Source organism: Diceros bicornis, chromosome 1 (assembly GCF_020826845.1).
Source record: "Diceros bicornis minor isolate mBicDic1 chromosome 1, mDicBic1.mat.cur, whole genome shotgun sequence".
Lineage (NCBI taxonomy): Eukaryota > Metazoa > Chordata > Mammalia > Perissodactyla > Rhinocerotidae > Diceros > Diceros bicornis.
In genome coordinates, this window is record NC_080740.1 from 11,331,296 (window position 1) to 11,619,653 (window position 288,358).

General features: G+C 38.4%; 2 protein-coding genes and 1 long non-coding RNA gene across 4 annotated transcripts; 1 reads left to right on the forward strand and 2 right to left on the reverse strand.

Annotated features, from left to right (window-relative positions):
- The first annotated feature begins 12,049 nt into the window (after positions 1–12,049).
- Positions 12,050–117,580, forward strand: VCAN (versican). Of its 2 annotated transcripts, XM_058525967.1 has the most exons (15): positions 12,050–12,543; positions 24,166–24,241; positions 28,306–28,683; positions 31,792–31,966; positions 32,052–32,179; positions 48,656–48,949; positions 55,616–58,606; positions 75,530–80,770; positions 84,022–84,135; positions 86,386–86,499; positions 91,316–91,474; positions 92,745–92,827; positions 110,080–110,224; positions 115,280–115,462; positions 115,608–117,580. In XM_058525967.1, the coding sequence occupies exons 2-15, from the start codon at positions 24,172–24,174 to the stop codon at positions 115,733–115,735; spliced, it is 10,203 nt and encodes a 3,400-aa protein (XP_058381950.1). In that variant the 5' UTR covers positions 12,050–12,543; positions 24,166–24,171; the 3' UTR covers positions 115,736–117,580. The 2 variants fall into 2 exon arrangements, with proteins under 2 accessions (XP_058381950.1, XP_058382005.1); XM_058526022.1 differs by lacking the exon at positions 55,616–58,606 and having other exon boundaries at positions 12,059–12,543.
- On the reverse strand, positions 12,624–15,131 carry LOC131394683 (uncharacterized). Its single transcript, XR_009216217.1, has 2 exons — positions 14,865–15,131; positions 12,624–14,570 (listed from the first exon to the last, which is right to left on the reverse strand). It is a non-coding gene; the product is annotated as an uncharacterized LOC131394683 (long non-coding RNA).
- A 51,222-nt stretch (positions 117,581–168,802) lies between the features above and the next one.
- HAPLN1 (hyaluronan and proteoglycan link protein 1) lies at positions 168,803–244,960 on the reverse strand. The gene is made up of 5 exons (XM_058526230.1): positions 244,401–244,960; positions 201,487–201,612; positions 181,628–181,999; positions 172,664–172,966; positions 168,803–170,614 (listed from the first exon to the last, which is right to left on the reverse strand). The coding sequence occupies exons 2-5, from the start codon at positions 201,584–201,586 to the stop codon at positions 170,325–170,327; spliced, it is 1,065 nt and encodes a 354-aa protein (XP_058382213.1). The 5' UTR covers positions 201,587–201,612; positions 244,401–244,960; the 3' UTR covers positions 168,803–170,324.
- Positions 244,961–288,358: the final 43,398 nt, after the last annotated feature.

Here is a 288,358-nt window from a genome sequence, read left to right on the forward strand (position 1 = left end):
ATACCATATTTTATTTATTCATTCATCAGCTGATGGACATGTAGGTTGTTTCCATCTTTGGCTATTGTGAATAATGCTTCTATGAACATTTGTATAGAAGTTTTTGTGTGGATATATGTTTTAATTTCTCTCAGATATATACCTAGGAGTGGAATTGCTGAGGCAAATGGGTAACTTTATGTTTAACCTTTTGAGGAACTGCCAGACCATTTTCCAAAGTGGCTGCACCATCTTACATTTCCACCAAGAGTGTGTGAATCTTCTGAATTCTGCATATTCTCACCAATGCTTGTTGTTACCTGACATTTTGATTCTAGCCATCTTAGTGGGTGTGAAGTAGTATCTCATTGCGGTTTTGAATTGTATTTTCCTGATAGCTAATGATATTCAGCATTTTTTCATGTGTTTATTGGTTATTTGTGTATCTTCTTTGGAGAAATGTCCATTCAGACACTTTGCTCATTTTTAAAAATTAGGTTGTCTTTTCATAATTGAGTTGTAAAAGTTCTGTACATACTCTAGATACAAGTTCCTTATCAGATATATAATTTGCAAAAATTTTCTCCTGTTTCGTGGCTTGTCTTTTGACTTTCCTGATGGTGTCCTTTGAAGCACAAAAGTTTTTAAATGTGACAATGTCCCATTTTTAAATTTTTCTTTTATTGCTCGTGTTTTTGGTGTCAGAGTTATAAAATCCAAATCCTCTTTTGCAGTGGCACGAGATATACATTGAGAAACACTTATCTGGTTGCAGATGGTCCTTCACTTGAACCAGTTCATTCTCTTGGAGCCTGCTCTTGTAGATTTTTTGAGAGCTATCCTCCGTAGGAAGGTTCGCGTGAGCCACGCCCCAGTAACAAGACATGTCTTCCATTTATTCGTTCATCTAGTGGCTATTAAAGTGTTACAGGCTCTGTGAAAATTAGAAAGAGGTGCCAGCTGTGGGAAGACAGAGTACCTCAGTACAAGTCTTGGTAGGTTTGTGTCAGAGATGGAAGAGAATTTGCCCCTTCCTCCTGTCCATTGTAGGCCTGCACTAGGTCAATGGCTTAACTAGCAGAGCTTGGGTGCTATTTCAACCCCTGCTCGTTCACTTGGCTGGATACTTTTGTAGAGTGCACAGATCGCACAACCGTACATGTGGCCCTGACCACTTCCTTGGGTGCTTTATTTTGTTACCTCATCAAATCCTCATGTTAACCCTGTTGTGCAGATATGGTTAACCCTGTTTTGCCAGTGAGGAAGCTCGGGCGGTTCAGCTGGCTTGCTCACTTCAGGAAACTTGTAAGTAGTAGAACTGAGATTTGTGCCCTGATCCTTTGACTTCAATTCTAATGATCTTTCCATTATGCTACTTGTATTCTGTTTGTCACTCAAGTTTTAAGACCTTAAATCTTATTAAATTCCTCCATCTGAAACCAGATCAGGAACTGCCTGATGTGTTGGGAACCTATTTACCTTGCCTGAGTCTGCATTCAGATTGCTACGACCTTCCCATTGCTCCCCTCTGGCAAACAACTGGCCTTTCGACTCAGGCCTTCCAGGGGCTCCGCAGTGTTTCTCTTCCCCAACTGCTGGACCGTAGCAAGATCTCGCCTACCTCCATGAAGTCTATGGAGGTGCTATGAATCAGAAGAAATCCTGAAATGTGGTAGGAGTTGCCTTATCGCTGGAATGCCTGGAAGCTTTTTATTCAAATGAGACATAAGGTCTAGGGTAGGATGCGCGTGCGCACGTACAGATACCTAAGGACACAGATAGAAAGCCAAGGGGCCATGGCAGAGGAGACAGGAGGAGAGGATTTTGTAACTCCTCTCTATGTAGGCAAATCTTTTTTCATCAGCAAGCTACATATTGTTGCATTTTTGGACAACCTGACAGTGTTTCTCCTCACCGATATCTCTTGCACTGCCCTCCACCTAGAGTACTATATTGCACTATTTTTTTGTGGAAAGTGCTGTCTGTTTTCTCTCTTCTCCTCAAGAGAGATGTGAAGGGGAGGCCCCAAGAGAATAATTCACAGAACCTGAAGATGTCTGTAAGATGTGGAGCTCAACGTATCTACTCAGGAAGTGGATTTGTTGATCATTCTTGTACTGACCCGAACAGAGGCAAAGGCATTTGAAGAGAAGTGAGTGAAAGGAGAGAGGGCATGGGTAGCCTGTGCTCCTACTATGTGGTCTGGCAAGGGTCAGGACTTGGGTTATTTTTGATGGGCTAAGTGATAGAGCAGAAAATAGCTGCACTAAAGCTGCCCTGCTGCTGTCCCAAGCGTGGCACCTTAATCCTAACCCTAACCCAGCAGCGGGGGATATGGGGCATATCAACTGAGATCGAGTTGAGGAGTGTACATCTCCTAGGCGGGGAATGGCACGGGGGGATGCCCCGTAAAGACTCCTGGAAAGTGCACACGTGTCCTCAGGGTGGTCAGCTTTGGGACGCATGCCGCACCAAGGGCATCAGCTGTCAGTCACTGTTATCCAGGGAAGCCTTAATGATCCCCAAGAGGATTATAACAGCAGCCAGTTAAGTAAGAGAGTTTTGTCCCTTTCCTTCGCCCTCACTTCTGCCTCTTCATAACAGAGACACTGAAGCCGAGAAAATAGCAAGAGCAGAGGTCGCAGAGCAGCCTGCCCAGCCCCGGCCCACACCGGCATCTGGAAGGAGCAGGAAGAGGGAAAAAGCAGACCTCCTCCCCTCCCCAGTTCACGTCCCTTGAGTCACAGGCATAGAAACTTTGGTGGAAGGAAAGTCTTAATTAGTGTATGAGGTCAGCATTTTAAATTATGTAAAAACAGGCATATATTAATGAAAAGTGTACAGAGAGTTATGGAATCTGCCTGAGATTCAAGAACCTTCTTCTCAATGGGAAGGGGACATCTGACATAGCAGTTTGGACAGGGATTGGAAAGAAAAATAACTTTCAAGTTTTTATTTTCTAGTCTCACTGAGTAGAATCTGCCAGATAACCTGGTTTCAAGCAACCTAATTCTTTGCTCGCCTTTGCTCGTTACTACTCCCTTTCCCGCTGTTTCCACACAGCATCAATCTGTCTGTTCCCAAGCTAACCCTGTCCTCGCCCAGGTTCTTCTGTTTGCCATCCGTCCCTTCTGTCTTCATTAGGCCTCTCTTGGTCGCCTTAGGAAATAATTCCCAATTATAATCCGGTTTCCGGCTTATTCCTCAGGCGTGAGCACTCTTGAAATCTGCCTCCCCACTTCTTCCACCTCCGAAGAGGCAATTATCTTTGCCACAGTAGATGTTCTTTCCTACTTTATTTACAGACTGATGTGCCAGTCTCTATTTATGAATAGTGTAAAATTGCTCTTTTAGACTCAGAAGACATTGTCTCAAAGACACAAAACCACGCGGAGTCTGCTGCTGGAGAACGCGCACTGACGAGGCAGGGCTGACAGTCTTACTGCTCAGGACCCTCGGGAAAACGCAAGCTCTGTGGCCACTTGGCTTGCGAACTTGGATCGTCAACTGCAAAGGGAAGAAGGACTCTCTTGGCCCCTGGAACAGGGGCTCCAGTGGAGTCAGGGCTGCTGGTGGCACACGGTGAGGACAGATGGCCCAAAGAGGGATGGGGCATCTTCCCTGCCTGCTACAATTGGTCTCAGCCTTCCTTGTTTCTTCAGAAGTCCTCATGTACTGGTCCCCTTCCTTCCTTGAACTCTCCCTGCCATTGCTTCTTCCCCTTCCTAAGCCTCTTCAGAACACACTGGCCACTTGGGGATTCATAACGGTGTGACTGATGGGGGATTAAAATAAAAAAAAAAAAAAACAAGAAAAGGGGAGAGTGGATAAAGAGAATAAAATGAATCCTACCCGCGCTCACTTCCCATCAGCTTTCCCTTTGATCATTTAATCTTACAGTGACAATCTTAGGATCCTTCAGGTGGGAATCAGCCCACAGACCTGTTTCGTTGGCCTATTGAATGTTTTAAGAGCTGGAAGCACCGGACCCACAGTGCCACATTACGAGTGGCTGGAACTAAGTAGAAGGAGCTCTCTTGCTTATCACACTGCTCACCATCCTCTATCGTTTGCTTCTCTGCCTACTTCACTCTTTTAGAGCATCCTCATGGCCTTGGTAAGGCATTTGAGTTTGCAGTGTTTCTTGAGGCAGACAGCATGTTTTATTCCTATTTTCATCTCTCTTCTCTGTGATAGTTCTCAGGACATAGAACATACTCAACAGAGGTATTCATTCCATATCTATGCAACAGATATATATTGAACACCGACTACGGGCCAGGCACTGTGCTAAAGAACTGTATGTATAGTATGAACGTGACATATGAAGACCCTGCTCTCATGGAGCTTCCCCCGGTGACTACGTGTCTGAAGTAAGAGGGTTTTGCGTTAGGTGAAATTACAGCCCCTCTAGATCTCACCTTCTATGAATTTAAGATTCTTTTATGAGTCCCAGGACAACAGTTTCAGGCCTCATCTGGCTAGTTCTTCCTGGGAGTTGAGATGTGTGAGGAAGTCAGACTAGATCTGTGGGAGGGAGAAGAGGCCCTGAAATTCACACGGGAGATTCTGCTAAGGAGGCAGCACCGGGTGTGGAAAAGGTAGCAGTAGGGATGATCCTGGAGTGGGGGGAAGGTGGCCTGAGAGGGAGGAGCCGCTGGATGGAGTCACACTCCTCTCTGATATCATAGGACTTACCACCTCATCTTGCCCCAACCAACAAGGAAACCGATTGTTGACAGTCCTGCAATCCTAGCCAGCCTTGCTGGTGATTAGAATATGGAGAATTAGAGCAGATGCGATTGGTACCCCTTCCATATCCCCTTACCTTTATCATTTCTGTGCATGCTGGCCCAACTTCTCATTGCAGCCCCTGCATCTTTTAGCCTAAGAGCTTTCTCTGGCCGCCAGAGCTCAGTCTGCCTGCACACATGCAGAAGTGGCAGGGGATTAACACCTCTTGGAAAAGCCCTCAACCAACGACAGGCGTCTAAACACTCTGGCTCCCTCTCTCTCAGATGGGATACCTCTGAGGTGCAGGTTCTCCACTGATTCCCAGCATTCCCCAGGGGAAGTAAGCTCCAGGTGACCATAGTGGCAACCTGCTCCTTCCCTCCCTATCTCATTCCCTGCCTCTCTATAGATGTTTCTTGGCCTTGCCTCCGAAATAAACTACTTGCATTTGAATCCTTGACTCAGGGCTTGCCTCTGCAGGAACCCAAACTAAGATAGACATCATGTTTCCTACTTCTGTGAAAAATATCATTGGAATTTTGATAGAGATTGCATTAAATCTATAGATGGCTTCAGGTAGTATGGCCATTTTAACAGTATTAACTTTTCCGATCCATGACCACAGAGTATCTTTCCATTTATTTGTGTCTTCTTCAATTTCCTTCCTCAATGTCTTATCATTTCCAGTACATAGATCTTTCACTTCCTTGCTTAAATTTATTCCTAAGTATTTTATTGTTTTTGATGCTATTGTAAATGGGATTGTTTTCTTTATTTCTTTTTCTGGTAGTTGTTACTGTATAGAAATGCAACTGATTTTTGTATATTGATTTTGCATCCTGAAACTACTGAATTCATTTATTAGATCTAAGTTTTTTGACGAAGTCTTTAGATTTTTTTATATACAAGATCATGTCATCAGCAAACAGAGACAATTTTACTTCTTCTTTTCTGATTTGTCTGCCTTTTATTTCTTTTTCTTTCCTAATTGGTCTGGCTAGGACTTCCAGTACTATGTTGAATAAGACAGGTGAGAGTGGGAGCCTTTGTCTTCTTCCTGATCTTAATGGGAAAACTTTCAGTCTTTCACCATTGAGTATGAGTAGCTGTGGGCTTGTCATATATGGCCTTTTTATTATGTTGAGAGTAGACTGGTGTTTGCCAGGGGCGGAAGGGTGGGGAAAATGGGGGATGTTGGTCAAAGAGTGTAAACTTTCGGTTATAAGATGGATAAGCTCCAGTGATCTAATGTCCAGCATGGTGACTATAGTTAACAATACCATATTGTGTACTTGAAAGTGGCTGTGAGAGTAGACGTTCTCACCATAACACAACAACAACGAAAAGGTGATTATTTGAGGTAAATATGTGTTAAGCTTATTGTGGTAAACATTTCACAATATACACATGTATCAAATCATAACATTTACAACATAAACTTACACAATGTTATATGTTAATTATATCTTGATAAAGCAGGGGGAAAAAAAGAGAGAGATATTGTGTGAGATGATATGGGAGGGAGGAGGCAGTCACAGGCAGCTACCACCAGAGAGAAAAAGCGATAACAAGTCCCCAAAAGAGTTGCAGAAATGGGGGACGGGGAGGACCATTACACATTCTCGACTGCATTTTTGAGGGGATCCTGTTAATTCAATACTATATTTAAAATCAAATTATTTCAGCTTCGTGATGACTAAGAAGAAGAAGAATTTTTAGCACATTGTTCTTTTCTCTTGTTTTCTAATGCCTGTATTTGGTACTCTTATCCAGCAGCCAGAGATCCTAGTGTCCTTGGAAGGATCAATTTCCCTGACCTTCTTTTCTGGTCAGGATGACATTTAATGCTTTCCCTCCACCACTCAACTTTGGTTTGATTTATCAACTCTGGAAGACATTCAGAAACTTAAAATGAACCCTGAAAACATGGCATCTAACCAACTGTTTTTATTATGGAAAAATAAGAACACAGTTTCTTCATGTGTAACAAGATTAATGCCCAGGATTCAATGTTGGTAGAATATGTGCATGGCAGAGATTTTCCATTAAAGGAGATAGACTTATTGAGCTGCCGTTCTCCCCTGATCCATTTGTAGTCAGCGGCATGTTTTTAAAAGATGGCTAACTAGACCAACGAGGGACACACACACACACAAAAATACCTTTTTCCCCCTCTAAGTTCGTTAGTCATGATATAGATTAAGTCATAACCTTGGCTACCCTAATAAATCAATTTTTTCTATAGAGATTATAAACTCCACTCCTTTAGGATAGGAAGCAATTCTTACCTTTTGAATAATGCCTGAATGCCTTAAGTCTAAAACAGTGCACATAGAAGGTGCTCAATAAATGTTGAACTGAACAAAGAAAATAGAAATGACATTGAGAGCAGTCTGTTTGTGATAAGTATTTGCTGAGTCTTATAGCTATTCTCCTCTTTGTTTTTCTTCATGAGTTATAGCAAATATTTGATCTCCTTTGAATTGCAGGGTTAAAATGTGATCATTCATTGTGCCGCAAGAGCCTAAAGTCCCTTGCATTCAACTAGTCCTGCATTCTATTTACTGATAGAATAAAAATGGGATGCCTGCTTGTTACTTCCACGTGCTGTCCTAATACCTGTGCTGGAATTCTCCAAACGTTCTTCTCACTATGTAGAACTTTCTTCGTTTCCTGTCTTGCTTCCCACCTTTGCTCACCAGAGACACTAATGATGCCACAGTGGCTTTTTGCGTCATCCATGGGGCTTTCTTTAAACTTCTTGTCTCTGATCCCACCTATTCCAACTAAATAAACGGAGTCTGGTACTCACTGAGAATAAACAGCAACTGCAAAAGTTTTGCCTCTTAAGAAAACCTCTGTGTTGTTCTCTGCCCTGCCTCATCGATTCTAAGATCTCTACCGCTTCCTTGTGTTCAGAAACCAGATTCTTCAGTTTGTCTTGGTTCAGTCAGACAACTCCTTTATTAAAAACATGACCTATATTTTTCAGGCCGTTGGAAGGGATAGAAGAGTTTGAGAAAGTGACTAAGGAGGGAAGTAAGGTTGATGCTATCTTTGATTCAATTTAATTGACTGCTTTATTTATGCCTTGATCTTTTTCTTTATAAAAGTGATGGCATTTTCGTTACTCTGCTCCAGGCAGCCTCCCAGGGGTGAGTACAGATGTGTTGAGCCATTTGGCTGCCGTGTGGACCGACTCAGAGAGCCTCTTTTCTCCCTAATGAAGTCATCCCCTCTCAGCAGCCCAGCCTTTCCCATCACTCCATGGTGGAACTTGGCTGTGGCTTACATAGTTCCGTCATGATGTAGATGGTCTTCCAGTTAAGTCCTGGAGAAATCTGCCCAAGCATGAACAGGACATTTACAGCAAAGAAAAAAAAACTCTTTTATTGAAAGAAACATTTTACTGTAACATTTTGATTTGGGGGTTGGGGAGCAAAGGCTCGGTATCTGATTTCTGGGAAAAATCAAATTTTTCATGGCTTTCTAAGGGTATTTGTCTGTGTGTAACTTCTCCGAGTAATGTATATGCTTCAGGCTAAAGTGTAATGAGATTGTCACCATCACTTTGCCTTCTGTAGGGTTTATTTTTTTAAAGAAGGCAATGAAGACCTTATATTACTTCTGCATTTCCTAGAAAACCAAAGAGATTTTAAAGTGTTGGATAAAATGTCTGTCCCTAATCTGTAGAATTAAATAAAAATTTTTTTCTTAATGAAGCAATCTTAGAGGGTTGGCTTCCTTTTTCTAGGGTCTTTGGAATTCATTATAGGTGCATTTTTAATCTGTCACATTCCTTCACCAGCCAGGAAGGATATTTGCTTCATTGTGCCTAGGATCAGCCTGATCAGGGACTTGAAATGTGAACTCTGGTTTCTGAATGTGGATGGGACCGGAATCTTGTCAACCATAGTGCAGCAACAGACACTACCACATCTAGGAACAGTTCACCTGATCAATAAAAAAAGAGAAACAGGAAATGTGATGCCAAAGGACCTCAGAAGGAGGCGCAGATGAAGATAGTGAAATTCCCCAGAGACCCACTTGCCATGTACACCTTTCTTCTCCAAGTCATTGGCTGGCTGCCTCTGACCTCAGCCAAGTTCCTCAAGACAAGATCGAGGCAACGAAGCAAGGCACGTAAAGCTTCTGGGTTCTGGTTTCTTGTAGACACCAACATTAGGAATGAAGATCTTGTTTTATCTACACCTGGGACCGTGGAGTTTACCTACAGAACGTCCCTAGTACAAGGATATGATTTAAAGGGGGATATACAGAATGATATTTTAATACTATTTGATTCAGACTTGAGTGTAATAGGCAAATATAGTTGTAGTTATAAAAGCTGCAAAAAACATAATTTCTCCTTCAAAAACTTCTGATAATTTTTCAGACATGGGAGAATCTGAAATAACTGCTCTCTCATTCTCTTTTTCTTGATGGAAAGAAAGGAAGGAAGAAATAAAGAAAGGAAGGAAGGAGGAAAAGAAGGAAGGAAGGAAAGAAGAAAGGAAAGGAAGAAGGAAGGAAGGAAGAAAAAAAAGAATGAAAGGGAAAGAGATACAGAAGTCCTCAAGGACAGTTACATAGAAATAACACAGCTGTAGACTCTACCCTGAATGTATCTGGTACATTCCTTCTCTATTATAGATAGCTAGAGGGGAAAGTCTGCCTTAGAGAAAGAAAGCAGATATTCAGTGGTGTCATTTTATTTTAATTATTTGACAGCCTAAAGAAGTGTTTAATTTTCTACATAATAATGTTACAAGCCAAAGTAAAGAACAGGCATGCAGTACAAAGCTTTTCAACATTGTCCGTGTTCTGACTAGTTAAGTCTGCCTGAGAAAGTGCCTTTGCCCTGGAGAACTACTCAGTCAAGAGTTGTGATATCTATGGACATTGTAAGGAACTATCAACGTTGGAGGGCTAGAGAAACACATTTGGCAAGATAAAGGAAGATATCTCAGGATGTAAAGAGTATCTGACCCATAATTTTTCATCACGTTCCATCATGTACAGATGGCATTATTTATAGTGAATGTCAACTATTAACATTTCCTTGAAAATGGATATTAATCTGCTATTAGGTGTTTGTTTCTGCTCTAGATCTCCTTTGTAGAAATGTTTTACTTAACTGTATTATGAAGGGTAATAGAGAGATAATAAGCTTTGTAGATTGGCAGATCTACCGCTTAGAAAGAGGCCTTGGGCAGGACACTTAAACTCTTTGGAACTTACGCAGGTTTACTAATATGTGAGAATGAGAATAATAATACATACCTTGAAGTGCTTCAGGGAAAGGTCTACCCTAATGCCTGGAGTATAAATTTCAATGAAGATTCTTTTATTTCATTTTTGTTCCTTTCTGAGTGAAGTCATCTTGATTATAAAGTTGCTCTGAGGAGCACCGAAAAGACCACTGGAGCAGGAGTCAAGAGTTGTGTTCTGGTTACAGCTCTGCTATTAATTGTGTAACTTTAGGAAGTCACTCTCTGGGCCTTAGTTTGCTATCTGTTACATGTGAAGCTTGAAGTCTGATTCTGTTCTATGATTCTGTTATTCTAAATATTTAATGGAACAGAATTTCAGTGCTAGGAATAGTAGTTTAAAAACCATACTAAGAAGGGGCCGGCCCCGTGGCTTAGCGGTAAAGCGCGCGTGCTCTGCTACTGGCGGCCTGGGTTTGGATCCCGGATGTGCACCAATGCATCGATGCATCGCTTGTCCAGCCATGCTGAGGCGGCATCCCACATACAGCAACTAGAAGGATGTGCAACTATGACATACAATTACCTACTGGGGCTTTGGGGAGTAAAAGGGGGAAAAAAAGGAGGAGGATTGGCAATAGATGTTAGCTCAGGGCTGGTCTTCCTCAGCAAAAAAAGAGGAGGATTGGCATGGATGTTAGCTCAGGGCTGATCTTCCTCACACACACAAAAAAAGATACTAAGAAAAAATAAATCATTGTGAAAACAAACAGATTTCCAAATCCTATAATTAATAGTTATGTCATTCACTGTAGTGAGCTGATAAATAAAAAAAGAAATGAAAGATGCACATTTTGAGAACTGAAATTCTCCTGATAAACCTTCTACCTGTTTATGACTTAAGATCTATGATCATGCAAAACGCATACAACTTGCAAAAGGTGCATGACAGGGGTCTAGGCTGCTACAAGTTTAAAGTATGAGCTTAAGCCAAACTACTCAAAGAAATTCAGCATGAAAATGGACTTTCTCCTTTAATCATCACTGTTGTGAGATACTGTGTTTGATATAGTTTTCTAAGTGGAGACTTCAGAGAGAATTATGAGGATATTTCCATATTTGCATAGAAAGAAAAGTTTGCTATCCATTCCAATATCCCCAGTGTTAAACTCATGTGCACATTGGACTTATTTTGTTCCCATTGTATAAACTCATACTTGACTTCAAAGACAAGGAAAATACAAAGTCCCTCTTTTCTAAGGGGCAGAAATCCTTTGTGTCAACTGGTTGACCCTTTGCTCTGTAGGGTCCTATTGGAAATCTTTTGTAACACAATGCAGGGGACTCTTCCGTGTGCTGATGTTGTTTACGTAGTTAGATGGGCCTGGCTGAAAAATCACATAAACTAGTGAAAGATTGTGGTCCCATTTCCTGACCACAAGGAAGGTGACTGATACATCCAAGGAGTCTCTGTCACTCAGGAAAATTATTAGCTATTCAACCACGAGGAACACTTTGAAAGACTGAGGGAAAGGAAGAAGGAAGAATGCAGAATCTACATTTGTGTAGGGTTGTGGCAGAGGAAGAGGATCTGTTAGAATCCGACAAGGGATTTACTTGGGGGAATTTCCTGTCCAGCCCTTTATTACCAAAGTCTTTGTAGATTGCGCAGTGACGTTGGGCTCCCCCTTGGGCAGTTCCTGGGGAAGGCAGTGGGGAATTCTTACACTTTCCCTCTAGGTCTCAGAAGGATCTCGTTTTCCCTGTGTCTCTTTCAGGTTGGCAGAAGCTTCGAGCCTGACACTTCCCTCAGATGGGACAGGCAGGCTCTGTGGCCGCATAAACACGCTGTAACCAAGTTCTTTGCTGATTTTACAGAGTTTCATTTGCTCCCAAGAAGAACTGACGGTACTCAATTGTCTGGTGCTGGCCTGCCCCACAAGAGCCTGGGGGCTCCCTTCCCCTAACCCAGAACCGGCAGCTCGGGGGGAGGGGAAGTGAGGGTGGGGAGGGGTGGGAGGGCAGTGGTTTCCTCGCGCACAGCGCGATGTTACTTAGTGAGTCGCTGAATGGGGAGCGCTGCTGTCCCCGAGCCGATTGGTACTTCTTGTCAGGAAGAAACGCTAAGAGGTGGGAGTGCTTGGGGAGGGAGGCAGGCGGTCCCTACCGCAGGCGCGGGGAGCTGCCTTTCCGCCCCTCTGCCTGCTTTCCAAGCCTGGGCTCTTAGGAGTGGCTGAAGCTGCGGAGCGCTTCAGGAGCCTGTGAATGAACCCTCCTCCTCTTCCTCCTCCTCCTCCTCGCTGAGTCTCCTCCTCGGTGCTGACGGTACAGTGATATAATGATGATGGGTGTCACAACCCGCATTTGAACTTGCAGGCGAGCTGCCCCGAGCCTTTCTGGGGAAGAACTCCAGGCGGGCGGGCGCAACAGCCGCGAACAGTAGGTGCTGTGGAGACGCGCTGGGACCGGGATCTGCGGCAGCCCCGCATCCTCCAGCACCGTCCCGCACCCTTTCCCAGGCCACGGCGCGTCCTATGTGACCCGCCCCGACAACGCCGAGCCCATTCGCGCAGCGCTGCGGTGAATTTTTCCCCCCAACTGCAATAAGCCGCCTTTCAAGGTAATCACGTTTCTTTTGTTCCCCCTTAAAAAAAAAAAAAAAACTTATAGAAAAAAAAGCGAGCTTAGGAAAAAAGCACATTGTAATTGGTAGAAGGCTTTAATCAAGGCAAAGAGAACTAGCTGTAAGGCAAAGTTAAGAAAATATAGGCACTTTAAAAATGCAGGTAACTTTCAGAAGGACGTTTGGAGAGAGGAATACAGAGGCACCGTGATGCTGAAAAAGATCCAGACAAAAGAAGCCCGGGGTGGGGTGGGGGTAGAAGGACTAACGGAATTGGGGGAAGGGAGGGAAGAAAATTGTAGAGAACCCCTAGAAAAGTCGTGGGGTCTTGAGCTGGAGAGGAGGGAGGGACCCCCGGCACCTTGATCTTTTTGTTAACCTGCTCGAGGCAAAAGTTTGAATGGGGACTCCCGAGACTTGCCCACATACAAGTCCCCGAAGCCGCGTGGGTGCAGGCCACCTGGTTCCCCTGGTGTGTGGTCAGTGCCTGGCGTTCCTGGAAAGCTGCTCCCGGGCAGCTCCTGACAGGGCGATCGGGCGCCCCAGGAGCCCGGGAGCTGCGCGGACCTGCACCCCTCAGCCCGCAGGCAGCCTGGGAGGAGGTCCGGCCAGGGAGGTGCAGGGTCCGCGGCCGCGCCTCTTTGGCGACTTAGGGGCTGTCAAGGCTCTCTGGTGCCTCCGGGTTCTTTTGTCCTGCGCGCCGTGCGCGGGGGCCGGCCGGGAGGGAGCAGGGGATGGGGGTGGGGTTGTTGGAGCGCCGCGGAGGGCTGGGAGGCGCCTGGGCGGGAAAAGCTTGCCCTGAACCGCAGGGATGTGCAAGAATTTTATCTCACCCTGAAGAGCGAAGTGGAGGTTTTCGCTCGTGTCTCAACGAGCAAACCAGCGCTCAGAGCGCTCTCCAGACAAAGGTGGCGCGGGGACCCGAATCTGGGGCCTCTAGGACCAGCCCTCTCACTCTGACTACAGCAGTGCTCCTTTTCCTTCCATCTCCCCAACCCCTCCCAGCTCTGGGCTCTAGTTGAGCAACTTTACAGGCGGGTCGGGCGGCCGCGGAGAGCGTGTGCCGGGAGCCCCGGGGCACGCCCTCGGCTGGAGCGTCCCACCGCCCTGCGGAGGCGTGGGCGCCGCCGGGCGACATCCCTGGTGCGTGCTGACTGGGGGGCATCAGGGTTCTCCCGGCTCGCTGTCTGTGTCACTGGGCGTGGAGCGATCACTGTGTTAGGCAGCGGAGAGCGAGGTAGAAAAATGTCATCGCTTAAACTCTTTGCCCTCGGAGCCAGCTGTGCCTCAGCAAGTCCAGCACGTCCCCGGGAGATGCTGCGGGAGGGAGGAGAAATCTACGCGGCTCCCGGAGTGTTGTCCCGCCGTGCGCACACCCACAGGCGGAAAGACAGTCTCGCTATCTGTGTCCCGTTTCTCATCTTTGTCTCTCCCTCTCTGTCTCCATCTTCTATGCCTCCCTTCCTCTCTCCCAGCCTCTGCTGCGCCTCTCTCGCTCCTACGTCCCCTCCCCCAAGGCTGACAAATGAATGGCTAGTGTGAAATCCCTGCCTCCCCTGTCCGCCGAGGCAGGCAAGGAGGGAGGAGAGAAGGAGGCGGTGCGCTCCTTGGGATCTGCCCCCAGTTGTCTTGTTTCGGGCTTGCAGAACCCAGATGTCTAGGAACCGGGAGTTTTGTGGCGGCTGTGGGCGCCCCCTGATGGAGAAATCCAGCACAACTGGAGAAAAATGAGCCCCTCCAAAACCAAGCGAGCCGCTTTCACAACCATATATTCAAGGATGGAGGATCCTAGCTTCTCCTTTAGTCTTTGGTTTTTCTACTTAAGAATCTGCAGCCTGCAATCTAGGGGTTTGGAGGACCCGGAAAGAAAGAGACCTTGTCTTAGCGAAGTGGAGGAGCGCCTTCTCCCGCGTCAGCTGGGATGTGCGCGGCTCTCTGGGCCGAGTCTGCAGCTTGGTGGACGAACACGCATGGCCGGGGCGGATCCAGGTTTTCGGGGGCTTGATGCTTCATCTTGGGCGTCACTTTAAGAAAGATAATACAGAATGCCTTACTTTTGGAAATTTTACTGAGGCCATGGCCACTTGAACCCAATGCTAGGTCCCCACCCCAGGACATTACAAAAGAAGGTCCCCTAATCCAAAGTTTACACTTCCTCAACTTCACGACACACGTCGAACGTGGAAATCTGGGAGAAGGCAGGCACCGGCAGGAAAAAAAGAGAAAGGAAGGGAAAGGAAGGAAGGCGACCGTAGAGAGAAGGGGAGGAAGGAAGGAACAGAGAGGGGGCAGATGCATGCAAACAGCCGGGAGCGCACCGGCAGGCCTCGTTTCAGGTTTTGGACTGAATTTCGCCTCTCGTGTTAAGGTATTTTTTAATCCCACGAGCGATTACAAACGCGACTGAAGCGGCGTGCGAGGATGGAAAGGTGGGAGAGGAACTAGCCCCTCTGAGCGGCCGGGGCTGGGGCCCGCCCCCTCTCGCTCAGTCCGCGTGGAGGGAGGAACCGCGCGGGGCGCTTCCCGCAGTGCGGGATTCAGCAGCCGCCGCCACGTGGGCGGGGGCTTCGGCTCCCGGCCCGAGACGGGTGTGACTTCTTGGGCTCGGAGACAGCTGCACCGCCGAACCCGCACTCCGCTCGGCGCGGGACCTGGCGGGGCGCCTCGGGGTCCCCGCCCCAGGCGGGGCGGGGCCGTGCTCCTGCCGCGGGGCGGGGCCCGGCTCGGCGCGGAGAGCCCAGCGGCCGCGCCCCCGAGCCTCGGAGACCCGCTGCAGCTGCAGCCCACCCCGTTTCTATGCAGACGGCGCTAAACACTTTTATTAAAAGTCTATTTGAATTTTTTTTCTTGCTTCTTGGAAGTGGTAGGAGGAGTTTTTGCCTTGCGACCGGGAAGAAGTAAAGATTTATTCCAAGCAAACTTTTTTGGCAGAAAAATGAGACGACTTTATCCTGTGCTGCATATATTGACTTTTTAAATACGTCCAAGTAGGTTTAAAGACCATTTTTAGTCACTTACAGGCTAAGCACGTTCCAGACTGTCATAAAAGAGTTGGTCTAGAATGCCGAACGATTGCCGTTTGACAGGACTGATGGAATTCCGGAGGGCAAACATTAAGGGGCTGCGGCTGTAACTCGGGTCCCTGCGCCTCAGGAGCCGGAGCGCGGCCCGGCCCACAGTGGGAGCTCAGCACATATTTATGAAATGACTGAGCGAGGACCCGGGAACGTGGCGCAGACTAGACGCTGCCGCTTAGAGCTGCATTTTAAACTCTCCGTACTTCTTTGCTTTATCTTGGAAGAACAGGGTTTTAATGACCTCTTCGATCTCAAATTTGATATATCTAATTGATCCATTTTCCCTGTATTTTTGACTCCTTCTAAAAGCTGTGACAAATTATTTTAAGTACTGCTTGGCATTTGTGCCAAACCTATCGTGAAAATATTCAGACAAAGTCGTAAAATAGGATGTTGTGAGTTTAAAATAAAAATAGGAAGGCACCAATGGAAGCAACAGCTAGTTTTCTGAGATAAAATCTGTTCCCAGTTTGGGGAATGTGTAACTTGGAATATAAGAGCATATCAAGCAGAAGGTCTCAGAGACTGACTTCTAGTTCTGAGCTCTAAGCAAGGAACGGAATATTTAACAATTGTATATGCCTGTCCCAACTAATACTGCAAAGGGTTCCAATGGATTCCAAAGAGATTGAGCAATTACTTCCTCCAGCAGGAAGTCCACAGTACTTAATCTTGTGGGTGGTGGGAAGAGGGATGAGATTCAAGACAATCGCTGAGGATTTATGAGGGAATTCCAAGTTTTCCTTTGCTATTCTTAGTAGATAAAAAAAGAAATTAAAAGCTATTCCTAAATTGTATTTCCTGCTTTTAAAAATGAAGTTTGAAAAGAATTCCCCTAGATTTATATATGTTTACAGACGTAGATTTCTTCTTCTGTTTCTCTGTGCTTGCAAAGTGGAAGGGAATACCTCTGGTATTCTAAGATACCTGTATCAGCACCCTTGCCAATTCTGTTTGGAAAAGACCCCAAAAGCTAATTTAAGGCTGAATATGATTAATGTTAAAGATATAGTCATTGCCCTCTCTGTCCTCATATTATATGTAAGTACTTTGTGGTTAATGATTGGTCACTAATTGAGGATCAGAGCCTTTGAGACCACAAAGATCAACCAACAGTGTCTCCCAACAGTCATATAACTAAGCTCTCCTTTCCTAGTGGGGTTTAAACATTTTTGTTGACTTAATTCATGGACAAACCATCACTAGACACTGTATTTAAAATAGGCTATTGCCCTGTGACTGAGCAGAACTTCTCAAGACACATGGTTCTTTTGAGGAAAAGAATGAATGACTGTAGTAGGCTATTATTTCACCACCCACCTAGAGAAACCAGTTAGGACTCACAAACGCTCATTGTTGGGGGTTCTTCGCTCTCCTCTGAGAAAACATGCTGATTGTTGCATAGGTCTGTACTTTACCAGAAAACACAAGGCCTGTACTCTCTCTGATTTGGAATCAGAACAAGGGAAAGTAGAGATAAATGTCTTGGCCAAGCTCCACTTGGATTAGTGAATTTGTGCCAGTTTTCTCTGGTAGCCTAGACTTGGTAAATTACATATACATACATTTATATATTTATATTATATATATATATTCTCCAGGGTTTTTGACTCTGCTAAGTTCTTATCACTGAACGTGCCAGAGGTGGTTGTATTTCAGTAGTCAGTGCAAAGTATCTTTGTTTAATGTGTTTGTCAGTTATGTTTCCTGAAACTCCTTTGGGTAGATCTGTCATCTATGAAAAGGGTATAAATGCAGATCTACATTTAAATTTACCTTATTTCTGTATCTATATACATCCTACCTCATTCCTCTAAGAATTTTAAGAGGCGTTTATGTCTATAAAAATGAGATTACATAGCTTATAATAAACACATCTATAATATGTAAATTATAACTTTTTATTATTAAATTACTGAGCTGTTGGTACCTGTGATGTAATGGAAGGAGCACTAGACTTAGAATCAGAAAGCTTGAGTTGCACTTACCAGCTGAGAAAACCAGGATAAGACACAACTTCTAGACTTTCAGTGTCAAAACCTATTAAATAGATATAGAGTTATAAACATCAAAAGGGTGAATAACCGTGGAAAGGCTTTGGCAAATGAAAAACTCTAAAAATTAGTGGTGTTAATACATTATGTCTGTGGGACTCATACTGATCTAATTCTATAATCTTAATAATAACAGCATTACCTAAATCATGTATTTCCTACTAAATCTATAAAATGAATTGGATAGAGGCATATTGTTTTAAGAATTGTCTAGTTTCATTGAACAAAAGACAGAGTCCAGAAATAGACTGAAATGGACATGGAAATTCAGTGGGAAAACATTATTTAAAAAATGGTTTGGGTGCAACTGATGGGTCCACTCAAAGTAAGAGTCAATCTCTACCTCATTTCTTATCCTAAAATAAAGTTAAGATGGATCAAATATGAAACGTAGGGAATGACATTTAAAAAAACAACTAGAGGAACTCATAGGATTTTTAAAATAATAAGGTAGGAGTAGAGAAACTTGTTCTAAGCAAAAGATAAAAATGAGAAGCCATCCTAGAAAAGATTGATAAGTCTGACTAAATAACAATTAAATTATTTACACAAAAACAAAGAGCACATTTGGAAAATATCTGCAACATATGAGTGACAAATAGCTATTAACTTTTTTGATATACCAAGAACTTTTACAAGTAAATAAAAGACTACAATCTATCAAAAAAATGGCAAATGTTATGTACAGGCAGTTGGCAGAAAGAGAAATGAAAATGTTTTTTAATCATATAGGAAGTTGCTCAGCCTCATTTATAATTAAAGAAATAGTAATTAAAACAACAATGATATGCTCTACTAGTTTTTTCATCAATCAGAACAGTGAAGATGGAAAAGTTGGATGAAAGTTTGTGTTGACCGAGTTGTGGGGAAGCTGGATCTCTCATGTACTACTGTGGGAATGTAAATAGGTTGATCTTCTCTGGAAAATAATTTGGTAATAACTATCAAAATTTTTGGAAATGCATATACCCTTTGACCCAGCAATTCCTCTTCTAGATATTGTCATATAGATAGTGGTACAAATGTCACCCAAGACAAATGGACAGGGATGCCCTTTGCAGCATTGTTTCTAATAGCAAAAATTTAGAACTACCTTAAAGGCTCATCACAGGAAGTGGCAAAATGAAAGATGCTACGTTCATCTAATGGAAAACTATGCAGTTGTTAAAAATAACACAGAAAAACTGTATTTGCTGATTTGGAACATTCTCCAAGATAAATTGTATTTTAAGTGAAGAAAGTAATGTACCCAATAGTGTATATAATATGCATCTAATTATGTAAAAAATGGGCATATTCATTCATTCAACAAATGTTTACTGAGTGTCCTGGGCATTGTGGATACAGCAGTGAACAAAACACCAAAGACTGCTCTCTCGGAGCTTATAGTATCGTGGGTGGAGAAAGGCAATTTCCAAATACGTAAATAAAGTTTAGTGATATGTGCTATGATGAAAATAGCACATGGGAAAGGAAATTGAGAGTGCAGTATGTTTTAGATAGAGTGATGAGGAAGCAGTTCATCAGGCAGAGAACTAAGGGGCAATGACATGAAACAGCTTAGCCAAGTCCAGGTTCAGGAATCCAGTCACAGGTTAGTGATAAATTCATGTGGCTGCATTACTCCTGTGAGGTAAATTCATGAGATTTCATGTTTACATCACGAGATTTGTCTCTGCATTACAGCGATTCCTCCTGTGAGAAAGCACCCAGGAGCAATATGATAGGCACTGCTCACTATGTTTACTTTGTGGCTAAGGTGTCCCAGACAGTTGGTTTCTAGGGTAACTAATTTGAAGACTGGAAGACACAACCACAATGTCTGCATCGTTAAGTCACCCTTTGCTCAGAGGGGCTTCCCCAAGATCAAGGAAGAATATTAAATATCAATTTACTAGAACCTTGCTTTCCTCTTTGTTTGAGACAGCCCACCCCTGCCGTGACACTTACCCTCTCTGCAGACATTTCTCATAGATAGTTCTGTTGACCTTGTCTCTTGTGTCTCTCAGTCAGCTGTGCCTTGATCGTTCAATGACTTTCTCCTCTTCTCATTGAGTTCACTGCAGTAGAAGGCTAATTATAGGCACTGGCTGTCATATCTCCCAGGTCTTTCTATGCAGACAGACTTGTTATCACTAACAGATTATGCTTACAAGACAGACATGGAAGAACGGAAGAATGGGAAAGGGGGTCGGAGTGGTGCTAAAAACAAAGACAGAGGCTTTAGAAAGTTTTTCATTTACTAAGATCAAATGCAGAAGGCAAATAGTGTGCCTTAACAACCATGAACGTGGACATAGCCTTAAGAAAATTAGGGAAATGGAATGAATGCCAGTGGACTCCAAGGAAGAGGCCATGGAAATGTAGTTCTGAAGCAACTAAGGTTGGTAAAAGCACTCTGAGATATTTACTAAAGAGATTAATGACCATCCTTTAAATCAAGGGCTGCAAACTCAGGTGCCTACAGGAAACAGTGGAAATGCATGAGAAGCCGCCTGGGGCCTGTGATAACCCTGAACGCACAGAGCCAGCGTGCTGCTTGCTGAGTGCTGATGATTGGCAGTTAGACTATGGATCTAGGGTTGCTGGGTCTGATTTTTCGAAAGAAGTCAGAGATCCGAGGCTTAGTGTGAAAACTCCAATTTTTAAATGTTGGCAACTTATTCAAACATATTTATGCAAATATAACTTATATTTGCATGACTGATCTCTCTCTTGTATTTTTAATGCACTGGCTTCCTTTCCTGGCCTTGTCTGAGGGACAATCTAAAAGCAAGTGAAGAGTATACTTGTTATATAGATAAAAGACCATTTTCCCTCTCCCCCAGGAAAAAAGGACGCTTTTATAAGGATGAACTATGGCACAAAGAGTCAGACTTTGAGTTTCTGTCTTGGATAGGACATTGGGATACAGAAGACTAGTTCCTGGGTCAGGATCACACCTGCTCTGGTTTTGTTATGAGATCCGACACTCTAGATACTGACAAACTTCAGATATTATTGTGTCGTGGTAAATATTCAACTGGACTGATTTAAATGTATTTCAGGTGTTATTAGCCTGCTTGCCTATATTCTTAAGAGATTGTTTGCACTTCTCTTCAAAGTGTGTTTCTGAATGGAGATGGAGGCATTGGTCATGCATTTGGTCTGCAGACCTTCCTCAAGGGTCTACTCTGAACCTGGCTCTGTGGCAGTACTGTGGGAATTAGTAGGTTAAATATGACACTAGCTCTGCCTTCCAGAAGCCCACTGTTCTACAGAGGAGATAAAACATGTTTACAAGGAATGATTCAAAGCACACAGCAATAAGTTATAGGGCAATTAATTGTAAGTTATTGTACACTGCTTCTTTGGTAACCTAGGTTATAATTTTCAAATCTAAGAGCTTCGAATACTTTTCTTTTTACTATTAGTGATATGAAACTAGGAAGAGAACACCTGTAGGAAGCCTGAACTAGTAACACTAACAATAAATATTGAGAGCGCACTCTGACGGTCTAGAGGTTAAAGTTCGGCGCGCTCTGCTTCAGCGGCCCAGGTTCGGTTCCCAGGCACAGAACTACACCACTGATCTGACAGTAGACATGCTGTGGCAGCAGCTCACATAGAAGAACTAGAAGGACTTACAACTAGAATATACAACTATGTACTGGGGCTTTGGGAGGGAAAAAAAAAGAGAGAAGATTACAACAGATGTTAGCTCAGGGTGAATCTTTCCCTGCAAAAATAAACACATACATACATAAATAGAGTACTCAATACACTGTGTATCAGTGACCTATATTTCATATGCATTATTTTATCGATTCTCATAATCACTCCAGTAACTAAATACTACTTTTCACAATTAAATAGCCACTGAAAATGAAACAGTTAGTAACCTACCCAGAATCATAGAGTATAAGCAGAGGATTCAGAACTCGATTGAGGGCTATTTGACAATGGAGCCCAGACTGTTAACATTATCCTTATAAAAGTTTCCTGAAAAATAGAAAGAAGAAAAAAATTGAGAACAATTTTTCTTTAAGAATGATAGGAAGTTATTGTTTATAAGTACATTTATAGAAAGATTTCTTACTTGGATTCGTTTAATACTCATGGACTGCCTCTTGTTTAATAGTGTTCTATGATACAACCTAAAATTTCATTGTGTTTGGAAACTTTAAACTACATGTGAAATTGATATCTTTATTTTTTCCCTGAAATATTGTAATGATATTGAGATATGGGTGTATACTTCCTGCTTGCTGTGGTATCTCAGAAGAAATCCAGAAATGTAGAAACCTAATTTCCCAGTTAGTGTTTAACAATGTCTATTAGCATATCCCAGTAATTATATGATAAATAATTAACTCAATTCTCAAGGTTAATTTAGGATTACCAATAGTATGCTTTTCATTGTGAGTTGTCAAATGGCCTATCTCTGGAAAATAGATATAAAATGTATTAGGTTAAAAAATATGCTTTACTGGGGCCGGCCCGGTTGCGCAAGCAGTTAAGTGCGCGCGCTCCACTGTGGTGGCCCGGGGTTCGCCCGTTCGGATCCCGGGCACGCACTGACGCACTGCTTGGCAAGCCACGCTGTGGCGTCGTCCCGTATAAAGTGGAGGAAGATGGGCATGGATGTTAGCCCAGGGCCAGTCTTCCTCAGCAAAAAAGAAAGAGGAGGATTTGCAGATGTTAGCTCAGGGCCGATCCTCCTCACAAAACAAACAAACAAACAAACAAACAAAAATATGCTTTAGGAAACATCTAGAATTTTATATGTTTTGTTTTGGTGAGGTTCTGACACTTATTTCAAGATATATAAAATAAAGCAATCAAATGGAGAAGAATATCAAGGAAAAAGGAATAGCTGTCATAGATTATGCAATTGATCTTGAGCCCAAATGGACTTGGATTCTTACATTTTCTTCTTTTCAATCCAGGTTTCCTAAATAATACAAAATTTAGATATTTTCTAAGGAAGATGTTAGGAAGTTAATTCAGGCACCAACTGAAATATGTGTCAGTTATGATGCTTTCAGCTACAAGTAAAAAAAAGCCCTGATTTTATTGGGTTTAAATAATAAAGGAATTTATTATCTCATATAAAAAGAAGTTCAAAGATATGGGCCACTCTAGGCCTAACACTTGACGGCTTAAGCCATGTCTCTCCTGATTTTTTCTCAGCTTCGTCCCCAGAGGCTATCTTATGGATGCAAGATGGCTATAACCATTTGAGAAGAAATATCCTATCGTAACAGTGTCCAGTGAAGAAAACAAACAGTGCTTCCTTTTTTCTCTCCTTAAGATGAATATGCTTTTCCCAGGAGCACCCCCTCCACCCCTCAACAGAGATCCCCTCACATCTCATTGGCTAAAATTGTAAATATACTCATTCCAAAAGCAATCATTGCCAAAAGGAATGGGACCAGTGTTACTGACTAGGATAATCAGATCATCCCTCGGGCTGGAGTTTGACCCAGCTCCTCTAAATGTATGGCTGTGTGAAGGAGGGTAGATGCTAGAATGGAATCCGAGTTCTGTTAGAAAGGAGAAAGAGGAATGGCTCCTGGGTAGCCTACCAACAACGGCTGTTATAGAATAGTTCTACTAAAGGTAGTTGAGAAAGGAACAACGGTGGAGATCAAATAGTCTGCAGTTGTTCTGAAACTGGCTCTTTGTTTTCTAGATGGTCCCCAACACCAGTAACTTATCCTCCTCATAATTACAGCTTCATAGAAATTTGAGCTGGAAGGAACAATTCTGAGACCCAGATTGTTAAATATCTTCACCAAAATCACACAATAAATTAATGGCAAAGCCAGGGCAGGGTTTCTTGACTCTCAGAATAGGGTGTTGTTGGAAATGCTTTAAAACTCATGGCAAGAACTGGTCTTTTTATGTAATTAACAGCTCCTTATAATACGTTTATTTTGTTTGTTCAGCCTCCTAGAAACTAAATGAAGTCTGTGCTTTAAAAAGCCTACTGAAGTCCTTATTCTCTGGTTGATACCATGTGCATGAACCACCAATAAGTTCCTTCTCACCTCACGTTTGACACAAATCCCTTTCTTTCAACGTCTTTTCCTATTGCTTCCCCATCTTCTCTTTCTCCATCCCTGACCAGTTTCCTGTTTCTAAATAGACTTTGTGGTCACCCCTCCCTCTCTGTGCCAGCTCCTAGCCACTAGTCACTTAGGCTGTGGTCTTTATTGTTCTTCCTACAGCCTACCCAGTTGTGGTTGTCTCACACATCCATATTGTTATATGTCCCCAAACTGCGTTCTGGGATTATTTTGGTAACTACCACATTGGGTCAGAGTCGAGCAAATAATTAAAGTGTTGGGACAACTTCTCGTCTTGCAGGTTCCCTCCTACTTTTACAATCTAAGAGGAGCTACTTCTTGTATTCTTATTACATACAAAGCACAAATAGTGTGTGATTTATGCCCACCACAAACCTGAACGCTGATGATTTACTTTGTATTTTTCCTCATTTCTAGGACAAGATGTTGATAAATATAAAGAGCATCTTATGGATGTGCTGTACCTTAATAGCAACCCATGCACTACATAAAGGTGAGTGTGGTAACGATTTCTTTGGGACTAAGTGAAATGAAAATTTAAGTACTGGGGCATGGAATGGCAATATGGAATCACTGGAATAAAAGATTAATTTTTTATCTATTCAATGCTGAAACTTTTGCTAAAATATTAGTAGGCTGAAAATAATGGTTTAAGTAAATCAATTAAAACAAAGTAATGAACAAGATGCTGAAGAAGCAAGTGGGCTTTCTGTAACTTCCCAGATTACATTCAGACTGTGCAAAAAGGCTCATCTGTGGCATTGGGCATATTTTTAAATTCCGTCTTCTCCAGTACTACTCAAAGACTTTCCCGTAAGAAAAGAAAGACTGTCAAACCCTCAAGAGCCTAGAGTTTGAGAAGAGTCAAGAAGAGAAAGAGAAGGCTGATAGCTAAGATTTGCCCCCATCTCCTTTTCTTTTCTTTCACTCTTTCTCTTTCTTTTAAAGTAACTGGGTACGTGCACATGCAGTTTTTTTTTTTTTGCTTTAAGTTATGTATCAATCTAATGAAAATTCTATAATTCCAAATGTGAGGACTGTGGTCCATGAAGAAAGACACTGCCCTGAGCTTCAGTGATCTGCTGCTGTCTAGTGTACCCTCCAGACCCAGCTTCCGCTTCCTTCTCACACTCACTCTGTGCTTCAGGCTCTCTGAAATAATTTGCAATTCCATGCAGAGACTTTCATGGTCCCTGTTTTTTCACATGTAGTTCCTTCTGCTGGCAGTCCCCTCTCTTGTTCTCTACAGTTCTACTTCATTTCATTCTTCAAGACTCAAAGTTTAAGTATCACTCCATCCACCCATCCATCCATCCATCTATTTATTCATCCATCCATTCCACTGCCCATTCATTGATCTACCCATTGACCATATTATTTGATACCTTCCACTTTATTTTTTCGTATGAGAGGCAGAAGTTGAAAACTTAAGAATTACATACAACAGATTTGCCAAGATCATAGTGGGATACACAGCTGTAACTTGTGAGTCAACACAAGTACTTTCATCCTAAGGTTTTTTTATGTTTATCCCTAGGCACTCCAAAGGTCAATGACTAACATTAATGAACACCTTGTCTACTGGTTATTGGCTTTATTTATTTATTTATTTTATTTTTTGTGTGTGAGGGAGATCAGCCCTGAGCTAACATCCATGTCAATCCTCCTCTTTTTGCCAAGGAAGACTGGCCCTGAGCTAACATCCATGCCCATCTTCCTCTACTTTATGTGGGACGCTGCCACAGAATGGCCTGACAAGCGGTGTGTCGGTGTGCGCCTGGGATCCGAACCCGGGCTGCACTTAACTGCTATGCCAAGAGGCCAGCCCCTTATTGGCTTTATTTTAATGCATGCAGAGCTCTTTGCTTTAACAATACCCCTTATATTAATTATTGAGCATTGACCTAGTTAGTTGGATATTCCTCTAATATTAATAAATGGAGTCAGGCACAGTCATGAGTAAATGAATGAAGAAGAGAGTGATATTTATCACCTAAAAGAGTGATAAATTCCCATATTCTAAATCTGGCATTTATTTGGCCAAGATCTGTGCGTGTGTTTGGTCAAATTGTGTAGATGGAATTTATATCATCCTTGCTCTGCAGAATTTACTGGCAAAGAATGAAAGGTAATTGATCATTCATTATTTAGAAATTTTTCCCTTACTGTACTCATTTAAACCACAAACCATCTGGTGGGAACAGTGAACTTTTTGTTAGCATTCATTTTTATTACTTGCATTGTCAGAGTTTCAGATAAGTTCTTGCAGGTAGCAGGTTTTTTTTTTTTTTTTTTTGACATGCATAGTCTATAAACATTATCCTCTGAACTACTAAATTTCTTTCTTAAAATATTTAGATTTAGTGAACTTAGTTCTTGTGACCCAGTGCATTAAGACTCAAGATTTCATACACAAAAGACTTGACCACACAGCTTTTTGTAAATGCTGTTGTTAAGACTGGATTCTACATGAATATATATTTATATTCCACCGAAGCTTTTAATTTTCTTGTATCTATAAACATCCAGAACAATAAATAACCCTAGGGAAATTTGCCTGTTGACATAATTTTGTTCCAATATATCTTTTCATTACAGCACAGTTATCGAGCAATGCTCTAAGTTTCAGAAACCTCCTGATTGGATAGATTGGGCTGAATCCTATGTCTGCCCCTACACATCTAATATTGTGGAAAGAACTATAATTTAGTAATAAATATTAAGGAATTGGATGTTATTTATCTTAAACTTATTTTTAAGAAGGTGATAAAGAATCTCATAATTTATACCATAATTGAGGTTGATGGTAAAGCTGTTTTTTCTTCATTAAAAGAGTAATACTTTATTTATGTGCAAGATTTCTTGATTAGGTGTAAGGAGACGTGTTCCCGCCCGGGTCTTTCATCAGCCAGCTGGGAACTTGAGTGTCACTTCCTCTCAGTGGAGCATCCTTAGTAAGGGATTGGACCAGTTTCACTCTGAGTGTGAGCTTTAAGTAAGAGAATTTATTTTGTAAGCCAAGGAGGCCATTAAAAATGGAATTATTCCCCTGCTATTATATTCCAAGGTGCTAAGAGTCTTAGTAACATTTTAAAGATTAACTTAGTGCAGCTAAATAGCGTACTTCATTTTATTTTTATTTAATCTTGTTAAGTGCCTTAAATCCTGTTTTGGACAAGCTATATATAGATTAGTAAAATAGAAACCTAAAAAAGAAACTCATGACAGCAATGACCATTATGAATTTGGGATAGATTAGTGACTTCTATCATAAATACAACATATATAGTACATACAATACTGTAGTAATTATTTCAGATTTATTTGTATCATATGAAAGATTTTGTAGGCCAGTCTTTTTGAAGTTATATTTAGATCTTTAGCAATAGAGAGTATTTTTTCCTTAAAGAGCATAATATCTCCATAACTTCCTGCAATTTTCAAAATGACTTATCCCCAACTGAATCCACAGGGCCACATTGACAGCTGTATCATTTCTGACGCGTGTCCACATTGAGATGTGTGTTACCAATACCTTTGACCACTGACACACTAAGTGTTAGATACACATCATTTTATTAATTAAGAATCATTATTTCACACCACCTAGAGGCTATTATTAGCTTGTTCATCATATTTTCATGACGTGGGAGTTGTGTGTGTATTAACAATAATTTCTCTTATTGCTTCTAATTTCTTAACACATTGTCTAACCAATTAGTAAAGACTGGAAGATGAGGGAAAGAGGAGGGGGAGAGGGATGGATTCCTGTAAGAGTGAAAGAACATTTTCTTTTGCATGAAGTAGTGTTAAGTTGTAGTCAATGTATTCTTTCTCATTAAGTTTAAGAGCTTAAACGGAAAGACATTCTGCAGATTAATACTCGAGGAGGGTTAAGTGAACAGACCCCGTCTTTCCCCCCAGGGTATAATCAAGAGGTAATGTTTCACTGCAAAGTGATTGCAACTGGATTGGTCATTAGGATGAAAGCGTTTGGTTCAAACACTGAACCAAAAGAGGGTCCTTCAAGTGTGAGACTTCCTGTGCTCCAGCCTACTGAAGTACTTTTCTTTATTTTCACTGCCTCTTCGAATTTTATTTTCATTTCCTCTAAGGTAAGGAGGCAGTTATCTTAACAAATGTTTTTTGTCTTCTGACCTGTAGACTTAAATTCTCCTTCCCACTGCTCTTCCTAACCTGGGTTCAGTCTTTAAACCCGCAGTGCCGAGTCTGGTCTCCTCTTGCCCTGGATTGCCTATCTTTCTATATACCTGCCTTATTTTATCACTTATTTGTTCATGTCACACACTAAGTTACAAATGCTTTAAAATGAATGCCATAGTTTTAGTCCATAAAAATGAGCATTATTAATCCCTGTCTTTGTTATAAAACATTATTGAAATTGTATACTGTCCTCTGTATATAAAACCATTCTAATTATTTCACATGTTGAAGATGTAACCGAACTACTGTAAGACTTTCTTATCCATTCACATATGTAATAGACTGAGTTTGGGTGTTCATGACTGTTAATTTGGTATTTTGTCTTTCTTCCAGTCAAAGTGGAAAAAAGCCCACCTGTTAAGGGCTCCCTCTCTGGAAAAGTCAACCTACCTTGTCATTTTTCCACCATGCCTACCTTACCACCCAGTTACAACACCACCAACGAATTTCTCCGAATCAAATGGTCTAAGATTGAATTGGACAAGAGTGGAAAAGATTTAAAGGAGACTACTGTTCTCGTGGCCCAAAATGGGAATATCAAGGTTGGTCAGGGCTACAAAGGGAGAGTGTCGGTGCCTACACACCCCGAGGACGTGGGTGATGCCTCACTCACCGTGGTCAAACTGCGCGTCAGTGACGCAGGCGTCTACCGCTGTGACGTCATGTATGGGATTGAAGACACACAAGACACCGTGTCATTGGCTGTGGATGGTAAGGCTTTCGGAATTTTTAAGGAGGTAGTATAACATGATACCTGTTTCAGAAGTGTAGTGAAACAGTATTCAAAAGTAACTATTGTTTAGGGTTTGGACAAGTGGAAAAAACATCAATTGTCTCAATAGTCCATGTCTTTCACCAAAAATGAACTGTTATTTTTTTGAAGGTCAAGGAAGGTGACATTTTGCGCAGCAACTTCATTGATTCGATGTAGGAAAGTATATATACTGGAAATAATAAATACCTCAAGACATGGTATATAGTTCAAGAATCATTACTTCATTATGGAGACCTACCAACGATTACACTATAAGATGTAAATACTAGTCTACATTTTGTTTTAATTTTTTACATATGTGTGTACGCACATATACACACACACATACACACATATACATATATGTACACTCACAAAAAAACATTTTGCTGCTATTTCTCACTCTCCTAGCATGATTATCAAAATTTTTGAGTTTGCTTTTAAGAAATATAAATTCTTTCTTAACTTACAATGAAGAAATAAAGCACTTAAGAAGTCCCATGGTACACATCACAGTGCCTTAAAAAGGCCAGAACTCAATAAAAATTTGAATTGGATCAAAACAAGAACTCAGTGATTTTTTTTTTAAGTTAATACACTAGTTGTTATCCACTCAGTCTTGCAATGAGACATTTTAGTTTTAGCCCCCTTTTAGTGATGGTTTATATGTCATTTGAATTTAAGTTAGGAGACAAAGCAAAGAAAAATTGCTTTAATTGGGTACACACATAATGCCATAGCTCTTGGAAGCAGAATATTTTGGCAAGTTATTAAGCAAAATTCTAATACCCAGACATGACGGAACAGAGTTTTCTTCCAACCCTCCATTTCCCTATAAAATATTTACCTTTCAGGAATATATACAAAGGGTTTTATTAAAACTCTTTCTTGTGTAGCCAAAAGGAAATACTTTGAATTTCAGATGCAACAAATTAATTTTTTGAACATCCTTTTATGTTCAGATTCTATTGCTCTCTTCTATAAACCTATTTTTATATTGTCTAGGCATCCACTAAATATCCTGGGCTTTTTACCTTTTTATCATTTATTTTAGTGAGCCTAGGATTGTTTTCTTCTACTGATATTTCTCTCTCTCTCTTTTTGTATATGTGTGTGTGTGTGTGTGTGTGTATAGTAATGTTGGATACATGCTATATATAAATTTATTTATATATATGCTTGTGTGTTTTTAAAATCTCAAAAGGAGTTTAACAACTTCTTACAATTTTCATCATTAAAGAATTAGCAACGGATTTGCCCCTTGCCCCTCTGAAACAATGAAAATCCTCCACTTAATCTCCTTAGCCCCATGTGGTCTTCAAATTATCCCAACAATTGCAGATACTTATACAGACTGATGTTCCTTGCCCTGGTGGTGGTGGCCCCTTTGTGCCCCCTACTGCCAATCTTCAGTGCACATGGAAGATTTTTAATTACCAAGAAGACTATTTGAAGCTTTGATCAACATAAGACTAATTTAAAAGCATTCAAATTCTTGCTTAAGCCCTAGAGATTATTATAAACTATCTCTCATACTTACCAGATAGCACCATATATACTTCTTGGTCCTTTTAGAGTAGTCCTTTAAAGGTACAAATTTTCTGAAAAGCATTTGGGAAATTTCATGAATATTGGAAAAGAGAAAATGAATGTTAGTTGTCAATGCATTTACTTGGTGCCTGCGTCGATCTTTTTGTGTTGACACTTGTAAGAGATGCTTGTGTATAACATGGCTAGTCTGTTCCCAGGAGTTACTTTTTAGGCACATACCTGTCTTGGAAGAGAGAGACAATCTAACAATGGGAGCGTGGGAGGCAGTTTTATAGCCGGAAGTTGGGCTGTGAGAGATAGACCATTGTCAACCCTGAGAAATTACTAGGAATAAAAAGACATTGGAAGATACCTTGGAAACCAAAATTCATTCTGCATAACAAAAAAAAAGTCATCTTAAATGATATATCCCTTAATCAAATCTGATCCATAAGACCTAGTTGCCCCAATTTCTATTTTCCAGTGACTTCCCAGGCACGTTAGTTTGATTCACTTTGTTGTCTTATAGAAATGAGTCACCATATTTCCTCCAGTTAAAAATAGAGATGCTCTTGTTGAAGTGAAAGGGGAGCACCCAGAGCTCCACCCTCTCAGCCCTGTGACAATTCCTTGAGCCTCGGAGCACAGTTCAAGAACCACTAGTTTATGAAACTCCTAAAACACAACAAAGTGGAATTTGAGACAAGTACCAGAATGCCTGGCTTCTACCTCAGGAAATCTGGAGAACTTTACTTCAGGCTTTCTTTGGGATAAAAATTGTACATTTTATCTGTCATAGTGGAGACCCTAAGTTATGCTGGACAGATAGTGAATATGATAAATACTTAGGTAGTACTTAGGAGCCTATCCAACATTAAACTCTTTACCTAATTTGACTTTCATATCAACCAAATAAAATAAGCAATATTAGTTACACTTTATGGGGGAGGAAATTAAGGCTCAGTATATGATTAAGGGGAAAGTTAGTGATTGGAACAAGCCTTCTCACCTATACATAGTCCAGTGTCTTTTCCATCTTAGTATATTGTCTCTGGATGTTTCATGTTTGGTGGAAGTGGTGTTAGTGAATGTTCCGTGTGCTTCTATTGAGTTGGCCCTCGGTAAAATCATGAAGTAGAAGTTGATCTTGCTCCCCCTTAACTCTTTGTATCTCCTGCAGCATCTAATCCCTTTAGGTGTCCAGTGTTCCCATGATGGCCTGAATACTAGCCGTAACTAGGACAACTATCCACCATGTGAGATTTAGTGGCTTCAATCTTTTTCTTAGACTGTTCACACGCGAACAGAAAATTCCTGGCTAGAAAACTTTCTAATGGAGAATAATGGGACCCTGGATGAATGGCATTTCTGATCACCCTAATTTTGCATAATGCTACATAAAGTAAAAATAGAGAATTATCATGATGTTATTACCATGTTAGCAGTTAATTTGATGTATTGCTCCAAAGAGAAACTTTGCACAGTATGGTGGGAGATTTGAACATGCGAGTAATTGTTGGCTGCTATCTTTGCAGGGGTTGTGTTTCACTACAGAGCGGCAACCAGCAGGTACACTCTGAATTTTGAGATGGCACAGAAGGCTTGTTTGGATGTTGGCGCGGTCATAGCAACCCCAGAGCAGCTCCATGCGGCCTATGAAGATGGATTTGAGCAGTGTGATGCAGGCTGGCTGTCCGATCGGAGTGTTAGGTGAGAGGTCTGGGGGCTACAGGCTTTGATTCATTAATTCAGGAGTGAGAATAAAGTGCTACTTACTAGTTCTTTATTTCCCCAGATACCCTATCCGGAATCCTCGAGAAGGCTGTTACGGGGATATGATGGGGAAGGAAGGAGTCAGGACCTACGGCTTCCGGTCTCCTGCTGAAACTTATGATGTGTATTGCTATGTGGACCATCTGGATGGTAAGATGTTTGCATTTCTGTAGCTTCATTTGAACTAAGAAAATTGAGGAAAGACTGGGAGCATGTTGGAACAGAGCAAGTCTTCCTGCTTGTTTGGATTCCAAACAGCAACATTTAGTTTAAATGACCGTATGATTCTGTGGTGCAATAAGCTTAAATTAAAGTGGAAAGAGAAGGAGTATGTCAATGGTCATGCAGGTCAGAAATGTCTTTAGTTAATGGCAGGTTTTCTTTCTGTCATGCTGCTATTGGACAGTTTCCAGGACACTTTTAGAGCATTCAGAATAGAAAGCTGTAAGGGTGGTACCTATTCTTGTGAGAACTTCAGGTAAAATCCTGTGATGACAAACCACTGGGACTCCGAGTACTGATAAACACCCCAAAGCACAAGTAAATAACACAAACCAGCCCAGGAGGGATCTTCACCGTTCACTTCTCCTCATGTTCACTTTGCTACGCTAATATTCAGAGCAGTCATTCATTCATTCAACTGATCAACACATTGAAAAAGCCGCCTACTGTGTGATAAGTACTCTGCTAGTTGTTAGGGCTATGAAGCCAGGTAAGATATAGGCCTTGCTTTAAAGATACTTAGATTCTGATTGATTTTAGCACTATCATTTCTCACTCAGCATGAGTTACAGATTCTTGAAGTATGAGTTCAATAGTGGTGACATTATCTAAGGGACATAATGCAGTTTCATTATAATACACATGGAATAGAAGTTTCTGCGACTTTTGAAATGGAGTTTTATTTGTATCAACAGGTGTCTTAGAAGCCTAAATATATAAATGGAAGTATTGAATTGAGTTATACTTTTAATTTTGGCTGGGTACGCATAAAAAGAATGATTTCAATTTTCTTATGTGTCAAATGAGAAGGTTGAACTAGATAACTTCTGTGGTCCCTCCTAACATTAAAATTCTATGATTTTCTGTGATTCTATGAATTGAATAAACAACCTCAGACTGAAAGCTAGAAAACAAGCAGCTTATATTTTCCTAATTCCCTGACTAAATTTGAATAAGAAGGCCTGCTGACAAAAAGGCTGCTTAAATGTGGCTCTCTCGCATTTTAACATTCTTATTATAACCATCATTTAAGACTGGTAAATATATTTTCTAAACCAGAACTTTAGATACTAACAAGTTCTATTTTTGTACAGGACAAAGGGAAAACATATGTAAAATCCAAGCTATGATCAATCTATCGATCGATCGATAGATCTATCTATATCTATCTATCTATCTATCTATCTATCTTTTCTCCTTTTATTTTAAGTTTAATTAATTTTTTTTCATAGAATTGGAGATGATTGGTAGGAGAATTTGGTTTAGGAAATAAATTTGGCTATTGCTATTTCAGTAAGATGGAAATTTGTATCCAAATTCAATACAGTAGAATTTGTTTTATCACTGTTGTTTTTATTTAGAATAATATCTATCAGAATGATAGTTATAAAATTTTACAGAATACTGGTAATACTGGAACTGAACCAGAGGTAGTCTTTGAAAAAATATATGTAAGGTCTGATTACCTAAAGGATCTTTACCAAATAGAATTGAAATGGTGGCTTTCAGGCACAAATCCATGGCTTGGTCTAAACATGAATAAACACCACAAGCCAGCCTCCTTGATGGAAAGGCAGGCTCATGTACTCACGATGCTACCAGAAGGAGCACCTAAGGGCCCCTCCGTGTGTCTGTTCTTCAGTCTCACCCTGATCGAGCTACCGAAACCCTACTCTCTAAGGCTGTAGACTCCCTGACTGCTTTTAAGCCCAGAGGCCTTTCTGCTTCTGCAGAAGTCCTGGAAATTCCATGCCCTCTACAAATACTGTTTGAGGTACTTTTGACAGGTCTCGGTGGTGGAAGTCCTGCCAGGGATCCTTAGCCACACTGTACCCATTGAGAGCTGGCCCCCCCACAGTCTGTTCAGAGTATCATAAGTAGTGTTTGAGGAAAAAGAAGAGTAGCTCTGAGGATGTGCACATACACCACAATGAGAAGGATCTACTGGTCATATAGGAATTCTTTTCTGCCTCCATAAACCTTGTCGCTTCTAAGACAACTGTTATTCATAAAATCAGGCTTGGCCCCGATGTAACCCAACTGTATTTTATACAGTTACTTGGGATAAATAGTCCACATATTTAATGAAAACTTGTAATGTGTAATATAGCATAACTTTAGTTGGGGTATTTATACCAAGCAACAGAATTTGAACTCTTTTATTTTAGCACATAAAAGTTGGAAGAGAAAGATAAAAGAATCAGTATAAATACTAATTCAAGCACTGGCTGAAATTTGTGTCAGTGATATAACAAGGCTTTTATTTGTTTCATAGAATAAACTTGACAATTCTGGAAGATATTCAGTATGTTTATAATAACTGTTCTGGAAATTTTTTTCCTCCTTGTTTGTTGTCCTTTGGAATAATTAGCACATCTTTGGACACTGGTCATTTCTCTCTCGACTTGAAATTGGACTGGTGGTGGGCAGGGGGTGGGGTTAAAGAGACTTTTTGTGACTGATGATGTAAGAGGAAGATCACAAGATCGTTCTTGTAAGGTCTTTCTCCTTCCTTTACTGAAGTGCATGTTCTCCCTTTGAAGTAAAGACCATCGGCTAAAGTGTGAATTGATAAAAATTCTGTAGAAAGTTGACTGTATAAAGTTACATCTGGTATTTCAATTGCCACATTGATAAAAGATTGTTTGAAGGTGAGCCAAATTTCCTCATAAGAGATATTTATTGCTATATTCATGGGTATAATAATTCCCACCTATATTCTACTGTATTTTTGACAGCCATGTGTGTGTGTGAGAGGTGGTGTGGGCAGTAAAAATTAGAGATGTTGATGTACTCAGAATGCGTGTGATGGAACATATACTCAGTTATGAACCAAGGTTCAATTACTTTAGATCAGAAGCCATATTATTCCAGATGGTCTAATGAAAAAGCTAATTAGGTATAAAATAAAAATTAATTCAAAAAGACAATTAATTTTGTTTTAATTTAGTTATCTATCGTGAAAGATATTTAGTTGAGAGAATGTCAACCTTCTGTTTTTTTCTCCTTTCTTGTTTTATAATGTCATGTTCATCCTGACATGTATTTCTTGATAAAGTTCAAATAATTATACTAAATTAAATCTAGCCAGTTTAGGGGGGAGAAAAACTAATCTGGTTCTTATTCCAAAGTGGTGATTATAATACAATTATGCTCATGAATACAATATTCAATTCTATTTTTGAAAATAACCTAGTAAGTGTGAAAGAGCAATTACACTAGCTATATCCACTAGCAAGCATTCCAGTATTAGCTTGGGTCCTTAGAAATGGTTTACACATTATGGTGGCTTATTAACCATGATTCAGTAACAGAACACTGTTACTAGGAAATTAATGGAATTAGGATTTTAAAGTAGGAATCTAGAAATCAAGATCCATAAAATAATTCTTATTAGAAAGTTTAATTTGTGTTTCCTGGTAAGGTGGATTTGGAAAATGTTTAGAGGGTTTAGAGTAGAGTTGAGATGATTACATAGTTCAGGAAATTGGGTGAAGGATTGGAGTTATTTAGGAGTGGTAAAGACAGTGCTGAGAGAGGACTCAGGAGGCAGTTAAGTTCCTCATAATTACAAATAGGAAGGACCTCAGTTGAGTCCCAGCTCTGTCACTTACTAGTTGTGAGATCCTGAATGAGGCTTTACCTGTCTAAGCTTCAGTTGCTTCTTCTTCTGTGAAATGGGACACTCAGCATACTTACTTTTTAATCATGGTATGAAGAGGAAAGGAGTTAATGTGTCAAGCATTTATCACAGTATGTGGCACAAAGTAAGTGCTCAGTAAATAATGGCTCTTATAGTTGAAGGGTATATGAAAGGTTCTTTATTTCCACTGAATTCATAAAAAGAGGAAATGAGTTAAAATTGCAGCTCTGTAAAATAAATAGGTTTAATATAAGGAAAATTTTTCTGACAATATTGTTAGATGTAGAAAGAATCCTGACAAGCTATAAAATTTCTTCTCTGGAAGCTTCTTAAAAGTAGAATTGATCTGAGATGTTATGAGTGCAATGCTCTGCCAAAGTCTGAGTCATGGTACTTTGAAGGATATAGAAAATAAATGGAAATAGGTTTATTAAGAAGGGTAACTTTTATGTCAAGGCATTTTTAATATGGTAAGTTGCTTGAACGTTATTGAATAATTAAAAATAATACTGTGGCAAAACAATAATTCCATATTATACCTCCTAAGTTGTTTGAAATCAGTTTATTCTCTGATTAGAAGACTGTCTTCTTGAATCACAGTGTTCAGGAATTAATCTGGTATCTGACTAAGGTCGTGGGCACATAAACGTGTCCACTTTGCCGAGGGAGGATTTAAATACTTCTGAAAGTGCTTGTGAACTAACGTACTTCTGTGCTGAACACTAGCAGTTCAGTAGGAAGTGTGTGTGTCTAGCTATATCCAAAGCAAAAACTAATTCTTAAATAAAATAGTTAAGAAAATGTTGAAAAGAATGGAGTACAATGTAAATATCTCAGCTAAAGAAACCACTCAAACATTTAAGGAATCCTCAATTCTTATTTAATGAAATTAATAGATTGACTGTTTACTTGGTTTCTTTACGGTAGCAGGTACTTGTAAGAAAATAGTTTCCTTTTGAGAGGGGTTTAATCTTCCCTGCAGATCAATCAGAGGGTGATAGTGGAGCTCAGTCTGCTATCTTTCGTGGTTGATCCTCTTAGTTCTCCTGCAAATGAGTCAATACTTCCTGTCTTGTCCCAGACCTGACAAGTGACCTGCAAGATGCTTGCCCCTCTGACATGGGCAACCTTGGGGACCTACATCAGATCCTTCTATGGCCTGTATTTTCTATGTAGCCCGTCCTTTGGCTTTTCTTCACCTGGAACAACTACCACCCTACTTTTCCAATTCCCTGGCTTTCACACAAGCATGCCAGCACTTTGATGTGCCTGTACTCTGAGCTCTCTCGTTCATCTCACATTCCCTTCCGAAGTCCTAGCTGATTTCTCTCACCCTTACCATCTCCGAACCTTGAATCTGTGACTATAATCACCCCCTGCAAATGTTTGCTTATGCCTCCCTCTCTCCTACCAGACTGTGGGTTCTGGGAGGGAAGGAACCATGTGTATCCCCACTATGTCCTTGCACAGAGTAGGTGCTCCATAGATGGAGTTGAATAAAGAGAGATTTAATGAATTTACCTCCAAATTAGAAGTGCCTACTCCACTCGTCTCGCTTTATACTTGCCCCTTGGATACCTTCACACCTCTCCAGGCTTCATCACTATGCTACTTGCTTCCCAATTTTTAGTTGCTCCCATTTCCTTATTAGTTTGTTTAACTTCATTTTTGTTCTCTCGTATGTAAACTGTAAGCCAAATGCCTTGTAGGATGAACGCGGCCCATAAGTACACCAAAAGGACAAATAAATGAAAATGAAAATGTTAATTTCTAGTTTTGCATGTCTAGCCCTGAACTCTCTTCTGAATTCCACAGCCGTAGTTCTCATTCGTGTGTCATTTTTGTGTCTCATCTCTGGTTGTGATTCTCACAAATAATCTCCATGCCTTGAACAGTTCTTCCGGGGGCCTGTTTGATGATGCTCCAAGCACTGAAGCACCACCGCCATGCCATTCCTTTAGTCAGCATTGTGGAGTGGGGTTTCTGTTGCCTTCCTCCTCAAGCACATGCTCTGCTCTTCACAGCCCCTCAGACCTGGCTTGGGGGGTAACCTATTCAACTCTACTTCCCTCTCTCCAACGTGACTCTGCACACGTGTCCTGGCCCCCACAGATCCTCTGCCTGCTCCTGCCTGAGGTTCTGCGCTGGTCCTCTCAGGGAACACATGTTCCTCAGCTTTCCAACTGCCTGTTCTTTCCTGTGCCTGAAAACTTACTGTTTCGAAGAGCCCATCTTTGGCTCTTCTAGCTCACACTGAGATTTCCTGATTTTGAGCTCCCATTTTTCTTAAAGTTAGTTCTACATATTTGATGTTTAATTGTTCTCTGGTTGTTATAAATACATTAAATACAAAATGTTATCTGTTAATTTTATTTCTGCAAAACTTCTGTAAGCTTCTAGTAGAGATAAGCCCATAAATATCTTCTATACCTCTCCCAACAGCAAGGAAGGACCTATTCCAGTAATAGACACATAATAGTTACTCAAGAAATATTTGGTGGTAATTGCAGTATTTCTCCAAACTTTATCTCTTTTGGAGACTGCCTCTGCCACTTTCCATTTCTATAATATTTGAAAAAAAGACCAAGCTTTGTTCACCAAATTTACTAAGGATCTTTTTTTTTTTTTTTTTTTGACTTTTATTGTATCACCATGATACTACGTTTTCTCTTTGAATTTCTCCTCTCACTCTTTTTGGTAGTGTCTCTCAGAAATAATTCCTTCCTAGAGATGCTCCTTTCTCCTTCCCAGCCTCTCACAGTAATTTCCCCTTCTTGCCTCTCCAGCTAATCGTTCTCTCTGGGATTTGTTCCTTTGTACCTTCTCACAAATTACAGGTTGTTTTTTCTACTGCTTCCTCATGTCAAAATCCAGGATAGCTCTGTCATCTTTGTGACTTGTCTGATGCCTCCATGTCATCCTTGTGTCTGACCTAGAACCAAAAATAACCTTTCCTTTTTGTTATTATATGAGCTCCTTTAGTTGTGAAAAGCTAAAAATTTAGGTAAAGGCCTGAATGGCATTAAACAGATCTTAGAGCAGGGCTGAGGTCTGACTTTTTTGGGAGGCTTCGATTGGACCACAATCTGATATCAAATCTGGAAATTGTGTGATTTCCTCCCTGCAGATTCTCAGATTGACTTTTAATTTTAATGGAATTTACAGTATGTAACCTACAGATTACTTCACCAGTGGGAGTTATGTAAGCATGAGTGATTTGTGTCCTGACTGGGCTTATTCAGTTAAAAAGCCCCATGTCAGCTGGAGGTTTCCTGCACACTGCAGTTCAGCAGATGATTCACATTTTGATTCTGGATTGCACAACCTGTTCACATTGGTTGAGCTTGGTGCTAAAAGATGCTGAAAACTTTTTAGGTATTCTCTGTAGAACTCATAGACTCATAGATCACAGCTATGGCTGTGGCTTCTTATATATAGACTTTGGAGATTAACACGCCTTGCTAGGGCTTTGACACTGACGTTGGAGTTGTTTCTGTGTAAATGTTTCAATGGTCCAGCTAAGAGCCACAGAGGAAGGTGACCAGGCATGGCGTACTGGCAGCGCCTCTGGAAAATGAGGTCCTCATTCCCTACAGTGACTTCAATGGATTGACTGTGAGGTAGCTTAATGGGTAGGGTAAGGAAGGAAACTGTGTATTGTATGATTGCATTATTATTTAATTTAATCCTCTTGAAAACCTTGTTAGGCATTTTTTGTAAACCCTCATTTTTGCACATAAGGAAACTGAGGCACAGAGAGGTTAAGTGATTCGATATGCTTTTTTCCTGTTCCACTGCAGTAAACTCTCAGGACCTCGAAAGGTTCCCCAGCAGAGCAGCAGGCAGTCTTACAAACCAAGAAGATACAAAGTGCTCTCAAACACCCCCAAATCTCTGATTTCTCACATTAAAAATATCCTGATGCTTATTTGAGTAATCATTGCATTACTGATTGGATTACAATGATTGGAACTGGAATCTAACTGGGTTAGATGGTAACTCTATTTTTAACTTTTTGAGGAACTGCTGGGTTGTTTTCCAGTGTGGCTACACCGTTTCAAATTCTTACCACAGTATAGTAGGGTTCTGATTCTTCCACATTCTTGTCAACACTTGTTTTTATCAGACTTTTTGATTGTAGCCATCCTAATGTGTGTGTGATGATATCTCATTGTGGTTTTGATTAGTATTTCCCTGATGGCTAATGATGTTGAGCAATTTTTTATGTGCTTAATGGCCTTTTATATATTTTCTTGGAGAAATGTCTATTTAGAACTTTTGCCCAATTTTGACTGAGTATTTGTCTTTTTGTTATTGTAAGAGTTCTTTGTATACTCTAGATTCAAGTGCCTTTTCAGATATATGATTTGCAAATATTTTCTCTCATTTTGTGGGTTGTCTTTTTACTTTCTCAATAGGGTCCTTTGAAGCACAGAGTTTTAGAAGCTTTAAGTTTTACTTTTACTTTGATCTACTTTGAGTTAATTTTTGTATGTGGTGTGAAGTAAGAGTCCAAATTCATTCTTTGGCATGTAGATACTCAGTTGTCCCAGCACCATTTCTTGAAAAGACTATTCTTTCCTTATTTAATGGCCTTGACCCCTTGTTGAAAATCAATTGGTCATAGATACGTGGGTTTATTTCTACATGTCTATATATCTATACTCATGTCAATACCACGTCGTCTTGATTATTGTTGCTTTGTGGTAAATTTTGAAATTAGATAGTGTGAGACCTCTTTGCTCTTTTTTTTTTCAGAATTATTGTATCTATTCTGGGTCCCTTGAGTTCTCATATGAATTTTAGGATCAGTTTGTCAATTTCTACAAAGAAGTCAGCTGAGATTCTGATAGGGATTGTGTTAAATCTCTAGATCAATTTGAGTTGTATTGTTATCTTAACAATATTAAATCTTGTGATCCATGAACATGGGATATTTTTCCATTCGTTTAAATCTTCTTTAATTTCTTTCAATAATGTTTTATAGCTTTCAGAGTATAAGTTTTGCAGTACTCTTATTAAATTTAGTCCTAAAAATTTGTTTTTTGATGCAAATGTAAAAGGAATTTTCTTTATTTCTTTTTCTAATTGTTCATTGCAACTGTATAGAAATGCAATTGATTTTTATATAGTAGTCTTATTTCTTGTATCTGCAACCTTGTTGAACTTATTAGTTCTAATAGTTTTTTAGTGGGATCCTTAGGATTTTCTATATATAGTCCTTTTCATTTTATAATCTTACCTTACATAAGTAGAAACGTCTTGACGTAAACCCCTCTAAGCATGTGACAATCATTTGCTTCAAGGTTTTCGCGTCAAGCTCTTCTAGAGTCCTGAATTGAAAGAGCTTCTTTGGAAATACAGTGGCCATTTACCTCTCAGCTGTGAAAAGTATTAAAAAGAAAAAAAAACTAGGCTGATCCTCATGTGTTGACCCACAGCCATAGGTGCCTGTCAAACCAAATAAAATGTTCAGTCTTTACATATTTTGAAGACTCAGATATCCAGAAATTTTTTAGAACCTCTTTCTCACTCTAATTAAAATCTTACTGCTCTGTCAGTGGGAAAGAATAAGATCCGACATCCTGAAAACCATAAAACTATGTTTAAATTTTAGTGGGGCTTCCTGTGTCTTTAAATCTTTCACACTGACACAGATGAGATCTTGTGTAATAATACATTGATACATATGCGGATTCCTTTTCCAATGAGTGTTATCTGATTTAGAGAATGTTAACTGACTATCACAGAGGACGGATGACAATTCTCTAACAATTAATTAGAGGTTAAAATTTTCAAAACCGAAAGGCTATGCTTTAAGCCACATTATGCTTCTACTTCAGTGTAAGAAAAGTGAGAAATATGAACGGCGCTGACCTGGCTTTCCAGTCTCATTACCTCTCAAATTAGAAACCTGGCCAGCCTCACATTAGAAATGGAGTGAAGCTCCTTCAGCAGCCCTGGAGGGTTTCTTGTCACTGTTAACAGAAGGTTGGTCTCTATGCAGATTAAAGGGTCAAATCTTAAGGGGAATTGACATGCTTTTGAATTATTTACAAATATTGGCCCTGAAAAGATTATATAGCACTGTATGTTAGCTGTTAACCAAATAAGAACAGCTGATGGATCCCCTGACCCAGAGGATAATGAGCATTAGTCTTCATTGCTTTGATCTTGTGTATATAGACACAAGCAAGCAAGAGGTAGCAAGAGTGAGAGAGAGCAAGAGAAAGAGAGAGAGAGAGAAAGAAAAGGAAAAGAAACCTTTGAAAAAACTTAAAAGTCCAAAACTTCAAAGCTAATAATAATTGTGTTGAATTGTTTTTATCAAGATGGTACTTGCTGTATACTGTGTTTTTATTGTATGGACATTCAGAAGCTCATTTCCCGTGACTGCTTCCAGCTCACACACTATATCTACTTCTGCCTACATTTATTATTTACATGCCATTTTGACCCAAAGAGCAAGGAAATGTAATAACTTTCACAAATCTTGAACTTTTTTATAGCGGAAAACAAAAATCAGGGAGTTCTGTCCTCCAATGGGCAGAGGGAATCATGATTAGTTTATAAGAACTGATTTTCAGACCAGACAGTTCAGGATAGAAGGGTTATGAGTGCAAAAAAATAGAAGAAACATAAATATTTATCACATCATCCAGCAAATATACCAGCTAGAAAATGGTCGTGTGATCTCAGCTTGGACTGCCACTGAGAGCAGCCCAGCAGCTGCAGTCTAGGAAAGAATTGAATAGCTATCTGTGATCTGCTAATGCCAAGTCTACTTTTCACCTTGGCAATAGAAAGGAATTGTCAGTGGGAGAGAAAGATCCTGTCCTAGCTTTGCTCTAGGCCCAGGCTCTTTGATAATCTTTCTGAGTTACTCCTGGGTATAACTCTAGCTTTTGAACAGTGTGGATCATTTCTAATGTTTTGATTTGTTTTCATCATTCCTTGCTATTTCAGTATGTGTCATTTTTGCGTCTGCCAAGAAGCAGCTTTTCCATTTAGCAATCAGAAGTGTGGAAAATACGTGCATGGTCCACTTTCCAGGGAATCTTTTAGTGGTTAGTTGTCAAATTAAAGTGTTTTTTTCCCCTTAATATTTCTGATGATGTTAATTCCCATGATTAAGATGAATTTAGTTTGTGGAATGTCACCAGAAATTAAAGTCTCACCATCAACGTCTTCCAGTTTCTTCTGGGACATCCCTAGAAAGTTGAAATAACAGTAATAATTCAAAGCCACAACATTTAACTTGAAATTTTGGAAAAATATGGGTTAAGATACTTCATATATATTTTCCATAAGAATATGCAAATTATCCTGTGTGTGAAATCTTCTGTTCTGTATTATATTTTGTGTGCCTACTATTGTGAATGTGTATGTGTACACCTCGATGAAGTCTTATTTCTAACAAATTAACTTGACATTTTATCTTAAGTAATGCATTGTTCTGTTTGTATAAAAGATATTTTGTGTATTTCCTTCCTGACATTTTATTTGCTCTCTTTAATTAGAGAAAAATGAAGTATTGTCTCATAGGTAGACAACATTTAGAAACAAGTTCCAAACTTGTACTCTAGTTACAAATTTGCTACTAAGTGTCCTATAGATGTAGCCGCTTTGGTGAGCTATTTCCAGAATTTAAGAGTAGACTCATAGTCAGCTGATAAAAGTGGTGCTTGCCTTCCAGGAGGGCAACTATCCAGTCAATCTAAAGTACATTCAGTAGTTCAATTACAAGTATTCAGGCGAGCAACAGAGCACTGCCTTGTCCGATGCTAATAAAACAGGCATATTCTCTCACAGAAGGCTTTGCTTTCCTGCCTCTCACTCTAAACTCTAAAACTTGGAAAGAACTTTTATTACTTACACCAGAGGCAAAAAAAGTGCCTTTAAGACCCTCTCAGGGTAGGAACTTACACACCCTGACCAGGTAGGTCCTGATGAGAGAGAGAAACTAAGCAAATGCACTGAGTTGCTTCTCTTTCTCTTGTTCTTTGGTTCCTGGCCTGGGTTTGCCTCGGGACTTCAGATTTTATCTTTTGGTGCATCCTCATGTGATCATTCATTTTTGGAACAAGTCTGGAGTTACTTTACTGTTACTGGCCCAGACTTAATTTCTGTCTAAGTTTATTAATGCTGTTAATGATGATTGCTATAGTTTAGAACATGTAATTTGACCTGTAAATAATTCCTGACTATAGATTTAAAAGCTGAAAATAGATCAATAGAAACTTTGAAAATCTTAACATCTTGATTGCTTTTCTCAGTGTAAAAGTGGTCAGTGTTTAGCCTAAGACCTGCATTTTTCTGTGGGATGTGGGATTGAAAGACTAGTACCTTTATATTGAGGAGAAAGCCTGCTGCCTTTATTTGCTGTATCTTGGTTTACTTTTTGCAAAATGAGTTTCTTTTTAAAGAAATGAGCTCCTTCTGCGTTTGGCTTAAATCCTGTCTTAGACACTTCATCAGGCCTCTCCACTCTGCCGCAGCCCTGGCCTCACTTGCAGTCTTTCACACAACCCTGGGAGGCGATGGACATCGTATGCCCTTGGCTTTGTGCTCTCTTCAGTTTTTTGGCTCCTCCTTTGATTCTATCTGGTTACTTGATCCACTTACTCTGCTTCTGTCTTGAGCAGGTTGACACATAGGCTCCCAGAAACTGAATACTAAGTTATATTTGTTATGGATCAATTGAGATTCTCCTTCTTGATTGAAACACTCATTTCTCTAGAGCAGTGTTTTCCAAATATTCCATGAAACAGATCCATGGACTATTAATTAGTATTCTATGAGAAAAGGAGAGTTCTCTGGTCAAATGGTTTAGGAAAGCATAACTTCCTTGTGAGAACTCCCAAGAAATACTATAATATTAAATGCTCTGAGAAGTCTTAAAGAAATGAAAGCTCTCAGATGACTTGTATTTATTTTCTAAATGCTGTTGTCCACTGAACCTCTTTTCTTTTGAATAACTAGTCACATCTCAAGGATTACCAGTTTTCTGTAGAAGACATTTTTGGAAATTATGTTCTTAGAACTTGGACCATAAGTTAACAGTCTTCCTGATCCATCTCTTCAACAATAAGCTTTTATTTTTTTTGGTGAGGAAGATTTGCCTTGAGCTAATATCCATGCCAATCTTCCTCTACTTTGTATGTGGGATGCGTCCATAGCATGGCTGATGAGTGGAGTAGGTCCGCACCCGGTATCCGAACCCGTGAACCTGGGATGCCAAAGTGAAGCGCGTGGAACTTTAACCACTCGACCATGGGGCTGGCCCCAGTAATAAGATTTTAATAGATTAATTCTGATTTAAACAGCGGTTACCTACATTTGTATTATGTTAGATAAAAAATATGTAATGTCAAAGGATTATCTAATTAAAACCAAGCATCTAATGAATCAAAAAATACCTGACAGGAGGTTATAGATGTCTTAGAGATCAAGGGCACTTAGTAATATGAATTAGTTTAATTACTGCTATCTGTTTATTACCTATTGACTTTTTTTTTTCTGGTTTGGATTTTAGTATAAAACTGATGCCAAGATATTCTGGCATATTTTAGAAAAGTACAAGATGTCCTGGCCTTAATATTTTGAGGTTGATACATAAGAAGGGCAAAGTTTGGACATTTAACATCATTTTTGGTATAGAATGAGTGTCAATTATAAAAGCCTGAAGATGCAGTAAGATAATTCTATAGTATGGATGCTTTACTCTATTATTAGATTTTTGAAGTGGACAAAGTAATGTTCACATTAAACAATTACAATTTAGGAAGGCTTAGACATTTATTTTTTGGAACAGAGTTAAAGTAAATGTCTTTCTTTTATTTTTCCTATTGTTTTGAAATAAAACAACAATTATGCCATATATGATGACAGGCCACAATTACCTTTATAGATGAATTCTTTTGATTATCACCTTAAGGTAAATTCAATTAATGCCAGTTAAGTCTTCCTCTTTCCATCTGAGTTACATGAAACCCAATGATGATATCTCTTTCAATATTTCTTTTAATTTTACTTGCCATGTTTGAAAAGTTTCTACAAAAAAATGAAAAGGAAAATAGATGGCCTTGGGGATAACAGAATTTAATAAAATAAGTAAAATCATTATTTTATGGGTATTGGATAGATAGATGGAAGTTGTATCCTCCAAACAAATGAATTAAATCATTATTTTAATATAAAGTCAGATTTAACAAGAGTTTCTTCAGGAAAAGTTCTCTAAGTAGATCTTTATCGATTTAATAATAATAAAAGAGTTCTCTTTTTAACTTCCCAGCACCTTCTGAAACCTTTCTTTCCTTTAACACACCAAACATGTTTGCTGTTTAAAACAGGGAAACTGGTTATCCATGAAATCATACCATCATTTTCCTTCATAAGCTCTTTGGTCTGGCTAATTTGGAGAAGTTCATTTCCCCCAACACACAGACTTGCTGTTTGGAGCAGGAGAGTTTTACTCAATTCATTATATTTCTTTGCCCGCTCTGGTTGGCTGAAAACTCTTGTTACTTCAGAGGAACAGTAGGTTTGCCTCAAAGTAGAAGTACCTCACAATGCAGGAAACGAGGCCACAGAACGGATTTTCCAGCTGTAATAACAAATCCGAGGGTTCTACCTTGGCGGAAACATGTTGGCACGCTGCCCCCCTTCACACTTGTATTCCTTTCAGACTTCCAATGCAAGTGTAAAGACTGAGGTGAATGGGGCTGCTCATGGCGGCCCCGTCTCTCTGTCTGCCTTTCCCCGTGTTGCTCTGAGCCAAATCTGCAGGCGAGATGAATCACCTGTTCCAGACAGCCGCCGCCCAGAACTCGGCAGCAGAGTTAGCTTTACTTAATGTGCTGCTTGGGAAGGATGGAAGAAAAAGGGCACCTTGTTTCTTAACAAGGACTTGAAATGCCATTCATTTAACAAACGCTGTTGAATACAGACTATGGAACTGTACCGTGGCCCTTATGCTTTTAAAACTTGTTGGAGCGGGAGACATTGCAGGAGAGGGCAGGGCAGGACTTTAGTTCTTACGGTGTATTTTGGGATTTGAGATTATTGTCCTTTGCCAGACTAGATAATTAAGGACAAAAGCCTATTCTCACCTCTGCCTTACTCTTTTCAGGCAGGTAAATGTCGTTTTTCTTTCTCCTCTTCAAATGGCTCTTACTGGGATTTGGCCTAGTTTTGTCAGTAGCAATTTAGATTTATAGCCAGAAAAGCTGATATGTGTGATTTGGCCATTTTTCCCATGACTAATTTCTCTTGTTTTATAACGCTGTCACACACTCAGAGAGTCATGGCTCTATTCATTTTAAACAATTGCTTGTTACATCTGGCTTTAGTCAGGGGAAGATCTGCCCCGCTTGGCTAATATATCATAGAATCAGACAGCCGCCTCAGTGACATGGAAACAGGATAATGGGCTATCAATATTTTAGCTTCCTCTCTACCTCGCTTTACATTCCCCCTCCTGCCTGCTGTATTTGCTGAAGTGTTCTCTAATTCTGCCTCTGTATTTTAGCCACGTGTGCTCATATGTGAAAAGCATCATTGAATTTATTTCAGCCAATTGTTTTACTTACCCAAGTAAAATTCCAATTTAACGAGCTCTCTGGAGTTTCCAAAATGTTTTATTGTGACACATTAAATGATAATGTATATACTGTCTGCTAATTGGGCCTGATGATGAAAGTAAATGTCCAGCCCCTCTTTGTTAATCAATAAGCACATATAAAAGTCTCTTGAGGGCCAGCCCCTGTGGCCTAGTGAAGTTCAGCACGCTCCGCTTCAGCAGCCCAGGTTCGGATCCCAGGCGTGGACTTATACTGCTCTATTAGCGGCCATACTGTGTTGGCGGCCCACAGCCCACATACTAAAAAAAAGGATGAAGATTGGCAGGGATGTTAGCTCAGGGCAAATCTTCTTCAGCCAAAAAAAAAGTCTCTTGAACCTCGTGAGAACCCCTGCTGGCATATATGGTGTCTTTGGGAGAATTGGAAAAAGGCGTCCCCTCTGGGCAGACATTGCAAAAGGTATCCACTCTGGGCAGAGCAAGTAGACAAGAAGGTACCCCTTCCTCCAAGGGAGCTTCAGTCCGTTTGGCTGGTGGAGTGGGAGCTGGTGCTGGCCCCCGTTCTCTCTCCGCCTTGACCGTGTGCAGGCGCCCTGCGCCTCGGACCGGAAGGCGGGTAACAGCCTTCTGTTCTGCCTCTCTCCCTTCCTGCCTTCAAACCATGGGGCTCTTCTTGTTTTGTGTTTTGATTTGATGGGAGTTAAATCATTTTGATGATACTGATATAGGAGAAGGAGGGTCAAAGAATTACTATTTAATTTTAGGATAAACAAAGAGAAATAACCTCGGTGACAGTTCAATACAGCTTTCCCTTTCCAGTATGTAATGTTAGTAAGTACATCGCAGACTCTTTCATTAAAGAGAAAACGCATTTCTTGAACGACAATCCAAAGGATCAAGGTTTGTTCATTTAAAAGAATTCATTGTAACTTTATTATCAAATGACTGCTTCTATGGCCTGCGGGAATATGTGGTATATAAAATGAAACTTTTCTGGTGTATGTTATATCTTATCATACACTAAGAATGACATAATTAAGTAACCATTCTGTTTTCTGCTTTAAAGTATCAGAAGCTGGTACCTTGCCATGAAAAAAGCATTACATGCTCCTCCCCTCCCCTACAAACAGGAAAGGAATGTAGAGTAAAACTGAGGGCTTTTTTCCTCTTCTGATTCCAGGTGAAGTGTTCCACATCACTGGTCCCAATAAATTCACCTTTGAGGAGGCCAAAAAAGAGTGTGCAAACCAGCACGCCCAGCTGGCGACGGTTGGGGAGCTGCAGGCAGCGTGGAGGAACGGCTTCGACCAGTGCGATTACGGGTGGCTGTTGGACGCCAGCGTTCGCCACCCTGTGACTGTGGCCAGGGCCCAGTGTGGAGGTGGTTTACTTGGGGTGAGAACCCTGTATCGTTTTGAGAACCAGACAGGCTTCCCTCCCCCTGATAGCAGATTTGATGCCTACTGCTTTAAACGTAAGTGTTTAATACCTTTTTAAAAATTTCAGATTAAAAAAAAATACTTCGAAGGCATGCATTGATGTTCAACTAGCCGTTGGAATGGATTCCGTGTCGTGCAGTGTGTGCACGGTGTGGAAACAGTTCAGTGACTTTCAAAAGCCAGCAAACGGAACAGCATTGATATGGTTAAAACAATGGGAAGTTTGACAAATGGTTTTTGAAAGGGGATGAGAAAATGTCAGGTTAAGATCTTAACTGTGCCCCATTGCACCTAGAACCACAGAAGATCTTTCTGAGTAGTTACTTTATATTAACTACAGTCCTTAAATGCAATTAGATTGTTGGTGCTATGATGCTGAGGCCAACTGGGGCAGAGGTGAGTCCTTGAATTCTGTTTATTTTGTCGTTGTTTGATATCACTCTTTCTTTCAAATGGCGGAGAATTTAAATTTCAGTAATTGCAGGTGAGTACTTGGAGCTAATGTGGATAATCATAATGTTCAATTAATACCCAAAAACGAGCCGTGCTATCAATAGAAATCTCCATTTATCTCATTTTATTTCAAGTAATGGAAACATGTGCCTTCTAGTGATTAATTCTCTAGTATCATATTGAAGTACAATGTATGTCCTTTGCAAGGTGTAACATATTGACTATCTTCGGTAGGTTTACTCCTTAAAATTGGTTTTAAGTAACATTTCTCAACATTCATGATATAATTATTTTAATTTTTCAGATGTCCTTAAATTATTTTAACAATGGTAGTCACAATATAATATCATGCTTGTAGAATGCTAAATTAAACACTCACGTAATCCACCGTTTCATTGTGATATTTACTGTAGGGTCTGCATTGTGCCAGCTAAACAAAGATCTTCTACAATTTTTGGTAATCTTAAGTATGTTCAAGATAGAGCCATGTTATATCAAAATATAATAAGATTTTTTTGCTAAGTTTCCAATATTATCTTGTTATAACAATATGTAACTAAAATGAGTAGAAAATATACTAGCTAATTATGTAACTGGTTTCTAAAGTGAAATCTGTGTATTCTCCACCAACCAAAAAGACACAGCGCTGGGATGTCTGAGTAGCCAGCAGAATAGATGTTAGTGCAAGAGACGGGTGTAATTTCACATGCTGCAGTCTCCCAGCTAAGATGCCTCTGCTTGGATCTCCTCTCATGGACTCAACTTTGTGAGTGTTAAAGCCACATGTTGTGTATCAGCGTGATACAAATTGGCCACAAAAAGCCATTGAAAATATTAGCTTTTGTTCCTAGGTCCTGAAACAACACAAAAAGTCTTCCTTAATCATTTTCAGGAAAACAAACAAAAACAACAATAATAACAAAACTTTATCCCTAAAAGCAGAAAGATATACATTACTTTAAGCCACACTCTCATAACAGTGATTTTCAAGTAGTTCAATCTCTAAAATCAGTTTTATGTTAAGTAACTGATATGATGATTAAGGAAATAAAATCAAATTTTAGTGTGTGTGTGTGGAGGAAGGGGTCAGAGAGGTTAAATTAGGGAAGAAGTAGAATTATCCAGCTTGACTATCTTGCTTGATTATATTTTCTTGTGCTTATAAAACTGGCACTTTTAAGCTAAAAAAACTTTTAAAACTAGAAAACTTTTAAACAACTTCTTGTTTTCTCCCTGAGGGTAAAATTTAAACTAAAGCCTGTTTGTAGCCACAAAGAATTCATCCTGATGTGTTTTAAATTGTTTATTTAAATGAGAAATTCACATGAGTGTATGAAATAACAGGTACTTAGATTCAAATAGAATAACCACCTACTAAAAATCTACATAAAATTTGAAAAAAGTTTGGGTCCATTTTTTTCTCCCTAATTCATTTGAATCTATGTAACTTGGATATATATAACTTGCAAATAAAATGGATTCAAATTTGGGGTTTTTTCCCACCTAAGCTAAAGGCTAGATTCTTGTTTATTTCTTCCCTACCTAAAACCCTACCATATTCAAAATTTATTCAGCACATAAAAGGTTAAGAAAATTTAGTCCTACATAAAAGCCTTCCTTAAACCACACACAATGCCAACAGTCTCCCCAAATTTCTAATTCATTTTTCAAGGATTCTTTTAATATAATTTTTTAAGAATTTGAAAATATTCGCAAAATGACTTAACTGCTGTCCACTTTTCCCTCATAATTGAGTAGTGACTAAATTCTGTAGGGTAAAGTTGGTAAGAGTTGTGACCTTAACAATAGTTCCAAAAGTGATTTCAGAGATGTGCAGCTGGTTGGTTAAGTAGAGAAATTTAGAAAGATAACCATATTTTTCTCATTTGCTTTTACCAAATGTAGCAAGTGTGTTTAAAGCCACTTCTTGGTGATCGAACAATACCAAATCTCACTTTGCTCTAATTCTCTTTTCCTTCTAAAATCACTGAATAGAACATTAACAATGGCTGATGATAAATATAATCAGAATCTAGTCTTGTCAAATAGATTTGAAAAACAAGTAAATTCGTGTCTTTGTGAAATAAAGTTTTCCTGTATATTTTCCATTGATGATTAAACCAAACTGAGCACTTTTAATTTTTCTTTGACCTGGGGGTTAAGCAAGTTTTGTGAAATAGAGTCATGTGGGGTTCTGAAAGATCACCCATTCATCCCCAAATTTAAGTGAACCCATACAGTGCAAGACTCATGATAATCTCTCGTTTAATGTTATTAATGATCTCCATGAGAAGGAGATAGGGAATGTTTCCTAGAAAACCCATTCTAATATCCTATTACCATCATTCTCAGATAGTTTTTCCAATTATCTAAATCCATTGCATTAGAATTTGAGCCCATTTTTCCTTTTTAAGTTGGAGACCAAAATCTAAATCACAGCCATTTCTGTTATTGAACACAATTGTTCAGTTGTCCCTCGGCGTCTTGCTCAACTGAAACAATTTCCTTGTTTTGAAATTTCAATTTCTAAGCTTCTAAGTAAGATCTTTGTGATCTTGCTTTGAACTCTCACTATTTTTCACATCCCTCTGTTTAATTAAGCTTGAAACTAGAACTAGTGGTCTAAAAAAGGTTAAATAAGGTACCCACCTCTTCATATACTATCTTTCTTACGTATCTGTTCACTTTTATTTACTTATTTTTTGTTTACTTTTAAAATTGGCCTGCCTTTCTAATCTATGGTTAGTTTATTATCTTTTTTGTGTCCTACATCAGAATCTAACTATAGGTGCCAAAACTAATCCTTCTCTAATTGGTATTTTAAAAATGTTTTCAGTTTATTAAATTTGAATCTGTTAGCATTCAATCACTCATAAAACTTAAAAAAAATAGTTTGAATTTTAATCTCATTGTTTCAGCCTTTACTCTTTCCCCAATTATGGACCCAGAATCAACTTATTGCATATCTGCTATATTTGTAAATTCCCATATTTACAGTTATTTATATATAAAAATGTAATATAGAAGAACTAGTTTGAAATTAGTCATTTGCATATAGTGTAGGAAGTATGGATATGTGTTAAATCAACCATCGTGCTGCTAATAGGGTTTTTATACTTTATTAGGAAAATCTGCCTCATGTCTCACAACAGAAGCACAGAGAAGGTAGTCCATAGGACATAGAATACCATAAGTACAGTGATGTGAAACATCTGTGTGGCAGACAGCTGCAAAGGTTGGAAGGGAGATTTGTGGGAAAAGAAGCATGCTGATTTCTGTTGGCTTCCTCAGTAATGAAGTTGAAGGCACATTGGTAGTTTTCCAAGATAAAACTTCTCCGTGTGAATGCTCCTTCTGGAGGGACACTTTTAGAATAATCTGGAGTTGTGTTTTTACCTTTATAATAGTCATCATTAATGCAGTGGCATTTATTCTTAAGATATCTCTTTGTAGATATTTGTGTTTTTAAAAATTTTTTCCTTTCTTGGGAATGGTTGAAACAAACAGCATAGATGATCAGATATACTGAGTTAGGATGGAAATCAGCTGTTAAGTTGAGGAAAAATCCACCCAACCCCAAAAGGAAGTCTGAGGTTTTTCATTCCAAATAGTAGAATTAGTTAATTATAAACAGACTTTTGAACGGGGCTCTAAAATTATTGAAAACCCTTGTTTTCGAAAACAAAGTCACATAAATCCTGGCTTTGTGAAGGAGGTTCTGAGACACACTGCTGTCACTTCACTGCGCTCCAGGACTAGAGAAAGGCAGCACCAAATGGTATAGTTGTGATTGACAATGACATATAGTTATTTAGTTCTTTAAATCTGAGTCCTTCATTTTTAAAACACTATAAAGATTTTCCTGTAGCATTGTGGAAAGCTGCCAGCATAGAACTTGGGTTGGAACCTGACTCCAGGCCCTCGGTTTGCACCCTAATGCAGTATCACCTCTTTTGAGTTAGTTAGTTTCATCAGCCATGGAAATACTCAGAGGGAAAAAGCAAAATTAGCTTTTTTGTTGTTATTAATAATAATATGATTAAATTTTCTCTAATGTGCAGTGCGCTAAGTGTTTATATTATGTTTCCATGGGAACTTTCCCTGTATGTACATTTTACCATTTCCCCAAAGAATGCAGTTATAAGACAAACATGAAATTTGGCAGTTAAATGAGGTAACGGTTATGGAATTTCAGAGGATAGAGAATTGAATTAAAATAAAAATAGTCAACCACACTTTGGTTCCATAAGTTGTTCATGTCAATCAAAATAGACCAAAGCTTCTTCCAGAAAATGAATGCAGAAAAACCTTTTCTTTAAAAAAGGAGAAAAAGGTTGTTTAACATGTTTTTGAAGAGTCCAACTCTTTTTGTTGTTGTTGTTTAGTTTTGTTTTAATATAAAAGGATAAATAGTGACTTTAAAGACTATTTAAGTACACAGCAATGTAAATGGCCACTAAGTTTTCATTGTAAAAATTAATGAATCTAGACTTTAAAATGGTCTGAGGAATGACCACAGCTAATAACAGTTCATACCAGACCAAAAATAAGGAACCTATTACAGCCCTAATCTGATTTACAACAAAATCACATCATTTTATCATTAAGGGTTTTTTTAATAGATTTTATTTTTTGGAGCAGTTTTAAGTTCACAGCAAAATTGAGGGGGAAGGTAGAGATTTCTCATATACCCCCTGCCCCTACTCATGCGTAGCCTCTGCCACTATCAACATCTCCCACCAGAGTGGTACATTTGTTACAACTGATAAACCCACGTCGACAGATCATCGTCACTCAAAGTCCATAGTTTACATAGGGTTCACTCTTTGTGTTGTATATCATGTGTTGGACAAATGTAGAATGGCATGTTATTTACCAGTCTAGAATCACACAGAGCAATTTCCTGCCCTAATATCATTAAGTTTTGACAGAGTAGATGGAGCTCAAAAGTACCCAATTTTGTTTTCCAAGGACTCCTGTTTTGGGATTATCAAGAGCAAGACACAAGATATTATAGATACTACAGATATTACGACTCTTCTCAGGGGAACAGACATTACCCATACAACTAGTTTTAAATCATACAGGATATAGCAAAACAACCACTACAGGTTTTCTCAGAACAGTTCCTTCTGAGCTTACTGGCAACTAGATTTTGATTTTTGAAAATCTAATTAAAAAAAAAAATCTTTATGTGGTAAGCCACTGCATTTTCCCTATGTTGAGAAGGAATCTTGTATACAACACTGCCAATTTTATACACAATTTGAATTTTGTTAAACAGGCCAGGCCATTCTCTGTTAATCTGGAGGCATTATAACGTTGCATTTTATGATGACATGTTACTTTTTATTGCTTGAGCCCATTCTTTCTGATGCTCAGGGTTGTTTCCAATGATTTGTAATTATGGACCTAAAATACATCATGTGGGTACTTGACTTCCTGTTCTCTGTTTGCATTTCATGCTAAAGTAAGCCTGGAACCAAGACCCTTAAGAATTACAAACATGGTGTGTAGAACATAGAACAAAAGGTAGAACTGCAACAAAAGCCAAGTAGCCTCTGCTGGAAACGTTTTATTGTTTATTAGAAACAAGGCTACACTACAGAGTTGAAAGGAAGATGAAAACAAGTGTCTCAACACCTGGAATCAAGTGAAGAGTGGTATTAAAAAGTTTCATATCCTGTTTTGTCGAAACTCTCTGCATTATGGACAATGTAACCATTTATACGTAACTTGGGGACATTTGATGTGGCTTTTTTATTGTTTTGCAATCTGAGGCACTCCCTCTCCCCTGAGACACTATGCAGCTTGAGGAGGGAGAAAGCTGGAGGCCGGGGAAAGAAGCCTCCAGAATAGCAGAGCTAAGTTCTCCTGCTAGGTTTCGAGTTGCTGCTGTAGTTTCTGATAACCTATCTACTGTTTCCAAATTCTGCATTTATATATTTTTCGGACTTCTCCTTATCTTAAAACTACATAATATTCATTTTCCTTAGCCAAGAACAGTCATTCATACCTATGGGTAAAAGCAGTGATAACCTTTATGATATAAAACAGGTGATCAACTTGTGACTATTAAATGTTCAATTGTCTGTCTTTGGGTTAATCTAAGTATAATCTTTAGACTCCTCTCCATCACAAGGCACTTTTGGGTCACCCCAAAATACACAGCAGCAGTTAACAAACACTGGACGTACAACTTTTTATTAGTAACTTGTCTAATCAACTCTTTGAAATTATTTTTCTAGCTAAACAGAATATATCAGAGGCTACAACCATCGAACTGAATATCCTTGCAGAAACTGTATCACCCAGTTTATCTGAAGAACTGCAAATGGTACCTGACAGAACTACACCAATCGCCCCATTAATCACCGAATTACCTGTTATTACAACAAAGTTCCCTCCTGTGGGAAATATAGTCCATTTTGAACAGAAAGCCACAGTTCAATCTCAAGCTGTCACACACAGATTAGTCACTGAGTCACCCACACCTGCTGGGAGTACCAAGAAGCCTGGGGATATGGACTATTCCTCACCTTCAGCTTCAGGACCACTTGGAAAGCCAGACATATCTCAAGTTAGGGAAGAAGCGCCCCAAAGTACAACTGTCATCTCCCCTCCTACTGCTGATTCATGGGATGGTGTCACGGAAGATATACAAACGCAAGAATCAGTTATACAAATTGAACAAATAGAAGTGGGTCCGTTGGTAACATCTATGGAAATCTCAAAGCACATTCCTTCCAAGGAATTCTCTGTAACTGAAACACCGTTTGTATCTACAACAATGACCCTGGAATCCAAAACTGAAAAGAAAACAGTAAGCACTATTTCTGAACCAGTGACCACAAGCCGCTATGGATTCACCTTGGGAAAAGCTGATGGTGAAGACAGAACATTTACAGCTAGATCTGGTCAGAGCACCAAGGTCTTTAGCCAAATACCTGAAGTCATTACAGTGTCAAAGACTTCAGAAGACATCACCCCCACTCAACTAGAAGACGCAGAGTGGGTCTCAGCATCGACACTTGTTTTACCTGTAACTATGCCTGACGGTGACGAATCATCCATGGATGGCTGGGAAGAGAAACAAACTAATGGTAGGATGACTAAAGATTTTTTTGGCCAGAATGTGTCCACCACACCTTTCCCACCACAGCGTCATACAGAAGTAGAATTGTTTCCTTATTCTGGTGATAAAAGATTAGTTGAGGGAATATCCACAGTTATTTTTCCCTCTCCACAAATAGAAATGACGCAAGAAGGAGAAAGAACAGAAACACTAAGACCAGAGATGAGAACAGATACTTATACTGCTGATGAAATACAGGAAAAGATCACCAAATATCCATTTGTAAGAAAAATAGAGGAAGAAGGCTTCTCTGGAATGAAGTTCCCTACAGCTTCTTCAGAGCAAATTCATCTTACAGAGTCTTCCGTGGAAATGACCAAATCTTTTGATTCCCCAGCACTGATAACAACAAAGCTAAGTGTGGCACCAACAGAGGCAAGAGATGTGGAGGAAGACTTTACGACAACTCGGGTTGGATTGGAAACAAATGGCTATCAAGATACTACAAAGTATGACGAGGGTATTACAACAGTGCATTTGACCCACAGCACTTTAAATGTGGAGGTGGTCACTGTAACAAAATGGTCATGGGATGAAGATAATATAACATCAAGGCCTTTATCGTCCACAGAACATGCAGGCTCTCCAAAATTGCCCCCTGCCTTACTCCCCACTATGGGAGTGAGTGGAAAGGATAAAGACATCCCAAGTTTCACTGAAGATGGAGGAGATGAATTTCCTCTTATTCCAGGGAGTACTCAAAAGCCATTAGAGGAGTTTACTGAGGAAGACACAACAGACCGTGGCAAATTCACAGTTAGATTTCAGCCAACTACATCAACTGGTATTGCAGAAAAGTCAACTTTGAGAGATTCCACAACTGAAGAAAGAGGTTCACCTATCGCAAGCACAGAAGGCCGTGTTGTTTACGCAACCATAGAAGGAAGTGCTTTGGATGAAGGAGAAGACGTGGATGTCTCTAAGCCTGTATCAACTGTCCCCCAATTTGCACATACTTCAGATGTAGAGGGATCAGCATTTGTTAATTATAGTAGCACCCAGGAGCCTACTACTTATGTAGACACTTCCCATACGATTCCTCTTTCCATAATTCCCAAGACAGAATGGGGAGTGTTGGTACCTTCTGTTCCATCAGAAGGTGAAGTTCTAGGTGAACCCTCCGAAGACATACATGTCATTGATCAGACTCCCCTTGGAGCAACTATTTCTCCTGAAACTATAAGAACAACCACAGACATCACACAGGGAACAACTCAGGAAGAATTCCCTTGGAAAGAACAGGCTCCAGAGAAACCCATTCCTGCTCTCAGTTCTACAGTTGGCACAGCCAAGGAGGCAACAACATCTTTGGATGAACAAGAGAGTGATGGGTCAGCATATACAGTCTCTGAAGACATATTGGTGACAGGTTCTGAGAGAGTCCCAGTTTTGGAAACAACTCCAGTTGGAAAAATTGAGCACAGTATGTCTTATCCACCTGGTGCTGTCACTGAACACAAAGTGAAAACAGATGAAGTGGTAACACCAAGCATGGGGCCAAAGATGTCTTTAAGTCCAGGGCCTGAACAAAAATATGAAACAGAAGGTACCAGTCCAAGGGAATTTGTATCACCTTTCAGCACTGCTGTTACCCAGCTTATAGAGGAAACTACTACTGAGAAAAGAGAGAAAACATCCCTAGATTATATTGATTTAGGCTCAGGATTATTTGAAATGCCCAAAGCCACAGAACTTCCAGAATTTTCAACAATTAAAGCCACAGTTCCCAGTGATATCACTGCTGCCTTCAGTTCAGTAGACAGACTTCAAACAACCTCAGCATCCACTGAGAAACCGCCTCTCATCGACAGGGAACCAGGAGAAGAAACAACCAGTGACATGGTCATCATTGGAGAATCAACATCTCGTGTTCTTCCCACAACCCTTGAGGATAGCATAGTGAAGGAAACGGAAACCGATATTGATAGAGAGTATTTCACAACTTCAAGTACTCCTTCTGCTACACAGCCAACGAGACCACACACTGTGGAAGGCCAAGAGGCCTTCAGACCTCAGGCACTTTCCACTCCAGAACCCCCCGCAGAGACAAAATTCCGCCCTGACATAAATGTTTATATTATTGAGGTCAGAGAAAACAAGACAGGTAAGTCTTTCCTTTCTAGACATACCAGTCAAGGCAATCAGCATTTTATCTTGAAAATTACTTTTGGAAAAAAAAAATCAACATACCAAATGCTGCCATTAGAAGATAACTGGAGTGTGAAAAAATTCTGTGTTTTAGTTTCATATATTTGTACAAGAATTGGAAGAATATGTTAAACAATTTGGAAGAATGTTAGATAACGATTTTATTTTAAAATTCGTGAGAAGCCCTGCTTTGTCATCTAATATAACCAAATCATCACTGTTACGTCACTTCAGAACATGCAGAACAAAGTGTTTTAATTTCAGTGTCTTTCCATGCATTACTACTCCAGTGTAGTACTAGACTGTGTTAACATTCCATTGGTCTTTAACTATTAACCTTCAGTAATTACATTGTGGACAGCTAAAACCCTATTGCACATCCCTACGGCTGATAGAATGACATGTAAAGGTTTGCTTTGGTTTTCCTGTTCCAGGAGTTTACAGGTTTATTATATGGACTTCTGGGGTGGGCAATAAGTGTGTAGTTTAAATGTTATTTTAGTGTAAGTTTAACATATTTTTAAGCTATTTTCCTTGGATATTTTAATGAAGCTTTAACTATTAGAAAAAATATTATCTAGCTCAGTTCTGGGAAATGCTATACTTCATTGTATCAAAAATAATTTCAGAAGATGGATATGTCAGCATTACCTCTTTCCCTAAAAACGAGGCTGTAATGTGATTTATTTTATGATTTAATTGTTTTATCTCTAGGAATATTTGTGATGCCTTCTATTCTGTTCAAACATTTTATTTATCTCTCTGGCGAAATTCTTAAAAGCTGTTTCTTTACATTGAATAATACCTGCAATTTTCATTACCAAACATGACTTATTCCTTCCAAAGGTGAGACCACACCATCTTTGAAGTGTGGTAAGCTGAGCAGAGAACACGTAGTCTATTCAGCTCTATAGATCAGTTCAGGTTTATTTGTCTCTTTTTAATTGAGAAGTTAAGATCATTGATTTTCTAGTTTTCATATGAGAACTAAAAGAATAAGTATTCATTTTTCCTTGACCTGGCTCTGAGAAGTCAGGCTAGAAGAATGTTGTTAGCAGGTTTTTCTCTTACTTGGAACACTCCACTCAGGGTGCCATTTTTCTTCAAGAGCGGTGCTGTCCTCATTAGAGGGCTCAGAGGAGCACCTGTTGAAAGCAAACAGGTAGCTTTATTGCCAAGTCAGCTGGTTTCCTGCTGGGTAGGTGGAAACTTCACTTCTATAGGCTTCTGCTATCAAGAGTTCTCTCAGTGTGAAAGCTCTTGCGGGGCAGTGAATGCTGGAGAAGGGACTGTGTTCGAGGATATTGAAGTTAGTCTCCACTTTCCAGTGCAGCTGAAAGAGGCCAGGGTTGGAGCATTATTTTCCTGCTAATGATGCTGTTTCTTAGACATCATAACATGTTTCCTTTCTCTTACATTCCTTTTCTGCCTCTTGGAACTGGAGTCGGAGAGAGAAGACGAGTTGCTGAGGAGTGGGAATGAGGATTGGTATTAGTAGGGCTATGAAAAGGAAAGCACAGAATTGAAGAGAAGCGAAAAGGAATTACTACTAACACTTAATTTGAGAATTGTTAAATTTCTTGAATGACTGATTATGCAGAAGTTTTTCCCAATTTAGATTAATTTCTTGTTAGTGTAGATACTAAGTTGAATCAAATAATAGAGAAAACAGTAAAAAATGTTCTGCTTTCAAAAACTCTTCTAAATGGGAAACTGTGTGTTAAGGTTAGGGTGATCAAATTACAAAATGGAAAAAGTGAAACTCGATCTCCCTGGAAGAATTGGCAGTCATCAGAAAAAAAAAAAAATCTAAGTTTATAAATGGTTACTCAAATGGAGGGTCTGAGTAACCTAACCCAGAAACCATTTATACAAAGGTGCTTATTTATATTTGAGTTGTGAATTTAATTCAGCTGGGGCTGGCAGACATGACTAGGTGTTTCCTCTTCGTTCTTCCACTTTTAAAACATGGGACCATGATTTGCCTTCAAACTACTTTTTGTTCAGCGTGGTAACAGGGGTCTCTGTGGAAAGGGAATAGTTGGTTATCTTCATCAGGAAGGGATTTTGGTGGGGGGGGGGTGGATAGAGCATGCATCCATCTAGTCCCCTCCCTCCATCTCTCTCTCTCTCTTTTATCTATCATTTTTGTGTGCTATATATATGCCTTTCTCCTTAAGACTAAAAGCATTGTTTATTGTCTTGATAAGACAATGAGGTTTACTCAGATCCAACTGCTTACTTTTCCTAATTTTGTTTTCTATGAGAAATTTAATTTTTCAAGCATTTTGAACTTCGACTAGGGAAAACTCTAAAGCAGATGTTAAATTAATGAGTTCTAAGGCGGGTGTACGTTAGTAAGGAAAAATACGTCTGCCTGGAAAACCAACCTTTTTGTGTATTAAGGCACATTTTTCCACACTGGAAAATCCTGGGTACATGTATGAACTTGTATAAATCTATTCACAAACATGGAATCGACCCCAACACATACCGTATATCCGAGTAGGCAAAAATCCCACCCATGCTACACTAAACCAAGGCATTCATAATTTTTTTGCTGCACTCAGCCAGTCATATAAATCTTGATTTTTTTTTTACTGCTATGAAACAAAACATGCTACTCAGGATACGTTTATGTTGTATTTGCTCATATAGGTCTTAATAGCAATGTAGGGTGCTGTTGCTGGAGGGCAACTGTAGTTAGCAGTTAAAAAATCTGAAGGAACTTTTCAGCTCATAAAACTTTTATGAGCTGAAAAATGCTATGGGGTGTGTTTAACAGTGGTTCAGGGGATACTGAAAACATGACTCCTGTCTATTTCAGGAGTAATTTGCACACCTGCATTTCGAAAAATTATTGAAAGGTTTTCTTTGTGGATGTGTATGAAGTCTATGGGGTTTAAAGGTGTAGGAAGAGTTCCTTCAATTCTGACCTCAAAAAAAGGAACGCTTCTTCTCTTAATCACCTGAAACGTCACAGGGTAGTGTGACAGAACTGTGAATGTTTTTAAAAACTGATGTACTGATATCTTTAAATCAAGGAATAATTTGGAAATATACAGATAATAAACACAAACGTTGTTATGCAAATGCTCATAGTTATAACCTTGAAACAGGTGGCTTATTAGTTTTTTTAAGACAAGTTCATGTATACCACATACTATTTGTCAGGCCGACTTGATGTTCTTTGACTTGTCAGGTGTTCTTTTTTGTTAGTTTTATAATTTATATCTATCCAAATCTAAGTGTCAGGCAGATATAAAGCCAGTATTAAACTAAAATGATATAAATATTAAGATATTAATAAAATTATTAATGTAAAGATATTAAAGATTATTGAGATTTGGAGAAAGATAATTTTGGTCTCCAAATTAGAATTCATTTTGCTTGGTTTCCTTATTGAGAATTATGGTACCTTATTGCTTACATCATTCAGAAATGTCTCGTGTATGATTAATCTCTTCTGCATTTTTATTTGTGCATTTGAGAAATATACATAAAACTAAAGGTTTATTTTCTGAATATTATGGTGTTGAGGACAGCATAAAGAATAAGGGACGTTGACTCTGAGAACAAGAGATATCTGGGCAAATGCCAATATTTATATCATTGATTGCACAGTCATTTTTTTAAAAGTAATGTTTACACAGGATAGTCTCATATAATTTTTAAAATAACCTGTTTTTCATTTTTATAGAATTTATTATGTAGAAAAATTACTTTCAGATTTTTTATTATAGGATCAGATTCCTCTCTTCAAGTATACTCTTATTCAGGGCCTTCATATTTTGAGCAGATCAAAGAGTGGCTGTTCTGGTAAATGTTTGAGGAGGGAACTCAGGAGTCCCATTTTCTTGGGACCTCTCCTGCATCCCCTGTGGTAGTTTCTAGAACAATGTGTAACTCTGAGTACAGCTAGAGAGAAAATGAAATTATCTAGATAATTCAGAATAAAGCAGAAACAATTACTCATTCCTGAATGAATTGAATTTTTTAAGTAAAAACACTTTTAAAATTGTTCTGATTATCAATACCTTCATCTCGCTATAATGATCCACATTTATTAACATTTACCTTTCAATAACTTTGTATGATGCTGAATACAGCAAATTAAGCAAGTCTAGTTTCAATCTCATTGATGCTTATGTGTAATCAAGATAATCTCTGGTTACAGTGCAGAGTATCACATGCATGTGCAGAGGGAAATAATCCTAGATACTTTCAGACCACGTTTTACATATATTATTATGTTTAAACCTCAGAGATAATTTGGAAGACCACTAGGGAAGGTAGTGCAGATGGGAAAATGGAGGCCCAGTGGGTCTAACACTGTTGGTCCTGGTCTGGCAGTCTGGGCACTCCTGGGGGCAGTTTTGCAGTGAGATGATTCTCTCCCTCGATGAACTCAGGGAAGAGTCAGAGGATGATGACCCTCTATTGGCTCAGGTGCTGCCCTGTCCCTCAGTTTCTGGAAGAGCAAAGACTCTGGAAAGACTGGCTTCTCATTGGCAATCTATTGGTTTGTTAAGAGTAGATGACTTAGGTTTAGTTTGCTGTTAACATGGGGGGACTATGCATGCTATTCAGTTAACTGCCATGGCAAGAGAACAGCATGCTGAAATCGGTAGCCCTGGTTCTGGGCTGCTTCTTTCCTGCAGAATTTTGGAGCACATCTCTGAAAGTGGAGGAGGCTGTTGCCTGTACACATGAGTGGTTACCTTTGCTGGGCTGCAGCTGTGGCTCCCTGCCAGAGATGCACATTTTTTCTGCAGGGAATTGGGATGCCTTCTTGGCTGCACAAAGTCTAGAAAAGGATTGAGTTTTTCTTCTATTAGTCAAATAGTGAAAGGACAGAGAATGTCTATTTTCCCTTTGTCTCTGTAGTATGAAGAAAAAAATTGATCTTAATGTTTCTAAATTATTCGTGAGCTTAACACTACGCTGCAGACCAAAGACTACCTTTTTAAGAAGTCCTTCTAAGGAAAAGATTTTGTATGTACATACCACTCACATAGAGACACAAACACACATAGAATCTCAATTTTTAAAATGATCTATGAATGTTTTATTAACCCACTAACTTCGAGGAAAAATTTAAGAAATTGAAATTGTTTTCTTCACAGCTTGAGGTTTAAAAATAAAAGAGGTATTCCATGGATAGCTAACAGGAACTTTGTTATCTTCTTCCTAACATGAACTAATGCCTGTTCTTTCTGAAAATAGCATTTGCAATTACAACTTACCATTATCAAAACTACCACTGAGGTGTGGTGTTATCCAAAGATAAACACTACTTGGCTGTCATTGGCAGTGACCTCGAGAGACAGGCACACACTGTCTTCCAGACAGTGCAGTCAATCAAGGGTTATCTTCAGGTAAAGCTACACCATGCCTAGTCCTTCGACAGATAGTCAAAGGGGCACAAAATAAACGTAAACCGTAGGCTTTGCTACCGAATACTTTAAATGAGTTTTGAGGAGGCAATATTAACACAGTCAAATATAATTGCAGTACAGAAACACACAATTACACACAAGGTAGTGTGGTACTGACTGTGAATGGCAGATGAGGTCAGGAAAGGAAGGAATCAGTGAAGGCAAGGAAGCCAGAGAATATTTCATGAGAAGGAAGAGACTTATGTTGCTCCTTGTTAGATGGGTAGATCAAAAACAAATTACTGCAAACCAGTTATTTGTCTATTGCTTTCCAACAGCGGCTTGCCAGTGTGGTTAAGGAGCCCCAAGTACAATTAGGCATTTTTCTAAATAGGGCTGGGATGACAGAGAGGGCACAGCCTGCTTCAGAGGCTGAATGCCTTCTTAGGATTCACCTAGAAACCTATGCAAGTTCATGGAGACCAGAGATATTCAGTCCACTTCCTCCAGCAGGAGTGTTGTCATACTTCTCTGTTCTTCATAATTCATACTTTTTGATAAAGATAGCATCTTCTGTAGGTTTAACTTTTCAAAATATATTCCCATGAAGTATCATGGCTCAGAGTTACACTCTTGTAAAGTTAAATGGCATAAAACTACCTTTTGAAGAGTAGGCTGCACGCTCTAGATGGTGATTTGAAGGTTTACGACCTCTTAATTCAAGTGAAATCTGAATCAGTCATATTACAGCTGCAGGTGCTACAAGGGTGGGAGTCTAGAGTCAGTCTCTCCTTTGTTTATGTGCAATATGGACCCAGGAATTTCCTAATTTCTCTGTCAGAATTTTTTGCCAGTAAAATGGATGTAATAGCTATCATTGTATATAAAGAATTATATTTCCTAAACTTTGACCCATGCTCTTCTTCCAAATCACAGGGATTATGAAACAAGGAAGATGTACATATATATAGATTCAAACACTATATACATACATATACATACATACATATACACATATATGTATACACACCTATACATATAATATTCAAATACATTTTTCCCTGTTTATTCAATAATTAGTCAAATAATTACGACGCACTAGGTATTACACTAGAACTGGAGTTTTGAAGCACATGCTGTCTGTGATCTTCTGAATGGACATGGATGGACAGTCAGTTCACTCCATAGGATAAATGGAAGAGGCAGTTGATGTAGTGGAAAGAACCTTTGGAAACAGACCTGGGTTCGTTGTCGACACTGTTATTTGCAATATAATCTCTATAGGCCTGAGTTGTTAGAACATTAAAAATATATACTAATACTACAAACTCACCAGATTGCTTAAAGGGGAAAAGGATCTCTTCAAAGGCCTGCCAGTCACTGTGGGAGGCACATGGCACATTGAACCCTCCATGCCTGGCACACGGGAACGACTTTGGACAAATTAATCCTCTCAGCTTTAAGAATTATTTCATTCGGAACTTCTAAATGTAGGCAAATTTAGATTGTTTTGTAGTAAATAGGTAACAATTGAATTAACTTAGAATTCAAGATGATTTCTACCACAGAGACCCAAATATAATTATACTATAGTATCTGCTTGACTGCAAGAGCTTGTTAAAATTTAATCCTCTGGATTGTGTTTGTCTAGGGTGATGCCATTTTGGGTGCAAATCAGAAGCAGCTGCAGCCCTTATTTAAAATTTAAATATAGTATTGATTCTATGGTACCTAGGTGTAGAATTCATTAGCTTTCTTCTCTTTTTCATGTGTGAAAATTGGGCTTATGATTTTGATAACTGCCAATTAAATTTTTTTTCCAAAGAAAATGATCTTTTTACAAATTCTTTATAAATTTTTCCAGGTACTGGGCCTAGCCTCTTGAATATTCATAGAATGCATGGGCATTCCTGGCTGTCTTTTTGTTGTTGTCAAGGAAACCCCTCAGTTCTCTACACAGGGATTACATTCTTCTTTCTTAATAGCTCTTAGATCATTCATTTGTGCAATGAATAAAAAATGTATTCACGGGCCAGACAGTGTTCAGAACTTTTCTAGGGGGAGGGGCGTAGCTAAGGGGAGAGACGTGCCTGGTGAGAGGACCAACAAAGATAAAAGAAGAGAGAAAACAAGTGCTTTCTGAGGTTTTATTTTAATGAAGTAAAGCTGAAAATTTTATGTTTTCAAGAAGGCATTGCCAATTTTTGTCAGTTTACAAAATTTATAACATTATACCTCAGTGAGGCCAGTTTGTTGGGTACAAAAAGAAGACGTGGTTAATAAGTGGCTTCGTTGATAGAACCATTCCAAGAATGGGGGAGGAAGGGTAGTGATGTGTTTTGGTGAAAACTGTTGTATATTTTCTTCATTTGTATCAATGTATTTGAATTTTTTACAACATAATTGAGGCGATAGAAAATGTAAAACAGGGCATGATGTGGACAACTGAGAACCTCTTTTCTTGTATTAAAAAATGGTGTTTCTTAGAGATAGTGCCAGTATGTAGACTTTTTGCGTATGACTCAGGAGGGAAACCCTATCTATTGGCAAGACGGCTACAGTTATTCTTAAGAAGAGATTTCATTCTTTGGAGGAAAAGAAATTATTGTGAACCTTCTAAATACTTGCTAGAATTATTGGGGTAATGTATAAAGTATTTGTCCATAAATAATTTAAAGTCTAAGTAGGAGATTTTAAACTCGAAGGAAAGAATCTCTGGAGTGAGAGGAAAAGTTTAGTGGTATTTCAGCATGTATGTCTATGAAAATTTGTCGTACTGTGTCACGGTATTATACCGAGACTTGCTTGCACACGTGGATAACCAGTACACGCTACCTTCACTGGCTTCTATGACTTGATCTCTTGGCTTTGTAGCACAGTATTCCTGGTTTCTCACAGGGCGATTTAGTTGCTTTGGCCATACGCTGTGTAGAGTAGGTTTCCAAAGGTTTTGGTTTTTCTAAGTTGAGAAAGGGAAAATACGCTAATGTATATTTCAGGAGAGTAAAACAAAAGATAGTATAATTATCATTTCACTGTGCTGAAATCTTACCTTGCCGTGATTTATAGAGGAGCCCGTCTTACTATCTGCAAATAGAACATTCTCTGCCCATCTCTTCACACTCACTCCCAGGAAATGTTTTAGAGGTTTGTTAGAATAAAGTCATCTAATCAAGCTACTGTGTGGCTGGGGAAAAGAAAAGAACACAACCTATAGCTTAGTTGGGAAGACAACTTGAAATAGTAAGCAGGAGAGTATATAATAGAGACTAATTGCTTGCTTTAGTAAAAGGAAAAATAGAGGTAATATGAAATAAGTTAATTTAAGTAGCATCTTTAGCAGGCAGAGTCTCAGAATTGGCCACACAGGAAACTCTGGCCTCTCATCCCCTCACTGAGCAACCACCCAGTTTACCTAGGAAGGCCCAGAACTGCACCAACCAGGCACCAGCCGGCTGACCAACCATGATGCCGTTCTGCGTGGGGTTTGAGAACCACCAGGGAAATGGCCCAGTGCCCACATTGCTTCTCACCCTGGCTGTGTATAAGAGTCACCAGAGAGCCACCAGATAAAAATATCCACTTCCCCATTCCCCACCAGACAACTTGAATCTGAATTTCTAGTGGTGGGACTCAGGCATTTGTATTTTTTGTTTCTTTTCTTAAATTTGCTTCATTTATTTATTTTTTATTATTAGGTAACTGTATTTTTAAAGGCACTTCATGTGATTTTGATGAACAGTGGGTATTGAACACTACTGGTACATTGAAGGCTTTCTGACTTGCATACAGCAGGCTGAAATACAGACATTCCTGGAGAAGGGGCCGCTGTAAGCTTCTGCTACTTTCAGCTGTATCTTACCAATTTTAAGGAGGAAAAGAATGTGTCTGATTCTGTCTCCCCTCAGTGAAATGGTGGCCTTTGATCATATTGTGGGAAGTATAGTTTTTGTCACAAATGGTAAATGAACCTTGGCATCTGTAAGTAAGAAAGAAAAGAGAATTAAAAATCATTGAAATATATGTTTTTAAAAGTTTCAGGAATAATTGTAATTGAATTAAAATGATAGTGAAGGGTGGAGAATATATCTTGAATTACCCAAAACTATATACCTCACTTTGCTGTACCCAAGTTACCTTCTCTCTATCATCATGGAAATTAAAAGGATGTGTGCTTATGTCTTAAGGAGTCTTTTGGCTATGCTGCCAAAGTGAGATTGTTCATTGTAAATTTACATTTGAGAAAAACAGTGATTACCACCCTGATATAAGCCTATATGGATTTCTGAATTCGGAAAGAAAATGAATGATAAAAGAATATTGAGACTGTGCCTGCACATCTAGATTATCTGGATTTTTCTATCCATAAGAGTTTTTAGTGTTTGAGTTATCTCTATGGTCCTTTAGTTTTATCTCAGAATTTCAGTTGTGATGGCAGCCAAAAAATAATTTGTTCAGTCCAAAATGCAAATCTTTCAAACGAAGTATCAAAGGAGTAGAATGTAAATGTTTCTGTTCTTGATGATAAATAACTGTGTAGACATTCTTCCAACTAAATTCTCAAAAGAGGGGCTAAGTGACCAGAGTATGAAGAGTATTTACCTGTTTACAGGATCACTTTACTTTAATTTTGGAATATAGAATTTAGTAAGGGAGGTAAGACAAAAATGTAAAAACAATTAGGGAATTTATAAATAAGAAACAATATGACATAAGTCCTATGGCATACAAATCTAAGATACAACCAGTGTGGGCTGAGGCGTTTTAGTGAAGATATGTTGGAGGACTGAGGGCTTTAGCTGGATCATTCCTAAATGCATGATGATGTTCAAAGGAGGATTTATGAAGCATTCCAAGTTGGGGACGGGAGGGTTCTTCTTGAACAAAAGTCTGAGATGCGAATATGGAGGATATGGCGACACGGGCATGGAGCTGGGGCCTCCATTGCAGAGATGCAGAGAATGATAACAGAGGACTGAAGGAAGAGGATAAATGTCGGGGTGGTTAATGGAGGTGTTGAAACACCTGTTGGAGAGGTCAGGAGGAAGAGATGACCGGAAACTACTCCTGACTTTTGAAGAAAGGAGTGGCATAATTAGAAATAAAACAGTATTTGGTAAAGTTTAGCTGAGTAGCTGTAATTGGGGTGGCTTAGAAAGGAAGTATTTATATTTATTTATGAGAGGCACTTGTACTTTAGTCAAAGCTTTTACCTAAATTTTAAATCCTTGATTCTGACCAAAGCATTTTTCTGGTGTTAGGATATAGGGAAATTATCTATCTATCTATCTATCTATCTATCATCTATCATCTATTTACAAAAGGCTTTGACAATATTAGAGAATGGAAATCAAAAAGATAATAAAAGTAGTGCCCTGTGGTTGGTTTTTGTTTATTTGTTCTACTTTTAAGGAAACATTTAGAAAAATAAATAATCTGGCTTGCTTCTTTTTCATATGGCTCTTTATCTTATTGTTCAGAAATGCTTGACGGTCCCCAAATTACTTGATTATGCTTTCCAGAAAAGCCATTGCTCTTTAAAAATGGGAAGTTACGAAGTGTCTTAGGCCTTTTCTATAAGCAAGAAGAGCCCACACTCAATGGCGTCTCCTTCAGCGTACTTAGCCCAGATGACTGTATCTAAACACATTCTTCCCACTTGAAGGAAGAGCGTTATTGGAGGATTATCTGAAGTTGGGAAAAGAGATGATTCCCATTTATCATCCCCATAACATGTCTGCCTCTTAAAAGTGAGGCCATCGGAAATTCTTATATTGTTTATACATATATATTACCCTTTCTGGGTGTAAAATTCATGAATTGAGAAATATCCAGCTCCCTGCTCAGCCAGAGGAGGTTGTCAGTGTAAGATAACATGCTTGGGTGGTGCACCAAATGAACCTTGGCCGATAGAGCTAATAGGGAGACATGGGTCACAGAATCCAATGTTGATCTCTCAACCTTTATTTTAATCGCTCTCATCTCCGGGGAGATTGAGTATTGGTATAAATATCACATGATTTTCAATTATTGAGATAATTAAGGATGCAAAAACATCTGACAAGATTTGGAGAGGATGTTTATATCTTGATTACTAATGCCAATTTTTTTTTTAACATCCTGAGTTGGCACCATTTTTAGTGTCTCAAATTTTGAAAATGTTGAGGAATTTAGGGTATCTGAGAGAATCTGGTTGAAATTCACATTAGGTGGTTTTCTTTGCTTCATAAAGTGCCAGTTAGCATTTTAATTTAATTAAGAACATATCAAGGTGAATGGAATTGAAGCATTTGTTTCTGTCTGGTTATTGGATCTATAGGTAGGTGTCAGAAAGCTTAGACATCTTAAAAAACTTCCAGCTTTATTTAAATTCTATAAGTATTTCTCAAGCACTTCAGTGTGGCTGTCTATTGTATTTTTAAAATAAGGAAACAAAATCCTTTTGTTGCACATTAAAATGAAATCTATTTTACTAAAGAAATGTGATCCTAATATATCTCTGCTGAGTAGATTGCTATACACTTATATTTAATCAAAAGCTCTTAAACTTAAACTGTAAAATTCCCTCAAGAGAACGTGAACTTTAGCCAGCTGCCTATGCATCTTAGCAACTATGGTTTTGTCTGAAAGACTTGTGCTATGTCTACAAAACCCTGCCATGAAGTACTTAAAAATACTTGGTGAATAATTTGAGGTCAGCTAGCAATAAAGCTTTGTGTGAAATGCCATTAAAAAATCTATTAACTATGGTACTAGTATATTCAAGTCAAGCTGTTAAAATACATTTGTATAAACATAGAAAAGATTATACATATGCTGTGTAGAATTCTGTGGTTTGACTCTTGAAATCCAAATAAAAGTTATATTATCTTTAGACTAAAACTCTAAAATAGAGCAGTCTTTTATAAGAACTTGTTCATCTAAGAGCTGGGAAAGTTAATTACTCCATTAGGTCGTACTCTTACCAAAATAGAGCAGATCACCATTTGGGAAGGAGATACCTGCTTTTGCAATAGCACAGATGTCCCCCCACCACACCCTACAAAGAAACTTTTCTGGTTTGCAATAATTATGGCTCTTGCAACTCTCTAATAACATGTGTGGTGGGTGGGGGTGGTGACAAGAAAAGAGGATGAAGAAGTAATTTCAGAGACTGCATGAACAAAGAGGAGCAAATAGGAATATGAGCGAGATGTAGGTGGCAGTGATGCAAGTATGGGTGGCAAGAAAGAATTCACCTCTCTACACTAGATACCACACAGCCCCCATGAAACTTTATAAGTATGGGAACAAACTAGCCACACTGAGAGAATAAAATGTAGGTTGATCTGTAGAGAATCTGTTGGCAGAAAAAATGAACTTCAAAGCCCCAGGCAATTAACATTTCCCTCACCCTCAAACGGATATTAAGAAATCCAATGAAACCATTTGGAAGTTGACATAACTTATTTCAACAATGAATATTAGTCACTTAATTGTGAGACTATTCTTTTTAGAAAAAGGAAACAAAATAATTTCAACTCTCGTTTTGTATCTTTGTTTTATTTAAGAATTCCCATTTAGTAGAACATTTTTGTAATATATTAAATGAGCACTTTTTAAAATATATCTTTTCTTCTCCTTCACTGTTTACTATGAGTGCTGGTAGTTCTTTGGTCATTGCCAGCTTCATGGTACAATGAAGAACATAAGATGAAACGGCTTGAAATGTTTCTATGTTTTCTACCATTCAGAAGGCAAGTCAGATCAGATACTTGGGAGGCAGATGGAAGAAGAAATCCTAATTTAAATGTAATGGTTGATACATTAGCCATATGTACACTCAACAAGTTTCCTTTTAAAATAGGGAGAAAACAGTTTTTAGTCAGGCAATTTCTCTAACTCATTGGCAAGAGCATTTGTTTCAGAGAGAGAGAGAGAGAAAGAGAGAGAGGGAGAGACTTGGTAGATGCCTATAGGTCTCTATAATGTTGGTAAGCAAGTGTCTGTCATAGAATCTGTTACATAACAGGTACTCAGTAAATTTTGTGCAATCACTTGTCTCCTGGGGAGATAATACGGTTAGGTGGCATTCATGGTTGTGGTAGTGAATTTAATTTTGCACGCAAAAACCAGTGTGAAGCTGAACTCTGTGGAGTATATGCAAAGGCCATCTCTCTGCTGTGTTTGTATTGCTGTGATTGAAATATTGTGATATTTATTTAGGTTAGAAAGTGAAATATACTGCATCTAACAATTGAGTCTTTTGGTGAAATATTCTGATATGATGGTTTAAAATGCTAAGAAAAGTCCTCATAGATTTATGAGCAATAAGAAATGTTAGAGTTCCTTATCTAAAGTGGAAAATGAACTAAAAAAATGTTATACTTTGTTCGTTGGAATCATAATTAGAGATATAAAGTGAATGCCAGAGTCTTTAATTAATTGAATTAGGTAGATTTACTAAGAGTTGGTAGTCAATGAAATAATTATATAAATTGTTGATTTACAGTTAGAGTTCTTTTTTTTTTCTTTCCTAGAAAAAATTTTTAAATTATTCATCTAAGTGAGCATCATGACCTGTCAGTTCCTTTGACACATTGGCATTTGATACACTGACATACCTTAGTGTCTTCTCTCTCTCTGCCTTTCTCCACCCCACTTATTTTTAGAGTGACCAAAATCATACCTGATGGAGCCTCCATCTATAATTATTCACTAAGAAGATCATGGGATATGTTTATATCAATTTTTTTTAAATAGTTATTTTTAAAATCAAGGAATTTATTTAGAAACTCATACAAATCTATAATAGCAGTGAGTGTTTTTAGCCTATTCCTGGCCTACGAGTTTATAAATAAACAATATCAAGCAGTTATTTCCTTATTTGTCTTTGTCTTTGGCTGGAGAAGCTTGGCTGAATGGTTAGAGTTATCTCCATTATTTATTGAAAGGCACAAAATGTGGTGGGGATTCTTTATATGCTTGATACAGACCCTTGTTTCTTCTTTAAAATTCTTTTTGTATTTAAATGAAAGATACTGTGTGAATTTAGCATCCGTGTGTGTAATACTGCTTAATGTGAACTCTAGTTTTATTTACACCTAATGAAACCTAGTCAAAAGAGTTGAATGTAAAACAAGAGTAAAAAAGTAATTTAAGATTGGCACATTTTTGAAGCTTCCATTAAATCTTATGAAGTTGTACAGAATTGTTTAACTGAATCTGGCTTGACTCAACTATATTCAAATAGTATTAGCAACGAGAGACTATTTAATTTGGTGATTAGATAAAATTATTGATGTGATATTTCAAGAGATTAATTTGTACAAAAGGCATTTAAGATGTATTCTCTCATTTATGTATATACACATTCGCATATATATTCTCTCACTTTCTTTTTTCATAGAGAAATTGTAGGCTTCACTGCACACCATATTAAAAGCTGTTATTATCTGAAGATTTTATTATTGTGTCCTCTTTTAAAACATATACACCATGAAGCACTATAAGATTATAGTAAGAACTTCAGTGATCTAATACTGAACCAACTTATTCTTTTAATTATATTTTTTTGGGAAAGTAAGGCATTTAGTCATTTTCTTAAGTTTGGCAATTAGGAGTAGTTGCAACGTCTGTGGCAGAAATCATCTGTATTTATTTTGTATTTTTATAATATACTAGAGTTATGCATTGATCTCACTTCTTTTATGGTAGAAATATTTTTTCATTCATTTGATACCCATAATGCTTTGTTTAGATAGTAGAAAGGCTGAATGTATGGGTGGAATGGGATGGAGGTATAAGAAATGAACTGTAACATGTGAAAGTCGATAAGCAAGGACATGTAGTTAGGGTCAGAGTAACCCAGCCCTACACAAATAGTATTTTACGGAGATGATACAGTGAAGATGCGATGGGATACAGAGTACAGTGAAGATGCGATGGGATACAGAGAAGAGTTTTCTTTTTGTTTTTATTAGAGTGAAAGGGATAAATATAAATATATGTCTTCTAGTTACATAAAAGTGTGTAGTCTTTGTTTTTATTTAACAAACCTTGTTAAAAACATAGAAAGAGCTTCACAGAGTTTTTATCGATAGTTCATATACTTCTATATTTATGTTGATGCATAAAGAACACAAGCAATACTGGTGCCGTCTCTGTAGGGTTTTCTCTTTTCTGACTTACTAGTTAACGCTAGATGTTGATCCTTTCATACAAGGCAGAGAGCTGCTTCTTGCAACATGAACAGTCTCCCTAACAGTGGGGGGCAGGGTGGCTCCGTCATAATTCCTCCTCCTGGAAGCTTCTCAGGTTCAGCCCAAGCATGTGTGAACGGGTTCGGGGCTAGGATGAAAATGAATTCTGCAACAGTATTCCTGGGGGCGGGAGGGTGAGACACTGCGGTCCTCCGTGTGCTTCTCTTTGTCTTCATGGGTCATCGCACCCACAGGCGTCTTTTTGCACCGCCGTGATGCTGGCAGTAGGGCAGCTGTAGTCCCTGGACCCTCTCCGAGGACAACTGAATTCCACCCTGTTGAGAGTGAGGGCCCAGAATTTCCTCCTTCCTGGTGCCCAGATAAGGAGCTTTTGCTGGTGTATTTCTGAGCAGAAAAGTCCATTGGGCCCAGTGGTTGATGCCCTACGGCAATTTACAATCTAAGGAATGTTCTAAGGATCTGTGTTATTTAAAGTATGCTAGTTCAAATATTTAGATGTGACTCCTGAACTTCCTTTGGAGAAAAGGTTAATAAAAAGAACAGTAATTGACCCAATCCAGGTCACCTCTCATGAAGGATAAAGGTGTAGAGGTGTGGAGGGCTCTTCCTTCCTGGTGCTTTCCATGAGCTACCCCTGTGCAGAGCCCACGCCCACCTCCCTGCCCAGGGCTCCCTGCCCTTGTGTCTTGGATGTGGCTGCTGCCTATGCAGCTAAGTCTCGTCTCACTGTTGCGTTGGGGAGGGGTTGTCATTGTACTGTGGAAGGGTGATAAAGAAACTTCTCTTTTCCTTTTCTAAAAACAGTCTTCTCAAGGACAGATTTTGACCAAGGGCCAGAAAGAGTCTCTTCTCATTTCCTTATTGAATAGAGGGTCTCTAAGCATCTCGTTACGTCAAGGACAATAATCATTACTTTTTCTGTATGATCTGGTGAAATGGTCTTAATTTTTAATTTTTTTTCAGTTCACACAAAGAAGAATTCCTATATTTCACAATTACAATGTATATATGAGATTCTTTATTTAATTTTAAGGACGTTGCTTTGTTAAACATATTGAAGAGTTTCCATCACTTGATGCTATAATCTTAAATTGGATTTCTTTTTCCTATTGTTAATATAAAATAACAGGTTTGAAGACTGAAAACCATGTGTAGAAGGGTGATTGTATTTAATGTGAAAGGATTTGAATCCTCCTTTGTGTGTGTGAGTGTGCTCAACCAGCCTTGCTATCGATTTCTTCTGTCGTACACTGCCAAATCTTCTATTTAAGTATTGTGAAAACTCTTTGTTTTTTTCAGGTCGAATGAGTGATTTGAGTGTAATTGGTCATCCAATAGATTCAGAATCTAAAGAAGATGAACCTTGTAGTGAAGAAACAGATCCAGAGCATGATCTAATTGCTGAAATTTTACCTGAGTTAATTGAAATAGACATATACCACAGTGAAGAAGATGAAGGGGAAGACGAAGAGTGTGCAAACGCTACTGACGCAACGACCACCCCCTCAGTGCAGTACATAAATGGGAAACATCTGGTCACCACTGTGCCCAAGGACCCAGAGGCGGCAGAAGCTAGGCGTGGCCAGTTTGAAAGTGTGGCACCTTCTCGGAATTTTTCAGACAGCAGTGAAAGTGGTACTCATCAGTTTATAATAGCCATAACCGGATTGTCTACTGCCATGCAACCTAATAAATCTAAAGAAACAACTGAATCGCTTGAAATTACATGGAAGCCTGAGACTTACCCCGAAACGCCAGAACATTCTTCAAGTGGTGAGCCTGATGTCTTTCCCACAGTCCCATTCCATGAGGGAGAGCCCACGGTGGGGCCAGAATCCGTCACAGAGAGAGGTCCTGAACTTGATAATCTGGTGCATGGACATACTGAACCTGTACCTCTGTTCCCTGAAGAGTCTTCAGGAGATGCCGCCATTGACCAAGAATCTCAAAAAATGGTCTTTTCAGGGGCTACAGAAGTAACATTTGGTGAAGAGGCAGAAAAAAGGACTTCTATCATGTATACTCCAAGCATAGTTCCAAGTTCTGTGTCAGCAGATGTTTCAGAGAAAGTATCAGTTACCTTAACAGAAAATCCCCAGCCTGAGGACCCATTGCCCACTGTAGAAAGCTGGGTGGAAATAAGCCCTAGACAAATTGTAGAGCTCTCAGGGAGTCCTTCAATTCCACCTCCAGAAGGCTCTGGGGAAGCAGAAGAAGATAAAGATAAGATGTTCACTGTGGTAACTGATTTATCACAGAGAAATACTACAGATACACTCGTTTCTTTAGACACTAGCAAGATAATGATCACAGAAAGCCTTTTTGATGTTCCTGCAACCACCGTTTATTCGATCTCTGAACAACCTTCTGCAGAAGTAGTGCCCACCAAATTTGTAAGGGAAACAGACACTTCTGAGTGGGTTTTCAGTACATCTTTTGAGGGAAAGAAGAGGAAAGATGAGGAGGAGGGAGCTACAGGGACAGCTTCTACAGTTCAGGTACATTTGCCTACACAGAGGTCAGATCGATTAATTTTATCCCCTGAATTAGAAAGCTCAAATGAAGCCACATCTAGGGATTCAGCATCTACTACCAGGGACAGTTTTATGTCGTTGACAACCGCCGCACAGTCTGAGAGGGAAATGACAAGTTCTACTCTTGCCTTTACAGAAACAAATGTTTTAGACAATCTTGGGGCACCAACCACTGAGCCCAGCAGTAGTGGTCAACCTGGGGTTCAGGAAGAGCTGTCTACTGCCCCAGGTAGCCCTGTCTCTCTCTTTGTGGAGCAGGGCTCTGGAGAAGCTGCTGCTGACCCAGAAACCACCACTGTTTCTTCATTTTCCTTAGACTTAGAGCCTGAAATTCAAACCAAAAAGGAAGCAGCTGGCACTTTGGCTCCCCCTGTGGAAACTATACTCCCTTTTGAGCCAACAGGACTAGTTTTGAGTACTGTGATGGACAGAGAGATTACTGAAATTATAAGCCAAACACCCAAGGAAAACCTAATTTCAGAGGTTTTAGGAGAGCCAAGTCATGGGGCAGAAAGAAAGGGCTTATCTACAGATTTTCCTTTGGAGGAAGATTTCAGTGGTGATCTTAGAGAATACTCAATGGTATCTCGTCCCATAACAAAAGAAAAGACAGTAATAATGGAAGGCTCTGGGGATGCAGCATTTAAGGATGCCCAGATTTTACCATCTGCAATACCTACTTCAGATCACATCAACCACACAGCTGACTCTGAAGGACCTGGTGGCACCTTGGTCAGCACTTCAGCCTTCCCTTGGGAAGAGTTCACAGCCTCAGCTGAGGGGTCAGGTGAGCAATTGGTCTCAGTTGGCAGCTCTGTTGACCAAGTGGTTCCAAGTGTCGTGGGAAATGTTTCTGGTACAGAGCCCCCATTTATTGACCAAGGATTGGGAGAAGTAGGTGCTACCAATGAAGCTGATAAAAGATCTACAATTTTACCAACAGCAGAAGCTGAAGGTACTGAGGCTGCTACAGAAAAGAGGGAAGTGACGGTCAATGGCACAGTTTCAATGGACTTCCCCCAGACTATGGAGCCAGCCAAGTTATGGTCCAGGCAAGAAGTCAGCCCTATAAGACAAGGAATTGAAAGTGAAACAGCATCAGAGGAAAAGATTCAAGAACAAAAATCTTTTGAATTCCCCCAAAGCTCTGTTGCACCAGAACAAACAATGTTTGATTCACAAACAATTACTGAAAGTGGGCTCAGAACCACAGATCATTCTACACGAACAACAAAGAAGACTTACCGTACTGATAAAGAAATGGAGGAGGAAGACATTTCCTTGGCTGATGTGACTACCCAAGATCCAGATGCGAAGGGCTTGGAACCCTATGCTGCTTTCCCTGAAGTTACTGAAAAATCCCATTTTTTCTTAGCTACTGCCTCAGTGACTGAATCTATACCAGCTGAAAGTGTGGTTACAGATTCATCAATCAAGGAGGAAGAAAGTATAAAATCCTCTCCCGAATTTATGAGACCAATAAGTAAAGAGTCAGATACTGATCTTTTATTCTCTGGACTGGGATCAGGAGAAGAAGTTTTGCCTACTACAGTATCAGTGAGTTTTACCGAAATGGAGCAAATCGTTAGCACATTATATCCCCAGACTTCTGAAGTGGAAAGTTTAGAAACCAGCATCTTAAGTGATACAACTGAAGACCATAAGGGAATAGAAAATGTGACAAATGTAGTTAGACCACTCATTTCCAAAACAGACAGCATCGCTGAAGATAGTGAGACATCATCCAGCACAACCTTACTAGAAATTTTGAGTGACACCGGAAGAGAAGGACCCTCTATGGCACCTCTCCCCTTCTCCACAGACACTGAACATGCTCAAAATCAGACTCGCAGTTGGGCAGAAGAAATCCGGACTAGTAGACCACAACCTACGACTGAACAAGTCTCTAACGAGAGTTCTTCAACAGCAGAAACTAAAGAAACAACAACGTCTTCCACTGATTTTCTGGCTACAACTTACGGTTTTGAAATGGCCAAAGAATTTGTTACATCAACACCAAAACCATCTGACTTATTTTATGAACATTCTGGAGAAGGCTCTGGAGAATTGGGTATTGTTGATTTAATCCACACTTCCGGAACTACTCAGGCAACCAGGCAAAGAAGCACCACATTTGTTTCTGATATATCCCTGGAAAAACATCCTGAGGTTCCGAGTGCTGAAGCTGTTACTGTTGATGGATTCCCAACAGTTTCAGTGGTGCTGCCTCTTCATTCAGAGCAGAATGAAAGCTCCCCGGCTCCAACCAGCACACCACTGTCAAATACAGTGTCGTCGGAGAGGTCCACGGAAGGTGCTGCAGATAGTTTCCAAGACCATTTCAGGGGAGTCGAGGATTCCACCTTAAAACCTGACAGAAGAAAAGCTACTGAAAATATTATTATAGATCTGGACAAAGAGGACAAGGATTTAATATTGACAATTACAGAGAGTACCATTCTTGAAATTCTACCTGAGCTGACATCAGATAGAAATACCATCATAGATATTGATCACACCAAACCTGTAGATGAAGACATCCTTGGAATGCAAACAGACATAGATCCAGAGGTATCATCATCAGGACCACATGACAGTAATGAAGAGAACATTCAAGTTCAAGAGAAATACGAGGCAGCTGTTAATGTTTCTTTAACGGAGGAAAACTTTGAGGGCTCTGGTGATGCTCTTCTGGCTAACTACACCCAGGCAACACATAACGAATCGATGACTTCTGAAGACAGAAAAGATCACGTAGGCTTTATCTTCACAACTGGGATCCCCGTCCCTAGCAAAGAAACACAATTAGATATTTTGCTTCCCACAGCAACATCCCTGCCCGTTCCTAGTAAATCTGCCACAGTTAATCCAGAGATTGAAGTACCAAAAATTGAAGCAAAAGCCTTGGATGACATCTTTGAGTCAAGCACTTTGTCTGATGGTCAAGCTATTGCAGACCAAAGTGAAATAATATCAACAATGGGCCATCTGGAAAGGACACAGGATGAGTATGAAGAAAAGAAATACGTAGGTCCTTCTTTTCAGCCAGAATTCTCTTCAGGAGCTGAGGAGGCACTGATAGATCCTACACCGTACGTAAGTATTGGTACTGTTCACCTTATGTCTCAGAGTTTAACAGAGGCACCTAATGTGACAGAGGGATCCAGTCCTCCAGATTACACTGATAGAACATCAGCAGTTTCAGCTTTTGCAAAGTTGTCCTCTCAGACACCATCATTTCCACTCACCGTCCACTTAGGCAGTGGAGCCTCAGAACACACAGAGGGTCTCCAGCCAAGTGCTCTGCCAAGTATAGATGCTGGCACATCTCAGACATCCCCAGGAAAACTTGCAAATATTGAACTGACTTCCAGACCATCAATTGAAGAGTACTTTTACATAACTGAGCCTCCATCCTTATCTCCTGACACAGAATTAGAACCTTTAGAAGATGAAACTAAACCTAAGTCATCGGAACAAATAGAAGCTTCTCCCACAGAACTAATTGCTGAAGAAGGAACTGAGATTCCCCAAGATTCCCAAAACAAAAGCAATGTTCAACTTTCTGGAGAAGTAATCAAGATGTTTCCCAGTATTACAACACCTGAGGCTGGAACTGTTGTCACAGCTGCAGGTGGAGTTAAGTTAGAAGGTGCTACACTGTGGCCACATTCTACTTCTGCTTCTGCGATTTATGGGATCGAGGCAGGTGTGGTGCCTCAGCCTAGCCCACAGACTTCTGAGAGGCCCACTGTTCCTTCTCTGGAAATAAACCCTGAAACACAAGCAGCTTTGATCAGAGGGGAGGATTTCACAGTAGCAGCCCCAGAACAGCAAGTATCGGCGAGAATTCCTGATTCCAATAATCAGGCAACTGTAAGCACTGCAGAGTCAAATACTGAGCTTGCAACATCATCATTTCCCCTTCTGGAAACTTCTAATGAAACCGATTTCCTGATTGGCATTAATGAAGAGTCAGTGGAGGGCACAGCAGTCTATTTACCAGGTAAGGTCACATTGACAAATCTGTTTCCAAACTTGGAAACAGTCCCTTGGTCCTAATGTATATACGTATATAATTTTTACTGTGATGTTAAATCAGTGGAGATTTTTATATTGTTTATGTAACAGCAGGACAGGCCACAGTATTGGGTCCATAATGAGATGCAAAGAAAGTAAGTATAGATTATTTGTGGGCTTTATAGATATTCTTTGTATTTTTGTGGGTTTTAGAAACAACATACAATTGCAACATGGAAAAATTGAAATTGTTAATGGTGTGAAAATTCGATTTGGTTTTACTCACAAAGTATTGCTTTGTCATATGTCCCGTAGTTACACATTTTAGTTTTAAAAACAGCAAAAAAATCCTATTTTTAAAAATCTCTCATTGATGAGCATTATGACAATATCAAAATCTGTCAGGCCTTTAAAATCTGAGAGTAGTAAATAGCTCTAATAAACCTTTCACGGAGTTTGCGCAACATCAGTTGTCAGTTCATACTTTTATGTCATTTCCTTGCTCCAGATGGGGCTTCCAGCACAGTGCCTAGCCATAGTGGGTATTCATTCAGCATATATTCGAGCTGTGCTTGTCGAGAGAGGATTTCTGCTTTTTTACTGAATGGACAGAAAGCATGAATTTGACACTGGTTCAAATAGACTATTTGTTTGCTCTTCACAAAAAGGCTATAAAGCACATATTATTATCCCCATTTAAAAGGGTAGGACGTGGAGGTTCAGAGAGGTTCTGCAACTTGCTCAGCATTGCACAGCCATACCCACCATGGCAAAAGCGGGATTTGAATCCAGATCAGCCCCACTCCAAAGTCCATGGTCTTTTCACTGCTCTTTGCTGGTTTCCTATTAATATAGTATGAAAATGAATAATTGATATTTAATGATATGTAAGCCAGAAGTCTTGGAATATTTGCTTTGTAGAATTTATTTTCCTTTTAATCTATCTTGATAATGTTGAGAAGTCTGCTGTAACAGTGTTTTCCAGGAACATTATTTAAATAACAATGTCAATGGAATCCACGAGTAGCCATCACCACCTAGCTGCTACCTAGAAAAACAAAAAAAAATCAGTACTTTAAGGGCTGTGTTGGTTGAAAATACGTTTGATTTTAATGACTATGTTTTACAACATGGCTATACTTAGAATTATTCTTCTGATTGTTTCAACATTATCTTTTGTTCCACTAATGCTTCAGTTTGTTGTGCTTCAGAGAGAGTAAAATAGCCATAAAGTGCAACTTTTATAAATGCCTTGAAGTATTTTATGAATAAAATTGATCAAAGGTGGTTGATGGATTTTTTTGTTGTCTCTTTATATTTAATCTGTAAATGGTAACCTAGTAATCTGGCCTATATTTATTCTTTTGTAATTTAGTTGAAATATACTTCAGGTTGGTGAGAACATGCTGTAGAGATCATTGGTAACAACTATGTACATAGAGAGAGAGTTAGGGTCGACAAATCACTGCGAAATGGGTACCAGTTGTCAGTCCACAGTGTTTACCTAGAATTAGAGCTTCGTCTTCATTGCAAAACAAATGTCACTTTAGGCTAATTCAGTAAACAGCAGCTCATGTTGGATCGCCTGGTCTATCCGTTGCAGTTTCAGCTTCGAGAGATTAATACAAACTGTTTAGGGTAGAACAAAATTTGTAAAAACAAAGCTTTTCTCCTAATCTAAACTACTGTAAATTCACAAAAAGACCTACTTTCTTGCCAAATCCTTGTCCCATACTCTCAGCTTGGTGTCTAGTGTGTGCGGTGGGAATAATCATAGCACTTCACATCTGCGGCACATCCCGGTTTTACAGAGCACTGTCACATATGTGTCCTTTTGATTTTGCACTGAGGGCAGCATATAGATGTGCTGTTGATGGTAGCCTTGTCCTTAGGCCATGTGCTTTCAAAGGCAGAAGGCAAGAATGCCTAGGGAAATTTTAAATATTTTTAGAACTATAGGAGTCTTAGAAAAATTGGGGTCATTCTTGCAGAAGTAGGTGTAAGCATCTGAATTCACCTAATTACATTGTTGAACCCACACGTGTGAATGTGTTTCTATCAAGTCTTTCTAGTAGTTCAGAACTTACTTAACACTCGGAAAGTTTGAGTTGGACTTTCCTGTGTGTTAAAGTCTCAGTTATCTTCCATAATAGTACCCGTTTATCCGAATATTCCTTAAGTTCATGTTTCAGAGGTAGACATTATCTGTTTTTCATATGTAATTATTTTAGGGTTTCAGGACATAAGATTCTTGAAAACATGGTTTTTATTCCATATAAAACCTATTTATTTCAATTACTTTGGAAAACTTATAACTCTCATTTGGATTCTTGAACATTTTGAAACTTAAGTGATTCTGAAAAAGTATTCAAATAATAAATATAAGCTATTAATGTAAATGCAATTATCCAAGCAGTATTACAGAATAATATATGTGCTTCAAATAGTGTAAAAGTCTTTGCATTTAGAAAATATATTTTAAACTGTTTCTCCTCATAAATTTGTGTCTCCAGCCTTTGTGTTTATCCACGAAGAGTGTCGATTTTATTTGTGTTTTAATGAGAAAATTGTAATAAAAATTTGGGGTTTCATTTTAGGTGAGGTTTTTGTATTTGGGTTTGTTTTTATAGAGTAGAGTTTAATCCATGTGTTGCTTTTCTTCAAGTATAGTTTAAAGGAGTACATTTGGAACGTGTTTTTGGAAAAAGCATATTAATGTAGCAGAAGAGACTTCAGTGCACACTTTCGAAGAAAAACAGTTTCTGAGCATTAAGTGGTAAAAGGCAATAATAATTCAAATGATGGTAACAAGCCAGTCTGCTAAAAAGAATGCATGTTCTGTGTATCCAGCCATTTCACATGAACTAACCTCGTTTAAAAGAATACATTTTCCATTCACTGTGCACATATGTGTAATCATTTTTGACTAAAATCAATTGCCATTATCATGCCAACTAAATCTGCAGTAGACTATATTAGTTGCCAGATACTGTACAAAATATTGTTTAAAAATAACGATGATTGAATCTCAGAAAAGAATAGTCGATTTGTAACAATTAGTTATAATGCCAAGAAACACTCCAGAAAGTAAACTTAATGTTAATTTTTATGTGTAGTATCTCTAAATTGCTATGGTTAAGCTTATATTATGGTAGCAATAAGTGGCATTTTATGCTAAAAAACATTGAAACGTAGAGATGAGCCTAATTGCTTTCCTTACTTTCCTGAACATGGTAGGACCTGATCGTTGCAAAACGAACCCGTGCCTTAATGGGGGCACCTGTTATCCTACTGAAACTTCCTATGTGTGTACCTGTGTGCCAGGATACAGTGGCGACCAGTGTGAACTTGGTAAGATGTCTTTGCCTGAAAGAGTGTCCTGCTTTTCCAGAAGATATGGTGGGGGAGAAATTATGTTGTTCAAATAAATCAGAGGATTTCAGAGAAACTCATGTGTAGATGAGTTATATGTTAAATAAAGTTAAAATCATACAGTAATTTAAGTAGAGTCTAGGAAATGGGGACAGATGTTTACTGAATTTTGTTAATATATCCAAGACTCAGAGAAGCTTGCTGAGGTCAGCTATGTCTTTTTGTGGTTTTTACCTATAGGCTTTACAAATGTAAAGTTGCATAAATGTCAACAAAAAAATTTGAATCTATCCCTCAAATCTTCACATCAATAATTAACTTAAATACAAAAAATGTTTTAGAAAGCTGTATTTAAAAGTTAGGGTGTTTGGTTTTTATGTTTTGAGATCACTTGCTCCTCTGATGTGGAATGTGAAAGAGCCTTCTCTGGCTCTCCTAAGCAGCTAGCCTGACCCACCTCTACTTCAAGGACTGTTGAGACTGTTGTCCTCCTCCTCTCTTTTGGGTTCAAGGAATAGAATTGTCTCTTTACTAAATCAGTTCCTTTTATTCCCATTCTTATTTAGGTTTTCTTTAAAAAACAAAAAAGACCACTGTTTTGATTTGGCTGAATACAGACCTTGCCTCTGATGAAAGAAATGATGGGATATATTGGCCAGGTGCTTTTAGAGGTACCACGATGGTTTTCTCATAATCATTGAGTAAAGAAGGCCCACAGAATATTGGGATAAAATCCCCAACATTCATATTAGAAGAGTGGTTGTCTTAAAAAAAAGTCAACAAAGTTAGTAAGCTATTTGTGTGCTAATTAGTGGGGACATAGACATAGCAATAGATAACATTTAAGAAATAATTACATCTTAGATGCTTTTATACACATATATATTTGATATTTATCTGGCCTCGATTCTGTTTTACATTAAAATCAATTAAAATAATTTAATGAGTTAATGTATGTGAAGCTCTTAGGACAGTGGCTGGTACTTAGCAAGCGTCATCAAAGTGTTTGGTATCTTTACTGTACAATATCATCATTACTAAGGCCATTTCTTTAGGTAAGAATCATTATATACCTCTTGGAAATTTAATTTACTTTGATATTCATTTTTTAAATCTTCTTTTTATTTAATACAAACATTAATTAAATTTTTAGTGGAATCGCAAAATGCTGTGGGAATAAAGTCATTAATTTCATCAGAGGAGATCGTGGAGGTCTGTGTAGAAAGGTTGCATCTGCTATAGATCTTCAAGGTGGGGAGGATTTTGATAGGTGGTAGTGGGAGACTTGGACATAGCAAACAAAAGCACCGAGACCACAAACTACAGAATGTATTTGGGTGACTGCAAGTATTCGGGCATGCCTACTTATGGGTTTGTGGGAGAGAGACATATTGGGAGAGAATATTAGAGAGCAGTTTGGATCTAGACAGGTCTGAGGAGATCCTGAATCCAATGTACTCAACAGTTCTACATCAGACTCGAGTTGAGTGATTCAGAGACTTCAGTGTGCATCAAAATCAGCTGGAGGACTTGGCAAAACACAGATTGTTGATCCTCCCCCCCCCACCCTAATATCTGATTCATTAGATCTGGAGTGGGCCTAAAAACATGCATTTCCAACATTCTCAGGTGATGCTGATGCTGCTGGGCCAGGGACCACACTTTGAGGACCACTGCCCTATGCAGTTGGGATCTATGGAATATTTGGAAGCCAATGAGTAAACTTATCATGACTATGTCTAAAGAAGACGACAATCAGCAAAGTGAAGGATATATGGGAAAGGGAAGGGCCCAGAGGCAGGGAGGCCAGTTAGGTATTTTCAGTATTCCACATGAGAGGTAATCAGAGCATGATCCAGGATTGAGGGTGGGAAGGCTAGGGAGATTCTTTATCAGTTTCAGGACTCATGAGACTCATCTCAAAGAAATGGAGACAATGACCCTCCTCTAAATATCTTTGAAATTTTCTTAGGGTTGCCAGGTTTAACAAATAAAAATACAGGAAAGTCAGTTAAATTTGAATTTCAGATAAAAAAAGAAAATTTTTTTTTAGTGTACATATGTCCTAACTATAATATGGGACATACACTAAAAACTTTTTTTTTTTGTTTTAAATCTGAAATTCAAATTTAGCTAGCTATCTTGTATTTTATCTGGCAAACTTACACTAAATGGAATCTTTTGACTCTTTTTGAAAGTACTTTTGTGGCTTTTATGGTTTTATTTCAGATTTTGATGAATGTCACTCTAACCCCTGTCGCAATGGAGCCACATGCATTGACGGTTTTAATACGTTCAGGTGCCTCTGCCTTCCGAGCTACGTTGGTGCACTTTGTGAGCAAGGTGAGAGCTATGGCAATGTTTGTATGATGAACATTACTGGTGCTTCGTTTCAAATGTTACTTCTAGACAGCCTTTTGTCATAGTGATTTGGATGTTTTTAGCAATTTTGGCCATACTGCATATTCTTTCCTGCACAGGAAATTCACAGGTTACCTAAATACATTAGGTTTGCTTATCTGTCCAAAGTTCACAACATCTGAAAAATTGTGTTGACTCAATCATTGTTGTTTTGCTGATAGAATGCAATTGCAGACAGGCACACTGAGCTGAATTTAAGAACACCTAGCCAACAAAAGGAACATTGTTGTAGGTATTCTTCTTGAGGACAAACTACGCCTGGACCATAATCCACGTATGTGGCTTGTACCACGGAGTACTGAATTCAGTATTAGTTGCCTTTATTTTCTCTCCCTGAGCACTTGAGACTCAATGGGCTTTTTTTGCATAGTCAATCATCTCTGGAGACGGAGTTGATAGAATTGTTAGAATACATTAGCTTTGGCTTGGCAAACACAACGTAAAAGATATTGCGAATCAGTTCAACAAGGAATTTTACTGAAGAAGCACTTACTTTTTGTGAATGAAAGAAAAGCCTATGTTCATGATTGCTTGACTCTCGTGACTCCTGTAATTTACATTTTATGGCCAACCTGAGAGTGTATGTTAGGTGGTTAATGGTAACATTTCTTAGTCCATCAATCAGAAACAGATTGCACGCTCAGCACACTGAGCTTTGAAACGTCAATTTCCTCTACTTAAAGCCATACAGTGGTTTGGCTTTGACGAAAGCTCCTAGTGCCAGACTTCCATTCTACGAGACAAAATGAAAACGTAGTAGACACTCAGACACATTGGTCTGGCCCCAAATTCTACTTCGTAGTGTTAATCCAGAAGTCACCACAATTAAAGCAAAACTAGAAGGAGCATGTATTGAAATGCCAATAGAAGAGGATGGGTGATGGCTGAGTTTTTAGGGATTTTTTTTCTTTGTCTTTATTGCATAGGATGAATCTGTTTTAGAATTTTAAAAGGTAGATATGAAAATTGACCAAGCAAGATCTGCCTTTTAAAGGAAAACAGTAAGAAAGATGCCATTTGTTGAAGAAAACAAAGGGTGAGATACTTGAGATATTCAAATACATTAAAATGATTCTAGCTTCCCTACGTTCTAAGTACAAGGAGCAATTTAAAAAAAGTCATTCATTCAATAAGCATTTATTGAGCACCTTCTGTGTTCCGGGCACTGTTCTGGGCGCTGGAGATAAGCTCTGAACAAAACAAAGTCCCTGATCTTGGTGACTCGGCATGACTCTTGGCAGGAATAAAAAGAGACGCTATGTGATGGATACTTTATAACTCACCAAATGCTTCTGGGGACATCGTTTCATTTGGTTGACACAGTATTTCTATGCATTAAGTGGACCAGAAATTGAGGCTCAGAGAGAAGAAGTGATGTGTTCAAGGCCACCCAGATAGTAAATTAGAGAGTGGGAAAATGAACCTATACCCCCTTTTAAAGCCCAGGTTTTCCTCACTGTCTTCACACCTCTGAAGTAACTCTCATAAATAAGCACTTATTTATGTGTCTCTCTGGTAGATTCAGTGGGAACAGATCTTCGGAAGGGACTTGGGGCCAGGTACCTTTTTCCCCTCTTCAAAAGAGTATTAAAAAGAAAAGATTTTGATTATTTCTCTCATTTCTGGTTCCGCCTAACTTTCAGGTACATTCTATTTTATCTTGAAGGGAGTTTAACTTTCGTCAACATTATTTGCTGAGAAACAGCTCTCCCAGTCTGTTTACCAGATGCAGCTGTGCTCCTGTGATTTATGGCCAGGACACTGAGAGATTTTTTTCTCCTCCTTTCAGGTTGCCTAAGAACAAATGTTTTCTTCATTAACAGCAGCATTGTTGTCTAAACAGTTTTCTATCCAAATTTCGGTGTTGACTGTCTCGTTGTTTCTTCAGCTGACTTTTTCTGTTCTCTGCATTAGTAACTTCCCAACTCCCAGTAACTCTGGAATGGAGGACACACTTGGATGGAACGATAACAGATGCAAAATCTAGAGAGGGGTCTTAGAGCAGTAGGGAAACAGTTCTGTATACACTGTCGCTCCCAGCCAAAGTAGATGACACAGCCGGCCAGCGAGAAGTGCCTAAGTGTTGACAGTTTCTTAAGGCTTGACAGCTATATGTCAGAAGTATTGAAAACATTACCTATATAGTATAAAGAGAATAGATTTCTAATGAAATTGTTTAAGAGTGATAGTTTCAGCTGCTGTGGTCATGAATAGGAGTTGTGATACCCTCTCCCACGGCCCCCAACACACAAAGGCCAAAACGAGATCTGGAACTTTATAATGTAACCTGGGCACTATAGAAGTCTTAAAGTATAAGAACTATTTCCATATGTCGAATGGTTTTTAAGAAAATATCATTCAAAGGGTTGCCTTTTAATAAATGAAATGTGTATTACATTAATTTTAGGTGAGATTGGAAAAACAAACAGACTGCTTCTGATATCTCCTTTCAGAATAGCATCCTAGGAAATGCTGCTTAAGACATAGTCCTTCATTACACATTTACTGAATTCATGAATAATAAAAATGAAGTGAATCAATGTGGCTATTTGGCTTTTTTAAAAGTCTCTTTATTAAGTAGTATTTGCATTTACATTTATAATCATTGCGAAGTTTAGATAATACAGGTGAATATACTGCCCTAGTTTGGTTTTAACAAAAACTCTGCCCCTATTTTTTGGACCCATGTTCTGGTAAGATGTATGCACCTGCTAATTGAGAAAGGCATTGTAGCAATGATGTGGTCATGCATCTAAATTTTATGATCATTTGGGTTTTTTTGTGTAAAAGGAAAAATACTTAATGATAATCTATTTTAATGATAAAAGACAAAGAAAGAAAACCAGACTAAAACCATCTGGGTTAGGAGAGGATAAGAAAGAGTATATAGAACTTTTCCTGATGAATTATTCAATAAGTTAGAGATCCTCTAGAATTTTAAACTGTGTCTTAAATTATAATTTCCAAAGTTAAGGAAAGCTATGCAATTACAATATCACATTGTTGACTTTGGCATTAAGAATGTTCTAAACATTTTTCCAGTTCTCCTCCCCTATAAACTAACCGCCTCGTATGTGAAGATCTGTTTCCTCCCCACTCCTCCCACCTCACCTCTGAATTCTTCCACGTGAGCTTCCCAAAAGGAAAATTACTACATCCAGGGAGCCAAAATACGCTTCATTCTTGAGCACTGAGTGCCACGTTCATACCAAACCATCTAGCTGTGTCTTGAGTCCTTCCCTATGAGATTTGGTGGTCTCCAAACAACACTTTAATAAAACTCAGAACTTCCAGTGCACATGATTTAAACCAATTAGTCAGCTGGCTGTAACTAAACAACAGGCCTGGTAGACTAAACTGAAGTGAAGACTGATCTCAGAGATGAGCTGCATCTGCTGTACGATTATGGCCTGAATCACTGAAGCCAGGAAAAAATGAAATCCCTCAGAACGCATACTTTCCCTACTTTCCCACAATTATAGAAAGAGGAGTAAATGCAGTGCAAGTCAGGAGGCAATTTGACTTTCAATTTGGCCACCAATTCTGAGGTATAAAATGAGCATTTATTTCATTTAGCAGGGTTTTGATTTCTTTATCTGTCAGTAAAATTAGGGGATGGGAGGATGGTGGTTAGGTAATCTGGAAAGTTTTCTTGGTGCATAAAATTCTATAGACTTTGCAGTTTTTTTAGTTTTTATGTGTAACTAGTTCAATATGTTTGTGAGATGTTTTGTGAAAGTCAAAATTCTTTCTATTGATCATTATTTAATACATACAGTAGTTTAATCCCACCTGTGAGTGGATGAGGCCGAGGAAAGATTGCCAACGCCAATACAGTGCTGTAAGAAAGGCTGCTTTCTTGAGAAAATAAATAAAAACTGGTGATCTAGAGGTATAACTGAAACCTACTGCCAGTGTAAAATTTAGATATATTAGAAAAATGTTTTTGTGCCACCAGGACACTAGTTATAGTGTACTTGTTGTAAAAGAGAAAAAATAGATATCTATATATGTATATGTACACATATACATATGTATATGGCTTGATGGAATGAAGGGTACTAAGTTAAAGAACTTAGGTTATTTCATTCACAATAAACTTAAAATCCTGATGCATTGCACTGGGAGTTACCTATATTCCCACTCCTTTTGGGAAGAAGGCACACAGTCCTAGCTATATCCCAGAAGCTGCCTACTGATGCAGAAAATTTTTTCTCCTTGTAAATCTTACCTGACAAGAGCCCGCAGCCCCCCAGCTATCTCTGGGAAGTGGGAAAGGACTACTTCCAGAGACTTTGAAGTCCTTATGCAAATAGAGCATTCATGATCCTGTTAGCCAGAATTCTTATCTTATCACTGGAAATATTCTCTTTAGAAAAGTAGTGTTGGGAAAGGAATTAGCCCCACTTGCTTCCCAAGTAAGTCCGCAGACACTGCAGCCTAAAAGGTTTTGGCTGGCCCGTCTTGCAGTTTTCTCTCCTGCTGAAACTGGCTTTAATCAAGGAAATTGCAATGAGACAATGCCTTTTCTGTCCAAAGATGTACAGCCATGCACTTCACGGGACTCACTTGGGCTCTCTTTGATCGTGATTTCTTTGTCATCATGACCAAATTTTGTGACTCCCTTACTTCAGGGACATTGCATTGATATTGGCTTGGATCTTCTATCGACATTTGGATGGGTGAGCCAAGTATGAACGACGTGGGTGAGTTTAATAAGCCGCTTGTCTCTTCCCAGACAACGAGACATGTGACTACGGCTGGCACAAATTCCAAGGGCAGTGCTACAAGTACTTCGCCCACCGCCGCACGTGGGATGCAGCTGAGCGAGAGTGCCGGCTGCAGGGCGCCCATCTCACGAGCATCCTGTCTCATGAAGAACAAATGTTTGTGAATCGTACGTACCAAGTAGACACAGGTTTCCTAAAGCCTCACTCATTCTCACCAGCTTCTTAGTTTTCTCTGGATCTAACTGAAACGAAGCAGCTTTCTCAGTTGTGATTCAACTTATTAAATCCCTCATCTGGGTGATCTGCTTAAAATCATCTCTCCTATATGAGCCCCCCATTTTGGGAAACATTCAACTATAACACAGGAATGCGTTTCTTGGTCTGTCAGCAATAATAGGTGAAATAGCATGCTATAGGTTGAATCATATGAAATTGCTATTCAATCATTTTTTGACGTACGAAAACGACCACCTCTTATGGTTCAGTCTCATTCTTCCCAATGTTACTTTCGTGGTCTCTATTTTGAATATGTGCATATGCTGTCTAAAGTTAAAGGGAAAGTTGCGTTCAGTTATTTTAATCCTGCTAATTAAAATTGAATTGTTAATAGCACCCTAATCTTATCTTTGGTGCATAATTGGTTATCATCCAATTTTCTAATTATTTTTGACCATAGAAAGTGGGCTTCATATCAAGAACATAAATAGATGGAGACTGAAAGCTAATGAAACTTATTACCAGAGCTGTTTAATAACTCCTTAAACTATAGCCAAGAGGAGGGCAGCTAGCTTTTATGTAGCAAATATGTAGACATTTTTTGCTCATGAAGCATTGTTTGATGCTCTATTAAATCTGTCCTCATGATGCCTGCTATCTTTTAGAAGTTTGATTGTTAATTTGCAATCTGGATAGAGGTTCATTTAACTTTTTTGCATGGTATCCTTGCCAGTGACTCATCTCATGGTGAAAGTAATTATTTTTGAGGATAACTGCAGAACTGTCTGGTCTAGGTTGTTCACTGTTTAAAATGCTTTGAGAAGAAACATGTGGCTTCCAAAATGAGGCTAGCATGGGGAAGGTCTGTCACATTTTATTGGGTCACTGAATTTTTGCCAATGGCATAGCTTAATGAAAAAATAAACGAGAAGTTTTTATCGTGAGTAAGGATGGAAAAAATCATTATAGTAAACTGCTAGGGAAATAGTTGTCTATGTCTGATATTTTAATATTTTACAATGTTTGCAAATTAGCTTTTTGTTTAAAGCACAATAAGCAGAAGACAAAAGATAGACTATGAGAGATTTTTATGAGCAACTAAACAAAACTCCAGCCAGAAAAGAGGATGCATGATTCACTCTGAAAATAATTTTATTTGATATATTTCATCCATATATGGGAAAGGTAGTAAAAATATCTGTATCGTTTCCCATCTCTTAGGTGTGGGCCATGATTATCAGTGGATAGGCCTCAATGACAAGATGTTTGAGCATGACTTCCGCTGGACCGATGGCAGCACCCTGGTAAGTTGCTGATGAAAACGATGCCAATTCTACGAACTTGGTGCTGTGTGCTGATTGTATGTTATGGAGGGCGCATTCACCTGGAGACCAGTTAAGTGATTTGATCAGGGTCACTCAGTGAAATAGAGGGGAGTTAGAATAGAGTTCCATGCAAACTGGTCCAGCTACCAGTGCTGTCTTTGAAAGAAGAGTTGGTAGTCTCTTTAAAAGAGATTTCCATTGAACCGGAAAACTGCATAATCAGCAGAATTGCCTCAGGTCTGTCTTTCAGATGGTTGTCTTTGCTTTTTACAGCTTCAAAGCAAAAAGGAAAACAATAAATGTAAGAGAAAAGGCCTTAAAAAAAAAAAACTTTATCTCTGACATAAATACTGTGGAAATCTACTATAAGGCATGGCTCATTTTTATCCATGGCTCATTTTTATCCAAACAAAAATGCTCATTTGTTTGTCTTAATTATGATCTTGTGAATTTTCTTTCATTCAACTGATTATATACTTTTTAGCTTTTTTACTTCTTAAAGAAAGGAGGGAATTGGTAATATTGACCGCAACCTTGAGTTGGCTGGAATAAGGTTCTTAAGTCAGGATAGGGGAAGCTGTTTTGAGTCACTACTAGTAAATACAAATGAGTCTAATTTTTTTAGAGATAGTTCAAGTGTGGTTAGCTATACTAGGGGCTCTAGGCTCTGGCTGTTCATTAGAGTCACGTGGGGAGCATAATTACAAAACCGGGCCTGGGCCTCAGCTCAAATTCATTAAAGCAAAACCTCTGGCAGCTATATTTTCTAAGTGTTCCTGGGTTGATTCTAAAATGCAGACAAAGTTGAGATCCACTGGGCTAGACAGTAAGTGTAAATTAAATCCTAAATTAGATAAATAAGAAGAAAGATTGAAAATAATTTTTAGGGCTGGCCCAGTGGCACAAGCGGTTAAGTGCACGTGCTCCGCTGCGGCGGCCCGGGGCTCGCCGGTTTGGATCCTGGGCGCGCACCGATGCACCGCTTGGCAAGCCATGCTGTGGCGGTGTCCCATATAAAGTGGAGGAAGATGGGCACGGATGTTAGCCCAGGGCCAGTCTTCCTCAGCAAAAAGAGGCGGATTGGCAGATGTTAGCTCAGGCTGATGTTGCTCAAAAAAAAAAAAAAGAAAATAATTTTTAAACTCTTTTTGTGTGTGAATTACTTAGATGCTTAAATTTCATTCATCATCTGCCACTCATCTGGATTTAATGAGTTTGGCAAAATATAAAGCTCCTCCTAGAACAGATGCCAAAGTGGCCTCTGCTTTTGGAAGCTCTGCTCTGTCTGTTGAGGAAAGCTTCTCTGTGCTCTTACGGACATAACGCTCAGCTCATCTTGGTGTCAGTCACGATCCTAAGCACTTTGCATCTGTCTGTTCCTCACGATAACCTGTAAGAGAGGCATCAGATGTTTCACAGATGGAGAAAGGGAAGGTCAGTTAGGTTGATATTTTTGCCCCGAGTCACAATGTTATTAAGTGGTGAAGCCAGTGTTTGAACTCAGGACTCTCTCGAAAGCCACTGTTTCTTCTGGTTGGCACCTCCTTGCCTTTAAAAGGTATCCCTTATTACATTTTGCTTTGAGCAACCCTGAAATAAAGCCTGGCTTGCTCTCTTTCTGTTATCACTGCATGTTGAGTCAGCACTATTTTTCATTCAAGTTCATAAGTAGGTTCTTGGTAAGAAGCAGAAAAAATAGGGAAGGTAGATTCTCCATAAAATATATTTCTAGTAAGGTATATGAACCACATCCTCTGGATCAATAGTCTCATTTTTATTCTAACTGTCCTAGCTGGATGGTGTATCTGCAGTTGTTGTATCTGTATGTTTTCATTTTGTTGAAATGAATAATCATTTCAGGGGGATAATTTTGGTTTGTTAGATTAACATTGGTTGGTATGGCATGAATCCTTATATATTAATCTTCATTGAATATAGTTTTGTTTTTATTAATTTAATTTATAAGTAAACATAAAAATTAAAAGGATTTTTTCTGTATGTTACAGATATACAGAAACTGTTTTTTTTTTAATTTTGTTGACATATATTATATAGTTTAGGTATTTAATAAGTTTTCCCTTGTTGAATGCATACTTCATTTTGATGGGATAAATTGAATTTTGAAGATACCTGCTAAGTCTTCCTTGCATAAACTTTGCCTTATAAATAGCCTAGTGAAAAGTGCAAGTCCTTGTAAGCTCCCGGCTCTGTTACAGAAGCTAGAATGCCAACAACTCAGGTGGCCATTTCCAGTTGGTACTTATTTGTGCCTTACAGACCTGAACCATAACTTGTCTCAAAGTGTACCTGTATGTTCTGGGCCTGAGCCTAGAAGAGTTGCAGTTGGCCAAGTGGAGTGTGTGTAAAGTCTGTCATTTATTCAGAATTTACTGTACCGACCTGATTGGGGCAAATTCCTGACTGTTTCCTATCTGTCGTTGGTTTTATAGAATTGATTTGTATGTTTTCATTCTTAGCATTTTTTTGGGCTGCTAGATATTTATTCTGATCTCTCCAGTAGCAGTTCAGCTCTTCAAAGAAGTGGTTCTCTTGCCTGCTTTTTATTTCTTGTGGTGTCTAGGATAAGGCCCTGTACTCCCTGTGAACTTGGTGAATAAGACTGAATACTGGCTTATATCTGGCAGCTATGTGAGGTCTGGGGACTATCTTAGGGAATTTCTCTCCCCTGTCAGGTGCCACTCAGGTGAGCTTGACCCATTAGATGTCACTATTCCACTATGCTGAAGCAGCTGTCTTCAAAATATTTTTTTCATCTGTATCCTTTAATTTTTAATGGACTGTGAAAACGGCTGTGAAGGAAAAATAACTTAATTACCATTTCAGTAGTCTATACTGGTCCTAAACTTGGTAAATAAGCAAGCATTGCACTTTGTGGAAAGAGAAATATTGATCTTCTCCAGAAATTTTCAGAGGAAGATAACATAACCTAATATAGGTAATTGTGCAATGTAAACAAGAACCTTACTCGCAATTAATTCACACTTTTAATTGAAACCTACGGGTTATGGAGAGAGCACCAAGTGAGGGCCTCAGTTTGAAGAAGGCAGCAAATGAATTACATAAACAAGCCAAGTTTATCAAAGAAATGACACAAGTAAATCCAGAAAAAACTCTGACAGACCCTTGGTTTCTTCTTAATTCACTCTTTGTGTAAAATAACAGTGTGCTAGGGAGTGTCCTCTAACTTTGAACATTTTGGAACAGAAAAGCCCATCTGCCCAACAGCAGGACTCCCTCCCATTTGACTGATCTCCGGCCCAATTGCCTGCTTCTCCAACCACCTTTGCCTCTGTCCCTTCCTTTCGGAGACGACCTAGGTGTCTCTTAAGCTCATTTGTAGTTCTTTCCACAGCCACCATCCCCTTAACAGGTTCCATATGTGCTCAGGCCTTTCAATAAAATAGTTCTCCTTTGTTTCGCTGTTTACTCTAAGTGACTTGCTTTTGAAAATCCCCTCATAGTAAACTCTTCATCAGGGAAAGCTGTATCTGCTTACACTTGGAAATGGTGTTAACTGGACTGTGTGCAATGTTAAGGACTTTGTTTATGTTTTAGAGGGATTTCTCCCCTCTCCCTCCCCTCCATTTTTTGTTTGAAGGATTTATTGCAGCTTATCCTTCGTGGGAGGTAGAGCTGTACTAAAACAAAAAGGACCTTTGATATTTACCGCATATTATCTTTTGTTGCTCAGTCTTACAATTCAGTGAAAACAAACAAGTTTATATTAGGTCTCAATTTCCATAATTTCTATTCTTGAAATAATTAAATTTTGCTTCCAATAAACTTGCAGTGTAATTATATCATATTTAACATGATTATGCTTCACAGCTAGACTAATTCAATTGATATGCTTCTACCAAATTAATAAGGTTATTTGGCCGAGTTATCTAAATTGCCCTTTTTCTTCAGAGTCTGGTTGATGCATTTCACATTATTGGCCTCTATCATAAGATGTTGAGATCATTAATAAAATGCCAAATTCTTGTTTTTTTATATCTTAAAAATCTTTTTAATTATTTATTTGGAGTGTTCACCCAATACATTTCATAAAAGTGTACCCATGAATAAAATTGTTCCTAGCCTTACCCTGGTGATTTATGTTAATGTCATTTTCTCTCCACACATTTCGGTTTTTACTTTGTCACTTGGTTTTCTACTAACCAGTCACATTTCAGTTTGTCCCTGGTTTTCTACTAACCAGTTACTCTTTAACTTGACTATTGATCTCTAACAGCAAAATACCCCAAGTGCTTTATTAGAAACCCTGACAAATAACTTCGATAATGAATTACTTTACTTGTCACCCAAGTAATGTCTTCAAAGACACTAAGTTAAACCATCCAAGTTAAATACACATTAAAGCTGGCGAACTTAAACAAACATTTCTTATCTGGCTTCTCTACTATTAGCTGGACTTTTAAGTTCTTTCTTGAACCTATTGTTAAATGAATGACTAGTCTGGAGTGTTTCCCCCAGATCTGTTTTCCAGTGCCCATGACCTTCCTCTCCCCTTGCTATGAACTCTCTTTACTTCCTTCTTAAAATTCTTCACTTGTCTTCCTTAGCATGGCAAACGGAGCCCACCAACTCTATCTGCCACTTCCTAAGCTATATCATCTCAAAATGCTCATAGTTCCTGGAGTGCACCATGACATCTCCTTCCTGCCGATCTTTGCATACACTTGCCCTGGAGCTTAGAATGTTCTCACTTCTTACCCTCATTGCATTTAATAAACTTCAGATACCTTGCTTAGCCAAGATTCGTCTTCTTCCAGGAAGCCTTCCTAGCTGAGTAACTAAGAGCCCCTCTTCTGTGTTCCAGAAGCCCTTTGTGTCCTCTTCCCATCCTACCACTGACCCCTGTGGGGTCAGTTTCCTGACACTGAGCTTTCTGAGGCAGGGATTAACTTTCAGCTCTGTTTTTTCAGCACCTGGCAGAGTGGTTGGCAAAAATAGATACTTAATAAATGTTTTTTGAATGATAATCAATATCCATACATTGCTCAACCAACTCACTTTGTTATTTTTTGCATCCTGAAATGACCAATTAAGTCTTTTGGCTGAATTTCTTTATGACAATTCTTGTTTATCTAAATTAAATATTTTATTTCAAGTTGTACCAGTATGAAAAACATTAAAACATAATAGGTGAGATTTCAAATATGGTGAGAAAAAAATGTTCCTCAAAAACAGAAGTAGATAGCTGAGCATAAGCATCTTGCCAAAGTGATTAATCTAAAGGAAAACAGATGTTCCTACTAGAAATGATGACCGTTTTGTCCATGGTTGTCGCAAGAATACATTTACAATAAGCTCTGGGAAGGAAAAATGAAAAGCAAACTTTTTAACCTCTGCCACCCCTGCAGGCTTGAGTTATCTCAGGGAGGGTTTTCCGTGAAGCTTTAGGAAACCAATAATTACTCAAAACTTTGAAGAAGGTTTTTTTTTTTCCCCCCAAGGTAGGCACATATTTTTCATTATACTTTCTGAAGAAAAATGACTTTAAAAAACCTTATTATCCAAATCCAAAATGTAGTGAGGCAAGCAAAAGGAAATCTCACTCCTGAATGTTAGTAGCTCATTTCCTTTTTTTATAGATTGCTTGACCAAGGATGAACTGTTGCCTGAGGTTGGACAGCGCTTCATTTATTCATCCACTATCCAAGTCTGTTCTTTCAAGCACAGAGGGAACCAGACATCGGGCAACACTGTAGAATCATTTATGTTTCTCTGTCTGTATACTCCCTAGCAGAATCATGTTCATAACTTCCGTTCCAACTACAGACTATGGTGTGTCCGTGGACAGCACAATTAGGAGATATTATTTGAAACTGTCAGGTGCCTTAATCACACTACTTTTTATAACTTGCCTCCCCAACCTGTGGTTTAAAATCAACCCATGGACCTCAGAGATTTAAAGCTCTTACCATCTTGCTCGCTCCTCTCTGACCCCCAGGAATATAATTCTCACAAGGGGAGAATTTTCCTCCTTTCTCTCTTCTCTTCAGTGAGTTGCCGCAGCATCATCAAAGCTTAGCCCTCACCACTGGGGATCGGATGCTTCAGTGGATCAGACACAGTCACTTCAAAGGAAAATGTCACCTCAGATAGGGCTGTCCAGAGGTTGAGGATTGAATAGAACTGACAATCCAGTTCCCTTTTAAAAATGTTGAGGAGCTTTTGGAGAATTTGATTTGTTCGGCAAAAAAACACTGACTTTATTCTTATATGTTTTAAAACCATTTCCTACATCTCTTCCACGTTTTCCTTCTGTCATCTCTATTTTGTCAGCACTCAGTGTCAACCCTTGCGAGGCTGCTAGCTTGTCAGCTTCCTGGAAAGTAGTCACGACCTCCTCCTTCTCACTCTCCGGTGTCTGTTTGGAGAAGACAGAGACTTCCTCTCCTCTGCACTTGTCTGAATCTAGACAGAAACTTCTAGAATAAGTTGTTAATTTACAGATCCATAAATGTCTTGTTTTTGAGCTCTAACCAACTCATCTTGCCCCTTGATAGTTATGATATAGATTAAAAAAGGCTGAGTGATAGCTTCTGTACGTAAAAAAATCCTACTTGAAATATATTTCTGGAAAATAACTGAATTTTGCATTTTTTTTCATTTTGATAAGTATAGTCTAGCATTGGCAAGCTGGCACATCTAGAATTTGGGACACTCACTTGCTCTCCTGGTCAGAGTCGATGGGTGAGAATAGTTGTGGATTTGACTTTAAATTCAGAGGCCCCTATTCTTCTTTCATAAATAAACACATCAGCCTGTCAAGCAAAGTATTGTGAGAAAAACCAGCTTTGAAAAAGGTAGCAACAATAAAGAAATAGCCCTTAACCCAGGAAGACACACTTAAAAGGGGCAGACAAAAGGAGTCACAAATCGCAGCCCATAAACCATTATTCTTTTTCTACAGGAATGTATCATTATTACCCTTTTATAAACACAGAGGTTCCTATTCTCCTCCCTCTCCCAGATGTCTTGGACATTGAAAAGAGAATTAGGAGTATTAACAAATTCCCGGTGTTTTCTAAGCTTGTTGGTAGGTTTCTGCTCATTCAAAAGGATTGTGCATGATTTGGCAGAAAACAATGCAAAAGAAAACCGCCAAACAAAAACTTAAGGTTTACCTTTTCTACCTGAAAATCTTAGAAGGCTTTCTATAAAGTATTTGCAGATGGTTGTGTGTTGGCCCTGGCGTGGTTTTAGCTCCAAGTCAAATGCCACTTCTCTGTGAACAAGTCACACTGCATATCAACATTAATTTAATTATGCTAAACCTCACAGGCTTCATTATATTAACCTAAAAGCCAACAAAAACATATGCCGTTTCCTTCTCCTTTAACACATTACTCATGAGTGGAAGAATTCTCAGTTTCTTTTCTGCAGAAGACCACTGAGCTCTTAATGAAAATTTTTACTTGTGTTGCGGCTCAATTTGATTTGAAACCAAGATCTGGTTCTTCTGATTCTACGTGTAAAATATAACGGGTCATAGAGCGGTTCTAGAACACACAGCCCTCATCTCCACCTTGCCTTTACTTGAGTGCAGATAGCTAGTCAAGGTCAACAGCTGGAAGAACGATATTTGCCCATCACTGAAAAATCATTTCATAATTGACAAGATTATCCTAAAAAAAGATGAAGAAAATTTATCAATGCAGCAGTTCCTTCTCACAGATGCTTTTCCAACAGTGCTCTATGTAACTTTAAAATCACTTACAGATATTTAAATTTAATTGCTAATTAGTTTAAGGCAATGCATGGAAAAGGCAAAAAAAAGAAAATGTCAAATGAGTTTTGTCAGTTTCACGTTGCATTTGGATAGTTAGCACTTCCTGACTGAAGACCTGTGCAAACAAGCTCTGGAGGAAGGAACCCAACTGGCACCATGCATGGTAGGGATTTAATGCAAGTGGCTCTGTGGAGCTCTGCCTGGGGCTCCCCCATCTCCCCGGGGTCTCACAGTGGGAGTAACTCACATCCTTTGGAAAATGCTGTTGATAATTACTGCTTTGTCGGGCAGTGAGCTCACGCTATTACACAAGATTAGTGCTGTGCTCAAGAGCTGGCAGATTGTCTCTCCCGCACAGAGATTTGCCAGCTAGGAAAATAATGGGCATGTTGCCACTTTAACAACTATCAGGAGACCCCAAGTTAGTTTTTCCTCCCTTCAGCATATTCATGTTTGTAGGATCCAACTCCAGGCTACCAGCCTAGGGCAGTGACACCAAAACAAACGTCTCTTTCTCCTTTAAAACAAAGCTGCTCTTTTCCTTTTGGTTGTTCAACTAAAAGACAACAGTGAAACCATAACCTCCCTTAAAACGTAAATAAATATGGACTCAGAACAGAATAACCTTAAGCAAGTACCAGGATCAGAAGAGAGTGTATCTCTACCTTGCAGGGAGGTCATTTGCCCCAACAAGTTAAATTTAAAAAGTTAAATGTACCCCTCAGAGACTGCAGACAATTGCCTACTGTGTACTACAGCCATCTAGGAAAAAAAGTCATTTGAAAGTCACAAAATGTTTTGATTTCTGTAACAAGTAGTCCTGCTAGCCTCCTTGCAGATAACCGTCTGACCTGTGTGCTGAAAGGCGGCAGGTCACCCAGAGTGCTTATTCTGAGTTCTTTCTTTAGTGAAAAAGTGGCTTCTTATCAGCGTACATTTCAAACGGGCAAGCCGTCCTCTTGGGAAAGCGTTTTCTATTTGGAGTTTTGGGGGTTATCTGCTTCCCCTTGGCATCACTGCATTTGGATGTTATTTGTAGCTGTGGGAGCCCAGCAGTGGCACCATCAGTTCCGGGTGATAAAAGGAATTTGAACACAGAGAAGTCAGCTTTAGTGCAGGTGTGATGTTTTTACAGCTAATCTAGATAACTTTTTACCTAAAAACAAACTCAAGGTGAATCACACTGCAGACGTGAATTTGTGTGTATAGGTGTTTGTTTATGATCTGCCCCGTTCTGAGGATTTTAGGTGGATTCTATAGATTTGGCTTTGTTTCTGATTCAGGTTCACCGTTGATGTAAATCATCAGATAGTTTAAAAAGGCAAAGTGGAGAAAAATAAACTATTTAGATGAACGTTTTAGTCAGATAGAAAATTCAGGTTGTAGCTTCAATGGCTTGTAACAGAATGAATGCAATCCAATTGGTAAATATTATTTAGCTGAGGTCCATCTTCTAGCCAAGTTTTCTCTTCATGCTTTCCCTCATAAAACTGAGAGGACATATCACAGATAATCCTTTAATCTTTTTTGCCACATGGAGTAAATAATCATGATTTTGGGGGGTATTCTTAATTCTGTTTAGTTAACAGTGACTTAATTGGTAATTCATAATATAACGATGGCTGGATATCACCACCTAGCGGCCATGTTGTATTTTGCCTTTCAAAACTTCATCTTCCCAGAAGTCCACTTAGGTCTATGCAGGAATGATATTCTCTTGAATTAAGTTCCTGTAGCTTTTTGAGTTTAAAAATTCTAGTATGAATTGCATTATATTGTGAACCTGAAAGTTAAATGTGAAATGAGATGATTTTTCAAATGCAGCATGAAGCTAACACGTGGAGTCACATGCTTACTAAAATCCTAACAACTGAGGCAAATATGAGGACCAGTCTTTCTCGTATCTTCACTTGATACACAGTAATAGAACCAGCGGAAAGTTTTCCTCGGCTAGTTCCCTTGGTATGTGAAGCTGGAGGACTTTTTTGGCTTTCTTATGAAAATTTTTTACAGTGAATTAAATTAGCAGTGTTTAGAGGGAGAGAGGGTAGGTGGAGAGTAGTGATTGGACTGTTCATGGAAAAAAATTCCAGATTATATCTTGAAGCCTTAGTAAATTCTCCCAACAATTATGATAATATATTATGTCATAGAATGGCTTCATTGGACAAATGTCAAGAACGGTTTTTATCAATGGAATGTGTGATTAATTGTTTAAATGTGCTTGGTAAAATCCATAATAGTTTGAAAATGTAGAGCCTCTAATTGGCCGTTTAAGATAATCTAAATGATCGTGTATTTTAAGGAATAAAAGGTGATTCCATCTAAAGTGGAAAATTGTAGCTAAATATGTGGATAAGTCAATGATAGACAGGTAGATCGATAGAGCAGGCCCTTGGTGGCTGCAGATTCAAGATTTGCAGTTTCAGTTATACATGAGAGACCCTGAAGATCCACAATATGAAATAATTTGTACTTTTTACTCAGGCACAAATTTGAACTGCAGCCAATGGCTAGCTATGTGTAAGAATTGTTCAGTTAGCTATCAAGTCTGTCTAACGGACAGCTCAGTTTTCCCATCTCAAGGTGTGGGTTGCTATTGACTCTGCTAACCATTTAACCATTTTGGATCTTCTCTATTGCATTCATGGTGGGAACCTATCTGTTACACAGGTCTGTGTGAATAGGGGCATTCCCAAAGGTCTTAAATATATCCTTCCCTAGTGCCAAGAAGTACTGTATTTGTAGGTGTGTGTGTGATGGTGGTAAATCTCAAATTTGTGTCTCACAAAAAGATGAACTTTAATTGTATTCAGCATCTGTGAAAATTCCTTTTTCTTTTCAGTAGAGAGGAAAACAAGAGATTCTAAACAGAGTATCTTAATTCTTTAGGAGAACTAGTAAGTGCCACTGATTATTCTTTGTAGTTATTTGACCAAGTTAACAAATCATAAAATCTCAATGAAGAGAATTTGAAATGAGTCAAATATCATGGAGAAGGCTAGTTGTCAATTAAGTTTTGATAAGACCAGTTGCTTTGAAAATTTCTTCGTTTTAAGATGCTAATGAAAGAGATTTAAAAACAAGATTCTTTAATGTTCTGGGAATTCTTTCTCTACTAGAGGTTGAAGCATGACCTTGTATCTTCAGAGTTTTGATTTTTGAATTGACGTTCGCTTTTAAAGACTTTAAAAAAAAGTTGACGTGGAAAAACAAAAACTATTTCGGAATGTTGCATAGAGGGGTAAGAATAAGTCATTCTACGGTTCAAAAATCTTCCTTGTTCCAGCCTTGCATTTTCGCCACCCAGCTGTTTGCATATTTCCTCATATATCTATTTGTTTATATATGTACCATGTGAAGGACCAGCTGGGATGTGACTGTCACAGCAGTAACTGACTAAACTGGATGGTCTTGTTCCCTTTCTTTAACTGAAAGCAGTGCTCCAAGCTGAACCCAAGCAAACTCCTTTTTTAAAGCAAAGCACCTAGTTTATTTCTAAATCTTGTGTATTTATGACATAATGCTTTTTTAACCTTAGAAAAAATGCAGTTTTCCATCTCTGCATAAGGAAAAGGTCAGTTGGTTACACTACACTTTTATCATCAGTTTGTTTTGTTCTTCTTTCTGATGCTAGTTATCTGCTGAGATTTTAGGGCCATTGATCATGGCCGCATTGTGTGTATTTTAAAGATAAAAGATACTCTGGTATCTCTGAATGACAGTTGGGACTCCTTGACACTATACAATCAGAGACTCACCTTGAAAGGATGTCAACCCCTTCTGACTTGAGTAGATTGCTGATAACTTTCAAAAGCAGAGACTCCACCCCTAAACAAACACACTCCCTGCCCCCCACCCGCCCCCTCCCCAGTCCGTTGATTGAATCAAGTTGGAGACTTGCAAAGAGCTGAGAAGAAGAGAATAACTCTCTAGCCATTGTGCTTGGGAAGAATTAGTCAAGTCCCTCTTAGATTTGTGGGATTGAGGTCGTTCTCTGAGAGTGAAGAATGTTGGCAGGCAGGAAAGTCCTGGTTGGTCAGAAGGCCTGCAGGATAATTCTTCTCCTTTATGTTAATGTGAGACAGAAGTAAATGTTTGACAATAAAATACAGATTATTTGGAACAAAATAATCTAAGCATTTATAAAGTTTGATAGATTTTGATGAGTAACTTTAGTCTGCTCTGAATTTTTCCTCTCAATATTAGGATTAATTCAAAAGGAGTTCTCTGGCTTGTGGAGACAATTTTCATGTGAGAGGACTGTACTTAGCTGTTGGATTTTGGCCAGGGTTTTTTGAATCATTTTATGCTTTTGGCAGCTGATTTGCTTGAATCCAATTGGGGGGAAAAGAAAGAGAAAATAATAACTGTAAAGTTAGTAAATCCAATTTAATCGAAATGGTTGTCATTTTTGGCACTTTTTTTTACAGATACAGAGAGGTAGTCATTTAATTGGAACTCAAAAAATAAAGTAACTTTATCATATAATGTACAGCATTAAGGGGTTTCATTCTAGGTGTAAAATAATTATCTCTTTCTAAAATGCAAGTTTGCTGCAAGAAAATTTTACATCTGAGCTGGTTCTCCTCTGCATCAGCTATTCGAGTTTTATGTCATAATTTTCTCTGCCGTCAGAAGAGAACGAAGTGCAAAGTAATTTAGGATTCTCTTTTCAGGCGTAGTATTGATCTAATTCTAGTCTCTGGAGGAGGCAACAAGAGTTTGGGTTTGGGATGGGGAACATGAGTCTCTGAGACACAGACAAATGTGCAGAGGTCTGGTGAGCATTTATTTCTGTCAATGGTGTTAAAAAGAATTCTCCGCAGGCCATGCTGGCTTTTTGAAATAATTCTTATTTTGCTCACCCAGCCCCAGAAGAAGGTTGATCCAGGATAGATCACCCAGGATGTTTACTTGCAATCCCAAACAAGGAGAAAAAAATCCAAGTGGGAGTGGGGAATTTTTCTCTGCTCATTTCAGGGATCTATATTTCTGTATGTATGAGACACTGTCTGTGTGAGAGAGGCTCTGGTACCTTCTTATAACTCACAGTTGATTTCCCGAGGAGAGATCTCTTCCTAACATTTAACTTCAGTGAAAAAAATACATTATTAAACCTAAGTCAAAGATTTATTTTTTATACTCTTTCACTCTGCAAGTGATGTTAAATAAAGCTGTAAGGAATTCAGGAGGAAACAAAGAAAGTTGTTCAGAAAACTGGAGTTTCCTTTGCTAAGTCAGTTTGGCAATAACATGAAGCAAAATCAAAGCATCCTAGCCAAAATAAATCTGCACCATAGAGCTATCAGATATGAGGTAATAGTGTGACATGCCTGTGGGTATCAGACACTCTTATAAAAACCACAGACCTAAAATTTGGTCCCGCACCATTAAGCCACAGCTCTGCCAAGCAACAACACAGAACACATGTTTTAAATCACTGTTGCAAGCCAAATGTAATTCCCACCAAAAACAATTAAATCTTTTACCAGAGGTCTGAGTCTGGGTAGCTTAAACCCTGAGAATCACTTCAGCAGTGTGGACCTGAATCTCATTTCAGTGTGAAAAGGAGATGGTGATTCAGAGCAGGAGGAAATGTCAGCTGCAAAATACATGGCAGTCAAGCAAGTTGGGTAACTTGAAGTGAAATTTGTTGAGGTTAGATTAAAAAAGGGTTAGCTAAGAAATCTGTAAGTCCTTTTGGATAGCTGCATAGATCATTTTATAATGTTCATTTTTACTGATTAGAAAAATAATTCACACTCACTCTAGGGGAGTTGGAAAACATGTAAGCATATATAGAATAAAATATTATCTCCCAGACTCATACTACTCAGATGTAAACTTTATAACATTTTACTGCATTTCCTTTTGGTCTTTTACACACATACACACACACACAGCTGCATCTGAGAGTATGTATAAAATTTGAATCATTGTATATTTTTAGTGCTTTGCTTTTTAACTTAACATTTCTTTTTGTATTTCCCATCTCCATATATATTCTTCAAAGACCAGATATTTAATGGTTGTATAGTATTCCATTGTCTGGCTATACCATAATTTATTGAATATATGTTAGCCCTATAGATCGTTTCTCATTTACTGGTAGTGTGTTTGAGATAAAACATTGTTCACATCTCTAATTATTTTTTAGGATAGAATTTTATAAGTGGAATTATGGGATCCAAGGGTAGGAACTTTTTGAGGCTCTTGACGTGTATTGCCAACTGTTCCAGAAAGGTTATTTACTTCCACTGCCTATGTCTGCGATTGCCTGTCTCACTTATCATTTGCCAGCAGCAAGCAACATCTTTGATTAGGGGTAGATGTAGATAGGGAAGAATGCAACATACTCTGTGGTTCATTATTTCTAAATCTCAAATTATTTATTAAACAACACCAGCATGTGCCAGGCATAGTTCCTGGCACTAAGGATATAGTAGCAAACAAAAGAACCTCAAATTCCTGTCCTCAATGAACTTTGTTCTACTGGGGTGAAAAAATACAACGAATAAGTAAATTATATAGACTATTAGAAGGTAATGAGTTATGACGAAAAATAAAGCAAGGAAGGGAGATGGATAGTGTGATTGGGGACAAGGAAGGGAGGGCATCACACGGTTTGCACATACTATTAGGATGTTGGAAATTTTTCACCTTTGAGGACATTTGCTAGTTTCTTGTAAGAGGTTAGTTAGAAAGTAAGCTAAAGTATTGAGCTCCAAAATCCAGATTAAGTATTTGAGGAACTCTGGAATCATTGACCATAAAAGTATTAAATGTAGATTTTTGTTAGTTTTAAGAAATTTCTATTGTTTTGTTTTTCCTTTTACCCTACTTTAATTCATCTGTTAAAGACAGCTTAGTTATACATCAGCAACAGGCTGACTAGAACTTTTAAACCTCTGCTTTGTTGCTCCATTTCCTTGTCTATTATCTATTAAAGGGGAGTAGGAAAAAAAGGCTTGGTGGGTGGAGGGTGAGGGATAATAAGGCAAGGGAAGTAAGCAAAGAAAAGCAAAACAGAAAAATCATTAGAAACTCAGTTCAGAGCATGTGTCAGTTCCTGGTTGCAGGGAGACCTGCCAGTCAGAGAGTTCTTTAGTGAGTGTGGTCCCCTGAGCTTCCCTCCCAGGCCATCTGTGGGTGACTCAGTGCTATGATTCAGGCTACTAGATCTGGGTGTAAATCCGTCTGATTTCTGGATTAGGTGTTCCACCAGAGAAATAAAAACAACCTTCATTCTTTGTTTTGTCAAAAAAGAAAAAACAAAAACACCTTTGTTAAGCTTCTCTTGGTTCTTCGCAATTTTGTCACTCTTCAGGGACTCTTTCTTTACATAGCAGAGATCTCTTGTCCCCTATCTTAATTTTGGCATGATTGAGGAGGACTTTAAAGCAAAGCTAAGCAAAGAGATTGAAGGAGAAGGAAAAGTAGAAGATCTTTTAATCCGGAAGTTTTCAAAGTTGAGTCTTCATCTCACGAGTTATTTTGTTAAAGATTTAGGTGTTGTGTTTTCTTTGTTTTTTTTTTTTTTTTTTTTTGCTGAGGAAGATTTGCCCTGAGCTAACATCTGTGCCAGTCTTCCTCTATTTTGTATGTTAGTCACCGCGACAGCTTGGCTGCTAACGAATGGTGTAGGTCCACTCCCGGGAACCGAACCTGGGCCACTGAGGCAGAGCACACCAAACTTAACCACTAGGCCATGAGGCTAGCCCCAAAGGTTTAGGTTTTTACCCTATTTAAAAGTTTTAAAAGCTACATTCTTTGTTCCAAGAAAAAAGGCAAATTACAGATATTCTTTAGTGTATTTATTATACATTTTTAAGAGACATAGACATAGTCATGGTACTGTTGGGAATAAATAGTAGGACCATTTTTTGCATGCTCTGAATTGAGAACCACTGCCTTAACTCATACATACGGTTTCTTCTTCTCTGCCATTATCTTTCCTAAATAAAATCTCTTAACCCATTGTTTCAGATCACAGACTTATTTTAAATTTAGTTTAAGGAAAGACTAACAGATCTGTAGGCCCAGAAAAGATAGTCATATTAGCCTATCTATATTTCTACCGTAGGAAGGAAGTTTGTCTCTACCACTCTTGTCAGCGTTAGATGTGATGTGAAACATAACAGTAGGCAAAGCATAGTGGGAAAGTGACACTCAAGTTGAGCCAGAAGGACACTGAACAAACAAGCTTGTCCCATATCACATTCTAGTTAGGAGGAAGCCCAAGACTAGGAAAGTGGACTCTTATTTGTAGTCCCATATTATTTTCATCTCCCAAAGTTTGTTACTTTTAAATAAGCATAGGGACTGTGTTTTTCATATAATTATTGGTTGATATGGAGGCAGCATTTTAAAGTAACGAAAAATTGAACATAAACCAGAGAGTCCTGGGTGTAAGGTCCAAATTACTCCCAAACCTGCTAGATTGTTGTAAGAGAATGCATACCTAGTGCTTAGAAGAAGACTGCATCCATTATAGGTGCTGAATAAATTGCATGTATTACTATGATGGAAGGCAAAAGATATTTCCGTTTATATAACATTGCTCAGAGTGGGGAATCAATAGATACCATTTAAAGATATAGATATAAAGATAACCAGTAAAAAAACATCAAATCAATAAAATCTTTTTTAATTATCTGAACACACATTATACAAAGAAAAGCAAACATATATTTATAGTAAGATATATCTTTAAAAGTTTATCTTTTATATCCATATGCATAAATATGATAAATGTTCCTGTTAAGAGAAAACAACTTCCAGATTAGATCATAAAGCAAAACTCAACTGTATGGCACACATAAGAATCACATCTAAAACAGAATAACTCAGGTTGAATATAAAATGATGGGTATAGTTTTATCAGGTAAATACATAAAATATAGCAGATACCTCAGTTTTTAACCAAATAAATGAATTTGGATAAAAACAATTACATTAACTAAGACAAAGAAAGATACTTTATAGTGGTAAAGATAGAAAGGAAAATAAAAATTCCGTCGTGCTTTATATATAAAATTATGTGCACATAAGAGCTGGAAGAAAACATGATGCATCAGAGTGATGAGATTCTGGATTTTTTTTCTTTAGTTCCACTTCCATTAATGCTGTTACAGTTAATAATAATAGCATGATTAAATTTCTTAAATTGAGCATTGATTATATATTTAGAAATCTAGGATAACTAGAATAAAATTCCTCAGATATAGCTCATTGCCAAAGAAAAAATACACATTTGTTGAAGAGAGACGCTGAGATCCATATATTGTCCACTTGGAGTGTAAAAGTCTTTTTCTTTACCACCAAAATCATTTCAGCTAGATGATTCAACAGAAATTGTTGAGTCCATTTTAGAATGGAATCCTCTTGTGATGTAATGCCGCTGTCGCTCTTAGAATATGCTACTCTTTGACTATCACGTAGTTATCTTCCCTGTCCATTTTTACAGCAATATGAGAACTGGAGGCCCAACCAGCCAGACAGCTTCTTTTCTGCTGGAGAAGATTGTGTTGTAATCATTTGGCATGAGAACGGCCAGTGGAATGATGTTCCCTGCAATTACCATCTCACCTATACTTGCAAGAAAGGAACAGGTAATGATTACCCCAATAATAATGTATACTTAATCTGCATTTCAATCATCCAGTGAATTCAGGAAGACTAAACTTCATTCTTTAAGACACACACTGGATGTGTCATGTACACCATCTCTCCCTCCTCTGGAATATTTCACTCTTCCAATACAATTGAAAAGTTTGTTTTCAGTAGTGTTTTCACCACAGATTTCAGGTGCTTAAGATAACAATGTAGCATTTATGTAGGAAAATCTACCTGGCAGTATCTTTAAGAAAAACAAGTGCCAGCCCAAGAGCCTATAGACCAGTTTATTTTGATGAAGAGAGCATTAAAAAAATATATTGGTTGTCAACATTTAAAAATTGGGATATATCATAAAATAATATGGATTTTTGACTTAAAAAAAAAAGAACATCTGGTACCATTTGGACCGTGTTTAAATTTGTCCGTGGTTTGAAGCACTGGGGCTAAAAACCACTGCCCTCCCTCTGTGGGGACCACGGTCTCTAGTTTATTGCGGCCCTCAGTCCATCCTTCCCTGTTCTGCACTGCCTGGTCCCTGTTGCCATTTGAGTTTTTGAATCATTCTCTTAGAAGCTTATTGTATGCTTCATTGTATGGAACAAAAAAGCAATCCCTATGTCTTTAGTTGAATATCTTCAAGATATGATAAAATGAAAACATGTGTAATGTAAGTTCCATAATGAGAGAGAATTGTTTAGTTGACATTAAACAGATAAAATTAAGGAAGTTGATTTTTTAAATGTGTGTCCTGTTTATTATTGACTAGTATGTTTGAATTTCTAAGGCACATTGTATAGACTTCTTCCTTAAACAAATAGGAATTCCATAAACATTTTTTAACCTGTTTGCAATTGATAATGGTGTTAAAGCATGAATATTTTGTCTCTAGACCTGGACTTTTACCCACCTCAACTGAGAGTACAAAGTACAAATGCAAAATATAAAATCACTTTGATTTGTCTTTGAATATAAAGATAATAAAACTAAAAATACACACTCTGTAAATATTTTAGGAAAAACATAAACACCAATAGTGAGAAATTCTATTAGAAGAAAGAGAACACTAATCTACACAAAGCTCAGACGAAATGCAACTGTTACCCATGACTACTTTACTCTGCTCTTCTCTTATCTAAAGTAGAATTGACTCTGAATATCCTTTCTATATGAGCAGCTTTCCTGACTGTGCGTTTCTTCAGCACTTCTGCGATGGGACTTGTGAAAACAGCAAATCAAGTGTTTGCTGTTTTCCCTGTTTCTTGTGTAAGAAGTCTTTAATGAACTGTTTGTCTTTATCCAAATGTCATGTTTGCCTTCTTAGATCTCCATATGGTCCCTGGAGTCATGCCTTTCATTTTATGATCCCAGTATTCTTGTCTTGCCTGTTATTTTTTCCTATAGCAGGATTTCTCAACAGCAGCACTATTGACGTTTGGAGGCAGATAATTCTTAGTTGTGGGGGCTGTCCTGTGCATTGCAGTATGTTTAGCATCATCTCTGCCCTCTGTGCACTGAATGCCAGTAGCATTCTCCTCCACTCTGCATCCCCCTCATCTGCTCTGTGACAACTAAAAATGCCTCCAGACATTGCCAACTGTCCCTGGTGAGGGAGGGAGAGGAGGAAAACTGCCCCAGGCTGAGAACCACTGCCTTCTAGCTAAAATGGAGTCACAAAAACAGCATCACATTTACGTTTTTAATGAGGAAAGCGATTCATAAAATGTTGGCTCTACCTTATTAAAGGAGAAAAAAACAAAACAAAAAAAATGATTCTTGTATTTTATCTCCCTACTGTCTGATTTTTATTTATGTAGACTTAGTGCTTTATTAATCAGTACTCTGGGGAATTTTATGAATTTCATAAACGTCTGTAGACTTTTATAAAAGATGCTCATTTCTCCTTTCAGGTGTTTTAGATATCTTTAAACATACAGACCTAAGTAGCTCTACTTTTAATTAAATATTTGTAAATAAGGATTGTAATATATACAAAGGACATTTTTTTTTTTTTTTTTTGAGAAGAACACCTCAATGCACACTATCCACACATCTTTGGAGCCTCCTGGGGGTTCCTTCTAATCCCATCCATTTACTTCCCAATTCCAACCATGGATAATGACTTAATTCTCTTACTTTTCTCTTTAGTATTATCACATATGTTTGTATCTAAACAAATTGTTTAGTTTTACACGTTTTTGAACTTTATATAAGTGGAATCATACTGTATGCATTTTGTGCCTTGCTTTTTTTGTTCAGCATTGTGTTTGTGAGATTTATCCGTGTTGATGCACGTAGCTGTGTTTCTTCATTTTGGCTGCTGAATAGTATTTCATTGTATGACTGTATAACATTTTATTTATCAATTCTCCTGTCAGTGGACATTTGGGTTATATTCAGTGTTTTTGCTATTATAAACAGTGTTTCTATGAACATTCTTGAATTTTTTCCTGGTAGACTTTTGTGAGTTTCCATAGGGTATTTTTCCAGGAATGAAGTGCTGAGTCATAGGATATATGTACCATCAAATTTACTAGAAAGTACCAAATTATTTTCCAAAGTGGTTGTATCAATTTGCACTCCCACCAGCAATGTGTGAGAGGTCCTGTTACTCCATATCTTCTCCAACATTTGATATTACCGGACTTTGAAATTTTTGCCAACCTGGTGGGTATAAAATGTTATCTCTTTTGATTTAATTTGCATTTTCTTGGATACTTTTCCCTCAATATCTTTTCATATACTTTTAGGTCATTTATAGGTCTTCTTTTGTAAAGTATCTGTTCATGTCTTTTGCTTATTTTTTAAAATTGGTTGCTTCTCTTTTATATATTGATTTCTAAGAGTTCTTTTTATATTCTGGTTACTAATCCCTTGACAATTAGATATGTTGCAAATATATTCTCCCAGTTTGTAACTTGTCTTTATTCTTACCCTATGGTATTTTTGGATGAACAGAATTCTTCATTTTATTACATTTTCCTTTATGGTTTAAACCATTTTGTGTCTTAAGAAATCTTTACCTACCCTAAAGTCATAAAAATATTTTATGTTGTTTTCTAAATGTTTTATAGTTTTGCCTTTTATAATTTATATATTTAAACTATCTAGAATTGATTTCTCATGTATTCTCTGAGGTAGGGAACCAAATAAATTTTTTTCCATATGAATACCCCAATTGTCCAAGTGAAAAAGCTACCTTTTCCCCACTGCTCTGCCATGTTGCTTCTGTCAAATATCTAGCATATATTTGTGAATCTATTTCTGGTCTTTTTGCCTGTCCTTGCCAATATCACACTCACTGAACTATTTTAGCTTTATAACGTCTTGATATATAAATAGTTTTAGAAGGAAATCTGTAGATTGCTTTCCTCACAGTTGTAAAGACAACTTCTAGTTTGTCAACATAGCACATAATCAGATATACCAAATTATCTAATTGATGATTTTTAACCTTCTGTATCACTTTGGTCTCATTCTATCTGATACTTGCTAGTATCTGGACCTTGGTTTAGGCTTTCCATATTACAATAAAACAAGTGCAGGTATCCAGATTGGGGTTATTGTTGAACCATATACATAATGTAGTTTATTAATTGAAAATGACATATTATTATAGAAATCTCTGTTTATATTATAGGAATTTGTGAAGATCAAATACTTGCACAAATATTTCTAATTTGTTAGTTATAGATAGTAAGACTTTAAAATCTATTTTTTGATTATGTCTCCCTGATTGACAATTTTTTATGTGAATGAAAAGATGTGCTTGGATTGTGTTTCATTAAGGACGACTTTGTTTGCCACGGGGTCAGTATGTTCCAAGCTGTTTTGTCAAGCAGAATTAAATTAGAACTAAATATTGAAGTTAAACGCAAATGTGCCATTGCAAAAAATATGGTTGTAAACAGCCTTCTGGATATGTAAATAAATTTAGTATTTGTAAACTTTTACATTAGGATGTTGACATCTAAACCTCTTGGTACCAAGGTTTCTGGTAATCATTCTCCCATTGAAGATTTGTATTATTTCATGAGAGAACATGCCATGTTCTTGTGAGCCTTGTGTGAGAATTCTTAAAGTAAACTATGCATAGGAAATGCCATTTAGGGAAATTATATTAAAGTTATATTTTTATTAGAGATATATAGCAAAATACAATCACTTTATAAAAGTTAATTTTTAAAGCGTGTTATTTAAAATAAGTACACTAATGTTGAATAAAACAATAGCTTAACACAAATTCAGTTGAATCCATTTTTGCAGCTTCTTGAATTTCAAAATTGCAAGGTTTCTTTTACCTCTGTTCCTTTTTTATTATTTCTACTATTGCTAAGTTTGTTGATATTTAGAATTTTTCATTGTAAATTAAAAATGATGGTTCAATATTCTAAGATTTACCTTTGTATACCCTTCTCAAGAATTGAAATTTTTATTTATAAGGTAATTACAAAACTGATGAATGAATACTATGTCCTGACTTTTCCCTGTCTCCATACAGGAGACAGAAAAGAGCAAATAAACGTAAATGGAGCCAAAGATATTTTGTTTATACTTAGGAGTCCATATTTTATCCATATTTTGAAACTATGATGTTAGTATAGATGGTAAGTTTTTTCAGGGAGGTGACAGTAATAGATAATTGTTAGCAATCCATTATTGTTCCAGTGAAGGTGGGTAATAAATAAAAACTTTGGGATGGTGATGAAGACAATAGCAGTAGGCCACATGTTGGCATGAGCCAGGTGTTTTTTAATTTGAAATTTTTTCAGAAAACTGGCCCTGCCAGTTTGCCAGAGGCATAGATGAATGTATGACCATTTAGCCCTATGGTTCTTTAATAAAACACAATTCAAGTTGACATAATCTGAGATTCACACTCTGCCCAGAGCCTCAATATTTAGTTTTTCTCTTGAAAAATTTCGATTTCTTAATTCTAAGAAAGGTGCTTGATTGGGTACCATAAAGAGGGAAAGAGAAAAAAAAAAAGAGATTCATACTAATAGGAATATTTAGATTATTTGGAAATAACCCAATTTACTTTTCTTTAGTTGCTTGCGGCCAGCCCCCTGTTGTAGAAAATGCCAAGACCTTTGGAAAGATGAAACCTCGTTATGAAATCAACTCCCTGATTAGATATCACTGCAAAGATGGTTTCATTCAACGCCACCTTCCAACTATCCGTTGCCTAGGAAATGGGAAATGGGCTATGCCTAAAATTACCTGCATGAACCGTAAGTGGTCCTTTAGAAAGAATGGACAACCGTGCTATAACAAGTACTAGACACTCTCATTTTATGGCTACGGTATTGATAGTTTAGGGTATGGAGCAAGTAATATTGTTGTGTTTTCTTTCTTTCTTTCTTTCCTTTCATGTAGCATCTGCATACCAAAGGACTTATTCTAAGAAATACTTTAAAAATTCCTCATCAGCAAAGGACAATTCAATAAATACATCCAAACATGAGCACCGTTGGAGCCGGAGGTGGCAGGAGTCGAGGCGCTGATCCCTAAATGGCAAACATGTGTTTTCACCATTTCAGCCAAAGTCCTAACTTCCTGTGCCTTTCCTATCACCTCGAGAAGTATTATCAGTTGGTTTGGATTTTTGGACCACCATCCAGTCATTTGGGGTTGCTGTGCTCCCAAAACATTTTAAATGAAAGTATTGGCATTCAAAAAGAAAGCAACCAAAATGAAAGAAAATGAGAGCAGACAGTAACCATTTCCAGCCTATCTAATTTCTTTAGTTTTCTATTTGCCTCCAGTGCAGACCATTTTATAATGTATACCAGCCTACTGTACTATTTAAAAAGCTCAATTTCAGCACCAATGGCAATGTAAATAAGATGATTTAATGTTGATTTTAATCCTGTATATAAAATAAAAAGTCACACTGAGTTTGGGCATATTTAATAATGATTATGGAGCCTTCGAGGTCTTTAATCATTCGTTTGGCTGCTTTTTGTACTTTGTTTAGGCTGGAAATGGTTTCACTTGCCCTTTGTCAGCAAGACTGAGGACAGCTTTTCTCGGACAACTAACAAACACAAAGTCTTGTAGGTCACTGCACCATCAAGCGCAGTTTGCTTCCTTGCACTTCTGAAGCCTGGCCAACAGGATCCCAACAGAACTAGGGACTGCAATGTGAAACTCCTCTTTGCTGCATTCCTTTTTCTTCGCTTACAAGAAAGGCCTGAATGGAGGACTTTTTTATGACCAGGAGCATTTTTTAGGGGTCAAAGTGCTAATTATTAACTCAACCAGGTCTACTTTTTAATGGCTTTCATAACACTAACTTGCAAGATTACAGATCAACTCATTTCAAATGGATAGAGACCTAGGGCTCTGGAGGGTGGGGGATTGTTAAAACAACAACACACATTCAAAGAAAGAAATTTTGTATATATAACCATTTTAATCTTTTATAAAGTTTTGAATGTTCATGTATGAATGCTGCAGCTGTGAAGCATACATAAATAAATGAAGTAAGCCATACTGATTTAATTTATTGGATGTTATTTTCCCCCAAACCTGAAAATTGACATAGTAGCCTAGTTATTTTTCAGTGTTAGCCTTTGCACTGCCCTCACACAGTTTGGAACCATATAATCTAGGTACTTTTCCCTGATTACATAATGTGATGGATAGAATGCATCAAGTGTTTATTATGAAAAGAGTGGAAAAGTGTATAGCTTTCAGCAAATGGTGTTTGCCCATTCTAAGCAAGGAGCATATATGTAGAAATAGAGTGGACATTTCTTCTTGTTAGGTGGAGTGTATGTGTTGAAATTTCTCCCTATCTCTTCCTACTCTATTTCTTCCCCTTTATTTGAATAAAGTGACCGCTGAAGATGACCTTGAATCATTATCCACTTAATTTAATGTTTAAAGAAAAACCTGTAATGGAAAGAAGGCATTTAGGAGTCTTTCCCTAATTTCAGTTAGAACAACCTTGAGAAGGGTAGACAACAAATAAATATGCAAATAGAAAAAGAGCAGACTCAACATTGATTCTTTTTCATGAAACTTCCTTTGACCTAGAAGGAACGACAGTAGCTACAATCACACAGTGTCTTTACGCAAGTCCTCTTGGTTGCTGCGTTAAATGTAATCTACCTTTAGATGTTCTAGAGCACAGAACAACACTGTGTTGGCCTATTAAGTTTTAACTTTTCCCCTTTCATTACAATGCACATAATACGTTCCTGTATTTATATTATAACGTGTATAGTGTAAAATGTGAATGACTGTTTTTTTTTTTTTTTTGTGAATGAAAATCTAAAATCTTTGTAACTTTTTATACCTGCTTTTGTTTCACCAAAGAAACCTAAAATCCTTCTTTTACTATACTGTGACTGGTCTGGTTATTTACAACTTTAAATCCTAATGTGCACCAACATTTCACATTTTGTTTCCACCATGGAGAGCAAGCTGCTAGCTTGGATGAAATAATTTTGTGGCTAGCAGAGAGATGATTGTATACGTACTTGCAAAAATTGAGATAGTAATTCTGATGATGTTTACATCTACATACTTAGGAATTAATTTCAAATGGGAAAGAAACATGCAATAGGAAATGTGATAGGTCACATTTACAGAATGTTTCCCATGAACCAGGCCAAATGTTTTATGTGCAATATCCCGCAAGCCTATGAGAGACGTGCTGCTACTGTCTGATTGATGAGAGATCAGGAGTACGGAACTCAAGTTATTTGTCCAAAGTTACGTAATTGGTTTGTAGTGGAGGCGGGTAATCTCCACAATCTACATGATATTCTTAAGAAAAATATAAAATATTATGTTCCTGATTATTATATATTTGAGAAGTTAATTTACTGGCTAAAAGATCGTATCCAAATAATCATCAGAAGATGTCAAAAATATCAAATTCCCATCCATCCATTTCTTCATTTTTCATTCGTTCACTATTCATTATGTACTTACTGTGTCAGGCACTGAAGATTCAGCAGTGAATGAGCTAGACAGGTCTCTGCCCGCATAAAATTTTTATACTGGTTGTATCCCATGGGAATTATTTTACAGCCCATTCTATTCAATATCTTCATTGATAAATTAGAAGAACAGATCCATTGTATGTTCTGCAGTTGTATAGAAGATATCATAAAGGACAGGTGAGTTTAAAATCATTTTGAGGTTTCTTTCTTGGAATGTCAAAAATACATGGGGGGCCGGCCCTGAGGCTTAGCGGTTAAGTGCGCGCGCTCTGCTGCTGGCGGCCCGGGTTCGGATCCGGGTGCGCACCGACGCACCGCTTCTCCGGCCATGCTGAGGCTGCATCCCACATACAGCAACTAGAAGGATGTGCAGCTATGACATACAACTATCTACTGGGGCTTTGGGGGAAAAATAAATAAAATTATTAAAAAAAAAATACATGGGAAGCTGGGCATGAATAGATGCAGAAAAGAAGAGATTCTTCTTGCTGAGCTTGTCCTGTTAATGTACATCTGTCATATCTTTTACACAGAACTGTCAACAGAAATTACCTAAGGAAGTATATAAGAATTTGCATTATCTGTGCTTATACACCATTATTAGATGTTTATAAATCCGTCAAGTAAATTTTTATGGATCTAGGTGCAAATAATGGAGTCTATGGGGGGTTCCGTTACCCAGAATGCTGGGACAGAGTGAGAAGTTTAAGGAGACTTGCCCCACTCGAAGTCGGCCAGAGGTAGTTTTCGATTTGTTTCTAAAGGCTAGGTTGCATATCAGAGGAAAGAATGCACCCCTACCATAGAGAGCTATTTAAGAAGAGGAGGTCTTCCAGGGTAGCTGAAATGGAAAAGAAGTCAGAGAGATTGTGTAGGGAGGGACGCTACATCATTTTAATGTGACAGCAAGTAGACCTTTGCTGATGGTAAGTGAGTTTTCAATACAGTACAGGAAGTAGGCACTGAATTAGCCTTGAGCTAATTGTCCAGAAGTCATATATCATGTAAAATAAAGTTATGGAGTTTGGAAATAGAAAAAATGGAATAGCTTGCAAAGAGGGTCAGAGTTGATTTTTATGCATGACTTGTGCATGAGTGTCTCCCAAGAAAAGAATCTACAAGAGAAAATATATTTTAGATAAAGGCCAAAGATGATGTTATCAAGTGGCTCAAGACTCCATGGCGACTTGAACATTTTTTAATGTGTTTCTTGTTATGTTTCCTAATATTACAAATGCAGTAAAATAGTTTTTGAAGAAAAAGGCCCTCAGTGATGTTTTTGTACTGATATTTGTGCTTCCTTTTTTTATTGTGTTGCAATTCCCATTTGCTAAACAAACCAGAATTCACCCAAATGACTCTTTTCTAAAACGAGTCTAAATAGAAAGTTTATAAAGGTCTTTGAATGAGTCATTCAATATTGTATAATCTTTTCCCATTATTACTCATTTCTGTATGTTTGGATCCCAGCTGGACAAGAAAGAGCACATGCCAAACAAGAACAAGAATGGCTTTTGTTGAGGTGTTTACGGAGTAAGCAAAGCCTGGGTTTTAATTGGAATTTAATTTAGAATTCTGTCTGAGTCCATCAAAGGATCCCTGCTGAAGATTAAATGTTTACTGCCTTAAGGCAATAACTCTTAAATGATTTTTGATAGGGTTTACTCTAAAATAAATTTTAAAAACTATGTACTCATCACATTTTAAGTTGTCAACAAAAAAATTTTTCATTATAAATAATTTTAAATGATGTTATTTTGGCATATTTTAAATATTGCCATTCTAAAATAAATATGTAAGATCACTCTTTTAAATATATTCAGTGGAATCTAAATATCATAGTGGTTTAATATCTACTATCATCCATTTAAAAAATACTTGAAGAAAAATATTCTTTTAACAATCAAACATTTTATATTTTTCTTATCTTTGGACTTGTTTTTTATTTCAGTTCCTTCCATGGAATTTTATCCAAATATTATACATTAATATACTTGAAACTCTTCTATTGATAAAGCTATCAAAAATATACATCAAAATTTGTACTTAAAAGTGGAAAATTAATTTTTCCTTGTGAACGTAAAACTGTAAAAGTTAAAAATCTTCTCCCGGATTGAGTTATCATTGTAATTTACTGATATATGATTGATCAAAACAATAGTACCCTCTTACAAAATTTAAAAGATAATTATAATTGTAAAATATTGTTAGAAATACGTCTCAATGAGGTGATTAGAGCCGTTTTTCCCAATTAATATTTCCATGAGTAAATTTACTTAAAACTAGAATGTGTCATGGCTTATCATCACTTCTATTTGTATTTTGTTTTTATAGATTTAAACACTGAGAAAACTGTTTACATTAATAAGTAGATGGAAATGATCATTTTATTATGCAGTACTACTCAATTTTTTTTTTTTTTTTTTTTTTACCTCTTTCTGAATTACATGCCAAAAGTCACATAGTGGTCTATCAAAAGTTATTTTTAATTACCTTTCAGCTGACATCTCAGTGAAGTTCTCCTTAAATTTTTTCTGTAAACACCTGACTTAAAAAAGAATTTTATTTGCACGCTGTCATCAGAATCATTCATTTTGATTTGTCCTTTTTGTGCGCTCATAGCTTTTACACTCCATGGCCATGTATCCCAAGACTCAGGATGGAGGAGAGATGTGTTTGATATGGTGGTTGTTTTTTATGAAGTGGGAAAAGGGCAGTTGTCTAAAGCCTTTGGTTCTCAAAGTTTGTTCCCTGAAATGACAGCATTAGCATCACCTAGGAACTTATAAGAAATGCAAATCCTCAGACTCTAACCCCAAATTAGAAATTTGGTGAGTGGGGACAGCAATCTGGGTTTTCATAAGCACTCCACATGATTCTGATGCATTCTGAAGTTGTGAGAACTGGTGTAAAGAGAAGCAAAAGTAGAACCAGAGGCCTCAACTACAGACATTCTCTTAGGCAGATGAGTTTTAGGAAAGAGGCCAAATGAAAGTTGAGATTCCAGAAATTGCTTTGCTTTGTGTGCCCATGTACCCCTTGGAGAATCTTGAGGGACTCTCAGGGTAAGCGACCCTGGTTTGGAGACCACTGCTTTAAGAAACACAGTCCTTAAGTACATTCAAATTTTTAGTATGTGTTCTATCTGTTTGGCAATGACTACTTTCCAACCTTTGAATGGGCCTCTGGTTTTACAGAAAAAAGTGAAAAAAGCTTTCTCTACAGGGAAAAATGAAGAAAGGAGCATGATTAAAAGTAACTATTTCTTGGGGGCTGGCCTGGTGGTGTAGTGGTTAAGTTCACGCACTCCACTTCAGCAGCCCGGGGTTCACTGATTCGGATCCTGGGCACAGACCTACTTACTGCTCATCAGACCACGCTGAGGTGGCGTCCCACATAGAAGAACTAGAAGGACCTATACTAGGATATACAGCTATGTACTGGGGCTTTGGGGAGGAAAAAGAAAAAGAGGAAGATTGGTAACAGATGTTAGCTCAGGGCCAATCTTCCTAAAAAAAAAAAAAATTCTTAAAGGATAGACCTGAAACAAAGTTTGAAATGCAGGAATTAAGACAGTTTAAAAACTGAGAAATAGAAGCAAAGAAGATATATTGTAACTTCCCAGTAACAGCTAGCCAGGAAAGGAACTTCACATTCAGTGGGGATCCCTCAGGTCTAGGTGGGAGAAGAATCCTTGGGAGTGAATTGATCCCTGAATAACTCTAGTTCCTAACTCAGATCACCCTCTCCCATGCCCATTAGCCAGAATGAACTCACCACTCATTCAATGATATATATTGAGTACTTACCATGTGCCAGGCACTATGCTAGATATCAGGGATACTGTTATAAACAAGACCGGCAAGTCCCTGCCATCAGTCTGATGGGAAAGATTAGCAAAGGCACTAAAACAGGAGGAGATTTGATTTCTCAAGATATTGTTCTTGCTAAAGCCTCCATTCTTGGACATCTCTTTGCCCTGCTCTCCATCTTTACCTGATTCCATTCTTAACCGTGGCCCTATCTACTTCCTACATTACAATTTCCACATCTCTTTCTTTTGTGTAATGTATATGTATCCAGTTGGTTGGATTTCATAGGCACATTAAGCTCTATATGTCCCAAAGTGACCTGTTACCCATCCCTTCTGCTAACTGTCTACACATTTTTTAAAACTAGGGGTCTAAGAGTCATTCTGGACTCCTAATTTAATGCCCATATTCAATAAAGCACCAAATTCTATTAATTCTACCTCCCAAAGTTTCTCATATCCATCATCTTCTCTCTATCCCAGCTGTCCTCAATAGCTCATATAGTATTACTATCTCTAGATGCATCACTTTCAAAATAATCTTTTAAACTGCTATAGAGTATTCTTTCAAATGTGCAAATCAGAGCTTGCAGCTCAGAATTCTTCAGAACCTATTGCCTACAAAATAAAATCTAATTCTATATGCATAGCAAAATGCTTTGGAAAAAAACCCAAAAAACAAAAACCTGTCCCAGGTATTATGTGCTTAAGAAGAATGGAGGAATTGATTTAGAAATCTTAAGTAAATCAACCGTTACATTTTAGTTTTTTTTCTTTTAATTAGATCAGTTTGGCTTCCTGTTCAGTCTCTGATCAAAAGTCAGACTCCCCTTGTAGCAGTTATGTACAAGGCGGAAACGGAAGACCAGAAATGCTATCTGATGTAGTGGGACATATGTTTGCCCCTCCAGATACACTCTCCACACTTCTCCTCCTGCTTTGTACCCTGTGAGATTGACTGTATAAACTGCTCCTATTGGATTCAGCCTCAGGGAGCAATGTAGGAGATCAGAGCAAGAGAGGAGAGTGACTCAGTGTGTGTGTCCCTTTGGCTCCCTCCCAATCCTGTGGGACCGCCATGTGCTGCCTGTATTCCTATGGCAAAGTCATTAGCTCCTACCAGGCCCCCATCTCCACATAGCCTTCTCTACTTCCTGGTTCCCTACTGCTCTCACCTCACCTGTCTGTGAGGACTGGGGTAGTAAGAGCTCTCCACTATCATTAGCCCAGGGGTACTGCACTATAAATAGTGATTTCCTTAAGCTGCCCACCTTTGTAAGTAGTCCCTTTATTAAACTCTCTTCGACGTATCCAATTTGATTGGGTCATCTGTTTCCTGCTGGATTCTTGACTGACAAAGCATTTTTAGATGCATTTCTCTAGGGAAATTATGGAAGTAACCCAGTTCATGTCAATCATAGGATGGGCATGCTGTGTTACAGTCTGGAAGACTCCACATTAGTTCCCTTGGGTTTCTTTCATAGTATCTTATCGTGTGCTTTTATCAGGTTATATCTTTGATTCCTTCTTTACAACCACTGAACACTAAACATGTGTTCGTTGCAAGTGCCAGCCATTTTTTTGCCTCATCTGTGCGTAAGCACAGCCACAGTGCAGACTGGTTGGTCCTGAGGCTGTGTTCTCCAGCTTAAATTTCCAAAACAAAATACGATACTCCTCAGCTTGAGATCACAGTCAAGTTCAGTTTTCAGTACTTGTTTTATAATTAGGAGCAAACAAAAGAGGAGTCAAGTTATACATGTGCACAACAATTTTCTCTGAGACTGAACCCGAATATTTTTGAAGCTTTATGGCCAAGCATGGGGAAAGTGGGAAGAGAAGGAGAGGGAGATTGCTGTTTTCAAGTTGCTAGCCATTTTGTTTCTCTGGATAGAGGTATGCTTTTATCTTGCAGTGAAGACTTTTATCCCTTTGTTTTTGGAGGAGCCATTCCAGGGGGTCTCTAAGTTATTGAAATTTAGGACCAGGCTCTCACTTTGGAATGAATTGATAAAAGGAGGTGCTGAGGTGCTTTGCATTAAAAAATAGATGTTCTTTTTCTTCTCCTACAAATTGTATTTTTAGAGGGAACTTTTACTTCAAGAAATATCCTGGGGCCAGCCCAGTGGGGTAGCGGTTAAGCGCAAGTGGTACTGGTGGCCCAAGTTGGGAGCCTGGGCGCACACCGACGCACCGCTTCTCCAGTCGTGCTGAGGCGGTGTCCCACATGCAGCAACTAGAAGGATGTGCAGCTATGACACACAACTACCTACTGGGGCTTTGGGGAGAAAAAGGGAAAAAAAGGAGGAGGATTGGCAATAGATGTTAGCTCAGAGCCAGTCTTCCTTAGCAAAAAGAGGAGGATTGGCATGGATATTAGCGCAGGGCTGATTTTCCTCACAAAAAAAAAAAATAAAGAAATATTCTGTTTATTTTCTCTAGGGTCTTGATTCCAGGGAGTGGAAAATTATTGGTGGAAGGGCCTTCCTCTGTTGGGGAGGGAAGCTGGTTTCAACAACATGGTGACAGATGTGCTGAAATTAAGGGAAACGTCTAGTAGAGGTTTATAGGCCCCTCTGTGGAGGGGCCTATAAACTCTGGAAATAGTCCAATAAACTGCACAGCTTTAAGTGTTGCTTGGCTATGTTACAATTCTTTGTTTCCTCACGTCCTCAGGATAGTTTTGTTAAGTTAAGGCTTAACTGAACTTTTCAGAATTAAGGGATGAGCCATTCCCTCACTGGGGAAGGGTGGAGAGAGATCAGCAGCAGTCTTAGTAAGGCAGGTACAGATGGTGGGATGTGGTCTGGAGTCATACACCTTGTACGGGAAGGCTTGGTGGGGTCAGAGTGACATTCCAGGTGAATTTATGGAACAGAGCAGTGTGCCAGGAATGTTTGGGGAAAGGAGTCTGCTAAAATTTTATATTTTTTTTGTCAAGTAACATGTGGTCTTGGGAATATTGTTTTAGCACTAAAGAGAAGTACAATTTCTGAAAACTAAATTTGGGATCATCTGTATTATGTAGGCTTTCTTATAGGTAATATCTTCAAAGCTTAATATGTGGGAATATTTTTAACTTTAACTTTGAGTCTCTTCTTAAAACATGGGGTAAATTAACAGATACTTTCATTTTGTATACAGATATGTAGGGCAAAAAGAGTAATTTGGGAATTTAAAAATGAACATCATTTTCAAGAAAAAAAAAGGAACCCCAGGAAAATAAATAAAAGAAAATTAGCCAACTAATTCTGGAAGAATGAGAGTAACACAACAATATCATGGTTTTGGAAAAGGATTTAGGGAAGGAAGAAGACTTGCTGGGATTGTAGGGGCTGTACTAATCTAGGTTGAGTCAAAACATGTCATTAAAAAGCAGGCATTGGGATTTGATGATGCTCTGATCATGAAAGGAGGAAAGAAGAAAAATATTCATTACAACATTTAGCCTACAGAGTTGAGGAAAATGAAATCCCACAAAGCATTCATGCTAAAAAGAGAAGACAATTTGCCTGGAAAACCAAAAAATATTTGAAGATCACTAGCAATAGAGCAAATGTCAGTTGCCTGGGAGTTTCTGATTGTACAGGGATTAGAAAAGTTTAGAATGATTTTTAATTAAATGAGAGTTTGAAAACACAAAAATAACGATCCTGTCCCTCACAAAGGAGGATGTACAAGATAGGGCTTAGACCAAAGGATGTGAGATGTTGAAATACCTGAGAATGAATGGGCCGCTGTGCTAAAGCTGGAAAACAAGCATCTAGACTGAAAACAGCGTGAGCAATTAATGTTTATTGAGTAATTACCTGAATCATAACTTCTCTCTTTATTCGACATCATGAAAACAGTTTTAGGTCTTTGCTAAAATTGTTCTTTTGTTGTTGTTGTTAATTTATTACCTAAGTAATCCTTGCTCATTGAAAATGCATTGGAAAATACAGAAAAGCACAAATAGGAAAGTAAATGCTCAAGAGAATATTCACTTGAAATCACTGTTTTTAACCCACATGGCCCCAAGGAGTGCTCAATAACTATGTGTAGAAGGGACTATTTATTGGGTGCCAGTCACTCTCCTAAGTGTATTGCCATCTGTTTCTTTTCACAAGAACACAAGCTCCGTGAGCTCAGGGACTCCTATGTCTTGATCATCACCATGTTCCTAACACCTGCAATAGCGCCTCACATGCGGCAGGCACTCAGTAAATATTTGTTAAATGAATGACTAAATCTACGTCTCTTAGTATTCACATCGATTTTATTGTCATTCCTATTTACTGGGAGGATCAGGGACATACGTTGACAGCCCCAAGTCACTTAGTGCATAAGCTAAGATGTACACCCAGAAAGTCTGACTCCAGGGCTCGTTAACACATTCTGTTATTCTGTGGGATACTTCTGCTTGTGTATGGTTTTTCCGGCTAACTAGATTGCTAAGCTCTCCAGAAGCATATATCTTACACTCTCATGTATCCCTCACATCTTTGTTATTAGTGCCGTTCAGTTGATTCTGACTCTTAGAGACCCAGTGTACAACAGTGGGGAACCCTGCCTGGTCTTTTTGCCCCATACTCTCCCCTTCCGGCGCTATATCAGACAGTGCTCCACTGCTAGTCATAGAGTTTTCACGGCCAATTTTTTCAGAAGTGGGTGGCCCGGTCCTCCTTTCTAGTCTGTCCTAAGTCTGGAGGCTTCGCTGAAACCTGTCTCCCATGGGTGACCCTGCTGGTATTTGAAATACTGGTGGCATAGCTTTCAGATCACAGCCACCACGATATGACAACTGACAGACGAGTGGTGCGGTTCCCTGACCGGGAAACCAACCCAGGGTGCGGTAGTGGGAGCACTGATTCTTAACCACTAGACCACCAGGGCAGGCTATCCCTCACATCTAACACATGGAAAAACATTGTATTGATTAATAAATCTTGTGGTGTAAGGAAAAAAAAATAGGAGGGGAACCTGTTAAAACTAAAGGGTCAGTGGGTGATGTTAATAACCACACTGAAATTAAGACCCTGTCCCTCCTTGCACAGATGCCATCAAGAACCTGGCATGTTATATTCATTTAACAGTCCTGTTAACCAGCAGCATCAGCAGCTGAGGACAAAAATAGAAAAATGTGAAGCTGTTTGTCTCTCTGTTTCTCACCATTCTTTGCTCCAGAAATAAACCATCCACACTTGTCTGCCACCTAAGATAGTGGTTGAATGGTTTAGCAGATGAGAATTTATATGGGTTATTGGGATTTCTAGCATACCACACAAATGAATGCTTAGAAAAATAGAGGTGCAACGTATGTCTATCCAAGCCCGTGGAGTCAGAGGGAATGTCAGCGTCGCTTCACGCTGGATGTCAGTCCCTTGAGACTTTCACTCTTGCCTATTTAACCAGAGTAAATATTTGCTGTTACAACAGAATCGGAAGTGGCATTCCAGCAGGATGTGGACAAATCTCCATGAAGCCATTTAACTTAATCCTGGAGATCAAGAAATTATTGCATGAAATTTACAAATGCAGCTGCATTGCAAATATCCAATTTTTTGCTTTCAAAGAAAATGTAGCAGAAAAAAATAAGGAAATAAGGTGCTCTAAGTTTTCATAACCCTTAGAAATCTATTTAAATTTAGACTACAAATATAAAAGCACAAATTTATTTATTTGTGCACTTGTTTTTTCATTCATTCAACAAATATTTTTAAGCAGGCACTACATTCCAGGAACTCTTCTATTTAATTTCTTGGACTCATTTCATTGTTATGACAATAGGACAAGGCTCTTCTGGTTTTTAGTATCTGCTCCCGAAACATGAAAGTTTTCAGCTGTCTAGAAATGATCTGAAAACATCCTACACTTATACTGACACACTGAAAATATATATTATCTGCCTCAGGGTTAAGACATTTCATAGTAAAGCAAGCTTTGTTGGAAACTAGAAATAGCCTGTGAGTTCAGAATGGAAATAAATGTCTGGGGGTAGGAAGGAAGATTTGTATTCAAGCAACAAGTAGCTTGTAATTATTCTGTGGTAAATAAGGACCTTCTTCTTGAGAATATTGCCTCATATATTTATTTTAAAGTCATGTCTTCTGTTATCTTGTAAGTGAATTTACAATGTATTGACGTGTTGTCAAACAACGTTTTGGCCGAACTTTCTGTTCTTACGTCTCCCAGTTTCTTGGTTGGGAGCTGGGAACTGTGTACTTATGCTCCAAGTGGACAGGAAGGCCGCCTGCATATCCTGAACACCACCGAAAGATCCTGAGTTAACCCTGCAGAGCGCACATTGCGGGAGGAGCGGTTGTCAGGCCAGAGGCCATAGAGGCAGATCAGGTGTGGTAGAAAGCAGATCTGCCTGCAACCACGATGTGTAGGATCAGGCCCCAGCAGCTCCGTGTACTGCCTAAGGGACCTCTTGAGCCTCGTCCCCTACAGGACTCAGTTTGCTCATGTAATGTAGCTGGCTCCTAACAGGACCTGAACTGGCGTTTAGGATCTGGTGGTCGCTGCCACACCATGAAGAGAAGATTCTTAGGAATCCTGTTTTATGAATACATTTCTATGTGGGTTTTTGGTTTAGCTGATAACTACAGGAAAAGGGCTTTTTCTTTTGGTGAGGAAGTGAGAGGAAGGGGAAACTACCCCATCTGCGTCCACCACTTGAGGCAGAAGCTGAAGAAACTATTTTTATTAGAGACTCTGAAACCAAGGCTTATGCAGTGCCGTGCTTTAGGGTAAAAGGGACAAAATGTGACCCATAGTTAGGGGGAGAAGGGCAGGGAAAGTTGAGTGGCTCTGGCACAGTGAGCTGCAGCGAACATACCATGGCAGCAGTGGGAATATCAAGACACCCAGAGAGAACCAGAGGCTCCCTTGGGAGCTAGGGACACTGTGGGGCCCTCTGAGTATAGATGGAGGCAAGAGTCAGACTAGTTTAGTGATGTCAGCCGTTGTGATTCCCTCTGAGGCTGTTCCAGTGAAAAGGGCGGTAGATGACGCCAAAAGCATTTAGTAGTAGTAGAGCCTTCTTATGAAGAAAGCTTCTTCTAAACCAATCAAAGTAGAGCTCTCTGTGCTGAAACGGGGAGAACTAGGAGCTGTGTGCTCAGTGCACCAGGAATCTGTATTTTTTGCAGCTCCTCTAGGAGCTTCCAGTTTGCAGCCAAGGTTGAGAACCACTGTCTTAGAGTAGTGCTTCTCAAACTTGAATGTGCCTACAAATCACCTGGGGATTTTGTTAAAAGGCAGATTCCACTTCAGGTGGTCTAGGATGGGCCTGAGGTTCTCCGTGTGTCACAAGCTCCCAGGTGATGCTGAAGGTAAATGATGCTGGAAGGTAAAACACACTTTGAACAGCAAGATCTTGGAGCATTTCGGTATATGTAGTGTGGAGTTATTGGGCATCAAAATCTGCTGGAGTGCTTATTAAGACAGATTATTGTGCCCAGCTCCCACTTCCTGATTCAGAAGGTCTAGGGTGATTTGCATTTCTAATAAGTTTGCAGACTATGTAGCTCTGGACATGATCATGTAAGGCAGTGATTCTCAAACCTGGCCACACCTTGCAAACTTATAAAGTGTAGTCAGGCTGGACACCTCCAACCCCTCACAGAATCTGATCTAAAGCCCCCTGGGTGATCCTAATGTACAGTTAGGTTTGAGAACCATTGACAGAAGGCCTCATAGGTCATATGAGGACTTCAGATCTTATTCTAAATATAATACTATGTACTACTTGTTTCTGCTTTTAGAAATAATTCATGACAGGATTAAAGGTGTTTTAAAGCCGATCACTGATGAAATCCTGACAACTGAACTGTATGCCTCTATCTAGAGAGGTGAATGAATGTTTCCTATGAGGCAGATCCTCTCTTCATTACCTCTTTTATTACAAATGAGGGCAGCTCAGAAAGGTTTACCAGACAACACTTTAATTCCTGCAGGGAAATCTATTAAAAGGTACACAAATTGGTTAATTTTGAAATCTACTCATGCCAAACTGGCTGTATGGTTTTGCTCCCACTTTCTATTAACTTTGGTCTGTTCCATTATGGGTTATGTGGCAGAAGCTAATTACTGGGAGCCTGTAATTTAAAGTGACAGGTAATTGAAACTTGGGTTCTCTATGAATATCTGTGTAATGCATAATACATTATTAAATACCGATTATTTAAAACACAAATGAAGCCAATTGAAGTCAGCTCCAGCCGTTGGTGGTTGATAATAAAAATGAAACTACAGATAATTAACATGGGTCCAAAAAAGCTCATTTTGAGTGGGCCTGCAAAAATTATTTTTTGTCATTTGGTATTAATTATGACATGCTAATATATCTAATTTTATTTGGCCCATTGACATTCACTTCATGTACTTGGAATGAAAATCAGAACGAAGCTCTAAATCCAAGAAAGAAAGAAAGAAAATGATCTTTCTCACACTTGTATTAATATTTAATCTTTACTGAATTAATACTCTGAGGTTGCCAACGCAAACCTCAGTGGAAATGGTGACTCTTTTAAAAGAATATGAAGTTGTATTTTAGTTTCAAATGGAAAGTTATTATTTTATAAAATTTGATCACTTGATTTTTTTCTAAATGGAAAAAGGTCTCATTGAAACAATGGGATGCATAACACCAATAGTTTATATATGTACACATTATAGTAAATATAATAGCCATGTAATAGCCATGTAACATATAAATAATATATAATAAATATATACACATATAATATATCTATCACTATCTGTATCTCTGTAATTTCCTTCCTGGTTTTTGCTTCTGAAACTGTCCATCTGAAACCATGGGTCCTGTAATAGCATTACTTATATTGATGCAGCTTGTATAAGAGCAGAAAAAATGTGCAGATTTCTAAAAGTATAGTTAAAGTAAGAGCTATTTGTAAAGCTACCTCTGTCAATTGCAGAAAAGTCTCCAGAATCCTGCAGTGTGCATTTCTCCAGTACAAATACGCCACACTGCTACGAAAGTAACAGGTTGCGCTTCCTGTGCCACCTGTCTGCAACTTGGAACATTGGCAGCAAAATTCAGTTCTAGCCCATTGACAGCTTTGTGGGGCTTTAGAACCCTAACCTCCAGTATTTAGTTTTCTACAAGAGCAATAATCTATAAGGCTAGTCATCTTTGTAATGAAAACAAACTTACCATGGGAGTAAAGATTTACAGCTATAAGGATAGATAGAAACTACAGATCTTTCTGACCTCAGGTCCTTCGTGTTGGCTATCCAAAAAAATAAATTCTCTTTCCAGTCCAATCTTTTCTTTAAAAACACTGAGAAAAACAAGGTTTTCCAAAGGTCTCCTCGCCAAGGAGGACACAACAGCTGTGTTTTACGCGAGGTAGTATTTCACCCATTTGATCATTCCTTTAAACTCCTCCTGTAAACATGTTCCTCACTTGACTTCCAGGAATCGAATTCTCCTGATTCTTCTTCTACTCCTTGGGCATCTCCCTTGCTGGTTCCTTCACATCTTTTTCTATTTATACTCTTTCTCTTGTTGATCTCATCCAGTCTTGTGACTGTAAATGCCATATATACATTTATGACTCAGCCTAGATGTCTCCCTTGCACTCCAGACTTACATAGCCAATTACCTACCCTACATGTCCGCTTGAATGGTAGTAGGCATCTCAAACTTAACACGTCCAAATACAAACTCCTGCTCTTCTTTCCTACTTCCTCCATCCATTGTCTTCCCTATCTCGGCACTTCCATTGCTACCACCTTGGTTTAAGCCACCGTTATTTCTTGCCTGGATTATAAGCAATAGCCGACTATCTGGACTCATGGGTCCATCCTTGCTTCACTTTGGTTTAATCCTATCAAAGCAATTAGAATGCCCATGTTCAAGTCAGAGAACTATTGAATATCCTCCAATGGCTCCCCAAACCTCTTGGAGTATAAGGCACAAATGGACTTTTGTGCAGGGGCTTTGTACAACCTGGCTCCTTAGTATCTCTAATTCCTTCCTCCACTGCTCTCCCCCAGGCTCGCTCTGCTCCAGGCACACTGGTCTCCTGGCTGTTCCCTCAGCATGCCAGGCCACTCCCACCTCAGTGCTTTACTCTTGCTTTTTTTTGTCTGCCTGGACCACTCATCCTGCAGATATCTGCTTAGCTTATTCTCTCACCTCCTGTAGATCTTTACTAAAATGTCACCTTTTCAGTGAAGCCTTCACTGAACATCTATGTAGAATTCCAACTCCCTTGTTCCACACTTCTTGTCCTCCTTCTTTGATTTATTTTTCATCTTTTAGCATATGATTTGTTTATTGATTTTGTTTATTATCTACCTACTTCCATTAGATTGTAGGCTCCATGAGGGCAGGTATTTTTATCTGTTTTGTTCACTACTGCATCCAGTGTGCCAGTGACCCAAGAACACCTGGCCCTTGGGAGGCACCCAATAATACTTCTTGAATGAATGAATGAATGAATGCTCCCTACATGTGGTTTTTGTGAACGTTTGAGCAATGGGTGACCTGTTTTTACAGAGCTGTTTCTTAATATACTCTTTCTTCCTATTCCTCATTGCCTGTGTGTTCTAAAAGCTAGGTTTCCATTTTCTATTCCTTTCATTCAATAAATACTTACTGAGTGACTGCTGTGTATCAGACTCTGTGCTGGTGCTGAATAATACATTAATGATACAACACTGTCCTTGTTGTCATGGAGTTTGTCATATGGTTGTTGGAGAAAGACATTGGATGAATAACAAATACATGTAAGATTACACATTGTGGTAAAAGATTATGAAGGCAGAAACAGAGTACTGTGAGAAAGAATAACAGTGGGGGGAGGGTATTTACTTTAGATGAGGTGGGAAGGCCACCCTAAGGAGGTGACATTTAAGCTGAGAGGAGATATGAAAGATGAGAAGGAACCAGTAGAGCAAAATGTAAAATCTGGGAGGAGAGGGCATTTCAGGGAAAGAAAACAATATATATGAGGGCCCTGAGGGAGTAAAGAACATGGCATATTTGAGAATCCAAAAGAAAGCCAATGTGATTGAGGTGAGAGATTGGCAGTTTCTGTAGTTTCTACAGCCTCGTGTAATGGTGAAGAGTTCGGAGCTCTGGGGCCAGACTCCCAAGGTCAAATCCAGGCTTCACCTCTGAATAGCTTGTAATGTTTGACAAGTTACTTTAACTACTCTATGCCTAAGGTTCCTCGTCTGTAAAATAGGAATATTTATAGTGCCTACTTCATATGGCTGTTGTGTTATCAAATGAGCCATTGCATGAAAGTACTTAGAACAGTAACCGGAATGCAGTATATAGTTTCATATAAATTTGAACATGCATCGTGAATTCAGCTGCTTCTCACCACACCTAGAACTACCACTCTGGTCCATCATCATTTCTTGCCCTTCTCCTAAGACTGCTTCTCTTTGGTCTCTATGTATTCACTCTTAACCCAATACAATCCATTCTCTACACAGAAGTTAGGGTGAATTATATTTTATAGAAATTTAATCACATCACTTACCTGCTCAAAACTTTCCTAGATTTAAAGTAAATCCACTTAGAATAAAGATCAAGCTTTTTCCCTGGCCCTCAAGGCCCTCCATGCCATTCTGGACTCATTTTCTACCAGGTTCCCTTCACTTGCTATGCTTTTCTGTCTCGATCTCATTCTCATTCTCATTTCACGGTCTTTATATGTAATGTTTTCTATATCCAGAATGTTCTTTCTCTAGTGATCCACTCCTCATATTGAAGGTCTTTGCTCAAATGTCCTCTTAAAAGTGACTTTCATGATCATCACATCTAAATAGGCACATACTTTGTCCTCAGTCCCTGTGAATCATTGACTGTTTTATTTCTTACCTTACACTCTTTATCAGTTGAAATTATATTACTTATTTCATTGTTTCTTTGTTTCTTGCTTGTCTCCCTTAGTAGCTCTGGGTGCCTATAGCTGTAACATACTGGAGACTCAACACACATTTGTTGAATAAGTGAATGATTTTACATATTCTGAAAAATGAAAGAATGATTGAAGATATTTGCCTGGAGGTTGTGAGTTATTTCCGCTTTTCAGCTCTACAGATGGAAAGGCATCTTGTTAGTTGCCTCATTTGATGTTTCTCTCCCAGGGATTGCTGTCTAGTGCTGCCTATTTTTCAGTATCTGAAAACCATTGTTTTATCTGTCTTTTTTTTCCTGGTTGTTTAAAACAAAAGAGTAAATCTGGTCCCCATTTCTCTGTCTTGGTGGGAACTAAACAATTCCACATATATGATTTCTATGACTCCAAATGGTTGTTTGTACTTTATATGGACTTCTTACAAATGGAGAGCATCTCACATAGAAGCAATTGAGACAGATTATTGTGTCCTTTCTCCATTTGTATCCCAGGTTCTTAATACCTAAGTCAATATGCTACCATCTTGGGATACCATGCATGATATTGTAAGTTATATGAATGTAAATTTAGAAAAGTTTATATAGCATTTCCTTGGTCTTTTCCTAGGGCTCATCTCTGTCATTTCAGATCTGGTTGTTTGAAGAACCAGGGCAGATCCCAGAGTATCTGCTCCTGGGAGACCCCAAATCCAAGATGTGACCAGACCCTACATGGTGCTTTGAACAATTCTTGCTTATTTTTCACTAAACCAGATAGTTTGTTTCAAATCTGAATTCTAGAAAGGGGAACATACTAAGTTAAACTCCACAAGAATTTAATTCTTCTAAGAGTCAATACAGGGTTTTTGTTGTAACGAGAGTTCCCACCCCCCCCCCCACCTCCAGAAATATATTTACATACTAAAATTGAGTAGATGGGGGCTAGCCCCGTGGCGTAGCGTGAAGTTCGCTTGTTCCGCTTTGGTGGCCCAGGGTTCGCCAGTTCGGATCCTGGGCGCAGACCTGCTCACCGCTCATCAAGCCGTGCTGAGGCAGCATCCCATATAGAAGAGCTACAACTTTGCAACTATGACACACAACTATGTAGAGGCTTTGGGGAGAAAAAAAGAAAAAAAAAAAGAAGAGGAATATTGGCAACAGATGTTATCCCAGGGCCAATCTTCCTCAAAAAGTAAACAAACAAATAAATAAAAATAAAATTGAATCAGTGTGGAAATTTATTGAATAGATCAATACTTGGAAATTTGGAATATGGTTTAAAAGAATAAGAAATATTTTCTATACAAAATCAAGCTTCTATTACATTGATTTCCAGGCAACTATTTCAACCTAAGTATCCTGAGATTGCCTTTCTACAAACTGAGAAGTGGATAATTAGATATGAATTCATCTACTTCCACTCTACTTTCTATTTTCATTTAGAACAAAACAAATTTTCTCCATCAGTTAAAAGGCTGAAAATGGATGATTTTATTGTAGCACAGAAAATTCTTTGTTATTTAATCCTTTGTGTAATGAAAGGGAAACACATAAAGAACTTTGAAAAACACTTTGTTGTTGGTAATTGTTCTGATATGTGTTGCCAGCTTCTGCGTTCAGACCGAGAAATTGTGTATGGATACTCTTAATGTATTTTTATTATACTTACAGAAATAAGGCATGAAGAACATGATGATACTCTGGAAGGAGAAAAACAACTAATTTATACTGAACAACCAGTTCTAATATAAATGGAGGATAACAAATAGTGAATTTTTTATAACATAACTTGAGTTTTAGGATATTGAAAGTAAATAGAATATTGAAAGTTAGTGTTTCACACTAGTAGGCTAACCCTAAAGGCCTGACATCAGTGTCTAGCTTTTAGGTGTTAACTTGGATTAAAAGCTTTGTTGAAATATTTTGGTTAATAAGTTGCTTAGAAGATTTAACTTGTGAAAATCTCATTCACCAGAAGTCTCTGGGAGACACTTGCTATTCATTGGGTAGGAAAGAAAGGGAGAATTATGACAAGAAAGGGAAGGAAAAGTGATTTTCTCAATCAGCTTGTGTGGCCCAATCCTAAAATGATAGGTCTAACTTGCCCTAAAAATATGTCTGGGACGCTGGAACAAAATGTGAATGTACACTCATTCATTCAAGAAATATATAAATATATATATAAATATATATATGCAGGACTCTGTTTCAATCATTCTTCTAGGTATTTTGGAAACATCAGTGAGCAAAAACAAAAATCCCCGTAATTCCTGGCCTCATAGAGCTTCGGTCGTATCATAGCGTAGACACACAATAAAAATAAACATAATAACCGAGTATATTACAAAGTAGAGAAAGTGATAACTTTGGGAAAAATAGTAGGAAGTGGAGTGGGGGCAAGCAAGCTGGATTCAGTGTCAATGTCTGGGTAGGTCTCATGCAAAAGTAAGGTTTGATCAAAAACTTGAAGGAAATGAGCTACTTAGCTAAAATGATATTAGAAGAGATTGTGTTCCAAGCTGAGAGAGTGGTCAGTACAAAGGCTCTAAGATGAGAGATTCCTTGAAGTCAGTAGGAACGGAAAGAAGATCAGTGTGCACGGAGTAGAATGAGCAAGGCGGAGGAGGAGCGGGAGACAGATCAGAGAGATAGTGGAAAGCAAGACCTTTGGCTTTTACTCTGGGGGACCTGGGGAGCCATTGTGTCACTCTGATCACCTCCCTATTCCTAAAAGATTCTATCCTAGGAGACCCCTTTTGTTCTATAGGTCTAAAATTAATTATGTACATTGGTCAATATGGCTGAAGCTACACTGTTTCTAATTCCAAGCACAGATCACTATCTTCCCTCCCAGAGCATCAGCATTGTCACTTACTTTATGTTAAGGAGTGATAAGTTAACAGTATTAACTCTTTGATGAGAAAGTTAATAGCAATGACTGCTACATAAGTTGCCATGGTCAAATTCCTTTGTGCAATGAGCTAGAACACGGGTCAGCATTTTTTTTCTCTAAAGGGGCAGAGAGCAAATACTTTCGGTTTTGCTGGCCGTATGGTGTCTGTTGCAAATGCTCAACTCTGCCATGGTGGTGTGAAAGCAGCAATAGGTAATATGTAGACAAATATGCAAGGCTGGGTTCCAGTAAACACTTCTTTACAAAATCAAGTGGTAGGCTAGATTTGGGCCACAAGCTACAGTTTGCTTACCCTAATGATAAAACGTAGAGAATATATTGGCTTTGGAGTGGGGGCCGGTGGGTGAGGAGGTGTGCAGTGTGGTGCAGGAGAAAGAGTAAGCATTAAACTCCAGCCTGGGCCAGACCCATCCTTCAAGCTCGGCTCTTCCAGTGACCCAGTGCACAGAGCAGGTGTTATAGGCCGAATGTTTGTGTTTCCCCCTCACCCTGCCCCAAATTCATGTGTTGAGGCCTTAACTCCCAATGTGATGGTATCTAGAGGTGGGGTCTTTTGGACTTAATTAGGTTTAGATGAGGTCATAAGGGTGGGGTCCTATGATGGGATTAGTGTCCTTATAAGAAGAGGAAGAGAAACCAGAGCTTTCTCTCTCTCTCCCCAGCATGTGAGGAGACAGTGAAAAGGCAGCCATTTGCAAGCCGTGAAAAGGATCCTGGATAGGAACTGAATCTGCAGGCACCTTGATCTCAGACTTTCCAGCTTCCAGAACTATGAGAAATAAATGTCTGTTGTTTAAGCTACCCAGTCTATGGTATTTTGTTATAGCAGCCTAAGCTGACTAAGACAGCAGGCACTCTGACAAAGACAGTAGGCATTCAAAAATATAAGAGAATGTTTACCGGATATCAGACTTTGAGCAAAAAACATCACTTCGGGATACAATGAAGACTTCAGTAATAAGGGAGAAAAGGTTGTAGAATAGGCCATATCTCTCTAAATATTGCTTCTGTCCCATCTCACTCCTCTCCTTCCAGTACTCCAATTATACAGATTTATACCTTTTGACTATGCCTTATGTGTCCCTGATCTCTGTTTTGTTTCTTCTATTCTTTTTCTTTTTTCACATAGTCTTATTCACCCGTCTTCCTGTTTACCAATCCTGTCTTATACTGTGTTCAGTCTGCTCCAAAACCCACCTTATGATTTCTTCATTTCAAATATTGTATTTTTGCATTCCACAATGTCCATTTGATTTTTTTATATTACAATTTTTTGCTTCATTCTCAATCTTTTCTACTATTTGACCAACTCTTTCTCTAATATCTGAATCACTATGGATCCTTTATTTTTTATCCTCTCTTGGTTTTTAATGAACCTAGTGTGTCCTATGTATTAGCATACCTCATAAGTTTGGATATTGTGGATTGAAAAACAGAACTGTAGAGGCTCTGTTGATTTCTTTCAGAGTGCTAGATTTTTTTGGCAAGCAGATAGATCCTGCTGAGGTGTGATTTTAGGCTCTGTTGGGGCTAGACTATTAAATTTTTCACCTGAGTTGACCTTATTCTGTAGACCTTATTCCTTCTGGTTTTCCCCTCCACCTAGGGCATGCCCCTTCTGAGGTCTCACCTAAAGTTTTGTGATGTTTAATGATACATCTCCTCTGTAGGGCTTAAACTCTAACCTCTGTTTCCTCGGTACTGAATGCTGCTGAAATCTGCGGTCAGCTTTTTAGCTTCCCAGCTGCCGTTTTCATCTGGGTTTGTAGAGTTCCTCCTGAATCGTGTGCAGCTTAGGCTTTGTCCAACAACTTATGGAGAATATGTACATCAGTTTCTGGGATCTTTTTCTGACTTTCTCTCACTGTCCAAAAATTTGCTTCTGGAGTGCCTCACCCTTGCAAGACAGCCACTTTCCACGTGGCCCTATTTCCCTGTGCTTGAATGTGGAAAACTACCTTAGAGAAAAAGCTGGGGGGAACGTGGAGCTCACCTTCTATGCTTCATTCTCTCAAGGATTACAGCATCTGTATTGCTGGCTCTCCAGTGTCAAGCAGCTGTTTTGTATGTTTTATCTAGTTCTTATAATAGATTCAGTCGTAGCATTAATCCAATACAAGATACTCTGCCATGGCCAGAACTGGCTCCCCTTGACTCTTCAACTTACTATAATATAATTTGCATCCCAGTACTCCTTTGAAACTGCTCTTGCTAGGGTCACCAGTGACTTCCATGGTACTGTTGCTGACTAGTGCCCCGAGGAACTTAATGGTGGGTTTGGAAGCATTTAACTGTTTTTCCAAGTCGTTTTTTTTATGTTAAGGAGATGCAACCAGCAACCACCCTGAAGATAACCAAGCCTCCCTACAAGAGCTGTGCCCAAGACCTTACCTTATTTTTTATTCGAAGATCTCTTCAAGAGGAGATTAAGCCTCATTACCATAATCTGCAGTGTACCCACCTCTCCCTCTTGAATATTCATTCCCCAACCATTAAAAGTTCCTCTTTCCCTTTGTTCGGGGACGCCACGACTTTGGAAATGATTCCTCATGGCCTCCTATTTGCTGCAAATACACTTTACCTTGTGAGACAACTTCCACTGGTACAGAGTCTAATTTAACTCACCAGGAGGCGAGTCCACTTGGTTCGGTAACAGTACCACTCCAGTGGATTCTTTTCAGTCTTTATCCTACGCTATCTCTTATTAGCGTTTGATATAGTTGACCACTTTCTGTCTTTGGCTTTTGTACCATACACTCTTGGTATTCCTTCCACTTCTGTGACCATTATTCCCTTGGTCTCCTTTGTTGACTTAGTTCTCCTTTACCCAGCCATTAATGTTTGAGTTCCTCAGGCCCTCTGATAAGAGTCTTAGATGATCTTTTCTCCCCACTTTACAACCTCTTTGTGAGTGATCTTATTCAAACCCGATGACTGCCACAATGTGCTGGGAACTTTCAGATGTACATTTTCAACCTAGCCTCTACTTCTAAGCTTCACAACTTAGATCTAATGGCCTCCTTGAGATCTCCACTTGGATGATTCACAGGGATTTCCAAATTTAGTACATCTAAAACGAAACTATTTTTGTGCTGTGTGCTGACCTCTCCCCTCTTCCCAAGTTCTCCATCTCAGCAAAGGTTATCACTCTCCACCCCACACCATCCCTGCCCCACCTGTAATTCTTGCCAGGCACTTAGGAATGAGCTTGATTCTTCTCTTTCATGTCAATACACCAGGTTTCATTAGCTCATCTTTTGGTCAGACTTTCAACTTTATGAGAGTCCGTCTCTTTGTTGGCTGATGAACTTACTTTACTTTGCCCTGGGCCAAGTGCTTAGTTCTGGAACCGGTCAGAGTCTTTTTTGTTAGGTATTTGAGGATATAGGGACTGTGTATTCTGAAATCTGACTGTATCACAGGATAGGATAGATACAGAAACTCATAGGCAAGATCAAAGTCATCAAATAAAGATTAATTTATGTCTTTTATGCTTTGTTTTAGATGTTTAGGACTTTTGTGATTAACTTTTAAATGACTTCTAGGAAACTGGAAATTTGGAAGCTAAAGAGGTGGGTTATGTCAGGGAGGAAAAATTTTCCTTCTACTCTTCTAGATTCTGTGGCTGGTCTAACAATTAAAATGACATAAGACAAAGTAACAGGAGAAAAACAAATTTAATTACATAAGTACAGGAGCCCCACAAAGATGTGAGATTCAAAAGGCAGCCCAGCTATTGAGACTTATCTAACACCCTGATCTAAGGAAAGGGGTAGATGAGTGGGGATACAAAGGAGAGGAAGGCCATTCTCAGGAAGGTGAGAAGAGAAGATGCTTGGAAAACAAAGCTCGTCCTGTTATGCAGGTAAGTTTCATAGGTAAAAAGTTATCTTTGGTAATAGCTCTCTTCCTGGTATGGGCCACCTTTCCAATGTAAATTTCATTTATAATCCAAATGGATTTTCCCCCCAAATGGGAAATTTACATTTCTTTTAGGCAGTTAAGGGGGGAGTTAAAGTGCTTCTCCTGAGTCTGTTGGGTCTTCGTTGCCATTCTCCCAAAATAATCCTCATGCCAAAGTGACATATTTTGAGAGACTTCTTCTGAATCCCTTCAAGATAAGATAGATTCTCTAAGACTATCTTCTGGAAAATAGTTACCTTCTTGCAGAACTGCATTTGCAATTCATGGAATTGCTACTAGCTAGATGGACTATCAATTTTTGTTACACAGGCTGAAATTTAGGCTTTTTTTAAGTCATGGATAACTGGGAATTTTAGATTTATGCATGTCATCTAGTTTATTAAATGTCTTAAAAAGTTAAAATACTTTTTAAAAAGAATAAGATGTTTTAGCTAATGAGTTTCCAGAGTCTAAGTGATACTCTCAGATTTTGTAAACTTGCTTCAGAATCCCTAGACACAGCAGAGTATCCACTGCCCCTGGGTGACCGTGGGCAAGTCCTTACCTTCTCTGTCTTTATTTTTCTCATTTGTAAAGTGGTGATGGTGATAGTGCCTGCCTCATCCATTGCTCTAGGCTTAAATGACTCAGTATTAATAAAGTGCCTAGAATAGTGCCTGGCACAGGGCAACCATGGTAACTAAAGGCTTGCTAAATAAATCAAATAAAGTCTCCCTGGTTTCTACTTTTTAGTTTCTCCACTGTTTTGTGAAAGAACTAAAGAGTCAGGAACCAGGGATTCTCACCACAAAGGTGTCATTGTTTAGCTGTGTGGCCTTAGTACCACCTAATTTGAGTATCACTTAGCTGTGGTTCTGCATCTGTAACATCATAAGTCACATTTATTGGGTACTTCTCTTGTGCCAGGCACTCTATGAAGCACTTGACCCACATCATCTCATTTAATTCTTGCAACTGCACCTCTAGCTAGGTGGTCAAATAATAATCTTCATTTTATCTGAGGCCTAGAGAAGGTAATAATTTGCCTAAAGTCACACAGCTAGGAAATGTGGCATGTGGGCAGCTTGTCTGTCTCCAGAGCGCAAATCTCCTGACCAGCACTCTGAGACTCTGAGCCTGCTTCTCATTCTCCCCAGTGGCTGCTGGTTTCTCACTGACAGAGCTTTTAGGCTTTGAAAAGCAGTCCAGATTTCAGCCAGGGCCCTGCCTCTGAAAACCGTCTGCAGTTTTGGTTGGAGGAGTCCTTGAGAGTGTCTCCTTATCAGTGAGACATCTCCATTGCTTCCTGGTGCAGGCTGGGGTCCAACCCACATCAGCAGCATTCTAGCTCTCTCTGGAGAGGAATAGTGGGAGCCTGGGCTGGACTTTGTCCCTTGGCTTTTGGCTCTCTTCTGTCATTGCTTCGTTTCTGGGATGCATTTGCAATTATAACACAGAAATCCTGCAGACCATAAGCCCTGTGTTGCCTCTTTAGCATTTGCTCCTCTGAATCCTGTCCTAGTTTCCCTTGGCAGCCACGTAGCTTGACCCCTCACAAAGGTATTTTTAGCATTTCAAAACTGAATCCTATCGTCAATATAATTGTTTGTTATCCAGAATCCAGATTATCCTTACAGTGGATACATTGTCCCTCAAGAGACAATATATTTGTCTATTTGTCATTTAATTCCTTTGTGACCCTAATGGTGAGAAAAGCAGGCCAGGAGGAAGCAACATAAGGTGGCAGAGTAGAGTGTTTTCAGACCAGCAGAATCTGCGTGTGGCGGGGGACCCGGGGCGGGGAACAGAGAGGGTAGAGGGGAGCGGGGGAAGGATTCATCCGTTCCCCCACTCAACACCAGTAGAACAGTTAAATGTCAGTGCTAGAAAGGATCATAGACAACATACTGGACAGCATAAAGATGAAGAAGTCAAGACCACTAGAGGCTAAATGCCTTGTTCAGGGTCCCATGTCACCTTAGCATTTGACCAGGACTAGCCCTCCTGACACCACCGCTCTTAACCCTGACTGGTGTCACCTCTTCCACACCAAACTCATGTGTGGAGCAGGTATGACTCCCAGACTACAGATTCAGGTGTGCAGTCGGTTGAGTTGTGTCCGCTCAAAAAGAAATGTTCAAGTCCTAACCCCTGTGACTATGAACTTATTTGGAAATAGGATCTTTTCAGATGTAATCAAGTTAAGATAAGGTCAAGTTGGATTAGGGTAAGTCCTAAATCCAATGACTGATATCCTTATAAGAAGAGAGGACACAAAGGGACACACATAGAGAGAAGAAGGCCATGTGAAGACAGAGGCAGCGATTGGAGAGATTCAGGAACGCTGAGGATTGCTGGCAACCACCAGAAGCTAGGAAGTGGCAAGGAAGGAGTTTTCCCTACAGTCTTCAGAGGGAGCATAGCTCTGCTGCCACCTTTATTCTGTCCTTCTAGCCTGCAGAACTGAGAGAATAAATTTCTGCTGTTTCAAGCCACCCACTTTGTGGTAATTTGTTATAGCAGTCCTAGGAAACTAATACAAGGTGGCTATTAAATATAATTTTATTTTTCTGTAGTGCAACATGACATTTATTTTGTGCTTTAGTTCTTCCAGGGGGTAAACACTTAAACTCCGTCAATTTAAGTTCCCCCACCTCCCAGGGCTGTGTCTGAACTACAGCATGTGCATATCTCTCCAACCCAATTATCTGGGGACATGCCTTGTTTCTGTGCCCAGGGCCTCCTCAGATCTGATGGCTCTAGCAGCTCCCAGCCTACTGCAGGCATGAGATACTTAGGCAGTTTGCCTCATGTACACTGGGGTGTTATGGACATTTCCAGTGAGTGTTGCTTTGTCGTGATGGCTCTGCCAAGGAAGAAGGCTTCAGGATCTCTCTTCCCAAGACCCACCTATGTCCCTTCTCTCAACTCTATCTCACCTCTGCAGTCAAGGAAAAGTCCTTAGCCTTAGTTCTCTCCACCTCATTTCTTGGCCCTTTAGCAATACTCTTTATCTATGCCCTGAATCCTCTAACTTCCTAATTTAGACTTTTGGGATACAAACCCCTACATATTTGCTGACTTTTTTAGCTTTCTGTCTTGTCACATCCTTCCTCTGAGGCAATGCAACCAGAATGTTTGCTACAGGGGAAATGGGCAAGGAAAGTGGAAAATACTGGTGGAAAAACAAAGAATATTAGTTTATCAAAACTATTATCTGGTTGAATGTGATATGGAAGAAAAATGTACTCCTGAAGCCAAAGAGACTTGGCATCTGATGCCAACAATGCTACTTTCTTTCTAGCTGTAACTAGGGCAAGTTATATTTAGTCTCTCTGAGCCTTTGTACTCTCACTTACCAAAATAGGGAATTAGAAGACCTACCTTCTAGAGTTGTTGTGAGGATTAAATTTCGTGAGATAATATACGCAAAGTCGTAGTGTCTCCATTTAGCAAAAGCACAAAGAGAATAGCAACTAGCCAAGTCAACACTGTTGCAGAAATTATTTAAGACTGAGTTGATTTCCCAGTTCTTTCCTAAGGAACCAGCATCCATGAAGACACCAGCCATTTAGCCTGAAGATTCATTCTGATTGTGGCCTCCCACTACTGTGCAAGATGCTGCTATAGAGGATGGCTGACTCCTTAATTGTCTTTCTTGAGCTAAGCAATAGCCTGAGGATGGGGTTTTAATTCTTCCCTATCATTATTATTTTCGAGCTTTGGTGCAATTTGGCTTTTCTGCTTTTCTGAATCCAGATAAATATTTTGCAGACAGACAAACGCCTTATATTTTAATCTACTTGGCTCTTAAATTGGAGCACTGCTGAACTCTTCCGGGGAATTAGCAGTACTTTAGAGTTTTTCAGGAGTTGGTGAAACCCAGGCAGAGCCGCTATTGACTTTGCCAGATTTTTCTTCTCTAAGAGGCTGTCATTCAGATGCAGAGCCACTAGATGTCATAAATGGGGAAGTGTTCTGCCTGCTCCCTGTGGTTTCTCCTGTAAGGAGAGATGATGTGCTATAATCCTTCTTTTTTTAAAAAAATTTTGTTTTGAAGAACTTAATTTTTTTAGAGCAGTTTTAAGTTTTTAACAAAATTGAGAGGAAGGTACAGAGTTTCCCACATACCCCTTGCCCCCATACATACATAGCCTCCCCCATTATCAGCATCACTCACCATAATGGTACATTTTTTACCAAGGATAAATCCTCATACACACGTCATTATCACCAAAAGCCATAGTTTACCTTAAGCTTCACTCTTGTTACTGCATATTCTATGGGTTTGGACAAATGTATAATGACACATATCCATCATTATAATATCATCGCTATGGTCTGAATGTTTGTGTACCCCTCAAATTCATATGTTAAAATCCTAACCCCCAAAGATGATTGTATTAGTAGGTGAGGCCTTTGGGAGGTGATTAGGTCATAAGGGTGGAGCCCTTATGAATGGGATTAGTGCTCTTATGATAAGGTCCCATAGAGCTCCCTAGGCCCCAGCCCCTCTGCCTTGTGAGGATACAACCAGAAGTCAGCTACTCAGAAAGGGGCCCTCACTCAACCGTGCTGGCACCCTGATCTCAGACTTCCAGTCTCCAGAACTGTGAGAAATTAATTTCTGTTGTTTACAAGCTACCCAGTCTGCAGTATTATTATAGCAGCCTGGATGGAATAAGACAATCTGTAGAGTATTTTCACTGCCCTAAAAATCCTCTGTGCTCTGTTTATACATCTCTCCTCCCCTTCCCCCAACTCTGGCAATTACTCTTGTTTTTTCAGTGTCCATAGTTTTGCCTTTTCCAGAATGTCACATAGTTGGATTCATACAGTACGTAGCCTTTTCAGATTGGCTTCTTTCATTTAGTAATACGTATTTAAGTTTCCTCCATACCTTTTCATGGCTTGATAGCTCATTTCTTTTAAGCACTGAATAATATTTCATTGTCTGAATATATCATACTTTATTTATCCATTCGCCCACTGAAGAACATCTTGGTTGCTGCCAAGTTTTGGCAATTATGATTAAAGCTGCTATAAACATCTGTGCATAGGTTTTTGTGTGGACAGGAGTTTTCAGCTTCTTTGGGTAAATATCAAGGAATGTGATTGCTGGGTCATTGGTAAGAGTATGTTATTTTTGTAAGAAACTGCCAAACTGTCTTCCAAAGTGGCTGTACTATTTTGCATTTCCACCAGCTATGAATGAGAGTTTCTATCACTCCACATCCTTGCCAGTATTTGGTGTAGTCAGAGTTCTGGAATTTGGCCATTCTAGTAGGCACACAGTGATATCTCATGGTTGTTTTGATTTGCATTTCCCTGATGGCGTATGATGTGGAGAATCTTTTCATGTACTTATTTGCCATTTGTACATCTTCTTCGATGAGGTGTCTATTAAGGTCTTTGGCCCATTTTTTAATCAGGCTGTTTGTTTTCTTATTATTGAATTTTAAGAGTTCTTCATATAGTTTGAATAAAAGTCGTTTATCAGATGCATCTTTTGTAAATATTTTCTCCAGTCTGTGGCTTGTCTTCTCATTCTCTTGACATCGTCTTTTGCAGAGCAGAAATTTTCAATTATAATGATGTCCAGCTTATCCATTATTTCTTTCATGCATGATGCCTTTGGTGTTGTATCTATAAAGTCATCACCATACCCAAGGTCATCTAAATTTTCTCTTCTATTATCTACTAGGAGTTTTATAGTTTTATATTTTACGTTTAGGTCTCTGATCCATTTTGAGTTAATTTTTGTAAAGGCTGTAAGGTCTGAGTCTAGATTCTTTTTTTTTGCATGTGGGTGTCTAGTTGTTCCAGTGCCATTTGTCCAAGAGCCTATCTTTGTTCCATTGTATTACTTTTGCTCCTTTTCAAAGGTCAGTTGACTATATTTACGGGTGTCTATTTCTGGGCTTTCTATTCTGTTTCATTGAACCATTTTTTCTATTCTTTCACCAATACCGCATTGTCTTGATTACTGTAGCTTGATAGGAAGACTTGAAGTTGTGTAGCATCAGTCCTCCAACTTCATTCTTCTCCTTCAATACAGTATTGGCTATTCCAGGTCTTTTGCCTCTCCATATCAACTTTAGAATGTGTTTGTTGATATCCATAAAACAACTTGTTGAAATTTTGATTGGGATTGCATTGAATCTATAGATCAACTTGGGAAGAACTGACATCTTGTGTTTTGTGCTGGTCTCAGCCTATCAATAACCAATGTTGTGGCTGGACCTGCCCTTGTGGTTCTTATTATGATTGCAAGACACTGTCAGCAATAACCACCAGGAAACTTTGAGGGAAAAAGTTTTGTTACTTACAGATCCTAGAAATTACATGGCATTCCTGGGGGCACACAGCGAGATCATGGGTAGAGAGAGAGAGAAAGAGCACAAGCCTAGGGTTTTCCTTTTATTGGGGTTGAGGGAGGGGGCCTTGGGTTTTGCAGGCTCGTTTTGTACAGTCATGAACCACATGACGTTTCTGTCAATGAGCGACTGCATATACAACGGTGGTCCCATAAGATTAGCACCATATAGCCTAGGTGTTAGTAGGCTATACCATGTAGGTGTGTGTAAGTACACTCCATGATGTTCACGCAATGACAACATCGCCTAACAATGCACTTCTCAAAATGTATCTGCGTTGTTAAGGGATGCATGACTGTATTGGTGCTTTTAAAACATAAGAGTAGGAATCTAAAACATGGGAAGAGAAAAAAAAAACAGCGGTCCAAATGGTCAGTTATCTAAACCAACCAAGATCTCTAAAACAGAGGAGTCTGGGGTGGGGGTGGGGGTGAGGGACAGCCTGTCTCTTTATCTAGTGGTTCTTACTGGTAACAAATGCTTAAGAAGTCAAGACTATGGTTAAATGAGGGCAAATGGCTCTTTTCTCTAGGATGGTGACAAGGGCAGAATGTGGGAAGGGACTGAGCATTTCAGGGCTGGTTCTGGCTACAGCTGTGTGTTGTTGCCTTGCCCAAGGACACACCAACCTAGGGCGGCCCATATCCATTGAGTGACTGGTATATAAAGGCTCAGTCATTTCAGTACAATGTGGGACAACTCTGAAGGGCCATTTAACTCCAGAGCACCCCCCAGGATCACAGCTTGACTTTTGCCTCAGCTAATCCTCCCTCTTTCTCCTCCCTTCCACAGGCAATCCCTAATAAACATACTTCACATTAACCTATGCCTCAGCCTCAGCTTCTTGGAGAACCTAACCTGCATCAGTGTGCATAGAAAGACAGAAACACATGAGTCACATTCAGGGTTCTGCTCCCCTCTTGGAGTAAAACTGGTTATTCCCAAGAGTGGGAAGGCAGAGTGAGCAAAATAATTGACGTATTATATTGAAGAATAGCAGTGGTACCTCTTAGTTGATTAGGGCTGGAGGTAATACTGGTTATGTGTAAATGAAGAGTGGTACCCCACCTGGAACAATGGGTTCAGAAATCCAGTAGAGAATTAATATTTTGTAATATTCTAATTTGAGATAACTGGATGAACTCTTAGTTCTTTTCAAAATTTAGTTTAAGTGTCACTGGCCCTGTTTTTCTTTCTGTACCTTCCTCAGAATAGTCAGTCTCTTTTTTCATTTTGCTCATACTGCAATATGACACTGTATCAGTGTCCTACCAAAGGGATGGCAGATGAGGGAGGGCCAGGGGGGAGAGCAATCTGCCCTAGAGGCAGACAAAAAGGGGATACATTGTCTGTGGAGAATTTAAAAACAATAATAAAATGGACTAAAGGTCAGCCTACTTTTTATCATCACCACACATTGGCAGTTCTAAACAATGTCAGTGGCAAAATACTCCTCCTTCCGTGAGGAGTGCTCCCCCGTCCCCACCCCACAACTCATACACTTCTTTCCACCTTAATCTACCACAACTCAGTATATATCTTAATTATGGCACCAGTCACCTTGTATTATGCTGTTTATACTAAACTATGAATTCTTCATGTCTAAGTATGGCTGATCTTTGCTCCCCCCTTGTCATCTCTGTATAATCCCTACTATAATTCCTGGCCCAAACTAGTCACCAATAATATACAGTCGAATAAATAAAGGATAGTAAATCAGTTCTTCATCCACGTGTGGGAGTAGCAGGTTATTACAGAGATAATAAAGTATTCTAGCCCTAAAGTTCAACCAACACCCTAAATCAATGTCATTATGATTCCCTCAAACTTGATTTTCTTTTAATTTTCCACAGTTATTAAATCAAAACTCCACTTTTCCTGGTACCACCAACCTATTGGAATAGATGAAGTCATGTAACAGTAATAACTTAAATGTCACTAGTGCGTGTCCCTACCTGCCTACTCAGGACCACCAACCCCATTTATTCATGTATTCAATCCTGCAACGGAAAATTGTTCATGCAATGAATAAATATTGACTACCATGTGCCAGACACTGGACTAGCCCCCTGAAATCTCATCCAATTATGTCTGAAAGTTCGAAATGATGTCTTAGCCATGATTACAAACAGAGCATAACTAAAACACACTTCCATTTCTCTTGCTAATACTGACTTCCTCCCATAACATGACTTCCATGCATTATTTCATAGCAATGTCTCTGACTGTGTATGAGTCTTTGCAAAGACTCCTTCCAAGGGTGAAGAGAAGAGGGGAAAAAAGGAAAGAAAATTCTCTCTTGCCACTCATCGCCCTTCATTTCTCCAATCTATCCTTTACCTTACGGCCAGACTATCTTCCAATGTATATGGATAAGTTTAAGTCCTTTTCTTCATCAAATCTCATCAGTGGTTTCCTATTACTACGAAATAAAGCCCAAATCCCATGGCATTTAAGGCTAGTGGAAGGAAAAAACATGCAAACAAATGTCACAGAAGCAAAACGACTAACATGGGAACTCTCAGGCTTTTTCTTCTCCCTGCCAACTGAGGAGTGGTCTGGCTTCCGCCCAACTCAATTTTTTCGTTTCCTTTTTCTTTTGAGGAGAGGTCTCCCAGTGTCCTACGTACAGCTGCTGGTTGGTGGTATAGTTTAGGGGCTGCCCTGGGGCAAGGTGAGGAGTGGACCTGAGCTTCAGGCTGTGCTCAGCCTACTAAGCAGTGCCTGGTGCCAGGAAGTGATGTTCCATCCAGAGATGGCACGTTTATCTTATTCACACAGAGGTCCCACATAGTTGGCTTTTGTGATTCAAAATTGGCAGAATGGTAAGAAGTCGGGGAAAGAGAAGAGAAGAAAAGGGGCCAGAGAGACTATGGCTAAGATTGAGAAAGGAGTTTTTTAGGATGTTTAGTGTGAGAAAGTACCAGAGCAGCTGCGTGTTGGTAAGGAAATGGACGGGAGAAATGGGATTTTAAGAAGCATTGCTCAAATAAAAAATATAAAAGTTATTTTGAAATTTCTTTTGGTTGCTAGACTATTTTCTTTGTCTGCCATATGTGCTAGAAAAATCATTTTACACTCCAGACTTCACGTTTCAGCTTAGTCAGTTAACCACTTAGTTAAGTCTGCAACTGCCTTCCAGGTCAATGACTGTTGGGAGAAGACATCCTTTCACCTTTGCATTCATCAGCTGTTTGACTTTGAGAAAGTTACCACTTTGCTTAACCTCCATTTTTTCATGTGCAGACTGGGGTAGTAACAACACTTGCCTCATGAAATGGTTGTGAGGACTAAGTGAAATCATGTGTATATACAAAGCCCTCTGCTCGGTATTTGGCACAGAGGGAGAGCTAAATAAATGATAACAACCTGTTATTGTTTATGTTGTTAGATGGTGAAAATCAAATAGAATCCTTGGAAGTCTCCAGAAAGAAATTACGTGCCTTGGCAAGCTAAAAGGGATCAAGAAGAAACCCTGGGGCTTGCTGAATTACAGTGACTAGAATCAAAGCATTCTACTCCTCGCAGTGGTTTCTGCAGTCTGTAGACACAGCATATTTTTATTTCTAACTGCTAACATGTCATATTTCCTCTAAGTAGTAGTTTCTTATGTTAAGCCTTTCATATAATTTTAACATTGTTCTGCATCTCATTTGCTTAAGTTTGTTTTTCTTTTTCTTCCATATTCCATCTTGTTTGCTTGCTCCTATTCAATCCTATTTCTACTAAAAAGATTTAAGGATTGCAAAGCTCCTCCAAACTTGAATTTAAATGGTGAAAATAAGTTTAACATCTCATCTGTCTTCTCTCCAAGTCATTTCCTTCTTCCTTCCTGCTCCCTACCCAACACCTTAGACATTTCTCCCAAGAACTTACTCCTCAAGTTCTCAGCTTTTTCCTTCAGAGGCGAAATGGACAGAGGCCTTTAATCAGTTGTATCTTTTTGTTTCATAAGGAAACAATAACAATAACAACAAAACCCACACTGCCTCAATGGCTAGTTGTAATTATAAACCAGATACAGCTTAAAGTAAAATTCAAACACTGAAGGAAACGTCCTTTCAGCCAGAGTGGTCCAAAGGGGCATTATCTGTCTTTCCCACAGTTTTCTTTCACCTTCTGAGAAAGTTCCCTCTTTCCTTGTTGTATTACAGGGTTCTGTCCTCTCACATCATTTTCAAAGGCTCAAAGTTCTTAATCTACGGCCAGGAGACGTTAGCACAAAGCTGTCTACTGGAATCATGGGTGGATTTCAAGGGGAAAATATCCTTTAACACTATCTTAAAGACAATGGTGCGTGTGTGTGTGTGTGTGTGTGTGTGTGTGTGTGTATGTGGTCATGTACACAAGCAGACATATTTTCTGGGAAAAGGATCACATCTGTTAGCAAAATCCCAAAGACCCTTCCAAAATCAGTCACACTTTGTAGGACTTGAATGGTTCATCCAAACACTTAATTCCACATATTTCTGTTTTGTTCCTGCTTCTCTGATTGCACTTATATTATCTCTACACAATATAACAGAACTATGTAGTCATTCTCTATAGGCATTTTAGATATCAAAGCGGAAATATTTCTTCCATATTCACTATCGTTTGAGAGGTTTAGCCCCCAGTTTAGGGCCTATGTAATAGGCATGTCAATTAAATCGGTATTTTCAAACAGCGGGGATGCGTAGTGATACGAAAGAGAATTAAGCATGGCTCCTGCTGTCCAGGAGTTCATAATACAACAGGAAGGCAGGTATGTTAAAAAAAAAACAAAAACAAAAAACACCAACAATCACAGCAATGCAGAGCCATATATATGGCGAACCATGGAAGGATAGATGAGGAATTTCTAACACTATCAGGCGAGTTAGGATAGACTTGTTGAAACAGTGATATTCAAATGTATCTTGAAAGGCCTAGGGGAGATTTATAGGGAGAACAAGTGGGACCGAGCATTCTTGGCAGAAATGGGTATATGTGGGGCCTGAGGTAAACGGGTAGGTCTGCTGGGACCTGTGACTAGAAGAGGACGTTGGAGTCAGGTGAACGATCCCAAGTGAATGACTTGCAATTTCAGGCCAAATCATATATGTATATATATGGGTGTGTGTTATCCTTACATATATACCTATGTAGAGAAAATGTGCTTTGGGTAGAAATCTGCTCAGTTGCCAAGAAGTCCCAAGTTGTGGGGGATGGGAAGGCACAGGATTAGCAGATGCAGACCATTTGGGAACTGAGGGGTCCAGCATCTGAGCCCTAGAAATGCAGATCCAGGTCTGAGGTGGAACTAGGGGGACAGTTCTGAGACATGAAAAAGGACCCGAATCTGTGAGAGAGAAAGAAGCCAAATCAGCTACATATACTCTTCAATCCTATGAGCACTTTAAAAATCATCAGTGAATATGGACCCCTAAACACTTCTCCTTTTGCTTATTTAAACTGGGAGCTTTCAGCTTATTTTATCAAGGAGTATTTTGGATTTTGTGAAGAGTGTTGTGCAGAGTGCACACGGTTTAAGTTATGCAATTATGTTCCAAATGAAACCCCATTATTCACTGGTAAAGGTCAAATGTAAAATGACTATTTTTGAAAAGGTGACTGCCACATAATTCCTTTGCATTTTAATAAATAGCGTGTTCATGGACACTTTATTCTGAGCATGTTTTATTGCCTTGGCAAATAGGGCTACATACTATTTTCACTCATAGAGACATTACTGATGGCAGAGCCTATAGACCAAAGAATACGAGACTAAACACTGTAGAGTTGTTTGTATGTTATGGCTCTCTGTGAAAGAACCAGATCTTTGTATCCTTTGCCTAGGGCTGCTTAGAGACAGTTTAGCTGTCAAGTAAAGTTACTAAATGGGCTTTTAATTTACTATATATATCAGAGCCTGAGGATAGTGTTGCAAGTATCTGAGAATTGGCTTGAGGAAGAAGCTAAATTTGGCTGTTATCGCTGTGAAAGGGGCCATATTTGATTCATTGTTTTCGTTTGCATAACTTAAGCATTTTTAAGGAGGTGCTGAGATAATATATTTGAATTAAATTTAGTGGGCAGAGTAATTATGGAAAAATTTTTGCCCTGAAAATGCCTTTATCTGAGCCCTTTTCCATGATAAAGATAGAAAATTTTATAGGCTGGTGTTTTATTTGTCTTTGTTTTTCTCCACCAAGTCATATTTACTAGTTATCTTTCTTGAGGACATGGGCCTTGCTTCTTCCATTGTTACTCTTGATGATTTTGTTTAAGCATGTTGCCGATATATAGGAAACTGCAGGGTCTTGCCGGCAGGAGGACATGTGATAATGTTTACAGGATAGAGTCACAGAGTATAGGATTTGCTAGAAGTGATGGGAGGTTTTTGAAGGAACATCCAGCTGGAAGTTGCTCTCCTCCTACCAAAGCCTTCAGCGGTCTGTGGAAATCGGGCCCAGTATAGCCACAGAGAGCAAGCCCCTGCCCGAGTCCTCCTGGGCATGCCCAGAGGGGGCATTTGCAGATGGGAATTAGCAGACAGTGAACCTCCCAGAGTCTGGCCCTGCAGGGCTCCAGACATACTGGAAACAGGCTTTTTCCAGAAAAACTGAGCTGTGTTAATAATGGCTGAAGGGTATTTCTCCATAGCTAGTATATGATCCCTAACACAAAGATATGATACATTTAGTGAAGTCAGTTTGGGACACAGAAGGGAAGAAGACAATACAGACCACAAGGTCACAGCAGAAGAAGCCCTTGGGCAGAAACTTCTTCCAAGCTATCTCCTTGAGGATCAGGAATATCTTTTATGTCCAAGTTGATAAATAAATGACAAGCAAGAGGGTATATTGTAGTATAAGAGGAAGCCATTTGGTTTAAAACTAATTCGGCCTGACCTTGTTTTTCCAGAAGGGCCTGTCATGGCCTGTTGAGCATGCATTGTACATCTGCTTTAAATATTTACTATGTCCCAAAGACAAGAATGATGCCCTTAAAGATAGGGATGTAACTTCCTCCATATTGACATTTCTTTAAGAATAAACATCTCTCCCTTATCTAAGGACTAATTACTGACCTGCTGTGCTCACCTTGTGACCACTCACCTTGTGACCACCGACCTGCTGACCACTGAACTGCTGTGCCAGCACAGCAATCTCATGACTATTGTAAAAGGGACATTCCTGTCAGGTGTGATGTGTGCTTTTTGTTCCAAGATGGTATATAACCACTCTGTACACCCCACTTCTTTGGTGCCCTTCTGTCCTTGGGAAAGAAAGCCCCCTGGCTAGTCCTCAGACCTGGCTCATAATAAACTCACCCCAATTTTAATTTATAGATTGATTATGGATTATTTGCCTTGACAAAGTGGAGGATTTAATCTCACTTAGGTAGATCTGTGTATGGGCTATAGATTTTTGCTTCAGTAGTGAGTTGGAGAAATGATCTTAATCACTGGCTGTGGAATTTCTGTTAAAGAGGAAAGTGTATTTAGGGAAACCACTTATGTATTCGATTGGGGTGAAAGATGAGAGCTTGGGAGCAGTCAGCTAAAGAGATGGTGGAGTGGTTGTGCATCAGGAATAAACAGGAATTTGGGGAAAAGAGAGTCAAAAGTAGAAGAGAAATGGAGGCGTGGTTGAACAATAGATGCCAAAAGACATGTAAGAAGAGGCATTTCTAATGGTAGCTTTTAAGTTTATATTGCACATTGCACATCTCCTTCTCACTCGCAAAGACAGTTCATGCAGTCTGCTGGGAACCCCAGGGCTTTGTGGAGTTGCTAAGCCAGCTCTTTCTTTGGTCATCAGAGACATATGCAAATAATACAAGAATAAAAATATGTGTAAGTGTTCTGATATCTATTCTTTACCCCCTTAAGCACAGTTTTAAGATATTAAAATGTTCATCAGAATGCTAATATATGTATCATAGAATTAAAGAATACTTAGAAGTTGTTTGCAATTGTGCTTCTCTATTTTTTATTTTCATTTTTTGTTAGTCCACTTGAAATCCTATCTGGGCTATTTAAAAGATAATTTTATATAGTGGCTTAAACTATCTTTATCCTTCTTTTTCTATGACAAGTTATGATTGCTATTATTTAAAAAGCAATTTATTAGTCCAATTTGATGTCTTATCTTAATCAATTAACTTTAGATGCTGGTTCTCTATCTTGATTTCTAAAGTTTTACATATCCTTTGCACATCCATTGTTACCTAAAAACATTTTGTCCAGAAACTTCACCAGTTATCAATTTAAGTCTTTCCAGAGGTTTCTCATTTCTGAACATGAAATCACAACCTACACTTTTATCTGGGGACTATTATCTGAAAACACAGTCACTTTAAATTGAAGATAAACCTAGTCACGTAAAATTATAGGATAATCTATACTTCAAAATATTACCACCTTTCCCTAACAAAATTCAGTATAAGCAATGCTGTTGCCTTGTATGTTAGAAGAACCCCAGTAGCTTGTTTAAAAATGTTTTTCTCGTAAAAACAAAGATGCTGTCAATGCTGGTTCAAAAGGTTCAGTTAAGAAGTTGGTGTGTGGCGTGAAATGCCACAACACTTTTTGCCTAAAGATGGTGTGAATCTAATGAATAAAAATTATTCAAAGAGTCACATTTTAAAATGCAATTAAATCAATGCATCTTGGAACATATCAGTTTTTTTTTAATTCTCTCCTTTCTTAGCCTAATCTTTCGTTACTTGAACATGTTTGTTTTGTACCTCTGACTGTTAACCTTCATCCTATTTATCCAGCTCAGCAGTAGTCCTGTATTATCACGAGGTTATTGCCAATACTAAAAGTTTAGAATTTACTTCGAAATTTCAGGAATTTTCGCTGCTCTCAACTCTTTAAAAGACATGTATATATGAAAAAAAAAATTAAATTTCTCTTCAATGCTTATAGGGAAATTGTTTACTTAAAATGCCTATTTCTTTAAGGTAATTATCATTTCATGAAGCTATTTGTGCAATTCCATAGCTTTAGATATTTGTTTGAACAGAATGCATGAAAAAGAGCTGTTAAAAACTTAGGTATTTTATTGCCATGGCTAACGTACATCAGAATCTTGAAAACCAGTCATTTGACCTATAAAATGAATTATGAAGGTAAATTAACTCTGTGGAAGTCACAAAAATCCTCTTTTGGGCATTCTATTTCTAATGAGCAAATGATAATGCAAACTAGTTCCTTGATGTTATTGCAGTACTGGTCCAGAATTCTTTCTAGCAGGAATGATACAGGCTGGCTGCTTCTCAGTGCTCTTCAGGACTGCAAAGAAAAAATTTGTAAACTAGAGTTTTTAATTTTTGGCTCAAGGCATGGTCAGAGGATAGGGTTATCTCAAAATAATTTTTTATCTTTTATAACTGCAAGGCTGACATGGCTAAAACAATACCTGAGAGTTGCTGATGATTAGGTAAGTTGAATTTACAGCTTCGCCAAATCTCTTCTGTGGTTGGGAAGGAGAAAGATCATGAGGGCTGGAAAGGGAACACTTGGATGATGCTGAGTGTCCTGGTCTCCATGGGGTCTTCTTTGCCGGCACTGCAGCTCTCCTTTCCTGTTGATGAAGCTGCTCCTGCCTTGCCTGGAAACATGAAACGACCTCCTCTGAGATCATTATGCTGCAAAGATAAGGTGACTCTCCTCAAAACCTACTCTTTCTCTCTCTCCTTGTTTTCAAACCTATAACTACAGTTAGGTTCCAGCATGCCCCAGGGGTATAAGTACAAATTGTGACTTGAGAAGAGAGTGCTGACTAAAAAGATTTGTAAGACTTTGACAATTCAGGTAATCAAAAAACCAGTGATGGCATAAGAGTTGATACTAATGGTCCTGGGCCACGGGGAAAGAACCTGATTTTAGGAGGCACTCGTTCTCCCAGCTGTTGGGCATATTGGCTGCTGAAAACTCACATCCGGGTTTCTCACTAGGAGTCGATACCTGCTGAAGGGGCTTCTCCTTGGAGCAGCCCACATCTAAGGTTCAGTCAGTTCAGGGACATAAAGACCTTCCCTCAATTCAACCCTGAAGGGTCATCCTAGCTCTGTGGGCTTTGAGGCCTCCGTTGCAAGGGCCTTATACTTCAGCTTCTCCCTCTGCTCAATTCTGCTTCTGTCGCTCCCTCACAAATGTTATTCCTGAGAGCAGTGCACTATAAACTTCCTGCACACAAATCTACATCTCAGAATCCGTTTCCAGGAAGAGTAGACCCAAGACAGTCGTTGACGGGAGTGATCTACAAAAGCAGACTCTAAAATGGGATATTGGTGCTGGATCCTGTGCCACTGGCTGGCGGTGAGGACCCCACTGCTGCTCAGAGGTAGAGTCTGGGGATCCCCTGGCTTACCACGGTATTGCAATTGTGGTATTCATTGTGTGTGTGTGTGCAATTCACTGGGGTGAATTGTGATGGATTTTGGTGAAGGAAATGCACTGGTGGGTGCTGTATCTCAGGAGTTTCAGGGATTCAGGGAGAAATAGTAAATATAAGGTCTATGGAATGGGATGCCTGATGCTGGTGGTCATTGATACATTGGAGAAAGACAAAGAAGAGCTAAGAGTGATTAATCACCAATTAAAGGCAAACTGTGAAAATCAGAAGGTGTCCTTGGAAGATGTAAAGCAACTCTTACCTTCTGGTACTGTAGGGCAGAAAAAACGAAGGATCAGGCTCAGAGCTTAATTAGGAAAGTAGCAAAACTTCAGAGAAGGAGTGTTGAAATCCCAACCCCAGCAGGTCTGTATATCAAGGTCCGAGCTGAAAGCAGACTGGTGTTTAATGCACTGAAGTTCTTTAAATCTCTGAATCTCTGAGCCTACAGAAGTAACCCATTCCTCTCTGTGAGAGGCTAGTGCTCTGCTGCTTTTTTGAACATGATACAGAGGCCTCTGTCTGCGAGATAACAAGCACCCCCGCTTAGGATATATCCCCACCCCTGCTACTGGAAACCAGATCAATTGCTAGAGTCAAGTCACAACATAGCCTGGCCAGGTGAGTGCCAGGCCTGCTAAGGGAGGAAAGAGACTGTACCTTGAAGAAGCTGTAGGATGTAGCCAACGTGTCCCAACAGGAGATGGGAGACCATGGATTGGACTAGATTCCGAGGGTGCTGGATCAGGGAAGTAGAATGTAAAGTTGGGTAGAGGATAGTTTTTCAATGTGGGAATGCTCTCCTGTGACACGGGTGTTAACACCCTGGCAAGGACCTGGGAGACGGTGCCAACACTCTTTGCAGATAGCTCTTACAAGCTTCGAAAAAGAAATAGCCCACACTGAGTGAAGTAAGGATGTGAGAACTACCGAGACATATGGCAGAAAAAGATGAGGTAAAGGCTTGAAGTGGGCATGCTATGTAGATACATTATGTAAGAGCAGAAAACACTGGCTTGGTTGAATTTATAAAGAAAAACAAACAAAAAAGTTGTGCTGTATTCTATGAATTCCAAGGTGGACATCATTTGCAACCAGTAACTCTATCCCTTGCATTCTGAACCTTTCTTATTGGTGTATGGTTAATAGGCTTTTGCTGTTGTTGGTTTGCTTGTTTTTAACTACATGTGTGTCCCGAGGAAGAGAGTAAAACTGGGGCTGTGTGTTCCACCACAGTTCTCATTCTGTGTGGCACCTCTTTGCTCTGGGAGTGGGCTTTCTCTCTCCTCTGCAAGGTGTATGAATCTCCTCTGTTCTGGGTTGGTAGGGTAGGGGCCTGGGCAGAGTCTTGGGGTGCAAACCGTGGTGGATGGTTGATGGATAGATGGTGAGCTGAACTCTGGTGATGGGTGGCCTTACAGGGTATCAGTTCTGCACTGACTCAGGCCCACATCTCTCTCTTGTGTTGGTGGAGACTATTTGCAGAGTTTTTCTGGTTTTCTTCATCCACTCTTCTGTCTACTTGGCAGGCCCCAGTTCTCTCTCCTCTCACCCACTGCATATTTTTTAATCCTGGGGAGCAGTAAACTCCTTCTGCAAGCCTGCATCTGAATCTCTCTGCCTTCTTTTAGTCTGGAGTGCTGTTGAAGAGTTGGGCATCCTAGCTTCCTTTTTAAGGCTCTGTATGGGTGACTTGTGTCTGCCCCGAGCACTTGGGGGAGAGAGGAAGCCCTCTGGGAGCCAGTGAACAAATCCAGCATTTGGGAGGAAAGATGCAAATTGATACTTCAAAATATTATTACACCACATCACAAACCTCTGTATTGTTTGTTGTGAGTGACGTGGCAGAAAACAGGTTAAGAACTGCTGAAATACACAGCATTGTCTGACTAGACCAATCAGAAAACATTTCAGGCAAACCTGGAAGTTGGTCTGCTTTTAAAATTTGCAGGCTCACAATTTTCACCAGAAAAGTTACGTGCATTTCCACTCATCTATTTAGCAAGCTGAGGAGTTCCTGGGGACTTGGAAATTTGTCTTACGACCCTAATTTCTTCCCATATTTACCAAGACTGACTCATTAAATCACCCAGCAAAACTTAAGCAAGCATCAGTGACGTTTTCCCCTTACACAATTTGCTCTCCATTAAAGGCTACATGAAGAGGAGAAACTCAACTACTTTAAGATAAAAAGTTAGGTTAGGTGGAACTCTGTGTATTTGCCAGCCATCTGGTTCAGTCACAAACTCCTCAGGGATCCTGATCATATTTGCAACTGAAAGGAATTTGAACTTGAATGACTTTTAAATTGGGACGTAAAATGTGGCAGCCCAGACTATGCAGATCCTTAGCAAGGACTAATGAATGGACCCATTTTGAGCCTTATGCTCCGTGTTTTCTTTTCTTCAGAGGGAACTAAAAAGGATGCAAACACTTGTTAATAATTAAATTAAAAACTCTTTCCCTAAAATTAAACCACACCTATAAAATATATTTTAAATTAATCCAAAAATGTCTTCTGCCCTGAGTGAACTTGCTCCTTTGCCAGCTCTCAGGGAAGCACAGGGTCAGGAGTTAAGTTCTTATTTAAAGGAAATGCAAGGTGTTTTATAGATAAGTCTACAGACTAGAAAGTCACAAACCTCATTTTCATTGTGGAATTATTTTCATTATCACGTCAGACACACCTCTTCAGCTGTCTCCAGCTCAGTCAAGCTGCACCCGCATCGAGATCCACGACGAGCAGTCTACGAGAGCACGTGCTGCTGGCACTATGTAGGAAGTGGAGAACTGTGGATATAATTTAATCTCAAGAAACTTGCAGTGTTTCTATATGAGAGATGCCATATATCAGAACACAGGTGTCCAAGTCCTATGTCAGAACACAACTGACTTTCAGTTTATAGTATTTTGTCTAGCAAACACCAATTTTAGATCTTTTAAAAATCGTTATTAAGAATCCATCGACTACCCAAACTGCATTAACTTCCGCTAAGGGCCTGCAGTCTATACCAACACAGGCCCAGACAACAGGTGTCCCAGGATTATCATTTAAAGATTTCTCAAATTTTTCATGTATGTAATTGACAGTGAACAATTTTGAGACAGTTGACTCTAATTTTGAATCCTGGAGAGGTGATCTTTGATCAATGAGAAAAAACTTCACTTGCAACAGGAAGACTGGCTGAGCCAGAAAAAAATATTTTTAGTTCAAATGTACTGGTCTTATATTTTAAGAAAATTCAACTAGTTCAGCCCACGCAGAAAATTTCTGAAGGAAGATGTGTGACATAAACTTTACATTGTATTTGGTTATGCAACTCAATAAGTGTTTGTAAAAATATATATTTTTGAAAAATTTTAGTAATTTTTTTTTGAAAAATACATTGTCAAAGACAGAATTTTTATATCTATTAGAAATATGGGTACAAAGACCCAAAATTTGGCTGTTGAGCAAGAACTGTTTAAGTCTTAAGTTGATCATCACCAGACTGAAGAAGGAATAACTTATTTTATACAGAACATGGCATGTAATAGACTAGGGATAATCATTATAAGCTTCTAAGAATGGACCGCTGGACAAAATTGCTATTTGTTATACTGTGCTTGCAAAAGAAATCATAAATAGTCATGATAATGATGGTTAATGATGAATATAGCATTTATTGAACACTTACCAGTGCCAGGCACTCTTAGAAGCACTTACACACATTAACTCACTTAATCAACAAATAGTCTCAACCAATAGGGTAAATGCTGAGATGAGCTTATTTCTCTCCTAATTTCAGGCAGTCGTAAAAAGACTGCAGCAGGTAAGAGATTCGGGCTGGGTAAAGCATCCAGGGAAACCCCTGGGTGGCTTTACAGTGCCAGAACTGGGATGGCCACTTCTATCGAAGAATCAAATCTGGAATATTTTTTCCAAATTTTTTGGAAATTTTTAGGGTCCAGTGAGAATGTACTAGTATTGTGACACATTAATTTGTTAAATAGGGCCGGCCCCGTGGCTTAGCGGTTAAGTGCGTGCGCTCTGCTGCTGGCGGCCCGGGTTCAGATCCCGGGCGCGCACCGACGCACTGCTTCCCCGGCCATGCTGAGGCCGCGTCCCACATACAGCAACTAGAAGAATGTGCAACTATGACATACAACTATCTACTGGGGCTTTGGGGGGAAAAAAAAATTTGTTAAATAAATTTTGTATAATATATCTTTGGTGTGGAAACTTTAGAAGTAGAAGGAAAAAGGATAACCCCCATGAATATATTAGTGTATTTCCTCCAGGTTTTACTGAGCATGTTAATTAATTGATTGCAGATAGTTAAGATCCTAAAGACAACACAAATTTTTTAATTGCCATTTTTGAATATTTGCATAGAACCGAATAACTTTCATGGCCTCAGACCAATACTGTATACTTGTAAATTTCTGAGTTTTTTAAAGGCTTCTATATGTGAAGAGTCATTAAATATTTACATTTCAAATAAGAGTAAGCTTTAATTATATTTTCAGTGTTTTATTTATCTTTGCATTATTTCAAACAGGATTGGAAGGAGTTTATTTACATCACATGTCCAAACCGACCTGTGAAGTAATGCTTTAGCCCTCAGTAGGAGATGAGGGCATCTCTGCAGACCAGCTGTCCCCCGCGATAGCTTCCTCCAGGGTCTCTCTAAGGCATCAGGCAGCAGTCTCTAGACACTCTTATGCTGTACTGACTCAACCTGAGCAGTGCTCTCCCACCAAACCCTCCAACTCTGATGCATGAACTTTCCTCCACTGACCATTTAATAGAGAGCCAATTCTCAATGAATTTGTCACATGTCAGCAGTTTCCTATATCTTTTTGGTGTCAATTAACTGTTGTTACATTGTTAGTGAACCTTTCCAATTAATGTTTATACTTTTTAATCCAGTCGGCTCATTGGTAATCATTCTTTTCTTTATAATTTAGAATTACTCTTGCCAGTGAAGAGGATACACAACAGACCTTGATTCATTCTTTTGCACAGGGGGTATTCGGATAGGAAGCCTCCATGGCTTTAGTCTTCCGTTCGTTAGTCTAAAGCTAGGGCATGACGGGCAGGTCCTATGCCCTCTGCCAATGCCAGGCCATGTGCTTGCTGGAGGAGCCGTAGAGTTCAGGAAGGTGAAGTGTGGCTAAAGGACATTTCAAGCTAATTTATTATTGAATTGTATTGTTCATGTCTTTTACTTGCGTGAGGGTGAATTGTAGCAGACTCAAATAGCTATACCAGATCCATAAGCCAGTTAGGAAATCACTTATGGTTTTATTAATAGTTCATACATTTTATATTTTCTAGAATTAATTAATTGAGCAAGTGTTTAATTGAGTGCTTAATTAATTAATTGAGCAAGTGTTAAATGATCTAATTTTTATTAGAAACTATGACCTATTCACATACATAGTGGAAAATATGATATTATGAAACAAAATTTAACAGTGTTTTTTCCCCCTGGGTATTTGGATTATGAGTGATTTTCATTTTCTTTCTGTTCTTATCTCTATTTTCCAGCATTTTTACTATAAATATGTGTTAATTTATGATAAGAAAGTGTTATTAATTTTCAAACTACATCTTGATCAGTATGCTAGCCTTTGAGGTGAGGGTAGAGGATTATTAAAATAATATTATATAGTCAATACTTTTAGAGACATAATTTAGCTTACTGACCAAGAGTACATGAAAATGAAAATGTAAATAATTATATATTAAAGATTTACATAGTAACAAAATGAACAATGCAGATATTTCAAGATAGTATGTAATGATGGATGATGATGAACTTTATATCTTCAAATAATCTCATTAATTATGAGAAAAAAGAACTTGTAATGTTGATATTATGATCCTTTTCTCAAAAGAGGAAATTGCAGCCTGTTTTTCTATCTGAATTTTGAATCTATGTATAGATGATAATACAATAAGAGCTAATACTCATAGAGTGCTTAATATGTGCCGGGAGCTGTTCCGTAGTTTTCCATGAGGTTAAGTATGGTGCTGTGGTTAAGAGGGCTACTCCTTGAACGATCTGCTTTATTTAAATCTTTACTTTGCTACTTACAAGAAGCTCTGTTACTTTGGGCAAGTCACTTAACCTCTCTGAGCTTTTGTTTTCTCATTTAAAAAATGTAGGTAATAATACCTATATTACAGGGTTAGATGGATTAAACATTAAATATTTTGTGTGTGCAAAATACTTAGCACAGTGTTGTATATCATGTTAGCCAATACCAAAAAACATTAACTCATTCAAGTTTTATAACCCAATAATGAGGCAGGCATTAATGATATCATTCGTATTAATATCTCTACTTGCAGACTGGGAAACCAAGGCCGAGAATGTTGTATGGTTTACCCAGAAACGGTATGTGGCAGCCCTAGATTTGAACTCTGGCAGTGTCTGTGATCTTAATCACTGTACGGAACTGTGTTTTCAGATCATAAAAGACCCAATATCTTTCACTGGATGACTGAATTAGTGATAAGTAATAAGCAATGCATGTTTCCAATATGCATGATGTGATAAAATAAATATGCTTTTAGAAAACAGCAGTATTTATATATTCTAATGTGTACACTTAGACTTTTAAAAAGTAGACAGTTGTCTCTGGTACTTGGCAAACTAATTTAATCAAATTATATAGCCTTACTTAGGACTTGGGTAGAATTCTTTCTCCCCTCTCCTCCCTTTCCTATCTCTCTTTTTTTCTTTGTCACCCCCACCTCTGCACCCCCCAATCTTCTTCTCTATCTTGTCAGCGTTGTGTTGGCTTTTTTTTTTTTTTGATCTGAGGGCCCATGTTTGTAATGTAAAGCTCACAGTGGCCATAGGTCTTTTTTTCTGAGATATAACTGAAATCTCAGAAGCTATTGACTTCTGGTCCCCAAAACGTGTTACACAATTATTGCTATAGCCCTTGGATTTCAGTGCTTCAGATGGGAAAGAGTTTGATGTCAGGATAATATATAAAGTGTGTAAAGTAGTTTTTACAGAAGGAATGACAATATTAGGGCAGGCAGGCAGATAAATAGCTTATTAGATACATATGCGCTAATGTACTGGGAACTATCACTAGCAGAAAAAGAGCAAATCAAATGAATTAAATATTTATATTTGAAGAATATTTTAAGTTCAATCAAATTCAGACTAATTATACTATTTTAAAATATTATTTTCAATTGTGAGCTGTGAATATCAATCTAATCATATATCAATTGAATGACTTTTGTTTTTCCTCTTAAATCTGTTAGGACCACTGGTTCTCAACCTGGCTGCATATTAGAATTAACTGGGGTGGGGGTAGGGGCAGAAAATCCTGATGCCCAGGTTGCACCCTTGACCATAATCTGTTGGGAGAGACCCACGCCTCAGTGTTTTTCCAAAGCTCTCTAGGTGATTCCAATACGTGGAGTACAATTGCTTTAACAGGTGACAGAATTTTCATGTATATTGAATTTAAAGGTTGGCTTTTAAAAAACATTCTTTCTATTAAAACACCAGAAATCGATTCTCAGCCACTTGAAATTTGCCTCTCATCACAGGCGTGTCTTCCCATGGAACAAGGATGTTCAATTTGGCAGAACTCAAGCCCAGGAAAAACCACAAAGGACTTTATCTTTTCCCTGGGCTCACAGAAATCACTACACGTGAATATGTTTATTTATCAGAATAATAAATGAGGGGTTCTGCAGCTCTGTTTTAGATTCACATGCAAAGTTCTTAGCATCTTCAAAGAAGGGCCTTTCAAAGACTCTAAAACCTCAAACTCACTTGCTTTTTATGTTTTCCTGCTCTCTACACATATATGAGTTTGGGCAGGCAGAATTTTCATTAACCAAAATCAAAGGAAGAAACATTTTAAAAAAACAACAAAAAACCCCCACCAAAAAGCATCCAGATATTTCAAGCAGGATGAAGAGTTAAAGATTGTGCCCTTTCTTTAGAAAGAAAAATATAGGAATAAAATATTCTTAGAATTCTATCACCATCCAAGAATCTTACATTTTTGGAGAAAGCCAATAGCTTCATTGTTAGGTAATGGAGAATCTGAGCTTTCTCTCCACCTGGAGAGAACTCCCCTGAATAAATGGAGCCGCAGGCCGCAGTCAGAGACCAAAGAGCCACCTTTTAATAGCTGAGGCGCATGACTCTGAACAGCCCCAGTGGACAGAGATAAGCTGAGAAGGAAAATTGGTTGATTTCAAGAAAGACATGGAATCACCCTCTGGGTTGACTCAAGTTGTTTGAGACAATGAGTGGCTATGGAGGTGACAAAACGTTATTGGCCTGAAAGAAATACAGAGAAAATAAATAAGCTTTATTTGCTTCTTAGTGAAAAAAAAAAATGTGTGCTGTGAATTTCCTCACTAAGATTGGGGCATGTAGCCTGCTGTCAGTTTCCGGAATATATCACCTACCAAGGAGTAAAGACTACAGAGCTGTTTTAAACTGTGCCTCTAAATAAGCCCAAATGGAGGGCCCAAGAAATCGAGACAGGAAAGGAAATATCCTTTTGTGATGCTTTTGGTATCAGTTTTTCTTAGTTCATCCTTGTCTCCCTCATACTCCCCAATAGCCCTTTGCTTTTATTAGTCTTCCTTGCTTATCTGACCATCTTGGACAGGGTCCATTCTATTCAGAAATAGTCTTGGTATTAAGCCTTGTCACTTGGTAGGGAACTAAGGGCATCACATCTGAGCAGTTTAACTTGTTTTTATTCGAGCACTACGGAGCTCCATAGGACCCTTACATATTAGTACCAAGTAGGATTTGTAGCGACCAGGCTGTAATAATTCATGAAATTTGCTGGCAAAGTGAAGATGACATCCTTCATCAGTGTGAGAACATAAACACTAAAATAAGATGATTTAATTTCATATTATCTTTGGACTTTCTTCTCCAAGGTTGTTCAATGTATTCCGAATATGTATGGGAAAAACTTTTAAGTGCACTTTTCTGTCTGAGTGTCAATGACTCAAACTGTTTTAGGTGCATTTGATTTCAAGTCATTGCACCTTGCACCAGGACCAAGAATCCATTTCTATATATCAGGAATATCCAGAAACTATTTTCCACATTGAAAATTCAGGGAAGGGATGGAAATATTGAAAAATACGTCCTCTGTTGTTGGAGTGTAAAGTGCTAGAGAGAAGGACATTACTATGAAAATAAAAATCTTTCTTTTAATTCAGTACTAATAATCCAAGTCACGAAGCATCTCAAGTATATTAGTCTAATCAATGTCACCATAGATTTCTGGGATTGCTAACATAGTGAGCAAAATAAATTATGCTTTGAATCATAGAAAAAGAGAAAAAAGCCAATAAATTTCAGGATAGTACTATTGCTGATTTAGCAACACCATAGATATGCTCCCTTTTCCCCCTAACTTTGCAAAATACCAGGAAATGGAAATTGCTATGTGTTTACAATTTGAACTCAAATGTGTCTGAACAAGGACGGGTTACGTGTCTTTTCTTAAAATGGTGTATTTATAGAGTTTGACACAAAGAATAATAGCTAAGATTTTACAACTCAGAAGAATCAAAAGATACTGCAGTAACACAAAATTGACTTTTAATGTTTGTTTACCAGTTCATTGTATCTTACAGAAAATGAAAACATTTTTCTTTTTTTTTTGTAATACAGATTGGTTTTTCTCCTCAGATTTGTACTCAGTAGGTATTAAATGCCTTTAAATACTGATTTTCTTTTAATCAGGTGGCTTAATGACTTTTGTATTTTTCATTTCTTTTGTTGTACATCATTGCTGCTCTGGCAGTAGTGAGCTGTGATCCACTTAACTTCTCAACAAAACTCCATCAGTTATCCATTGATCATTCTTGATGCATTTTATGCTGAAAACCGATAGCTAATTCCCCTTTCATCCTCCCCTCCTTAGCGGTCAGCTTCTCCATGGGACCACCATTTTCTTTGGAGCACTGAAATCAAGAAACCCAGTATGGCTGCCAGCAACCAAATTGGAATCTCCTTTGAGTCTACTTCTAATTGCCAAAATAATAAGCAAGTATATTATTGCATAAAATAAAACTTCAATAGGTACCGGCCCCCTTTCTATGAGAGAAAGTTTTAATTTACAAATACCATTTTTGACTAAAAATTACTGTGATAAAATACGGCAGCAGTCATTTAAAGATGGCTTCCAGTGTTAATGTGACTAACTTGTTTTCATTCCTATTCCGTCTTTTTATATAAATTATTTTTTTGTTTGGTTTTTCAAATGTAGGTGTCTCAGTGAAATGTGCAGATAAACTTTGTTCCTTATATGGGCCACAAGTGTTTATGGGTAAAATGATCAAACCAAGATTTCCTAACCCAGACTCCCATCTCATCCCTCTGATACTCTTGGAACCCAAGTCTGAGGAGCAATTTCCGAATTAGCCAGTGTTGTACTGACTTTCTGTTAGGAGTTGTATTAGGATAACCTTTCTTTTTCAGACATCCTCAGTGAGATATCTTGGGGAACGAAGTAGGAAAATAGACATTAGGTGAAAAAATGGCAAAATGAGAACATTAAAAAAAACCTCTTATTCGAGTAGGGGTCCAAAGAGGTAAGGGGATGGTGATCCTTTGGGGGAAGTCAGAAGATAAAAATTCTGCCCAGCAGTATTCATTCTGTTAAGATATTTTTTACAAGCATGGAAAAATGTTGTGCAATCAGTATAGATTTTAATCAGTTAACAGTCACTCCAGAGATTTTGATCAGCACCAATTCCTATACTAGCAAGTATTTAAAAGTTAAGAAATGCTACTATGCTTAACATTATAAAGGTAGAGTTCTATGGCAATAACTGAAAATTATATATCTGGTCAATAGAAATTTGTTCCCACTCACATTTCCAATAAAATTCTTGTAATGTAGGTAATAATCATTCAAGTATGGGCTTCCTCCAATGAGCTAATCCCCATATTTGAGGTGTTAGTGTTGCTATTTTGGAAACAGTCTCCTCTTTAAATAATATATTCATCTTATCCTAGACCATTAAGGTATTTTTAATTTAAAAGTTCAAATTCTATTTGTATCAGCAGTGATTGAGTTAAACCTCACAATCTCTTTGGATTTATATTTTTGTACAATTTGCATATCCAACCTAATGTAAAAATGTGCATGCATACATTGTCATCTTTTAATATTAAAGCATCTGAACATCTCCAGATATGCTTTTGATAAAAGAAGTGATCTACTTTTATTTACAATATTTTGTCTAGATAATGTATGAATATAGTTATGGTTTCATGGACTTCCAATTGTTCTATACCTTCCACACACATAACTCTACATTTATAGAGTAAATTTATTAGAATTATTACAGAGCTTTAAATGCAACCACAATCAATTCAGGAAACAGATTTATTTACTCATGTTCATGGGAGGAAAATCTACATAAAAACATTCATGAAAGCATACGAGCTATGTCATACTTGGATTATTATACTAAATCCCATTTATTAGAACTCATTGTAAAACAATGGGAAACCATGAAATGTAATTTGAATACAAATATTGGTCCCTGTGGGGTCTCAACAGTCATAAAAATATAGGAAAACAGAGCTTTATTTAAGATTGGAGCTGCTAATGTGGAGAGTTGTTTTTTCTGAAGCTGGCCTTACCTTTTCACTTAAAGCCCTGAAGATTTTAGTGTAAACTCTTTGATGACAGCTTCAGCATTTCATTTAAGCCTAATGATGATCAGCAAGGAAAGTGACACCATGGACCACATTTTCTATATGGAGGAAGGTTTAGAACTACTTTGTTGACTTTTTGCCCTAAACACAGGCACCAGTTGGGCTTTCTAGTGTATATACAAATAGAAATAATAAGAATTTTGAAAGCTGGGTCCTTTCTTCTTGGTTAGACAAGTGTATAGTTATTCATTCCTTTTATGATTTAATTTTTTAATGTAATGTAAATAAGAAGGAAATATTAAATAGTTTAAAGTTATTTTTATAGGACAGTAACATTTCATAGGCTAACATAAAATCAAGCTGCTAAATTTTACAATTTTTCTGTCCAGCAGTTTATCTATATAACTGCCCTGAGTAGATGCTAAATGCTGCTTAGCAAACGTTCCTTAGAATTTAAATAGAACTCAGTAAAGCTACTCAAAAGATAAAACAATTCTTCTCAGGCCTGTGTAATTTTAATTAGAAGAAGGTAGGAGTCTCTCATTGGTTAAATATTACCTACTTATTTCAGTTTCATACTTCATATAAATGGGGTTATTAAGGAGCCTTAACTGTGCTTTTTTTCTATGCATTGGAGTTCATATGAATTTTGTTTTTTGGTCAAAAAGGCAGGATTTTAAAGAGTAAAATATTCTGTCTATTGGAGACTTGAAATATTAACGTTTAGAAAAGTGCAGATTGTTCCCTTGTGAAATTGAGTTTCGTGCAACCTCTCAGAATCTTAGTTTATGTAAAGAAGGCTGTAGTTCAAATCTGTTGCTCTAATTTGTTTATTGTAGTACGTTTCAAAATTGTACAAATGTGTAAAATTTGTGCTTGTGGAAGCTGCTTCTCTGAGTAGCTTTACTTTCCTCAATTTAATCCTGCAATCCTCAACTATTGCATGCCCCGTTCATGAACGGATACTTTGCTGGGATGATGTAGCCTAAACAGTTTGGCTCTAAAGCCTCCTTGTGTAGCACTTCCCTTAAAATTATATTAATTTATAATATATACTGAATGATCGCTTTACAAAAACAAATTAATGAATTGGTCTTTATGAAAATGACTCTTTACAGTAAGTAAAAAAGGGTTCTCACAGTTTTGGTAACTTGCATGAGTTCATATTGAAATAAAACCTTTCACATGTTCTTAATGACTTTAAAACTGACGTGCTCTAGGGGCACGCTCAATTGTATGCTCTGAAGCAGTAGACACCATACAGCTTATGCTTCTTATCTGGGAACCCCACGAAGCGCACCGCAGCCTCAGTGGGACTACAGCGCCGTCTTGGCCTAGAGATAGGGTAGCGGACACTGCCATCCGCCAACCAGCCCGCATCGCAGCGATCGTATCCCAGAAGTTTCCAGGCAGCAAATATCTGGCCCACTTTTGCAATCTGAGCACCATCTTTGAGACACGCCTGCACCGCTTCATCATAGGTCAGCTTGGTGGGGTGGATCAGGTAGTAAAAACGGCCTGTGGAGAGAAGGAGAGAGAGTCAATGGGCCTGTCTGCGACTGAGCCACACAGAGATGGAAGGAGCCCAAAACGGAAGTGTTTCTCAATGAAGCGGGATATAGAGCAATGTCTGTAAAGTTTTTGAAACGTAGGATTGTCAATTAAATGTAGTGTTCCTAGGTCGCTCTCCATTAAATTAGTTTTTCTCCTTGCCCCTTAATATGTGTTCAGACATGTCCTTTTCTAGCTGTGGAAAAGAAAAGGGAAGTGACAGATGCAGTTTCTGTTAGCTAATTAGTGACTAAAACAGCCCTTCTCTGGCACTAGAGAAGACAGAATTCCATGTTAAAAGCAAGAGCTATTGAAATTCTAGCTGTGGCAAGACTGAACCCCAGCACAAGTTTCTGGAGAGGCAAAATTTGAATGTGAAAGGATCAAAAAACATTCCTGACATAAAAGTCCATTTAAAAAACTCAAAAGCCCTCAAGTCCTTTTCATTACAGGTATCAATAAGACATTATTCTTATTCAAAGACTACAGTATGAAAATGCAAAAAATACAGGAAGTCACTTGCCATAAATAATGCAGACTCAGAATGTGAACCCTGTCTGCTTACTCACTAGCAAAGGGGATGAATTTATTTATTTTTTTCAACTTCCTTCTGTGGGAGCCCTGACACTGTTTCTTGATTTCACAAGAAAGAGCAAGTTAGTCTCAACACTTATTGAATAGTGTTAATTACTGGGATTCCTTCAGTATGTATTAAATATGCATAAAATGTATGAAATATGACATCCATTGACTGAAGTGATACACACTGATGGAAGATTTTCTCAGACTTTTAGTTTCAGGGGGAATATAATCAGACTTGCTCATCTGATTACACATTGTAATGTGTTGTCCTCCTGCCCCTCATTAAATATAGATTATTGAAGTATAAATTAACGCTTGCTAGTTCTTTCTAGACTGAGACAATGTGATTCAGAGAGAGGGTAGAGGCCATTGGAACATTAACTAGAGGGTTAGTTCTATAATCCACACCAGAGGTCGGCAATCTACAGCGCAGGAGTCAATTGAAGTTTTATTAGAACACAACCACACCCATCCATTTACTACTGTCTATGGCTGCTTTTGTGTTACAGCATATAAAGCTACACTGAGTAGTTGCAACAGAGACCATATGGCCCACAAAGCCAAAAATATTTACTATCTGACCCTTTACAGAATGTTTGTGGATCCCTGATTCCTTGCTATTTTCCCCAAAACCTGTCACCAGGGCCCTAAAATATAAAATGATGAGGCCAGAGCTTACTTCATGGTACACAACCTGTGCAGTTACGCAGGGCCCCCTGCTTGGTTTAATGCTCTGTTGTCACCATCTTAAAATTCTTAATAAGTTTTGAACAAGGAACCCACATTTTCATCTTGCACTGGGCCCTACACATTACAGAGCTGGTTCTGGATAGAGCAAGACAGGGTTGGGTGTTGTGTTGAATGCAACGAATCCGTCATCAATACTCAGGTACTCTGGATCTCTTTTCTTCTGCTTTTACCTCCAATGTTATTTCTATTTATTTTTCTTGCAAAGCTGTCTTTCTCTTGATCTCTCTCTTTATCAGAAAGAGAAAGCTTTCTCTGCGTCCTGAGCTTTGCTGATCATCTATGAATATACTGACGTGGTAATTTAGAGAAGCAGAGCATGACACAGGAGCACTCTTAGTTCAATTGAGAGATATGCATCCCATGGAGGGCACACAGTGGTGGCACCATCTTTGGCCATAAGAAAAAGACTCCACACAACATGGCAGTTTAAACTATTTCATAATAACAATTAGATACAATAAAACCTAGGAATAGTGGAAATACGCACTTTTGCTTGACTTATGTGGATATTTTTGAAAAATTATGACATTTAGAACTTTTTACATCTTTTCAAACTGGAGCAATACTTCAAAATTTTTTTCCTTTCTTTTTTTTCTAAGTAGATAAGATTAAATGTTAAGTGTAGTGTTGTAGTAGGTATTGGTCTCTGGGATAGGAAAGAAGGCAGTATGGTTAATATCTTACCATTAAAGTTGGATGTAAAACAGAAAACATCATATCTGCTTTTTTCTTTATCCCAAAAGCCGTAGTTCCTGACGCCGGGCACGGTGTTCTGGCCCCCGCAGGGCTCTCTTGGTTTTGTGATGGGGTACTGCACAGACCCGTCGCTGAGCCAGCCGGCATTGCACCAGTCCAGCCCGCCCCGCCAGGCATCGTACAGCTGGTCGAAGGAGGCAATCACAGCATCCTGGTCCAGGCAAGCCTGCTGTGCCTCGAGAAAATTGAGATTGTAGCGCCCCAGTCGTGGAAAGTAGGGGAATACCACACCTGTCCAAAGGAGAAGGTGAGATGTCATTAGTGGCACAAAAAATAAGAACTTGGAGCAAATCCCACTTGACTGGTGAAAAACATAATAGACCCTCCATCAGACAAAGTAGCAATATTTGGTCAGCTTGCCATAGTTTCTCACGGTCCCTTTTTCCTTCAAACAGCCTCTCAGCTCTGAGCATCTCACAATTAGCTATTCAGTTTCATAACTTCAGTAGTTTACCTCTTTTGCTAACAGTTCAGTGCAAGCTTTACAATTCTCCTTTCTGAAATAACTCACCTGCAGGTTATAGTTTCCAAATAGCCCTCCCTGAGAATTTGCCTCCTGCTACTGATCACCAACCCTAAAAGGGATTTCTACTGAGCCCTCTTCACCTGGGAAGAAGCCAATTTTGAATACTAAGAGGGGTAGGGGACGTAGAAATAGTGCTCGGAGAGAAGGTATTTGTCAAAATTCGCGATGTTTTTCTTTAGTAATTATTCTTATATAATTAGTTTTATATAGTCTTTTAGATGTATAAACAAATGATTCAAGTGGAGATATATACCTCCTTTCACATGAGCTCCTAAAAAGTTGCAGATAAGTAAATTTCACTTAGGGGATTCCCGTTTGGAGAACCTCTAAAGTGAATTCCTCTGCATATCTAACAAAAACTGAATCTAGCAGTCTTATCTCATGTGACTAAGACAATTCTTTTTTTTTTTTTCAATAGTCTCACCTGTGGACATATTTTTTTGGTGTGTGTGAGGAAGATCAGCCCTGAGCTAACATCCATGCTAATCCTCCTCTTTTTGCTGAGGAAGATCGGCTCTGAGCTAACATCTACTGCCAATCCTCCTCCTGTTTTTTTTCCCCCCAAAGCCCCAGTAGATAGTTGTATGTCATAGTTGCACATCCTTCTAGTTGCTGTATGTGGGACGCGGCCTCAGCATGGCCGGAGAAGCGGTGCGTCGGTGCGCGCCCGGGATCCAAACCCCAGGCCGCCAGTAGCAGAGCACATGCACTTAACCGCTAAGCCGCGAGGCAGGCCCCTAAGACAATTCTTACAGCGAGGCACCTCCATAAAAAGTATTGTGGCTCTCTTATCTGTTTCAACTTTTAGTGTAGCCCTTAATTTAATTTTTTTCTGTCCTTGAACAGCACAACTAAAATCAGAGCTCTCATTTAAAAATATTTCCATTACTATTTTTCAGCTTTCATATTCATATATTGCAAACTGAAACTAAGCTTTCAAAAACATTTTTATTGCAAATGAAAAAAAGAGCTTCCAGAAGCTTGTCCCATACAAGGTAAGTACAAAAGAGACATTGTTTCTTAAGTTAATGCCAAAGAATTAAATCAAATATTTTAGAGGACAAAAACCCTTAGCAAATGTAAACAGTGTGACTTGACACTTGGCTTTGCCTGGGAAGATGCAGTGGCTTTCCAGAAGCATTCCTTTTGGTCCAATAATCATAGGAGGTGACTGAGCTGTCTCACAACTTTCTGCACAATTTCTTTGAAGTAAAAAGATTACATTATAAGAAAGCAAAGTTGGATCATTTGCTGGACTTGATGAGACCGCTGTATCAATATGTCTCCCCCAGAGCTGCTAAAAGACAATTAATTTAGAGTGGTTATTCAGGACTTGCCTTGGATTTTTTAAATATAATTAGAAATAACTAATATTTTAGCACGTGGAATGTAAAAATGTTATTATGAAATAGTTTAAACTGCCACGTTGTGTGGAGTCTTTTTCTTACGGCCAAAGATGGTGCCACCACTGTGTGCCCTCCATGGGATATAGTGGGACCACTGACACAGTAATTTGGTGGATTCTATCACGTATGCTGTTTTACGAGCCTGCAGACCCTACTGCCGTACCCTACGAATAGAGTACAATTCACTAGTAGTGTAGCCAGTACACAGGAAATGTTTCCTTTTGTAAGTTGTCCTGGAAGACTCTACATGGAGAAATTTCAATAGCCTAATCAAGTCACGTCTGCCGAAGGCCTCTGCAGGACACGTTTGCGCCTCCAGGGCAGTCCAGCTGGCACCGTCCACTAGAGGCAGAGATCCAGGAAGGCTTCCTGATCTCATCCTGCCTTCTCAGGTTTTTGGCTGAGGGATCTGTAAGCTGAATCAGAGCCAAAAGGAAAAGGAAGGAGGTTGCCACTGCCCCCTGCAGTGATGGTGGGGTGGGGAGCCTGGACGTGGCTCTATCTAAGAAGGGCTATGCCCTGGCCTCCAGCTAAGAACCCAGTTAGCGCTGGGAAGGGACTGCTAAAGGGTTCCCCGTCCCCTCATGCCTTTCATCCTCTTTCCTCAGTGACCCCAGGAACGCAGATGAAAAGTAAAATATTAAATTTATCCAGGAGAGATTTCCGTGGCAGCTAGACCACAAGTGAGAGAAAAATCTCAAAGTATCTCAACCTGGAGAGAGAAAGAAACCATTTGGGTTGAATTCCATTTCCCAAATGGCTTAAGATAGTAACAGTGGAGAATGTAAGATATTTTAGTTTATAATAATTTTAAAGGCCTAGGCAACTTCTCAGGTTTAAATTCACTGTAGTGCATTGGGTGGACTCCCATGGGCATTAGGAAAACTTTTTCTTTAGTGATTTGTCCTTGATTAACCATTGCGTGTTACTGAAATATGTTTGATTTCAGTTCCAAATCCAGTGTAAATATTTTTGAGTTCCTTTCAAATTTAACATAATCTCATACAATCATTTCTTAACGTCAAAGTGAACGTCAAAGTGAAACCCTATATTAAAATTTTACTATTTTTCAATTGCAAGAATAAACAATCAACTTATTGTTATAGTAACTCAAAAGATTTACTGAACAAATTTTAATTAATGTTTGTTGATGCTGGAAAGAACACATTGCAAGTAAATCAGGGTCAATTTCTATGTCCTAGCCAAAGTTTTAAAAGTTTCAGTGTATTGTACACATTTGGTGCACACATTTCAGCAATCAGATGTTTCTTACAAGCAGGGGCATTTCTGGAACTACATGTTTGTTAGTGTTTTATTTGTTTACTTACTTTACTTCCAGTTAGTTAAGATTTCAACATCTAAGACTATAATTGCAGAAACCTTCTTGGCTCTGTGGAAAAATGTGCAATTCCTACAGCTGAATTATGGAGCAAATGGTGATTGCTTTCATCTAGCATTACAAAAATAAGAAAAGTTAAACTTTCATGAGTGAGAAAGAAGGGTGTGTGATTATTTTCCAAGTATGATTATTTTATAATTGTATGTCAAAATATAATCAAAAGCTCTTTACTTTTCCATGAAGGGCTGGTATGCAACACTGCAAAGGGGATTAATGAGGATGACACATCACATGGAAAAGAATCATATCAAATGATGTGAGTAGTTAGTCAGTCAAAATAGGTTTTGAAAACACATTCTTTAAGATTTATAATTGCACAGTCCAATTTATCCTAGTTGTTGGCAAATATTAATTCGTTAGACATATGAAAGGTTTTCAAACCATGGTACATATAAAAGCTAAAGTAAATTTCAATAACTCCATAAAGTAAATATTTTTAGTAATAAAAAGGCAGAGACCATGCAGCATAATTTTACCTTCCTCAGTGCCTCTCATAGTGCCTATCAGGGCTATGTACATATCTGAAATTATTTTTGTATTTCTGAAAGTTCTCAGATTATATTTTTGTGTATTTGGCCCCATTTTCACCAACGGAAAACCAATACATTGGAAGATTAGAAGCACAAATATGTTTTTCATATCACTGTTTATATATTTGTTGATTGCTGAGATGAATTCTGCAGACCAAGCTACTCATGACTTTCTAGTGATATTCAAATAAGGCTTGTCTTTTGCTGATGCTGTTTCTAGCAGTGTGGGTAGTTGGTAGTAATCAGAGGGCTTTACTTTATCCAAGATTCTATATGAAAAAATTGTGTTTCTACAGCTAATTCCAACTCACGCGTAGGTCAGTCTTTCAAAAGGATTTACAATTTTTTAATTGATGTGATTAAAAAACAGTTCTTGAGCTAGCCCTGATGGCCTAGCAGTTGAAGTTCGGCATACGCAGCTTTGGCGGCATGGGTTTGGTTCCTGGCGAGGAATCACACCACTCATCTGTCAGTCTGTCAGTAGCCATGCTGTGGTGGCAGCTCACACAGAACTAGAAGGACTTACAACTAGAATATACAACTATGTACTGGGGCTTTGGGGAGAAGAAAAAAAAAAGAGGAAGATTGTCAACAGATGTTAGAACAAATTTTTCCCAGAAAAAAAAAAAAAAAAATTCTTAAGTGACAACCAAGAGCAAGGCATTGTGCTTGGTCCTCTAGGATACAGGTTTGGGGTATAGCCTCTTCCTGCAAAGAGTCCATAATTTGATATATATGTTGTATGTATAAAAATTTGAATCCAAGACATAATAAATCTTATAATATAAATACAAACCATATAATTTGAGCATCTTGAAGAATAATTTTTTTCTAATTGGAAAAATTCTTTGGAGAACATAACATTTAATCTGGTATTCAAGGGCCAGTATAATTAAAGACATTGTACAACTACGTTTGGAAGGCAGCTTAATCATGACATTTAAAATGATACGCTTCCCCAGCCTTATTTATGCATGTTGGAAGATTGACAAGGAGCTTGAGTGAAACTTGCCTGATGGGTAGATGGTCACATGTAAGGATGTAATTGATAATGAAAGGCCAGAAACTAGAACAAGAGCTAATAAATAATAACCACAACATATCTCTTTTGCCACATGTGGTTTACCATAGCCTTCAAACTCTTATGTGTGTAATTGCTGCACCTTGATCATCTAACCCAGACTATGTGGAAATTGTCAAGTCCCTCACAATGTCTATCCTCAGGTTAGCAATCAAGGTTCCTCAAATTTTATTCTATAATGGTATTGTGGCTCTCTCAAAACATTTTTTTTATAATTTCATTTTAAAATATGATTCTTTATATCATATTGAGATATATATAGATAAAATAATATCCTGAGTTTTTCTTGAAAATTATTCAGTGAGAGTGGGAGTAAATGAAACAAGATAAAGTAAGATGGACTATAATGACAATTTTTGAAGCTGGATAATGGTATATCCAGCTGGGGATTCATTATACTAATCTTTCTACTTTTCCAAATATGTTAGAATAAAAAGTTAAGGGGCCAGCCCCGTGGCTTCGCTGTTAAATGCACGTGCTCCGCTGCTGGCGGTCCGGGTTTGGATCCCGGGTGCGCACCGACGCACTACTTGTCAGGCCATGCTGTGGTGACATCCCACATAAAGTGGAGGAGGATCGGCACGGATGTTAGCTTAGGGCCAGTCTTCCTCAGCAAAAAGAGGAGGATTGGCATGGATGTTAGGTCAGGGCTGATCTTCCTCACAAAACAACAAAAGAAGTTAAAAGTTTTTATCCCACTCTATTGCCAAGCTGAACCTTAAACCAGTCAAGCTGGATGCTACTTGTCTGTGGCATCTGTTCACATTTTGGCCTGTGAGGAGTTTTTCCCTTATACCTACACGTCCCCTTTCCTGCTTTGTCACTCTCTCTACCCTTTGACAGGACCGGGTTCACCTTTCACGATCCAAATCAGTGTCTCTTCCTTCAGCCTGCTTTCCATGACTCCTCTGTTGCACACACACTTTTTTGTATTTGAAAGTTTGAACCCGTTGCTTCAAACATTCAACCGCCTATAAACTATTTACCAATTACTAACCTTGTTCTTGGTACTTGACTGCCCTCAAGTAGATCATATTTAGCAGGTAGAGAGACAAGTTTGCAAATATTTACAAAGCAACATGTGATTAAAACTATAATGAAAATCTATGTACAGTGCTAAGAGAACATCATGGCTGGGGAGTGAAGGAGGAGGGCACAGGGCAGAGCTGATCTTTGATCTTATTCTCAAAGGATAGTATTTTCTTCAGTTGTTCAGAAGTGGGTTCATGTGTATCACATTATATGTTAAAATGTGAGTTATTTCAAGGCAGGTCCTCTGGTTAATGGCTGTTTCTACCTTTTCTACAGCACACAAGAAAGATGGAAAAACACTATTTGGAGTGATGGGAATTTAACAGCTACCATGGGTACACCAATTAATGCAGTATGACCAAAGGACTGTCCCTAGGTCATCTCCAAATAACTTTGGGGCCTTTAAGAATCTTCTGAAGCCTCTGTTCTTCCCCCTAACAGAGACTTTATCCTTCCTGTGAACCCCCAGATCATAGCAGATAAAAGCATAGGCTTCATCCAATAACCTTGGTATTAAATTCCAGTTCTAGCTCTTTCTACCAGCCACCTTACCTTAGAAAAGGAGTTTTCCTAAGTCTCATCTGTTAGGGGGATTACCAAAAGTGAGCAAAATAAGTCACACATACCATTAGAGCAATTTGTTTGTACCCACTTACTTTATCAAATTCTGGCTTATTTTTTATTTTTATTTTTCACTTGTTTTTTTTTTTTAATAATTTTATTTATTTATTTTTTCCCCCCAAAGCCCCAGTAGATAGTTGTATGTCATAGTTGCACATCCTTCTAGTTGCTGTATGTGGGACACGGCCTCAGTATGGCCAGAGAAGCGGTGCGTCGGTGCGCACCCGGGATCCGAACCGGGGCCGCCAGCAGCAGAGCGCACGCACTTAACCGCTAAGCCACGGGGCCGGCCCCAAATTCTGCCTTATTTTAAATTACTTACTTTTGAAAGTATCTTAGAATCTTTAATGGGCTGTAATATTGTTGAGTGAAAGGAACTAAGATTTGGAATTTTTTGTATCTTATGGCACCAAAACAGCACTTATCTATTGATTACATTGGTTTTTTGGACACATTTGCTGGGCTCAAATCATTATGTGTTATATGATAGAGAAGTGTTCCAAAAGCATGGAAAACATGGAGATTTGGGATGGTGTGGGGCCTAGGCAGGAAAAACTACTTTTCTTACAATTTTCCTTCAACACTTCTAATTGTGTCTTAAAGGAAATCTTGGTTCAACCCTACAGTGCATTATCCTCTAACATATGCCAAATCTCCTTTTCAAACAAAGGGAGAGCAGGCTTCTAGCTCAAAGCCATTAACAAGCAGGTATCCAGCTAGAATTTACAAATATCTTACACTCGTTGTATTTATTTTTATGGTTTCCTTCTATTTCTGGCAAATTATATTGGTTTATAGTTATTTAAAATTACATTTTAAAATAAAGGTAGGGAGACAATAAACACGGCATGTAAATTACTTAGTCTCAGGAAATACTGTGGTATATAAACATAGAATTTTAGAAGAAATAGTAACTTAACAGATAATCTAGTTCACCCTATCATTCAGAGATGAAGAAGCCAAGGTACAACAAAGATAAGTAACCTGCCCTAGTTACAGAACTTATACTGGCAGAGTTGGGACTACCCTAAGCCTTCTGATAATACTAGCTCAAGGCTCTGTCCATTGCCTGATGCCCCTTCAATAAAGGAAATTGGTCCTCAATTAATATTTGATAATTGGTTGTCTTCTCTAAGCCAATTACTTCTTTCATCCTAAATAATGCCAATGTTCTTGGATATTAATATGAATCAATAAAAACTGAAACAACAAGGTGACGTGCAATCAGGAGTCAAGAACTACAACTAAGAGAGACAAGAGAAGGTCACAAAAATGCACCTTAGGACATCATGCAACTTAGTAGATATATAAAGATATAAATCTCCATACATATGATGGGATTCTATGGGGTTCAGAAGATCAAATCTTCAGTGATGTGATAGTGGACCAAACAGATATTTTTCCAAAAGCCACAAATCTGTCCTAAGATGTGAAAAGAGCTTCTAACAAATACACAGGTATGGTTTATGTACATAAGGAAGGAAAGTATTCTATCAACGCAGCCACAATCCATTCTTCAGTGTAAAGAAACAGAAGTAAAGAAATTCATGACTATTAGCTATCTTGAGACACATGAGAAACTAAGGAGAGACGTTTCCCTACTGGTGGGCCAGAGAGGGTGGGCTTCGGGCAGAGGGGAGACAGGAAGGCACAGACCTGTTTTATTGTTTAACTTTGTGTACATTTTGGTGTTTGAACCTACTGAATGTATTACGTATTTAAGATATAATATTCCCCAAAAATGCCTTGACTATTTTGTACTCAATGTCTAAGAGACTCTGGGTCATTTAAAAAAATTACTTCTTTACAAGAATATTTAAATAAATCTAGAGATCACTTTTTTGTTAAATTAAGTTTTCACAGTTACTTTACAGAATACAATTACATGTATTTTACTTAGCAGATGTCCTTCACAAAATTTGCCGTTATTTTGAAACAGATAATTTTAAAAGCGTAAAAAAAAAATCCACTCTGAATTTCTCAATAACCTTGTAATGAGATTTAAATTTTGCATAGTGCAAGGCAGTTTCTGAATATTATTGATTCAATCCCACTGCATGTTTCTCCTGCTTGCCAATAGCTTCAATTTTGCACATAACCATTGTGTGTACATTTCAAATGTGAAAGCTGGAATCACAGACAGACTGCAAAATACAAAAGAACTGAAAAACATGCTATGCATGGACATTTGGTCTCTCACATCATCACTATAGTAACCACTAGACATTGCTCGTCATGAAAAAAACATCAATTATTAATTATCATTTCTAAGTTTAATGTGATTTACAGATACCTACCTTGTAAGTCTAATGCTACCACAGCAGTATCATCTTCTAATCCTTCAATCACCTCACACTTATATCTTCCATAATCGTCCAGGGTGAGGTCTGTGATCACCAGAGAAGCGTCGTTATCACTGCCTCCATTCAGAAACACTCTACCCTGGTAGCCTCCATAGGTCTTCTTGTGGTATCCCATGGAAACAAAAACGTCCACTTCCTTGAGGTAATCTGAAGTTAGCTTGGTCCACTTAATTCGGATTTTGTGGGTTCCTGAGCCAAATGCTGTAGGGTCTCGATAAAATTTACATGGCAGTGTAACATTGCCACCTCTATGTGAGAACACCTTGGCTTGTTCTGCTTCCACGAGTAGACGGGGGCCATTTTCTGCTATAATTAAAAAGGAAAAAAAGAAAGAACCATTAATATGCTTTTAGACTTTTTTATAAAATCAAATCTGCTACCTATACAGGGTATCTGACAAAGGGAAGCTCTGGGTGGTCAACCTCTCTGCACTGATGAGCAGCAATCTCCTTCGAACCACATGGACAGGTACCTCCAGCACCTAGAGGGCATCTACAAGGTAGTCATGTCTTGAAAACCACCAAAGAAAGGAATGATGTGCATTATAATCACTGAGAAATATTGGATGTAAGACTCTGTAGTCATCTGAAGTTTGATGATTTCATAATAAATTCTATTTATTTTTCTTTTACATTAAAATATCAAAAATATAGAAACAAGACCGAGAGATGTGACAGAGTACCATGACTATTTCATCAATATAAACCAACAAATTCAAGGCAGATAAATGTATCTCTTCCCAGCTGCCTTCTAACACAATAACTCTGTATTTACATTTGTAGGAAAAGTATAAAGCAGCATGATTAACTTTCATTGTACTGTTTTGGCCAAAGAACTCAGAATCTCCTCACATTTATGGCTTCTATTCAAATATACACCTGTGATATGCCATTCTGGAGCATTTCAAGCAGCATGAATGTATTTTATTTTTGCACAAAAGCTAGACATTGGGAAGATATTTTTAGCGAATGTCTTAAAAAACTCCAGATTTTGAAATATAGTCTAAAACTTAAATGTTAAAAGTGTATCCAAAGTTATACTTATTTTCTGATTAACCAAATAATTATTTGTCTGTGTTCCCTTAAATCTCCTTCTACTCCCTCTCTCCTGCTTTCTGCTGTGTCTTGTTTTAGTTATCTGATCGCTTCCATCTTTCCTTCCCTTGCCCTTTTGTTCCACTCCTCCCTCCTCCAAGGACTCTCTTGCCTTCTAGAGAGCACTGCAATATTCCAAGCCTGCCAAGTCAGCAGGGCTGCCCTTCTCTAGAGAGCCAGCTGTTATTTTCAGATCTTGGCTTTCTCTGGGGTTTCCCCTGGTTAGCTCATTGTGCTTTTGACCTTGACAAGTTCTCTTGAGGATGTACAAGATTTGAAAATGAGAAAGCGATATAAGAACTCCTGGACACACACACCTTCTCATCCACACAGCTTTCAAAGGCTGCCAGCACTGCCTTTCATGGAGCTCTGCAGCCCTTCCTGCCTTAGGCTGGTAGGTACTGAATTAACCTTGGCCATGAATCATTTAAAATACACAAGTCACCAGGAAGAGTAGCCACTCACCTCCAGACAGATCTCAAAACTTAGCTATTTAATGGCATACATAGAATTTAGATTTTAAAACAAAAAGTCTTTAAAAATAGACACTTTCTATTTTTATCTATTTTTATACAGCAATCAGAATTAATATTTTAAAATGAACATATTTCATTTACAAGAAGTCAGCTCCAATCCTCAGAAACTGACAAGTTTAACAAAGCCATCAATTCCTCCATTTTGAATAGATAATAAAATGAGAGGATAATGGCTTAATTAAAATGAATTGCAAATCCAGCTCATTAAGCATTTCCTTTACAGTCCATTCGTTATTTTCTTTTTTTTTTTATAATTTTTATTTATTTATTTTTTTCCCTCAAAGCCCCAGTAGATAGTTGTATGTCATAGCTGCACATCCTTTTAGTTGCTGTATGTGGGACGTGGCCTCAGCATGGCCGGAGAAGCGGTGCGTCGGTGCGCGCCTGGGATCCGAACCCGGGCCGCCAGCAGCGGAGCGCGCGCACTTAACCGCTAAGCCACGGGCCGGCCCCTATTCATTATTTTCTTATTTAGGACCATAGAATCATAAGGGATGAAAGGTAAATCTACCCAACTCTACCTTACATATAATGTTGCTCTCACATTATGCCCAGTGACAGCATCCAAATTCTACCTAAGTATCTCTAGTGTCTTCTTTCTGGGAGGAGGAAAATGTGCTGTTGACTAAGTTTGCTCAGCAATCCCTGAGGACTGCAGGGAACATCTTCTATCTTATCCGGTACTTTGGGAGGACACCTGGGAGCTGGGCCTTCCCATGCTGGGACTTGAGTCTAGACATGACACAGAACTACAAGAGGTTGCAGTTTCACGATTCTTTCAAGTTTTTTACTTTAAAGTCAAAACTAATGCCCCAGTGCACTCAGACAGGGGACTTTATAGCAGTCAGGAACAAGGGCTTTAATGTGACAGAGACCTTGTTCTAACCTCATCTCCTCAATTTACTAGCTCCATGGCCTGGAGCCAGCTGTGCAACCTCTATGCCCCAATTTCCTTCTATGTGAATTAGGGATAGTGAGTTGTACCATACATAGTTGATATAATGGACACATAAGCATTTAGAATAATGTCTGACCAAAAGTAAGTGTGCATTTGCTAACTGTTCCTATCGCACAGATTCTCCACAGTATTTATCAAATATGATACTGCCTGATATTGAGCATAATTTTGGCATATATTAACCTTCCATAGTTTCCCTTACTTATAAAGTTGTGAACCATGTGGAGTGAAAAAATACATAAAATACCACCTGTGTTATATAGGAGACTTGGAAATTATGGTGTGGTTTGGTATAATCATAAAGTATTCCAGAATAAATATAAGGTCTGAGTGTTTTATAAATTAAAGAGTTAAAGCAAAGATCAAAACTCTTGTACAAGGGACTGAGACTTCTAATTTTTTTCTGCGGTTAACTGTAAATCATCTCGTAGTATTTTAGAAGTACAGCTTCTGATTGTTTTAGGTACTATATACTTATACTCCAGTATTGTGAGTAGATGATGACTTATGTGGTATAATATTAAGAATTGAGCAGACACCAAAAATCCACTGGCTTCCCACAAAATAATTTTTCTAACAAGCCTGCCAGAATGTATAAAATTCTACCATTCTTATTTCTTTGTGTGTGTGTGTGTTGTGGGGGGGGAGGCTGGGGTGTTAAGGTGATGGATGCCAGAAGTCCCTGGCTGAAATTCAAAGAACCCTAAGAAAGATGTGTGACGTGTAACACATTGAGTGACTGAGGACCATTAATGTTCCCTAACCTAAACCCCCAACGTGGCCTTGAGAACAATGTCTTTTGTTAGTTTGCTTGTTTTAGAAGATCAACACTGCAGATTATATAGCATTGAGCATTGCTGGCAGGAGTACCCTGTTGCCGAACAGGTAAGATGTGGGAATGAGCACTGGCAAGTGAGTCAGGCACTCTGGGTGTTTGACTGAAAGGTCTACCTCATGAGAACATTGAGCTTAAGATTCTTATCAGGCTCACTCTGGCCGGTTGTCATGATGGGGATCAGCCAGGAAACACACTAAGCTGGAGAGGAGAGAAGACAGAGAAAGAGCAGTCAAGTGAACAGAGAGTGCTAATGACAAACTGTCTCACCCAGAGTAGTCTTGAATCTGATCATTGGATGGGAAAACCTGGATCGGTTCATGTTTAAATCAAAACTGTTTCAACAGGGCAGTTGCAAAGCAAATAAAACGCAAAAGATAAAAATAAACCTTGATCATCAGAATGAGTATTGCTTATTTTCCTTTTTTAAAAAAATATGAAAGAATAAATAAAACTAGGCCGCACACGTGCTCATTTGGGGGGAGCGAATTTTTTAAAAGTTCAATTTGTAAGTTACAGAAATTTCATGTTTCTATTAGTGAGTGTAAATGACAGTGACTTGAAAAGATTTGATGCCCTTCAAAGACCACAGTTGTCTCCAGGGGAAACAGCAGGGCCTCATTATTATGTTACGAATTCTGCTGTGAAATCCAACAGACATCATTCTATTTCACCAATTATGAAAGCAATGGCATGACCCAACAACTGATCTCTGTATGGCTGTGTAATTTAGATGAAGTCTTCGCAACAATAGGATAAAACAGTTGCAGAAAAACAATTTAGAAATATGGTATTGGACTATTACCTATTGTTGTTAGTTCTATTACAAGTGTAATCATTTTTGGGGGGGGGGGCAGTTCATTGGCAAAGAAATACAGGTGACAGAAAAAAGGAGAAGGTGCTACAGATCGAAGTTAGTCCTCTTAAAATGAATTATGGATTGTGCAAAATAACCAGTCTCCATGTTGGTTTCTTTCGCACTGCTGTATAGATGAAGTAGCTTCCGGATTTCCTAAACCAATAAAATGTAAAACAAAACAAAACAAAACTGGGGAATATATTTAAGACGGCTAAATAAGGTGCTACACAAGGACATTAAAAATACTCCCCTCGCGAGAAAAAACTCTACCACCATGATTTGAATTTTTTTTATTGTGGTAAATGATACATAACATAAAATTTGCCATTTTAACCATTAAGCATACAATTCAGTGGCATTAAATACTTTCACAGTGTCGTGCAACCACCGCCACTAGCTATTTCCAAAACATCACTCCAAACAGAAAGCTAATTCCTCCCTGACATCCCAAACTGGTAGGGGAGACTCAGTTGTCAGCTCCATGACGAGTCATTTGAAAAAATGGCACAAGGTTTTAAAAATGGTTCCTTATTTTTGCCACATTTGTTATCACTTTGGTGGGTTTGAATGCGTAAGACTAACTCTTTAGAAGCTGGTACTTTCCTCAGGGTAGCCAGACCTGCTCGAGGATGAGCAACCAGGAGGGATTTGCATCCTGTCGCTGAGTTTACCGTTGTCTATTGAGACAGTCTGTCTCCCTAGACCCTGCCTCGTTTACATTGTTCCTCCAGCACCAACAAGCTGCCTGGCAGGTGATAAGTGTCTGTGGCTGAAAAGGACTAGTGCTGCCTAGAGCCTGTGCTTAGCTGTGGCAGTAGACACGGATACGTGAATTCGCTTTATACCGTAATATAGCTCCAAAGTGGAAATACTTTATAAACACAATTAAATATACGTATTAAAGACACAATATTTAAGCAGAATACATAATTTAGCCATGTGTCTTTCATTGTACCTCACACACTACATTCTAATAAGATACATAATTAAGGGAAAATTAAGAAGTATCTTACTCATTAACCTTTAACAGTTTATATTTTGTTTCCTTTGAACTGGAATGAATCCAATGTTTCCTAGAGTTGCTCACCAGGAGTCAGAAGCTCCCATTGACTGGTCATGATTCCACTGCGTCTAGTGAGCTCTGCATCAGAAACTTTCATAGGGGCCCTCTCCACTGTCCCTGCAGCCATCCCCTCATCCCCCATCCAGCCTTTATGTCCTTTTGGCGGGTTGATTGCTTTCAATTTGTCAGAGACAGAGCTTTAGTTTCTTCCCCAGCCATTCCTGAATGCAAAGGACTCTGAGCATCTCTGCTTTGACTTGGCCTCTCAGGAAGGGCCACCTGAAGAGGGCAGGAGGGAAGATTTAACAAAGATCTCAACCTTGCCCTGGGCCCTCAACTATGGAATTGATTTGAGTTTGGAATCTTCTTGGATTTGTCCTTAGCTCTTTTATTTATTTTTTTGCTGAGGAAGATCTGAGCTAACATCTGTGCCAATCTTCCTCTACTTTATATGTGAGTCACTGCCACTGCATGGCTGACGAGTGGTGTAGGTCCACGCCTGGGATTTGAACCCACAAACCCGGGCCACTGAAATGGAATGCGCTGAAGTGGAACACACTGAACTTAACCACTATGCCATGGGGCCAGCCCCTGTCCCGAGCTCATCTTTTTTTTTCATGTGGAGTTCAAACTCTGACCTGAAGACACATAAGAGTATGTGTGTTTCTTACCATTTGTGTAAATTCAAAAGAAATATGTATATTTGCATAAACTATTCTGAAAGAATTTACAAGAAACTAATAACCTTGGACGCCTGTGGGAAGGTGAGGTAGATGTCTGGCTGGAGGAATCTTGGGGAATTTTCACTGTGTATACTTCCATATTTTTAAAGTTTTGGACCACGTGACTGTATCACCTATGCACACACTAAATAAAAATGGTATGAAAATAAATAAAATAGTTAAGGAGATTTAATTAACAAATAAACAAAAAATGTTGCCTAAAGTACCTCTGGAAAGATATACAAGAAGCTGGTAGCTACAACTATAGTGTATTGTTGTAACTGCAGGATTATATTTTTGTAGAAGACCTATGGCTCTGTTGACAAAAATGCTATCTTTAAACATGTCTTCAAAACATGAAAGCTTTATCTCATTTTCCTCATTCCTTTAAGATACCATTGATGAAGGTACTGATTGTTGTCTAGTTCTCACTATAAAGGAAAAGCCGAATGCTGAAAATATGGTAAGTGAAGACTGCTCTTTGCTGTAAAGTGATCACTGCCGTTTCTCACCACCTGGGACCCTGCCTTTCTGTCTCACAGACTTCAAAAACATACTCCTCTCAATACCTCCTCCCACACCCCTGCCAGGGCCTACCTCTCTCTAACCACTGTAGAGTCCTTGTGCCCTGCTAGTTCCTATCAATCTACAGCTGAACCAAATTACCTAGAATTGTGTTTTCACAGTTTTCTTAAATGGCATGTGTCCTTTCCGTCAAGACCTACATATCTGATACAATGTGCTGTGGGGCAGTCTCTTCAGCATTGACCATATCCTTCTTCCTTCCTTGCCCCAGTGCTAAATCGATTCTGTAATGGGAAACTGCCCAACACCAAAATATAGTATGGTTTTGGGTGATGTTGATCATGAATGTGTACCATGTTGTTGTCCTAGTCAAGTTTCATAGCAAAAAATAAGGGTAAACATTATCACTATTTTAGAGCCTGGAGGTCTAAAATAAAAAAAAAAAATTTCAGGGGCAGTGGAACTTTCTCTCTCCAAAGGATATTTTAGACAAAACTTTGCCATATAAATCTGATAAAAAGTGAGCTTCTCCACTTGAAATGAGCGTCAAGAGCCCCCAAGTAGCTCCATGGGATCCAACGAACACAGTTAAAAATCTCTGTTCTGAGTCCTAAACCTGAAACTGTGTTAATATCCTGAAAAATATTCTATCCTTTAATTCCCTTTTCGTCATCTTTTTCTACCAGGAAGTAGAGTGCAGTGAGGGGTTTAGCTCTGTTCTGCTGACCAAGTTCTTTGTGGGCTTTTGTCCTTCCACATTCGTTATTATTTCATCGATTTTCTCAGCAGTTATAGTTTATTGGTTAAACCTATGGACTACGCCTCTTACATTGTATCACTTAGCCTTCTGTGCCTCAGTTTCCTCATCAGTAAAATAGAGTTAAGCCACCTTCCTCTCAGGGTTCTTGTGAGGGTTAAATGAAGCAATACGTTGAGAACGTAGCCTCAAGCCTGGCCTACCACGCATGCCCAGTAAATGCTGGTTTTTACTAACAGACATGTACCGAGCAGCCAAAGTGTGCTAGGTGTGCAAAACAGCTTCTCCCTTCTACATTGTCTTCTCTCTTGTGCTCTTTCAGAAGACAGTTCCTAGAAAGTACTGGTTCCTGAGAAATTCACATCTCATCAACTTTTGATGCTTCTCCTAATTTAGTAGTTCTTAACAGGACAGGAGTACCTTTCAGTACCACCGCCCTGAAGCCTTGTCAAAAAAAAAAAAAATATCTGTCCATATCTATATAATCCACTTCTTCCTGCACCTCCTCAATTTCCTTGGGGGTTCCAGAGAGTCTTCATTTGGGGGCAGGGGTGGAATGTGCTTATTTGCAGCTGCCATCCCCGACTTGCTCCTCTGACTCTTAAGAATCGCCACGGTGGCCCATAGGAAAAGTTTCTCCGGCCCAAGACCAAACTTTTTTTCTTAGTGATTTGACTTCTTCTGGAACATGGTTATATCCATTGAATGGAATAAAATGGGAGCCATTTTTAGCCACTGCTTCACTTCAAAGGTTCCAAGAAAAGGCTTAGATGGAGGCTGTATGGTTCCTGTGTGGGTTACGAGCACAAGAATTGGCCTGCCCGAGTTTAACCTCAGCTTTACCACTTAACAACATGACCAGGGGCAAGCTACTGACCTCTCACACCCTTGCTGAGGATAACCACCTTTATGCAGTGTTGTGATGAGGACTACATGAGATGACCCAGGTAATGCATTTTCTATTGGGCATCACATATTGGGGTTTTAAACGTTAATATTAATTTGTTAATATTATTGCCATTGGTAAGTCCAATATAACTGGTCCCAGAACTAGAGCCAGTGTTAGTTTCTTTGTCAACTCAGAGTTGTCTGCTCTAGTTAATAATTTTCAGAATTTAAATATATCTATGTTGTCAAAGATTTATGGATAAAAAATAGCATTAAATCCTATTATTTTAGACTCAGAAGAAAACAAATTGGGTTGTCATAGTTACAGAGAGATTAAGGAATACGCTATGGAAAAATAAAAGAGAAACTAAAGTTTGAACATTTCACTAAATTGGTGAATGGCATTTTTAATATAAACACATTTTCCAGGATTTTAACTGTAATACAGGCTTCTTTCAAAGCGTGTGGGGAAACTGAAACGTTAGCCTGAATCATTCTTCTTCATTAGGCTGTAATTAACCACACAGTCCTTTATTATTGGAAATGTGTCTTTATGTGGTAAAGGAGTAGAGCTCAAATCTACTTGTCTCCACTCAGATCACTTCCACTTTGTGGTGAAATGTAAGGTCAATTTATCTGTAATTTGTAAAAAGGACACTGTTGGTTAATGTCTTCTCTTAGTATGAAAGACATCAAGTTAATGCTGTCACGGAGTCAGTCCTGGAGGCAAAAAGGTCTTTTGATTCTTTACTTAATAAACAATCATGAATTGATAGCCTACAATGGGTCAAGTATTAAGTTTAGTGGGGGATCAGGTACGGCTTCCCACTGATGTTGTCCAATTGGAAGGCAGGCTGAAAAACAGCAAGTCTTTGGATTTTTCAACAAATGCTAGAAGTGCAGATTTTAATGCAAATATCTCCTATTTTTAAATGCTGGCAGTTAATTTAGACTTTTTAAAAAGTTATATGAGAAAAAAATTACCACGCATCAATGATCAGGATTCAGACACGGGGAAGTGAATATGTGACCTCTGCATCCTCCTTTACCCACCTGTTGGTGCTGAGGGTCTCTAGAGCTCAGCCTAAGGCATCTCCTTGCCTTTATCTGCATTTCTTCCTTCCCCAGGTGATCTCATCTAGTGCCATGGCTATAAATACCACTTATGTGCTGATGAGTCTAAAACTTTGTAGCAGTGTACTTTTTCCTGAGCACCAAACTAGTAAATCCAACTACCTGGTGGTCATGTATTGGTTTCCAAATAGATAACTGGAGTCCCCCCTCCCCTGCCCAAACCTGTTCTTCACTCAATCTTCCTCAATTTAGTTTATGCCTCTGATATCCATCCATTTGGTCAAGCCCAAATCGAGGAGGTATGTTTGATATGTCTCATTCCCTTAAGCACAACATCCAATGTATCAGCTAGTGCTGCCGTTGCTACCTTCATTTTTTTTGTTTTCCCAAATTGGTTCATCTCCATCCATCTCCAGGGCTACCATACTGGTCCACGCTGCCATGATTTCTCACCTCAACCACCTCAAGACCCTCCGAAAGTTCTCCTCACTTTAGTCTTGACCCACCAGAATCCATTATTCACGTGGTCTTTTGACATATATATCATATTATCCTCCCCCCTTGTTCAAAACATTTTAAACCATTTTCTAGTGCTTTTAGAATAAAATCTGAACTCTGTACTCTGAAGCAAATATAAAGTACTTTGGCTTACTTCTGCCTACTCTTCCAATCTCATCTTAAACCACATCCTCCACTGCTAGGCTGTAGTTCCTTTGGCCTCTTTCTGGTTTGAAAATACCATATTTATTCCCATCAGAGAGTTTGCATTTCCCACTCTTTCTACCTGGAATGATCTGTCCCTGGCTTTGGATGTGACTGGCCCCTGATCACTCTTCAGATCTCAGCTTAGAGAGCCCTTCCCACTCCCCTCAACAGCAACAGTGGTTCATCCCGCGGCCCCCTGGGGGCTCTCTCACATTTGTTCCCTTAAAAACACTTTATTTGTTGTCTATATGTTCATTTGTTTTTATTTATTCAATTACATATGCAGGCCAAATAAATAGTCATCAGAAAAGAGGCTGAAGTTCAAGAAGCTTTGTTTGGGGCACACTTTGATTTTAATATACGGTGAGCAGTCTATAAACAACTGTTACTTTATTCATCTTTTAAAATAAGGTGTTCTGTTCACCTGGAAACCTCTCAATGACATATTAAAACCATCTAATCAGTGTTTCAGGATTTAAGCTAATTAAGACCCTCTGTTAATGATTGTGTAATAAAAGATAAGGCAAAGTGAGGATATGAAAATAATCATATGCAGACTTTGGAGATTTAAAGCCAGTCAGCATGATTTATGACACTTTTCAAGAGAAAGAATTGTTCATAAATCACATTATATACTAGGGAAGAAAACTTTAAAATTTACTTCTTTATTCTTAAAAAGACAAAGAACAGGAAAAAAACCTTGTGTGAAAGTGTTCATTATTTTTTACTAGCAACATTATTAGTCACAGATAGTCATGAATCCATTGTGGAAAAAATGTAGTCATATAACTAAGAAAATAAGAAATTTATGTAATGCATATGGTAATTTACAAGGAAACCTACCTCTCTTTAACTTCCATGTCTTTCATTTCACCTGGGCTTTCATTACCATTCAGTAACTCTGAGCCCAATAGACAAACGTCATTGTCAATGCTTTCCAGGAACGAGGCGTAGGAAGGAGGCAAAGCCAGCACCATGACAAATAGGATCATCTAGAAGTGGAAATCTCCTCACTTCAAGGGTATGTTTTCAATGGTGTTTTTATTTCAAACCTATAATCGCTCTTCAAAAACAAGATAGGACTCTCCTTTTTTTCTACCTCCTTCATCTCATCGACATGCTTGACTGTAGTAAATGCTCCCGGTTCTAACATGCTTTGTTAATGTCATGTGTGATGAACTATGGCCCTTCTGTGTTTTTATCCTTAATGTCCTTGTCCCTTTTGAGTGGACAGTGTTTGGAAAAAGTAAGGAGAATTCTTGTTAAACTTAATGTTGTTCAATACACTTCACAGCATAATCCTTGAGCAAGTAAAAACATGCTACTCAGAGTTTATACACATGGTAATTAGTCACTGAGTAAGCACTGAAGTCAAACCAGCGTGTTACTGAAACAAGATTAAAACGGCTACTATCTGTACTGACTAGTTGACAATCATTTTTGAGGGCACACCTGTTTAGTGATACTACACCGTGGCATATTTTTTTTTGTGAGGAAGATCAGCCCTGAGCTAACATCCATGCCAATCCTCCTCTTTTTGCTGAGGAAGACTGGCCCTCGGCTAATATCCATGTGCGCACCCGGGATCCGAACTCAGGCCGCCAGTAGCGGAGTATGTGCACTTAACTGGTACGCCACAGGGCCAGCCCCCCAAAAATGTTTTTGAAGTAATTTTATAAAACTTAGATTTCTTATGCTTTCAATATCTTCATTTTGAAATAAGAATATTTCTATAACAAAGATTTCTTTTTTTTACCCCTGGATATTGCCACTTTGATAACTTCTTAACGGAACATTTTATTTATTTATTTATTTATTTTTTATAATTTTATTTATTTATTTATTTTTCCCCCAAAGCCCCAGTAGATAGTTGTATGTCATAGCTGCACATGCTTCTAGTTGCTGTATGTGGGACGTGGCCTCAGCATGGCCGGAGAAGCGGTGTGTGCCCGGGATCCGAACCCGGGCCGCCAGCAGCAGAGTGCGTGCACTTAACAGCTAAGCCATGAGGCCGGCCCAACGGAACATTTTAATTTCTTAGCATTTTGCTAGACTTTTGTATTCCAAAAGAATCTCCTCAAACAGTAATTTTCCACCTTACCTTTAAAATAAAGAGCCAAAGCAATAAAGAAGACTAAATCTATTCTTTCTTGATATCTGGTAAAGTCAGAGAAACATAGCTTGTTGGAATTACTTGAACATTAAGCCATTAAGCTATAGGTCAGTGCTTTAGCTGAGACAACACTGATTCTTGTAAAGTTGCAACCAAAGGGAAAGGCTTCTATATTTAATGGATTTTTCTGGGTATTTGGGAAAGTTTCCAAATAATTATCGGCTTCCTGCATAATTTGCTGATTTCAGCACCCAGAATGGAACAGAAAAAGCAATGGCTGTTAGTGTGAATTTGTTTCTACTTGAAAAGATTATTAAATACAGGTTTTCATACCTGGAAATATTCCAAAATTTATTGTTTTAAGAGATTCTTTGTAGAATAACATAGAATTCAGCATTCCAGGTTACTCAATAACAAGTTTAATACTTTTTTTTTTTAAATTTTTTATTTATTTATTTTTTCCCCCAAAGCCCCAGTAGATAGTTGTATGTCATAGTTGCACAGCCTTCTAGTTGCTCTATGTGGGACGCGGCCCCAGCATGGCCAGAGAAGCGGTGCGTCGGTGCGCGCCCGGGATCCGAACCCGGGCCGCCAGCAGCAGAGCGTGTACACTTAACCGCTAAGCCTTGGGGCCGGCCCTAATACTCTTAAGATATATTTTATGGGTTTAAATCTACTAACTGATAAAAACTTTAGAGTATGGATACAAAGTTCTAAATAGTAAGATCTTTTTGTGTGATAACTAATTACTCTTTTCTCCATATTTCCACCTCTATTTAACACTTATTTTATTCTTTCTTGTCACCTTTGTTGCCCTGATAATATTGTCATTAAGCTCACTGAGGAGATGGTCTGTCCTCCCACAGAGAATAACTCAGTGTTTTGCACAAAGGAGGCCAATGTGCAACAAAGGCCTGAATGAGTAGATTTTCTCAAAATGACACACAAATGCAAAGAAGACTGGGACATGGGCCAGCAGATACAAAGTTAGTAGGAAAATACACATATTTCTAAATATATATTTAGGGATTGATAGAAATTATATATCAATCTATAACCATTTCATTCCTTGTTCTCTATTTATAACCATTGTGTATGTGTGTATATATGTATAACACATGAGTATGTGTATCTAGTGTAGCAACTATGTAGTTGAAGAAAGATATTGCCATGTTTGATTTTTACCTTTAATTTAAAGAAACTACTTTTCTTGAATACTTTGTTTGAATAAAAGTAATAACACGTAATGTTATCTTCTCTCTGTGGCATTCCATAATTTTCCTTCATAGCAGTTATCATAGTCAATGGTTCTATATTCATAGTAACGTCTGTCTCTCCCTAGACTATAAACGCGATGAAGACAAAGACCGTGTGTTTCGGTCATCATTCTATCCCCAATGCCTGTTCATAGTGGGTGCTTGCTATAGACTGAATGCTTGTGTCCCCTCAAAATTCTTATGTTGAAACTTGATCCCCAATGTGATGATATTTGGAGGTGGGGCCTTTGGGAGGCGATTAGGTCATGAGGGTAGAGTCCTCATGAATGGGAGTAGTACCTTTATAAAAGAGCCCCAGGAGAGGTCCCTTGTCCCCTTCCACTGCGTGAGGACACATAGAAAAAACAGCCATCTATGAATTGGTAAGCCAGCTCTCACCAGACACTGAATCTGTTAGCATCATGATCTTGGACATCCCAGCCTCCAGAATTGTAAGAAATTAATTTCTGTTGTTTATAAGTCACCCAGTCTATGGTATTCTGTTATAGCAGCCTGAATAAGTGGATATATGTACGTGTGAAGTTATGAGTATTTCTACATATGTTTGTATACACTTACATATACATTTTCCTTCTTCTCTTTTGGGCTCATTTATTATATTCATATGGTGATATTCTTAGTTTGATCAAATGATAAGCCTGGGTTTAATGTAGTAGGTTCTTATCATATTTGGCTTTATGTCCTAGAGTAAACTAATAAGATATTTTAGAATTGGTCATCTAATACTCATGATGTTGCTAATTTTTATAATTTCATGATAAAATTCTCTGATATTTTATAGCTATAATTTCTAGACAGAATTATTAAAGTATATATGTTTATCTAAATGCAATTTGGAAAACATACTTGATATTTGTGAATTTTGCATTCGTGGCTGTAAATAGCATACTCTGCCTCAAAAAGACAAAAATGAATTAATTTAACTTTGCATAACAGACTCACAGAGTCCAAGTGAGTTTTAGGTGGAAGACAGAAAATTAAGTTGAAGCAACACTTATCTAGTTCCCCCATTAAACTGTGGCTCTGTAGATGGTTTGTGATCATACATTATTAAATTCCCTCCACTCCTTTGGATCCACTCTGCACCACCAGAACCCGACTCTGCAGATATTACATAAGGAACAGGATAGCATTGCAGTGACCAGATGTAAATCGAATCCTCTTCAAAGCTGCATGCACGCATTAGGAGGAATGCTGCCATCTGCCTCTGGACTCGCATGGAGTGTAAGACGGTGCGTGCAGTGTGGGAGCCATGCATATGACCAAACAAAATTTGCTACCCAAACTCATCATCCTTTTCCTTATATCTGCTGCCTCTCATTTCATGAACTGAAAAAATTTCCCTGAGATTTGGAAAGACTGACTAGGACTTGATTAGGAAAAAGACCTGGACTTTGGTCTGGGATTTATTCAACGAGCATGTATGGATCACCTACTACGTGCCAGGTACTGGTTTAGGTGACTGGGATACATCAGCCACAGATGCTTGCCCTTGTGGAGCTGACATATGTTCTTGTGGCAGAGAAGGACGCAAATAATTACATAAAAATAAGTAAAGTAGATAGCCAGTGCTACAGAAAAAAGGAAAAGAAGGTCTGAGAGAGATGATGGTGCCCGAGGAGAGACAGAGTGCACTAGTCAGGGTGAGTTCATTAAGAAGGTGAGAAAGGAACCCAGATTTGAAGAAGGGGAGGGGATTAGCCAAGAGAAACTGTTCCTCATCAGCCGTGCAACCTGAGACAAGCAACATAAAAGCTCTAGGCCTTGAGCTCATTCGTACAACGGGATATTGATCTAGGTGATCTATACCACAGTCCTTTTAAGTGCTTAAATTCCATAATTCATGGAATTTACCTTATGCCAACTTTACAGAATAAAAGCAGCCATCTAGTTAATGTTCACTGAGTCCATACAATGTGTCATGTGTTGTTGAATGCCATGGATGCCACAGGATTTAAGAAATGCTCATTAGGATAGTGGTAATTCGGAAGTATCTCATTACAGTCATTCATTTATTCAACGAACATACATGAAGCACCTACTATGTGCCAGGCACTACTACATAGCTGGGGTGTTACAAAGCTGACAGTCTTATGAGGAAAGGGAGGCATGTTAGCAAAAAGTAACACATTGTAAGCTGGGACAGAGGAGTTGTTTGAGATGCACACAGGAAGGAGGAAACGACCACACTGAGTGGGGAGTGTCCACTTCTGCCAGGGGTTCTAGATACACATTATTTTTTCTACGCATTGAGACGAAATTCTGAAAATTCTTTCTTTAAAAAAATCTAATTGTTTTATCTTTTGAGAAAAATGACAATAAATTTTACTTATTAAATAGAAGGGAACAGTTTTCATTTCTGAGAGTTCCTCATATTATTCTTTTAAAAAATTTATTATAGCTTGTCTGTGTTCACCTCATAAGTATATTAAGGGAAATATTACTTAAGTTTGGAAAGCTTTAGATTCTATAAGGAAAGTAAAAGTGATTAGATAATGTTTAATACTATTGGGGAAATTTTACATTGTGAAATTAAAGAGGGCAAAGAAGGCAACTTATCAAATGTTTACTTCCTTAAAATTAAGGTAATAATATGGTTCTGTTAACAAATGAACTGTAAAGCATTAGCTTTTTCCACCAGTAGCTGTGCTCCCTTTTCAATTTCAAAATCAGTTCTCTATGACAGTCAGGAAGCAATTAACATGACAATAACAACTATCATCTATTGGGAGCTTATTGTGTGCCAGGCTTGGTACTAGGCACTGTTCTATATATTACCTTATTTAATTCTCACCAAGCTCTATGGAATAAACAGTGATTATGCCCAATTTGATAGACAAAGTAACTGAGACTTAAAGAGATCAAGTAAATTGTCCAGGGTCTAAAGCCAGTAAGTGGCGTTAGAGGAAAAACTCTTGAACATGTCATCGGAAGACCTGAGCTTGAACTCCAGAGGCAGGAGGAACTGACTCTCTGACCCAGATAAGGTCAAGCAGGTACATATTCAGTATAACTATAACTGTTTTGCTTTTTACATTGGTTAAAGGTCATAAATTTTTTCTGCTGTCTATGTAAACGTCTTCTTAAAAGCTGTATTTATAAAAGTGTATTCATCATCTCTGAACTTCTACTGGTAACTGAAAGTCTACACAAAGAGTATGTGGACCTAATCTAAATATTTTAAAAGTTGTGCTGTTGTGTGATTTGGTACTCCATATAAAATTCTTCCTAATGGTCTCAAGCTTCAAAGGATTTAGAAGCTGTTTGACAAGGCACATTGTGAAATGAGGAATATAATCCATTAGTTGAGAGTGTTGTAGAGATGATATTAACAGCAGCTATCTCTTCATATAGAAGTACTTGAGGAAATTACTATCCTCTACATTGAGGACAGTATATGATATACAAGCTAATATCTTGACTGCACATTTTTGGCAGACTCCATGGACAAGTGAAGTTTGTTTTCTCATGTAACCAAATTGATTCAATAAAAAAATTAAAGAGAATGAATTATTACATGTGCAATTTTATCTAAGGCTGTGTCTTTCTCCATGGGAAGCTGAGAGAGTTTCCTTTTCCATCACCAGAAAAATGCTTTTCATTAGAAACACTTTGCACAGGAGTCTACACTTGACATTTTCTTTCCTGGTAGTCTGACTTTTTTTTTTTTAAGCCAGATTAAGTTTTTTTTGTGTGCCTGTATCTCTGTAGAATCTCCCACAACAAAATTTGGAGGAAGCCTTTAGAAAAATAATTAGGTAACTCTTATTACACTTGAGACTCAAGACTATATCATCAAAGTGTTGAGCATCTTTATCAAGGCAGCCAAGGAGAATTTGAGGATGATGTGCATTATTCCGTTGATAGTATTTAGGCCTGGGGAATTTAGAATACAAAAATAGAAATTTAATGAAAAATGGGAGCTAGAAAAGGTGTTTTTGCAGTAATGTGAGTTTTGAACAATTTTCTATCACTGAGAGAAACACATACTGCTTATTAGTACAATTCAGGAATTTGAGATTTAGATTACTAATTTAATCATTGGACTGCAAAATTCTTACCAAATTTTATGAGGATTTCACCTCCTTAAATTCCTTCTAGGCCATGTTTGATAAATAAAAGTTTTTTTTTTTGTGAGGAAGATCGGCCCTGAGCTAACATCTGCCAATCCTCCTCTTTTTGCTGAGGAAGACTGGCCGTGGGCTAACATCCATGCCCATCTTCCTCCACTTTATATGGAATGCCGCCACAGCATGGCTCGCCAAGCAGTGCGTCTGTGCACGCCCAGGATTCGAACCGGAGAATCCTGGGCCACCGCAGTGGAACGTGCGCACTTAACCGCTTGCACCACCGGGCCAGCCCCGATAAATAAAAGTTTTAAATATGAGAAAATAATCCAGTATTTCAAGTAAGTAATGATGGTTTTCTGCTTTATCGATTATCTACTATGCTATATGGTTTATTTTTGCCTTGTAAAAGACAACAAATTGTTCCAATTGACAGGCCAGTTGGAAATGTTTCTCTGAAGGACTGAAGAATATGAAAGTTAAACCTGAATGCTATCATAAAGGGAAAACATTTTTTTTTGTTGGATAAAAAGTAACGAGAACAGGTATTTGGAGCAATTTTAAAATGAATTCCAACGTATGGGCACAGCATTATACTCCTGACCCAAATTGCATTTCAGTATTAACTTTCACAAGCAAAATATAAGCATTGTTGTTTTATTACTTGAAAGCTCTGAGCAACTTTCTAAGAATATGAATTTGCAATTAAAATGAAGTGGACTATCAAGGCACTTAAAAAAATCTGAGAGTATATGCACTGGATAATTCTGATAGCTTGGGTCAGAAATTCCTCTGCACTAAATTTCAACAGAATATATGTGACCAGAAAGGAGCAGCAGAAGTTTTCCTTGCTGAGAAACTTGAGTCTGACTTATAAGCTCCCCAGGAGTAATTTTTAAAATGTTAATAAGTTTTAAAAATGTATTACATTTTTGTTAATACATTTTAAAAATAGTATTTTCATACTCTAGGTACAATTTAGACTAAATGGTTTGTACATAGTTAATAAGATAACAGATATCCGTCTAACAACAACTTGAAACCGCAGCTAAAGTTTATTTTACATTGGATTTAAAACTGCTGTTGTTAATGATAACTAGGTATTATTACTATTTTGGCTGGATTGAATTCTGTGACTAAACGTTAAAAGGATGTTATTCCTCATCAGAAATCTCTATGTGTAAATATCTTATAGTCTTCGGGAAACAGCTCTGATTCTACTATATACATTAAAGGAATCAGCTGAGTCAGCAGTTGCATAGTAAAATTTATGACTATATAATTTCTTTTCACAGTCCAACAGTGAAAAACATAAAGCTGTTGGAAGCAAAGAGAACTGAAAGAGATACGTCTAAAATAGCTGGACATTGTCAAATTCAAAATTCCATTTGGGTAGTCATAATACATACAGGAAAATACTTTTAGCCAGACTTACACTATCATTCGACCTTCATAAGTCATACTTTTCAACAGTGAATGCAGTTTTCTGAGAACTATACTTTTGACCTTGAAGATATAACTTGATGTTTTATGTCTCTTAGCAAACTTATAATGCCTGTGGTCCCCAAACTGAGCTCATCTAAAATTAATATCATCGTATCTTTAAACTGTTAAATTCTGTAATTCTTATTTTAATTATTCAGCATACAAGGGCAAAGAGAGAAGCTACAGCTCCTTTAGAAGTCTTCCTCTTATTGCATAAGTCTCGTAGCTTTCTTAACGCAGGATGGCCCTCAGCTGAAGCTGGGACTGAGGAAACAGCTGCATTGTACTGCAGCCTCCAATCTTGCCACAGCTCTCAGGCTCGGGATTCAGCTGAGGTGGAAAGAAATATGCAAGGGCGAAATATGCAGCCCGATGTCTATGGGGATTAAAGCTTTACCGAAGGAGATTACAATAGGGTAAGTTACTTTTTCCTGAAATTTAGCTTGTCTGACTTTCATTTTCACATTGTTTTTTCTTAATGATTACTCTAACAGAATGACCTTACATCATAAGTTTTACTTCCTATTTCTTCCCCCTTTTGCCTTGCGTTTAAATAAACTTCGTGCCCTCCATTCTACTTAGAAGACAGCAACTGGACTAAAAAGCCCTGAACAATTGCGTCAACTCCCTGCAGTTGGACATTTCTTAAGCCATTCCACTTTAATTGTCCCCAATTCCTGACTCTACTGTAATGCAATAGCATTCAAAAGCCAGGGAGCATGTTCACCAATAAGCAGAAAGGAAAACAAAAAGCCAATGCAGCAGAACTAAAATTAAGAAACACCAACCAGGCATCTCAACTCTAAGCAACTTGAAATTAATTTGACTTTCTTACCTTGGATGTGAATAACTCTGTCATGGTCTAGAGTGTAGTTGTCTGAATGAAGATCAGCCCCACAGACTGAAATCAGCACCAGAAGAAGTAAACTCTTCATCTTTATAGCTCAAAGAATCTTCTTCACTGTGAGAGCATCACACACAAAGAGGCATGTGAGACTTGGAACCCTTTGGAGTGTTGCACTGCACAACTTATTACCGCCTTATCATCATAGAATGGGTCTGTACAAATATTTAACCCAATCTGTTCAGAAAGTTCCTGTAGCTGACTTTGGGAGCTGAAGACTGCAGCTTTGAACAATTCCAGTGTCCTTTATGTAGCCAGAGTCCAAATAGTGTTTAACTCTATCTTTGCAGAATTGTAAATCTAGAAATTTAAAACAGTATAGTTTTGATATAGAGAGTTACAGCAAGTTACAAAGAGATGTGGCAGGGATAGAAATAGACAAAAAAAATTTTAAACCTCTGAATTTGAAGTATAAGTTAATAAAACAACAATTTGAGATATCTACATACGAATATTTATCACCTGGTCTAATTGGGAACTGAATCTTAAACCAGGGCAGATAAAGAATATTTGCATGAAACTTGCCATCATCATTCATTTTACATGTGGCTTCCTAAGCAGGTTAGATTTGCTTGTTCTAAATAGAAAAGAGGGCAAAAAAAAATGCCTGATGAAGCAGAAGCAGCACATTTGATAGAGATTGACTTACCATCTTACACTCTGCTTGGGTCTGTGGTGAATGGTTGAAAATTATGGACAAACCAGGTTAGAGTTGTGCATGCTACCACTGCAGTCATCCTGATTGATTTTTCATTCATTTCTATCTAAAATGCTGACGCACCAACTTCGAGTGCTGGTAGGGTCTCTGCAGTCAGCAGAGCCACGGCCGCAGGGGCTGTCCCTGGCAGCCTCTCAGGGCAATTAGGCAAATGAAGAGCAGAAATAGACAGCGCGGCGCAGCGCTGGTCCTGAGTGACAGAGGCAGAGCCATCACTTGGCTGCCCTTTATTGCAAGAACGATTTGATTAGAAAAAATCACCCCCCAAACTTTGTCATTGGAAGGACCAAAAAGTGATCCAAGTGATACAAACCTTCCAACCTTTGCGGTATTTGCCAGGCAAGAATTTCAGCGTCGCTCCTCTGTTGTAATGTGGAATCTGAGGCAAATATTAACAAGGGCTTTCTTTTTCTCTCATGCACACAGAAGCCTTAACAATACTTGGCTATTTTTAAAACTGAAATTGCACAGTACTGGCTTCTCACACTAATTTGTTTTTTCCAGGAAAGCTTGACTCCCTGGAATACTTATTAAAGAGCTCTGAGTCTGTTCCTGGAGGTCCTTGCAGGGCAGCCTTTGCTCCAGAGCCTAAGGCACTATTCACAGAAGGCCCCCAAGTCTTTCCTGGGACCCGAACACCTCTCTGCATTCTCCCCTCTGAAAACAGGCAGTGTGGTGATGCTGATGGCTTCAGTCTTTCATGTCTGTTTTAACCCTTTTCTTTTTCTTCCTCATGTCACAGAAAGAAGATGGTGGATGAGCAAATGGAGAAACTTACTTTTCCAGGAAACGAGTGCCATCTTCAAAATTCTACCTGATTTACTGATCTTATATTCGGAAGTTCACTTGCTTGTTCGTCTGAGGTTTTTTTTGGAAATGATTATTTTTTTGAAGCTACTGACTTTTGCCCATAGGAATACTATTAACAAATAGTACCTATTTTCAACCCAGAACTACGCTTTGGTTGAACAAATAGAATCAAGATGGCTTTTTGGAATTTGGAATATAATTGGGACAATTGTATACACAAACATAAAACAACGGCAAAGCAGCACAAGAGGCATCGTGGGCTCTCCGCCTGCCACAGGGATCAGAGGGGAGGGGAAAAGCGGAAGAGAGACTTGGAGGAAAGCATGCAATTTCGACTGTTAAAGAAAGGAGACATTCTAGGTAAGGGGTCAAGATGAGCAGAGGCAGAGAATTTGCTACATTATTTTTCACATTAACATGGTTATCTACAGTATAATTTATAGAGAGTTGTATACCCCCACAGACACACACACACACACACACACACACACACACACACACACAGGGTTAGAGTTCTGCATGCTGCCATTGCAGTCACCCTGATTTTTAATTGTTTTTACCTAAAACCTATTACACACAAATTTATATATCTCCTTTAATTCCATACCATAGCATTAAAATTATACCACTAAAGGTTCATTTCATTGAGTTAAGGTATTAACGGTCCAGCAACCAAATTTTAAAATGCAAACATCCTGAGGGCGGGGAATAAATAATAATAATAGCCGCAATTCTTTTTAGTTGAATGTCTACTATTTGCCAAGTGCCACGCTAAGCATTGTGCATACAACGGCTCACGCAGTCCTTATAATAATACCATGGGACAAATATTTCCACTTTTCCTGACAGATCTTGCTGAAGGTCACACATTAGTAAGCAGCAAAGTTTGTATTCACTTTCAAGCAAAAGCAACACTTACATTGAGTTGAACTTATTTTTCCAAAAGAGAAAATTAATTTATTTGTTTTGTTGTCTTTTTTATTTAGGTCTTTAACTTGAACCTATTGATCTTAAAACTTTAACTTGTGTTATATGTGAATATAAACTTTCTCTTTCAAGACTTACCTATGAGAAGTCAGATGGCACTCTTCGTAGCATGATGGTGCCCTGCCTTGTCTATAACACCACCTGGCGCAATGAGCACCACCTCGGTGGCTCACGTGTGTGCACACACACGCACTCACACACACCGCCTTCAATTTTAAAAGGCTGAGAATACTTCACATCTTCAGTGATTTGTGATTAAAATAGAGGTGTATATCAGTGAACACTTCCAACTACCTCTCACTGGCATTAGTGCCCTCCAGGTAGGAGAGAGTGGACATTACCTTTGCCACCCTGGCTGCATAACATCTGTCTCACCAAAAGATGTGAAACTAGAAAAGAGAACTTTAGGGGACAGTCTTCAGGGGTTTCCGCAAACTGCAAGTACAACACGAGGTACTGTACACTAGATTGAGGTCCCCGAGGACAGCGCTGTGCCAGCGGTCTGTGCGCTGGCCTCAGAGGAGAAGGACGCCTCAGACATAGTAGGCGTTCATGTGAGTGAATGAATCTGAATCTTGCTTATTTGCATTTTGCAACAATGTCTTTTCTGAATATCTACGTATGTTAGGTAAAAATTTTTAGTTTTTGATGTGAGTAAAATTTAGGAAATTTGCGGGACTTTTATACAACTGGCTATTGCCAGTCTTGAATTAGTGCTCTCAGTTCACCTGCAACTCACACGGTATCTTTTTACAGCCTCCCAAGCCTTGCTGCCAAGATGCTGCAGCCGGCTTCCAGAGGAGATCAAACTGAAACGTCTGTGTTCACAGTGAAGACACAGGATAGGACTGTAACTTTGCATTTTTTCTTTGGTGATAATTGAACCACTGTTTGAACAACGTACTCTAGCCAACATAGAAGTCTAATAGTTTAATAGAAATAAAGATATACTTATGCCAACAGTCAGATACAAAAGTGGCCAATTGCTATTCCTTACATCCCTACTATGGTAAAATTATTGCATTAGGTAATGGGGAAATAAAACCAAGTGGAAGGCATGCATGCTATTTTCTGTGCCTTGAGAGCTAATGCTACATAGTTCCTGAACTACTATCACATGCTAGGCGCTGTCGTTGAAGCTTCACCGATTTAATTGTTATTTCTCGGAACAACTCAGTTGAGTCTGTTAGTATACACATTTTACAGTTCTGGAAATGGAGTCGGAGTAGTGAAATCTCCAGCACGTAAAGTGAGGAACTGGGATCTGGGGGGTCTGCACTCCCTACCACCGTTACTGATGTCCTGTGTGCCCCAGGAGCGCCATCAGCTCTCCTAGCCAGCTCTCACCGCTCTTTCAAGGCTTCACACAAGCTGGGATGACTCCCCTCATCCTTCTCTCCTCATGTTGTATGCGTAGCACTGATCACAGCCCTGTTCACACCAGTCGTGTGTGAGTTCAGAGTCTGAATGCTTTCTCCACCGCATGCTCCTCACCCAGAACCATCCCGTGTGCCCAGAGGAAGGAGGGATGGAAACCTGGACCTGGGAGAAACACTTACAAGGACTAAAGGAGCCAAGACCAAGGGGAGTTTTTACACTGTTTGAAGATTACCTGTGTTATTTTATGGACAATGGGGAAGAGTTACTTTTTTCTCCATTGAGGGCATAATGAAATAAACGAGGTTTCAACTCAGCACTTGAAATTTAGTTTAAAAATTATGAGAATCAATACAAAGCTTGCCAGAAATTGAATGAGCAAACCACAGAATCTCAAACCATAGACTCTCATTTGACAGAATTATTTTAAAATAGACTGAGTCTTCTCCTCCTTGATATCTGTTTGATTTAGTTACAGGCAGAAGAGGGTCCATAAACAGTGTTTCCTAAAAGTTGGTCAGTGGTGCAGTGACATGAAAAAAAAAAAAAAGAGAGAGAAAAGGGACTGCAAAAGTTTGCTTTTTCATTAGGTTAAGTGAATTCAATTTAAAAAAATTGTTCGTTTTTCCGAAGTAACTTTCCTTACCTTTTTGCTGTTAGAATGGCCTTTATTTCATGGAATTATAAATTTTGGACTTTTCAAATCATAGATTATTTTATCCTTACTTAGCAAAAAAAATTGTTTTTAATGGCAACCTTATGCTGGCTCATCAATTGTTTTGTTGTTATTGGTTGGCTGTGTTTTCTGTTTTGACTCTACAGGTATGTAACATCCAGAAGTCAGACCACTGACCCAAATGATGGCTAAAGAACTCAGGCTACTGATGCATTTGAATTGTTCAGTGTGTGGAGGGACAAGTGGATCTTACCTAAGCCCCAGGATTTACTGCACACAATGGAGCAGGACGCAGAACTGCTTGGAATATACCCAACGCTCAAGAGAGAAGCCATGATTGAAAAAAAACTCTTTGTTTAACTACACAACACAAACTCCCCTCAGGGAGTGAGTCTGTATAAACTTCAAGTGAACGTAGCATTCTCCCTGTCGTCTTGCATTGGTCTATGAAAGTGCAAGCTACTGAGGAAGCTACAGAGCATTTATGATGCCCTGGATTAGATGTCCAGCCACAGACATCATGGTGACCTCCCAATCTGGCCCTGGTCAATCTACTGCTTCCTTGCCCTTGGCTTGATCTTTTGGCAACCTGCCAACCTGGAAAAAGTCCTAGATCAGGATGAAGAAAATATGAGTTCTACTCTAGGTCTCATAACCAATACATCAGGTCTCAATTTCTTCACCTACAAAATAGTAATAGTGATAATAACTTCTCCCCAGGGTGAAAAGTGTTTTTGAAAAAGTATAAAAACTACACAAATTAAGATGTTGGTATCAAGCCGGCATGGCTCACCTCAAATCTGATCAATTTTTAGGAATAAATGTAAGAAAAATAGCAGATTAAAGATATCTCCATCTCAGAGTCAGGTGAGTTCACTATTTGGAATGAGCGCAGGTGTCAAAACAAAGTGTGGGGCAGCAGTAGAAGCAGTACCAGGAAACTTGTTAGAAAAGCAGATTCTCGGGGGGCCCCCTCAGATCTCCTGAATCAGGCACTGGGGTGGGGCCCAACCCTCAGTGTTTCACAAGACCCGCCCTTTCCCCAGGCGATTCTCACACAGCCTCAGATTGGACAACCACTGGTCTAAGCCGTCAAGGTTACCAGGTGTTCTCCATCTTGTGGTTGAGCTTCCAGGAGCCTATAAACCCCTGGAAATAATGTTGTGCCTATGTTCATTTTTCCTCTCTCTACTTTTCCTCATTTTCCTTAGTGCATGTATTTTTTTTTTTTGAAGCGTTACTTTAAAACACTGGAAAGGAATGCACATATTAGTGCATTAACATATTAGTTATTTTCTTAAAATATTAAGCAGATGGGTGGGTATTTTTCTCTTATTCTACAAACTTTTTATAATGTTACTATGTTTGTAAAATTAAAAAGGCAGAAAACTATGTAATTCAATTTGGAAAGATTCCTATCCAAAAACGGCTACAATTTAAAAAATATATTTGGCATTAAAAAGGATTATTTGCTTTATTTTCTTTATTTTATTTTCTTTATTATTTTTATATTGCTTTATTTGATTTATTTTCTGTAAGTTTGGGATGACTGTCGTTTTACTGAAACAGTCTTGGAGACTTCCTAAGATTGGCTCTGGACTTGTGACAATTACAGCACGTCTGATGCTGAGATTTCCTCGAAGCATCAGCTCTGGGTCCATTGCTCCTCTCTGAAGCCGGCATGGTTTCCCTGCCAGGTTCATCGTCAAAGGGTGGAAAGCGGATAGGAACATAGTAAAAACAGGAAGGAAGTAGAGAGGGGATATTAAGAGATGTAAATAAAGAGGAAGAAAAGGCCACTCAAAAATAAGAAGGGCAATAAAATAGTAGCAGAGACGGGGCCAACCCTGTGGTGTAATGGTTAAGTCCAGTGTACTCAGCTGCAGCGGCCTGGGTTCACAGGTTCAGATCCCAGGCTCGGACCTACACCTTGTCAAGCCATGCTGTGGCAGTGACCTATATACAAAATAAAGGAAGATGTTAGCTCAGGGAGAATCTTCCTCAAGCAAAAAAAAGAAAAAAAGAAAAAAGAAGAGGAATACTGGCAACAGATGTTAGCTGACAGGGAATCTTCCTCACCAAATAAATAAATAAATAAATAAATAAATAAAAAATTTTTTAAAAAGTAGTAAAGGGACAATAAAAAGAATATTTGGTACACGTCTCTAAGTCTGAGGAAATGAATACGCCAGAAGGAAATGAATACTGTTTACAATTCACAGATGTAAGAACATCTTAAGATGGCGTCTCTAGGAAGATCTGTTATAGAGCCTACACTTCTTGCTGAAGGAGGATCTGAGTACACCTTAGCCACTTATATAGAAACTCCTTAGGTTTAGAGCAAATCATTAAAAATGACCACTTTCTGGAGTACCACTTTGTCGTGGATGTCTCCACCATTTATCTGTGTTTTCTTTCCTAATTAAAAGTCTCAGAAATCTCAACAAGTCATGGATTTGTGCCATGCAAATAAAACATGTGAGGTTGAACCTAGGATTCTCCCGAGTCTCAGAATAAGCTGCATTTTAAAATTTATGAGTCATTTCCTTTTCTCTTCTTCCTCCGCATTTTGAAATCAGACCTTTTTTTTTTCCATTTTTTTCCCCTAAATTTTCCATCATCGTTTTCTCTTTTCTCTTATTTTTCTTTTATACTTCTATGTCTCCATTCATTACTTACAAATCTTATCCATGTACTCTTCACTTTTTCTCTTCTTTTTTCCCTATATTTTATTTATTACATTATTTGATATTGGACATCATCATGTGATTTATCATCCACACCAGGGCTCAGAGTGAACAGGAGAACAATTTACAGCTCTCTGGGAAACAATGGCATGTACACTGGGGCCGTCCTAGGGAGATGGGGAGAGATGGTACGAGAGTAATGGAGGAAGACAGAATTTAGTTTCATTCCTTGTTCTGCCACTTTCTAGTGGTGACCCTGAGAGAAGTCATTCAACTGCTTCGGGGTCAAGTTTCCTATCCATCAATTGGAATAGTTGATGACAAATGTCAAAACCCTACATACATTAGCTGTTGTTATTTTATTATTATTTACTTTTTTCATACTGGAGATACCAGGCCCTCCATTCTACTCACATTGCATTTTAGGACTGTCCTCCTCAGCAAACACATTAATGGATTTTTAAAAGATTAATATCAATAATACTTGTTTAAGTAGCAATTCAGGTCACTTACTGCTTTTGGCTGGTTATTCTTCACCAGCTCTCTCTTCGAGAAGATGGATAGAGTTTGGGACAAACTCAGCAACCCTTCACTTAATTAAAGTGCATTTGCTCAAGCTGCATGTTGGCCCATCTGAACCTGCATCAGATACCTCTTGAGACAGGAGTTAGACTTTCCCCAAACCAGCTTTAGGAAAGAGTTCTGCAGTGATTGTGTTTGTTTTTTTACAGGTTTTCTAAAACAAACATAAAAGACACATATGAATAAAAGCAAAAATTGTATTTGATGTGTATACCGTTCAATTCTACAAGTTTTACTGAATACCTAGGGTGTGTGGGGGAAAGCAGTGCAGACACATACTGAGAAGTGCAGGGACTTACTGGGACTTTTCCTGTTTCTGAGTAACTGACAGTCTGGCACTGCTGAACGAACAAATGAATGAAGCACATAGAGCAGGACTCTGATACTTCTGGGTTATAAACTCTGTGAAACTCCAACCTTAAAGTGATGCTTAAAGGTTATAAAGATTACATTCCAAATTTATTTGCACATGATACCTTCAGTTGGAATTGTGTTCTCTATCCCAGCTCATGGTGAGGTTGGGGATGGATTTATAGATATAATAAAGATAGTATTGTAAATTTATTTTACATCTTATCTAACTCATTTTTCCACTATGAAAAGAGCAGGCAGAGTAGACTATGCCTCTCCAATCTTGTGGTGTGTCCTCTTCAGTCAGGAATCTCTTCAAATGGGGTAATACCAGTGGATAGGTAGTTGCCAAAAACCACTCATATGACAGGAAGGAAAGAATATAAGTTGTAACTATGGTAAAAATGGACTTTCTTGTCACTGTGTATTCTTAGTGCATTTTGCGTGTGGAGCCACATCAAACGGGGGGATGGTGTGTGTACACAGAAACACCAATTCATTCTGACGTTGTGTACTTAAAAAAGTCTTTCTCTCTATGCATTTACACAGGCAGTCAGTAAGACTGTCTTCCCAGGTCATGTGGAGGAAATTCCAGACTTTCTGTCAATATATTCCAATATTCTAGTTCTAACTCTAGTGGATAATTCACAATTTGATGGAGAAAAAAATGAACAAGGGGACTTATGGTCTCAAAGTCCTGGAATGTAGTAGAAGTTGCTACAGTAGCTTTTGTATGTTTCCGTGAGCTCTGTCTATGTACTATCTGTGGGTCTTCTTACTATCTCCTCGAAAGTTCTTCAGTTACATGAGATTTCCAAGTTTTCAGGGTCAGAGGACACGTCTTCTATAGTTAATATCTGTTTCTTAACTATATAGTTGTTAGTAGAGGAAGTCAATAAATACATGTTAAGCAATACATTTTGATGATAATGTTGATATTAAGAGAAAATAAACCTCTTCTTTTCTATTTATCTTGGAGAACTTATCCTACTTTTGCTGCCCTGAAAATCATAATTTTACCATAGAACATTAAAAAGTAGACTATAATCAATAAGAATGTCACATTGTTATACTCTTAAAGATGCATCCTTCATTGAATGCAGAAGAAAAAATTCATTTTCTATCATTACACATAAAGAAAATCATCAAAAGTCAAATCACCTCAAGAATAATTCTTAAAAGATGATTAAATCTGTCAGAATATAAACTAGCAATGCCGCCACTTCTCAAGCTATCTCATAGTTTCTTTATAGTTTAATATGCTAAATGCTACCATGATGTATCATAATAATTATCAAATTATGGGAATAATAAGTCCACATGCTAGAGGTAATTTTAACTGAAATGAAAATTTTCTTTGTATCTGATGTAGAAGAATTTCCTCAACAAACAAACAAACAATAAAGCATGTACATATGTTAGCATTGTTCTGAGAAAAAAAAGTTTTCTCTGAAGAGTGAATAAGCATACTGTAAGAAGTGTACTTGCTAGGCATACTCGTACAGGAAAGCGATCATTTTATAGGTTCATACTTCCTTGATTCCATCATCAAAAATCTCAGTAACATCAATGACAAAGTATATTTCATAATATAAAATTAGACTTTAAAAATATTTTTTCTTTATGTATAAAGTCAAATGAATTATCGTCATTATCACTCACAGTAAAAGATTTTGGAACACTGACAAGGAATTTGGCACTAAATTAAGAACTCTCCAAAGGTAGACATATTCCCTAGTGAATTACAATTCAAATAAATAGAACTTAAACACAGGCATTTTAAAGAGATTGGAAGGCCCCTTTAACCAATGATGTATAGTAAACAGTTTTGTCTGAAACACTATAAAAGAATGAATATATATATAAAAGAATATTAAGAACGTAGATCGCTATCTCATTGTTTCCTAACTAATAACAAATCCAAAAACAGACAAAAGCAAACAAAATAAAACAATTTCCATTTTTTATTACTCTTCACATCTTTTTAAAACCATGGAAAATAACCCTTCCCTTCGCATTTTGATGTCCAAATATGAATAAAGTTGACGAGTGTTAGGACTACTTTAACACGTAGATTGCATAAAAATGAGTTTAAAATCTAGCTCATATGCACACAACTAAATGAATACAAACCTCTTAGTTACAGGCTTTATACTTTGAAACAAACGTTTTTAAAATAAAATATTTAGAGGTAGGGTTTATATGGATAGAAAACTGATCATAACATCACTTTCAATTAAATTACTTTGGGAAGTATTTCTAATTGAGCTAGCAAAACAATATTTTAAGACTCAGTTTCACTTAAAATTTTAGCATTTCTTATAAAGTTCAAAATTTCAATAGCTGTCAGTTAAACATTACATTAACACTGGATCTAAATATACAACTGCAAGTCATCTACAAGACAGCTTTAGTGGCATCACAGATGTGACAGTAACAAGTTTTCTGCATAATGCAAAACCCAACTCTCAGCTCACCACTGCAGCTCACATGTCATTCTAAACTAGTTGACAAACAACAAGAATCAGGCAACTCACATATATTTTAAACGGTGATCAGATTCTGAGAAGGTGTAGAAAGATTTAAAATATATATCAATTCTGATTGTTTACTAAATACAATGAAAAGTTTTATGATCACTGATTTACTGAGGTATCTGATGGTACTAAGTCATAAAAAAAAAATAAATCCATTAATGATCTTTAGCAGCAAAAACTCCTCTCTCCTCTCCGCTGGATGTAGTCTCCACCTCTTTTGGCTTTCACTTTTAAGATATATTCCAAGACACTGAAGCAAGTTTACTATTGGTCCACATTCTACGTCAAAGCATGATCTCATCAGAATTCAGTTCATTGGCTTATGAGTAACAAAGCCTGTTTCAGCTGAAAAGGCTGTGTCTACACAGCACAAAAAGGGAGAATACAATATTCTCCAGTTAACTTGGCGAATATTGGCAGCTAAACTAGTTAATGAGTTTCCAAATTGGTTTTGTGATGTAAGATACAACCCAAGAATTCAGCTTAACAGGTTTTTAAGTTATAGTAATCTTTGGAAGTGTTTTTTAAGCTTTTAAAACTAAATAATCTTCATTTACATCTTTAGCTGAGGAATTTATTCATTCTGAAAACAACAAAAATCATTTCACCAACCTTTTTCATAGGCACTGAAGCTCAGTCAGTTAGAACTGACTACTCTAGACTCCAAAACATCTACATAATTTGTAACTTTATTTTAAAGAATAATGCCATTTAAAATTTTTATCTTATATAAGTATTAGGCTTACTATCGACTCAGAACTAAATAATCATCTATGAGTATAATACACAAAAATATGGGCACTATTATCCCAAGAAGTAGGGAAATTGGGTATATCTAAATCTCAAATGTTTTTCAGCATCCTAAATACCATAAAATCACCACCCTCACCCCTCTCACAGACTCTCCCCTTCAACCTGGATCCAAATTCCCACTGTTAGATTTACCAATACAAAATTCCCCAAGGTCTTTTCCACTTCAAGCGTGACCATGGTTTTGTAAAATATAATGGAAGGTTTCAAGCCCTTGCTAGTGAGAGCAGTGTAGAAGCGACAGGTTTCCTGGGTGGGTACTGACCAAGTTAAGAGGAAAGGAACAACCATAAATACTAAGTTTCCCTTTTCCATAATTTTCATAGAAAGAAATGGTTGTTCCAAGAACAATTACAAAAGAGACCTGAATTCTCATCAGTGCAGTTGAGGACTATTTGTGTACTAATGATCTTTGAACAATCTCTTTCACCTTGTTAATTTTAGCAGGTATGCAGATATATTTATATCTAGGTGGAGAAATGTAATCCCCAGAATATACTACCTGGAAAGCAAGGAAAATGGTAACATTGTACGACATTTCAAAAAAGGAGCTGCTATCCCAAAATTTCAGACAAACCTCACATACACAGCTGTCAGTCATCCTCCTCAGATGTTGGTAGTAACTGCACACCTGAACATAATTTTTAGTGCACACAATATTGCAAATACTGAGAGAACCATTAAAGATATAAATGTCATGGGAAATATAACGTCAACGGCTGATTCAAAGGTTGGCTTCTAAAAATGTGTGCTTTTGTAGGCAATTGTTTAAAAGGCAAAAGCCCCCACGGCTGAGAAGCCAGCAGAAGAGAACTCAAGAACAAGAAGGAGGAGGAGGAGCAGTATGGGAATGGGGAATTGAGGGGAGGAGGAGGAGAAGGAAAAGAAGAAGAGGAGAAGGAAGAGGAGAGGGGCAAGGCAGAGGGAGGGAAGGAGGGAGAAAGGAGGAAGGAGAGGAGGAGGAAGGAAGAGGAGGAGTGGGGGGGAGGAGGGAGAGAGGGAGAAAGAGACAGAGGAGTTGGAGGAGAGGGAGGAGGGGGAGGGGGAGGGAGAAAAATGCAGCCCCTGGGAAGAGAGGAAGGAACAGTGTTCCTTAGTGCTTACAGACACCTGGGAGAAGCGGCCAGCACCACAGCCATGGAAATGGGAGAAATGACATGAAGGCCAGATATCACAATAGAGAAAAAACCACCAGATTGGCTAGGTGAACAATCTGAACAGATCCAGGGAGGGAAACCCCAGCCTCACGCACCTCAGGGCTCCTATGTTCTGTGCTGTGTTACAGGAAGCCATACTTCAAGTCATTATCCACTGAGCAGCACTTCACGTCAGGCAAGTAGAAATAAGGCTCAACTTCAGATCCCAAAGCAGTCACCCTTCAGAAGGCTGAGAGGCAATAGAACGGAGCAGGATGCTAAGGGCAGAGAAGCACACTCAGGATACCCTTGGAGAAAGAGGGGCTCTCCAGCAAGCAATGGGAATGACCCCCGTGGAGTTGTGTGATACAGGAGCCTTGGCAGGCACTAACCCAGCCTGGGAGGGGATACAAATTGTCTCACAAAGATGACTGCTCAGCTGGCTCTGGAAGACAAGGAGAAGAGGAGAGGGGAATGGATATTGCTGTCTATTAGAATAGCACGTGAAAAGGAACGAGTGCAAGAGCTTGGGCGGCTCCTAGGGCTGCATGTAGCTCCGGGTGCCTGGAGGGTAGGATAATCAGAATGCACGGCTGCAGGCGAGGCCAGTCGGGCAGGCAGGGGCAGGGACGAGAAGGTCCTGCACGTCACACTTATTTGCATTTTTCCTAAAGCTAGCAAGTCTTCTAAACAAAGTGCCACCACCACAGAGAGTTATTTACCTTATCTTTACAAATCTCATAATAATACCCTAAGAATATAACTGTGTTGGGGCACACTACAAATAGGGATTTTCTTAATCATGCCATGTATACTCTATTTACCAAGGAAGGTGTATGCATAACACACTTTAAAAAGATTTCTAAGTTTTTACAAAAGTAAAATGTAAAAATTTCAAAATGTAATAGGTTAACTTATAGTATTGGATTCTCACTCACTCTTCAGGAAGGCCAGATTAACATAGATGTTGCTATAAATTCAGTGATCAGTGTGATCGTGGAACATGTCAAAAATTTAACGCATTTTCTTTTTTTTTTTTTTTGTGAGGAAGATCAGCCCTGAGCTAACATCCATGCCAATCCTCATCTTTTTTCTTTTGCTGAGGAAGACCGGGGCTCTGAGCTAACATCTATTGCCAATCCTCCTCCTTTTTTCCCCCAAAGCCCCAGCAGATAGTTGCACGTCATAGTTGCACATCCTTCTAGTTGCTGCATGTGGGACGTGGCCTCAGCATGGCCGGAGAAGCAGTGTGTCGGGGTGCGCGCCCGGGATCCAAATCTGGGCCACCAGTAGCGGAGCACGCGCACTTAACCGCTAAGCCACGGGGCCGGCCCCTAGTGCATTTTCATATTGGGTTATATCAAAAGGCTGTCAAGCCACACACTTTAAAATGGTTCTAGGAATATTCTGTAGGATTCAAGAGCGGAATCTATCCCACTGCTTGGATGCATAACTACTGGGATGCAAGCTCTAAGAGGGGAGACAGTGTTCCCCACGATATCCTCTGGTATACAGTAGGAGCTCAGGGGTGCTGGTTTTGCACTGTGCACTGCAGGGTGAACGGTAGCCCTCAGTGCTGTACAGTACACAACCTGCACAACCATATGCTATAGCCCTCTAGATATTAGATATACCATACACACACGCACAACTTACCTATTGAACAAATCATCATATTTCATACAAATGTAGAAAACAATATAATTTTCAAATAATTAATGACGCATCTAAAAGTGTTTGATTCTATGCTAATGTCACAAAAGTTTAAACTCCCTGAGGACAAAAGCCATATTTCATCAGTCTCTGTATTCCTGGCGTCTAGTGAGCTTGCAGCGAGTGTTCAATGAGTGAATAAAGGAGACTGGCATTTCGGTGGTTGTAAACACATCTGACGCGAGGGTGAACCAGAGTGAACTAAAGTAGTTACTAGAGTAACTCAGTTACTCCATTTTTTGTGTTAATCACTATGACCCTTTCCGGCCTGTCTCAACCTCAGAGACAAATCTGTCGTGGGCAAATCTCACAAGTTTGTTGCGTATTTGAAAAGCATAATCTACTCTGACATAAAAGGACCACTTTTGGCCAAGAGTATACAGCTTATACCTTCCTGCAAGTATTTCCACACAAGTTCTTGAAGTCCATTTGCAGGAGGACATAAAGAATAAAAGCTTTGAAGGCATTTACATGGGCTCTTGTCGCTGACTGTTCACCTCCTCTACCTCTATCGCCAATCCCCAGCCCATCTCATTGATGGAATATCCTCATTCTGATGGAAAATAAACACAGTACAAGTCCTGGAAGGCATGGTGTGAGTGGGATGGACTTTTCATCAGCATTTCCTATTTCATTTCTTCACCCTGGTAATCCGGAGATTGTTTGAAATTGTACTACCACCAATGGCAGAGTGAAAACAAAAATCAGGGATGTAAAATGTAGTCAAATAGGGAGAAAAAAAGGAAAGAACAAGACTTGAGGCCAAATTATGTATCTCATTTCCTCCTACTCACTAATTTAAAATTAGTTTAAGGATCGTGCCCTTTTACCCACTCCTTGCAGGATTATCTGACCTGTATCTTAAGAAGGGAGAGATACGACAGGAAAACAAAGACGCAGCTGTTACTGGTGGTGAAAAGGTAGAGGAGGAAACAAGACCAGTCTGTCAAAGATAATCACCTTAGTGCAGCCTCCTGAACTCTGCTGTCCTTTCCTGCCAGGCTCATGGAAACCTCCCTGGGCTGGGAGGACAGACAAAGGAAGAGAAATCCACACATTTTAATTCTTATCTGAGTTGGCAATAGTAATAGCAGCAATGAAGTAAGAAGGCTTAATGTCCTTGGGCTTTAGATGGTAATTTCTAGCAATGAATGAATCAAGAGGCAACCATGCCATCTCTTCATTCTGCTTATGCTGACTGACAATATAATGCATCAAATCCAATGCAAACACAAGCATACAGCCCACTCACCCACCCCACCCCTGCCATTGAGAGACAGTCAGCAAGTGAACTTCGGCAAGCTCCCTGAATCTACATGCTGGGCCAAGGGGTGGGAGAAGACAGTAAGGCAGGTGAGACGCAAAGCGACACGAAACAAAGGAAGGTCGTTTAAATTTCAGCAAGTTCAAGAGCAGGATAAGGTTTATTTTCTCCACATCTGGAAGGGTGTGTTGTTTTTTTTCATTCCTGAATTTCAAGGGAAGAATTTCAATCTGTAAAAATGCCATTGCTAAAAAAAAAAAAAAGGAGTTAATAGCTTAAGTTGGCTGTTTGAAAGTTAACGTAGTTACAGTGACAAGTATTTTGGAATATAAAACAAAAGAGGAAAGGTACTTAAAATAATGAAATGTGTACAACAAAGCTGGTATAAAAAAGGGCAACTGGTTGTTAAAAGCAAAAATAACACAGGAAAAGAGGAAAAAGCAATGACCTCATTGAATCACTAACTTCAATGATTTGGTCTAGTCAAATTCAATTTTTGAAAACTGCACAATTGGCAAATAATCTCTTTGTATGTAGTGAAGGACCTAAGGATGCATCTGCTGTTTCTCCCATTGAGAAGAATCGTGGGGCCCTCAGTCAGGAACCTCTTGACCACAATTTGCATTTTTAGTGATAGTTTAGGAAAGTCTTTGCAAAATAACTCTCAGCAAAAGCATGCATTTCGGTTTAGTCACGTGCATAGGCAGAATAAATAGCACCTACTGGCATCATATTCAAAGCATTTATTCAACAATATTTTAGAGGCAAGTACATAAAATGCAATCCATATCCCCAAATATCTCTCACCATTATGGAATTCAAACCAGGAATGACCTCTTCAAATCCCATTGGATTGCATTTGGTGCCATATGAATGTGATGAGGCACTCAACTTCCCCAACGAGAATGCACCTGCCTTGATCAGAGCAACACTCTCATTGTCCCTCAATCTCCAGCACAGAGGCTGGAAGAATGTCCTCATGACTGTTTTGCAAGTTATATCTATCAATTTTACTGTTTTGGAACATCCTATTCCTTAATCTACGTAATGGAAAGAAAAAAAGAGAGAAAGCATCAGAAGGATTGATTAATTTTTTATTTGTGCTCTTTGGTGTTAGAATATCTAAATCCCGAAAATGCATTTATATATAACATTCCCAATTAGTGCTCTTCAACTGAAACATCCAAAGGTTGTTTTTACCCCCTTGGTTTTCTTAAGGTGCGAGATTGGATAGACAAGAATTTCTAAGTCACAAAATAGGCCAAATAGGACGAAGTAAATATGCTCTCATATCCCTCCATTCCTTCCTTTGTTTTCATTCTTTCTTCTTTCTTTCTTTAGAATACTCTGGTGTCTGGGACATTTTAGCTGCTCATGGGTCAACACTTCCAGGCTCTCTCCTCAGACTTGCTGTTCTGGCCCAAGTGTTTGCTCCTATCTGACCCTCTCTTCCCTTGAAATCAACACTTCCTTTGTCTTTAGTTTTCGATAATGTCTTGCTTCTATAATAATGCCTTTGACTCAAAGATTTATCTTCTATAGTGAACATTTTAGGCAATGGGAGAAATATTTTGTCCAAGAAGTCATCCCAGTGACCACTGAATTCCATAATCTCCCTTGGCTGCCTGTTCTGAGGCACCAGGCTGCATTTATCTCTCTGTAGCAGCAGAGATTCTGTCATTCTTCATTGGGGTCTCTTCATGAGTTAAACTTTTCACTACCCACAATGGATCTGGCATGAGCTTCCTGGCACAGTCCCCACTTTAGGAAGTCCTCATTCTCAACTGTAAAATGAAGTTGCTTCAAAATACTAGCATAATTGGCAAATCAAATTCTTTCCAATAATTAAATGCACATGAAAAGCAAATGGTTGTTGACCTCTTTTGTGGGCACCCACGATTTTGGATAATTTCCTGGAATGGTATTTGCCAAATGCAGCTTTGAGTCTTTTTTTTTTTTTACTTTAGATAATGGGTATTTGAGGAAAGCGGATTTAAATGGGAGACATTCATATAGACCAGAAAGACAATAACACCAGAAAATGATGCATTCAGGGCAATGGTGGACAGAAGCAGGAAACTTCTATCACCTTCTGCAAATGTACAGTGAGAAATAGCTACTAATAATACCACAAATAAAATCATAAGCTAAGAAAACTAAGCTGAAGGCCATGACAATATTCATTTGCCAAGCAATGCCCATTTAGCCAATAGCTGATGGAACTCAGCAGCACCGTGGGGAACTTAAACTCAATGTGCTGTATTCAGGTTTAAGTGCAAGTCTTAGTACAGACATTGTATTTACACAGCCAAAAATGCCATTTAGAATGAGCTTGCCTGGAGGATTTACAAAGTCTATAATAGATGCATGGTCTACCTTATTTAAATTTGCTCAGTCCACTGGCCAATCATCCTAATTATTAGGCCCCTGTTTGTAGAAGATTTTCTTTTTTTATGAAAGAATTAATTTCACTATCCTTCCTATTTGGGGTAGGTGGATGGGGAGGGTTTGGGGTCACTGGATTTAGCCAAAGCCAAAATTGAACATTCAAGTGCCTAAATGGTGACTGTTTTCACTGTCAAACTGTTAGGTAGACACAGCCAATATTGTGATGAAAATCACAGTTATGGGCACTTGAGTGGTGACTACTAATATTGTCAGCCTGTCCCATGTGTCCCTGGAGGGAACAGTTGTCTAAATGGATATTTTTCAGGGCAATAAAAGGCCTCATAACTGAAATTTTTTCTCACTGCCCAGCCAAGAAGAGTAAAAGGGGAAAAGAAGTCTCTGGAAGAAAATGGAGTGCCCACAAAAGCAACTTCAACTACTTTAATATTTCGCCTAGGGTAAGCTGAAATGGGGGGACGACATCCAGAAAACACATAGGGGTGATTTCAGACCTGAAAGCGGAATCAAATGTGCAGACTAAAGATAAGTAATGGCCAATTTTCTCAGAAATAGAGAGAGTTCTTTATTTACTACATATTCTCAGATATTTTAAATTTATTATACACTTATTTTAATATAGAATGTAGTTGTGTGTATGCATCTATTTACATATAAAAATAAGCAAACCAAGTAGTTTAAACACACACACACGTTAATTAATTAAACTTGGCTAATTCTAAGCCCAAATGTATACGCATCTTTTTAAAAAAAATTCTTCCATTGGATTTATATACAAATTTTCCCTCTTAAAAGTCAGAGATAGGAAATTCTACATGAATAAACAAAAAACAATAAATTGCTGTTCATTCTTTCTTAGTTTCAAAGTTAAAGGACAAATGTTATTTTGCATTTACAGTATCATTAGTTCACTACTTCCTCCAAACAGCTATTTTTTAAAAGACCACCCAGAAGTTTCAACTAATTGAGGAAGCAATCTTCAGCTTACTTAAAAAGAAGGGCTGCATGGGACACATTCCTGGCACCAGTACTCTGTCATATCTGTTTGTGCTGGATATAATGCAAAGGACAATCTTAAATTTTGAAAATACCTTGGTCTATTTCTTTTTGCCCCTAAAACACCGAAAGCAAGAAAATAGTTAAGAATTTCTGATACGTTTTTCAGACAGATTGTCTCATAATTTGAGGTTTAGAAACGCCAGGAAAAACGAGCCACCCAAGGAGATCATAAAGCTAAAGTCACAGATGTAGAAACAGGTTTTTAGTAGTGTGATGAATTTCTGAGTTTGGGGAAAGTGTAAGATGTTATTCAAGGTGGAGCATTAAGGCCATGGAATTCTCATTAGTTGTTTGGTCATGGGAGAAACATCTGTAAATGGAAACTAAAAGCTTTTATGAAAAAATATTTGAGGAATAAGAAAAATATTGGGTAATTTATATTTAGAGTCAAGTTAATGTTATTCTCATGGTACCATTGTAACAGTTTATAGTTTATTAGTATGAATTTTATGTACCTAAAGAGTCAAAACATCTTTCTTTTCAAAAGAGGTCTTTCCATTTTCCTCTCCTAAATTATGATATTTGTGTGCCTCTGATTTTCTCTCCTTAGGAAAAAAAAATATCTGATATAATTTGAGTGTTGATAAAGAAGTTGAAAACTATTTATATAACTATTTATTAGATATTCATGCATGTTAGTTAATATAATTAATTATCAAATATAATTATTTAATACTATCCTGCCTACTTTATTAAAATAAGTCACGTATTTTTATTATCACAAGTTTTATATGAATGTGTGTACTATTTTAGAGAAACTACAAAAATACAGCAAAGCAAAAACATGAAAATAAAACCATCTAAAACTGCTGCTTCTTATCAAGATGGAGTAAGAGGGGCAGGATTTACCCTCCTGTCTAAAATGACTAAAAAGAAAATGGAAAAAATTTGGAAAAAATAGCACTCAAGATATTGAACATCAGGTAGAGAAGAACAGTAACTTTTGATTAATAGGAAACAAATGAGGTGGGCCATACGATTGCCCTAGGCCATTGCCTAGAGAAAGTTTCCATGCTGCAGTGCAGCAAGATGGCACCTAGGCAGAGCCTGTTGCACAACGTGAATTGAGGGGATGGATCCCAGAGTTTGGAAATCCAAGGAAGCTAGAGATCTCTGGGCAGAACAATGGAGAGGAGAGGAGAGGAGAGGAGAGGAAGGGTAAGAAGAGGAGAGGAGAGGAGAGGAGAGGAGAGGAGAGGAAGGGGAAGAAGAGGAGAGGAAGGGGAAGAAGAGGAGAGGAGAGGAGAGGAGAGGAAGGGGAAGAAGAGGAGAGGAGAGGAGAGGAGAGGAAGGGGAAGAAGAGGAGAGGAGAGGAGAGGAGAGGAAGAATCTTTACTAAATAGTGGGGGAAAATTAATACCAAACTAAAAGCAGCTCTGGTACCAAAGCTTCAAAGAATGATATGAAAGAATCAAACTGTTTCTAAGCACCTTAACCACATCCCCAAACAAAGTACAATCATACTTGTAGGAATAAAAATATTCAGCACTAAATAAGATAAAATTCAAATTTTATGGTGTTCAATAAAAACCGTGAACAGAAGCAGGAAAATACAAGAAAAAATAAGGAGAAAAAGCAATCAATGGACTGACTCAGAAATGATATGGATGATGGAATTAGTAGATACAGGTGATAGAAATAATAGATAAAAACATTAAAATGCTATTATAACTATATTACCAATGCTCAAGAAGCTAGAAGAATCGTTGAGTATGTTAAACAGAGGCATGGAAAAGACATTTACAAAAGACCCCTATAAAACATTTAGAGATGAAAATGACAATGTCTGAGATGAAAAGTTTATTGAATGAGATTAATAGCAGGTTAAACAATTAAAAAAAATGATTAATGAAGTTGAAGACGTTGCAGTAGAAACTATCTGAAATAAAAAACAGAAAGAAAAAAAGTCTGAAAAATAAAGAGGAAAAGAGCGTAATTCAACTATAGGACAACTTTAAGTGGCTAAATAAATATGTAATTAGAGTCTCCAATGGAGAGGAGGGAGGGGGCAGGAAAAAAACATTTGAAGAAATATTAACTGAAAAATTTCAAATTCAATGAAAACTATAAACCCACAGATTCAAAAAGCTCAACAAATCTCAAGCACTAGAAATTTGAAGAAAATTAACCAAGGTACATAATAATCAAATTACTTAAAATTCAGTGGTAAAGAGAAAATCTAAAAAAAAGCCAGAAAAAAAAAGATATATTATGTACTGAGGAGTAAATGTAAGGATTAAGGCAGATTTATTGTCTGAGATAATGCAAGCAAGAAGATATTGGAGCAAGACCTTTAAAGTACTAAAAGAAAATAACTGCTAACCTAGGATTCTTTACCCTGCAAAAATATCTTTCAAAAAAGCAAAGGCAAAAATGAAGACTTTTCCGACATAAAAAGCTAAAATAATTCATCCAGCCTATGCTACAATATCAATAGCCTACATTATAATAAATATTTAAAGAAGTCCTTCATACATAAGGAAAATATCAGATGGAAATCTGCATCTACACAAGAAAGGAAGTGCACTGAATATGCTAACTACATGGATAAAGACTTTTTGCTTGTTATATAAACCTTTTTACAAGATTGCTGACACCCTAAAGAAAAAATGATATCAATATATAGTGGAGTTTATAACACATTTTGAAGTAAAATGCATGACAATATTTACACAAGACCAGGTCCAGTGGTCATGAAAATATACCATTGTAAGTTTCTTATACTTCACATGAAGTAGTATAATATTGCCTGAATGTAGACTGTGATAAATTAAGATGTATACTATTGACCTTAAAGCAACCGACAAGATTATATAACAAAGAATCATAGCTAATAATCAATAAGAGAGATAAAATGGAATTTTTTAAAAATGCAAAAGTTAATCCAAAAGAAGATAAAAAAAAGAGGGGGCAAAGGGAATGAAGAATAGAAGAGGCAAATAAAAAAATTAGCAAGATTATAGATTCAGAACTAACCATATCAACATTTATGTTAAATGTAAATGGTCCAAAAATACCAATTAAGAGGGAGAGATTGTCAGATTGGGTTTAAAAAAAGGCCCAACCATATGTTTCCTAAAAGACACTCACTTTAAATAAAAAAGACAAAAATATATTAAAAGTAAAAGGGTGGAAAGTATATAAAATGTTAATACTAACCAAAAGGAAGTTGGGAAGACTATATTAAAGACTATATTAAAATCAGACAAAGCAGATTTCAGAACAAAAAAATATCAGCAGGGAAAATGAGGGTAATTTCAGAACAATAAAGGGGTTAAATCATCAGGAGGGGTTAAATCATCAATTGTCCTCCTGACAATCTTAAAAATGTATGCTCCCCAGGGCTGACCCAGTAGCATCACGTGGTTAAGTTCACACGCTCTGCATCGGTGGCCTGGGGTTCACAGGTTTGGATCCCAGGCACGGACCTACACACCGCTCATCAAGCTATGCTGTGGCCGTATCCCATATAAAGTAGAGGAAGATTGGCACAGCTGTTAGCTCAGGGCCAATCTTCCTCAAGCAAAAAGAGGAAGATTGGCAACAGATGTTAGCTCAAGGCCACTCTTCCTCACCAAAAAAAAAAAAAAAGTATGCTCCTAATAACAGAGTTTCAAAATACAGGAAGTAAAACCTGATAGAACTGCAGGGAGAGATTAGAACACCCCTTTATCAATAATTGATAGAATAAATAGAAGAATCAGTAAATATGTACAAGATTTGGACAATACAAACCAACCTGACCTAATTGATATTTATAGAACATTCTACTCAACAACAGCAGAATATTCATTCATTTCAAGTATATACCAACCATTTACCAAGAGAAACTACATTCTGGGCCGTAAAACAATTCTCAACAAATGTAAAAAGATTCAAGTCGTGCAAAATATACTCTTTGATAGTAGAATTAAGTTAGAAATCCATAACAAAAGGCTACCTGGAATATCTCCACATATTTGGAAACTAAACTACAAACTTGTAAATAAACCAGTCAAAAAAGAAATCAAAAAGAACATTATAAATTATTTTGAACTGAATGAAAATGAAAACTAAACATATCAAAATTCCTGGGATGCAGTTGAGGCATTCTTACTGAAAATTTATAGCCTTACACATGTATATTAGAAAAGAAGAAAAGTTTTAAGTCAATGACTACAGATTCTACCTTAAGAAACTGAAAAAAGACCATAAAAACATAAGCAGAAGAAAGACTAATAAACATCAGAGCAGAAATCAATGAAATAGAAAACAAAAACAATAGAGAAAATCAATTAAAACAACAGATGGTTCTGTGAAAAGATCAACAAAATTGTTAAACCTCTATCCAAGCTAATGTGATAAAAGATAAAAGACACTAATTATCCACATCATTAATGAAAGAGGTAACATCACTACCAATTCCATAGATATAAACAAGACAATAAAGAAGTAGTATGAAAACTTTACTCTAATAAACTCTAAGAAGTGAAAATGAAACAGTCAAATTCCTTGAAAGATAAAAATCACCAAAGCTCATATACCAAAAGAAAAAAAAAAAATGCATTACCTGAATAGCTCTATATATTTTAAAGAAATTGAATTTGTAGTTAAAAATATTCCCATGAACAACAACAACAAAACCTCCAGGCACACATCGCTTCATCAGTGAATTCAACCAAACATTTAAAGAAGAAATAATGCCAAATTTACACAAACTCCTGGAAAAAACTGAAAAGGAAGGAATACTTCTCAATTCATTCTGTGAGGCCAGCATTAGTCTCATACCAAAACCAGACAAAGATATTACAAGAAAAGCAAACTACAGACCAATTACTTTCCATGAACATACATGCAAAAATTCTTAACAAAATTTTAGCAAATGTAACCAAACAATATATAAAATGGATTATACAAATGGGGTTTATTCCAGGAATTCAAGGTTTATTTTACTTTAGAAAATCAATCAATGTAATTCATTATATTACATATATATGCAGAGATGGATTGATTGATAGATGATAGGCAGATAGATAAATAGAGATATATAAATATATATAAAATTATCTTAAAAGATTCAGGAAAAGCATTTGACAAAATCCAAAATTCACTCAATAAAAACTCAATAAACTAGAAATAGAAGGGAACTTCTTCAATCTGATAAAGGGCATTTATATACAACCCATAGCTAACATCACACTTAATGGTGAAAGACTGAATTCCTTACTCCTAAAATCAGAAACAAGGCAAGCATGTAAGCTCTTATGACTCACTTTCAACATTTACTGAGGGTTTATAGACAATGCATTAATGCCAGAAAAAAGAAATAGAAAGCATACAGACTGGGAAGGAAGAATTTAAACTTTATTCACAGACAACATGATTGTCTACACAGAAAAACATAATGACTCTGCAAAAAAAGCAACTAACGAATAACTGAGTTTAGCAAGGTTGCTGGATACAAGATCAATGTTCAAACATTAATTTCATTTCCATATACTGGTAATGAATATAAAGAAATTGAAATTTAAATAATACAAATTACAATATCCTCCCAAAGTATGAAATATTTAGGGAAAAATCAACGAAAATATATGTAAAACTTGAACACTGAAAATTACAAAATCCTGCTTAGATAAATTAAAGGAGACAAATAAATGGAGAGATATGGTGTGTTCATGGAGTAGGAGACTCAATACCTTTACAATATCAAATCTCCCCAAATTGATCTGTAGCACACATTTTTGTAGAAATGGACAAAATGATACTATAATTCATGTGGAAATGTAAATTATCTAGAATAGCCAAAACAATTTAGAAAAGTAAGAGCAGAGTTGAAAGACCCCCAACTTTAAGACGTCTTATAAAGTTACAGTAATCAAGACAGAGTGATATTTACATTGAGATAGACAAATAGATAAAAGGAACAGAAAAAAGCCTACAGAAATGGAGTCACACATATGTGGTCAATTGATTTTCAACAAAGATACAAAGTGAAAAGGTCAGTCTTCCACAAATGGTGCTGGAAAACTTGGATATCCATACATATATGTAAAAGGTGAACTTCAATCCATATTTTGTACCATATATATAAAAGACTAACTCAAAGTGGATCATTAAACTAAATTTAAAACCTAAAACTATAAAACTTGCAGGGGAAAAAAAAAACCATAGGAGAATATATCTGGTACTTTGAGTTATACAAAAATTTATAAGATACAACATCAAAAAGCATGATCCTTATAAGAAAAAAATGGTAAATGGACTTCATCAACACTAAGAACTCCTGCTCTTCAAAAGACATTGAAAAGAACATGAAAAGACAAACTAAAGACTGGGAGAAAATGTTTCCAAAGCACATGTCTGATAAAGGACTTGTATCCAGAATATACAAAGAACACTTAAAAAGCAACAACAAGAAAACAAACAAATAAAAACTAAAAATGTGCAAAAGATTTGAAGAGACATGTCACTAAAGAAGATATACAGATGAAACATAAATACCAGAGAAGATACTAAATGTCACTCATTATTAGGGAAATGAAAGTTAAAAGCACAGTGAGGTACCACAGCACAACTATTAGAATACCTAAAATTAAAAGCATTAACCATAGGAAGTGGTGGAGAGGATGTGGAGCAACTTGAACTCTCTCACACAGTGCTGGAGAGAATGTAAAATGGCATAATCACTTTGGAAGCTGTTTAGCTGTTTATTAAATAAAAATGTAAACATCACCTACCATATACCCCAGCCATTCCACTCTGAGGTGTTTACTCCAGAGAAATGAAAGCACATGTCCATACAGAGAGTTACACATGAATATTCATACCTGCTTTATTTGTAGTTGTCTAAAACTGGAAACAACCGAAATGTCCATCAATAGCTGAATGGATAAACAAATTGTGGTATCCATAAACCAAAATACTACTCAGAATAAAAAGGAATAAACTATTGATATAACACAACAAGACTTAAGCTCAAACCAATTATGTTACATGAATGAAGCCATATTTCTTTTTAAAGAGTACATAATAATGATTTTCTTTATATAAAATTCTGGAAAAAGCAAACTAATTTTCAGGGACAGAAAGTAGATCAGTGTTTGTCTGTGAATGAGGGAGGGGGAGGGGAAGGATTACAAAGAGATACCAGAAAATTTCTTGGGTGATGAATATATTGTAATTGTAGTGATAGTTTTACAGGTGTATACACGTGCAAAACTTACCATTTGTGAACTTTGAACACGTACAGCTTATTGTATGTCAATTATACCTTGATAAAAGCGTTAAAAATAAATACGGTCATCCATAATTCCTCCAACCAGAGATTATCTTTTTGTTATTTTGTTTGTTTACATTTTATTGCATACCTAGTCAAACATTTTAGCCAGATATAAATGCTCTTTTTATTTTCGCTGAAATGGAACCAAATTATATAGTGTTTCTAAAAGGGATTTTTTAAATTGAATATACGATGGGTATCATCCCATTTCATTAAATCCACTTTTGCATCATTTTTAATATCTGCACATTACACTATTGTATGTGTATGTCAAAAATATTTTAAACAATTACCAATTTTTGGATGTTTAAGTATATTTTTATTGTTTTACTAATAAAACTATTATTATTACATAGCTATAGGTAAATTTTTAGCGGTCTGTAATTATTTTTATAGGCTAGATTCTACAAAGTGAGATTACTAAGTTAAAGATAGATATTCACAAAGTTGTGCAACCATTACCACTATCTAATTCTGGAACATTTCATCCCCCCTAAAAGAAACCCTATACCCATGAGCAGTCATTCCCCCATTCCTTCTTCTCCCAAACCTCTGACAACCGCTAATCCACTTTCTGTCTCTATGGCTTTGTCTATTCTGGACATTTCATATAAATGGAATCATACAGTAAATGGTCCTTTTATTCCTGGCTTCTTTCACTTCGCATAATGTTTTCAAGGTTCATCCATTCTGTAGCAGGTATTAATACTTCATTCTTTTTAGGACTGAATAATAATATAGACATACCACATTTATCCATTCAGAAGTTGATGGATATTTGGGGTATTTTTCCACTTTTTGGATCTCATGAATAATACTGCTATGAACATCCATGCATTAGTTTTTGTATAAACATGGTACATACCTAGCAACGGAATTGCACTTTACCATTTTACATTCCTACCAACAATGTATGAGGGTTTCAATTTCTCCATGTTCTCACCAGCACTTGTTATTGTCTGTCTTTTTTATTATAGCCATCCTAGTGGGTGTGAAGTGGTACCTCATTTTGGTTTTTATTTGCATTTCTCTAATGACTAATGACATTGAACATCTTTTCATGTGCTTATTGGTCATTTGTATATCTTCTTACAAGAAATGTCTATTCAGATCCTTTGCCCATTTTATAATTGGGTTGTCTTTTTATTATTGAGTTGTAAGAGATATCTCAGATACCAGATCCTTATTAGATACATGATTTGCAAATATTTTCTCCCAATCTGTGGATTGTCTTTTTGTTTTCTTAATATTATCCTTTGAAGCACAAATGTTTTTAATTTAGATGAAGTCCAGTTTATCTATCTTTTTCTTTGGTTGCTTGTGTTTTTGGTGTCATATCTAAGAAACCATTGCCTAATCTAAGGTTATGAATATTGACATCTATGTTTTCTTCTAAAAGTTCTACAGTTTTAGCTCTTATATTTAGCTCTTTGATCCATATTGAATTAATATTTCTGTATGGTGTGAGGTAGAGGTCAAACTTCATTCTTCTGTATGTGGCTGTCTAGTTGTTCCAGCATCATTTGTTGAAAACAGTATACTTTCTCCATTTGTCTTGACACTCTTTTTGAAAATATGCTATTGATTTTTAAGAACTTTTTACATATTAAAGATATTGGTCCTTTGTCTTCAGTGTATCTTGAAAACATTGTCTCTTTACTTTGATTTAGTGTTTTTTATGTACAGAAATTGTGAAGACTTATGTAACTAAATATATTAGTATTTTTTCCAATAATTTCTTCTGCCATTATTATATAAATATCTACCTATATTTCTCCCTAGTAGTAGTTTAAGAAAATAATTAAAATAGCTACCAAGTTTTCATTACTTTATATGGTACTTTACATATATTATCTTGGTAGATTCTCAGAACTACAAAATCTATCCGGCAAATACTATTAATCATTCTATTTTAAAGTGTAGAATAAAACTCAAGGCTTAAGTAATTTGCACAAAGTACATAGCTGGCATATGTATAGCAAAATCTGAGCTGGGATTTAAATCCATGTCTACCTGACTCCATAGCTTTTGCTCCACAATGACTGAAATAACTTAAATTGGAACTTCATCATCATGGATATAAAAATTTTCCCCAAAACTTTCCTAACACAGTATGTTATACACAATGCACAATTCTATTTAAGGATTAGCACCTCTTAAGTGGAAATATAATATTTTTAGTATAGAATATGCTATTTCAAATTAAAAAACATGTTGAATAAATTTTTAATTCCCATGTAATTGTACATCTAGTAATGTACTAGATATGAAAATCAAATTCACTGTTGTTTGTAAATTATTGACCAGTGATTTAAAAAAAAGAGTACTAAGTCGGTAAAAAGTAAACTGTCAGAGTATAGAAAATAAAGTTGATGCTTTGAAAACCATGAAGTAACCAAACAAACATAAAATATTCAATGCAATGTAGCTTACCATCAATAAACTATTGAAGGAGATTGTTTTCTATCAAATGTGTCCAACAATTTTTTGGTGACTTTATATGGTGACTCTACTATTATTACGGCCGCTTACATAGAGCCTGCTCATGCCGAATGACACTTCTGTGGTTGTCCTTAAGGGTCAAATATACAGCTCAAATTGTAAATGTTCAAGGCCCAGGATGCCCTTGTTTTACTCCTAGGAGAAATCCTCTGGGCTGTGTAGAGAGTTGCTCTGGTCCCGAGCAATCTCCTTTAATCAAAGGATCATAAGCATTCCCCAGAGCACAAATGCAATTATGTCAAGATCTAAATATCACAGGCAGTAAATACATTTTGTGTATGCTTAGATAATTTTCAATTGTATATCAGGGCACAGATAAAGGGAAATGTTTTTATAGTCCATTCAAACTTAAGTTTCCTGTACTATTCATCCATGAACAAAAATTCAGATTTGCGATTCATGGAAACATTCTGTTACATAAATGAAATATGTAAACAAAGAAAGAATTGATTCTTGATATATTTAATATTAAATCAACCCCATACCATAGTTTAGGATAATAGGCTTAATTAACAATCAATTAAAATGTGGATAATAACAAGAGCATAAATCAAGCCACACTTCTACTTTAACATAAAGAGCTGAATACTGAAAATATTCCTGTTGGTAGGTTGAAACAAATGTTTTATATAAAACTGCACTTATCTACTGCTATATTGCATAGAAACTGAGATTTTAAAAAAGTGGAAAGCCTGGCATTCCAGGTATTACAGATGTCTCATCTCTGAATAACCCTGAATAAACTGATAATTATTATTATTCAGGAGTCACAGATTGTTCACCTCTCATCCTTAGCATAGATACTGTCATACTGTTGCAGGCAACGGGGGCTGGTGGGGGATGCATTTTTGCAAAGAATGTACAGTAATGCAAACTAAGGTCATATTTTGCTTTATACCAATTGTAGTAAACTGGTATTTTCCTTTAATATTTGGATCTCAAACTTTAACTATTTTGTTTTACCATTGGGCAATTAATGCATTGCCACTAATAATAACTATTAGACCAAGCTAGCTTTCAATTTTTGCTAAGACCTAATGGTTTAAGGATGCAGATATTTAATGATGGTACAATGCTCTTCTCCTTTTCTGCTGTCTGAAGATTAATTTAAAATAGTAACAATATATAATGAAATAAAGTCACAATAAAAGAGTGCAGATGATCAATGCTTTCTGCTTTCAAAATAAAGGTTTTCAACTAGGCATTGACATTTATTTTCCATTTCTCCAGTGCACTAGCTATTTGTTTAATAAAAGGAGACCTTTCCAATGACAAGGACATTATCTTATTCATTTCTATAACTCAGTTAGCACTATCAATCAAGAGGTTTGCTTTCAAGTCATGTTAATATAAATGAGATTTTTTCTTTTAGTCTTAGAGTTTCAAGACTCAAAGCCTGTACGTGGGCTATAAAGCTAAGACTAAAAGTAATTGCAATGTGGTTTGGAAGCTAGAAGAAATAAAATGATCTGCAGAGTTTGGAAGGATGTGCCCAAAATAACAAAATTTTACAGAACAGAACATAATGTTGTGCATTTAGAAATAAGCTGCCTAAATATGAACTGGGTAAGACATTAAACTATTCAATGTTCCTTCACACAGCAAAACTAGAACAAATGGATGGAAGTTAAGGAAGTTGATTTTGCACAACGTCAGGAAGAACTTTCTGGTAATACCTCTAAAAGTGAAATGAATTGCCCTGTGAAATACATAGTGCTTTCTGCCACTGCAAGTTTTGAAGCAGATCAACAAACATCTGTCAATTATATCACACAAGGGATCCTTATAGGGGGTGGGACATAGAAACAGGCTAGGTCCTTAGAACTCTATGATTCCAAACCTAACCTCTCAGGTCAGAACTCTGAAGGACGTCAGATGGATAAACAATCTACTAACAGAGAGCCTATAAATTAGTGAAAGAAAGACATTTCAATGATTAAATACAGTATAAGACATAGAAATATGTGCTAAGTAATGGTGGTACAAATAAAATGTTAAGAGAGAATTGAGAACAAAGGGACAAATTCCAGCTCACGGTACAATGTAAGGTCGCCCGGAGGAAGTGTTATATTAATGACTCTGGTATGAGCCATATTTCAGGCGGGTGGCATCAAGTAGTAAGAGATTCATGCCTGAAAGAAGTGCTTGAGCAAAGAATCAAGGGTGTAGAACAGTCTGAATGTTCAGGAAGAGAAGACAGATATTCTGGAGATTTTAATTATCGGAATCTCTGTGATAAACTTGTATTTACTTTGGCCACCACGACCTGCCTTTCAGTGCCTTAAACAAATAGTTACAACACTGTAAAATATCCTGCATAAATCAGAAGCTTCTCAATCATTATATTTATTTCCTTTTGATAATCTAAAATAATATCAGATAGTGATAAAGATAGATATGAGTCTCTCAACTCTCAAAGTGCTTCCAGAACTTTTCCTAGATAGCAACAGGACTGTGCAGCATCTGAAAACAGATGCAGGAACTGAGTCACCACTAAAACTTGTTTCAGTCCAGCTCCTTCTGGGAACTAGGCACAGTGATATCCCCCCAGGCTTGAAGACTTTGCTCTCTCAGAGAAAGGAGGCTGAGCAGATAAGATCTACCCGGAAGACAGTCAAGCCAACCCGCTGATTTTTGGCGTTTCCTCAAGCAGAAAGAAAAGCAAAATGTCCAACTAGATAATTTTGCTGCTTGTTAGTATATCTGAAGTCTTTTGTTTCTGGAAGCTTTTAATACTCTGTTTTTGTCAGCAGTTTTTCTATACCATACTTGGGTGTGGGGTTTTTAGTTTTTTAATTTTTTGATATTTATCCTGTTGGGCTTTGTGGTGTTTCTTGAATCTGTGATGTGGAGAGTCACAAGCCGTTATTTCTGGAAGATTGTTTCTGCCCCATTTGGTTTATCCTGCTGGGATGCCAATGTCTATATCTCGTATATCTTTTATTTTCTTCCCCCCCAGTATCTTTAATCCTTTTTCAAGTTTCAGTCTGGTTATTTTTTTCAGACATATTTTCTAGTCATCTCCTCAGTGTTTCTAAACTTTTTGCAAACACATGTATTGAGTTCTTAATTTTAGTTATTATATTTTCTCAGTTCTAGAATTTCCATTTGAATCATTTTTTTTATAGTTTCCAGTTCTTTGCTAAAAATTCTTCAATATCTAATTTCTTAAACCTATTAATTGCATAAAATCTGTATCTGATAACTCTAATATTTAGATCTCCTATTGACCTATTTCTATGTTCTGTTTTATTATCTTGATTTATTTGGCCATTTGATCCTGTCAGCTGGTATGCTGGGTAATTTTAGATGAGGAAAGCTGAGTCTGGAAAGGTAAGCTAGAGCTGGTCACTGAGAATCTTGCAAATCATATTAAATAATTTGGACTTAATTTTCACAGCAATAGAAAGGCATTGAAGGGCTATAAGGAGGCAAATATTTTCAGTTTACACTTTAGAAAGCTTACTCGAGCTTCAGTGTGAGGGAATGCATTCGAAAGCAACAAGACTGGAGATGCAGAGACCAGTGAGTAAGGTTTGCAGGAATTCAAGCAAGAGAAGATGGTGACAAGGGGTAAGGTTTATGCTAATGGAGATAAAAATGAGTGCATATGGTCAAGAGATATTTATGGGATAAAATCCACATGCAGATTCCCATGTTTCTGTTTTTGGAAACTGAGTGGAGAGAAAATGGTGCCATTTACTAAACTAGATAAAATTGAGGGAAGTTCAAATTCGGAAGAAAGAAAAGGAGCTCATTTGGGACCTGTGGAGTTTGAAAGGCTTGGGAGACTTCCAAGTTGTGAGATGTTTGTGATTTGGACACTCAGGAGAAAATTCTGGGACAGATACAAGGATCTGGGAGTCATGGGCATATAGGTGAGAGTGGGTAACGCAGAGGAGTGGATGAGAGCAGACAGGAGAACACGCAGAGTGAGGGCAAGGCGTCCTGGGTGGAAGCTCTTAGAATACCCACCGTTAAGGGCAGGGAGGCTTCTCAGAAGCCCGAAATGGAGACCGAGATGGAGTAATCAAAGAAGTCTGTGGAAAACTAGGACTGTGTGAGATCATAGAAGCCAGGGACAGAGACTGTTGTGAAGGGAACGTGGTCACCAGCATTAAATGCTCCTAAGAAAACATGGAAGACAAACCATTGTGACCCTGGTGAGGAGCGTTTCGGTGGAGTAGCTGAGGGAGAAAGCACATCGCAAGGAGTGGAGGAGATGATGTGGTGAAGGCGTAGAGAGTGAGCACCGGAAATTCGTGAGGTTCGGCTCTGACGGGAAGAAAAAAGATTGGTAGGTAGAACGTATGTGAGATTTGGGAAAGTTTTGTAATTTTAAGGCAATAAGATTTGACCATGATTAAATGCCAATAGGAAGAAATAACCAGAGTGGGAGAGGTGAAAGACACAAGAGAGAAAATGTCTAATTAGGAATGTCTCCAAGGAGACTGGAGGATAGGGGATCTAGGGCTCAGGGGGCAGCGCCTGTCTGCCTTAGACTCTTAAAGGTAAAGGAAACATTTTCTCTTCTTGTTTTCCTAACCGAAGGGAAAAAAGAGAGAATATATAGGGGTGCTGGTGGTCACGGACTAGTTTTGTTGGCAGGACAGTGAGATGGTTCTTTGCAGTTGGCTTTTATTTTCAGGATGAATTAGGGAGGCTTGGACATCTGTTACAAGGAGTTCAAGAAGCAAAAAAGTTTTAAGAAATATGGTAGAACTGCCACACAGCATTCAAGATCCGGCTGAAGTCATGAAGTTGTGCAGTGGCTCCATTCTGCTGGGTGATACAAGCTTTTCCTAGCGTTCCCAGCAGTTTAGAGCAAGTGTGGAGGAAGGGGACAGTTGGACTCATCCTGAAAAAGGATTTTGGTTGGTAGATCCCCCTGCAGACAACAGGAGAAGGACATTGAGAATGTTGGCAAGCATGATGGACGATGGAGAGGAAAGTGAAGGTGAAAGGAAGCAAATAGGTAGAAGGAATATAGGAAGTCTGGGATGGAGGTTCCAGATCAGTTCAATGAACCAGTAGTCCATAACTCCAAATTTTCTAGTTTGGGTGATTGGAATTATGATTTAACTTATATTTAAGGAGACCAGTTTCTTGAGACAGTCTTGGTTTATACATGTTATGCTGGAACTAGTAAGTCACCCCATTCACTTTCAAAGATGTTCTGGTTTGGATAATAAATTATATGGTCTTGGTGTCTATATAGAGGTGACATGGACCAGGCTTGGTAGAAGGACGACAGTGAGTTCAGTTTTGGACGTAGTGAGTTCAAGGAGCTTATGGGAATTCAGGTTAAAATGTCAAGTAAACCGACATCCATGCAGACACAACCTAAAGTCACCCATAAAACATAAATTAATACACTACTAAATGACATACTTTAGTGATTATCTCAAGAATGATATACTAATTTGCAGACAACACATTAAATTCCTAGAAAATATTTGCATTAAATACTTTGTATTAAAATATATGGCATTTTTGGGTAAAATGAAAAATACTAATCATGTGAGGAATATTTTTAACATTGACCAATCTAGTATAACACGTTAATGGACCAAGTTAAATTGGGTCATACCACAAAACATCACAAGGTGGCAGCACAACTAAAAGTGACAGGGGAATTAACAGGGGAAATTAACAGGGGAATTAACAGGGAAATAGAAGATTAATAATTAACAGGGGAAGATAGAAGATAATTAACAGGGGAAAAGAAGATCTCTTTCAGATATGTTTCAGTTAGAATATTTGAGAATTTATACCCACTGTACATTATATATATTTTTCTGAGTGGATGCTCATTCATTTAAAAATGATTATTTGTTTTATTATTACCAACTTGAAAAAGTGGAAATTAAAAAGTTTAATTTTTTAACATGTACATTATTTTAAAATATTTTAGTATAAAACTCATGATCACTAATATACTTTTAGGGCACTCTTAGGATAGTCGTTAGCATATAGGGTATATAACACAGTAGTTATAAATGTTTCATACATTTGCATCTTGACTGGTATATCATAATTAGACAATTTTGTTTAGAGTATCTTTTTTAATATATTTATATCATTAGTGAAAATACATTCAGGAACTTCATTTGTTGACCCTTAGAAGGAGAGTGTTCAGAAGTCTCATGAAGAAATCCTTGCTTGCCATATTCTAGTTATAGTAACTTTCAAGTGGGTTGGTGGGTTATCACAATTAGCCAATGAAAAATACAGGACCCCCAGTTAAATTTGAATTTCAGATAAACAGCAAATAATCTCTTTAGCATAAGTAGGTACCATGCAATATTCGGGACACACTTATACTAAAAATTATTCAATTATTCATTGTATTTTATATGGCAATGCAGGGAGGGGTGAAGAAGAACTAGGAAAAAAAAGCAAGTTGCTGAGGAAACCAGAGAAATCCAGGATTCTGGGCTCCAAATCTGACCTAAGATTTAGAGGTCTTCAGGATCAAGGAACTAGGAAAAGAATTATAAATGGACTCAAACTAGGATTGCATTCTGTGGCAAACTCATTTATATGTTAAGCTAAACAACATGGGCTAAGATTAATCAAGTACTCTGGTGAATTACCATCTACACCACACATTGATTACTGATTTTTAAACAACAAAATGCAATAACATGTATTTAAAGCTAGTTCAGTATTGGACAAAATTGAAAAAATAACTACAATTCAGACATTTTGGGGTCTTACCCAGGTTCAGGGTTGTCATTATGAAAATCTATCATTAGAGCATCAAGGCTCGGAAATGCCATTTTAATTTCATTTAATTCAACAAACATGTCTGGCACCTTCTATATGCAGAGGACTGACTAAGACTGTGAGATACAAGAATTAATAAAACATTGCTATTATCTAACCTAGTGGACATTTATGGTTGGTAAAATAAAAGTTAAAATCATGCATAAATAATGGCAAAACTCATTCTTACCTATTTTTTCCTGGGTTCAGTTCTTGGTCAACTGTTTCTTTGTTCTTTCCTGGGATGATCTCCTTCCCTCTTCCACATGATTTCCAGCTATCGTTTTAATACCAAAGACTTCCAGATCTCTATTTCCAGGCATGACTTCTCCCCTCTGCTTAAGATATGTACTTTCAACTTGTATGGGTTCCCAGCTGTCCCACGGGTACTTCTTAAATCAGACTCACCAGAAACTTTTATTCTCCTTTTATTCCCAATCTTAGTCAATTGCATCCCTCTCTATGTTATCAAAAGCCCTTGAAACATTCACACTCGCCTCGACTTCTCTCCCTCATTCAGTCAATGCATCCTTATTAGATCGTGTCTACACTGTTACAAGTCCTCTCTCAGCCCATTTCCCCCTTCCAGTCTCGTTTTCCTTAAATTTAGTGATTTATTGAAATTGTCAATTAATTTTACACCAATAATTATTATTGTTTAAATCTGAGAAGAGTTTACGAATTTAACAACGTTGAAAGATAGGAAGAAGACTGAAAAGACAACAGAGTCAGGGCATGGCCTGGGGTTGGGAGGTGTGCAGACGTCTGAAATAGCGGCACTTGGGAGGGAAGGCAGGGAGAGCCCTGACACTGCCCGTTCAGCACTGCACTGGGCACTGACAGCAGCAACGGTAAGCATTTATACAGCACCTACTGAATGTCAGGCATTCATATCCCCCAGCCAGGTGAATAATGCAGGCCAACGACGCTTCTCCTCTAGGCTGCAGGGAAGAAGGGAAAGGACACCAACTCTCTCCATCTGGGTCAACAGTCTCAGCAATTTAAACAGTAGTGAGCACATCCTTGTGTTATATGACCGGATCAGCATCTTACAGGAGCACCAAACTATGGTGGCACAATCAAAGGAGTGTAATCAAAGAAAACATACATAAATCTGAAACAACTAATAAGACATGGCTATCATTATGCTGTATGTTAATTAAACATAAAATGGGAAGGAATTTAAACAAATGACTGATTCGTGTTACTTTTATAAAGCCAAAGCAAATTTTCACTGCTTTTCTTTTTCTGCAGTTTTCCAGAATCTATAATCAGCACCGACGTCGAAATTTCTCTGAAACCAATTGTAGTTAAGTATCTGAGCACATATTTTAAAAAGATGTTGGCTTCGTCCCGTATTTCCAACATGATGGCTAATTCCCGTGCTTGCCCTATGTGTATCCCTGTCTTCCTCCTTCAGCCCCTTGACTTAGAGGAGTTCTTGGACCAAATATGTGGATTCTCACTGTTCCCTCCCTCTAGACCTGGGTTTTTGAGGTGGCATAAGGGCTCAAACAATAGAGCATAAGAAGCTATAGGTGCTCTACCCCTCCAGGGGCAGCACCCCAAGCATGGTTACAAGGGCTGAGAGGACCTGAGCGTAGGTTATGGCAAAGTGCCCAGGAGGGTTCAAAGGGATGGGCTTGGATGCCCCTTGGGGCGGGGGAGGGAGATGGTCTGGGCAAAGCGCTGGGGGGAGGGTGGAAGGACAGGTTGATCAGGCTCAGCCTAAAGGAGCCAGTGGTTAACAGGACCCAAGGTCCTTCAAGTTTCTGAGAACAGGCCTTAAGAGATTGCCTCTGGCCTCATCTATGGAGTGGGGATAATTGAGAGACTGAAGACCATGGAGGACTAAATCAGCTTAATTACACCCTTGGTCTAAGGAGGGGAAGGCCACTAGATGTTTGAAATTCTTTTTACAGAAAACAAAACATTTACTTTAAAGAGATAAAAGGCTTGAAATGTAAATGCATGCGTGAAACTCATTCACACTTAAGTGTCATCTGTCAGTCAAGAAATCAATAAACCAGGGAAGTATCAGATCCTCTGGGGTGGGGGGTGGAGGAGGGTGGAAAGTTTGGATAAGTGCAAAGGACAGAGACCCAGGAGACTAGGAAGGCAAACTTCACCTACTTGGCAGATTTTACTAGCAATTTGTGATGTGTCCATCTGTCTTCCCCACTAGCATGTGAACTCCTTGAGCCAATTACTCTGCAACACCTAGCGTGGTGCCTGGTGCAAATGGGAAGCACTAAATCATTCTGGGCGCAAGCTGAATTTTAGTTGCAAACTGGTGGACAGCAACTGTGTGCAAATGAATTTTTGCTTTCCCATCCATCCAAGTAGACAGATTATTGGAACACTAGCCCTCCCAGGGTTCTGGAGCGTCAGAGCTGCCCTCCCAGGCCCATCTGTACCTACACAACCAAGAAACAAAGCTCTTATCCACTCAGCTAAAAGATGGCAAACAAGGGCAAATGATTTGAAAGATGCATGCTCAAAATTCTCTTAATATGAAAACTGCGAGGCTAGAACTTTTCGGTTGTTTCTGTTACTCAACGTGTACCTCAGGATCTTGCAATATTTTAGATTCACTGTCATCAATTTTGACTTTCTGATTTTTTTAGAATGAATTTGCGTGGTACAAAGTGAGGTGTCCAGCACATAACGCTGGCACAGTGCCTGGCAAATAGCAAGTATTCAATAAATTTTTGTTGAATGAGCAAGTGAACACGTGAATGATCAAATGAGGTGATCCCCAAATTCAAAATAAGAGAGGCGAAATGAGAAAAATTCACGTGGCGTAGGTGGAGACTGAGCCAAGATATTATCCATAAAACTTTGTGAAAAGTTTGGGAAAATCCAGGTTTACCAGAAAAGTAATTTGAATGTTATTTAACTTAATTGGATTTTGTTTAACACAGTAAATGTAACTGGAATATAGTAATTGGAAGCTAGTAATCAATCAAGTGAATTGTGTTTCCTCTGGATTAAGCTAGGTTGGACAGAAGGGGAAATTTCTGTTGCTCTTACAAGACTGAGACGCGACTAGAACTTTAGTAAGTTTTCTAAGTTGTTTTTACTCTCTGAGTTTGTTTTGTTTGTTTTTGTTTTGCAAATAGCCTCCCGGCCTTCTAGCAATACCCTCCTCCCAGGTCTCACTCCATCACCCCCTGTTAACCTATAAAACCATGAATAGAAGCTCAAAATAGTCCAGCAACATTTGATATTTTAAACAAATCCTGGCTTTATCTGAATATAGCTATATCTTCATATCTTCAATACCAGCAAGCCCCCCCACCCCGACCCGGCCTCTATCACTGAGAGAAGCCATTATTCGAAGCTGCTATAATATAACCAGGAACCCAGTAGCATCTGACCATTTCAGAGAGCTTGGCTGGCTCTCGCCTCTAGAGTTTGTTCTTATCTAGCATCAAGTCATCTGAAATCCTTCAAACTTCTTGTAACGGTTTTCCAATCCATGACTAAATTTCTACTTTCAGGACCTCTGACTTTTAGGGAATCTCTCATTATTTCCCTCACTAGAATGAGTCTGTGATTCATTCTAAATCACAAGGATGATCAGATGAAATTGTTAACAGAATGGTTTGTTTCTGGCGGATAATGACTTATGGGAAATAAGAATTAAGATAATATGCTTTACTTTACATGATTCATAGTGTTTCCAGCCATCACCTCTGATCAATCCAGGCTGTAATTTTGTGGCATTAATGAAAAAAGACTTAATGAGCAGCTCTCCTTCGTTCACCGGGTAGGTCTCACTGTCACACACAAAACCAAAGTCCCCTAAGTAGGAAACTTCCCTCCACATCAGCAGGCCTAACTCAATTTGTGGACTACACCTCTTCAGCTCGGCAAGTAACAAATTAATCATTTTTTTCTCCTACTGAGGCATTTTACTTTCCAATCTGAATTTCAGAACTTGTCTTGATTAATGTTGATGTGCTGAACACTGTGCCATTAAGTCATATATCTTGCAAAGAGCCAATTGCAGTAATAATTCATATATCTCTTGATGAAAAGTCTTTCAAAATTCTCAGTGCAATATTCTGATGGATCAATCTTTATGATATCCTGATGCTTCTTTCAAACAGTGCCTTTTCTTGTAATTGTTCTTGCCTAGGATTTTTTTCTATTATGTCACTTTAATGGAAGCAATGTTCCTTCTTCAAAACTGCATATGAACAACAGGCATAGATGAAGTTGTTCTACATGCTAATTATTAGTGTTTGAGAGCAATATTTTTTAAAATATACTTCACTACCCAAAAGCAATTTTTACTATTATCCTTTTACATTTAATGAAAAAATATCTAAAGAATATGTAATAATATGTGTTAGTATCTGTGTGCTCACCTTTCAAGCTAGTAATTATTTACCCATTCAAAATCAGTAACAATAAACTTTACAGAAATTTGTTTCCATTTAAGAAACAGTGAATCAAGATTCAAACCCTCTCTGCCCTTTTTTGAACTAGGTCATGACTTCTCTGTAAAAAACAAATCCTATATTAGAAGCAAGTTACAGTTATTAAACTATATCCTCATGAGACAGAAAATTGATGGTAAATTACCCAGTAAAGAGTAAACTGATTTTAAACGCAACCACCGGGAGTTTAATCAACTGGGTGGCGCCTTGGTTTTTAAATTATATAAAAATCACTTGCTGTATTTTCTACTCTGAGCACCTACCCCAACGTCTGGCATGTACTTAGTGTTCAATGTCAACAGAATAGAAGTCTCAGAATTTTTTAGCGAGGCTGATGAAAAAGCCTTCTTTGGCTCCTCCACTAGGTGGCACACAGGGACCGTGCTTCACGCATTCAACCATCACAGAGCCTGCCATTCATGGTGTAAATAAAGAGCTGCATTATTAATTTATACCATCATGTCCACTCTACACCTAATATTTGTTTAACCAGCTGTTTCCTCTAATCCTCCTAAACACTATTGATTAAAATCTTAGGTATCTACAGATTTCCATCCCTCCGCATTGCCCCCAACAACATTTTGTTACCTTTAAATAACAGACTGAGTACACTTAAATAACACAAAGTACTATGGTTACTAATAATGAATCCAGGATGTCAGAAAATTAACTAGAGGCAACAGAAGACTCTAATGCAAAAGTTATTTTCTAAGTTGCTTTGCATTTCGTTGGAATTTTAATTGGTGGAATACCATTATCTTAAAAATGTAATCTGGAAAATAAAACATGCATGAGGCAAAAGGAAATGAAAAGAAAACTAGTACCAGTATTTTCTGAAAAAAAGAAGTTATTTTCTGAATATGACTCTTGTTCATCTTTACAAAGGTGAAGTACAGTGCTACCTTAAGATTCAAAGACTTCTTCAACTCCTCAGAGAATACCAGTATTCCACATCCCAGATGCTAAAAGGCAGGACTGTCTAGTGGACCGTTTACTCATGAAGTATCTTTCTGCATACTCTGAATGTATTTATCCTGGATGTGGTACTTGCTCCCAAAGGAAGGAAAGGGAAGTGAAACCACTAGGAATATAATGAATTGATTCTTCTCTGTGAAAGTCTCCTCAGTATTCTAAATTCCTGTGTCAGTCATTCCTCTGAGAGACAGGGCCTTGCTGACAATAATTGACTCACTTTACAAGAACACGGTGTTCCCCACTTTCTTGTTTCGCATAGAAAGCCCAGGCCCACTGCACGCTACTGTTTGGAATGCTGGCCTCTGGGTACATTCTCCCTGAGGACCAGTGGTCTCTTGAAGTAGTTAGTTTTCTCTTGTTCATTTAATTAAGTTAAGCAAAATTGCTTCTCCTTATCTAGTTTTCTCATTTTCGAGCTGTTTCCAATTTTGTGAAGAGGTTACAAAAAAATGTCAAGTCGCTCTCCTGGCTTAAACAATTCAATTATTAAGAGCAGATAGCCCAAAAGTGACTGAAGACTAAAGCTTAAATGCTCAGTAGAACTTTGTCATACATTCTGTTTTACTGAATAGAAGGAAAAACTTCTTTATTAGTAGAAATAAATGGAATTGAAGTTAAAAACTGACGTAAAAATTAAGAAATATCACACTAAAAGTTATCCTAAGAGAACTACTATGATATATTTTTGGTAGAACAATATTCCCACTTTATCATTCCATTAAAATATTGAAGTCACTGAAGTGTGTATAAAATTACTGCAAATTTAGTACACTGAAATAATCAAGTAGCAATGGTTACCAGAAACTACATTTGTAATGAATAAATATTACATTTCACTTAGAAATTAATTCACAGGCTTTACTTCTTAAGAACCCTTAGCTTCCAACAAGCTAGCCAGTATGTTTGATTCTATGACATCACACTGGAACACGTACAGAAACACTTTCCATCCTAAAAATTCCCAAATGTACTGGCCACTTTGTGTACTTTTCCAGTGATAAATGAAAATAAAATAAGTTATTTTCAAAATAACAAACCATCTTATTTTGAACACAACAGTCATATTCAATGGAAAAAAACAGCTTCATTTAAGCCCCAAAGAGTTCAGATTTGTTTAGGATGGTCAACAGACTCAACACGTAAATAATTCCCTTAAGCAACTTTTAAAAGTAATCTTAACAACTATGACTTTATGATTTTTTCAGTGCATTAAAATTATCCATCAACATGATTCTGTATATGAAATGGATCGTAATTCTATGATCTTAATTTCACAATTAACTGGAGAAGCCTGGACCAAAATTGGTAACATCTCAAAGATTATCAGCCTAACAGATATTACCTAGGATTACAGTAAGGTTCTTTTTCACGTATACCTAGATATTCCCAAAAGCAAAACTCATTATATCTGGAATAGGCATTCCCATTCCTCAGCTCTTCCTTGATCCTCTTTTCATCCCAGCTGCTAGGAAAATGCTTGTTGAAATACAGATGGAAAAGTTACCACTTGGAAACCATGCGCCTCCCAGATTTATAGTAGCACTAGCAAAAGCCAGGATGCTTGAGTCAATCCTTGCCCCAGTTCTAGACTGAGCAATACAGTATTTTATCTGACAATATGAATCTTTTTTAAAAAAGTGGAGATGTCATGTGAAACTCAAAAGAAAATAATAAGAAAAAATTTTAATGTATACATATGTCGTGATATGTATTGCTCTCTGAAATTTTAAAGGCACCAAGATTTGACAGAAAGAGGAAAAAAATTTGTGGAAGTTTACCTTGTTCTGAAATCCAGAAGTTCGGATGCTCTCAAATCTTGCTGAAGTGGGAGGCCGGAGATGAAGTGAAGCTAGCGCTTTTTCCCCTCACCTTAAGTTTGTCTCTGGGCAAGTGTGTGTGTGCGTGTGTGTGAGTGTGTGTGTGTGCAGAATGTCTCTTTGTGGCGCTGGATGGCAGAGGTCCTGGTCCTGGGAAGAAGGAGGCACTTTCTCACCAAGAGCAGAAGAAAAGCAAAGCGTCACTAGGAAACTTCTCCTCCCAGATCCCCTAATTACAGCCTAACGTGCACTTCATGCAAACTTCAGGGAGGAAGGGAGGGGCAGCTCTGTACCCAGACCTTGTGAAACAGCAGCCTCTTAGATGACTTTCCCCTCTGCCCAGATCCCCGAGTGTCCGGCTCGGGGGTTCAGGGAAAGCGGCCGCTACAACCACAAGCCCCCACCCACACCACACCTCCCGCACCCTCCCCACTCCTGGGTCTGTCCAGAAGGGATGGGGCAAGGGGTCTGTGGAATGATCTGTGAGGCAGCGGTGTGAGGCAGACACGGCAGGACAGTGAATTTTCGCTTTGTTTTTTAGTCTCTGCTTAAAAAGAAAATCCAGGGGTAGGAGGGGTCCTGGCTTTCCCGCCTCCGGCTCCCCAGAGTAGATCCAGGGTAACCAGGTAGAGAGGCAACTATGACAACAGCAGATAAAGCTTCCTAAACTGGAGATGTCCTTCCAACCAAACTGCCAGAGTATATTTCCTTGTTTACTGGACCCAGTATCGATAATGGGTTTGAATATCCGTTAACAAACAACTGCTATTGTATTCCTGGATGACAGAGCTCAAAGAACCTGGATTTATTTATGGAGTGAGGAATGCTAGGGGCAGACGGCATGGGTGGGGTTGGCTTATGGATCCATATCCAGGATTAGAACCAGATGGGCACAGGGCGCGCGCGCGCGCGCACACACACACACCCACGCCCCTAAAATAACCGCTGGGGAAGATGCTGGGACACGCGGGAAAACGCCTTCTGAACAAATAGACGTTTATTTATAACTCCTGGGAGAGTATATAGGTCCATTGATTCCGCCTTGAGTAACCAAGGGTTTTGGAGAGGAAATGGCTTCATATTTCAATAACAGAGCCACCTTTGATGGAGCCTAGGAGGGGAAAAAAAGAAACACACCGCGGGAAGCAAACGGCTGTTGAAGCAGCCGGGAGGAGGGAGCGGGGCTGGCCCCAGGATGAGGACAAGCAAACAAGCCCGAGGGGCTCCGAGCCAGGGAAGAGGCGCGACGCAGGCAGGCCTGCTTGAGAGCCCGGGGGTGCAGGGCAGCGAGGGCGCGGGGCGCCGGGAGGCGTCCAGGGGCTGGCGGCCGTGCTCCCGACTGTCGCCCGGCGGCTGGGGGGAGGCGCAGGCCGGACGCCCGGCTCAGCGCGAGCACCGGCGCCGCCCAACTGGGGCGCTGGTGGGGCAGGGGGACCGAGGGGGCAGGAGTCTGAGGGGCAGAGGGATGGGTGGGGCAGGACTCGCAGGCAGATGAGCTGGCGGGGTGGGGGCGTCCATGGGACAGGGGCAGAGGTGAGACATAGGGACCGGTGAGGCAGGGACGCCGGCGGGACAGGAGACTCGCGGAGCAGATGAGCCAGCGCGGCCGGGGCACAGGTGGGGCAGGGCGCGCGGACTGAGCGGCGCGGGAGGCGGCGAGCGGCGCTATTGTCCCAGAGATAAAGCCTGAGCCGTGGTGGCGGCTTCCTCTTGGGAGAGAGGCGGGAAAGAGATCTCAAAAAAACAAAAAAAAGGGCTTCCTTCCAGCTTTTCCTTGACATATTTATTTCACTAGCTCTTGGCCCCAGGCTCGCGCTTGCCATTCGGGTCTTCGGTAAATTAACATGCGCCTCTCGCCTCTTGGAAAGGTTTTATTCCAAAGACAAACCAAACACCCACAAACCCTCACTAAATGAAGACAGTTATATTCGAAATGAAATCACTAAAAATGAATCCTCCAACAGGCACTTCAACACCTTTCTTGTAATTCCAAAACCCGGGCGAGTTGCCTCTTTTCAGTTTTTCTGTTTCTCCCCAAGGGAACAGTCCGGTGAAAGTTTTGCAATTTTATTTCGTTAATTTCGTGGCAATTGAGACAGCTGTATACTGTAGGCCCCCACATTAACTGCCAATAAAAATAAGATACATCTCTGCTTTTCAACTCTAAAAAGAGATTTTATGCTATTTCTTGTAAATTTGTAAAAATTTTGTATGTGTTTTAAGGAACATAAAGGAATTAGACTTAAAAACAAGTATCCTACAATTTTTATATTCAAGCTCCATAAAGGTGGTGAGGCCGGTGGTGTGTGGCTATGAAATCATGTCCACGTAGTTTACATACTGATCTTCTTCACTCAGCTTAAAAACCTAATTTCTGGGAGCCTAAAGAGTAAATCAGATCAGCTGGCCCATGACAGTACTTGCTCCCTTATTATGTGGTCTGCTCCATACACTTATTCCAGGAGAGCATTAAGAGAATGTAATGCAGTTTCTTCAGAAATTGTTTATTAGCCACACAAGACTATCGGTTTTGCAATGTAGTCAGACCACAGTGAGTTACACTAGAATTTTTTTTTTTATTTCCCCACCATTTGAGACAGGCTTCCAGAAATAATGACAGCTACTTACCTCTGCTGTTCCTGACAGAGTTATCTGTCAGTCCTTCCCCATCCCTATTTCCTACCTCCCCTTCCCAGTTGCCTAGTTACTAGTCTTTGTTAAAAGATCTCCAGTATTTTTAATCACAAATCCTTAACCTGTCAATAATGTGTTTTAAGTGTTATTCAGACTTAATTTAATTGACATTATATACATTTATATTCATTTTTGGGTTCACATGGTTTACTAATTACTTAGAAAGATTTCTGTGTTTAGTTAATTAACATTCAGTTAAATAGTGCTTTATAGAGGTATACATTATGTTGATCAGTCATTATCATTACACATCAGGGCAAAGTCATTATAATAAGCTTTAGTTAAAAATATCAAATCAAGTAAGTAAATAAATAAATATGAATCTATATTTATGACTAAATGTTTTGCAAAAATGTAAGTTGTAAAAAAATATTAGAAGACTCAAATATTTTTTCAAAGGAAAACCATATCAAAACAGTATTCTGTATGTGAAGATTCCCTCTAACTGTTAACATTAGTAATTCATGTGGAAACTCATGACTTTCATTGCATATTGAGGAGTTTTTGTTCTTGTTCTTGTTTTGGAGAAGGCAGGGAGACCAGCTTTTTTTAAGTTTCAAGAAAAACCAAATATGTTCTTCAATATTAATTTTTAAAATGACTTATGTCCTTAAAATTCATGTCGGGTTCTACCTTAAGTTACCTGGCTAGTGCTAGAGCTACAAAGTCTAAAAAGCAAGGCTAGTTCTGGAAAAGCAAACACAAATTTAGAGCTAATGGATATATCTATATATATCTGTGTCTATATCTATAAGCACATTTTGAACAGATCTTGTTTAGCATAATGCAAAAATATTTTTTAAGAATGAAAATTAGGTCAGAATGGTGTTATAAAATGTAACTTTGCATTCTTTTGCTAATTGTAAGACAATTTGAGTAATCAGATTGAGCCAGATAAAATGGAATATTTGGCCATTTCTGACCTACCAAAAAAGACAATTTCATCTGGCTTAACCTAATACAAACTTAAATATGTGAATAGTATAAACATAGCAGGAACATTTTCAACATTTAAAAAATATCCATCTAAAATATCATGAATATTTAATTCGTAATAATATTTAATTCGTAATAAACTCGTAAGCAGAATGGTATTCCTCCTGGCATATTATGCTTCTAATGAAATATACATTTATATTCAAATAGAGATTATCTAAATTCATCTCTTCTTCAAACTCTGAAAGAGACTGCTGTCTTATCCACTGAATTCCAGAGAACTCCTTCCCTGTGAGTTGCATTTCCTGGAATTTTCGCCTCAGGCTAATATTATACCTTGTTGAACATCTGCTAGGATAAAGGTGCAGCCATGTGCACTTTGAGCACCAGGGGAGGAGAGCCATTTGACCTTTCCTGTCCGAGGGCTCAGAACTTCATTAAAGCATCCCTTGGGATTGTGGGTATAGCCATGAGAAAGACATCATTTGTAATTAGGTCCTTCCCACTGGCTATATTCCTGTTGAACTCCATGATTAAAATATAAATTCAATATTCTAAATGGTCACAAAGCATTTGATAAAAGGTTATTTTGCTTTTAATGCAATGGGGGAATGTCTTTCCAAGGGCCTGCTTTTTGTACTCTCACTCTCAAAAACTGTCCTGCAGAGAGACTCTTCAAAAGGGCAAATGGAATAATTAGGCAATAAATTGTTCAAATGTTAAGAGCAGAACTGTTCCGGAAGCTAGTGAGGCCATGTGAATATCATAGCAAGTGATAAATATGCTCAACTCCTGAGAAGGCAGCACCGGCATGCTCCCCTGCTAGTCTGTTGGATTGGTTTTGGTTTCACAGCACCTTTCTTGTAATCTATTGTTTTCTCAGTGTGTTTCTTTTGTCCAGAATGCCTAAACTCTTTCTTCATTTTTTTTCAAATAGTTGATGTCTCTTTCTTCATTAACTAGATTCTACTAATTTTGCAGTAAGGCCCAGACTCAGTCCCATCTCCTTTCTCATACTGTCTCTGATTGTCCTAATAAGAAACTTCTTCCTCCCTCACAGTCCCACGTTATTGTTAAGAACACCCACTTGCCAGTTTTATCCTGCTTTGTGTTTTATTTGTATTTTCATGTATTTAGTTTTTTTTTTTTATCAAGGGTACCGTAAACTCTCTGAGGGATGATATTATATCTTTGCATCTTCAGTTCCTAACTCGCAGCTTTGCAGTTAGAAGCTGATCAAAAAATGTTTATTGCTATTGTTGAAGATGACAATGAGAGTCTTCATATTCAGGACCAAAAATAAAAACAAATGAGGAAAGCTAGTTATTGAACAAACTAGTTCAGAGTATTTTGCATGTAATAGCCAATGGCATAAATAATAAATCATCAAAGGTTGATTAATAATTTGTATCATTGTTATTGATCTCATAGAATTAAAAGAAACATAACACATTTTTCTTCCATGCTTGGCTGATGAGTCATTGTATAAATGATAATCAACGAAGGTAAAATATTTTACTCTTAAAAGACTAAGTTGAGGTTAGTGACAAAATAAGGTTATTGGCAGAATTACAATATCAGCCACTTGAATATTGATTTTTTTGCTTGCATTTATATAGTTATTTTAAATTTAAACCAATTACAACTGTCAGTAAATGTAGTCCTTATTGTATTTTCTTCTTGCCCTTTTTTTCTTATAACGCTCAGAGAAAAGGATGTCAAGTCTAATTGGGCTGGAGTGATTTATATGTGATCCTTCTTAAGGTAAAATCGGTGAATTAGCTAATGCATCCAGGTTAGCATAGGGCAAGACTACTCAGGAGAGACTGAAGTGTAGGGCTTCGATTATTTGGAAGTGAAGGAAGATAGTCTAGAGTTGTCAGAAAGAAGGAAAGAAAGACAGGGATATATTGTATCAGAAGCCTGTGAAGAAGAATTTCAAAAGGGAAAGATTAGTCAACTGCTAAGCTTAGGGGCAGTTTGATTAGAAGATTAGAAGAGAGTACTAACATAAATATTTAGAACAACATACCTCTTAGTAAATTTTGATTTAAGTGGCTTGAAATAAACATCTGGATGTTTTTGAAATTTTGTATACAAGTCTATGCTAAACTTGGTAGGTAAAAATCTAATTTTTTCCTAATATCACCAGAAATAGAGAATTAATTCTCTCCTTATATCTAAGTTTTAGGTAGGCACTGGCAGTATTTAAAAGAATAGCTAAGGTATCTACCTATATCTATCTATACATACATATTTTATATATATATATACATATACATATATATACACACATACACATATACATACACATATATATATACACACACACTTATTTTTTGCATTAAGGTCATTGGAAAGCTTGCCTGTGGTTTATTTTCAGTGTTAAGGAAGTACAAGGACTTTGGAAGGAGCCTTTGAACAGCGCATGTGGAAATAGCTTTACATGCATTTATCTTGAATACTTCCTTTCACAGACTAGCTCAGCCAGTTGATTCTGCTGTAAATAGGAAATCTGCACTTCTCCCTAACCACAATTTAGTTGCTCCAACATATGGCTAAATTAAGGCACTAGAGGTTAAACTGGAAGGAAGACTCTATGAGTAAACAAAGAAAAGAAAAAGAGGAAGTATTTCTCCATTTGAGGACTAATTGCTACTAGCCATGCCCTAAATGTCAGCTAGAGAATGCTTGTCGGTGCAAATACCTGGTGGTGTATCTCTTTTGACCTTAAAGGCAGGTTATTTGAGACAATGAAAAATTCTAAGAATTTACAAAGTTGAGGTGACTGGCTCTCAGCTTGTATGTGGAAAGAATTGTCAGGAACTTCAGAATCTGGTGCTCTCTAGGAAGTTTTTTCCTATCAATGCTCTCTACTCTAAAGTCTCCCTACCCCCTTCTAACACTTAAATAGAAGTAGAAAGTTTTCAGAATTAAAAGTAACCTAAAATGATTTAACTCAATCCTTTACTTTCTGGATAAGTAAACTGAGTCTACTGAAACTAAGAAATTGTCCCCAAGTCACCCTGCTATCCTGATATAAGTCTGTGAATTTGCCCAGCCACCCGTTTCTGCAAATAGGAGTACTTAGGTTTGGTGGTAATTAATGTATTTCTTCTAGTACATAGCTAGGAATTAATTATTTCTTCCTCTCTGTTTGTTACCTTATATCTCTATTATGGAATTTGCACAGTTCAACTCATTAGTTAGATATATAGCTATTTCTCTCACTATACTATGAGCACATTGCTTGTTCATGTCTAATTCATTCTTAAATCTTCCAATGTTGCCTCCCACCTGACCCCAAGTGCCGTGCCTTGTATGTGTAGGAGTAGAGAAAAGTTTGCTAAATTGAATCACATCAAAACCACAGAGAAAGTATGTTAGCAGGAAGAAATTGGAAAGTGATTTCTAGTAGAAGTTTTCAGGTTTATCTTCTAATAAGACAATAGCAATATGTTTTGATTTGAGATCTGATGACTCATTTTTATTGCTTTTGATTCTTCCCTTTTCTCTCTTAGTTTCTCTCTTCAGCATCTTAATGCTTGGCCACACAAATGCTTGATCTTTCCTACTAGTAGGAAATTGCCATGTCAGGAGTCTGTTGACTCTAGAAGGAAATCTGAAATGTTTCTCACCCTTGTCACCTCTTTTTCCTTTTGAATATCCCTTTCTTATTTGAACCTTACTCTTTTGTAGTAGTGTCTTGGTTGTCTCCCCTGACTCAGCTCTCCTTCGCCGTGGTCCATTTCTACATGCCCATAATACTATTTCTTTCTCTCATAGCTCTGAACATAGCACTTCCTTCATCAAAAACTTTTTTGCTGAATAGCTGAGCTCTAAAAACCTGAGATATGTGTTTGGTTTTGTGACCTAGACATTATAATCTGCACTGCTTTACTATACTTGGCCTGAGAGTGGCATTCTTTACCCTTTGAATTAATTAAGTTGTTTGGAAGCAGTAGAAACTACCTTTAGATCAAGTTGAGTGAATATAGTTGTTCACCAGACTCTGGCAACTCCTAAAATATATCTTTTGATTACCTAAATTACTATGCATGAAACATTCTTAAACAAAGTCTCTGTTGAATGGAATTTTGCCTTCCAATTTCACACATAGTCACTATGCCCCATTTCTTTATATCTAGATTGATAAATTAATAGACAAATGTTTGTAGAGCAAAAAATGTATTTGATAATTTTATATTGTGATTTCATAACTTGATGGATTTTTGTGTGTGTGTGTGAGGAAGACCAGCCCTGAGGTAACATCTGATACCAATCCTCCTCTTTTTGCTGAGGTAGATTGGCCCTGGGCCAACATCCGTGCCCATCTTCCTCTACTTTATATGGGACGCCGCCACAGCATGGCTTGACAAATGGTGCTTCGCTGCGCGCCCGGGATCCGGGCCTGTGAACCCCAGGCCGCTAAAGTGGAGCGTGAGCACTTAACTGCTGCGACACCGGGCTGGCCCCTGCTTAGTGGATTGTGTTTGTGGCTAAAAGGCTTTGCGTTATTTGAATATTACTTATTATTTGAGTACTACTATTAGTATAGTGTGCAGAGAGTTCAGAAGCTCCCCTTCTCAACTGGAATATCTGTAAAAACAAACAAACAAACGAACTGTGTACATTGCCTTATTGAATTTCTCAAATATCCCCGCCCCCACACATGCATAGCCTCCCTGCTCTGTTATCAAGATCCCCAACCACAGTGGTACATTTATTACAAATGATGAACCTACATTAATACCTTATAACCCAAAGTCCATAACTTACATTAGAGTTTTCTCTTGGTGTTGGATATTCTATAGGTTTGGACAAATGTTTAATGACATGTATCCACCATTGTAGTATTATAAAAAATATTTTCTCTGCACTAAAAATCTTCTGGTTTCCACCTATTCACCCCTCCTTGCACCTAACCCCTGGCAACCACTGACTGACTTTCCATTTTTAATGCCTCTAGATAATTTAAGAAGCTAACAGTGAGCTTCTGTGAGATCCCATCCTGAATAAAAATTTATAGTCCTAGCAAGCACTTAGAAAACGCAAATTAGAGAGCTTTTAATGCATGCTATTGATTTCAAAATATGTCCTAATATTGTCTAACTTCTTTATAGAAAGGGATAAATAAAAGTTTTGAGGTAAAATAATTCGGGGCATTAAAGGAGTGTGTTCTTGGCCCTTTAATAAGAGTAAAGCTTCATTTCTGCCTGGCGCACTATGAGGCGAGCTGCTGCACTACCACTGCTATTCAATAATTAACCGTCTTTCAGTCTTTATTAATGGTTAGATTATTTTCTATTTTGTAATTTTGCTATTAAAAATCATGGTTATTTTTTAATCAACTACATAATTTAAAGTGAAATTAAGGTTCACAGCATTATTTTCATTTCAATGTAAAATATGTACGTCATTTTGTGACTACTCTTTTGAAAGTTAACTATGAAAATGACTTCTTTCTACCACCATTTTTTTTTTTTTAATAATTGAACTTGAAGCATATTTTGTCTCACTGATTCTTCAAAGTTCTGGCTGTCAAAGGCTATCCTTTTTCCTCAGGGTTTAGAGAAGAAAAGAAGACTCTTAAATAATAAAATACTTAATTTTAATGCCTGTAATCTTTCTGTATGCTAATATTATCAAAGAATAAGAAAAATAACAGACCCATGACTGTAATTTTCATTCTTTTCTTTACTTGACCTCTAGGAAGGGAGTAATTTGATATAATCCATGTTTGTGGTTTTGATGGAATGACGATTTTGGTTAAGTTTTTTTGTTGTTTTCTTTCCAAAATGGAAGCAGATTTTACCCCAAACCATGGATTGGGCAACCACAATTAATCGATTGATCTATAAAATGAAATAATAATAATCTGTTCTTGCTGCTTTAAGTCATCTAGTTTGTGTTCTTGTATCAAAATATTCACCAGAAATTGTTGAGGCTATTTGCATTGTTCACTCATCATGCAGACAATGGAAATAATAATTAATAGAAAAAAATATATAAAAAATGCTTTCATGCTGTGACAGGAACTGAAAAAGAGTGTATTACAGTATTTCTATATGGTTTTGAGGCCACATGCTTAGACGGACTTCTACTGTATGTTATTGGGAAAATCATTCTCCATAGAGGTCTTTGTGACCCCCTGTTCAGCAGAGCACATGTTCTGTCAAGGAAAGTTTTATACCTGTGAATCTTTGATGCTTGAAAAAGTTACAGTATGGCGGGAATTTTAGAACCTAATTGCCTTGCCAGATAAATTTCTGTTGGTTTTTGTCAGAGACATCTTATGAGTCTTTCTTTCTAAGACATGTTTACCAGCACATTGATGAAAGGGGCTGTAATCACTTCTGTTTTTACTTGTACTGGAGGAATAGATTTTGGGAAAAACCACCCACTCGATCTGTCAGAATACTGAAAGACTTCTGGTTATGCTGTCATTGAATTTCAATCTCTATAAATTTATATTTTAAACTGGATTAAGCCATTATCATTATAGTATATAAGATGACTACCTACCGAGTTCTAACCATTTTTAGAAATTAAGAGTGCAGTTACAGATGAACAAGAATCAGAAAAGGGCCTCAGTTAAGTTCTCGTTCACTCCCATTTATTTTCCTATGGTATTTTTCATATGAAGAGTGATAAACTATGGAAACTGTAACAGATTTGGAAGTAAACGATATCTAAATTTTTCCTCTCAAGAATTAGAGCTTCAGTGTCCCTGTCACGCACTCCCTTAGCCTCCTGAACCCCTTACATCTTATTTTTACGAGTTGTTTAATAGCTGCCTTCCTTGGTCGAGTTGAATCTATCCTAGAGCAGTGACTAAGTCCGTTTTGTACGCTGCTTTATCGTCAGTGCCTAGCATGTGGTAAGTTATTGACAAGTATTTTAAAAATGAAGTTTATTTTACAAGTGAAAAATGAAAATGAGAAAAGAGCAGAAACTCCACAACTAAAATTAGGTTTCATGTCCAGGGTGTTCTTAACTGAATCTTTGAGTGACATTGACACTTGAGAGAAAAATGTTTTCCTACCCTAATTTACACATTCCTTCTCACAAATCTGCTTCCAGATCTATTAATAAGAAATGGTATTGAATTCGTTTGAGCTGGGGTGATCCTACTCAAAACAGAGCGTGGAAGCAACATCAGTGGTATAATTTGAGGGACAGCGAGAAGCCTGTCTGTTCAAAAATAGCTCCCACCTGGCTGCCACAGTATTTGGAATTCCCATCACTGGAGTTGTTTTGTTGTTGTTAAAGTGTCTCTGGGAGGCCCATTTAAACCTATTTATCCTGGTTGCTGTAAAAACAAAATGACATACTACCTCTTTTATGGAGCAGGACTTGTAATTATGAGTTATTATGTGAAAGGTAACCTTTTGATCAGTAAAATGACGTATAACGTACTATCGTTTTGTTGAACAGGCAGAGACTTTCCTCCTGAAAATTTGAGAAAGAGAAAAAAAAGCCTCTAAAAAGATGTTAACCTTCGGGTAAGGATTGGAATGTACTCCTCTAAGAAAGGTAAGGTGGTAAGAGATTAAACAATATTAGCTACGTGATTATTTGAACAAAATTTAAGAAAAAAAAGAAAGAAAAATGAAATATTCCTGAAGCATGGATGAACCTGTGGATCATGGAAATTCAATGTAATATTTATGTACTGTATCTGGATTATGGAATGGATAGGATGACAGGATCAGAGGTGCAGAGCAGTGATGGGTGGGACAGATATGGGAGTGAGGAAAGGGAGTTGCTTAGCAACCAAAAGGCCATCAAAGCAATGAGACCTTGTCAGAAGAGAAGCCTGGCTTATGAAATCACCATCTGCCCATTAGCTTCAGCCAGGAAGCAAAGGAGGAGTAGGTGTAGGGGTGGTGCAGATTTCACTTGTTTTACTTAGGGCTGACTGTGATGTTGTGATTTATAACAAGAAATATGTATTTGGTCTTCATCCCCGTTTCTGGCACAGAGCTCCTAAAACCCTTGGAATTTCCTAAGTGCTGAGAGCTGCAAAGGTATCTTTTGTTATGTTAATGAGGTGACTTTTGAACCGGACCTAAGGATGGGAGCTGGTTGCCAGGAGAACCAACCCTGCGATTAGAGGGTTAGAACTTTCAGTCCCACCTCGAGACCTTCTGGGAGAGGAGACGGGCTGGAGGTTGAACCAATTGCCGATGGCCAATGATTTAGTCAGTCCTGGCTGTGTAATGAAGCCTCCATAAAAACCCAACAGGGGAGGGTTTGGGGAGCTTCCGGGTTGGTGAACACATAGAGATGTGGCAAGAGGAGTGTGCTCTGAGAGGGCGTGGAAGCTCTGTGCTCTTTCCCCATACCGTGCCCTATCTATGCATCTCTTCCATCTGGCTGTTCCTGAATTATATCCTTTTATAATAACCTGGTAATCTAGTAAGTAAAATGTTTCCCTGAGTTCTGTGAGCCACTCTGGCAAATTAATTGAACCAGAGGAGGGGGTCATGAGAACCTCTGATTTATCTGTGGATCAGAATTACAGGTAACAACCTGGACTTGTGATTGGCATTCTGAGTTGGAGACGGTCATTGGAACCTCCAGTTGATAGCTGGTAGGTCAGGAGCGCAGATAACAACCTGGGCTTGTGCCTGGGGTCTGAAGTGGGGTGGGAGGTGTTCTTGCGGGACTGAACCCTTGACCTGTGGAATCTGATGCTCTCTCCAGGTAGATAGTGTCAGAACTGATTTGAATTGAGTTAAATTGGAGGACACTCAGCTGGTGTCCTGAGCGTTGCTTGGTAGCATGGAGGGAAAACCTCCCCCAACACACATTAGAATTGGGTGCTATTTGTTGGTGCTGGGAAAACACTCCACACACGAGGTGACCAGAAGTGAAGTGTGCTGAGTGTGGTAGGAGTGTGAGAGTAAAAGAGAAACACGGGAGGAGGGACTGGGTTTTTCCCCACACAGGTAGACTGAACTGGGTTTTTCCTATTGAGTGACTTTCTTGTTTTGAATTTACCTTTTCTATTTCTGCTTTCTCTTTGGTAAAGATGATAATTTGTTTTGCAGTGACTAGAAGGCAAAATCAGGAAAGAAAGAAAGTAATACATGAGTTACTCCCGTAATAAATATTCAGGGTCCTGAATCATTACAAAGTTGAGTCAATTTCTACTTGTTTTCTTAACCAGAATTTTCCTCCGCTGAATAAATGAATGGTGTGCAAGTGGAGGGGAAGCCAAAGGATGACTCGACCACAGCGTATAGATTGTGACTATTCATATTCCAATCTGGGCACTCCCCCTCCCGAGCCTTGCCCTTGGGCGGGTTATTTAACCTTTGTAAATCGAAATTTCATCTGCTATAAAAGGAAGATAATCATGGCTCCTGACTGTGAGGGTTAAATGAGCTAATGCATGAAGAGAGCACAGCCTGAGCTGCGTTCACAAACTCCTCACCAAATGTCAGCTGTTATTTCTCAGGCAGACAGCCCCTCGAGTCCGATCAGGTTGGAATGATCTTCGAGTTCAAGATGACCCAGAAATTCTTAAGATGTGTTTGGAGATACCAATTTTGACACCTTTCTAGGCATTAAAATATGGGTAATTATACAAAAACAGACGCCCCTGAGGGTTCCGAATTGCATCAGGAGGTAACTTGACACTGTCACAAGTGTGGGGAACAGGAAACCTTTGATCTCTGACAAAAGCAACATGTTATTATTGAGCCTGTTTTCCTCCCAGAAGATTTGAATCATGGGTGGTTTGTGTTTCACGTGAAGTTAACGCTAACTAACAGCTAACTTATTAGACAGATGCTGCGAACTATAATCCTGGAGAAGTTTAAATACTGCACGCTGGAGAATTGACTCAACAAACAAGCCGTGCTGGGCAGGCTAATTAAATACTCACCTTTTGAACTTCCTTCTTCCACATTACTGCAGATCTTTTAATTTTTTTTTCTCCAAACTCTGTCACTCTTTCAAAATTTTACTCGAGCATCTTCTAACAATAGCTTCTTTCCTTCAGCAGTAGAAAATCTTCTGACAGTAGCCTCTTTCCTTCCCTTTTACTGCTCAACTACTGTAAGTCTGGCTTCTGTCTCATCCACTTTACTTTCTCTCTGGGGACACTAATGACATCTATAGTATCAACTCTAAAACCAGTGGATGCTATTCGGTCCTTATTTGTTACTTTGATGCTGTTGCCCACATTACATGTTTTTCCCATTATTTATTCTCTTAGCTTTCGTGATGATATTCTCTCCTTGTTCTCGTAAATCTCTGACCACTGCTTCTTTGTCTGTTTTGCTGGGTTTTCCTCTTCCATCTCTTTAGTGCTTTCTGAAGTTCAACCCTTGGTCCACTGCTCTTTTTTTCTTTACATATTCTTCTTAGATGATCTCATATATCTACCATCTAGGCGTTAATGACTCCTAAATCTGAATCTCCAGAGTTTAGACTCTACTTTTCAGACATATTTGTGACCATATGTCCAAAGTGGAACATTTCCACCTAAACCAGCCCCATCACAAACATGCCCCCTCTCCTCATTTCCTGCCTTGGTTTAGAAAGCCCATTCACCTACACCAGAAAGCCCAGGAATAGTTTTCTACTCTTACTCCATATCAAACAAGGTCCAGTGAGATTTACTTCTAAATATTTCTCATTTTGATCTAAATGCCTGAGTCTTTACTGACGTGAGTGTCTTTATTATTTCAGTAGCCTTCTAAATGCCCTTCATTCTTACCCTGTTAGTAATGATGATGATAACAACCCTTGAATAGCGCTTACTCCATGCCAATCTCTAAGTGCTTTACTTACATTAACTCGTTTAATTCCCGAGACAAGTCCAAAAAGCAGATATTCTCATTATCCACTTTTTACAAACGAGATCATTGAGGACCAGAGAGGTTAAATAACTTGTCCAAGATCACAGAGCTTGTAATGAGCAGAGGCAAGATGTAAACCCAGGCGGTCAGGCTCGAGAGTCCATCTTCCTCACTGTTACCAGAGTCATCTATGTACAAGGAAATTGAACTACAGTGTGTTGTTCCCCTGCTGCCCATAGCCCACAGAATAAAGTGTAACCTCTTCAATGTGGCATAGAAGTGCTGGTCTCTACCTGTCTGTACCGCTTCACCTGCCACCTTCTACTTCACACTATATTCTAGCCACACTCACCTCATACTATATTCTAGTGATAAACACAGTACCAGTGATCAATTTCCTATGTTTCCATACCCATCATGCAGCTTGACATTCATCTTCTCATTCTTGTACTGATATATTTCTTTCTTTTTTTTTTTTTTTTTGGTGACGATGATCGGCCCTGAGCTAGCATCTGCCAATCCTCCTCTTTTTTGCTGAAGAAGACTGGCCATGGGCTAACGTCCATGCCCATCTTCCTCCATTTTATACGGGACACTGCCACAGCATGGCTTGCCAAGCGGTGGGTCAGTGCGCACCCGGGATCTGAACCGGCGAACCCCAGGCCGCCGCAGCAGAGCACGTGCACCCAACCACTTGCGCCACTGGGCCGACCCCTGATATATTTCTTAAACACACAGTTCACTATGCTGTAACAGTTTAGCCAGTTTGTTAAAATGGTATTCTAAGATGCCACTCCTCCCCAAATTCCTGGCCCTTAGTGTACATACACCTTCTTCCAGCTATTCAAACAAACGATAATCTAGGTACTGCTGTGAAGGGATTTTGCAGATGAAATTAAAGTACCAAATCAGTTGACCTTATAAGATAGAGATTATCTTGGTGGGCCTGACCTAATCACATGAACCCTTTAAAAGCAGAGAATTTTTTCCAGCTGATCACAGAAGAGGAAGTCAAGAGACTCAAAGCATGAGAACGATTTGATGTGCTATTGCTGGCTTGAAGATGGAGGACGACCCATGGCAAGGAATGAGGGAGGCCTCAAGGATGTGAAACCAGCCCCTGGCTGGAAGCCAGCAAGGAAGCAGGAACCTCAGTCCTACAGCAGCAAGGAATTGTGTTGTGCCAACAACAAACACGAGCTCAGAAGCTATATTTTAAATACAAGATCATGTCATCTGTGTGTAGAGATAGTTTTGCTTTATCCTTTCCAATCTGACTACATTTTATTTCTTTTTCTGCCTAATTTCCCTGACTAGAACCTCCAGTACAATGTTGAGGAGAGGTGGCAAAAGTGGAATCCGCCCCTTGTGTCTGAACTTAGCGGGAAAACCTTTAGTCTTTCACCATTAAGTATGATGTTAACTTTGGGTTTTGTGTAGATGCTGTTTATCAGGCTGAAGAAGTTCCCTTCTATTCTTAGTTTGTTGAGTGTTTTTTTTTTCATGAAAGAGTGTTGAATTTTGTCAAATGATTTTTATGCATCAGTTGAGATAATCATGTGTTTCTGTTGTTTATTGATATGTTATATTATACTAGTTGATTTTGTGGTGTTAAGGCTATTTATTTCAGGACTGGGATATATCCCACTTGGTCATGGTATATAATCCTTTTTGTATGTTGTTGGATTATTCAGTTTGTTAGTATTACACTGATGATTTTTGTGATTCATAAGGAACATTGGCCTGTAGTTTTCTTTTTATGTTTTGTCTGGTTTTGGTATGATGATAGAATAGGCTACAAAAGAATTAAATTTGAAATCAAAAACAGAATGAAATTTAGGAAATTCACAAATATGTGGAAATTAAAGAAAATAGTCATAAATAACCAATGGGTCAAAGATGAAATCACAAGTGACATTTTATTAAAGATGAATGAAAACAAAAAAAAAGCATACCAAAACTTATGTGATTCAGCTAAGCCAGTGCTTAGAGGGAAATCAATTTCATATGGGTAAAAACCTATATGGAAAAAGGAAAATAATCTCAAATCAATAACCTAACCTTTCACCTTAAGAAACTACAGAAGAAATGTAAACTAAACCCAAGCTAAACAGAAGGAAGGAAATAGTGAATGGAAATAAATGAGAGAGAGAATAGAAGACATTAAAGAAAATCAATAAAATTGAAAGTTGGTTCTTTGAAAAAATCAACAGAATTTATAAACCTTCATTTGTAGAATGACCAATAAAAAAAAGAGAGAAGACTTAAATTACTAAAATCAGGAGGAAAGAACATCAGTGTCTGAGCCCTAATTTCCTCATCCGTAAGATGAAAATTGTAACATATGCCCCATCAGGTTGTTGTAGGTGTTAAATGAGAAATTACTGACCACTGCCTGCCATGTAGTAGGCCGTTCAGAGAGATTGTTTCTCTCCTCTCTCTTTTATACTTCTGGTTCGTTTTACATCATTTAAATCTTTCCAAAGTCTAACTTAACAACCAGAAGTGATTATTCATCCTTGTTACAATCTACTACTCTGCTTATGTTTCAGTGCCTTCCATATTCTAATCCCGATTTACCTTTCCCTGTAGACTCCTCCCTACACTCTGGCATTAGTGCTTAGCTTCAGCCAAGCTGTTTCATTCACTTTTCCTTGTATTGCAAATGATATAGGGATTTGTTTTCCTGTATTTATCTATTTACTTTCTGGATTTGCTTTCCCTTTATCTCTGCTCTCTCACTGGTACCCTGCAGACTATTTTTTTCCCCTCCAGCCCAAACCAGAGCAGAGTCAATGAATCAAGGCCTTTCTTACTTGAGCGAAAGGCAGAAGCATTTGGCTCTTGCTAGCGGAGCAGTTTCTGGGTCCCCCACCCCTTATTTAAACAGCCTTCAAACTTCTCTCTGTCCTCATACTATACACCTTTCAGGACCTCAAGTCCTGCCTCCTCCTTTCACTCTTCATTCCTGCCCAGTTTGAAGCTCAGTCTATTTCTGTGTGTAATTATAATCAATTTACTTAACTATTTTATCTTTCAGTTTAAGTGCTTCATGACCAAAGCTTTAGTAAGGTGTGTGTACTAACATATCAGTATAATGTTACCTTGGGTTCAATGACAAACGTCAAAAGAAAGCACAATTTAAAAAGAGGTAAATATAAAAATAAGCAATACTTCAGAGAGGGATTAATAAAAGGAGTTTTTATGCAGTTTGTTCCTGCATAATTTTTTTCTTTTCTTTCCTTTTTTTTTTTTTTTTTGGTGAGGAGGACTAGCCCTGAGCTAACATCTGATGCCAATGCTCCCCTTTTTTCTTGAGGAAGATTGACCCTGGGCTAACATCCATGCCCATCCTCCTCTACTTTATGTGGGACGCCTCCACAGCATGGATTAGCAAGCGATGCGTCAGTGCGCGCCCGGGATCCGAACCTGCGAACCCCAGGCTGCCGCAGTGGAGCACGAGCACTTAACTGCTGTGCCACCAGGCTGGCCCCAGTTCTTGCATAATTTTGCCCACAGCTTCTAAAATAAAAGTGAGTTATGTTTTAAACTACGTTAGCTTTAGACAGCGTCTATTGAATGAATATCTCTGTAAAAGATTAGGAAACCAGCACATACACATTTTCCTACTTCCTGTCAAACAACTTCGTCCTATTTTTGTCAGGCGTATAACTATTTTTTACATTTTCCAGGTTTACAGTACATACATTCTTAAACTACCCTTTTAAACTGAGCAACAAAATATCTACATCCCTTTAAGATGATAAATATATTTTGCAGCATTGGTTCTATGGATGCATTGTGTAGTCCGTTGCAGGGCTGGGTCATAGTTTATGGAACCTGTGTCCTATTCTGGGATGTATGTGATATTTTCCATTTTTCCTATATAAGCAATATTCTGATGATCATTCTCATAGCTAAATATTTGCTCACATACTTAATTTTTTTCTTCCCTAAGTTTATGAAGAAAAAACAAAGATAAGTTTAAAAATTTAAGTCTGGGTAATCATTGGCTATCATGTTGACCAAGCACACAGGAATTTCAATTAATGTTTACTAAACCTACTGTAGTTCACCTGTAAAATTAAAATGTAATGTCTTTTTCCCTGGGGTTTTGAAAGTTGCACTTAGATAACGTTTGAAAAAGATCTGCTATCAAACAGTGCAGTGTATTACTAATTTCATTGTCAAGGCAGTTTTATGAAACCACTGCCACCACAGCACAGCTTTTATGGTTTATTACCTTTTTTTTTTTTTTTTTTTTTTTTTTTTTTTTTTTTGTGAGGAGATCAGCCCTGAGCTAACATCCGCCAATCCTCCTCTTTTTTCGCTGAGGAAGACGGCCCTGGGCTAACATCGGTGCCTATCTTCCTCCACTTTATATGGGACGCCGCCACAGCATGGCTTACCAAGCAGTGCGTCGGTGCGCGCCCGGGATCCGAACCAGCGAACCCCGGGCCGCCGCAGCGGAGCGCGCGCACTTAACCGCTTGCGCCACCGGGCCGGCCCCTGGTTTATTACCTTTTGACGTAAATGACTACTTACAAAAACTGAAAACACTGAAAATGTCAGAACGGTCCTGGGTTCTACACATCCCTGGCTTTACAGACTCTAACAGATCGTGAGGTTTCAAAGTGGGCCATCATTAGGAGTTCCTAACACATATCTTTTGGGAACAATGCATGATAATAACTTTTCCAAATATTTCATTTATTGACTATTGTATTCTAAATTACAAATTTAAAAATTTAATATGCAGGTTATTATTCCCATAATTGCAGTATAATCCCACCGATTGTAGTGATGGCATTTTGTGTACTTAAGAAAAAAATTGTCAGAGCTTTTGCATGTACATTGTAAATATAGACGTTAAAATAATCACTGTTAGCTAGTTAGTGAGTACCTTTCATAATATTTCCAAATGATACACTGAAACACATGACTTCACAAAATGGGTTAAGTTTGGAGGAATTTATTTTTAAGAATCTACCTGAATATGTGCTTAGGTTAAAGGAGAGGCAATGTGTATTAATAATTCAAAACGCCACTGCATATACTTGCCTAATTAAAAAGGGCTCTTCACTGAACTTGTTGAGTGGAGTGGAGTGTCTGTACGTTACTAAAGTCTCCGCACCGTTGGCTTTCCTCTTCTATTTAGAAGTGTTTAGCAGAGAAGCAAATGCTATTGTAAATATGCCACAGCTTTGCAGGGGATAGACAGTTAAACAACCATTTAAGATCCTACTATGTAGCGGGCAGTCTGCTAGGTGCTAGAGGCCCCAAGATGAACGCTTTGTGGTTTCTGTCTTTGATGAGTTTAGAGAGAGATGTTTAGAGTATACAGTTTAGAGGGAGAGATAGACTCACAAACAGGTCATCTCAGTATAGTAGTTTTAAATTCATGCCCAGGCAGAAGCATTCAAAGTATTTTGGGGAACAGAGTATTGACCCTGTCTGGTAAGATAAGATCATGCCTGAACTGAGTCTTCAAAGATAAAAGCTAGCCACGTAGAGGGCAATCCACACTCCTGGAGGGACATGAGCAATTTCAGCCCTGTTTTATGTCTAGTCCTGCCCTGGCCAGTATGCTGAGTACAGTTGTGCAGTCAGTGCACTGAAGCCCAGCCCTTGCTGCTCTGACTTGCATTCTTATGCCGTTTTGTATTCATCTGCCTAGAGGAGGCACCTTTCTGTCATTTCTTTATTGAGAGTGGTGGCTTTTTGTATTCATTCACTCAGAAGGGGCACTTTCCTGCAATTTTTCCAAAGACATCATACTTTTTTTTAGCTTGGTACTGTTGGTCAGAAGGCAAGGCTTTCTCTTTATATCATTTTTAACTCACAGATTTTCTAAGCATCTATCAGTCCCTCACCCTCTCTTCTGGAAGCTTCCAACTATCCTGAGCTTTCTGCCTGTGGGTTGTCAACAGCTAGCAGATTGAGAAGTGGATGGAGAAGGCTGGTCTTCACTCTGGGCTGTCTCTCCGTGGTGTAGATCAAGGTCAATACAAACCCAAAGAAACATGGACAACTGGCTGACCACTTAAGGGAGTGGTTCTTACAAGGGACAATCGCATCCTGAGTTAGTTTCCAGAAAAGTTAGCTTCCGGGGGCTCATGGCTTCTCCACTATCTTCTCCTTTCTACATGGTGCCTCCCCATCATTTTCACGGATTCCTCTCAGCTGGTTGCTTCTATAGATTCTGCCAGTGGAAAACTTCCTCTGCCGTCAGCCTCCAGCCTCTGAGTCTCTCTCTCCTGCATTGTCCCTGGGCTTTGTTTATCTTCTGCAGCAGGTGAGACACCTCTACCTATCCCTGTGCAGGCTCAGGAGATAGAAGGGGTCCCCAGGCAGCACAGCTGGAAGAGATCCCTAAGTTCAGAGAAGGTGTGCATGTAGGAAAAAAACGAAAGTTAAAATTTAGAAATATGTGTCAATTATATCTCACTTTTAAAAATTTAGAAATATTGTATTACCACATGTATATATGCTGGAAATCACCTGCATAAGAATCATTTGGGAATACCTAGGAGAGTGTATAGTCACTTAGTTTAACTGAATAAAGGATTCATGTAAAACAAGTCTCTGAGAAATAGGTCTAGTACTGGTAATAAATCCCAGTCGGATATCAGAGCTCCAACAAGCTAAGAGATTAACTTTAGCCACTATCTTTGAAGTTGTTAGGCAAACATTAACCCATAGATAATAAAAGATTGATGGTAAGTAGTTAAAATTCTTTTTCTACTCCTTGGGGGAGACACAAGGAGGCCCCTAAGTGTATTTAGAAGCTTTTAAATTTCTGTTTGGGTATTTCTGAGGAGCTCCAAGGAGAATGTTGCAAACTGGGACGCGTGAGTTTGAACAGAAGTTGTGTGATCTTCGGGGAAGTCCCAGCCCAGCGAAGTCCTGCTTTTACTTAGAAGTTGGACACAAAAATCTGATCTCCAAGAAAACCAGCAGCAGTTGTACAGCAGCAATCAATTGGCAAGTAAAATATGCATTTCAGAGAGGAAAAGTGCTGGGATAGAATTATCCGGACAAACTGGAGGATGAATTAATTTGATCGGGGCTCCTAGAAGAGGTGGATATTGAGATGTAAGTATGACCTAGAGAGACTGAACAAATACCGCTCCTCAGAGTAGGCAGGTTCAAAGTAATTTCTGGCAAGGTGACCAAAAGCCTGCAGACGCTCTGCCACCGCCCTACGCACCACCTTATGGCAGTGCTTCATAGGTGTAGGCTGAGGACCGCTTGTAGCACAATCACGTGGGGCACTGTGAAATGTCAGACCCCTGGGTCCTACCCTGGATTTACAGCATCGAAATCTCTGAGAATGAAACTCAAGAATCTGTTTTGGTAACAACCCTGAGTAATTCCTAGGTCCGTTACTATTTAAGAGTGATTGACTTGTAGAATACTATGTACTATATATAGTACTGACGTGAAACGTATAGGAGCCTGTTCACACAAGTTACACGTGTAGACTTGAAGATGTAGAAATTTCATGGTGTGCATATACCTCTTCATGGGAGGACGATGGAGATGTATTGCTACTTCGAAGTAAGAATACACCTACCAAGCCAATATGCCTTTCATTTAGGTTTTTCCTCTTTAAACTAAAAAAAATTAAATAGAGTGTTTTATATAGATGAACTGGGATGAACTGGGAGTGGATAGATGAAGAAGAAGGGAAAAAAATTTGGTGTTCACATAGTAGCCTGCTTATAATTAAAGCCATAAATGTGGATAAGTAAATTGCGCTGAATAGTATGGTGGTATGCTGGTAAAAATGTTGAACCACTAGCTCTTCAGGAACGAGTCCTGATTTGTAGAATTTGCTGATTCTTGTGGTATAAATACTTCTACATTTGTCAATTTCAAGCTCCTAATGATTTAACAACCAGTTAGCAAAATTCCCAAAATTTTATTAAATCAGTTCTTATGAACCAATACCAGCCAGCTCCACTGATTTTATTTATAAGCTATCATATTTATACCTAGTTTCTCAAAGTTAACTTTTTAACTTATTTATTATATGGAACAGTCCATAGTTTCCTCTCCACGTCCAAGCCAACATTCATATGTCCATGTAATTTTTTCCCTTTTGCTGCTCTTTGTGTATCGTTATGATTTTGAAATGTTAACATTCCAGTGCACTTTTCATTCAAATTATTTTTCTAGAATTACACATCCCTAACGTGCTTTGAAAAGGAACAAAGAAACCTTATAATAGTAATGAAAAACTAACAATAACCACTAGATGAAGTAAGTTAAAGTTATTTTTAAAAAGTACTTATAAAACTGAATGGCATTGATATATCAGATGCCATCTGATTCGTTTTCAAAAAATTTTCTCTTTTGCAAAATAATTTGGTGCATAGACTTGGAAGATAAGGAGGTATCTGGCTCAATTGCTAGAAAACTCTAAATAACTGTGTTTGATATTCACTGAGAAGTGGAGGAGTGATATGCTCTGGCAGCCACTGGGTCTGGCAGGGAAATATTTGCTGTATAATTTTCTGAAAAGAAAGGAAAGGCATAGGAGAAATCTGGGGAGATCCTTTAACAGTACCCGAATATAATCACATAAAACCTTTCGGAGTTGGAGAGGTTAGTGAGAAAGACAGATATATTTTAAGAAAGCTCTCCATGATAATTCTGATATAAGTATTAGATAACCATCCATGGGCTGCACCCCCTGTCTCTGCCCCACTCACCCTCCCTTCAGAAGTGCTTTGGTAGGATATAAGCAAAACATTAGATTAGACTTATGATTAATTAGGTTCTACCTGAAAATGCTATTTTTAGAGGAAGTTAGGTATTAGGAATTTAATTTTTCAAAGTGCCATTAAATTGTTCTTCTAGTGAGTAATTCAGCTAAAGTAATGTAGGCTAATTAGTAGGGAAGAATTTTACGGTGACATGGGTTAAAAATGCTAAACATCTGGGTTATATGTTGTTACGGACTGAGCTGTGTCCCCTCCAAATTTATATGTTGAAGCTTTAACCCCCAATATCACTATGTTTGGAGATAGGGCCTTTAAGGAGGTAATTAAGGTTAAACGAGGTCGTAAGGAGTGACCCTAATCTGATAGGACTGGTGTCTTCATAAGTAGAGAATGGGCACCAGAGATCTGTGTGTGTGTGTGTGCACAGAGGACAGGCCATGTGAGGACGCAGTGAGGAGGCTGCCATCTGCAAACCAAAAAAGAGAGGCCTTGCTAGAACCCAACCTGCTGGTGCCTTGATCTTGGACTTCTTGCCTCCAGAACTGTGAGAAAATAAATTTCTGTCATTTAAGCCACCCAGGTTGTGGTATTCTGTTATGGCAGCCCCAAGCAGACTGATACATATATATCCTAACATGATGCATTTTATTACTTTCAAGCATATAAAATAATTTAAAACAGGCCAAGTATCCTTTTAACAACCTCTACCATAACAATAACAGCTTACACTTAGAGAATTCTTCTTCTTCTTTTTTTGGGGGGAGGCAGGCATAGTCTCAGTTCTTCTGCTAGTTTCAACCCATCTAATCCTCACAAGACGATAAAGTTGGTACCTTATTGTTTTCCCTGTGTTACAAGATGAGGAAATGGAGTTTCAAGAATTTGTTTAATGCCATAGACCAAGGAAGTGGTAGCATCTTTGAGTCCATCGTTCTGGCTCAGGAGTCCAAGCTCTTACTCACTATGCTACAAAAGTAATTCATTTGAGAAATAGGATTATCTTGTGCTTCTATAAACAGGTTTGTTTTCCTAAAAGCAAAGTGTTTACCTAAATTGCTTGTCATCTTCCTCCATGAAGTTACCGTTTGTACACGTTATTCTCAAGGGGATAAAGGTAAAGGGTAATATTAGAAATTTACCTAGGCTTCTTTAAAATATATCCCTCCTGACCCCTCCTCTTTTAATATAAAGAAAATATATTTCAAGATTTAGATGGAAATAATTTAAGTCAGGACTCTGTTGTCCAATTATCTGTCTTATTTTATTTTAAATGTAAATTTTACTCTTCGAAAAGTAATTTAAGGTGGATTTTAAAATAAACATGTACATAACTATGATAGGGTCTCTTGTGTATTCCTATGTGTGGGAACATTGAGGATAAAAAATGAAGTTAGGAATCACATGGTAAGGGAAAAGTGGATGTCCTGCTCACCAGGGATAAGATGGTCTGTGGACATGCACATCAAATTGGCTCTGGGAGTTTTGGTATTTCAAGGATAGAATGATCTAGTAACTTGCAGAGATCTCCTTGTTGGTATTATTCACTTTATCACTTTGTAGTACATTTCATTTTCGTAACTCTGGTTAACATTCTGCTGTAGGACAGAAACAGTTGATTTCTTAGAATGAATAATAATGGATCAGCAGGATTTCATAAATTTATTCCAGTGCAATTTTGCCTTGTGGCCCTAACTTTCCCTACAGCTGGGTAATTGCAGTATCCCACATGTTCTGGCTTCATGAAGAGGAAGAAAGGGCTGGCTACTGACCTATTTTTTTTTTTTTTTAAGTATCTATATCTGATATAAACATATAGCTTTCCTGTCTAAAACAAAGGGTGCCTTTGGTGGTCATCAAGATCCTTCCTGTTTTTGCTATATTTGGTCTCTTCCCCTCTGGCTTCTCAACTCCTTCAGGTCCCTCGTCTTCCCATCTGCTTGATCTTTGCACCTCCCATCTCGCCCCCTCTTGTAAAAATCATGCTCTTGTCTCTGACGGTGTAAGATCTTTAGTACCTTTGAGGATTCTTCTTTTCTTTTTTTTCATGGGAACAAAACTGTCCAGAGATTTATTTTTGGTTCCAATAATTAGAATTCAATTTATTAAAGTTACAAGTTCAAACACTTAGTATTTCCTTAAGAGTAAGTTCTTATTTTTAGCTTACAAATCTTACTATTGTAATTTTTAAGTCTAGCAACTTTTGACCATCATTTTTAAGTACTTTTGGAATAATATTTGGTACCATTTTAAGCTTAATTAGTAAACATCTTCAAATATACTTAGCTGAATTTATAAATTAAATATGTTCAATATTCTTTTTAAATATTTCAATTGTCCAAAAGGAAAGACATGTCCAAAATGAAAAGATCCTCCTTTTTTTTTTTTTTTTTGTGAGGAGATCAGCCCTGAGCTAACATCCGCCAATCCTCCTCCTTTTTTTTTTTTTTTTTTGCCGAGGAAGACGGCCCTGGGCTAACATCGGTGCCCATCTTCCTCCACTTTATATGGGACGCCGCCACAGCATGGCCTACCAAGCAGTGCGTCGGTGCGCGCCCGGGATCCGAACCAGCGAACCCCGGGCCGCCGCAGCGGAGCGCGCGCACTTAACCGCTTGCGCCACCGGGCTGGCCCCGAAAAGATCCTCTTTTTGCATAGTCAATATTTCCAATTAATATGTCAAGCTTATAAATACTTCTGATTTTCTTAATATTTACATAAAATGGTTTAACTTTAGTTGAACCTGTCCTGTGACACCTCATCCTCAAAGATTATGGGTTTCTGCTCAGCTTCCAGCTGGCTGTCACCTGCTGCTGAGAATTTCCTTTAGGGGAAAAGTCATTTAAATATGGATATCATTCAGTGCAGCCCCCTTCTTCAGTTTCTGCCTGCTTTTGGTCCCTCTCCATTGCTTTCAAATTGTTGTTTTTTATAATCTGTCCAAAGTTTTCAATGTTTTCTGCGAGAGGGTTAGTCTGATATCAGCCACTTTGTCATTACCCAAATTGGACCTCTTAGGCTCTTGGTTTGTTAACCTGTCAATGTTTATTTCTCTAGCTGACGGCTAGAGAAATAAAGATACCACAGGCAATTCCCCAACAACAAATAACGTCTTTTTTCACAGGCAAAGCTGGAAAACTTAAATGCAGAATGCATACCTGTCTTGTGTCATACCAAGAAAGTAAAATGTTTGAAATTCTATTTTGCGGCCAGCAAAGCCACTGGCCTACTAGCAAGACTAAAGAGAGGCTGCTTTTCACTCGTGTGACCAGCGGTGCTCTGGAGCTGGCAGTGGCCCAAAGTTGGCCTTTCAAAGCTGCACCTTAGAACCGATGTTGCATTTTGTTCTTCTTCAAGTGGCTCAGATACCTGACAAATAGCAGAATATTGGCCTGTTAGCCTGCAAAAACAAATGGATATACTTTTAGCATTTAGAGACACTTATGCAGACTTCCATAGTTGTAAATTCTGAGTTTAAACCAATGAGAGAATTTGTCATTACTCCACTCGAAACATATTCCATTAAAATACTTCATTAAATGCTGTGGATAAAAAGTAGCAAGGAACAAGTACAGAGAAGGATGATGAAGGAGAAGATCATTTTCAATAAAACATTACACATAAAATGTATCTGAGAAAAAGGAAGAAAGAAAAATAGAAAGATGGGATAACCATCTCAAACAAAAGTTCTCTTTTGTGAACTAATCTAAGCTAATTTGGCTGGCCAATAATTTCATTTCACATGAATAGAGAGATATGGGGGGCTACATGTTCCCTTCTCACCTTCATGTTACCAGGTGATATTCTATGATGAAAGCAAGTCTGAGCCTAGGCTGCTTAATGTACAAACATTTACTGGCAAATAAGAACAAATACAGTCATGTAACCTATTCTTGTTACCTCTGGAGCAGCCATCTCTCTGTCCTCAGCCTCTCTGACAGGCACCTTACATGAAGGATTCAACCTGAGGCCAATGCAACAATATTTTGATGGCAGGGTCAGCCAACTCTTACTGGTGTCAAATGACAAGAGTTGTCCTTGAAATGGAGTGGCCCAAGGCCTTTGAAATCCTGAATCTCAAGTGATTCCCAATTTGGGTTCACTGAATTTTTATACCTTCCTCATTTTGTCCCACATTCTCTTTCCAGTCAATCACATATTTCAGAAACCATTCATTTCAGCAATGAAAACACTGCTAAGATTTCTTTGTGATTAACAAAACTTCTTGTGAAGATTTTGGTATATTTGAAGTGCTTAAGTGCACTTCCTGAATGTGGAATCTGTTTCAAATGCTAACTGATTGCCCTGCCTTGAGGATCGAAGTGAACCTATACCTGTATACATTACACTGCTTCTAGATGGATTTTAAAAGCAATTTATTACACAGATAATATAGCACTCTCAATGACAAACAGATTTGTCTAGAATCCCTTAGCCCAAATGAATAGATCTGAATCACCACCCATAGACTGAGGGTAGACATTGCTAATGAATAATTAAGTGCTTTTTTATTAAATATAGATTCACAGTCTTCAGCAGCAAAGGCAGCCACTACAGATCAGAATTCTTAGTCAAGATATAACTTGTCATCCTAGCCTCAGTCCTTAGTTGGGTATCAGACATTTATTTTATTTAAACATCTAGGTAAAACCAACATTCTCCATTTCACACATTGTCTGGCAGCCGCTTCAGACAATACATGTTTGACATTTGCAACCATTAAGCATTTGTTTTTTTTTCTAATGGAGACGAATAAAGTGGGAGGCAATTCAGTCCTAAGCATCACAGCTTTAAGAGAAGTCAACTTCGCAGATGATTGCTTAGAAGCGGTAGCAGCCAGAGACCACCTCTGAGGAAAATAGAGATAATTACAAACAACAGTCACAGCTGTTCACGACAGCCCTCAGAACACATCCTCAGCAGGAAAAGATTGCAACTAATGCATCAGATGTTCAGCCACACTCAGTCACTCTGATGGACCCAGAGTGTAGAAAATCTATAGATAAAGCCAACACTCACAGCAGGAAAGGTCAGAGTTCAAGTCCATAGTTTACCTTGCATGAGAAATTTTTAATCGTTTCAGAATTAAGGCCTAAAGGCCTAGGTTATTTTGTGTAAGAAATATATTATCTAAGGGTTACTTATCAATCAACTCTGCAAGATTTCTTCCCATACTTTAACATTTCCTATTGATGGCACTTGAATCGTTATGCTTATTTTTCCCAACTGCATAAAGAACCACCCTTCGCACTAATATTGTGCCCTGCATTCTATAGTTCCAAAACCCCTTAAGAAATACTTCATTCCTCCTAGATGGGGACATATAACTTTCAGTAGCCAAGGGCTAAATTATGTTGCATCTTCTCCAGAAAGATAATTCTGATGTATTTAAGAATATTCCTTTTTGGAAACGCTTATTCATTTAATTTCCTGTGAAGCATATTTAATATTGGGATTGTTTAGAAAGTGTCCCTTTTCCTCTAATTTCTTTTGCATTAATATCTTACCGAGCCCTCAAGATAGCCAGCAACCATGACAAGTCAAGTCACACAAAAAAATAAACCATGCATAGAAATAATAGCAGAAGTCCAACAGATTAATTCAAATTCTGATAAAATCACATACAATTTAAACAAACATACTTCATACTACTTTGAAATAAGCAGCATAATCAGAATATATTAAAATTTATAAAGAAGATAGAATAAGATAATTTTGCCATTGCCTCTTTTCTTTGTGTTCCAAATCTGCATATCTTGATAACTTAAATTACATGCATTTGAAATGTTTATCATCACATACAAAAAAAAGACAGGGTGTTTTTTTTGGCAAAATGTTAGTATATAGGGTGTTTGCTTAATGTGATGCTGAAATACAGAAAAATACTGATGATTTGGTTTTTGTTTGAAGTGGATGCAGGTTAGGTGGTCTGTAGCGAGATTTAGCTGGAGGTATCCATTTGGGAGACAAAATCATACAGGTTAGTTGCAGCCTTGGCCGGAAATGAGCTTGCATGGGGCAAGTAGAGAGGGAGCAGCATCTCCTATCCTAAGTGCAAAGGAAAGCCAATAATGTGTGTGTAGATTTAGATAACTTAAGCAGAGGGGAGGGACATTGAGGGAATTCCTGCATCATAGTTTCTCTTTTCTCTTAGAAGAAAGGTGAGGTCAGTTTCAAAACCCATAGTGATAATTTCTTCTTAGAAGTCTTGAAAGTAGCCCCATTTCTCTTTCAAACCTTTTTTCCCCCATATCTGTTTTCCCTGGGGCTAATGGTGATTCGGGGGGAACTTAGTAGAAAAACTTACTTTTGCTGTACTCCTGGACCTATATCAATGTGAAGATAGGACATGAGTAAAATGATGACAATAGGAAAAACTGATTTCATACCTTCCTTTTCCCCCATCTTTCATGTGTGTCAATTAATCAACAAATTAAGCATCTTTTGAGTATATCCAATGAATTCTACATATAAAATATAGTGTTTCCAAAGCATTGTCACATATAATATTTTACTTGAATCTGAACAATAATCCTAAAAGTAGAAAGGGAGCACATTCTTATTATTAATAAGATACTAATGGCATCTCGTATTTATAGAGCATCTTATGACATGCAAAGTGTTTTCATATAATTTTCTCATTCCAGCTTCAAACAAATCATCAGAGTATCAGGACAATTTGCAAGAGAATAAATATGAGTAGTTAGTATTCACAAAAGTTGTTCAAGGTCACTTATGACCAAAGAAGTACAAATTAAAATTACCAGAAAACATTTTCACCTGTCAAATCATTGAGGCACTGATAGGCTCAATTTTGTCAAGGGCGTGAGTGGGTGGAAAGGTACTGCTCTCGGCTGCTGGTGAAGTTCTAGTTCCTTACACCCTTTCTGAATGACATTTTGGCACTAGGAGTTTATTCTGAGGAAAAATGGGAGATATAAACAAAGGTTTACATGTAAATGAATTCATTACAGAGTTATTTATAACACAGAATATTAGAAACCACGTTTATTTGGGCAAATGTAGTGTGAGGCAGTCATCTTGGAACATGAGGAGACCTTGCCACTGGAGACCCAATGAAGTCAAACCAAAGTTGGAAGAAGGCTGGGCTCAGAGCCACCCTAGTCATCTGCACTGCACATCCCTGGAGTTCCATATGAGACAAATAAAATACTTGTGTAAGGCACTATTCTTTTGGGATTCAGTTGTTGCAGCCCAACCTAATTTTAACTGGCATAGGTATTAAATTTGCTTGTTTGTGTAAGTATGCATGCATTTATTTAATATCTAAAAATGTGCTTTAGGAAACCTCCCAGTCCCTTTATCATAAGCATAGAAACTATGTTATTAGGGAAAGAGTAGGAATGAGCCTCCCTGATAATAACTGACTTGGTAGCCCATTGCAAAGCCAATAGATATTGAAAACCTAAAGTTATTTAAAAAACGATCAAAATGTATGTCTGATTAAACTGGCTAGGTGATATCCTTTATTCTGATTCTAAGGCTTGATGATCCTGAGATTTCTTTTTTTTTTTTTTAAAGATTGTATTTATTTATTTTCCCCCCAAAGCCCCAGTAGATAGTTGTATGTCATAGCTGCACATCCTTCTAGTTGCTGTATGTGGGACGCGGCCTCAGCATAGCTGGAGAAGCAGTGTGTCGCCGGTGCGCGCCGGGGATCTGAGCCCTGGCCGCCAGCAGCAGAGCACTCGCACTTAACCACTAAGCCACGGGGCCGGCCCCTGAGATTTCTTTTAGCTTTATAAGTCTCTGGTTGATTTAGCAGCCACGTTTATTATTTGAAGAAAGCAAGAAAGATGGTGTTAAATGTTGCTCAAAGTGGAATTGAGGTTTTAATTATTACAGGACATATGGGGGAAAGAGACACCGAACAGCTCAATTCCAAGTCTGAGAATTTTTCAGTGAATATTTAAAAACACAGCAGTGTGCCTGTTCAATTAGGAAGCTGTTGGTGTGTTTGCTTGCTTTCATTGGGTAAAATTTTGGCCACTCAAGTCATTAAAGCACTTCCAAATGAATAAAGAGAAAGTTTTTGCAAAGTTCTAATTAATGCTCGTTTAGTTTTCACTTGAACAAAATGGATGCTACAAAAACTATGTAACATTTTTGGCTAGTCTTCTACAGATGTGTATTTTGTAATGTAAATTAAAGGCCACCATAACAGTTAATGAAATCTGCAAAGTTAAATTCAGTGTATTGGGCGGTAGGAAATTCTCAGATTTCTTCTCTCTCTGAATTTTTTTTTTTTTTGTGAGGAAGATTAGCCCTGAGCTAACATCTGTCGCCAATCCTCCTCGTTTTGCTGAGGAAGACTGGCCCTGGGCTAACATCCATGCGCATCTTCCTCCACTTTATATAGGACGCTGCCACTGCATGGCCTGACAAGCGGTGCCTGGGTGCGTGCCCGGGATCCGAACCCTGGGCCGCTGTAGCAGAGCACGCGCACTTAACCGCTACTCTACCGGACTGGCCTCTCTCTGAATTATTATAATGAAGATGGCAGACTTCTTAACTATTAAAACATCTTTACTTAAAGAACACAGTGTTTCTCTTCGCCCTCAGGTGCCCTCTCAGAAGACCTTGTTCTTTCTTTTGCAAGTGACAACCCCCACGCTGTTTAACTTTTCTATAGCATCTTACATTATTTAATACTTTCTCCCTTCTCCCTCTCTCCCTCCCTTCCTTCTTTCTTTCCTCTGTTCTTGCTCAGTTACCGAGATCAAAATGTTGGTGCTACTACAGATAAGGACAATGGGAAACTGTGGCTTTATTTGGGCAGCCAAATCGACCTAAAATATTCCCTCAAATGAATTTGCCCACTTGGACACTGGCAGACATGAACCTGCAGGGCAGAGTCTGTACCTGTAAGCTTACCCTGCAGTGCAGAGCAGAGAATGCCTGTGTGTCCTGTGGACGTGTGACTCTAAAACGGAGCTCTGCCCTTCTGGAAACACCCTCGGCTCTTGGTCTCTGTTACAGCTCACTCTCCTATTCCTCTCTCCCTCTCTACACCTCTAATCCATCTAGCTTCTTCACTGCTGCCTCCTCTTCCTCTACCTTGCCACCCTGAGATGTGGATATTCCTGAGGTTCAGTCTTCTTCCTTATACCCGCTCCCTTGGGGGGGGTCTCTTTTTCCACTTGTGGCTTCACCTATTCTGAAGGCACCTATTCTGAAATATATTTCTCCAGTTCTGGCTTCTGGGCTCCTCACTGCACATCAGTACTAAAACTCATTTTTAAAACTAAACTCATTCTCTTTCCCCCTATAGAAACCATCCCTTTGATGTGCACATTTTTGCTACTGTATCACCACTCTTCCCGTCACCCAGACGCAGAAAGTCCGATATTCCTTCCTCTAATCAGACATTCCTTTGCCATATCTCCTGCATCCATCCTTCCCTTTCCATTCCCACTGATAGCGCACTGACTCCATCCGCTCGCTGCCAGATCACTTGCAGCGAATATGAAAGGGTTGCACAGAGATTAGTTGATGTTTGCTGTGTGTTCAGCCTCTCCCTCATCCAGTTCACCCTGAGTACATCAATCTTCTTTAAGGTTATTCTCCCTCGCCCTTGGGATTAAATCTCTTTATTCTGCATTTGAGGGCTCACACAGTTTACCTTTTATATACCTTTCCAGCTAATCTACTTTTCTCACACAAACTTTCCATTCCAATCTAACTTCACTCATCACTATTCCTTTGATGTTGTTTTTCCTCCGCATCTTTGTTCAATTGTTTCTCCCTACCCAGAGGGTCTTCAACATATTTCTCTTCCAAAACCCTACCCCTTTTTTAAGGTCCAGCTGAAATTTCACCCCCTTTCATGAGCTTCTTTCAACATGAAATTATGTATGCTGCCCTTTAAACTCGATGAATTTTTATAACATTTTTTGTTACTTATCAGTTTTATGATGCTTTTTTATGTTATGTCTTTTAATGTTTTATCTCTAGTTTTAGATTTTAAGCTACTTGAGGGCAAGGAGTTTATTTGTATTTTCTGCAATTAATAAGAAGGTTCAACGTATCAGTTTACTGATTGTTATCTGGAGATTATTGCATCTGTTGTAAAAACTTTTCACCTTCCTTCTGTCCATGAGTAATGAGTGATTCTGAAAGTTATTATTCAAAATAGCTACCTACATAACAGAGACTGAATTTTTCTTGATGATATATGTACTTAGCTTTTTCCCCACTTGGGATGTCAATGTACGTTTTAGTCTATTATTAACTTTATTCCACTCTTGGTGGACTCTTGTGGTCTTGAGCTCTAGGGGTCTATTTATCTTTGGTAAATAATATCATCATGCACAAAAGTCAGTCTCAGGCAATCAGTAAAATGAATTTCCCCATTGTATAACCACATGCAAAATTGCCAGATTTAAACTCTGGGAGGACAGGGTCTGTCCCATTGGAAGGTTTTCCTGTTACAATCCATGAAGCTTTGAAGAAGTTTTCAACGTTAAAAGTAACATGTATTCAAGTCAGGGTCCGACAAAACTAATAAAAACACTTTTCTCAGAAAGACAGTGTGGTCATCTCCTTCCTGGGAAATGATCTTTTTTCCCCCCAAATGATGTGTGTTGACAATTAAGGTAACAGCAGATTTCTTTTCAGCTTTTGAAAACAAGAGTTGGAAGCTGGCAGTAAGAAAACCAGTACAATGAAAGCAACTGCCTAATAAAAAAGCCACATTCCTTAAATTTCAGCATGGAATCAAAAAATTGTAAATACATGGAATTCAAGTTCTTAAAAGCAGTTCACATAATTTGCTGTACTTATACTATTCTTTTGCAAAAAATTATAGGAGAGCATGACCAGAAAAAGCTGCAATTGCTGACAGAGAAAGCCTCTATTCTCAAATGTGAAGGAATTTTGACTTTTTTATATATTGAAAGCAGCATTGAGTTATAGCCACCCTGGAGTTGTAAAGATCTATAGAATCCTCTAAAACATTTTTTATTGATTCATCTATAAGCAGAAATATTAGAATCCAACTTTCTATAAACTACTTTCATCAGGCATTCATTAAAATCTTCCAAGCATATTTTCCATAGACTCTTTTTTGCATTCTCTTTTCCCAGCAAACTGAACAACTAAGCGTTCACTTGGTATAATTCCCCGCCTCTCAGTCAATGCTCCCATTTTCTTTCCATCAGAAGTCCCAGGGGATTGCAGTATATAGACAACCCAATCTTAAGTCAGTTAAGATATAACTAACCACATCCTCCCTCGTAGCAGACAAATAAGACTGATTCAAGTTCACTCTTAAATTATATCACAGTCGCCTAGCACATACTCAATTCTGGCTACTTGAAAAACATCATCTTATAACCAGAAAGGGAGGACTTCTAAAGTAGGTGTACATGGGTTAAATTAGTGGGGGTACAGACCACCCTTGTAGATCGAATGGTGACCTTAGGAAAAATATCACTGTATCTAATTTTTGGATCTTAAGATATTTTCTGAAAAAGCAAGAGCGTATAGATTTTAGCATCTAGATTTCATTTTCAGTACTCCATACAGCATTTTTATATAACACACCAAGTCTGCAGCCATTTCTATGGCTGTTTATGGCCTCTGTCTCAGCCAGTTCGAGTGGAGGTGCAAGATGACAGCTTCCACGGAGCTCCCTATTCTGAAGTGCGGCAATTTTTTCTTCTTTGGCGGTGTGACTCTCTAGCACTTCAGTATATTGCTTGCAATCTGTATTTTGATTGCTTGGGTTTTCAGAGTTTGTTTTTGAAGGAAGAACTTTTGATTATTTCTTTGAAAGTGCCAGCTTTCCTTGATCATGTTTAGCATGGACTTAGACATTAAAGAAACGATATCTGATTAGATACTTGAGAGATTGCTGAGAAAAAGGCAAAAATCTACTTTCAAGTAAATAAGTGAAATGTCTCCATCGAATTGGTTTATCTATGCAAGTAGATAATCTTAAAAAAATAATCAGTGAGAGCCATTGTGTCAGGTACTGTGGTGACATTATCTTGCGTGTTTGTCATGGTGACCCTGTAATATAAGGAGGAGTAGACCATGTCGTGAACATCTGCTATTTTTTGAATTGCTTTCATCCTTTTCTTTCTGAAACTACCCTTGTATGTAATTCTGGTGGTGCAGAAGGTGATTGTGCCTTCACCTCTGTGCAACATAGATCAAATCTGCCCATCTGTACCTAATCGCAATAGTAGCCAAAGTTATTGTACCAAGGGTAAGAACAGAACTTAAGAAAAGCTGCCCAGAATCCATATTGGGGATTCATGTGGCTCTTGGGGGAGAGACACCTTGCCATTTTATCTGGATTTTCTAGTATCAAGGATTTGACTACTTGGAATGACAAAAGGCCATCTTTGGGAAGAATCTTCTTACAAATGAAGCCAACCCAGAGGAAAGCAAAACCAATCAATTATGGCAGCCAATACATTGTTAATTCTAACTAATATTCCTTTCCTATTTTACACACAAGAGGTTACCTGACTTCCCTAAATGTATACAGCTAGTAGGTGGCAGGCCCAGGATTTGAACACAAGTCTTTCTGATTCCACAGTCATATAATGCCACTGAGAGTAACTTGGGGAATCCTGGGACCAGTCAGTTACTTAAAAATCAAGATAGCTTTGGACTCTAATTCCAAATTGTGCAAACCATTTTCTTCCCAAGAGGTTTTTGTGTGCCCCAAAATGATAAGGGGAATAGTTTTTGAAGGGCTGATGTAGTCCAGCAGATTCTAGCACTTATCATCTATTTTTGTTAAGACGGTCTTGAATTAACAAATATGTGATGAGAATGTTTGCTTATCTTAACCTTGACAAGTGAGAAGGTTTTGTAGAAATTGACTTTTCACCTCTCTCAGTGTTGGCTTGCACTGGTTATAAATCCTGGTGTTTACTGTTGTACAAATAGCCAATATAATCTAGTACAAGCTGATGGGAGCTGCTGAGAAAACCCCTGGATTTTGGTCACCATCCTCCTGAGACAGACCTTTCTGATTTGCACTTTCACAGCCGAGCAGGGTCTGGGTTCCCTCTCTAGCCCGCCACCATGTTTTGATGACCCAGTTAGTAAGAGGTCATGGAGAGCTATAGCCCAGGAAAGCTGCTTCTCTGATACCTGAGACACGCGGTGAAGCCTTACAGTCTGGTAAATATGCATGGACCACTAAGTGTATCCCCTTTGGTTGAGACAAAAACAACTATAAGAATTCTTTCCAAGCGAGAGGATTCTAAAACCTGTTCTAAAATTTCCTCAAATTAATATGTTGAAAAAGGAGTTACGGTGTTGAGATAGATGGCACAGTTCTTAGTTGTAAAGAGAATTGTCTTTATTTTTTTCCCCAAATTTATATCTGTTAACAATAATTTATGGGGACAGGGTTGCAGATATTCAGTAATTTAAGTGTCTCAGACTTAGTGAATACAATGAGAATTTATGAATGGTAGATGTTTGGGTCTCACAGATGTTCAAGTTTTTGTTTTATTTTTTTGAACTCTGTTGTTTGTTTACTCCAATGCAGAAAGAAAACTTTCAGTACACTGATTCTGAAAGTTGGGATTCAAGTATTCAATATTAATTAAAGCATGCATTTTAAACTCAGTTTATCCAAGTTTCAGGACAGAGGCTGAATTAAATATCTTATCAAAATTACATTAAAGTGGATCTGTCCTGCCTGCTATCCATTTATATTTAGGTATTTTTTTCTTTTTAAAGACTCCAACTTTGTTGACAGAAAAATCTAGTGTTTTAGAATTACAATAAATAGGCAGACGCGGCTAGCTTAGCCTCACATTTTAAAAGCTTTTAAAAAGTAATGGTATGTTACAAAATGCAAATTGAAAAGTTAAACTCAGTGAGTTGAACATGCATTAGCCTCTGCTCCCTCCTGAAACTGCAAGAAAATGACAGTGAAGGTATTTTTTTAAGGTTATAAATAAACAAGGATTAAGAGGTTGGGAGGGGAGATGTCAGTCATGAAATGTTGGAAGCTGAAGAACAGATGGAAGAGGGATGAGCGACTTAGCAGAGCCCGGAAAGCTGAGTCCTAATCCCCCAGCGCAGAAAGCAAAGGAGCAAACTGATTTACACCCTGGGACCTCCCAAAGGCTCCGGAATTGCTGGTATTGGTTACTGCTGGAAGCAGAGATGAAAGTGGGCTACAAACAAGAGTTTTGGCTGAAAGTCTTTTCAGAAAGTTGGTCCTCCAGTTCTCTCCCCTACTCTGTGCAGCTTGTCACTGCTCCTCCTCAAGGCTGGCAGGTTTGTTCTCTATAGAAAGTCTCTGTCCTGTTCCTGTTGTCACTTAGAACAGAATGCCCCACTGTAAACAGCGGAATGAAGTGAAGATTTTTGTACTCTATGTTGACTCTCCAAGCTGGCTGTTAGGACTACATCCTGAAGCAGAAATTGAAGAAATTGTCTCTGGGGAATCCAACTGGGCCCCTAAGTAAAGATGCTGACTATCCCCAGAGGATTAATTCCAGCAGACAATACTAAAAAGAACCCACATTCAACCCCATCTGCCTCCCCCACATGGAGATCTTCTAATCAACAGTTTACTGCTCAGTCATAAATTTGAGCAGACAGTCAAGGATCACCAAGTATTTGAGAAAGCCTCCTATGTGAAAGGCATACAACAAAAAAAATAAAATAAAGTACCTTGAAGGAAAGAGTTACTGTGGAACAAGGTGAAAAACAACAATGATCAAAACCCAGCTGTTGTCAAAATACTGAGAGATGAGAAAATATATTGTGTCCATAAAATAAAAACAGAATGCCAATAAAACAAAATAAGCACTTTCATAGAATATAAAAGAGTTCTTGGAAATGAAAAAAACGTGAAAGAACAGAAATGAAATACTTAGTAAGAGAGTTGGAAAGGTTAAAAATTTCTCCCAGAAAATATAGTAAAAAGAAGAAAGATGCAAAAAAGGAATAAAAGATGAAATTAGATGACTAACATGGGAAGTTTAACATCTACGGAGTTTGGGGGGAAGAAAGTGGGAGAAGATAATAGAAGAAGTAATTCAATGAAATTCTCAGTATTGAAAGTTATGAGTCTCTAGATCTAAAAAAGTACAGTGTGTCTGATATAAGAAATGGGAAAAAAAGCCTCATACCCAGGCGCACTATTTTGAAATTCCACAACATTGGAGACAAAGAGAATAAGCTCAAAACTGTTTTTAAAATTCTGATAGGAAAATGGTTTCTAATCTGGAAATCTGTGTCCAGCCAAACTATCACTCAGGGTTTGGAATAGATTAAAGACGTTTTCAGAAACATAAGGTCTTAAAAGTTTTATCAGCCATGTCTTCTTTCTAGGGACTTTAGTGAAGTACCTAAAATGAAGGAATAAACCAAGAATCAGAAAACACAGGACCCAGGAAAGACATGGAACATATGCCGGAAGCAAAAGGAACCCCCGGAAGGAGCTCAAGAGTAATTAGTCTTTATTGAGGCACATCAGCAGGCTCTAGGAGAAGTTTTCTCTAGAAAATAAATTTGAATACCTAACATATTTGAATTAATTTAGAGGAGATTTAAGTAATAGGTGGCTGAATAGTTTAGGAATCAATAAGTTATTAGGGAAAAAAGCATGTAAAAATAAGATGTTTGTTAACAATAGGGAAAATAAGATGTTGTGCAGAAAAGGGAAAATAATCATTGTATACTAAATAGTATAGTACAGCTGAAAAATGAACATCGACCTAAAGAAAATTATGTTTTGATAATCTCGAGTGAATGGGAGATGGGAGGTATAAATGGATGTGATGGGATCCTCATCTTCACAGTGGGAAATCAATAGTGTCTAATACCCAAAGGTCAAGAAGAAGCAATGTAAGTAAATTACTCAGAATAATAGAAATTAATAAAAAAATTATTAAAGGATTTGAAAGTGGTTTCCTGTGGAAATCAGGAAGTAGTGGCATATGGGAAGTCAGAGGCATGCTGTTTTTCCAAACAAGAGTTATTAACTCTAAATTGTGTTCATATATAACTTTTACAAAAATAAAAACCAAATTAAAAATAAAAATAAAGGAAATACATGCTGTAAACAATTTTCAAAGTGTATATAAGTATTTGCAATACAATTTTCACGGATCTCTCGCCGTTCTATACCATAATATGTAGTTATTATTAACTACTGTGTGTGTACAGATCGTTGTGTACAGACACACAAATATATATTCACATTTCTTTTTACTAATAAAAGTGAAACTGCAGTGAACATCCATAATAATAAATCTTTATTGATAAAATTTTATTCATATGTACATATGTGTGTATACGTGATATGTATATGTGTATATACATATAAACACAATATATATACTATATACTATATATATACACTATACACTATATATACTATATACTATACATATACTATATATATACTATACACTATATATACACTATACACTATATATATACTATATATACACTATACACTATATATATACTATATACTATACTATATACTATATTATATACTATTTATATATATACTATATATATATATATACACACACTATACACTATATATATATATATATATATATATATATATATATATATATATATATACACACATCTCGAAAAAACTATCTTGTGACAGAAATGAGGGTCTCCAGAAGGGAAAACAACAGAGAAACTTCCAAAATTGCACCAGAGCACCCTCTGGCATATATGAAGCATGAATGTTCATTTCTTACCCATGTGTGAAGGCCCAGTTCAAATGCCGCCTATCCACAAGCCTTCCCTGACCCATACATCTGAAAGTGGAGTGGACTGTCTGCTCCCTTAGCTCTTTCTAACTTTTTGTCACACGTGCCTGTCTTTCTGTTTGTTGCCTGCAATCTTCTGTTGCCACTGATAGCTCCCTAGCTTCACATCTCACAAACTCAATCTCCTAGAGAGACTGCTTGATTATTTCTTTGGTTCCTCGTCCAAAACCAACTTGGGTCAGGTACCTACCTCAGTGGCCAGGGCTTAGGGAGGATTTTGTTGAACAAAGTGGCTCTTCTTAGGGTATTCATGTGTGTGAAGAAGAACAGCTGTTTCCGTATGAAGGTGAAGGCACTGGACAGAGGCTCCCTCAAGTGTTTTCTACATCAGTCTTTATTATTACTGCTTTGGGAAAGAGGATGAGTAATTATTGGTAAAATCAAGTTGGGTCAAAACTGTTAGAGTAAGAAGGGAAAGGTATCTAGAGATTTGGTAAAGGAACTGGCCCCTTACCACCTGGCCAATGCTGTTCTGTTGATTGATTAACTTGTTCCTTTGTTAGGTTTAATTAATATTGCATAGCATCATTTTTAACAATTAATTTCCACTTTGTCATATGTAAATATAGTAGTCAAAGTAATAACTTGATGAACTACTAATTCTCTTTGCTAATAAAATTTATCCAGCGCTGCAATCTTCAGATGCATGTTCTAAAGTGTTTAATTCTTCTTAATTTCTGTAGAAATTCCAGTGAAAGATTAGGAAGAATCATTATGGAAAAAATTAGATTAAACCAGAGTCTGTTCAATAGAAAAAGGGATATGACTGTAGGAAACAGAAAACATAGGGGGAAATGTACTGTTTACCAGTTTAATGTAGCAATAAAATTGTCCAGCACAACTCATTGATTTCGATATTGTCATTGTGCATTCTGCAACTGAGCAATGACGTGTGACAAGAGAGCTTTTAGGAAATCTATGTGAAGTTTAGATTAGAAATATTGACTCACAAATATCAACTCATTTGAGGGGTACTCACCTCACAAGAAATGATTCATGTGAATAACCATATTCATATTTGTTGGCATTCACACTGAAAATATATTGTCCTTTCTTTGTCTAAACATATGTCTGTTCATTTATGTTTAGTCCTGAGCAGAAAAAAACAACATGGAAAATACTATGACTTAACATTATAATTTGCTTTAAAGAAAGTTTTATTCTTTGGGAAAAGTTGCATTTTTATACTTGATTCCTTTGTAATTAGTGGATTAATCTTTAAGCTCCTCTTACTTCCGCATAAATGGGTAGCTGGTTGCTTATGTATTCAGAGTACATATTCCTAATTTAACATACAGAACCTAATCATCCTATTTCCCTTGCTTTGGAAGCCTTGCTCTGCCAGCTAACCATTCATCATTGGCCTTTAAATTGCTGTAGGCAAGCAGAAAAGGATTTCCTTCTTTACGTTTTCTTAGCATATTTTCACAGAAGGGAAAATTAATGGAAGTGTGAAAGACTCCCTGAGAACTTTGCGGCCACTGCAATTTAGAAATGTTATTGAATTGGTAAAAAAGTATGAAATAAAAGAAATAAAAACATTAGGCTGCAGTTTTGCTTTTTAAAATATTTCTGTAATGAGCAAGAAAAAACTAAGGTTCAAAAGCTGCCAACCATAGAGCTTCCAAACGTACAGCTGGGCAGGGACTGACACATTCTCGTATGTCATCTCACTAACACAACTGGTAGATGATGGTGGCAGATGCAGACACACCCCACCTCATTCTTAATGAAAGACAAGTAAATTACAACTGTAATGAAATACTTATTCCAACTATCAAACTGGCAAAGATAAAAAGGTCTGCTAACACACTTTGAGAATAACGGTGTGGGGAAAACAGCTTTCTACCCTTACACGCTATTGGTGGGAATGTAAGTTGGTGAGAGAGAATTTGGCAATATTTACTAAAACGGAAAGTGCTCGTACTCTTGGCCTAGAATTCTACTTCTAAAAATTTATCCTTCAGGAAATGTGCTCATACGTACAAGGATATTCATTGTGACCTTTTCTTTTTGCAAATAAAATAATAAACCAGGAATACCTTAAATGTCCATCAATAGACTGCTGGTTAAATAAATTATGGTAAATTCATGATAGGGAAAAGTCTGTACCATCTACAACAGGTATTATTAAGGGCAGGACAGTGTGTAAAGGTGGAACAGTACCATTCACAGTTTTTTTCTTGTTTTTTTTTTTTTTTTTCCTGAGGAAGACTTGCCCTGAGCTAACATCTGTGCCAATCTTCCTCTATTTTGTACGTGGGTTGCTGCCACAGCATGGCCTCTGATGAGTGGGGTAGGTCTGCGCTGGGGAATGGAACCCAGGCAGCCAAATTGGAGCTCACCAAACTTAACCACTAGGCCATGGGGTCGGCCCCTTGATTTTCTTTTCTTGTTTTTAAGGATTTATTGAATGCTTCAGAAAGGCTAACTAAGAAGCTGGTTACAGAATTTGCTTAGCACTAGGGTGGTCTGTTTCCAAATATCTTTTTATATTATGAAAAAAAATTTATCATGCCAAACAAAACATTTTCTGCTGAGTTAAAAAAAAAAGTGGCAAGCATGGTTTCATGGGCTCATGTTCTCACTAACAATGGCAGCTCTACCCTGTCACAGATACCCCTAAATGTCCAGCAGCAGGATCTGGAGCTGCAGGGAAAGTGGGAGACCGTTGGATGGAGCAAATACTGTCACATGAGTAACATTAGGAGTCATGATATGATCTCATATTTTTTGAGTACTTACAATGTGCCAGGCACTGGTCAAGCATTTTCCCATGCATTGACCTACTTAATCTTCACATCTGTCCTAGAAAGTATGTGTTGTCATAATCTTCATTTTACAGATGAGGTAGACCTGAGAGACAGAGAGGTTGAGGAACCTGCCCAAGATCACACAATTATTAAATGACTTCCCACAGTTTTGACGACTACAAGCACTGCACTCAGCAGAGCAGAGAGCTCCCTGCATTCCCACCAGCACCATCCTGCTCTTTATAACCAGCTGGATTCCCAGTCTAATAAAAAAGGTATTTTTCTCTGTCTGCTAATTCTCAAAAAGGGAGACCTGTTTTAGTTCACTATTTGGATTTGCAAATATTTGCAGAGACTGTGTGTGCACTGTTAAAACTATTTAGTTCCTTAGAAATTGGAAGACTAAACAAACAAAGGAATGAGTGGAAGGTATGACAGGCGAATGCCAAGGGAAGGATAGTGGGTTGTCGACGTTAATATCAAGAAACACTATGCACAAGTTATAATATGGAGGAAAAGTTTTTAAAAATATTGACAAAATAGTAAATTTCCACAGACAAAATATCACAGCCATGAATGTTAAATCATTAAATGAAATATATGAAATACTTACAACCAAAGATACTAAAAATTCAAGAAGAAATGGACAAACCCACAGTCACAGTGGCAGATTTTAACACATCCCCATCTGTCTCTGTCACATCAAATAGATCAATCATGATGATGATGTCAATAATAACAAAAGAATAAAAGAAACAAAGGGAATTAAAATAAATTTACTGATGTAAAATGATTTATAACTCTGTATCTCATAAAATTAGAATATGCAATTAGAAAATTGTTAGCGGTCTAGGAATTTTGATGCTAATGTAACAGGTCGGGATTCCTTCCCCTATACACTTTCTTGATGATAGAATAGGTTATTTTATTAGATTGGAAAAAGACATGAGCATATCATAGGAATTGTGCTCAGATGCAGGCAACAGTAGCATTCATAGTGAGGCAGAGAAAAGAGACTCTGCTAATAAAGTAACTGGAGTCATGCCATAAGATACTGTCAATCTTACGGGTAGAAAGATGCTTGTCTGGTAGATCTTTTACCCTGGTGCTGGGCCAGAAAGACTAGAATTTCTTTAATATCCTCCTCCTACAAGCAGGGCCAGATAAAATCATCAGAGAGGACAATGACTGACA

What these genes read in the sequence shown, in the direction of transcription:
- HAPLN1 (XM_058526230.1), bottom strand. Translation starts at nt 201,586, where the DNA reads ATGAAGAGTTTACTTCTTCTGGTGCTGATTTCAGTCTGTGGGGCTGAT. An exon ending in GGTAGCATTAGACTTACAAG is followed by an intron (nt 172,967 to 181,627) that starts GTAGGTATCTGT and finishes TCCTTTGGACAG; the next exon opens with GTGTGGTATTCCCCTACTTT. An exon ending in TTTTACATCCAACTTTAATG is followed by an intron (nt 170,615 to 172,663) that starts GTAAGATATTAA and finishes TTCTCTCCACAG; the next exon opens with GCCGTTTTTACTACCTGATC.
- VCAN (XM_058525967.1), top strand. Translation starts at nt 24,172, where the DNA reads ATGTTGATAAATATAAAGAGCATCTTATGGATGTGCTGTACCTTAATA. An exon ending in TGGTGCACTTTGTGAGCAAG is followed by an intron (nt 86,500 to 91,315) that starts GTGAGAGCTATG and finishes GTCTCTTCCCAG; the next exon opens with ACAACGAGACATGTGACTAC. An exon ending in TAAAATTACCTGCATGAACC is followed by an intron (nt 115,463 to 115,607) that starts GTAAGTGGTCCT and finishes CCTTTCATGTAG; the next exon opens with CATCTGCATACCAAAGGACT.